This window comes from Lycorma delicatula, chromosome 1 (assembly GCF_047948215.1).
Source record: "Lycorma delicatula isolate Av1 chromosome 1, ASM4794821v1, whole genome shotgun sequence".
NCBI lineage: Eukaryota > Metazoa > Arthropoda > Insecta > Hemiptera > Fulgoridae > Lycorma > Lycorma delicatula.
This window is the reverse complement of record NC_134455.1, coordinates 324,663,479-324,905,832: the sequence shown is the minus strand read 5'-3', so window position 1 is coordinate 324,905,832 and position 242,354 is coordinate 324,663,479. Positions and strand designations below refer to the sequence as shown.

The window sequence follows — 242,354 nt, the reverse complement described above, 5'->3', positions numbered from 1 at the left end:
AAAATGCTACAACTCAAGAAAAAATGACGAAAATGGCTCTTTTTACCTGTTGGCAAGTTAGAAAATAGTTTATTACTCAAGAAAAAACAACTTAAATATAAAAAAATATTTTTTGGGGGCCACTACAAGGTGAATAGTTATCATAAATCAAATATCATCAGATACACTGATTGTTTGTTGAATTATAATGGAATACCCCACTTACATAAATAAGAAGCTTAAAACTGTTTATTTTTAAATATATATTGTACACATAAAAAATAACTATATTAAAAAACTGAAAAAACTAAATATTTTTATTTGTGATACATGTTAAATAAAATTTCTAATATTTCTAATAAAATATATTAGAAATGTTCCATTCTTAATAGAGATAATGATCCATATTTAAATATATTATCTATTTTATAATCATATTTCCATTTATAATCAAATTATGTGTTACTTTATAATTCAACAAATAAATCATAAAATTTATGAATGAATTAGAAATAAACGATTATGTAATTAACGTACATGAGAAATTTTCATTGTATTTTTGTTATAAGGAAATGTAATGCGGGCTAGATTATGGTGTAATTTAGTTCCGTTATGTAATAAGGTATACTTTTGAACTTGGAAAAAAAGTCATTGTGAAGGTGATGTGAATGGAAAATTATACAGGATATTTTGGAGGCCAATGATTAGTTCAGATTCATTCAGGGACTACACAGTACAGTTCGTCCTTTTGAAACATCAAGTCTGGTATGTGTATTTTATATAGATTAATTTATGCCTCATATTTTTATACATATTAAATTTCCAATAAGTGATTATGAACAGGAGATACACAAATAATTTACTTTCCTTAAATGACAAAAATGTTATTATTATTATTTTTTAATTTTCATTTACAGTTTATCTTTTATTTTTTTTTTTTAACGAATAGTTCCTGCATCCAGTTCTATTTGAATAACATTTATCAGTACTGTAGATTACTACAGTTTATTTTTTTGTATATTTAGTCTTAAAAGTGAGTAGCTGTTAACTTGTTAAAGTGATTTCTTGAATAAAAATCATATAAAGGTAATTTCTAAAATTTAATTTTTAGGTAAATTAAAGAACAAAAATATGAAAGCAATTTGCATCTTTATTCCTCAATTTGTTATAAGCAGAAAAGATTGATATACAACAAACGTTTTAATGATAGTTCAATAAAACTAATTTATTTCAAAATAAATTATTATATAGTTTAAGCTGTAATAATCAGCTGTGGCCTTATCAAAGTAATTATATTACAAAAGTTTCTGGTAGGTAGATACTACAAGTTGTACGCAAATTACATAGTTATTGTTTTAATTGAATGTTGTGCTGGCATCCTGTAGTAGGAAGTGTGTATCGAAAATTAAATATTGCTGTAAAACTCCGGCCAAATCCCTAGCTTTAGCCAAAAGCTTGAAAACCCTGTGAAAAAGATGAATAAAAGGAAAACTTTTAAAGAAAAGTAGTGCACAAAAAGAAAGATTATTTTACCTTATTGGTAAAAAGTCACAAAAATTATTTTCAAGAATTTTAAAACTTTTCTTAATTAATTAATGTACAATATACAATAATCTCTACAAAAAAGACAGGCTAGTTTCTAGCTGTTAACAAAGAAAATAGTCACTTATGAAAATAATGGCTCTAGATTTTTCGACTTTGAGACAAGTAATTCAATTTTAAGTATTCTATTCCTTCGGATATACATTCTCGAATTTTTACAATAGAAAAATTTCTGACCACTTATGCAATTCGGAATTTTAAAACCTGAAAAAGAAGATTTTTAAAACCTGGTATTTCCGTTCAAGGGGCACAAAGCGAAACATTGATGTATTTTTTTTTTTTTAAATAAACAAAGAAAAGCAGGACAAAAATTTTAATGCATTCGAAAGTTTTCCGTAAATAATTGATAGGAGTTAAAATGTGCAAAAACTAAAGCCTACAACATAAAAATAATTGTGAATGAATGGAAGCTGTCATAGACTACAGCTACAGTCAGGAGATTTTTCCGCAGAACTATATTTTGAGGATTTTTTTAAACCAGGGAAAAATACTGAAAAATTAACCCGGACTCTTTGTCAGATTTCAGAAGAGGCGGGCAATTGCAAGACGTACCCGTTAAGTCGTGTAGGCCTACTGAACTACTGCCATGCACAGCGATAATCTTTTTCATTATTTTATTCAAACGGCTGATGAAAATAACTATAATATATGTGATTATAATTGACACAAAGAAAAAACATACACTAATTTGGGAATAAATTTCAGTAAAGTTTAAAAAAATAGAATGGATAAAATGCTTGGTTATTATAATACCTATTAAATTTACAGAAACATAGATCATTTAAGCAGTTGACTTTTCCTCATTTTATCAACAAATAATCTTTTTTTAATAGGCGATGGACGACAATAAACAACAATTTATTTATGTTTTTTTCAATTGCGTTTTTTATACTTTAATGTAAAAATTTACATTAACCCACAAAAAAAATTGTCGTTTATTCTGAATCATATTTCTTTGAAGTATCTTTTGATACATTATTAAAGTCGTTAAACCACATAACGCAAAAATTAATATAACAAAACGTATCACATTCTTAACGACTGTGGGTAAACATTACACAATATACGTCATTTATATTATATAGATAGTTAATTAAGACCGGGAACAGTCGTGGCTTCGATGATGAGCCCCAGAGTGCTCACTTAAGAGTAGTCCACCGCATCTGACAGAGGTTGCCAACAGTTGCGCACGTTTAGAACCAGCGGCTGAACTAATGCAATCTGCTTTATTAATACTGTTTAACTTATCTAAAGCGCTCAAAACAATTGTTTCATCCTCCCTTGTCCACCGTAATAGAAACGACAGAAGCCACGATAAAAATTCTACGAGTTCCATGTCCGTAGCATTTTTAGTTCGAAAGCGTTCTTTTAATATCAAGATAAATTTTCTTAGATGTTACGGGAAACCTACTCATAAAAATATTGCGATAGGCAAAATATAGTTTAATAAAAATATGAAAAGATTAATTTAAAAATTATTGTAAACAAATCTTGTACAAAGAAGTTTTAAAATAATTTAATAATATAATTAGGTAATATTTCCTAACAATAATTATATTAATAGATTAAAGACCTGATTATAAAGTACACATTACAGTAAGTAATAAATAAAATGATTATCGTTAAAAAAGTTTGCTGTTTGTTATCAAAGTTAAAATGGAAAAACTATAATAAAAAAAAACATGTGCAACAGAAGTTTTTTTCTCTTAAAAGCAAATAATTATTTATTCCCAGAAAATAGTGTGCTCATTCCCAAATCAAAATACATTTATACGATACAACCTAATACCTAGTATGTATCAACAAAGCATTACTTTTAAACAAATGTAAAACGACGCAGTTCTTTTGGTAAAAAAAAATAAATTACAATTTCAAATCATTGTAAATGTTGATTTTGATCACACTAAAGTGTTAAAATATTTCCTCTCTAGTTATTTATTATTCTTAAATTAACTAATTGTTTAAATTACTGAATAATAAGAAAAAGTTAATTGTGATATAATAGAAAATAAAAAAAAACTGTTAGTAAATAACTCGTAAATTAAATAAATTCTTACTGGCATTCACCGATCGGTCAGTCAGTGGACTGCTTATTCTTCAGAACCGTTCAAATCGCTACCGCTGCATCGTAAATTAATGATAAAAGACACCAATATTATATCTCAGACGCTCCTTTTTTCACACAAAACAAAAATTAAATCGTATTATTTTCCAATGTATCCCCATATTAGCCGCTTACTATAAGACTGTTACCATGAGAATAAGTTCTTTTCCAGTCTCCTTTCATGATGTTGCCACGCGACCTACAAGTTCATCACTCTCGATCGACTCAAATTTAAATTTCACGTTTAACTTCTGTCTGTATTATTTCGATGAGACTGTAATGACAATGGTAGAGAGGAAACAGATTATTGGATCTTCCGAGAGTCCATGTCCGACACTCATGATCTATTTGTTTTTCTATAAAGTTTTACTAGCTCCAAAAGGTTAAGTACAGTTCCTGTCACAGAACAAGGTGTAATTTATTTTTGTTTATATCACCCGATTTCAAATACTTGCTTCCTATGTTAGTTAATCGAAATTTATTATTATCTGTAAAGATTAATGGTGTCTTCGCCTAACGAATCCAGCACCTAAAAACCATTGTTTAAAACCATACTTCATTTCTCAACAGTCTATTCCAGCATTTAATTGTGACTGAAATATTCATTTATGGTGGGCGAGAAATCAGTTTTGTTCATTTTTGTCTCCCGTAATTTTTTTGTAACTAAAAATCAACGTTTTGAGAAATACTAGGCGTGGATTAATCAATTTCTTTCTTTCAGGATAGCCGTAATTCTTTCCATGGCACATTAATTCATATAAGGTTGTCACAACCTAAATCAAAACTATCTAAGTCTAAAACATTTCTTCCTTGGTTTCTACCGGGAGTTTGTAAAATTGGCTTTGAAGCCTTTGTTAACAGAAATTTAAACGTCTTTGGTAATCCTAAAGTTCTTAATCTGACACCATACGCCATCCGAACTAGCTTACACATTTAGTAAAGTACAATTCTAAGTAGGGGATGATAATTTTCCCAAAAATTAACAACCCAAAATACGAGTATTAAATTTCTACTTTACTTCATACCGTCATCCTTTTACGCCCGTTAATTCGTTCATACTAATTATGTATTTCTAACAAGTAACAATAAAATTCTTGTCGAACATCAATTCAATAAGATATAAACATATGTATATGACAAGTATTTCACAATTAGTACTGTAACAGGATAAAAATTTGTATAAATTTTTATATAATTTATGAACATCTAAACCCAAAAATAAGTAAATGAATTCGCAAAAGTATTTCAAATGAATTAATGTGTGAGAAAAGTTAACTCTGGCACGGGTAAATTAACACATGAGTTTAAAATGCAAGTTAAGATAGAAATTTCTTCAAATAAACAAACCATCAAAATACGACGTTTTTCGTTAACTCAAAAAGATTAATGACATGTTAAGACGTTTCTTTTTATAAGACTAGACTTCATCAGTGTGGGTTACCTTTTTTATTACTGACATAATCGGACCTATCTGTTTATACCAGTAAATGAATTATGCAACGTTTATTGAAAAATAACTGTAACTTATATTCATGCTTAATAACCTATCAATTAAATAAATATAATGAATGACAGATCAAAGAAAAGAAAGGAAAATTATATACATAAAGCTTGTTGCAAACCACACTAAATTTGTCCTCGAAGCGTTTCCAGAGAGAAAACATATGTTCGGCGGTGCGGAGTCTGCATTCGTTCAGTTGTTTTTTTCTCGTAGTGTGATTGTTACTATGTCTGTTTGAGTGGGTTTGTGTGAGCGTATTATATTAGTTTTATGAAAACATCCATGTTGTTTTTTGTTTACGAAAATTATCGGCGTCGTTACACTTTTCTAATTTTTACATTTTCTGTCGTTAATGGATTCTGTTTCTTTATATTACAATAAATTTAACGTAGGATAGTATTATAATTCCACTTTATTATCGCGGACGGTGAAATACTAACCTTCCATGGTATATCATATATCATGGAAGGTATACAAGAAAAAAAAAATGAGAGGGGGACGAAAACGTATCCATAGCCAGATGAGAGTAGTTTTTTTTTTAGCCTACCGAGCTGGTATAGTGGTTAACTCGTCATCGCAAATCAGCTGATTTCGAAGTCGGGAGTTCTAAGGTTCAAATCCTAGTAAAGGCAGTTAGTTACTGTACACGGATTTGAATACAAGATCGTAGATGCCGTTGTACTTTGGTCGTTGAGTTTCAATTAACCACACATCTCAGGAACGGTCGACCTGAGATTGTACAAGACTACACTTTATTTACATTCACACATGTCATTCTCATTCATCCTCTGAAGTAATACCTTACGGTGATTCCGGAGGTTAAACCGAAAGAGAGAGAGAGAGAGAGAGAGAAAGAGAGAGAGAGAGAGAGACAAAGAGAGAGAGAGAGAGAGAGAGAGAGTGAGAGAGAAGTTTTATCCTTGTAAAAGCAGTTACTTTTATACGGATTTGAATACCAGTTCTTGGATACCAGTGTTCTTTGGTGGTTGGGTTTCAATTAACCACATATCTCAGGAATGGTTGACCTGAGACTGTAGAAGACTACAGTTCATTCCATAAAGACTTTAGCACTCTTACAAAAAATCACAACACTAAACAAACTAAAACGCCCGTGGATAACTTTGATAGAAATGTCATGTGTGAACGATTTATAATTTTCACATTGATAAAGGTGAACGCGTTACTCTTCGAACGCTACTACCGGTCGTAAAAGAGAAAATCAATTTTCAAGGAATCCATTGGTCTTTATGGCGCATTATAAAAGACATATGGTTCAAATTAAAAATAAAAATCTATAGATAATAGAAAAACTTTATTAGAAAAATGAGAAAATCGGGAACTGAGACTACGTTACTTAAGATCTATTAAAGGGTAACTTAAACTGTAACTTAAACAGACCTATAATTTACACGGACGAATCTTGTGTACACATGCCAGTCATATCAAACTAATGTGAAGTGACGACTCTGACCGCAAACTTGCCGGTCCGATTTGTAAAGACATGCGTGCTTTCATTGTTCACGCCGGTTCAGAAAATGGTTTTGTTAAGAACGCGCTTCTTAAATGTAAATTTAGTACCAAAACAGGAGATAACCATGACGATATAAATTCCGTTAATTACGAGCGGTGGGTAAAATATCAACTAATTCTTAATTTTTCCTCTAATTCAGCCATCGTATACATCGTACATAAAGGGCATCTGAACCGCACTCCGAATTCGAACACGCGAAAAGCAGACATGATCGATTGGCTTATACAAAATAACGAAGCAGTCGTCATTTACAAGTAAATGTTGAAACCAGAACTGTGTAGTTTAATGAAACTGCATAAGCCGAGTGTTACATTATTTACGATTCATTCAGTTTTAGCCGAGAAAGGTCATAATGTTTTGAGATTTCCTCCTTATTCTTCAAAATTAAATCTGATTGAAAAATTTTGGGCGGTTTTAAAAGAGTATAATGAGAAAAAAGGTTTAATTTTAAATTAGATAATGCTATTGGATTAATTGAAAAACGAGAAAATTCAGTTAAAAATGCCGAATGAAAATCAAGGTGCGACTACGTTAAGAACATAGAAACATCTTATTTGTCTCAGGAACTTTTAATTGATAAAGCCATTGAAAATTTCGTTATTAATGTATGTGGCGATAGCGATGATAATGATTTAAGTGATAATTGTGATTTAAATATTAGCAATGACGATATAAACTATGATTTACCAGGAATTGGATCATTAAAATTTGATTTGTAAGTAGCAGTTCAGATCAATGTTCATACGTAGTTTAATACTTCCTCCACCACTTCTTTGTTCTTTCTTCCTTCTCCTACGTCAATCACTTCCCCTTCAAACTTGTGGTTTGCGACAAGCTCTAAAATGGTTTATCTTATGATACATTCAATAGTTTAATATCATTTTAAAGGGATTGAACCATCATTTCTGAATATCGTGGCTGCTGAGCTACGATTCACAGTAAAACAATAGAACTCATCCACTTCGTTTATCGAAAGTAATATATACCCGTAATATTATACAAACAATTCACAAAAACACGATTCCATAACGAACCGTCCGCATCATTACATTTTTCTATTATTAAGTAAAAAAAAAAAAAATTATATTACATCCATATGTGATAAAATTTTAGTTTGAAAATCACTGCATTTTTACTTGCTTTAACTCACAATGATTTTTTTCCCAATTTTTTTCAGTTATTTTTTCATGTTTGTCCTCAAATCTTGCATCCTTAATTGAACATACTTCCTGACGTTGCCTATTGATGAAATTTTGCAGTTACTAAGGTCGGGTGACAATACAATATTCCACCATTACTTTTGCAAACATCCCCCCGAACGGGGGTAAATTAAGGGTGCGGGTGTAAAAAATTTCAAAATCTGCAAAACGGCAATGCGAGGTTTTAAATCCAAATTAGTCTACTACTTAAACTCATGCAATGTATGTTAATAATTTGATCAAAAAAGTATAAAGCAATTTTTTTTAAGTTTTGTAATATTATTATATTGTAAGCAGAGCATAAGCATCAGCATTTAATTATTTATTGAAGTCCATTTTCTATTTCTTTTATTTTGATACTTATGTACAATTTTAATGCTATGTTGATCATTCATTTTGTTTCTGTGTATGATATCGCTTTCCAACTGAATGAAATCCAAAGATCTGAATTTTTCATCAACTCTAATTATTTTAATTTAAGGATCGTTCATTTTTTTCAATTTAAACATTTGTATCTGTAGATTCTAAATCAGTTAAAAATTTCTTTAGTTTTAGTGATATCTTCACTTTTATTGAACTTTATTATAATTATCTTTCTTATAAATAAGTTTAGTTGTATTCTGGTCTCATCTTTTGTTTTACTTTATTATAGGTCACCTCAGACACATTTTCACTTGCAGACTTTATAATAATATTTTGTAGATTGCTTATTATTATTGACACATTTATGTTATAGAGAAGGAACTCGAACTGAAATACACATTAAATTTATTATCTTTTATGTACGGTAATAATAGAAAATCATTCGCGCCAAACTGTTTTTGGCGCGAATCGGTTAAATAAACTGTAAAAAATTAAAACCGCGATAATCAGCTGGCAAAGTTGATCGGAATTCAGGTAGGTTCCCTTACACCGCACAGGTTACAGCATTTATCTGTCAGAAACGTCACAACCCTGTTCCCGACTTTACATACACGATACATAAACAATGATTTATAAGTAGTAACTTCTTGTTAATTTTGCAATTTGTACTTACTGCCTGAAGAACATAAAAATATTCAATTAACCAACTTAATCCACACTTCGGAAATAATTAGAATTAATTATGGAAGTGTAATAACAATAATAATAATAAAAATTGTAATCGGGCAATTTTCTCGTAAACTACGCACAATACGAAAACATGACCTAAACAAAAGTACTCAGATTGGACAGGGGCACCTCATAGTGATTCTATATTTGACCTTGACCGTTATTTTAAGGTTAACACGGTTTTTTTCAAATGAAATGACCTATTTTTGACCCCACCAATGAAAAAAGCAGAAAATTATACATTGGAATATGTAAAATTAAAGAATACAGTGACTATCACTGTAAAGGCAGTTAGCGGCGCTTTCTTATATTCACAAAATGTTTGGAAAAGGCATATATATATTTGAAAAAGGGCATAAAAATGACTTTACTTTATCTTTGATAGTTAGCCGTATAACCTTCAAAAAGAGGTCCAAGATCATATGTGTGACTACTCGGCCGGCAAAGTCAAAAGTCAAAAATATTCTGTTGATCACATCCCTGTTCTGTATTTTTAGCTTTTGTTTTGCTTTTTTTACGGAGGATTTAATACATCCATAATGTTATAATCAACGAGATCAAACGAAATCATTTAGTGCAATGAAGAAAAGTAGAATAGATAATTCAAAAAATGAAAAAAGAAAGGACTAATTTGCAGAAATAAGATCATCTAACGGGGGTGATATTCAGTAACATTAATCTAAGCAGATAATTTTTAATTTTGAATTCAGCGATTTTATTTTTAGCAAATCGTATATTGTTTAGCCATAATTTTTTTCATAGGTCACAGTTGTAATGTCAAACGGTTTAATCGGTCGAACTGATTATCTATGTTGAGAGCACCTACCTTATGCATATGCCATAGAGTAATATTATAATTGTAGTCTATATTTATTTAAGACCGATTTACAAAATTTTTAAATTTTATATTTTCCATCTGTTTATACTTCCAAAAGTGCTTTCTTAACTACAAAAAAACCCATCGTCACTCATTACTAAAAAAATAATAATACTAAACGACACAAAACTATTTTCGCTTTACGCGGCATAATATTTTGATCTATGAGAAAAGGTTGTACGATTACGTTGCCATTTTTAATAAATTATCTAACAATCAGAAAGACCATCTGGCCAATTTATTTAAATTTAATTAAAATATTTCATTTATCACAAAAGCAATGAAACACCATCGATGAGTTTTTAAAATAAACTAATACTTTTTGTATAATCATTTAACGTGTACTACAAGGGAATTAAAAATCGTCATACCCCTCAAAGGCAAAATGAAATATAACCAATCAAAAAAGATTCTTGTGCAGTTCCGCGCAAGAAGACCGACTTTTCGTTAATTTAACTTGGTTTTAATTTTTTAATATTTCTTTAATAGAGGTTGTTTCCATTATTATTTTCTAAATATTTTTAATATTCATGTTTTAACTTAACTCAAGCAAAATAAATCAACGTTGCGAAACATAATTAACAAAAGTACAAAAACGTATTAAGTTAGGTAATTTTATACATTAAGAATAAATAATCTTGATGGATTCAGCAAACACGCCTAACTACAAACCAGAGTGATAACTTATGCCTTCCATCAGTAAAATTCCGAGTTCAACACCAGTTAGGCTTAGCGGCTTTTTACCTGCTACAAGATTCATTTCTCATCACCAACTATAGTTACAATTAGGATAACATATATAGCTATTTAAATGAATAAAGTACAACTTTAATCTTCACCCTCATTCTCCGAAAAATGATTTTGTAAGCCTTCCTTCTGATCAGACCAAGTATTTTACTACAGTGTAGTCTTCTGAACCGCACACACTGTTAGAAATTTGGCTTTTTTAAACCAGTGATTTTTAACCCCCAAACTTCAGAAATTAAAAGTAATTTCAATTTTAAAAGACTTATCGACAAACAAAAGAAAATTATATACTAAATTATGAAGTAAATCCAAAAAAAAATCTTTGCATTTATTTTAACTACTAGCTGCAGCGCGTACAGGCACGACCTGCAACTAGACCCTCCGGGCGGCGTCTCAAATGAGATCATTAGGTGTCCAAAATTGATTACCTCTTGTGTAGAAGTATTTTTTTTTAGATTGATGAAAATTTATATAACGAAAGTTAAATTAGAAATTTAACTCTAGAAATTGATACTAACGAATAGGGATTTGCCGCTAGTGATCGGTACATTCCGATGGATGCCTACTTTTGGGTTATAGTTCATTATTTTATGAAGACAAACAATCGCATAAATAAATAAAAAATATGTAAAAAAAGTTTTTAAAACACCACTCTTAAATTAAACGCACTAAAAAGGTAAAAAATAATTTTAGGACGGTATCTCAGAATGGATTTGACAACAAGCTTTGATGAGACATGTAAGATTATGTAAAAGCCATAGCTTCAAATTAAAAATTTGATGTTTTTGCCCAATTCCTTCTTATGCGTGTTGCATCCCACTCTTTAGGCCATTCATCACGCATAAGAAAAAATTGGCAAAAACATCAAATTATTAATTTGAAGCTATGACTCACATAATCTCACATATCATCATCAAAGAGCTTGTAGTCAAATCCATTCTGAGATACCGTCCTAAAATTATTTTTTACATTTTAGTGCGTTTAATTTAAGAGTGGTGTTTTAAAAACTTTTTTTACATATTTTTTATTTATTTATGCGATTGTTTGTCTTCATAAAATAATGAACTATAACCCAAAAGTAGGCATCCATCGGAATGTACCGATCACTAGCGGCAAATCCCTATTCGTTAGTATCAATTTCTAGAGTTGGTGTTTTAAATTTTTTTTTTTAAAGTTTTTATTTTCTACTTTTTAGTCTTTATAAGTTTATACTTTACAGCTGCGCTAGAGCGCAGGTTTGAGCGTATTTAGTGAAATATCGGATCGATACGTTTTACGGTGGGCGAGTACAATCAAAATATAGGGCTGAACGATTTAATTTGCGGATAACCAAGATCCGTTCGATCGAGAGTATACCCGATGCGTTAAACAGTTAGCAATTAACCTGCTGATACATACGTCGGTTGAATCATGAAAATCGGACGAGCGGTTGCCGAGATATTACGTGGCACCCCATCGCACCCCCTCCGCAATTTCCGAACGGCGCCCCGGGGCACTTGAAAATATTATCATCCGACGGGTACCTCTGAGACTGATTGGTAAGCGAGGGGGGGGGGGGGGGGGGGTATTGTCTAGGGTCGAAAAAATTTTTCAGAGCGCTAAGATCGACCTTTTTCGTGATATTTGCGATTTTCGTCCAAAAATTCGGATCCGGTTCAAAATTACTAAAACTTCGATATATATTTCGCATATATATCGACTTGTATACGGTATATCGATATATAATAATATAACAAGTAACCCGACCACCACGAGACATGTACTAACGAATCGCGGGATTTTCCGCTAGTGATCACTACAGTGCTAAGCTAAGGAGGACGCACACACACAGGCACACATAAAAATGCCATTTGCTAGGTAGGATCAGCTTTCTAACAAAAATCAAAAGCAAATTTATTAGATATAAAGGAATATTACTCACAACCGTTAAAAAATTACAATTCAAATATTCTACATATGAATTTGGTACGGTTTTATTTTAAAATTTCATCGTTTTAAGTCATTTTAATCGGCAACCATCGTGGGACAAATACTTGGTCAAATTTTAATCTGTCCAACTCATCTCAACCGAAGTAACATAAGGTAGAAATCGAAAAATAAAATTCAGAGAGATACAAGTAACAAAATAATTTTCATTTTTTTCTTTTTTTAATTTTACTAAGAAAATTTTCGGTCATTATTTTTTCTACTCCTTAAAAGTTTAATTCTACAATGTTCAAATTCTTAACTTTTACAACAAAAAGGACTTGTTCTGATAAAAAAAAATAACCAGTTTTAAAGAATTTTTTCTTTAATTACATAAAAATTACACGGAATAATTTAAATAAATTATTTTTTTAAATAGTATTAATCTAGTCAAATTAACTTTTGATTTAAGTATTAAAAAAAATAGTCGGTTAAAATAGTCAGATTTTCATTACATAAGTTCAAATGTACAGAGGTTAATTAATGACATTTCATTCATCATGTTATGCACCTCTAGGTTACCAAATTGACTTCTTAATTAACACATTACATATTTTTTGTGCCTATTCTCCTAGTATTAAGTTTTATTAGTTCACTGCAACTAATTGCTATTCTCTGCAGACAGTAAACAGATTGTGTGTGTGTGTATTTTAAAAATAATATTAAATTTCACTTAAAATATTAATTATTTTTGTACGTTTTACAAATAGGTACAAAAACTTTTTATTTTGTTATCAAAGTATTGAGTATTGGTTCTTAACATTGTAATGCTCTGAAACTGATATTTGTAATCACTCTTTTTGCCCATAACTATTCTCAAAATAAAATGATATGAATACAAAATTTAAACTTTGTAGTTTAATATTTGTAAACACAGTAAAAATAAATTAATACTGAACTCTGAGCCTTTTGTTAATCCAGATTAATTGGTAAAATATTCATATGAATTCTCTAACAAAATTTTGAAGAAAAAATAATGAATAGTAATACATAAATAACTTCTTCACAAGTGCCACACACCCCTTTATTAAAAGTTTGTTGCACTGCAGGACATTATCTGAAAGAATATGATATTTTCTGAAAATTAGATTATTTTTTTAACAAATTTTCCACTACTGTGTTTGGAACAAGATTATTCTAATGTAAAAATAGGTAAATAACTTATCAATCCTGATCACAGGTAGTTCCTATGTCACTTAATCACCATGTTTTATCTTTTCTTATCATCACCTTTCTTCCTTGGATCAGTAAAGTGGGAATTATGTTGACTGTTGTTCTGACCACATTTGTGGTGGCATATCGGCCACCTTTTACTTGCTGCTACTTTTTCTTTACTGGGGCTCTGCCTGCAGGATTATTCATGAACTTTGTTCCTATCCAAGGGTTTCAACAAAAAGCTCATTAGCGGTTGTAGTTATCAGTAAACACATGCTTCCTGGTCTTACTAAAATCTAAACAAATTTAGAATTTTCTTTTACATTTTTTTTAAAGCCAATAAGGAAATCTATGAGACTAAAAATCTGAACCTGTGATGGTAAATAACTTTTAATTGAGATGATGTAAGTAAATTTTGTTTAATCTGGGTTTTGTCTGACTCAGATCCTCATGCATCTTTTAAGTCTAGATTATTGGATTTTTACTGTAAAATTATCAATGAAAATCTAAATAAATGTGTAAATACTTAATAAACCACATCTATATAATCATGTATGTGTGTATGTGTGTGTGTTTGTTTATATCATATAATAAACTGAATCAAAGTTTACCATGTTTTTTAATACCAATTGAAAAATAAAGGAAATAGTAATGAAGAAATTTAGATTTAACTGACAGTAAGAGATTTAGATTAAACAAATTAGGCTAACAGCCAGAAATCTGTTTTTAATATTTTTGTATGAAATAAACTGTAACTGGTTTTTTTTAACAACTGCCAGTAGACTGAAGATAAAATTATTTTCATGCACACTGACACACAGTTACATTTATCAATTTGCTAAAACAGTGAAAACCTCCCACCAAGTACAATTCAGATAAATGGATGTACATTTTACATTACTACTTTTGTCCTGAGTTTTCTAAAATTACTTAATAAACATCACTCATCAAAAAGAACCAAGTAAGAAAAACTGAATTTTGTTAATTGAGATTCATATTAATTTCATATAAATATAGTATAATATTTTTTGTCAGTCACTTTTTTAGATTTACTGTGAATAGATTGTCTTCTACTGGTATGACATATTGTCTGAAAATAGTGACACAAAAGTAGACTGCATCAAAAAATTAAACATAACTACAATTTTCTTAAAATAAACAAAGCAGAACGATAATTCTTATGTATTCAGGATTATATTTTACAATATACTAGATATGAATTATTGTCATTTTAAGCAAATAGTTTAACTAATGCCTTACATTTCATTTGTGACACAAAAAAAAATCGCAGAACCCCCACACTTAATCTGCGTAGATGAATAATAAAGTAGACAACTATTCATTCTCAACGTCCAATTTATTGTGACATTAGATTAATGGGTCAATGCCAGGCACTATGCCCTGTACAGCACTCTATTCATATCATGTTTAGTACAGGAGACAGAACTGCACATGAGAATTATGTTTTGTTTTTATTTCTGTTCATGTGATTTCAAAGATTGTGTATATTTCTACTATATTTGTTGAATCGTTTTGTTTTTGTTTTTTTATTTTTTGACAAATTCTAGTGAATTTATACTTTTTAGTAAAAGTGTTAATTAGATAAAAAGTAGTGTATCTATTTATCATCATATTATTTATTTAACGAACAAAACCTTTATGTAATTTATAAAATATTTTAAGTGGAAAAATATGGAGGTAAGACCAGAGTGGGCTAAATGTTGCTGTTGCAAACTATCTGTATCAAAATCAAGCGGAAGGTTAAAGTAAGTAATTTGACAATAAATGTCATTATTAACTATTTATTTTTAATATGAAAAAAATAAATACCGGTATGATACACATAGTAGTAGTAGTGGTAGTACATAATGGATAACCAGAGATTTTTTTAAACATCATAACAAGAAAAAATATATAATTATTTTAGCATTCACTCAGAATGACCCACGAAAACCAGAGACAAACCAGACCTTGGTCACCACTTGAAGTATTTATCTGTATTAAGTTCTCATAAAAACAGTGTACAAGATAATTGTAGTAATGGAACAAACAAAAAAAATCATTCAAATTTGTATTGAAAATTTTTTTCTCTTCTCTTCCATCTTAATTATATATTATTTCTTGAGAAATTACCAAATATAACACAATACCAAACAAAGTAAGTGTATCCTATACTATATAATGTAAAATAGAATATTCACATATTTAAATTCAATGACAAATACAGTGAAAACCACAAAATACTTCAAATATAACCACTATAGCTAGGAAAATAAAATTAGTAAACAAATAAAATTCAGTTTCTGTGCCAAAAAAAACTGGTACAATATATTATTTTGATCTTTGTGTTGGTATTAAATATTTAGCACTTAAGTGAAACAATGTAACACTAACCAAATAGAATTAAAGTAACATGGAACAAGATTTGTAGATGGATTATAACTAATTATTTATATCATAGGATGTGACATCCAGTAGTAATTTGGCATCAAGATGAATGGCATCTGGGCATAAAATCCTGTCATTTACCTAAAATCAATCTTAAAAATTTATCTATTAAAAAACAAAAATTTCAATTTTTATGAATTAAATTTTTTTTCATTTACATAGAACTGCATTTTATTTTATTATTTTTTTGATTATAGACTAGTTTTTGATATTTTATTACAATAATTATATCGCTAATTAGATAATTATATTTTATATAACAACTGCCACTACTAGTGAAAAAATAAAATAGTCATGTTTGCTGGAATTAAATGTTAAGTTAATTTATTTGTTAATAATTCAACTTCAGAAATAAGTATACAGATCAATAGCAAAAGAAGTAAATTGCATGGACCAATAGAAAAATAAACTAGTTAGCCTACTATTCACCATGTGACTTTTTCCAAGATTAAAAAATAATTTTGTAAAAATTTTCTGCCATAATCTCTCACAACTAGATTACACACAACTATGTAATTTAAGAATATAATTTTAATGAATCAGGCTACCTGATCTTTTGATTTACATCTTCCTACAAAGGAGAGGACGAGATAAGAATACAAAAAACTTTCATTAAGATATATATATATATATATATATATATATATATATATCCTACATCTCTCTCGCTCTCTCTCTCTCTTTCTGGGTGCCCTTGGAGTAGCTACATAATAATACATTTAAACATCTTCTTCCCCACGAAGATCAGCAGTGGAATTATAATATAGAACAACAATTGTGATTTTAATATAAAAGAGAATTTTAAAACTTCAGAGGATTTAATACTTACTCACCACATAAGAGAAAAGTTTATTACATAAGAAACAACCAAAAATAATAATAAAAGAACAGTAAAACTGAAACAGGAAAACTCTTTTAATTGGAATAACACATGTATACTTGCAAGAATGCTTAACACCAAATTTTGTCACATCTTACGTAAAGTATATATATATGTCTTCTCAATTAAATTATTAGAAATGTAACTGCCAACAGCAACTTCAGCTGGTATCACAACATGAGTCCTACCCACTGATGAATGTTTTTAGTACGTAGCTGAAATTTTGGTACAATTAAATAATTTCTGTTAAAAATAACATTTTGTTCAATTATTTTTAAAAACAATAATTATTGCATAATAGAATTCAATGAGAATAACATATCATTAAAGTCCCTTTGCTGGTTGACTTCTTATGAGAAATCTCCAATGTAAATGATGTGATAAATAAAACTAGATTTTAGTCTTCAGGTAAATCAAGTCCAGAAAAATCCAAACAATTTATGCATTTTTTTACCTGTTCTTCTCTGCATAGGAAAACAGTCTTAGTTTTAAAAGCATCTGTGAAGTCATTACAGTACACAGGGTACAGATGTGTTTACTTAACTTAGATATTAAAAACTTGTTACATTCTGTGGCTTTCATTTTAAAAGTGTTTCTTACAATTTGGTCTGTTAGGTTGAAAACAAAATAAGTAAATAAACATTCCAGAAAAGCCTTCATGATTACGGTTTACATGTATCTAATTTGCAATGTTGGCAGCTGCTTACAGAACAATACATCCATTTATTCTTCACCGGAATAAACTAAATGCCACTGAATTTTGTAGGTTTACTTCACATCATTAAGATTGCAGGCAAATAAATTATGGTGTGTTCAATGTAAAACACATATTGGCTAACAATATATTAAAAAAAAGAAATGCAGTATTTGAAATATGATATTTAAGGGGAAATTTAAGAATTAGCATGCATTTGTAAGCATTGATTAATCTAAAGGATAAAGTTAAGACAAAAACAAAATGTCCTCATAACTTTATCTCTTACTTTAGGATAAAAGAGAAAGTAAAAATTTTAGCTAAATTATAAAGAGACAAAATGAATGATGTTAGATGAAATAAATATTAATATTAATAATCATGTTACTGCAGGCATCCCAAGTTGTGTAGGAGTAAATAGGAAAGCTGAAAGCCAAAGTTGGCAGCTATAACAGATAAAGAAGAAGAAAAAATGTTTATAGTAAAATATATATAACTTATTTTACCTTATAAAGGTAAGGTAAGATATATTTATTTATTTATATATAAATATATATTTATTTCCATATGTAAATAAATGTAATGAAATAAAATAAAATAATAAAAGTAAATAAAAACAAACTTTTCCTCTATTCAGTTTCAAAGACGTACAATCCTATTTCTTTATGATATGAGATTTATATTACATGATATACACCTTAGCTGAAAGTTTTAAATCTGTATCTGAAACAAAAAACCCAGAAAATAAATACTGAGTAGAGGGAGGGGTACTTCAATTTGTTAAATAAATGAAACAGGAAACTTTAATCCACAGTAACAGGAAATCCTATATTACATAAAAAAATGTGTACTACAAAATTGAAAAAAATTATAACAAATGAATAATACAGATGTAAAAATAAAATACTAAAAATGTATTAAAAATATAATTCAAATTCAATGATTTATACAATTTTACTTGCAGAATGTATTTATTAAAAGAAATGTTTAATTTTCACATCAGAATTTGTTTTGAGGGTACCTAAAGGAACTTTTTTGTTTGATATAAACAACTTTACTGAAGATACTGCACACTAATAGTTGCATTAATGAACAAATAAACAAATTTATTCTGTTTTACACATTTATCTGATGTGTATTCTATTACACATTTAAAAACTATTCAGTTTTTAAAAGATGTTTTATTGTGACTATCAAAATTCAAATAAAAAATATTATCAGAAACATCTTTGTATTGAATTTATAAATCAACTGTAGAAAAGTAAAAAAGAGGTTCATTTTAACAATTCTACTATGTTATCCCCCTCTTTTTCTCCTATTAAAATTTGTAAATTGCTCGATTTCCTGGTTAGTCAATAACAGCATTGTGTATGTTGATGAATAATTCATATGAATATAAGCAATGTAACATGTTTAAATAGATCTAATTTTTCATAAAGGTCAACTATACTTTTCCTTTGAAAAGTAATATTTTTAAAATAAAATTTGCTTTTTGGCTTAAATAATTTATTTTATTATTATAACATACATCGAATTTTGGATTATATTTCAATCATTTCATTTAATTCATTTATTTGTTATTATTTAATTTAATTTTGTGTGTTGCAGTTTCTGTAAAATCAAATTTACTCATTAAATTAATTTCAGATGGACCAAAAAGAAAGGATATTAGAATCTATTGCATTTTTATAGAACTTATTTTTACTACAATATTTCAATTTACTATGATAAAATAGAGGGTTAATATTTATGTAATTTGTAGAACATATTTATTTTGTGTTCATTTTTTTAATCTCTATAATATTAAGTGCAGAGAACTATTCAATATTAATTTAAAAAAACTATGCAATTTTCTTTTTATTACTGTCAGTGATAAGTCATCTATAAAAATAGAATGTATAATTATTAAAAAGAGAATAAAACAATGTTTATTTGATTGGTTGGATGAGTTCTTCAAATGTTTATACTAAATTCTATTTAATGAAAAATTTGCAATCTGAAACAATTTATAAGCAGTAGTTGTTTGCTTGCATTTATTTATAATTTTAATTAATATGATTAAATCTGAATAAAAGTTTTAAAAGGAAAAACTAAAATTAATATATTCATTTTCAAATCGCTACATATTTTTTTTACTTCCTTGTAAGAAGTATTGTGATTGCGAAAAATTTCGGTTTTCAGATTTTAATGGAAATATACATTTTGACCATCCCTGAATCCATTTTGAGTAGTTCCGGCGTGACGTCTGTACGTATGTATCTTGCACAACTCAAAAACTATTAGCGGTAGGATGTTGAAATGTTGGATTTAGGACTGTTATAACATCTAGTTGTGCAGCTTCCCTTTTGATTGCAATCGACTGGACAAAAGGTGTCCTAAAAAGCCCAAAATCCAAAACAATTTGAATTTTGGAATTTTTCTTTACTGCAGTAATAAGCCGTCATTGAGAGCTTTTCACGATATATCATCATAAGTGGTACTTATTTTCATTGGTTTCTGAGTTATGGAAAATAAAATTTTAATTAATGAAATATTTGGATTTTAAAAGGGGAAGGCACATCGGTTCGAATCAGACTTCATCTCCTTTTTTTAACTATTTTTTTAATTTAAATATATTGATTTATTAATAATTAATAAATAACAATTCAATAATAACAAAAAAGAAAAGATATATGAATAAAAATGTAATAAAAAATATAAATATAAAAAAATATATGTAATTTAATAGGCGTACTAGGAAGTTATGTGATGTCCACATCAGTTTTTTTTTAATAATTTTATTTATAGTCGCATAACGATTAAAGTCATTAGCGACTTATCAGTATAATGCATCTGTACCGGTAAATCTGTAGTCTTGAACAAAACTTGGTGGATTACTTCTGAGACGTGTGATTAATTGAAGCCCAACCACCAAAGAAAGTCGAGTTAGAGGTTCTGTTGAGTACGGACGTACTTCTGTGCACTGTATTCTTATTTTGGTTTTTTGTTGATGTTCGGTTTAGCTATCTGGTCTGTAGGATTGGCAATTGTTGATGGAATTTGATATGGTTTTTTATCTTAGATTTATTTTGGAAAACGGACTTACTTTTTTATTACATTTTGTAGCTTTACGGCCTTACTTACATTGGTAATAAGGTCAACAGTTGACTGTCAGCGGCGGTTTCAGATTTCAATGACTATTATAATTTTGTTTCGTTCGGTGATAAGAATTGGATAGTGGAATTAATTAATTTTACTTCAATAATTTGGTATCTATTGATAGCATAGACTGGTGAGATACTATATGTTATTATTATAATTTTATTTTCGTTCAGTGATAAGAACTTGATAGCAGAGTTAATTAATTTTAATTTCCCCCAGGAAGTCGAGCGGGCTGTCAAATTACGTGGAATTTGGCACTGTTTTATTCCGTGATACAGGATGAGGCGTAGCTCCCCTCCTTTCGTCGAGGGGTCCGAACAAAGCAGTTTGACGGAGGTAGGTGCGTCCCAAGTGCAACAGAGAAAAGCTAGGAAGGCGACGAAGCACAAAGGGAAGAAACGTTGCTTGCAGGTATCTTCCGAGAGGAGGAGGAGAAGCGCTCTCCCCTGGTTCATTCAAAAATCTGGTTAGCATACTCGGTACAGCGTTGTTTGGGCTTAAGCAGAACTTAGGCTCAAATCTTGCGAAGTATATTACCCGTCATGAGACGGAACTGACGGCCATCTTTAAAGACATGAAGACGTTGTCGGAGATGTCGCCGCCGCTTGAGAAGATCACGCAGGCTATGCAGACAATATTCGCGCCTTGCTCAAGGAAGATCTAGCTGACGTGAACCTGGTTGATATACTTCCCTGTAGATGGGCTGCTAAACTTAACGGGAAAAATACTGTTGCTAGATACAGTGCCTTCAGATGCTGGTGACGCCTGTAGGTTTGTTGCTCTGGCTCGCAAGCAGGCAGCAGGCAACGAGGATGATAAGCCCCCGACTCTGAAGCCTGGCGATATCATGCGTGACATGTCCTCATTGATGGATTGGGATACAACCTCTCCCACGAAGTGTGGCTACAGGGTTCATTATGACACCTTACTAGCCGAGCGGGATACGATGACGATTTTGAGCGCGTACTGCAGAAGTTTCCAATGCCGGTCTTTATACCACCGGGTGGTAATATAGGTGGCTTAATCAAGAAGATGTTGATGTATCTATTTCGTCGCAGCTTATGGTCGGTTTCCGTCGTTATGACGAAGTCCGCGTCAACACTGAGTCAGCAGCGGCCTGAAGAGGCTGCTGTCAAGTCTCCACATCTCCGGTGGATGACAGCCACACTATAGTAATGCGAGCAAATTCGTACGCATGCTCGCAAATGCGAGTAATTCGTACGCATTAAGGGCGCAGTGAAGGCAGAGCAGTTCAGCACAAGGCTGCCGGACTGTAGGTCGATATGAGGTCGCGAGCCGTTAGAAGAGCGGTGGTCCAAATCCAAGATATTGATGTGGACATCACTGAGGCTGAGGTTAGGCAAGCCATAATTAGTCTGATTGGCGAAAACGAGGAGTACAGACTCACCTCCTTACGGCCTGCCTTTGGAGAGATAAGAAATATTACGGTGGTTACATCACATAGAGCGGTCCTTAAGCTGGTAGACCAGCGCATCAGAATCAGGTGGGTCCTTTGTAGGGCCCACACAAGGGAAGATCCAGATAAATGTTACAGAGGTGTTGGGGACCCGGGCACAAAATTTCTGAGTGCTGTGGCCCGAACAGAAAAGATTTATGTTTTAATTGTGGTGGCAAGGGCCACAAAATCAAGGAGTACCGGGAGGGAATGGTGTTTAGATTGCAGCAAAATTGATTATCGCACCGGTAGTTCTCCTCGTAATGATTACGTTGGTTCTGTCAAATGCTAACCGCAGCCGGCTCTTCCACGATTTAGTGGGGGAGCTGGCAAGTTTACAAGGAGTAGACGTTCTAGTTACATCGGAACCTAACAGATTTGAGGCTGCAAAGGGAGTTTGATATTCCGATGTCAACGGTGATGTAGCGATCAGGAACATAAGTGGACGGCTGGGCTGGCAATTACTGGCACGAAATCGAAGTATAGTTGCGGTGGAATCGGCTGATGCTGTTATCGTGGGGGCTTATGTTTCCCCGAACTGCGACCTGAGTAAGTATGACAACTTTATAACCAGCTTACATGGTATTTTGACTAGAACTACTAAGAAATTTATCCTTACAGGTGACTGACTTCAACTGCAAGGCGGTTCTGGCGGGCAGTGCATACCCTAACAGACTTGGCGAGATACTAGTGGACCTATTGACTACCACGGTATATACTCTATTAACGATAGCACGCCGACGTTTGAGGTCTGGGGTCACTCCTCTGTTCTCGTCCTCACGATACCAGACAGTCGATGGGATCGCGATTTATGCTCCTGGAGGGTGTTAGACGATAAGACCGGTAGTGATCATCTGGCGACGTACCTGGAAGTAAGAGATGTCTCCTTTGCAACCGTTGATCGTTTACCTCTAAAGAGACTCTCATAACACCAAATCGATATTATAGTCGCAAATCTGTCTACAAAGATCGTAAATGTGGATTGGCTTACACCGGACTTATTACTGAATTTTATCTATCGGGAGATCACTAAGGTTCCGGTCAATGGTAGGAGATATAAACCTGCACATTGTTGGTCGCTGACAATTGCCGAGATGCAGCGAGCTCTCCAGCGTAGTAGGAGGCACGTGCAACGACTTCGGCCGAACGCACACACGAAGCCGCAGCACAGATTTATCTTGGCAACCGACGAGCCTTAAACTATCAGATTAAGAAAGCCAAGAAAAACTGTTGGAGAGCACTCTGCGAGGATTTAGATAGGGATTCGTGGGGCAGGGCCTATAAAATAGTTAAGAAGCGTCTTGGGAGACGACTGCCTGTCCTCACGGACGGTCAAGTGGCTGCGCAGATAATTAAGCTATTTCTCTGTCCAGAAGTTCAGAACAGCACGTCACCAAGGTTATAGATTGCGAGAGAGGAATTCACGCTTGAGGAAATCTCTACGGCTATTCTTAAATTAAACAATAAGAAAAGTCCCGATCCCGACGGGATTCTTAATACTTAAAGGCCTCCTCAGGACTGTGCCTTGGGAAATATCCGATGTTGCTAATTTTGGGCTTGAAAATAAGACATTTTCGACATGCTGGAAAGAGTCGCGCCTGGTCTTCTTTCTGAAGGCCAGGAAGGAGGCTACACCAACAGATTTCTGCCCACATTGTCTGATCTACAACATGGGCAAGGCGGTCGAACGGATGATAGCAACCACACTGGTAGACAAGTTGACCACAGGAGCGGGTATTCACGATAGCCAATTTGGTTTCTGGCGTGGTCGTTCAACCGCACAATCGATTAGTAAGGTTTTTAATTGGGCAGTGTTGGTCCGCAGCGGTACAAGGAGGACAAGATGTATTCCCGCGTTAATACGTCTCGATATTAAAAACACGTTTGGGACCCTACGTGGGACACAGTAATGACGGCCCTTCGTGAGAAAGGCATTAGTAACTATTTGCAGAGACAAATACGTGAATACCTGAGTGATAGATGGATAACCGCCGATGCTCAAGGCGGGACTCACAGATTTCAGACTCACGGTGGAGTACCGCAGGGATCTGTCCTTGGCCCCTTGTTGCGAGTTATAGTTTATGACGGGGTGCTTCGGCTCCGACTACCAATGGGTTGTGAGCCATAGCTTACGCTGACGACCTTTCTATTTTGGTTAGCACCAAAACAGAGGAAGAGTTGGAGACGAATGGTAACACCGCAGTAGCAACAATCAATGCTTGGATGGTAGATCACGGTTTGGAATTATCTCCTGGTAAATGCGTTTACACAATACTGGCTGGAATAAGACACATTAGCCTTGTTAATTTTAGACTGGGAGGGCAGCTAATTCAACACAGGGAATGTCGGATATTTAGGAGTGACGATTGCATGCAAATTCAGTAATCATGTTAAAGAATGTGCTGACAAAGCCGAGTCCACAATGAAGACTCTTAGTTTGTTAATGTTATCACAGTCTGCCCCTAGGGTCTCCAGGAGAAGACTTGTTATGTCAGCCGTCACCTCATCTATAAAGTAGCTACTCCAGTCTGGGGCACTGCTGTTAATATACAAAGGAATTTGACCAGATTGAGACGGGTCACCGATTGTCGCTGCTGGGAGTCATCTCGGCATACGGAATCGTCTCTTACGACTCGATATATGTGCTGGCGGCCGTCCCTCCTATCGAATTATTAGTATGGGAACTGATGAACGTCTATGAAGGCAGCAGTAGATCCAAGGCTAAATTGATAACGTTTAACGACTGGAACGAAAGATGGTGGGTAGGGGTCAGCTCTACGTGAACTAGGAGATTGGTATCAGATTTAAATGCGTGGTGTGACAGACGACACGGGGAGATTAACGATCATCTTACGCAACTATTTACAGCGCATGGAAACTTCGAGACATACTTACATCGAATAGGCCGGCGGGAATCTTCCCGTTGCATGTACTGCGATTTTGATGACACAGCTGAACACACAGTATCTTACTCTAGCGAGTGGGTTGAGCAACGGTCACTGGTTGGCATAACAGTCTTTGATCCAGAACACCTGGTCGAATACATGCTTGCAACTGCAGACAACTGGAGGCTCGTTGAGGAGTTCGCGGTGACAGTATTATGCAGCAAAGACGTGGAAGCCAGAAGAAGGGGTTATTAATTTAGGGACGGGTGGACAGCCCCAACCGTGAGGTACGGCATGCTCAGGTGTGCCGGTTCCAATGAACGTCTGGGGACTCCGGCGGAGATTAGGATGGGAAAATTTAATTCTGAGTCCCGGCCGTGGGGTTGGGACCGAGGACGACATAATCGGGCCCGGTTACCCATCTCGGCGGTTTGAGGCAGGCGCTATAAAGAACGGGACCCGGTTCCTGGGGAGGGGGTTGACCTACTGTGCCAAACATGCTGCCGGTTAGGTGGGAAGGCCACTTAGAGTAAAAGGACACGCTGCTGGTCTGAGCTTTACATAATTGTATGTCCAACCCAAGGGAGTTGGGGATACATAAAAAAAACCCACCACAGGAACAATGATATCCAATATTCAAAATATATAATATTCAAAATCCAAATAAAAGTAACTACCTTTATTAGGACTGAACATGAGAACTTGACTTTGAACTGATTTTAAACAATGAGTTTACCACTAGACCAACCCGGTGGGTTAGCTACATTTTAATGCGATGGGTATCTAGTATTTTTATTCATATTACCTTAGAAATAGGACTGAATTGGCTTTCAAACTGAATAGGGGAAAGTGTGTTCTGTGGTTTTTTTGGTTGTGATATTTTATCATAAACATTTTTACTTCTTTTTTATCTGTTGTAGCAGCCAACTTTGGCTTTCAGCTTTCTATTTACTCCTACACAACTTGGGATGCCTGCAGTAACATGATTATTAATATTAATATTTATTTCATCTAACATCATTCATTTTGTCTCTTTATAATTTAGCTAAAATTTTTACTTTCTCTTTTATCCTAAAGTAAGAGATAAAGTTATGAGGACATTTTGTTTTTGTCTTAACTTTATTCTTTAGATTAATCAATGCTTACAAATGCATGCTAATTCTTAAATTTCCCCTTAAAAATCATATTTCAAATGCTGCCTTTCTTCTTTTTAACATACTGTTAGCCAATATGTGTTTTACATTGAATACACAATAGATTTATTTGCCTGCAATCTTAATGATGTGAAGTAAACCTACAAAATTCAGTGGCATTTAATTTATTCCAGAGAAGAATAAATAGGTATATTGCTCTGTAAGCAGTTGCCATCATTTCAAATTAGATACATATAAACCATAACTACGAAGGCTTTTCTGGAATGTTTATTTACTTATTTTGTTTTAACCTAACAGACCAAAATTTAAGAAATACTTTTAAAATGGAAGCTACAGAATGTAACAAGTTTTTAGTATACTTATATATATAAGTTAAGTAAGTACATCTGTACTCCATAACAGATAATCAATTATTTATTTTGTACTTCTTTATTAATGTACTCTGATGATTTTTTTTCATTAACATAATTATCATAATAAAGATGATCTAGTATGTATTTATAACTGCATTAATAAACTGGATCAATCTCTGCTTTTGAGTGAAATGGGATATGAAACTTTATGTGCCACGTCAGTCTTATATGCAATATAACCTACAATACAAATGAAAAGTGTGTGCATCATATCCTTAACATAGCGTGTGAAACACTTACATTATATAATTATTCTATAAAATAAAAGATAGATATTTTAAAAGAAAAGACTAAAATGTGGAAAGAACTCCTTCCCTTTCTAAATTCATGGAAACAATTTTTTCATAATAATTTCTCATGGTATTTCAGATAAAACTGATTTTAATCCTTTTGATGTCATGGTTAGGGGACCACATAATGAATCTCTTCATTATGTGGTTGAATAGTTCATTTGACTTTTGAAATACTGAATAGAGAGTGCACTGCAATTTGATTTATATACCTCATTAATTGTATCTATTATTACTGTACCCTCATTTATTGTATGTTCTTGTGTATTTTTTCTTGGTTTGAAAGCAACAGAGTAATACAGACACATCACTTTTGAGTGAAAATTTTTTAGGTATACATTTTTTTAATAAAAATTACTTCTAATCATGAAACCATGCCATTGGTGAAGGAGATTGCACATTTTTATGAAGCAGATAGTCTTTTGTTAATTAGCTGTAGGTTTGTTAATTACCTGATGAGCCAAAAGCCCTGACAGAAAAATAGTTTTTGAAAGGGGACAGTTGCTCTTTGGTTAGTTGTTGAGGGTACCAACTGGCTTCAGCTTATGAATTGATGTTTTTCTTTGGATTGCTCACAAAGACATTTCTCACCGAAAATAGATTTACTAGTTTGAAATGTACGTATTTGAATGGAAGATAGAACTGGATGACAAAACATGAACAATAGGACAGTCAGAAATGCAGAGTAGAAGCTTTTGGAATTTGGTATAAAAGAAAAATGTTAAAATTTAATGTGGGGACAATATTTGAGTGAAAAGATTTTAAGATAAATTGAGAAGAATTTATGTTAAAAGTTTGGTAGGATATAATGGTGAGAATTATGTAAGCTAATTTTAAAATGGAAGGTAGTATAAAAGGTAACATCGAAATGCGGAGGCAAAAATTTGAATATTCAAATGGTGACATTAATTAAAAGTTAGGAAATAGTATGAATCATGCTATATTGGAATTCAAAGATAAATGCAAAACAGGAAGATAAAATATGAAGTGCACAAAACCAGTGACTATAACAAAAAAAAAAAAAATCATTTTAAAATAATTTGCTTCTAGGTGGTGTGCCAACAGTGAAAAGTGGAAAAATAGTAAATGCCTGAAACTAATGCTTACCATAACTATAATACTATTACCAGTGGCTGTTGTTTCTTTAAGTATAATTAAATTCACAAATATTTCACAAAAGCCTGTAAATGCTGCGCCATTGGATTTTGAACCATCTGGTGAGTTTTTTTAATAATTTTCTTTAAAACAAGGATGAACATCTAGCTTAAATGTGTTTAAGCTGGATTTTTCATTTTTTAAATGTATTTTATTTATTTTGTTCTGATTTCAGCATTTGAGATATGTCACTTTCTTACAAATAATAATAATTTAACAATTTCTTCCAGATTTCTTTAGAAATTTAAAAACTGATTAATTTGAGTTTTGAGTCATTCTGATAACTTATCTAAAAACTGATAACATAAAAAAATGTTGGTAGTTTATCAAAAAGTTGTTTAATTACTAATTATTCAAAATAATATTTTATTTATTAAGCATGGAATGACTTTGATGCAAAACTTTCAATCTGTTAAGATGTATGAAATATAATTTTTTTTATTTACTATTAATAACAAATCTATAATTCTATGGTAATTTTTAATAATATTAAATTTATTTTATGTATTAATTATATTAGTGTGTTTGTTTTAAGCTCTTAATGAATTAGAGGATAGAAAAGTTATGCAAAACTTGCACAGAAAATATACATAGACAAGTTTTATCTTAAAGATTACAAAGTAATGGATTAATATGAAGTAAATATAACCTACTTTCTCTGAAAGGATATGTTTGGAAATTATCTAATCATTTATAAATAATGCTAGTTTTATTAATTTGGTGAATGTATGAGAATATATTCTATTAAAAAAATCATGTTCTCCAATTGCCTAAAATAGAAGATTTAGCAAGATAACATAACAAAATTTAAAAAAAATGAAGAATTTAAGAAAGTCTATGAATTTTCTTTGAGGAAGCTTCTAAGATTCCTATATGGTGTTTATTACTATTATTGACACCATATTTCATGTGAATCCTTTCAATTTTTTTACATCTGTTTCCACATTATTATTCAGTCATTATTAATAATAATAGTTCATTTTTTTTTTTATAATTTATAAAATCAAATCACTAATAATAAAATCACTTAGAAATTAAGATTTCATCACCGAAAACTTTTTGTGTCCAGGAATAATCTACTAGGACTCAGAATTTTTACATACATTTCTTCTTTTGCAAACTTCATTGAATAACTTCATCTATAATTGAGCATATTAATTAATAAAGATAAATATATAATATTCATATAATAAGCATTCATGAAAGTAAAAATTACATACATCTGGTGTGAAACATTTGTTCCAGTTGACTTTGATACTGATACATCAGAGGTCTCACGTTCCACCACTTTTCAATACTATCATACAACCAAATGTATCCCCACAACAAATGGGTTCTATACAACACGAACAAAGAGAAATCTTTTCCATCATGCCTATGTGGTAAGTAAATGGTATAACATGATATCAAATTGATAATTTATGTATATTGAGCACGACTAAAAATTTCATGCATGGCAATTTAAAAAATATTTGATTAAATAAATTAATCTAGATAAGTACAAAATATAATGTGGAGCATAATAAAATGCTAAGTTTTGTAGAAATATACAAATATATACTACTGTCAACTTACTCAAACAAAAAGCTATCATATCCATTAAACATTCATGCTTTATTAAAATTACACAAACCATTATTAAAACAAGTAAGAATTGTTGGTTTTTTACTAAATTTTAATTTAATATTATTTACAAAAATATAAACATTTAATGTAATCAATTATTAGTCACTAGAAAAAAAAGTACTGATTTTAACCAATGACCCTTATTTTTCAAGAACATTTAAAATTTATGTTATTGTTTTTATTTTGCACCCAAAATAAGTTTCTATCACCAATGTAATTTCTTATTTTCCTACTCTTATAAGAATATTTTACAAGTTCCTGAAATATTTTTTTTTATTGTTTTCAAATATTTTTTTGAAATAATGTAGGAAATAGATTATTTTTTCCCCAGATTTTATCAAATGTTATTATTATATAGCATAATCATGAATTGAAAATTTTTCACTTAACAAAATATTCAACATTTTAATCGTATGTAACTTATTGAAATCATCTTTTAACCGAAGTGTAACAGAAATTTAAAAATATCATAGTTTCTAAAATTAGTTATAAATTGGGACGGGTTGTCGAAAAATAAAGATGAATTCATTGAAAACAGAAATATATTTGAAAACTTTCAGTCGACTGTTCTCTTTATCGCATCAGTATAGTCTGTAGAAGAAACAATACACTGCCGAAGTTAATGTTACTAGAAACGTCTTTTATGAAGTCACCGGTCACATACTTTTATCCCAATATTGAATAAATAATTTTAGCCCCCTCGTAGTTAATTGTTTCTGAAACATATCATTTTTTGAACAATACTATACTTTGGCATGATACAATTGCGCACTTATGTGTTTATACCTCCTAAACTTTGACAGTAGTACATTTTTAAAAGCGAAATATTTGTTGTTTCAAACGATAGCTGATTATCGCCTTAAGATTGTTAATGCGAGCAACAGCAGGCTTATACATTAAGTAGTACTAAATGTACGGTTTTACTTCCGAAATCATCGAACAACAACCGAAAATTAAAAAAAATACCTTTTCGATTTTATTGATAATTATTATTTAATTTCATAGATAACCACATGTTTAGATTACTGTTATAAAACCTTTTACTACAATTAAAAAAAATTGTGATCTGCGAAGATATTAATTTTTCGAAAGGGTCACTATCGCCGAAATAACCTTCGAAAGACCTGAAATTTTTTAATTGTAATTACAAAATTATATTTTAAGATGGTGTTAACTGTTCTACTTTTTTTCTTGTAAAGGTCATTGTACTCATAAATTGCACATACCAAACAAGGAATAAAAGCCGTATTTTCCCGATACTTACTTTAAATGCAAACAACACGTTTTTTACTGTGTAACTAGGCTAATCTATTAGATTGCTTTCATCAAAGAGATTACATTCAGGTATAATTAAACAAAGCCAATTTTCTGTCCCAATGTTATTTATATCGTTTCCAGTGAAATTCATTGAAAAATACATAATTTAAGATAAATATTAATTATCTAAAAAACCCATTAAAAATAATTAATTCTATATATCATGCAAGTTTTAATCAAACATATAAATAGTTATTGTAATTTTTTGACTCAACTTCATTTAAAATCTGGTCTTTTATCATTAAATTGTTTCAGGAAAATGACACCAGAGATAAAATTGTATGGCAAATTCCTTTACAAGATGCCGACGTTTACTATTTACCAGTTAGAGATATTAAGTCACAAAATCGGCTCGTAAAGAATAATGAAAAAGTTTTAAATAATAGTTTAATTCAGAGTAATAATTTTGAAGAACATCTAGGGAAACATTTGTCAGGAAATTCTGCTGTAAGTTGATAAAATAGTTTAATAAGTATTTTAATTAAACAGTTAATTACTATCATTTTAACAAATAAATCATGATAATTTAATATGTATAGCCTTAAAATATAACAAAAAAGAATAAAAAAAACACATTTTTAACTAAAATCAATTGCGAGTACACTCTATGTATAATTGTAAAACTTGCATCAAACTTTTGATTTGGTTTGAGATCTTTCGTTAGTCATACATAATTGTTGAGCTTTTTTTTAACACTGGATATCTTGGATAATTTTCTTTCTTTGCTAATACAATTTTGGGAAAAGGATTTTTTTTATGAAGAATTACCTGGCTTTGTTATAATCATAAAACCGTGAAGGTTACTATGATTTTTTTTTCTAGTCAATAACATAAATTAAATAGAATATATGAAAAAAATGTACGGTAATGGTTAGTGATTCGTTTAAACTGCTTGCATGTATTTCTCAACACGTATCCTGTAAATTAGCTACATACAATACAACATGCCACTAAACAGTATATTGATACGACTATAATAACCGTCATAAAAACGATAATGATGTATGAACGTGTCACTGAGTAATTTGACTCGGACTAATAATAACAGGAACTGTTACTCACTGTTATCAACTTTAATAATATCTATGTATAAAAAGTAACAATAATAATTCCGAAAGTATTTTAATTTTGAAATCAAAATTGCGGGAATTACATTTATCGCTTGAATAACGGAAACTTCTCGTATAACAGGTTCAACAATCGAAGAATAACATAAGTTTTTCCTAAATTAATTATTATTCTTCAAGAAATTTCCCTGAAAATCTTCAACCGAAAAAATAGTACTCGCGATTTTGTGACTTCATGAGCGCAATCATGGATTAAGACACCAAAAGCCACTACTTAATTTTATCATATCTCCATTTAATGCCAGGAATTTTAATTGAAATTCTTCTACCTTTTATAATACTTTTTCTAACCCGTTGTTGACTAAAATTATGAAATTGCGTATAATTTAATTGTGTTGTTTAAACACATGATCAATGCAAAGAAAAACCTATCTTTATAGAACCATTCTGTTAATCAGGATGACAAAAAAAAATTAATAAAATTGAGATGCGTAATGTAATTCATACATCCACAATAAAAGCTAATGTATAATCGCTCTTAGGCCTTTAAAGCACAGAGCAGCTGTAAGTTTGAATGAGATCTCTCTGATCACCATCAAAAGATTAAGTGCAGTTCTTGCACCAGTTTTATGTTTTGGATTTTCAGTAGAGGTCTCAATACCAGTGTGCTTCCAGAGAACTAGAAGTAGTAAATTTAAATTTTAAAACTGACTAAATACTAATCTATGTCATTATTGTTGATTACAAAGTCTTTGAAAAAATCTTCCATAAATATTCATATGATTCTCTGAGAGATCAGATTACATCACACAAATATGGATTTGTGAATCATAGCTCGACTCTCATGAACTCGGTTAAATCTTTCATTACGTTATACCAAATGTAGAAGAAAGAGGTCGAATTGATACCTGTTACTTTGATTTTAGAAAGGCATTCGACACAGTTACAAATACGGTTTTTCTACACGAACAAGGTTCATTGGATATTACGGATTTCATGCTATCGTGTATCAAGTCCTATTTACCTAAAAGAATATTTAGAGTTAAGGTAGCTGAAAAGAGCTCTGAACAATTTGCAGCAACATCTGATGTACAAGGTTCCTTTATTAACGGAAGCATTAACGGATTCAAACTGAATCCGTTAATGCTTTTTGTAATAATGGTGTAGTTCAGAATATACCATCAAGAATATTTTTGTATGCTGATGATCTTAAAATTTGTACCAGTGTTAACTTTAAACATGGTAAAAAATTGACTCAACGAAATGTAGATCGAGTTTTCAAGAGGTTCAACAACAACCTTATTTCAATAAAACCTGAAAAAATGAAATAATTTAATTATATTTCATAGGTAAATACTTGCCGCTAAGTATGCTTTTACAACTGGTCATGACATATTGCATTGGGAACTTTTTATGCTGAATTCAAAAATGTAATCAGAATTTTTCCATGGCAATTTTTGCGTAGTAACATTTTTGAAGTATTTTTGGCAGAATTTAATATATTCTTTTAGGGATAACTTACGTACATAAAATAATATTTTATATGATTTCTAACAAAGGACAAAGGGTACGAACACAATATTATGAAGGCAATAGCTTATATGCACGATTACTCATTTACTGTAGGTTCTGATATGTCAGCACAGAGCAGTCTTCCAAGTCATACAATTAACACACTAGTATTGTTTAAACGTTTGCTATGTTTGCGCATACTGTGGTTTCATTCTGTTTTTGATTTACACTTACTATATAAAGTGTGTTGTGTTAGTGAACAAATATTCCAAGGAAGTAATTAAATAATCCAGACAACTTCTATTACGTATGTGGGGATTTTATGTTTAAAAAACTGCTTCATTATTGTCAGATTCCGAGACCCACCAACCATATATACGTTCCTAGCAGTGCTTCTAGGAATGGCGGCTTCAGCCGCCGTCACCACCGCAGAAGTGAAATTTTCTGCCAGAACATCTAATGGCAGGCCATCAAGGTCTCAAGAAAAAATCTTCAGTCTGGACTCCAACAAAGAGGAAAATTTCGGCCAGTACGCCCTCCTATGCAGGAAGCGTTCCCAGTAAACAGGAAAGTGTCCCTCATGGCCATCGCGCAGCTCATCCGCTATTTCGAAAAGTATCAACCGATGATCGCTAGAACAGTTGTCGACCACAGACCAGTCAAGGACCCTGCCAGGAATGTCCCTACCAATGGTGATGTCAATATTTGTACCAGAAAAGGCCCTTCGTCCGTTAACCGTACCGACTTATGTGGTCAACTGGTCTGCAACATTAAAGACCTCAAAATTGTACTGAGCAATGAAACTGTCAATTAGGCCACCGCCATGATCAGTGATCCCACTGTGCCAGAAAAGGCGACTTCGCATTAACATCGGCACCAATAAGGATTGGACCATTACCCACAATACGAAGGATCCTATCCCACTCGCTAGGTATTCCTCAGTGGGGTCCCTGTATTGGAAATATGAACTAACAACTGAAAGGTTCTGTCCGTGAATGGCAAGTCTGACCACAACATAATGCGCGTCAGAAACCTGCCGTATAAAGACACTATCAAGCGACTTCCTGCATAGAATAGCAGACATACAGGTTTGTCCTACACAAAACTTTTTCCAGCTGTGAAAGCCTGGCAGATCACCCCTAACGACATACGGGTGCTGCAGAAGAACAAAATCGAGACTCCGTCTCTCTACAATCTCACCTAACTCAACCTGGACACATAAGCACCCTGGGAATTTAGTTGACCGATCCTAACCATCTAAGGAATTAAAGTACAGCGCAACGACCCTTACGTAACAGCCACACTCCTTACTAACAACTGGGTGCTCATGATTCTTGTGCAACCTCTTACAGTTAGCACAGGCCGGAGCCTCGGACCTATGTGAACAATCGTCACGTTTGTGGTCCTCCTCGCCACAATGGGCACACACCAAGGCAAACTTACAAAATTTAGCCTTGTGACCATATCTGCAGCACTTGAAACATCTTTGGACATCCACGTACTCTTTTAGTGGGCAGGACCCTAAATCTATAAACAGTCTGCCTGCAGACGTAAATTTTTGAAAGAGACCAGAACTTACTCAAAGACTCCATGATATTTCTGGCTATCACGCCTACCCATTTTAAAACCAACCTGCAGTCTCGCCGGAAGGCGGCATCATCCAAATCAGAGTTCTGCTTCCTAATGAGAGACAAGACATCCTCGTCAGTCAGGTTACGGCCAATATCATGGACTATAATACGGGGCCTACACGTTCTCTTAGGGTCTATTTTCACATTCAGTCGCTTCACTGTCGAGGAATCTCTAATTGCCTGAATGGTCTCTGTATCATCCGTTACCATAATTAATCCCTTGGCGGTCTCTTTAATGTTCCTGATTTTGAGACGTTTCCGGTCACCTCGAAGGGCAACCTGGAGGTCTTACTTCAGCTGACTGCTGGACACAGTCGAGCCCTCCGCCCTATTAACAAACGCAACCTCAGATTTCTTAGAAGACTGGCTGGTTTCATGACTGCCCCTGACCACCTCAGTATACCTATGCGGTTGCATTGGGGGCTCAGAAACCGGTTTCTGAGCTACAATTACTTCTTTGGGCCTTGAGGCAAGATTTTCAAAACCCTCGACGAGAGCCGCTCTGAAGAATTCGAGTCGAGGCAATAATCTCCTCTTGGTAGCAGCACTAGTACAATTGGGATTTGCTAAATTGGAAGACAAGCCACCCAGTTCTGCCAAAACGTCACGGGGCAAAGGACCAGAGCTGCCAGGCCTGCCCCCGGTTTGTAAAAACTTTTCAATAAGTGGGTTCATGGGTGCATTTGAAACCTCATGCTATGGGTGGTAGGTGAGTTATGATATTTTCTTCTCCAGCTCAAACATTTTTACGTGAAGGATAAAGATTCCAACGTATCTTGTCTTTTCCGAGGGTAAAAAACGAAGGTGAAAGACCATCACATTCATCCCCCGATTACTCAGAATCTGTTGGATGATCACTGTATTCTGACTCATCATCACTTTCAGGATCATCCAATCTATCAGTGTTGTCACTAAATCTCCAAATGATGTTGTTGTCCAACATAGAATTTTGCTTTGTTGTTCCAAATATCTCTGCTGAACCAATTCGGATAACTTTTTACCTCTAGACATCATCATAAAATCAAATAATTCTTTATAAGCAACAAGATTAAGATTAAAAAATAATATATTATCATTTATAACTATTAGATATAATTATTGCATTGTCAGAGCATACCTGATAAATACTGAAGATAAGAACTACTAGAATTACTGTGAAACAGGAACCAGAACGTAAGAGCTCGCACAATGAGAAAAACTTTCATACACAAAATAAAATTGAACTAGAGAACTCATGCATGAGAATATCTCTCATACTAGATGACAAAACAAAACAAATATCCACTGCAGAAGCCCAGAGGAGACTGATGCAAATGATACTGTTTTCAACCATTAATCAAAGCCATAAAAGTCAGCTAGAGAGTGCCTCAGTCGTCATTCATTTCTACAAACTATTAAGGTCGCTGATGTATTTGAAATGTGAGAGAATATCTCATAGCATGAGTCCTGGCTGGTTAATAACACTAAAATCAAAGAAGAAATGTTTTTGGGTCCCCAAAAAAGAACTTTGATTAAACATGGACAAACTGTTAAGCCGTCAAAAAATCAGAAAGGAAGTCATTTAAAAGTAGTATGTGAAACTTTTCAGAAAATCATTAATCTCACAACTATCATGATATTGTGGGTAAATTATTACAGTCATACAAACATACGAGGTGCAATATGTCTAAAAATTCATTTCTTGAATTCAAACCTGTATTTCTTTCCAAAGAATCTTAGTGCTATCAATGACGAGTAAAGGAAATTCTTCCACCAGCAAATCTTATTCATGGAAGGCAGGTACCATCAACAGTGGAGTACAAAAATGTGGAATAATACACAACTTTCCACAAGGAGTGCAATAATCGCAGATTATTGTTGGAAGCTAAAGAGGGATGTTCAAAACTCTAAACACAAAAGGAAAACAGTAACTACCACATTTTTGGTAAGTTTCTTTTAGGTAAATTTCTTTCAAATTTTACCTATGTATCACAACAAAAAGTGGTGAGTGCTGGTGAAAATCTGTTTGCATGTTTGAAGCATGAGAAGTTCTGTTAGAATCACATTCATATTTTGTTCCTTGTGCCAAAAAAATTTAATTTTGTTTCTCAGTGTTACCTCTAATAATTTCATTCTAATAATTCTCATTCCTCTAATAATTCATGTTTACAAACTGCAAACAGTAATCACAGCCCACACCTCACACAGGCCAGAGATATATTATTGAGGAAGATGAAACAAATGAAAAAATAATTGGTGAAAAAATCCTGACCCTTGCGAAAAATAAAATTCAAGTCCAGTTGATCTAGAACCCATCATGGTGACCACTACATTAACCACCCAGCCAATTAACAATGATGATAACTTTGATGTGATTGAGACATCTAAAAGAAAAATAATACACTACATTTTATTCCAATCAAAACCAGTTTGTCAATTTCAGAAACTCTAATCATCTAACAAGATATCCAGATTTCACATTATGAAAACAGTGTTGTTTCTATGTGAGGTCTTAATTCCTTTATATGTGTGGTATACAGCCTGAATTTAATAAACAAAGACCACAGGAATCTTTGTCAGAGTTTTAGGGAAATAACTAGTCATAAAAAATTAGTCCAAGTAGGTTACAGTATGATAGATTATGCTGCCTCTCCTGAAGAAATTCAGATGTAATTTATTTTAAGAAAAACACGTGTAATTTCTGGTATGATAATCATGATAATCAAATACTTGATTAAGGAAGAGAGTTAAATAGAAGTAAGAATACTTCATGGTATACTAATATAACAATAAATTAATGATTAGTAAATCATAATTATTGATAATTTAAAAGAAATACGAAAGTTATAATTATACAAAAAATATGTAAATAATATATGAATTTATATTATATTTTATATTTATATCTTTATAGTTATATTATTATGCAGAAAATTGACTAAATTTTATAATTTTTCAACAGGGAAATAGTGCCAGTGAAAAAGCAAGGACACTTCACCATATTAATGAAAATAAGGAGTCAAACAATTCCAGACAAGAGAGCAATCATCGTCAGCCCAAGTAAGTAACAAATGCAAATTTTTTGTTTTATTTTACTTCATACTATATGAAATAAGAAATTATGAGTTGCTTAAAAATTAGCATAGTTCTTTTTTAAAATTAGAACCTACTTTCAAATGGTATATTTAGAAATAATATATAATCACTAATCTGCAGCTTCAATTTATGAAACACATTGTTTCATGTAGCTTTAATATTTTACTTCTAAAGAAAATCTTATATCATCTTAGATAAATCATAAACACGCTTTAAATTTATAAATCTTATGAAATGGAATTTCTGAGCTCATCTCAATTAAGAAGTTTTCCAAAGCCAAAATAGATAGTAAAATAATGCAGAAGTAGATAATAGAAAATACCAATGAAATAAAAAGGTGGAAAACTACAGAACAATACTAAAAACAGCTGGAATAACACTAAATATCATTGGTTTTGGAATCAAAAGTAAGATGTAATATTTTAATGATGACTATCTTTTGTATTTATTTTGTGTTTTAATATAACTCACTGAAAGCAGTCAGCACTTCTTAAAAAAAGAATGCAATTACATAAAAAATTCTGAGTACATTAAGAAAGAAAGATTAGCACTCTAAATGTTACTTTAAACATCAGTGCTAAATGTAGTAATATATTTTTTTAAATAAATTTTGATTCTGCATTCTCTCATTTAAAAAAAAATGTAACTGTGAAAAGGCTGCTAAAAATAAGTTTAGAATATCACATGAGAAAATACGATGTTTCTTAGTAAAAGCAGGACCACCTCTAAAGATATTCTCATTATTAATTATATAAAGCAATAAAAGCTAATTCTTAAAAATTCATTACTCCTGCAAAGTTACATCACAGTAAAAAAAATAATTTTAATCATCTCATAACTTAACTAAGGCAGAATTGAACTCAAACTAATTAAAGTAGGAAATAATTGGGATAAGTGTAGGTTAAAAATATTTATTTATTCAATGATCGATATAGAAATTTTAATAGAACTCATTCCACCTGAACAAACAAACATTTCCAAAAACAAATTTGTACAGGTCTTAAAAGATTAAATCTTCACAATAACGACTTACAGTGTTTTAAAAATTGAGCTTTACCTAGCGTTCAAATTATTCCTCTCACAGATAAAAAGATCGATAACAATCTATAATTTATATTTAAGTTCTTTTAAGAAAACTTCCCTTCTAAAAGGAAAAAGAATTCTGACAGAATATCATTTAGTTTCTTGCTTTTAATATTAATACATTTTATTATTAGGAATAACATTTCTTACATTTTGTCTATCAAAATTATTTTTACCTTTCACAGAACAGACAACTTTGATGTGATTGAGACACCCAAATGCAAAATAGTACACATTGATTTTATTCCGATCAAAATCAGTTCATCAATTTCAAAAGATCTATCATCTAACAAGATATCCAAATTTCACATTAGGAAAACAGTGTTGTTTCTATGTGTGGTCTTAATTCCTTGTATAGATGTGGTATGCAGCCTAAATTTGGCTTCAGCCAGCTGTGGCCACAAGAGTATCTACTTCTTGTTCTGTCAGAGTTTTAAGGAAATAACTAGTCATATAAAATTAGCGTGAGTGTATACATTGTGATAGATTATACTGCCTCAATGATTCCTGAAGAAATTCAGATTTAAGTTGTATGATTATAATCTCTTTCACATAACATTACATGCTTGTATTTAGAAGTATTGAATTTTAACTACAGTGAGTGATTGATGTCTTTGGCTCTTAATGTAAAGTGTATATTATGCTTCGTTAGTGCCTGGCCTTCCAGCAGATTTACTGGGCCCTACAAATACAAAAGCTGTGGGCCTAAATGCTTATTTATTGATAATATCACATTAGCGGTCAATTTTGATTTCTGGTTATGCTCTGAATAACATTTACTGTATGGTTTTCTTGTTACACCATTTTCACAGTTGAGAATAATATAATCGCAACATAAGTAATTTATGTTAATTTTTTTTGTTTTATTTTAACTAATCGTAATGTTATTCACTAAAATCTGTAACCCACAACAAAATAATTTCATTTTAAAGGTTTATAGATATAGTGAAAAAGTGTTTACAAGCTGTTTGAAGAATGGACAAATTACCATGGAGAAAGAATATCAGGATGGTACATATAAGTAGGGCACATATACACAAAAAATTTTATTTTATTCTTTATTGGTTATTGTGTACCTTCAAGAGTAGATTTATACATTTGTGTAAATTTTATTGCACTGTACCTATTTGTGAACTCTTCTAATAATTTCTCCCTTTTGTTCTTACTTTATATATCAAGGTTAAATTTCAATTTATTGTATTAAGAGATAATAAAATAAAATGCATAATATTTTACTAATATTATTTTCACTATTTATTTATATATATATATATACACACAACGTTCGGAAAGTCGCTGTGCAGTATGCTTTAGAATTATGTGATACATTCTGTTTTTTCGGCGTTAGGTTGGTTGATTTGTGGGTTCTTTGAGCGTTGCTCACTAATAAACCACGACATCAGTTGTTGAGTTGTGACTGAATTAGGTTTGTTTCATTTCGTGTTTTTTCGTTTATCGGAATCAATAGTTGCGAGAAACGTAATGGTACTTTCGGTAGAGGAACGCATTGTTCTCGTTCAACACGTCTTTCATGAAGGTGACAATTCTACTGATTAGTGAAGCAGAAGTTTTCTGAAAAGTTTCCAAATACTTCTGTTCCTCATGGCAATGCAGTTCGAATTGTTATCGAAAAATTTCGGGTAACAGACTTTGTTGAAGACTCTGATCGAAGTGGAAGACCACCTAAATGAACAGAAGCTGCTTGATATTTCGTATGCTTGACTGAAAGTTCATCAAAGTCGATTCATAAGTTAGCACAGCAGCAAGATAATCGGACTTGCTACCGCAATAAAGCTGTAAGAAAAGAATTGAAAGTTTTCCCTACAACTTAATATGTGTTCAAGAACTGAAACCTACAGATCATGCCAAAAGACTAAATCTCTCTATATATAAAAGAATGTCCTGACTGACTGACTCATAATCAACGTACGCCAAAATTATTATAGGTAGAGATTTGAAATTTTCAGGGTACCTTCGTATCTTTAAGTAGGCGTGCACTAAGAAAGGATTTTACGAAATTTTGATTTTAAGAGGATCAAATGAATAATCGATAGTATTTTCAGTATCGATTTATTTGTGTCGAAAATATTTGTGTTTTAAGATCAATTGATATTAAATGAATTGATTACGGTAGTAAAATTTATTAAAAATTTAATTTAAATTTGTTATTTATTGGTAATAATTTAATTTTTAAATGTATTATTAATGCTGTTATTTATTGTTTATTTCTTCTGGCTCTTATTTGGTGTTGCTTCTTCCTACCGATCGTTTATGAACATTTAAGAAAAAACAAATCGTATAATTTTTTATTAGTCAACAGGTTAGTGTAGTGTTTCAAAAAGTGAATGAACATGTCAATTGAAAAGATAACTGCAACGACACGTTAATAATCCAAACAGTTAAACCTATCAAAGGAGATGGTGCATGCCTGTTCCGAGCACTTGCTTTTCACTTATTCAGTGATGAAGAATGATGCCAGGAGGTACGAAGCACAATCGTTTCGTACGTGGCTGATCATTGGATTGACTTTTCTCATATGTCTTACAAATCTTCAAATGGTGACAAATTTGCAACTTGTGAGGAATATGTACGCGAAATGTCCATTCAGTCTTCGGTGGTTATTGCGAATTAGTTGCAGCTGGTAAGATTTTTCCATTTTTATTTGAAGTTACAACTGCAATCTTTATTGGAAATTTGGTTCTGACATATTGCCCGTAAAAAGACTGCGTCTTTCTGGGAATATTAATAGTGGTCATTTCGATGTTTTTTTGCCTGATTTAGAAGACAACATTTCACAAAATTCTTCTTCAACTAATTCCTGTTAGAAATAATAAAACGCGTCGTGCGAGCGTCTTTCACGAACAGAACAAGAAATAATTAAGTCAAAAAAGCGGCGAAAAATTATACACAAATCAACCCTACACTTACGCCAATTATAGAATAGCTGTGAAAAAGTATCAACAAAATTATTCAGAAGTCCATAGAGCTGCAGTAGTAGCCTATCAAAATAGGCATCCAGAAGTGCATAGAACCGCTGTAGCTACGTATCAAAGCAATCATGCTGAAGTTCATAGAGCATCTCAAAATCGATATGAGTGCAAGATTCCAGGGATTCGTACAGAAAATCGTTTGCGCCCATGGAAAAATAAAAGATTGTCTGGTTTGGCTTATGATCCTAATATAGATTATAAAAATGACATTAGAGTTATGACTGAAAAATATCAGTTTTGTTATGCTCTTAAATGCAAAAATGAAACATCTGGCATGTGCTGCAATTCTGGAAAACACAGCTAGAAACTTTGAAACCAACACCTGAACCATTATGTGCTTTATTAAATGGCACATATGGTTCCATTTGGAACCAGGGTGCCATGGGGACCACCCATGATAGGGATCAGGGTGAATGGGAATCACCCTGACCATGCCCACTTCATTGATCGTAGTAGAAAATATAACGCTTGTTTTTAGATGACATCTTTTGGTGCTAAGAAGATTGTTAAAGATTTTATGCCGACTTTTAAAGTGCAAGGCTAAGTTTACCATTTATTTTTGACTTCAAAAAGTCAGTATCAGCTGCCAGTTTTTATGCATACAGAATCATGATAAGAGAAGGAGAAAATATTCATTTGCTACGTTATGGTGCTTTATTTAATCAGTACTTAGTCGATATGTACACCAAAATAGAAACTGAAAGATTAAATTTCAAATTTAATGCAATCAGAAAAAGCTTAGGGCAGATAATTATATCCATTTAAAAGATTCAATAGGGAGACAAGACGTTTAAGCAGTCAACTAGGTAAAGTCGTGGTTTTGCCATCATCTTTCACAGGAGGTCCACGATATCTGCACGAACGAGTTCAAGATGGACTAATGTATGTTCGACATTATGGCAGTTCAGATTTATTCATAACTTTTACATGCAATCCCAAATGGAAAGAAATTCAAGAAACATTATTACCTGGGCAAAATCATTATCATCGTCTAGGTATCATTGCAAGAGTCTTTAATCGTAAAGTTAAAGAGTTAATGGACCTATTAGTAAAAGGAGAACTTTTTAGAAGTGTGAAATGCTTTATGCGTTCAATTTAATGACAGAAACGAAGCCTGCCACATGTTCATATATTACTCTGTCACAAAGTAAAATTAGAGCAGATATGATAGATAAATTCGTGTGCTGAAATTCAAGATACGGATCCACTATTACATGAGATAGTGAAAGCCAACATGATGCATGGACCGTGCGGGCTTTTGAATAAAAATTCGCCTTGCATGAAAGACGGTGTCTATACCAAGCGTTATCCAGCAAAGCTACTTCACAAAACTCAAAAAGGCGAGGATGGTTATCCAAAATACAGAAGACGATCAACAGATGACGGAGGTTTTAAAGTAAATATTAATTCAATGGATTTAGACAACAGATGGGTTGTCCCATACAACCCCGTATTATTACGAACTTTTAACGCATACATCAATGTTCAGTTAAATTTATGTAAGTACATCAATAAGGGCAGTGATCAAGCAGCTTTTGGTTTGTAGGAAAATGCTGACATTGATGAGATAAAAATATATGAATGTGGTCGATACATCAATAGTTTAGAAGCAGTGTGGAGAATCTTAGGATTTCCAGTTCATGATAGATATCCCTTCTTTATTCTCAAGTACCTTCTTACTATACTTGGCAGAACAATAAATTTGTTTGCCGTAAACGGGGAGAGGATGTAGAAGGTTGGCAAGGAATCAAAAAGGACCCAGCTTTGGGAAGAGTATATACTATTTACCCTAATAATGTAGAATGTTATCATCTTCATCTTCTCCTACATCACGTTAGAGGACCAACATCGTACAAACACTTAAAAACTGTAAATAATATTGTGTATCCCAACATCTAAAGCTGCATGCAAGGGACATGACTTATTAGAAGATGACCAACAATGGGATTTAACCAGAAGCAGCACTATGCCGTTCACCTTACAAAATGCAAGAACTTTTTTGTGTATTGTTGATATTTTGTCATTTATCAGATGCATTAAGTATTTGGAATAAGTACAAAGACAATCTTTCGGAGGATATTAAGCATCAGCACTTTAGACAGCATATGGAAAATAATGTAACAGAAGATGAAATATACAGAGCGTTTCATACTTCGGAGTTTCGAAAATTCCCCTTTTCAGATCATGTAGCCTTGGAACTGGTTACGTACGGCGTCAGTTTTAAAACGCTGTTACAAAATCATTTTGTATGACATCTAAGTCGGTTATTTTTTTTTATATTCAGAAAGGAATCAGTTTTATTACACAATTTGAACGACGTTTATACGATGTAAAATGTTTTATTTAAACTAGAAAGAATATGACCATTTTTTTCTCAGAAATGTTCTTGTGTGTGTGTGACTTGTGTATTATAATAGCTATGAGGATTACGGATTTATTTATTATTTACAAAAATAGCTTACTAGCAACATATCGATGTATTGAAACACATAATAAATTATGATTTACGGCACACAAAAAAAAGGAATTTCTGGTCGTAAATACGTCACTTTTACTTGAGTTCTATAAATATCTTTTCAGACAAATGATACCGGTATACATGTAACACACATCGATTCGTAATGAATAACAGTAAACAGTAAAAATGGGTTTTTGTCAATCTCAATAGTCTTTTGAGTGGTGGGGATTTTTATAAAACGTAGTTTTCTGAATCTACTTTTATCGTATACTAACATATGTTACTAATCTATGATTTATGACACGGATTTTTCAACATATTTTGCCCAATTTTCAACCAATTTGCTTGAAAGTATTATTTTTAAAATCAGTAAACTATGTTTCATAAACACAAAACAAAAACAAAAATTTCGCTAATAAAAAACGCGGTAGAAATGCGCAAAAAATATTCTGCAATTAAATTATCGTAATTTTTGTACTGTTTCAATTTTTTTGTTGTTACAGGCATAAAAAATATCCAATCGTAAAAGTTTTTTTGTCAGAATCTGTTAAATCTCTTTAATATACTGTAATTTTTTGACATTTTTTTCAAAAGAGGGTAGCATAAGACTATGAAGGGAGGCAATCAGATACCAACATATTTTCGCGGAGCGCTAACCAACCGCGGATCATTGTGATGGGAAAAGGTTAACAAAAACCTATTTCACTCATAAGAATAAAACGAGTACTGTACGAAAGAGTACTTCAAATAGTTTTTTCCACATATACTAGGGAGTTAGTAAACCATTTGCTCGCTAGGTGTCGACAGTAGAGAAAATGGCTGCCACGGGAAGCGAGAAGTCATTTTGTGTATTAGAATTTCACTTGTCAAAGTCAGTAATTTCTGTGCAACGTGCGTTTCGGTTGAAATTTCATAAGGAGCCACCAAGTGACAATTCAATTCGTGCATGGTATAAACAGTTCAGTGAAACCGGTTGCTTGTGCAAGCGAAAATCAACTGGTCGTCCATCAACCTCAGAAGTCATTGTCGAACGTGTGCGTGCAAGTTTCATTCGCAGTCCGTCAAAATCGACTGCGGCTGCAGACAGAGAATTAGGAATTCCGAAAACAACAGTGTGGAGAGTTCTCCGTAAACGTTTATTATGCAAACCGTACCGTCTTCAATTAATCCGGAGTCTTTCTGATGGAGATAAAACACGTAGGCTCGATTTTTGTTTACAATTACAGGAAAAGATGTTGTTAGATAAAGGTTTTCTAAACAAGATAATTTTCAGCGATGAAGCTACTTTCCATATTAGCGGCAAAGTAAAGCGTCATTACGTGCGAGTTCGGGGAACTGAAAACCCACACGCTTATATCGAACACATTCGGGATTCTACGAAAGTAAACGTATTTTGTGCGATCTCTCGTGAGACAGTGTATGGGCCGTTCTTTTTTATGGAAACAATAGTAACCGGCATGATATACCTGGATATGTTACAATTATGGCTTATGCCTCAGCTACTCAACGACTTCATTTTGCAGCAAGATGGTTGTCCTGCCCATTTTCATAACGAGGTTCGAGAGTACCTTACCACAACATTACAACGGCGCTGGATAGGACGTGCGTCTGAAGAAGACCAACACATTATGCTGTGGCCACCAAGATCACCAGACCTCACGCCATGTGATTTCTTTCTCTTGGGTTGCGTGAAAGATAAGGTGTTTATCCCATCAATGCCGCACGATTTCGCTGAGCTAAAGGATCCCATAATCGATGCAATCAACTCAGCGAAAAAGACATGTTAGAACGAGGTTGGCGAGAGCTAGACTTTCGTGTTGATGTGTACCGTGTCACCAAAGGAGCACATATTGAACATTTATAGATTTTAACAAAAACTGTTTGAGTCCCTGCACTACCTCGTACAACTTTCATTTAGGTAAGTGAAATACTTTTTTTTGTACTGAATTTTTGTAACTCCTAAGAGCATTATGAAACGTTCTGTATAATAGATATTTTAAATTTAGGTGATCAACGTTTAAAAGAATATGGTTTACCAGTACCATTAAGACTTGGTGGAATTTTGACAAACAGAGAATATTTTAGGGAAACCAATTATGATGTTATGGTTTTGAGTGACTTTATGTTGGATAATGAACCATCTTTGACAGATGAACAACGTTCTGTCTACAATCAAGTTATAAACAGCATTGCATCAAATTCAGGAGGTGTATTCTTTTTAGGTGCTTCTGGTGGAACAGGGAAAACTTTCTTGACTAATGTTCTTTTGGCTAAAGTAAAAAGCACTCACAGCATTGCTTTGGCTGTTGCATCATCTGGCATCGCCGCTACTCTATTAACTGGAGGAAAGACTGCACATTCAGCTTTAAAACTACCACTTAATCTCAATATTATCGAAATTTCTACATGCAACATCAGTAAAAAGTCTAATATGGCAAAGGTTTTACAAGAATGTAAATTAATTATTTGGGATGAGTGTCCAATGTCATATAAGGAAGGGATTGAAGCTCTAAATAACTGTCTCAAAGATACAGAAATTCAAATATACCCATGGGAGGAGTTACTGTCCTTTTAACTGGAGATTTTCATCAAACTCTACCAGTAGTGCCTAGAGGAACTTGAGCCAACGATGTAGAGGCATGTATCAAGACTTCATATCTGTGGCCTCATATTGTAAAACTCTCTCTTACTAAAGATATGAGAGTGCACCTAAAAGGAGACAATACTGCTGGACAATTTTCTGAGCTTCTCTTAAAAATAGGAAATGGCGAATTCCCTGAATCTGAAGGAAAAATTACTTTACCTGTGCATCATTAGGAACAGTAGTAAGTACTTTAAAAGAGCTAATAGATATAATATAACTTGATTTTCAAAACTTCAGAAACAAATCTATGGACTGGCTATGCAAGAGAGCCATTTTGACTTCAAAAAATGAAACAGCAACTAAAATATATCAAATATTATTAGAATCATTTCAAGCAGAAAGGATGGAATATAGATCCGTTAATTCAGTATTTGAAGTTGATGAAGCAGTTAATTACCCAGTTGAATTTCCCAATTCTCTCAGTCCACCTGGGTTTCCACCAAATGTGCTAACTTTGAAAGTTGGTGCTCCAATTATATTATTGAGGAATCTTTGCCCACCTAAGTTATGCAATGGTACAAGACTGTGTATAATTAAAAAACTTTTATTGAAGCTAAAATTATCACTGGGTGTCAAAGGAGAATCTGTGCTCATTCCTCGCATACCAATGATACCATTGGACTATCTGTTTGAATTTAAGAGACTGCTGTTTCCTGTTAAAGTATGTTTTGCAATGACAATAAATAAATCGCAAGGCCAAAAGTTACAAATTGTTGGGATTGATGTTAGAGAAAACTGTTTTTCACATGGGCAATTTTATGTGGCATGCTGCAGAAACAGCAATCCTTCAGGTTTATTTATTTTGGCGCCAGAAGGAAAACATCTAATGTAGTTGTAAATGTAAATAAATTCTGTAAGAATTTATTTAATTATAATAATTAATTATATAATAGAAGAATTAAATAAATTCTGTAAGTAATGCGTTTAAGAAGATTTTAGTATTTATTAGTGTTAGTATAGTATTTATTTATTAGTATAGTTTTAGTATTTATTCACAGGCCCAGTGCTTTTAAAAATCACTGGGCCTGTGAGAGCTCAGATGGAAAAAAGGGTAGACTTATTTTTGGGAGCCTGCAAGTAACTATGATGATGAATGATAAGAACAGCAAGTTCTATTATCTATTTCTGACATTATCTCTTAAACATAGCAACATAATAAGCAAAAGCATCACTCCAAAACATTCAATAAATATGTTTAAAATTCAAATATCGTGTGGGCAAAGCCACAATGGGTAACCTGCTAGTGTGTGTGTGTGTGTGTGTGTGTGTGTGTGTGTGTGTGTGTGTGTGTGTGTGTGTGTGTGTGTGTGTGTGTGTGTGTGTGTGTGTGGGTGTGTGTGTGTGTGTGTGTGTGTGTGTGTGTGTGTGTGTGTGTGTGTGTGTGTGTGTGGGTGGGTGGGTGTGGGTGTGTGTGTGTGTGTGTACATGTGTGATAAATGAAAAGAAGACATATGGTTTCATTTTATTTTTAAATATTTATTCTTAGGTTATCAGTCTCATAAAATACAAAACTATAGAATAATATAACAAAACAAAAAATAAATTGAACTAAGACTAGGCCAAGCTCACATAACCTTTTGTCATAAATCCTAGGTTTTTGAAAGTAGAACAGGCCATAATAGATTATTTATGTAATTATTTTTCTTGCTTACTGCTTTTGTTTTTTTTTTTATGTGTAGAATTTTTGTAGAAATTTTTGCTTCATCAAAGTACTTTTAAGTAAGTGCAAAACATTATTTTTATAAATAATTAAATGTTACCGCTAGTCTGCAATATGCTAAATTGTTTATTACTACAGTAAATTGTACAAAAAGTCTTACAACAACTTTCTAAATTATTGGTGGGAAAAAAAGCGTGAACAGTTGTGGGAAAAGATGAATTTAGTGTAATGGGTTTTTAGAAAAAACTGCAAAGTGCAAACCCCCAACAATGAAGCATCAGTCATATTCTAAACATGAAAAATGTTCCAATACCAGAAAATGTTAAAGAACATAATTCAAAGAATCTAATATTGCTTTACATTGAAATTAAAATAATGAAATTCACCTTTATTCGTTAAATTCAGATTCGTTAGTTCTAAGCTATACAAATATAAAAATGATAATAGTAAGCCTTAAACAATATTTAAAAATAAATAAATTGGAATATTTTTAAACTTCTAAACAATAATAAATTGAAAAGTTCAGTTTGCAATATTTACAAATTAGTATTGAAGTAGTATGATTAACATAATTAACAAAATTATTATTTACAAATTAGTATTGAAGTAGTATGATTAACATAATTATTAAAATTATTAAACATAATTATTAATTATTAAAAACATAATTAATAAGAATGTCATTATTTATCTATGCCAGTAGATTAATTTGGGTGACAATCCTTCTGTACACTGTTAACACCAGACAACAAAAACAATTCATTGTGTCACACACACACACACACACACACACACAGAGCAGCAGCAGGTTTCATAAAATACATTGAAACTACTGAATACAAAGAGTATAGGAGTAAAAACTTCTTGGACCTCACTAAACATCGTCATCATTAAACATGAACAAGACACATTCAAGATCAACAGAAAAATTATTGAAATTTTATGTGATATTGTGTTAACACCTTCTGTGACACATAATTTTCAGTTAATTTATGTGAAGTTACTGAAATATTTTTAAAAGTTATGAGTTATCAATTCATTTTCTAATTACTCATTAATAAAGGCAAGCAGGATGGTTCCATTTCAGTTGGTTAAAGTATAAATTTCATTAAATTAAATTATTGTTGCTCTGAATGTTATTCAAAGTCAAACACTGTTTTATTAGTATACAGTTCTAAATGTTGAACCATCCTAATCAGGAAATATTGTCTAGAAGATAGTCTATTACAAAAATAACCAAGTGGTGAAGAGGTGATGGACCATAAAATGTGGAGGTAGCTTATAAAGAATTTTGAAATAATATGGACAAAGGAAAACCTGCAGACAAACCAACATTCTACAATTTTTCATTAAATATTATGGTATACTTTATTGATTATTATTGGTCATTCATATTGCTAGACTAATCTAGTTTCAATAATGCATTTAATAACACTATTCTACCATTAAAAGATGTGTTGTGTTACATACATTTCAACAACTTATGGTAATATCAGTTGCATGATGACCGTTTGGACACAATTAGCAGGACTTAAAACTCCAATATGATTAATAAAATAATTGCTTACAGTGACTTACTGATAACTTCATTCATCTTACAACCAAATCTTCATATGTAACAGAATTTCATTATTTTAGTGATGTATAAGATTAGAAAATAATGCAGAATTTCACCAAAAAATAATAAAATAATGTAAATATTTTTCTTTCATTTTTTACCATATACTCTTTAAGATTAATTCACTTTTTTATTTAAGTGTTTTAAATGATAAATGTTTCCAACAAACATAATAATGCAGAACACATTATATGATGTGATATTTACAGCTAAATCAGGTACATACCTGTTTCTAGACACCTGTATCATCTTGTTGCAATCAGTGATGCCAGGCAGTTTATAGCCCATATTGTCAACCCTCACCATAACTAAATAAATGAAAATAGTACAGATTGAAGATAAGCTTGTTATAGCTTGCAAAGGAAAAATGCAGAGATATAAGGGAATTCCACTTTATATTATAATTTTCTCATGAAACTAGAATAGTCAAAACAATAATTTTGTTGCACTTCATAAAAATAGCTTTATATGCCTCAACTGATCCATCACAACAGTCAGAAAAGAATTGACTGTTGTGTCTTCAGTTGTATCATACAATTTAATTTCACAGTATTCATCTCTATTTGATGAATAAATGTTATATTAGTAGAAACTCTTATTTTTTTAGCACTAATTTACTTTTGATAAAGTGTATAAATACATTTTAAATGTTAAAATATGTTCAGTATCAAAGCAAAAATCATCTGTTCGTCAAGAATAAATTTAATGCTTTGACAATATTTTTACTTATTTAATAACCTTTTACATTTCTATGACATCGCAACAGAATATGTGCGACCAAATCATTCAATTTGCTAATATTGGTAATCATTAAATTTTAAATAAGAATAATGTTACTGTTCTAATTATTAGCTTGTTTGTAAAAAGTAAATTAAAAATATGAAAAAGGCATGTAAACTATTGAAGAAAAAATCAATTATAAAGAAAAAAGTGATAAATCAACTTTAATGTCATTTTTTCTTTTGTTTAATGTAGTGCAAATTATGAAATAAAGAATGTTTCAAGTAAAATGAAGCAGGTACTCATTATTGGAATCAGTGTAATTTTAAGGTAAAATATAGTAGGTAATTTTTTTAATTACATATTTTTAATAGAGACAACTTAAATGTAAATATTTTACATACACACATTGTTTTTAGCAAATCTTTTGGTTAAAAGACCCAAGTTTTGATTCCTGTCACCATTTTAATTCCAATTCCTACTTTATTCAATTCCTGTTAACTTTTACCACTACCACACTAATATTTTTATTTATATTTGTGAACTACCGGTTCTGAATTATGTTCACAATTTTAATCGTCATTCTGACGACTGTAATGGATTCCAATCATTTATTTGCAAAATAAAATTCAGTTTCATTATTCTCTACATCTGTTTAGGAGTGATGAAATGATAAATGTGTTGCTTGATCAGAGTAATACTGATGAGCTTAATGAAGGTACATCATCATGGAATAAAAGTGATCATCCACAAGAAGACAAAGGTAGCTCTGTTGACGAACTTTCATCAATACTGCAACAATCTTTCTGGAGATATGACGGAGACAAGAAAGCAACCAGAGAGGCCCAAGGTTGTTTAAAATATCAAGTAAAACTACTTGCAATTTCTAAAATAAAATTATTAAATATTATTTAAAAGTAAATGTTCATATCCTAATGGATGTAACTGCTAGTTCATAATAATTTAAATATTAGTAGTTACTGAAATATTAAAATGCTTTTAAAACTTTGCCTGAAAAAATTGTTTTGTACTATCTCTTTTATTAAATAAATGTTATATACTGCATGTACCATAAAAAAAATGAATTGAGTGAGTTAACAGCATCATCGCCAGTCAGTAGTTACAAAAACTGTTACATGCAACAAATACTACGCATGCACCTAGTTTAAAATGTCTGCTTTCAGTTGCGTTTGAACTTTTATATTAGTGGCATATTTTGGCTGTTGAGATTTGATTAATAGCTCTGTCTTAAGAATGACTGGGATGTAAAAAGCTTACAGCCTGTTGTAAAAAAGAAAAAAAATTTCATTTTTTAACGCCCCTGAAAGTTGTTGCATGATATTCAAAACAAAAGATAAGAGATAGCAAAATATTATTTTATAAAAATTATAGTTTATCCTTATTTTTACTACAGATAAAACTTGATAACTTATCAGATCTAAAATTGAGAACTGATGTAATAAAAGAGTAAACTAATTTTAGAAAGTTCATCTGGAAAAAATAGATGTATAATAAAGATTAATTTTTAACATTATATAATACTACTTTGATTAAAAAGTTATCTGGCAAGAAATATTTGACAGAAATTAATTAGAAAAGATTAGATGAAAATTTAATCTAAAAATTAGATGCTTCATATGTGTCACAGATGTAAGAAAGAATGAGGCCGTGTAAAGAAATAAATGTATTAAAAACAATATATCCATTTCTGTCAAAATAATATATCATGTACAATGCTTTTTCTCGGTAGGAGAAAACATATATAAATAGGTATGTTTCATTTCTTATATTATAATTTGCCATTTTTTTCAGAAAACTGTCTTGAATTTGTTGTTATATTTAAGTAGAGTAGGCTGTAGTTATGTCCACAGATTTATGTATATTAAATTTTCAAAAATAAATCTTCAAAAATTGAACAATGCAATCCTTCAGTTTCTATTTATTGTTCTTAATAAAAATCACTGAATTATTAATGAAACCTTTTAAACAACCATTACTTTTGCAGCTGTCACTGGAATAACTGAAATTACTCGTAGTCTTTAGGTTGAAAGATGTCTTGCAACTGTCTGGGAAGAATTTCCCAGATTTTTTTAAAGAAATCTTCCCTAGATAGAATTTCTTTACTCCATCTTTGAATCTCCTTTCTACTATGGTTATCTTTTCATTAACTACTCTAATTTCAATTTTACATTTTTCAGCCTGTTGAAAAACTATCTTTTACCTCCCTTACTTCTAAAGTTATTTCCATCTTCCATCCATTTATAAACACTCACTCTGAGCTTCATATCCTGTAAGAAATATTATGGTAAAGTCATTACATTAGCAAATGTTTGCATTTGCTAATGTAATGACTTGCTTATTAGTCATTAAAGCTCAGAAAGGGTAAGCACATACATGCTCAGCAATTCTATCTGAGGTGACTGAAATACTATTTGCATCATTAATAGTAGTAGAATGTAGGGGATAATATACCACACTGGAAAATCGTAGGTACCAGGAAGACCAGCAATCTATCCCCACCCTACACATCAACTGGGTTTCTAAATTTTGATTACCAATCCAAAAGTGTTTTTCTTCATCAATTCATACTGGGTCTGGGTTTATCTGATAGCCGACAAAAGTGACAGATCTATACACTTCTGGCATAAAATTTCCACAGCCAAAATTTTAAATCCACTTTAGTTTTAAACTGGGCAATATCAGTTTCTCAAGAGCCTTTTTTACTATCAGAATCAACATCACTAATTTTTAGTTGCATCTTATCACTATTAGAAAATTAAAATTATTAGTTACTTAACAATCTATGTTCTACTATGGTCACCAGCTTAATCACAAGCAGCGATTTGTCTCTAATACAAAATTGCTGGCAGCTGTGAGTACCAGTTAAATGAATAATATAACTTTTTCAAAAAAGAACATTCCTTTAGTATAAAAAAATGCAATTAATAACAAGAACCAAAAAATCCAGTGACTTGGCAACGTATCATGTTGCTTAAAAATGAATAAATAATTAAACTATTTCTCCTGTCATTACAATACTGAACATTAACCATCTCAACTAATGACTGTACTAAAAAAAAAAATCATTTATTATTATTATTATCTTTACACAAATTAAAGCTCAGGGTTATTAACAATCAACTTACTGCTGTAATCATCTGCCAATGCACTGTATTTCTTTCCCGTAAGGTTTGTGGTAGGACTATTGAACTTCAGTTTATATGCTGTTAATGTACTATTATGTCACCATTAAAGTTGATGTTATTATTTTTGTGGTTTTGAAAAAAATCTGCACAATAGTGAATGAAGAACAGCACAGGGAAAAATTATAATTTTTAACTTGTTGCCATTCTATTATTTTATTTTGTCATGAAGAGAAAGTTTGTGTAATTTTTTTATTAATTATTTAAATATTATTGATCAGCATCACAAAATATATTTAAATTTGTGTAAAAACAAATATAAAAAGTTAATTTTTTAAACATAACAAAATTTACTTCCAGAAAATTTGTTTGAAGCTCATGCAAATTTCATCACCAATATTGCAGGTGGTGGCTCTCTAGAAGTGACTGAGAAACCTCTTCAGTAGAAGTCAATTAGCAAATCTGATTCATATCATTATTGAGTTCATATGATTTTATGTATTTGTAAAATTTGACATGTGGTAAATAAAATTTTGTATTACGTTTCTGAGGCAAACTGTAAACATTGATTCTCAATGCATAATGCTTTTATTTTTATTTGTATTACTAGTTGAATGTTTGGTCAAATCACTCTGGAATCTAATGTGTCTGTTCAGTATGTAATATAACAGTTTTGAAATGGTTTTACATTTTTAATAGAATAAGTATTTAATTCACACCAGTTGCATTTATCACTATTTGTGGTGTTATTTTGTCAACTAAATTTATATACGAGGGTTATTTTTTTCAAGGTCCGATCGATCGCGAAATAAAAACCCGCGCAAAAATCGGATGAACCTTTGCGCATATATGTTGCGCAGCGTCTCTAGTATGGCCTTCAATCACGCCGCGTCACTTCGTTTAGTTTTGAACACGCAGCTAGCACGTAAACATGTCTACAACAACAGCATCTCCCGCCAAGTGTAAAGTGCGTGCGGTAATTCGATTTCTTCAGGCTGAAGGGTGTAATGCAGCTGAAATTCATCGACGAATAAGTAATGTGTACGGTAAAACTTCAATGAGTGACAGAAAAGTGCGACAATGGTGCAGGAACTTTAAAGTAGGACGTACAGATGTTTATGTTGCAGGCGGTCAGGGAAGGAAGCGAGTGTCAACCGATGATCTCGTTGAGCGATTGGATGAGGCAATTCGAGAAAATCGTCGGCTCACAATTTCTGTATTGAGTGATTTGTTTCCTGAAATTTCAAGGTCAGCTCTCTACACCATTCAGAGACTTCAGTACCGCTGACTGTGTGTGAGATGGGCTCCCAAGATGCTGTGCGACCATCACAAAAAAATGAGAATGGACGCCGCCCTAACGTTTATCCAGTGTTACCACAATGAAGGAGAAGATTTTTTGAACAACATTGTAACAGGGGACGAGACATGGGTACATTTCGAAACTGAAGAAACAAAAGAACAATCCAAACAGTGGATGCATTCTCATTTTCCCAGTAAACCAAAGAAGTTCAAGCGAACCTTCTCCAACAGAAAGTGTATGGCTACCGTGTTCTGGGAACGGAATGGAGTTCTCTTGGTAGAATTCATGGAACGTGGCACGACCATCACTACAGCCTCATACTGCGTGGCTCTTCACCGTCTACGAAGGGCAATTCAGAATAAGAGGAGAGGAATGTTGTCATCAGGCATTGTCTTTCTCCATGACAATGCTCGGCCGCACATTGCAGCTGTGACAAAGAAGCTCCTGCAGCGTTTTCGTTAGGGAAGTGCTTGATCACCCACCATACAGCCCGGACTTGGCTCCATCCGATTTTCACCTTTTTGCTCACATGAAACGCTGGCTAGGAGGACAACATTTTGGCACAGACATCGAGCTGCAGACCAGCGTAGAAACATGGCTGAAAGCACAGGCGGTTCCGTTCTATGATGAGGGTATTGGAAAGCTGGTACCGCGCTGCGACAAATGTCTAAATCGGAGTGGCGACTATGTAGAGAAATAGCGTAACTATGTAAGTACTTGTTACAAATAAAAAATTGTTTATTTTCACTGTGGTTTCGTGACCGATCGGACCTTGAAACAAAAATAACCCTCGTATTTTATTTTAAAGGGATAATTTTTTTAAATAAAAATGTTAGCAATTTTGTGTGGAAAGGGTATTGGTATATGTTTTTTTAGTATGTTCTACCCTTTTGTTTATTTTGTACTTTTTCTGTATTTTATATAACATGGTGTGTACAAATATAATTATATAACCATTAAAATATACTAATATTTAATTTAGCTGAGTCTGTGAAATGATCTGTGTTACCATTAGTACAACTCTGCTGAAGCAACTAATCATTAGCTCTAATAACAACTGGAAGAAATTTCTGTATATTTAAAAAAAAAGAAATAATTTTTTTACATCTGTCTTTTTCAAAATATTTAGGTACTACTGTAGATAAATACAATTTAAAACTACATTAACTGTTACAGCTAGGTTAATGAAACAGTATATGGATGATGACACTGATCCATGTCATGATTTCTACCAGTATGCATGTGGTAATTGGGGTCGACTGAATCCAATTCCTAAGGACAAAACAAATTTTGATACGTTTGAAAAGCTGAGGGAATCACTTGATTTTGTTTTAAAAGAATTACTAGAGGAAAATATTACTGAAAATGATGTTTCAGCATATATAAAAGCAAAATATTTTTACAAGTCATGTATTAATTATGGTAAGCAACAAGAGTTTTATATAGTAAACTAATATATATTCGTAGTTATGATATATTTATGATTATATCAGAACTGCTGTACTCTAAGTTGTCTGATACATTGCTGTATCAGCATTGGATAAAAGTTTTGGATAAATTGCTGCACTCTAAGGTGTCTGATACGTTTAATTCTAAATTTTAAATAAACATCATCTTATAAATTTTTTTATGACATGACAGGCATTGACTATTTTAGTTATTTTGCCCAATGGAATTTTGTAGCATATGAAAAATGCCATGCCTAACCAATAATTGATCCCAAGATCTCCAGATGAAAGGACAACATTTTTTAATCTTATAACTTTATGAATGCATGCACACAACTTCTGAAGTGATTTTTACAATCCATTACAATAAACAACAGCATGACCATTTACACATTCATATGAATGTTCATTAAGATCTCAAGAACCACTGACATGTTATGAATAATTCTATCATTTATTTGTGGAACTTTGGTAAAAGTTATAGGCATAAACTGATCTAGATAATTTCATGATTAAATGAGCAGTATGTCTTAAATTGTGCATATCGTATTTTCAATTTAATACTTGTATTTTTATGTGCCTTGGTGAGATACTGACTTACAGACTGAACTACATTTGTAAGAGATTATGTTAGATTTTAATCCACCCTTCTATATTTCAATCTAAAATTATGTGTCAATGTTCTGCTAATCTCATGTTTGAACAACTCAGATCTTCTAGCTCAGTTCTATAATCCACCAGGTTGGTTTAGTGGTGAACTCGTCATTGCAAATCAACTGATTTGAAATTCAAGAGTTCTAAGGTTCAAATCCTACTAAAGGCAGTTACATTTATTTGGATCTGAATACCAGATCATGGTTACCAATGTTATTTGGTGGTTGGGTTTCAATTAACCACACATCTCAAGAATGGTTGAAGTGAGACTGTACAAGACTACACTTCATTTACATTCATACATATCATCCCCATTCCTCCTCTGAAGTAATACCTTACAGTGGTTCTGGAGGGTAAACAGAAAAAGAGAGATCTCAGTTTTATAACCTCAGTATAACACAGATTTTGAACTATTTACTAAGAACCTTTACCACGAAAGAGAATACTACAAAAATTACATCTGTTTATTTTTGGATCTAACATTTTGGGACTAATTGCCAACCAATCTCACAGGATTGTTGACATATGCAAAATTTTGAATTTTTAAATAATACCCACAATCTTCAAATAATTCTTAGACATAACATACTAAATCAGATAAGTAATCACCTCTCAGATTTTGCTTGTTTAGTCAATGAAAAGCTGTATTAAATCTCTTCTATGTTTATTAATAAGACAACTACAATGTTTTATTAATAAAAGGTTTCTAAAGTTATTTACTTCAAAATTCACACATTGTTTATCTGTCATCTAAAAAGATATCTCTGTATACTGGTTCAGATCCAATAAATGCTGTTAAATTTTCAAATTTAGATTTTATTTATTTATTTTTGTATACCAGATTATAGAGTATCAGCACAGTGACATGATGTCAACAGTACTCTGCAGAGATGTGAAGGAAACTGTGCGTAGTCTGGCATGTATGTGTATATGTACCAGTAAATGTTTAGACTTGAACAGCCTCAGGTCGACCACTACTGATACATGTGGTTAAGTGAAACCCAACCACCATAGAACACCAGTATCCACAGTCTAGCATTTAAATCCATATAAAAGCAAATTAAAAAAAAAAAAACATTCAAATTATGACACCTTTACCTATAATTTTATTATCTGCCATTCACTTTGACCAAGACGTCTTAAACAAATCACACATTTGAGAGATTGATGGCCGTTTCAGGGCACCCTTTGGTGTTAGCTGATGTACACCAGCATTCATCATCTAGTTGGGGCGTTTCATCCATATTTGCTATCTGTCCTATTTCAAAATTGTAATTTTTTCGTTGTTGAATCACATATTTATGAAAAGAAATAATTTTGTCTTCGTATTATTTTGGCATTTTTTGACTGATTTTTGTTTTTGCACACATACAAAGTCCACTATCTTTCATAAAACGGTAACACCATGACGAACCTTTAAAATCTTCTATGTTATGATTACAGACTATTTTGATTGCATATATACGAATCATTTTTGTTGAAATAGCAATGCCATTTTGCCGATTTTCTTGCACCCATTTTAAAATTTCAGTCTCAAGCTCTAGCCATTTTGCAACTTTACCACATTTCATGCGCTTTTCTTTATACAAATTGAACATCTCCTACTGACCACGCCAAGTTCTAATCATTTTTTCTGTAAACGGAGACCCAAAATGTCTTTCAGGTTCCCTATTTCCATGTTCTTCCACATATTTTACAACCTGCAATTTGAAACTTGAAGTGTAAGAATGTCACCTACTTTTTCCATCACTAAAAACTATTAAACTAACACAAAATATGGCAACACATCAACTCAATACTGATAAACGTCTGTAACTGATTACTTGGATAAGAGAGTACACAACTTAAATTGGGACTCCTGGTTCTGAGCAAATGACGTGCTAGAAGTCACGTGAAGGTCAAGCATCAACTCTGTCGCATCATTCACCCACAATAAAGATCGTGGAACATAAAATGGAGTGCGTATAACTTTGAAAAGAGGAAACAATCTTTACCTTCATTGTATAAAATGCACCCCATTTTTAAGTTAAAAAAGTGCTCTTTTAAACCAAAAAATACAGTAGTTAAACAAGTTTTCTTTCTTTTCTTACAGGTATTTTTTCAGGATTTACCTAACTCCTGTTGGGGAAAACACCCACTTTGTGACAATCCCAGTCGCCACACCACACCCTCCGTTCCTAACCCTGATGGGCTTTACTGGTGGTCATCTTTTAGATCTTCTAAACCTGATAACACATCACAATCATCAGTTTGGTCTCTATCAGCATGCAACCAATACAAATGCCTTAGCAGACATTTAAATCAGTATATTTACACAACTTACTGTCCTCTTCATATGGCTTCCTCCAACCACAAACACCTACCATAACTTATAACCCTCAACTATCAAATTAACCAATTTGCAGAAGCACAATCCCTGCGCCTTCCTGTAACACCAAAGATATCACAAAAAAACTATTCCCATATCAGACTTCATATGCTCTCAGAGCATTACTTGATTGAGTTTTTCAAAGATCAAAAATATATTCTCATACCAACAAAACAAGTGCTAATCACAGCTACAATCTTGTCATAATGTAATTTGTCACAATGTAATTGGCGCTCAGTCACAAGGATATCAGAAGGACAAACAAGATTCTAATTATGCAACGCATTTAATAAAAGAAGGACATAATCCTTGAATTAATAACTCCATGTAGCCTTCAATCCAGATGTTACAATCTAGGTTATCAAGGATAACATCTAGGTACTTCTGCAGCAGGACATACCTAATTCAATAACTTGTCATTGACACACAAAGTTGTTGTGTAACAGCCAGCCAGCCCTTGAGCTAGATCATCATTATTTTCTCTGGAATAAACAGCATCTTATGTTGCCAATTCCACAATTGGGGTATCTTGCAAGCCTGGATTGCTCTGAACTCAATCTCATTCCTTTTCCAGCAAAATCCCATCATCATAAGTGATGACGCGGCATTCACTAGGTAATCTCAGCTGCATCAAAGAATCAAATTCAACAACTCAGAGGAGTCCTAAAACACTGCCCTACATTCAACCTTTAGATACTGTCTTTCCTACTTCTGAGACGCTGTCTCAAAGAATGACATCTCAATTAATGAAATAACTATATTACATATTCAGCTCATTCTGAATATGAAGGATGATTGTATACAATTTTGTTGCAGTTGAAACAGGGCACAGGGCCACCACAAATTATTGAAAGCCCCTGATATGTCAAAATAGATACCTAAGACATATTCAGACTCACTAGAAGAGACGATGTTCATAACCTTAAGAACAGCATCTTCCATGCACTGCATGGACAAAAATCATACTGATCATTCAACAACTTCCTAGAATTCAACTTATCATTAATACAAAGATACAAGACCTTCTCAAAAATCTTTCCAGTAACTGGCAGGAGTGTTAAAGAGAAGCTCATGGTGGAGTCCTTATCACCATCTTTAAACAACAATTTTAGAACAACTTTTTTCCAGAAAAGATCATTCTATCAAAGATTCTAGTCAAAGTACCAACACAAATTCCAACAGAGCAGACAAAGAGCTCCACCATGATTCCATGGAACTGGGGATTTTATTCCTTCTCAGAAATGCAAATTACCTGATGTACCTCGGCCTCTGTAATTTCCACAGATAAAACATCAATGTGATAGCAAAAACTTTCTCTGAGACTCACAGATGATATGAGGTTTCATTAGTCATAACATCACCTGATTATAAATCATTCAATAAAATAAGGACCTCCTTTCAACAATTTCACCTTGATCTGAACAATGTAAGCAAGCACCTTGAGAATTTATCTGTCCAAACCTAATCATGTAGTAATAAAATATTCAAAAGCTCAGTTTTATCAAGAGAAGACATCCTGCTGGGTCGAGAAAGCCAAAAAAATAATATTTTTCCTATGCTCATGGCTAGGATCTATAATACATGACACCCCAAGGATCCTTATTTTCTTGCTCTCTAACAAAGGATTGCCAAGAATTCCATTTAGATGTCCTAACCAAACAGATTTATTCAGACCTCTGCCTTTGATAGTCATCTACCAAAACCGCTTGGTGTACAGGGTTACTCTCCTACTGAGATGGTTCACAGACTGTTTCAATAAAGACAACTCTCTAGTCCATCAAGGAGTAATTCTCTCTCGACCTAAACTACAAGGAATTGAATTCTCAGCAGCATCAATAAAAACCAAGAAAATATTTCTGCCTGGTCTTCCAATTGAATATCATCCAGACTTCAGTCTAAGACATTGAGTCTAGCAGAGAGAATATTAGCAAATTTAGGCCTTCCAGTCCAGGAAGCACCTCTGCTGAACAGGGACATTGCACCTATAAGCTTCTTGTAACTCACTAACCAACTCAAAGATAATTAACTAATGAACACTAGAACTATTAACAACTGACCAACAATCAACCCTACCAGTAATATTTCTACCAACAGTAATATCAATATTCATTCTAATAAACAATCTCCTTCCATCTACCATTCCAGCATATGTTGGTAACTCACCAAAAATATTAAAGACTTCTAGTCCATACTACATAACAAAGCCTAAATCACCTTCTAACTCTTCTCTATCATCTGTGACTCCATTATGCCAAAGAAACAATTTAGCATTTACATCAGCACCTACCACTACAGGACAGTTACCAACAAAACCAAGAATTCTGTCCCACTTCTCTAAATGTTCCTCAGTAGGATTTCTACATTGAAAATACGAAATAACACAGAAATCAAGACCACCAATAGCAAGTTTAAAAGCAACATGATGAGTATCAGAATCTGCCTCAAAAAGACACAATATAATGTTCTCCTAACAGAACTGTGCACATACTGTTACATCCAGTTTAACAATGTTACAAACTATTAAAACCTGGGACTATCTGGTATGGATGTTGCAATAGAAGTAGATCAAGGGACCTCCTTTCAACAATTTCACCTTGATCTGAGCAATGTAAGCAACTTGAGAATTTATCTATCCAAACTTAATCATGCAGTAAATTAAAATACATCTCAACATCATTCAAGTAACAACCTAAATATCGACCAAGTACCTGTAATCCTCGTGCAACCTTCTGCAGTTTTCATAAGTAGGAGCCTCAGATGTTTTAGGACACTCTTCACACTTGTGACTCTCATCCCACATTGCATGCAGAGTGAAGCATATTGACAGAATTGAGAGAAATTCACAAACTACCCTCAGTGATAAACTTTTAAAACAGACTAGGCCCAATTTAGAGCACACTATGATACCTCTGGGCGTCACATTTACCAATTTTTAACAAAAACCTACACTCAGACTTGAATGTCACCTCTTCAAAGTCCTGTATAAGAGACAGAACCTCCTCCTCAGACAGGTGACAATCTATATCATAAACAATGACTGGAGGCCTTCTTTTAGGTTTCTGGTCTACTTTGACCTCTAACTTTTTACTAACAACAGATTCTAAAATGACTCTAATAGTAAGTCGGTTAGCGATGTGAAATGTAATATTACTTCTACATTTTATGTTATATTTGGGTACCTGTTACTTCGGGTACCTGTTACATAGCCTTGTTACTTCCAGACTGAAGACCCACAACTACTCAAAATTTTTATAGTTGGTTAGATCTGTGAAGCTACAGAATGCAACAAAAAAACATACATAATAGTTAAGTACATTACCACTCCTCATATGGATGTAGTGGGGTAAAAACTAAAGGAGGAAAAGACATCAATATATTGGAATTAGAATTTTTTGCTTAAACGTATTGAGTTTTAAAATTGCCAATACTAAAACTAACATATGTAATGACCACAAATATCAGCTGAATTAAAGAAATAGAACAATAGATCACTCCTATATATTTTCTTGATTTAATGAAAGTTATTTTTTGGATTGTGACAGAGCACAAGTGGTTAGTTTTATAAATGTAGGAGTTGGCGAAAGATGAACAGCAGAGTTACTTAGCCTTATTGCAACAAGGGGTGTATGCAGCTTGACAAACTCTAAAAGATCTTTCTCATTAAAATAAACATATCACAACTAAAAGAATAAAAAACTGAAAGATAATACTATGAGGTTCATTATAGGCTCGATGGTAATAAATAGTACTAAAAATCTAGTAATTTCCTACACAAATACTTGTAATTCACCAACCTATTGCTGTTTAAATATGGTTTTTGATAATTTTTTTAGTCATACAGTGACTAAATTTATAATATATAATGTATTTTTAATATTATTATTGTTATTCTAGTAGCTTAGGACAGGAGAAACTGTCAGAAATTATGAAATTAACTTTTTCATTATTTTATTTTAAAAAGAGATCCTGGAAAAACGAGGTGATAAACCATTAATTGATCTTCTAAACTCTTTTGGAGGCTGGCCAATGATATCACCAGAATGGAATTCTTCAAACTTTGACTGGATTGAATTAATGGCTCATCTTCGTCTTTACAATAATGACATCCTCATTTCAGAATGGGTTGGACCAGATATAAAGAATTCAAATGAATATGTTATACAGGTAAATTTATCATAATATAAAAAAATGAATAGTCTCTACTTACATTTTTCAAATTAATAAATATATACTTTTTACTACATCAAAATCAAAATATTTTATCTTTCTGTGATCATTATTCAATTTTTTATCAGTTTTATTTCTTTTTACTATTGTTTTAATTCTATTTAATAAAATATGTTTTTTTTATTTTAAAAAAAATGTAATAAAAATAATATTTATTTCATACAAAATATTTACTCTACATACAGTATTCAGTTATTTACAATAACAACTAAGATTTCTGTCCAACTATTCTTTCAGTTAGTTGATATCATTCCTTACATTTTTTGTAGCAATGTCATTTTTTATATTTGCCCAAATTAATTCCATGGATTTAGCTCAGGGTGATAGCAAGGCAGTCTCATATTTTATAACCTCATTCCAGTAACTGATCAAAATAATATTCCTCATACTGTGTCTTGTTCATTTTTATGGATCATAAAATATGTTAATTGGTTTAAGTTAACCAGTTAACGTAATTTCATAGAATGAAATATTCCTTTCTCTTAGTCATCCCAGCCAAACTGCTTTTTAATTATTAATTTTGGAATAGGATGATTTTTTATTATGATTACAGAGAATTATCTACCAACAAAATTGAATCTCCATGAACATTTCTGATCAACTGGCTTTTAATCCATTTTTTTAGTTACTATGTTTATTTCATTTGTAATAATCACTGTTTACTGGCCAATTAAAAAAAACCAAGCAGATATTTTCTACTCCTTGTTCACTACAGTCAAGGAGTAACTTAAGCCTTGATCATTTTGACAATTTTCTTCTTGTAACTGTTGATAGAGTTATCAGTTCATCCACTATTCTTCATAAGCGTTGAACCAGAAAATATGATAAGGAGGACCTTCACCTCCTATATTCTTAAATTCTGTTTAAATATGTGATTTGTTTATATTCATGTTTTTCAATCAAAATTTTCCTATTGTCTTCAGTTTTGCTCCATTTCAATCCTATGCTCCTTAAACTGTGTGCATTATTTCATGGTTAGAATTAAAAACCTAACTGCAGATATTCTAGCTTCAAAACTCGTAACACGCTCCTTAAAGCAGGCAATCTTTGATGAGTTTTATGGAAATTTTACATTATTTTCCTTGACATAGATCTCTGGAAATTATTGAAGTTTACTTTGCATCTACTCTTCAACAAATTTTACCTGGTGCATTGAATTTTTGTTTTCTACCAATTGTTTTTCCTCTGTCAATAATTTCCTTAATGTTTGAAATGATATGTCTCAAAGATTAGCCAAGCAAACCTGAATTTTCAAACATAACATTCTAGAATTTTCATTAGATATGTTTTTAAATCCATTCATAATGATGCATTTATCATATCGATTTTAGTTGAGGCATTTTAATTTAGTATTGAAAAAATACTGTTCATTATGATATTGAAAAATACTTTTATAAAGCAGTTTCATTTCCTCATGTAAACTGTCTGAAGATTGCACATTGCTCTTAAAAATCCTTATGACTTATATCAATTTATGATAAAATGATGGGTATATAGTGTGCTATTTCTGGAAATCGTAATATGAACACTATATTTTTTGATGAGATAATGATTGAATAAAATTTAAACATCAGAATATATAAACATCCAGAATTTTAGACAAACTATTTACACAACTGGTTACTGATACTTACAGTACTATTAGTTTCTTTGGGATGGTCCAAAATGTCAAACATCATAAAAGTCATAGATAAGAGTTCTTAGGGATTTACAGAGGATTTCTATCAGCAAGGTTTTACAGCCACTATATTCACCTGATTTGTCTACTTTTATCACTTGTTTATCACTGGAAGTACTTTAAAGGGGCAGTCTTTAGAATAAATCTACTCTGTTTTAACAAACTTAACAACATTATTCAACATTTTATGACTGGTTATCATTACAAATTGTGATGTGTAGCTTAATATTGTTGATCAAGTAGTAAGAAGTATAACTTTTCAGGCGCTTTCTTCAAACACATATGTTGTAAAAATTACATAGTTATTTTCATTAGATAAAAAATAAATAGAAACTTTAAATTGTTTAATATGTTGAATTAATAGCTCTTCACAAAGTATCAAAGAAATTAATTGAAGATTTGCATTATTAAATTATTATTATTATATATAATTACATACACAGATATACAGTATTATTTGCCACCATATGTTACAAGAGTAGTTTTATAATGCTACAAAATATAGGTTCAACTGAAACTATACTTACATTTAATTAGACAGAGGTTACTTGAATTATTTGATTGTTGAAGTGCAAATAATTAAAATCCTTCAAAGTGGTACAACATTAAGCTATAAAAGCAACCATTTTATTCATGAAAATAAAGCATGCAATGGCAAAAATAAATAAAATGTGTTAATAAAGCACATTCAAAAAAATGATATTGGCTTCTAATCTGAAATTTAATAAATTAATTACAAGAAAAATGAAGGAGTTTTCCTCAGTATTTACCCTTCTGTAAAAAAACTACCTCTAGGCATGAGCTGAATTTTATTTTACAAGATTATGCTGCCTTATTATTACATTAACTTATAAGTAAACCTACAATTTGGCAGTTGACTTCGTCCAGTTTCATACCAATCATTTCTGTGGGAGAGACATTAATTTACATTCATCAGTAATCTTGCATTCAAATCTAATAAACACTAACTACATGTGTAACTGGATTTGAACCTGAGTCGTGGAGAATAAAAGCAGTTCATCTATGAGATACTTTTTTCCAACATTACTCATTACCAAACGTACTACAACTAATCATGTAATTAAATATACAACATGACCAAGATAAGGCAACATTCATAAAACTTAATCGCTTAACTTAAATGTGTTAATAACACAAACAGTGTTTCATGAAAACATTTGCAACACATTATCTAAAATCTGACAGCCAAATTTAACATCATATACAGTATTATTGTATTACAGAATTAAATAGAAACATAAGTTTTAGCATATGTAGAATTTGAATATTCTCAATCTCTTTTACCTTTAATTTTTAATATCATAATAAAAATCCTGCTAATCCTTGTGATTAGTTGCATAGAAATCCAGATCTGATTTTAAAAACATGATAAACTCAATAAGAAACTTGCATTATTTGAAGTAGTGTAGAAATATCTCTTCATTTGCTTGTGTAAACATATCAAGTTCTGTGAAGATAAAAAATGTATATAAATGTAACATTCAATGTTTAATATCTTAATTTGTTAAGCACTTCTTCGTGTAAGATTGTAATTCCAGTTCAGTTTGATCAAACAAGTTTAGGATTACCTACACGAGACTACTACCTTCAGCCTTCAAACCATATTTATATTGAAGCATACAAAAACTACATGACCAAAATTGCAGCAATACTCGGGGCATCTCCTGAATCAGCTAGGACACAAGCTGAAGAAATTATAGATTTTGAAACTGATTTGGCAAAGGTTAGTAACAATTACTACAGTTATTTATTGTATTTATTTCCCATTTATTTATTTATTTCATTGTATTTATTTCCCAAGCAGTTATATATATTAAAGAATAAATAATGTTTTCTGGTTCCATACCGTAATTTATCAATTTCAATAGTTACACTAATGTCAATGTTTGATGCATTGGTATCAATGGTAACATTAATTAATATTGTTGATTCACATTATTGTTACTATATTGGGAGATGTCTTTCAGTCATTTCATCATATTCAGCTTGATTCATTATTATACTAATTCTTGATTTGTAAATTATTATTAATATTGTAAAAAATAATATATAAATTTAAATTATTAAAAAAAGAAAGGAAAATACAATGAAAAGAATATATGCTGGTATTAATGAAAATAATTTACATGTAAAAGAAATTCTAGAGATGAATGTTTAAAATCTACCTGAAATATCAGGTCACATAACTAAAATAAGAAATTTTCTGTACAAGTAAGTACTGAAGTTTTAAGTCCAGGGATAACTTAGGGGTTTAATACCTAAAGAATTTTTAAATAACCCTTTGCACTACTGTGTCCTGTATTGTAGGCCATAGTGTACAGCCAGCAGGATCTGATTTGTTTGAGGGTGATCTGTCTCATCAGCTCTCATGTCCAGCAATGCAGGCCATCATTAAAATTATTTCCTGATTTTCTTCTAATTATGTCCAGCTGGACATAAATGCCTAATTTAAAGTCATGTCATTTAACCATATTTTGAGTTATTTTATAATATCAGTTCTTTTAATTTGATTTTTCTGTTTTAAAATGATTAAAGAAATTGTACTATAGCTGCTATATACGAGGTTTATTTTGTTTCAAGGTCCGATCGGTCACGAAATTAAAACCACAGTGAAAATAAAATTTTTTTTATTTGTAACAAGTACTTACATAGTTACGCTATTTCTCTATAGTCGCCACTCCGATTTAGACATTTGTCGCAGCGCGGTACCAGCTTTCCAATACCCTCATCATAGAACAGAACCGCCTGTGTTTTCAGCCATGTCTCTACGCTGGTCTGCAGCTCGATATCTGTGCCAAAATGTTGTCCTCCTAGCCAGCGTTTCATGTGAGCAAAGAGGTGAAAATCGGATGGAGCCAAGTCCGGGCTGTATGGTGGGTGATCAAACACTTCCCCAACGTAAACGCTGCAGGAGCTTCTTTGTCACAGCTGCAATGTGCGGCCGAGCATTGTCATGGAGAAAGACAATGCCTGATGACAACATTCCTCTCCTCTTATTCTGAATTGCCCTTCGTAGACGATGAAGAGTCACGCAGTATGAGGCTGTAGTGATGGTCGTGCCACGTTCCATGAATTCTACCAAGAGAACTCCATTCCGGTCCCAGAACACGGTAACCATACACTTTCTGTTGGAGAAGGCTCGCTTGAACTTCTTTGGTTTACTGGGAGAATGAGAATGCATCCACTGTTTGGATTGTTCTTTTGTTTCTTCAGTTTCGAAATGTACCCATGTCTCGTCCCCTGTTACAATGTTGTTCAAAAAATCTTCTCCTTCATTGTGGTAACACTGGGTAAACGTTAGGGCGGCGTCCATTCTCATTGTTTTGTGATGGTCGCACAGCATCTTGGGAACCCATCTCGCACACGGTCAGCGGTACTGAAGTCTCTGAATGGTGTAGAGAGCTGACCTTGAAATTTCAGGAAACAAATCACTCAATACAGAAATTGTGGTGAGCCGACGATTTTCTCGAATTGCCTCATCCAATCGCTCAACGAGATCATCGGTTGACACTCGCTTCCTTCCCTGACCGCCTGCAACATAAACATCTGTACGTCCTACTTTAAAGTTCCTGCACCATTGTCGCACTTTGCTGTCACTCATTGAAGTTTTACCGTACACATTACTTATTCGTCGATGAATTTCAGCTGCATTACACCCTTCAGCCTGAAGAAATCGAATTACCGCACGCACTTTACACTTGGCGGGAGATGCTGTTGTTGTAGACATGTTTACGTGCTAGCTGCGTGTTCAAAACTAAACGAAGTGACGCGGCGTGATTGAAGGCCATACTAGAGACGCTGCGCAACACATATGCGCAAAGGTTCATCCGATTTTTGCGCGGGTTTTTATTTCGCGATCGATCGGACCTTGAAAAAAAATAACCCTCGTATATAAATTTAGTTGACAAAATAACACCACAAATAGTGATAAATGCAACTGGTGTGAATTAAATACTTATTCTATTAAAAATGTAAAACCATTTCAAAACTGTTATATTACATACTGAACAGACACATTAGATTCCAGAGTGATCTGACCAAACATTCAACTAGTAATACAAATAAAAATAAAAGCATTATGCATTGAGAATCAATGTTTACAGTTTGCCTCAGAAACGTAATACAAAATTTTATTTACCACATGTCAAATTTTACAAATACATAAAATCATATGAACTCAATAATGATATGAATCAGATTTGCTAATTGACTTCTACTGAAGAGGTTTCTCAGTCACTTCTAGAGAGCCACCACCTGCAATATTGGTGATGAAATTTGCATGAGCTTCAAACAAATTTTCTGGAAGTAAATTTTGTTATGTTTAAAAAATTAACTTTTTATATTTGTTTTTACACAAATTTAAATATATTTTGTGATGCTGATCAATAATATTTAAATAATTAATAAAAAAATTACACAAACTTTCTCTTCATGACAAAATAAAATAATAGAATGGCAACAAGTTAAAAATTATAATTTTTCCCTGTGCTGTTCTTCATTCACTATTGTGCAGATTTTTTTCAAAACCACAAAAATAATAACATCAACTTTAATGGTGACATAATAGTACATTAACAGCATATAAACTGAAGTTCAATAGTCCTACCACAAACCTTACGGGAAAGAAATACAGTGCATTGGCAGATGATTACAGCAGTAAGTTGATTGTTAATAACCCTGAGCTTTTAATTTGTGTAAAGATAATAATAATAATAAATGATTTTTTTTTTAGTACAGTCATTAGTTGAGATGGTTAATGTTCAGTATTGTAATGACAGGAGAAATAGTTTAATTATTTATTCATTTTTAAGCAACATGATACGTTGCCAAGTCACTGGATTTTTTGGTTCTTGTTATTAATTGCATTTTTTTATACTAAAGGAATGTTCTTTTTTGAAAAAGTTATATTATTCATTTAACTGGTACTCACAGCTGCCTTACACTTTCGCAAAGGTTCATCCGATTTTTGCGCGGGTTTTTATTTTGCGACCGATCGGACCTTGAAAAAAAAATAAACCTCGTATAACTGAAGTAAAAATTATTAATGACAGCTGCCTAAAACAAGGTTTGGAATGAAAAATGGACAAATGAATTTTTAATGTTTTACGTGATTTAAACAAATTACTAAATTATTATTTTCAAAATATTAATAATAAAAAAAGATATACAAATAAAAAAAAAAAATTATTCTTACCACAAGACGTACTCTCTCTCTCTAATAAAGTAAAACACATAATTTTTAATAAAATTTTTACATAATTATTTTATAAATAATTTTTTTAATAAAAGTAAACACACCAATGTATATTATTCATACTTTGATTACTCTTAAGTTGGGTGTCAGCATGCCGAACGATACTGTTTATTGTCTAATGAAAGAGAATTTTATGTAGTATTAGAAAAAATATAATTTATGTCACCAAACATGTAATTTTTAAAGAAATATTTGTAGGTATGTGGCCCACAATGCAGGCCACGAGAGTGTCCAGGGAAAACAACTGTGGCCTGCAATGCTGGATTGGTGAGCTGACAGGACAGGTTACATAATTTTTAATTGGGGCTGATGAGTCGATGCGTTGCAGGCTACAAGAGCTGTGGGGAGACTTTAGAAAATTTTTTTGGAGGGCATAGGATTAAAATAATTTTTGCTTACTTTTAATGAAGAACTTTTAGGAAAACTAAGTAAATTTTAGTTTTCTTGTTGTTTGGGAGATGACTCATTTCTGGTGTAGCGAAAAAGAGGAAAGTTTGGCTTTCTCTGATGTAATTTTCAGCTATGAAATACATACAATTGAATTATTCACTACAAGAAAATCAGGCAAAGTGAAGTTCTCTAATATTCTGACATAACACAGAGGGATTTACAAGCCATTAATGAGACTGGAATTGTTCACCTCCTGGGATTTCATAGCATATCTATCAGAATAAAACACCCAGTTAGGTTTCAACAAAACTAAGAATGGTAGGACCAATACTCCAAAAAGCTACATCAATGAATCAGGTTTCTGCTTCACTGATTCATTCCACTACAGAAAGGAAGTTATTTAAAACTGGCATGGAAGCAAACAAATTTACAATTTATCCCTAAAAACAGTATTTTTAATATATATAAATAATATAACAAAAAAAGCCCTAATAGGGAAGCTTTGACCTTCTCTAATGCAAAGAAAGTGCATAAAACAGTAAAAGAGAACCTTCTTATATGCACTAGTTCTATCAGGGGACGTTTTGATGTTCACTAAAAGGAAACATCAAAACATTAAATTGATTATAAATATGTCACAGGACTACAATAATATAAACCATAAAGGATTTGGCAATACGGCAAACCTAAACACAAAAATACTAAAACAGTGCATGCAAGTATCAAAAAACAACCAAATGAAATATGTAACTAACCATACAAAAAAAAATATTAACACAATGAGGCACTAATAAGAATTCCTACTCAAATAAACGTATTATATTGCAGGTTTTAACACAAAACACATCGACTACCCGACCATATTCATTTAGCCTCCTAATACACCTAGCTAAAGGTATCAATCTGCTATTGTTACACCATTTAAACAGGCAATGCCTATTAGAGTGAATAAAAGAAACACGTATGGTTGTTTCTCAAATTGTATTTAATAATCCCATTAACTATTTTATGGGCAAAGACAAGCTGTTGTACAGTATGCCTGACCTTGAGCCATTGCATCTTCCAAAAACAGCACTCATCCTGGTAGCTTTCAAAGGAAGAGATATTGCAACACAGAGCATACAAGACACAGCATATAGAATAGTTGCTTCTGCATTACTTCTACACTATTACACGTACAATCCCTAACGCAATTCCTGATGACAGCACAATATTCAAAAATAGGTCTAGCCATAGTCTTATACGAGTGCAAGATGGTATTTGCACATGAAAATACCGACTAATCCAAAGAAACAAACAAATATTCTGTCAGGATTTGGAAACTATCCTACTTACATGCTCACTGAAAATTAACTTTGAATCAGTAAACCCTAAGATCAGAAATACCTTCTACACATTGTATAGAGTGCTGACCAATCTTATAAGTATATTCTGACACAAGGTTTTCCTAAAATAAGTTAAAAGAGCTGTTTTTGCAAAATTAACCGGCATTCTGCTATCAACTGACCATTTATGAACTATATTAATATCGGATTGCAAAACCTCATGATCAGAATAGATGTTAACCCTAGCCATAATTTTAAGGTCGTCAACGATGCCTTAGAAGAAAAATCCAGTCCAATATTATCCATGAACAGAACAAATTACAAAGGGCCAAGATTGGATTCCTGAGGTACCTCAGAAACGGCCTTGAACTCACCAGAGACCCTACTGAACACTTTCACGTGAAAAGGTCTGTCAGTAATATAGCTCCACAACTACTTCAACATTGCTGCACTAACACCGAAGCAGCTAAGCTTCAACAGAAGTAGATCATTAGGCACATGTTGACGCCTTACAAAAGTCAAAATAAACATCAACTTGTTTACGAGATTCAACATTGCTGTAGTAAAGATTAGCATATCATTAAGATTAGTTATAGTGGATTTACCTTCACAGAAACCATGCAGATTCAAGCGGACCATCTTCAGTACTGCATAAAGGTGTAGGTAAACCATCCATTCAAATACCTTAGTAATGACATTAATAATCAATATTGGATTCACTGAAGATCACCTTTCTTTGGCATCATGAAACCAGTGCACACTTCCAACTGGATGGAAAAATTCTATTAAATTTCTGAATTCTGCGAGATTCATTATTTCTCTTTAAATTTCAGATAACATCAGCATCAGATGAAAGGCGTAATGTGAGTGGGCTCTATCGAAGAATGACTGTTGGGAAACTAAAGTCATACATACCAGAGGTTGACTGGCAGAGGTATCTTACTATTCTGCTAAACAGACCTTGTAATAACTCTGAACCAGTTGTTATATTTGCATTACGTTATGTTCAGGACCTTGTTTCACTCATTCATAAAACACCTCCTAGGTTAGTAAAATAGAATGTAATATTATAGAAATTTAGTATTTTTAGATGTTTCTCTCTATTTTCCTATTAATGATAATACTATCAATGTATATTATTAATAATTCATAAGAGACACACATAAGTACGAGGTCAATTAGAACCATTTATTTCAATTACATTTATTTAATTTCAATGGGGATCAGAACCAAGAATCTGCAAGTTCTAATACTGAAATTTTCCTACAGTATGTCTTGCATACTTTTATCATATCATCATTAGTGTTTCCATGCTAGCATTAATAACCCAATTATTTCAATCAATAAGCTGAAGATTGTATAAAGGAGCATCTTTCTAACTAATACAGCCAAAAAAAAAGTAAATAAATAAAGTAATATGCCATACAACTGAGATAACATCTGTAATTATATATATATATATAGTGATATGCAGTCAAGTTACTCTCTGAATTTTACTCAGGGATAGACTAGCAACAAATCCTGCCTAGAAATTATTTGGCTGGTAAGTCTAGAAAGCCAAATTACTCCCTCAATCTAAGGCGAATGATCTTCTTCACTCTAAAACCTGTCCATCCAGACACTATTTATCAAATCATAGTTGGCAATTATCATTTACCAACCAAAACAAATTGGCATTGCTCAAAGTTTTTAATGATGTGTCCATAAGGAGTTTTCTTCCGTTTTTATTATGGTTTCTGAGTTCCAACACTGCTATGAAGAGTGGGAAGACAGTTTGAAGTGTTGCATGGCTTCCCAAGGGAACTATTTCAAAGGTGATAAGAGTCAATGTATAATTGGATTGTAAATAAAAAGTTTTTCTGAACCAGTTTCATTACTTTATTTACAGGCCTCGTAAATTTTAATTATTACAAACTTATAAATAATTTAAAAGTTTATGTAGTTGATTGGTTATCCCAAGAAATTAATAAAGGTAATATTTTTAAGTTACATATGTCTTTTTATCATATATAATTCTATCCAATCAAGAGGAAATAAATTACATTTAAGTTAATATTCATATACATATACATATATATATATATATATAAAAATATATATGTACATGTGTATATCCAGAAATATTTTATTATTCATCTACTAATGAGACATTAGTTTTTAATATGTTGGTATGTAATGTTAACTGAATTTTCTGCTAATAATATTTCATTAACAGAAAATCAATTAGATTTTTTATTGTTGTAGGATTGTTGCAAATTACTTGCTATGGCGTTTCGTCAGACATAGAGTGAATAATTTAGATGACAGATACCAAGAAGCGAAACAACAATTCTACTACATTTTAGTTGGTCGTGAAAGAGCACCACCTCGATGGAAATACTGTATTACACAAGTGAACAGTAACATGGGTAAAGCAGTTGGAGCTATGTTTGTTAGAAAATACTTTGATGAAAACAGCAAAAATGATGTAATTTTTTTGTCACATTTAAATTTTAATATGGTAGTAGATAATATGTATAAATCTATTAACTTCTCGTTAATTAAATATTTATCCACATACTAAGTCTTGCTGAACTAAATTTTTAAAGAGGATATTTTGAGTAAGAATATTTCTGATTATCATACATAAACTTTATCCAGTAAATTCTGCTTACACTGACATACTGCTACAAACTTACTAAGCATCTGCAAAAATATAAAGTGTAATGATTATTTTGTAATAATTTTCATTTTAGGAATGATTAAAAGTTGTGCTTACATACTTATTTTGAAATGTGTTTAAAAAAATAAATACTATAGTTATGCATAATATGAATACATAGCAGGAATATCTGGCTTCAACCAGATAGTCATATGCATGATCTCCTACTCAGCTAAGTATAAATTACTAAATACTTCTATTATGCACATTTTAAATCATTTAGTCAGAATTAACATTTTTTTTATAAAGTTGTTTTAAATTTACATCCATTCCTTTAAACTCTCTTTAATTTGACATTTTTGTGAAACAAATTGTGAACCAGTAAAAAAAAACTTTTTTTGACAGGGAAGGTGGGTAGATCCCTACTTGAAATTTCAAAAGTATCTCAATTTTAAAGCCCACCAGGCTGGTCCAATGGTTAACTTATCATTGCAAATCAGTTATTTAACAGCTGATTTTTAAAGTCGATGGTTCAGAGGTTTAAATCCTAGTAAAATTTAATTGCTTTGATATGGATTTGAATACTAGACAGTAGATTGGGATTCAATTAACCACATATCTCACAAATGGCCAGCCTGAGTCTATACAAGACTCCACTTCATTTACATGTTATACATATCATCCTCATCTCATTGGGTTGCTGGCAGTTGCTTATTGTTCACTAGTTGAACAGATTGCAACATACACATGAGAATGATGAAAACTTTTATGCAGATTTCATGTACTTCAATTTTACAGTCTTAATTATATAGGTTTTATAAGGATCCTTAAAGGTTAAGTTATTTATTATCTTAATTGTAAAACAATACAGCATTCTGCTGTAAATTTTTCATTTTAAAGATGAATACATTTCAGCATGATAAAAATAGCTTTCCATGAAAGTTTCATTAAAATATGAGACAGGTTATTCCAAAACACAAGATGCCCAAATAAGTTAAATTTAAGTACTAAAGAAAAAACTAACCTCTTTCATGTTTCCATTTACTGCAGTTTTCTACCATTATTCTATTTAATATAATCATTCTTAGCCTTATTATGACATGGTAATTTGTAAAATGTAGATTTGTCATTTAAAGTCAACATGAGTTGTCTAAACCTTTTAATGGTGAACCATAGAACACAATTTTGTTACCTTTTACTGATAACAACATGCTCCTAACCCTTTTTGCAGCAGAGAATTGAAAATTCAATATGCACATTGCTTGATAAGTACTTCCACACCTTCTTCCAGTCTCTCTCTCTCCTCAGTCTTTATGTCACCTGCAGGACTTCTCCCAGGCATACTGCCCCTGCATTACCTTCCTGGCCAACATTGCTATGACTGTCAAATTACTTGCATTCTCAAGAATGATCCATTGCACTTCCTCAGGTGAAAACATATCCGTTCTACCTATTGCATTCAGCGCTTCGCTCCTATGATCCTCAAATTTGGGACAGCTGAAAAAAACGTGGTATGCTGTCTCATCCACACTCAGAAACTGGACAATATGGGGAGTAGTCAAGTCCAGACTTATAAAGGTACTCTCTAAATCCCCCATGTCCCGCCAGAAACTGTGTAAGATAGTAATCCAGTAAGCCATGGGTACATCTGCACCAACCTTCCAGGTCCCTGATCATGCAGTACATCAATCAACTCCTCTCACTGTCATCCCACCGCCTCTGCCATTTCCTTCTCAAATCTTCCATGATGGACCTGGCCAGTCCCATTTTTTCAGCAGGTGTTAGAGCACCTAGTTCTTTCATCTCCCTAGTTCTTCCTACGAAGAATCTCAAAGTCTATCAGTAATATTCCCGCTAAGACATCCACAGCCTTGCGGGAAACTGTGCAGTATGATGCTGTGATTTGGAGACAGCTCCTTCTTTGCATACCTTTGAGAGCACCCCTGTATTTACCATATTTGGTGATTCCACCCCATACTTCAGCACCATATAGTACCACAGAGGACACGACGCTAGACAGCAACCTCCTCCTCTTCTGGCTGGGTCCCACCATTATTTAGTAGCAAACAAGTTATTAGCCAACTCACGTTTTCTGGCTTTTGGCATATCTCCATAACATGAGTGTCAAAGCATAACCTTGCATCCACCCAAACACCTAGATACTTGATGGCAGCCTTCGAAACTACCATCTGACACTCAAGGACCATTATCAAAGTTGGTTTTCTCTTGGTAGTTATAAAAATGATCTCAGTCTTGTCTGGGGCCATGGTTAGTCCATGGCCCCAGACAAGGCTCCTGTTATCCAGTCTCTAATCACAGCATAGACTCCTGTATTTGGGCAATGGACTCCCTCATTGTGGGCGCTTCAATCACGAAGGCAAGGTCATCTGCATACCCTACAACCATGATTCCCAGCGGTAATGGAACCCAGAATACAGTGTTGTAGACAATATTCCAAAGAATCAGGATTGATTTCAAAGAATTGCCTAGTTGAATGTTATTATCTTTGCGTAGTAACAAAACAACAAATTTGCCTTGATTATTTCGAGTAGTGTTGGATTGAAGATCTTTTTCACATCTAGAGGTTTCATTAACTGAAGCATCAGTATTAATTTCTTCAATCTTGCAGAAATTCTCAAGTACAATTGAGAGATTTTATGAGTGTTATGAGCAAGAAAAGATGTGGTAGTATTGTTGCTCTTATTGTTATTAGGAAGACGACCACTAAGTATATATCTTAATTTAGTTTCCTGAATAATAGGACATCTGGAATTTTGAATGAATTTCCCAGGCAATATAAGACTCAAATAGAATTGAGCTCCAATAGTATGTCAATGTTATTTGCTATGTTGAACTTGGGATATGCTAGAAATATATTACAAGGAAGATTAAGATTAGAGATGTCAAATGTGGTTGATGGAAGGCTATCTGATATATCAGATAAAACAGCACATTACACTTTGAATGAAAATTTCTTATAATGAGAGTGTAATCTAAATGTAACACTGTTTGAATTGAGATAATGAGTTATTTATTCCTGAAATGGGGAGATCATTTTTATTAAGTTTCCTAATTTTCAGGCAAATTTATATGTGCAAAAACTTGCCTGGCTACCAAGATCTAATAAGATTTGAATGGTGATTACCATTTGGCATGGATGGTGATTCCAACATACATCATTGGTGTTACATATGGCTGTAGATAAAAATATATTTTCATTCGACTGTTTACATGACGCATATGAAATTTAACACTTTTGATTGTGCTTTCCCATAAACCACCAAAATGGGGTAAAGAGGGAGGAATAAATTACCAGGTTATACCTTGTGTGAATGCTTGAATGTCTGATTTTAGTTTTTCTGATTTTAAAAATTGATACAAATTATAAAGTATATTTTTGGTGCTATGGAAATTGGAACCGTTTTCAGAAAAGACTTGTTGAAATCCATTAGTTTAAAACTGTAAATAAAAACTGAGTGAATAAAGAAGATCTATAGGGTCTTATCATCCCATTTCAACAACTAAGCTTTTTACTTAAATATAAAATTAAAAAAAATATATCTAAAATGAAGTATAGTTCTCATCAAGCCATTCATTCCAGACCTCAATTAAAATACTAATTACCTCATACAAATTGCCTACAAGTGGCATTAAGTTTTTTTTTTTCAATCACACTAAAACTATTTGGACATTAAGATCCAAAGAGTCAGCTGTTTTATCTTTACATTAACTAGGTTAAAATGTGGATAATATTTCCAGAAAAATTTTTTTTTAAATAACTTAGAATCTGTTACTGAAATAATTTTTATTTTTCATTTCAAATCTTGATCAACATCAAACAGTTACCCATGAAGTTTAATATTTCAGTTAATGCATATTGAACAAATCTGTGCACAAGGGTGCCTGATCATGACTATGAATATGTGTGTATTGATGCTGTAGGTCTTCGCTGCTTTCTGTTGTAAATACATATTTCTGGTATGTACTATGGTGTTTATTATTTTGATGTTTTGTATTATAATGATTAATGTTATTTTCCTACTGATATAATTGTTTGATTATAGTGTGTACTGATACTGTAGGTCATCGCTGCTTCTGTTTATAAGTATGTATCTAGTTGTATGAACTTAGGTATATATTATGATGTATTATATTCTATTGTATTATAGCAATTGTGGAGTGTGTGTGTGTGTGTGTGTGTGCTTGGATGTGTATGTGTGAAGTGAATGAAGTTTATTAGAATAAAAAAGACAAATCTACAGATAAAATTTTGCTCACTACTCTTTTCTTACAGACACTTTCTATGACCAAAGAAATTCAGCTGGCTTTTAATGAAATTCTTCAAATAACAAACTGGTTAGGGGCTGAAACCAAAAACTTAGCAATTGAAAAAGTAGATACAATGATGTTAAAAGTGGGTTATCCAGACTACATTTTATCATCAACTCAACTGAATGATAGGTACAAGGATGTGAGTTTCTTTCATGATTAAATGATAGGTATTTGTTTAGAAGTTAGAATTAGGACTATTTAGTATTTAGTATTATAACTCAATAATATTATTATGCTGTTAATGAATTAATTTAGCAGTAATGTATTAATGAATTAAGAAACTATAATATTAATGAATCATTTTCACAATCTCTATTTACTTTTACAGTGACTGTTAAAACAATTTAGTCAGTTGCATTGCTAACTAGTAAGCTGAAGATAACTACATACAATTCCAGGCAGCGATTAACATTACCATGGTGAAACAGAAGTGTGTTGCAAGTATTCCATATCAGTGAAAACTGCAAAAAAAATTACTTTCTGAATACACATTCTTGCAGTAAACAGAGAATAATATTTGATAAAGTTTGCATTCATTGATTGCTGATAAGGGTAAATATGAAGCCAAGTACAAGCAACATATTTCCATCATAAGGATAATCTCAGTAATATATTTAAATTATTAGGACATCATTAAAAAGTAGTGACAATGTTGATTTTTTTTTTTTTTAAATATGTAATGTAGAATGTTTATGGTGTCCATGAAGTGTACAGAGTAGTACAGTTTTAAATGTATTATTAGCATTATTCTCTATATTTTCGTCCATGTCAGTCAGCCATGATATTACTTTGAAATTTAAACAACCACAAACTATTTATTAAGTTACATTAAAAAAATATATTGATACTTCCAAGACAAATGTAAGCCTTAGGAAGAATAAATAAAGACTGAACATTAAAGAATGTTGTTACTAAATTAGTTATAGAAATATTAGTAGCATTACTGATATACAAAAAACATTAAAACAAAAAATTAACACACTAAAAAAAAGAACAAAAAATTGGAAAATGATTACTCAAAAACTTCCACATGGTTTGAAGCAAAATTAAGTCACTAGATTACTGTAATAAGGCTGCAACTTTTAGCTTATCAGTTAAAGGGTGAAGGTGGCAATGATAGCACATAATGCAGCACTCTACTCTTGTAGTAATAATACTACAAAACTACTCTTGCAGTAATAATAATAGTGCTTTATTGAACTTTCTATGTACACTTTTCAATATAAATACATTTCCTAATATTATTTTTCTAATAAATTTCCATCAGCAAAATACAATTCTAATTGCAGTTAATATAATTAAAGATGTTATCAATAAAACTTTAGTGTAAGACAAGACCAACTAATAAAGTCAGCTGACGAATAACCACTGTAAATGTACAATAAACCCCCATTACAGCTGTTTCTTGTGGGCAAACATTCTTAGCAAATTTATCTTTTTGGAACTCTTGTAAAACATAAAGATAGAGCTTTATAAAACGTCCCATACCAAATATGAAATTTACAACTTCTTCAAGTTAGCTCAATTGCAGAAAAACATTAAAGTTTGCATCAAGCAACATATCTGAATGAAAGAAAAAATGTTAATGATGCTGCTAGAAAAAAATTTAAAGGATTTTTTTAAATTACAAAGAAGAAACTTCAACAAGAGCGTTGACCAAACATTCAATACCTAATAAGAAACCAGGGTTACAAATGCTGCTCCAAGACATAAAATAGAAATTAGAAATGTCTATGAAGGGCATAAAAAAATGAAGTTATTTTGACACTTTTTTACAGGTTTTATTGCTACATATTGACTGTAGCATTCCTACATTTCAATGAACTATTTCTACATAAATCATACACTATAAGTGATAGATTTTTGTTAAGTGACAGTAGAGAGGGTGGTTAACCTCCCAATAGATTACATTAATCACTCACATAGAATACTGCAAGCTATCAGAAAAATAATAACAATGTTTGTAAAAAATTTATATTTCAAAATAAAATAACATCTTTATTTTTTTAATTAAAATATACCCTTTCAAAGAAACATTATTTTAGAATGATGTACCCAGAAACTTATCTTGAAAGCAATTACAAGTCATATCCAACAGGTTAAATAAATATTCTAATGCTGTTCCTGCAAGATTCTTGGCTCATTTCAAATTATCTATCCATATCAAGAAGATATCAAAACTAAAATCATTATTAATTTTGTGCGAATAATATTTGCTACTAGTATTCACTAAACCTGCCAGTTTCTTCATTCTTCAATCATTTATTAAATTGTGTTGCACCATTTTGTTGTGAGTAAAAATAATCTGTCTACATTTAGAAATTCAGAATCTGTATCACAGATAATTTAGGATTTTGAAAGACCTTAACAAACACACTGAAAAAAATTAACTACTCACATGTTAATCTATTTCATTGTATTTTTAAAGTGATTGAAAGGAATTAAAATTTTCATTGTTATTTCAAAAATGTTTATTTTTTTTTCAAAGTATTTCATGAAAATATTTTATTAATTAAAATTTTCATTAAAAATTTTACTCAGACATACATTAGACATGGCTTTACTTTCCTGTAAATACTTTTTTAATCATACATATGAGTATTACGTAAAAGAAAAATATTTTTCTCAAATAATTCTGTAAAATTTTCTTGTTTTCCTTTTTGTACTCGAACTACAAAAAGTGAAAATGCACTCTCATAGTATCCACGATTAATGTAAGTAGCCACATGAAACTGTGTAAAAGCATTTAACTAGTAATTCTTTTTAATTTTTTTGCAGGTAAATATTCATCCAGAAAAATATTTTGAGAATACATTGAACCTTCTTCAGCATTTAACAAGAGTAGAACAGTCACATCTAGGCACTGCTGTGAACAAATCCATCTGGAATACAGCTCCAGCTATTGTCAATGCTTACTATAGTAGAAACAAAAATCAGATTAGTAAGTAACCAATTTAATTTTTTTCTTCCTTAACATTCCATAATAAATTAGAGAATCAATCTTTTATGTGTGTTACATAATATAGTGTATATTTGCAGTTTGTTTGTCTTGATTTTTCATCTTGATAGGCTTGTATTGGCCTGAATCAGCATTACTAGCTTTCTTTACAAAAACAAAACACTGATGAAAAGAAAAGAAATTTTGCATTGTTTCTTTTATGCTTCTCCAGATTATTTGACCTAATTTAATTTTTTTTTACACATGGGCAGAAAATATGTTGATTGGATTACTTACATCCCAGAAAGCAATATCATTATTTAAAGCAACATACATTTGAAATGAGAGACCAAACTAAATTTAATAAATACAATATTTTCAAGAATTATTTACTTCAAAATGTTTTTACCTGTTTTTATGAACATCTTCAGTGACTGGGAATGCTATATTTAACGTGGCATCATTGACTGTTTTATGAATTGGAAAGACATTTATATAAAAAATGGTCAAAGTGTGCTGGATATCAGCTGTCTTTTCATTTAAATATAATTATATGTATGTTTTTAGGTTCTATATATTTCCTCATATTTGAGTATGTCAGGATGTTATTCTTTTTTGTATATGTACGAGTAGAATAACAGAACTCTTTTTGCAGTGCATTAATCAAATATGCATACTCATCAACAACAAGCATTATACAAATTATATACTACACCACTGTACCATTCGTGCATCATTCCATACTCCCTGATTTCAACTTGGGTGTGTGAGAAACCCATGTCTCAGCACATTTGATTATTCAGTGCAAAAATTATTTCTCTCTTGTTGAAATATATGAAAGGGCGAATTTCTTGTCAGGCCTGTTTCTGATTTTGGGTCAAAAGTCTTGAAATCCACTCTACACAGAATCCATGATAATGGAATTGCAAAGCAATTTCTTCAACCACAAAGTGCCTCAATCATCTTCAATGAGGTCACAGATCAATCACACTTATCCCTGGATTTCTATTGTGAATAATTTTCTACAATTTCATGCCCTCCTTTAAATTTTTTGGCTCAGTCATAGACTTGGGTATATGACATCAAGTCCCCAAACTGTGCTTGCAATCTAGTCAAAATATGTGGGAGGGTTTGATGCCCTCATTCTTGAGAAATGAAAATATCTCAAAACAATATTCATGATATATTGCACAATCAACATAGAATCTCTTGCTCTGACATGACTACTGACTAGACGGAAGTGAATTTTGACCTTCCCACATCTCACCAACAGTATCCCTCCACTTAACCCCACTAATATTCATGTAGTAGCCATGAAAACAAAAGTCCGGATTATATTTGACTAACCATCATATGTAAACAAAATACACTATAAATTAAATTTCTCAATTTAATTTAAATAAATAAATTAATATGTTAATTAACATTATAAATTAATGTGTAAACAAATAAATTTTCTTTCTGTCATCTCACACAGAAAGCAACCAATAAAAACATACCTTTAAAAGTACAGAAAACTAATAAAGGTAGCTTTCTATTTTTTAAAATCTGGACAAATTGTACCTTCATAATGGTAAACAAAAGAAAATTATTAAAAAAAAATGTTTAAACATACAAATTATTAAAATGGAACTCAATTGCTAAATAAATGCAATGCTCCTGGAATAATACATACTGCTTCAAATGCCCAACAATTTATATAGATGAAACAGGATAGAGGTTTAAACTAATATACAATGAGTACTACTTAAAAGCTCTATATAGCAATATAGAATCAACATTAGCCAGTAAATTTTATAGATGTAAATTAAAAATCCATTGAACACAGTAAGCAAACTTGATGTTTAAAAACCATTCATAAAAGAGGGCCTCATTTTAAAATTTTAACATTAGAAATTACATAAACTCACAATATTAATGAATTAAATGAACACGACTCAAATTCAACAAATTTATTAACTATATTTTGAACAAATATTTGCTTATCTAACAAAATCATTAATGGCTGTAGTTGACATTCGGTGAGAACAACAGTGCCAATAACTGAAGATGAAAACAGCAAGATACTAAAAAGTTTCAAAATAAAAGATTAAAACAGCATATTTACTACATTTGGTTTGGTTTGTAGTTCCAAAAATTTTAATTTTAAATAATTTTCATCGCCAGCCATTATAGCCAAAACATATGAGGGTGGCTCAAAAACTAATAAGACTGATTTTCACAGGGAAATTTAAAGTGCCCAGAGTGGCAGTTCTGCATGCATACAATTACCCAGATGTGTTGTCTACATCCTGTGCCCTGCAATTATGTCACTGCCAGCACATTTAACTCCCTCCAGCATGGGGAGTGCATTGCATCCTCCAACTACTAAGGCCCCCATTAGGTTCATATTCCAGCTACGTCGGAAGGCTTTATCACTGAAAGGACTTCAGCAGAAAACTTGCCAGAAGAACGAAACACATATGCAGCTAGTCTTTCAAGGTCATCCTGACCCCGTAGGGGAAGACACCCACCATGTAACAGTTGCAATCGCAACGCCAACCCCTCCATACCCAGCCCTTATGGGCTTTACTGGAGGTCATCTTCAAAACCTCAGCAAAAGGCACCTCTCAGCCTTGTTCTTGTTTCAGTCAGGATGCTACCGATGCGAATGCCACATGTGACATTTCCATTGGTATAGTATTATTTCTAAAAAACAACAAAACTAAAAACAAAACACATCTTACATTATTATTTTCAAACAAGGCCGAGTAAACAAAATAAGGAAAGGAACTAAAATCCACTACCTACCTGAAAGTAAAAGAAGTCGAGTTCAGCACAACACAATTACAACAAAACAAACCAATAACAAAAAATTAGCAATTAAAAAACAAACAAAAGAAGAACGAAGGAAATCCCAGCCGGCACCCTAAATGAGAAAATAGTGTGTGAATAAATGGCAAATAGTGTATGAAATTCTCAATTATTATCTATTCGGCTTGGTTTCGCCAACTGACACAGAGATCCAGCGACGACCCGATAATATCGAGCCGATAGATAGTCTCCGTGCGTATCAACTCATACTTTGAACAAACGTACAAAACATGATGTACATCGTCCAATTGTCCGCATTACGGACATATTACTGAGTCCGCTAGGCCGAACCTCTGCAGCCTGTTCCGGAAAGCGCCATGTCCAGAAAGATATTGCGTTATATACTTATTTGGAACGCAATATCTTTGTGGGCATGGCCTCATACCATCTGGCCTGCCACAAAGCATTATCTTGTTGTTCAATTTCCCGAACTTTGTTAACTCACCTAATTGGCGACAATAACGCTGTTGCCGCTCTGACGTAATCAAGTGTATTGGTTTCACGCCCGCAATCATCAAGATCCCCTTCCGTGAAATCGTACGGTAGCCACCCGCTACTGTTAAAAGTTTAAGGCGTTGAGCCTTCAACAATATGTCCCGATAGCTTTTAAACGTTAGCCTATCCGCTCACACAAGCACCCAACCCTATAGGGGGAAGACACCAACCTTTGTGACGTTACCGGTCGCCACACCACCCCCTTCGTTCCAAGCCCTGAGGGGCTTTACCGGAGGTCGTCTTTAGACCCTCTAACTAATTATATCTCAGTCGTCAGCCAGGCGTCGGTCGGGATGCCACCGATGTAAATGCCTCGGTAGACATTTGCATCAGTAAAATACAAATCAAATTTTGCCTTCACGTAGGCCTCAAACGGACATGTTCACATCCAACCTAACATCATTCCCTTAAACTAACTGACCGAAACCGCGGAAGTGCAAACCCCGCGCCTATTCCAGATTTAACAGCACCGTTCGTGACTGTGAATGCCTCAGAAAACGAACGAGTTTAAAATTAAATCAGTACTACATTCATACCAATCAAAATTATGTCTTACGCAACATAGAGATTCAGACCTACACCCAATTAACAAGACGCAAAGTCCCGGTCTTCAATCTCCTGCTTTCGTTCTGACGTTAATAGGTTATTTACCTTGGAAATGTAGCGTTCTTTACGCTCATTAGCCAAGACATGTATTGGTTTGACTCCGGCTATAACACAGACTGCCTCCCGCGAAACTGTTCTATAACAGCAAGCAAGAGGAGTCGCTGGGCCCGAGGGGTAGCTGGGCTCGCAGCAAAATGTCTGCGCAATACTAAAAGCCACGCGGTGAGCCCAGACAGGCGCAGCATATAGCATAATAGCTTTGCTGACGCTATTGTAAGGATAGGCATGGTACGGTAATTCAACCCCCAGTCGGGATGAATGACTCTACGGATTCTGTAAAAAGCATCAGCGGCTTTTTTTGCTACATACTGTAGATGTTCCTTGAACCGGAAATTCTCATCAACGATAACACCAAGGTATTTTTGAGTCGTAACGTACCGAATGGGGAGACCAGCCGTCCGGATCCGGATTCGTCGGGTAGCTCCCAATTGGCCCATAAGCAACATCATTGTGGTTTTCTTTGGGCTGAAAATCATCTTGTGTTGGAGACTTCACAGTCGGAGTGTCTCAAAACCACGAACAGCTTGGAACTCTGCCTCGTTACGCGAATCCCCTTCAATCAGTAGCAGCGCGTTGTCAGCATAAGGGACGACACAAAAACCACGGCAACCTTAAACGCAACATGGAATCGAATTCTATGATCCAAAGAAGGGAACTCAGAACACTGCTCTGAGGGAATCCTTTAGTTAAGGTCTTACGAACGTCTGAGCCGCCATCACGCAGGGAAACGGCACCCAAACAAGCACCGCATATAGTATAATTGCCTTGCAGATGCTCTTATACGAGATATGCATGATCTTAAAATTAAGACCCCAATCAGGACTGACCACACGCCGAATACCAAAGAAGGCACTACAAGCCTTCTCCGCAACGTATTGAAGGTGCTTCTTGAATTGCATTTTCTCATCGAGAAATACCCCGAGGTACTTTTCAGCCTGAACGTATTTTATGCACTGGCCTGCCATTGAAACACGAGCCTGCCGCCTTACTGCCAAACAGCCTTTGAGGAGCACCGTAATGGTTTTCTTTGGGCCGAAAGTCACCTTATGTTGATGACTCCACAACTCAAATATCTCAATCTAAAGTATATAAACTCAAGTATACAGTGCTGTTGCTTTGAGTTCTATTGGTTTGCAGAAAAGTAGTTCTTCTACTTCTGATATACCGTTACAAAATCGAACACAGGCAGTGAAATGAGCATTTTTATTGATATCTGTTGCCTCATTAAGCTAAATTGAAAACAATGCGTCACGCAAATTCCCGAAAAGCTGATGCTGTACATCTTCAGCTATATCACCAATTCGACGGGCAATAGTATCATTTGACTGCAACTGTTTGGCAAAATTATCTCCGAACATAGTTTCTGCAATCTTAACTGCAGCTGACAAAATAAGCTCTTCACCAATGGTGTGAGGCTTTTTACATCTGGTTATTTTATATAAAATTTTGTAAGAGGCAACTAAAGATTTTTCATTCACAGACAAAGTGTTTTTTTAAAAATGATGTTTGCTTTTCATATGATTTTACTTTTGATATGAAGAATTCTCGGGGTTTGTTAACATACTCACCATGAAGTGTTTCCAAATGTTCAGTTTATTAGGTTTCATGCCGTCTGCTGCCAAACATTTTGATCAAATGACACACAGGGGCCTTTCTTCTTCATTTACTTCAGTACTGGTAAACCAAAAATTTAAGTATTCTTGATTTTATTTTTGGAACTACACTCGTCTGTACACTTATTAATGCTTCACTATCGTCTAATGCTCGCTTACGCCCACTTAAAAATTTATCGGCAATTCTGTATAAATCTACTGCCGTGAATACTTAATACCGTGAACTGCAGTTAACACGCAAATTACAACATAAACATTTACGATAGACTCGATAGTGATAAAAAGATTGACTCTACTGAAATTGGCTGGAATTGAACGAGGTGCAGCATTTATACACGTTTGCACAGAAACGTGTATAAATGAATTAAGATCGTAGTGTAGCTTTAGCGTCAAAATACTCAAAGTACATTATTATTATTATTGTATGCGAGAGGGGTGCGATGAAAATTATGACTAAAAATTGGGTCGCAAATACTGAAAGGTTGAGAAATACTGCCTTACAGTGGTTTCGGAAGCTAAACAGAAAATATAAAGAGTATGAATGATCGTTTGCGTAAAGTGTGTCGAGTACGCCTACTTTGGAAAACAATCAACTGACATTACGTGATTAAGTTTTGTGTCGGTTTAAAAAGTCAGCTACGAAAAATACGAAATGATGAAAAAGCCTTCAATGAAGAGTTTGTGTGATCTGCAACATGTTTTCGTTGGCATGCCGCATTTTTGGCCGGACGGGAGAGCTTGAAAGACATGGCAAGAGCGGGTCGATCTAGCATGTCGATTAACGACGTTATAGTGGACACAGCGAGCATCATCATTCTACAAGATCATCTTACTGTGTACGGCAGTACGGGGAACTGCTATACATCTCAAAAATTGTGCACACAATATTCTGAGCGAGCGGATGCATATGACACGTTTCGTGTCGTTGGGCTCCGAGGTTCTTAACTCCTGACCAAATGGAGTACCGTGTATTCCTCTGCGAAGATTTATTGGCTCGCCACAAAAGGAGAAATACGTTTTTTGCATAATGTGGTAACCGTTGATGAGTCTTGGATGTATCATTATGACTCTGAGATGAAACTCAGAGTCATAATGAACTAATGAACATAATAAACTCAGAGTCATAAAACCATTACAATTGTAAAATTTACAATCATATTCAAACTTTTTTAACAATATATAATACCTGTTGATGACTAAAAAAATGTTAAAATTATTTTATTTGCTAGAATGTATTTCATTTTATAAATATGTTATTTTAAGAATGTGTTTTAGTTTAGCCTTATATCACTAAATTGATTTTTAAAATTACAATGAAGTTTTTACTTGCAAAAATATGAATTGGATATATACTATGTACAATATCAGCCTAACAAAGACCTAATTAAAATACAGTAAATAATGTTCAGTGTTAATACTTATTTATTCAAAGGTAAATCCCGATGGAAGTTAACTTCTTCAAGATTCATTTAACAACATCAGGTACCTACAGAAACAACTCCATATGCTCTTTGTTTTATAAATTTTCTTAAGATAATGCTGAGTCTTTACAGAAAAAACACCCTATAAAAAATTGAAGAATTTCTGTTGCACTTCATAAGTATAAATGTTTAAAAACATTTATTTCCCTTGCCTTAAATAAATCAGTACTCACTTCCATGGTGGTATCATTAATTTCTGGAGGTATAAGTTTTTTCAGATGAATTTCTATTTTAGTTAGTAATAAATTGAATGTATAATTCATTTTAAAATATTCAAAAAATTTGTATTCATCAAAAATAAATTCTTTATAAATGTAGTTTACAGTATACATTTCAGTTTCATTTTTACCAAGCATCATGAACCCATTTTCTTTTCTTACTACGTTGCTTTTTAAGTATTACAACTACAATTACCAGTTCATCATTGGAAAATTGGGCTTCTTAGAGTAATCTGGTGTTACACTTCAATTATGTATGTGAATATAAACTAAATTAACATTGGCACTGTGTGAGCACTGTTATGTTTAAATAGACCTTTAAACAATAAAACAGTTAAATTTAGCAAAATTGACTTTTTATCGTATTTTTAATGCAAAATAAGTTTTATGTATTTTATTTTGATTAATGATATTTTCATTTTACTGAAAGAAATTTATAACTGATTACTTTTTCAAAATCTGATTATTCACATTTTGTCACTTGATCAAAAGATTTCAAAAGTAGTTTTTTTAAGCTTAATTTAGAATTTTAAAAATACCTTAAAATGAATACTCTGCATTAGTACTCTGTATTCATTTTTGGAGTAAAAGAGGTAATTATTTTACATTAAAAAAAAAATTTCATCAAGCAAGAGGATAAATTTAATAATAAAGAGATTTGAGAAGTTGTACCATAAGCAAAACAAGAAATGTGAATATAATATTTCTAAAATTTAGTAGTAAGTTGTGCCCATCTGTACAAAGAGTAAAAATGTGTTATTATATCAATAAAATACAAACGACAAATAAATTAAGTAATTTTGTATGTGTTTAGATCATTTAAAATACAAAATATCAGATCTAATATATTACTGTAACCATGATTTAGAACTGATTTTTTATTTGAAAGCTCTAAGTTATTCCACTTTGAAAAGAGAGTCATATGTTACATATGATTATTTACAGTCTAATTAATATTTTACAATCCTCAGTAAAGTAATTTTGGCTTCTCTTTTTATCACTTTATAATAAATCATGCTCATCTATTATTCCTACTATATTTAACTGGTTTATTGGTTTATTCCACATAATACATTCCACAGTAAATAGTATGCTTATTATTGATTAAATATCAGTTAACAAAAAGTTGCTGGAGATCACTGACGTTAATAAATAATGATAAGCATAGTATTGATTTGACCATGTAAGTGTACATTGTTGACATTTTTTTAATAAGAATTAATTAATTAATTTAATAAGAAGTCCAATGACCATAGTTGAGCTTATAGCAGCCAGTACCTAAAAAAAATTGCAGATTTTTTTTTTTCATCAACAGTGTTTCCAGCTGGTATTCTGCAGCCACCATTTTACCATAGATATTTTCCTCGTAGTCTAAATTATGGAGGAATTGGTGTGGTAATTGGCCATGAAATAACTCATGGGTTTGATGATAAAGGTAGACTTTTTGATAAATTTGGCAATTTACATAGATGGTGGAAAGATGAAGAAATTCAAAATTTTCATGAACGAGCACAGTGCCTTATAGGTATGTTTATTAAAATATATATATTGCACTCTACTTAAACTATAGTTTAATATATTGCTCACTTATGTATAACTCTCTCTAGGAATCATGAGAAGTTTGTGTGAAAGCTTATGAGAAGTGAATATTTATATGATAAAATATGCTTTAGTAGGTAAGTTTCTGTTAATTCAAACATGAGAATGACACCTGAAATGTAAAGAAATCTTCCATTTGTCGGGGATCGACTTGATTATTAATAAAACCTCAACTACAAAAACTTAAAATTTATTATTTTAAGCTTAGAATACAAATAACTAAAATCAATGGAAAAAGTACAGTTACATTTTCCAAGGAATATATTCTTGATTTCAATTCTCTTTAAGTAGAATATAAAGGCATCCTCTTGAGATAAAATACTGAGGCAAAATTTTCACCCACTCAGTAGATAGGGAGTATCTTATGAAGAAATCAAATGAAAGTATAAGAATCATAAAATTCTTTAAATCTGAATTTTGGATTTAAGAATAAAGTTTTTTTTTGAAAACAAGAAATAGGTTAGATGATGTTATAGTTTTAGGTTTTGTTATTTTACTGTGTACATTCAGTCATTTTCACACCATGATAATTTGCATTAAATTTTTGTTCAGTTTAATAAATACAAGTAGTTTTTATTTTGTGTATAATTTTTAACATAATTTTATTGTTACTTTATTTACAATAACCAATCTATTAAAACTCCTTGATCTGTGCATGAGTTGATAAATGGATGAGGGCATGATGATCTTCACTTATATACCTTACATGATGACATCATCTGTTACACACCCAAGGAGAATTATGGGTCGGAATCGATTAACATTTTATTACATCACTATTTACATCAGCTGACCAGTTATGGTGTTATAAGAGTGTCACCCACATTTTTTTTTATTACATCTGTATCACATTGTTAACAATCTTGCTATTCTTAAGTGATATGAGTTGAAAATATGGCTGTACCAATTAAAGCCAAATGAATACACATAATGTGGGTTATAGTTATAACCGCCAACACTTGCAATAGAAACATTATAAAATCATGATACACGTAGAAGAGTATGTACTTTTACACTACTTAATGAAAACAATGCTTTCACTAGATCTGATGATAAAAATGTGTGGGATTTAACAATTAAATAAAAAACCACTGGATAAGACAGAATTAAACTTTTAATTAGAGATTTAATTTTAATTACTGTTGAATTAGCTTTTAAAATTGTCAACAAAGATTCCAGTTTCCCAACTGTCTTCAATTGAGATAGCTCTAACAAACCACCGTAAGTTTATGAAAAGACTACAGACTACTGTCTTTTTTACACTCTATTTAATCTTTTTCTTTTCTATATATCATATTAACTTTACATTCCTTTCCTTGGATTTGTCATAAGTACCAGTGAAATTGAATAACGTGTACAAGACCAATTTCAATGTATTCTGTTGGTATCCCTGGTACATTTTTAATTTTTATTCATACAGATACCAATGCATCTGTAGTGCTGGCTTAGAGCATTTTTTTAGTTAAATTGTTATCTTCTATATTGTACTGACACTAGGACAGTTGTTTACATACCCATGGAGACCTTTACTACAGCCATATATTGTCATTCATTTTAAAAGAATATTTACTGGCTGCAGTAATGTCAATTAATTAACAGAGTAAAAAATGCTGTCACTTATATTTTTTATTAATATTTTATATTTTTACTTCCACTATAATGTTCAGTAAAAACATCGTAGGTTTCTATAAATACGGAGGCTATTCGGAAAGTAACCTCCGATACGTTATTTATAAAACACCAATTGAAAAAAAAAGCAAACTATTGTACACATATTTTCACTACTTTTTTACATAATTTCCTTCCAAATTAAGACACTTGCCACATCTGTAAACAAGTCTTTGAATACCTTGTCATAAAACTCTGCCGACTGTGAATTAAGCCAGGTAGTAACATCATTTTTCAACCCCTCATCATTTTCAAAATGTTGCATTGCCAAACATTTCTTCATTTTTGGGAAAACATAATAATCACTAGGAGCCAAATCAGGATTATATGGGGAATGGTTAAACAACTCTGGGGATTAGTGCGTACTGTAGTGTGCGGACGAACGATGAAGAAAACTATGCTTTAACTAAGTATGCCGCGTCGTTTGTTTTGTATAGCCATTTTCAATTTCTTCAACGTGTCGCAGGAAGTTTCAAGGTTAATTATCGTGTCTCTTTCCATAAAATCAACCTAGATTACACTTTTACATCCTAAAAAACCAATGGCACCAACTTTTTTGAAGAGTGTTTGACGGGCCTTTATGAGTTTTCGAGGAGAACTGGTATGCTTCAATTACATCGATTGAGCATTTGTTTCCACGATAATAACTTTAACCCGTGTCTCATCGCCTTTTACGATGTGATCAAGGAATTCATCCTTCTCGCTACAGTAACCGGTGAAGGAAGGTTAGTGCTGCTCCATCTATTTTTTGTTTGTTCATCAGAAAGAAGTTTACGCATCCAACGAGAACAAAATTGTAGAAGCCTAACTTATCGATTACGATTTCATACAGTACTTTTCGCGATATGTGAGGAAAAAACTCGGATAAATCTGTATCGTGAATCGAAAATTTTCTCGAATTTTCACATCGACACTTGCAACAAGTTCATGTGCGACAACTGAGGGTCGATCACTTCTTTCATTGTCGTGAATGTTTGTGCGACTTTCCGAAGCATACGGCACCATTGTCTTACTGCACTGTTACTCATGATATTCCCTCCATATACCTATATACTATACAGAGTTCACCATATACTTCACAAACTTTCAGAAGCTAACAAGTTTTTGCGTGAATGAAACTGATGAGGGCACGCACTTCACAGTCGGCGGGATTTTCTATGACAGCAGAAATTTTGAACGAGAGTTTTACAGAACAAACAAACGAGTGATATTTCCAATAACAATACTAAATAGAACCGCACTGAACCGAGCTATTCAACTGTACAGATATAGAATCGCTACCCCCACTCTTTCGCGCAATACAGAGTACCGGAAGTTAATTTCCGAATGGCACTCGTTTTTAATAACTTTAAGAAATAAATAAAAAAAGATATTACTAAAATTATATAAATATAACTGTAAAAACACTAGCTAAATATTTTGTTTTTCTTCTTCTTGGTGGATCTGTCTTGTGACCGGTTTCAACTGGACAGTTTTTCCACTTTCCTCAATCCTGAGCTTTTATTTTCATTTGCCGAAGTTTTCCTTTCTTACGTCTGTTGTCATTTCTATCTTTCTTCAACCCTTTCCTTGTTTTCCTTCTATTTTCCCTTCAAATATCCTAAGCTGTATGTAGTACTTTTCAAAATATGTCCTATCCATGATGCTTTCTTCTTTCTTATTGTTTTCAAAATCTTCTTTTCCTTTCCTATTCTTCTTAGCACATCCTTATTTCTCACTCCATCTTACTTTCTCTGCTCTCATCCACAGCCACATCTCAAAACTTTCCAAATATTTTTCTTCTTTCTTTTATTGCCCATGTCTCACATCCATAAAACACCACTCTTTCTCTTTTTCATCACTAAAGTCTTGATGAAAAGTACTCAGAACAAACGGATTTACTCCTACAATAATGTGGTATAAATGGACAAGAGAAGTAGAAACCAAAAGTAAAATTATCCACTTGAAAGTAGATGAATAAAAATTTATTTATAGGATAAATGTACAATGGAGGTAGTAAGATGACTTCCATCTTATTAGCACCACCTACACAGTCAACATATTAAGCCTAAATCACAGGCTTATTTCCATAATAGTTGAATTTACGTTAACATAAGTTTAGAAAGGGATTTCTTTTCATTATAGCTGTAATATTATCATGAGAAACAAATACTCAATAGTTTTGTTTACATCATTTGAAAGAACACATGTAGCTTGAATTTCAACTAAGCCAAATGCAAGATTATTTGTTTTATTAAATAGGTACTTGTATTGTTACTAATATTAAGCATAGGAAGGCCTTCTGCTAATATTTTGTTGCTTCTTTGATTGCAGAACAGTATAGCAAATATGTAGTGCAAGAAGTGGGCATTTCTCTAGATGGTATCAATACTCAAGGTGAAAATATTGCAGATAATGGTGGAATCAAACAAGCATTCAGAGTAAGTTAGCTGAATTAAAAATTAAAATATTAATTATTATTATTATTTTTCTTCTTGACAATAATTAAAGGAGTACATTAATTAATATGTATTATTTATCCCATCCTTTCTTATGCTGCAGCAAACCTAAAACATCTAATGTAACAGTTCATAGTTGCTTTCCCGATAATGATAATCACTATACAAACAATCCCTGAGATGAACAAAGTGAAGATGTCACTTATAAGGATGAACACCTCCTACATTTCTATGAGCTTGGCATGTTGATGTGCAAAATTAAATTTGCCGTTAGTAAAAAAAATCATCAAGAAACCACCACCCTTCCTTAACTTTCCCTTGTAAGCCTTGTTTGAATCTTGTATGTATTTGATCTTAAGCATATACGCATGTACGTATGCACACACACACACACACACAAAGATTTAGGAAGTTTTCTTGAAATAGAATAAGGAAATTATATAAATCTAGAAACAATTGATTTTCAAGTTTGAAAGATTCCATTTTTATACTGATTTAACATTGTCAACATTTAATCAAAATTATTGTTTAACCCGTTTCAAATATAAATTCAAATTCTACTACAAAAGTATAATTTTCTAATACAAGTTGTGAGAAAAGCTGGAAAAAATTCATATATTTTGTTTTCAAGGAAATCTTTTACAACATTCCACGGTACTTTTCAAGAAGATGCCGCAGCCGATTTGCAGTTAGTCTGTTGTCGTTGTAGTTAGTTGTTTGATGGCGCCATTAAAAGGAGAAAAAAAATAAATTAAAATTATAAACTAACTTTTATAGTAAATAAATATAATTATAAACATAATCTAACCAAACTTAAACTACGCTTGCTAACTTTGACCAGCGAGCTAATCGCGTGTAGGTTAAGTTTTTTTATAGCGGTGTGGGTCGCTGGACAAGACAACTCATCCCGGATATCGAACCATGGATAAGAAGAGGTTTTGGCGAGATGGATCACTTTTTAACGCAATTTTTCACCGGGCATGGTTCATTTAATAATTACTTAAATAAAGTAGGAAGGAGAACAGAGGCAATCTGCATGTATTGCGAAGAGATCGACGATGCAGAACATACTTTCTTCATATGTGAAAGATGGGCCGCACTCAGATTTGACATGGCGATCGACGGGATGACTCCCGAAGCTATAGTACCTTTTATGACTAGTCGGGAATCCAACTGGAAGAAAATAGCGTGTTACACCAGACAGATCTTATCGTAGAATAACATTGACGAAAGGAGACAGGGTTTTTGATTTAGGTTAGGGAAGGGAGGACAGCTTCAGCGGGGAGGGCCGGCATGCCGAGGTGTGTTGTCGGTTCCAATGTGTCGACACCACCTCACGGCTCTCCAGGTATGGCGTGGTGTCTGAAAGGGGCATATAAAATAAAAGATTACTCTCAAAAAGAGCTACCGGTAGGCCGACCTGCCATGCCAGTATATAGCTGGTAAGCGGGAAGGCCTATTTGAGTATAAATACACTCCCCGGGTGGCGTAATACTAATAAGTCAGTCCGGCCCAGGGGAGCTGAGAGGAAAAAAAAAAGGTCAAGTTTGGTTTGATTACATTTATTTATTATACCCATTCCTTTTCTGTTTGTCTCCCAAGAATTATTAAAAAAATATACAGAATTTAATTTTAAATAGACTGAACTAATAAAAATTATAAAACCAGCTCAAACTGGTGTAAAATCTTACTGTTATTGAATGGAAGAAATAACATGTTAAGCATAATTTTACTAAATAGTTTATGTATGAAACTACTTTCACTTACCTCAGTATAAAAAACACAATTGTCATTGAGTCAGAAGAGATTCAAATGCTGTTGTGAATCTCTTCACACTAGCATGATTATGGAATTTCTATAATCAATTTTTGGTCAGTGATGTAGATGATCGAGGCACCCCTCGATTTTATGAGGGAAGGAACCCCATTTACAGTTGCCTACGCAGTGTCGAGCTCACTAACAGTTTCCACAAGATGTTAATAAGTGCGTATGTGATCCTGCGCAATACCGACTAAACCTCCACCTCTGGCTATCCACCCTCCCTGGCACAGCTTAAAGAAGCATTACTTCAGGAAGGGGGAGATGGCCCCCCCCCACACACACACACAGTCACACTCCACAATTGTTATAATACAATAAAATACAATACATCATAATATACACCTAAGTTCATACAACTAGATACATTCTTACAAACAGAAGCAGCGATGACCTACAGTATCAATACACACTATAATCAAACTATTATATCAATAGGAAAATAACATTAATCATTATAATGCAAAACATCAAAATAATAAACACCATAGTTCATACCACAAATATATATTTACAACAGAAAGCAGCAAAGTCCTGCAACATCAATGCACACATAAATCATAGTCATGATCAGGCACTCTTGTGCACAGTCAATATCTAACAAGTAAACATAATGATACAATCAGATGCAGTAGCAAATCTTAATACAAATCAATACAATGTTACAAGTACAGTGAAATAACAGTAATAACATAATACAGTAATAACATATTGTACACATGAATCTAAAGCAGGCAAAAATTCAATGATACATCCACAATACATCATACTTACATGATATAATGCATCATACTTACTGGGAGGCAATCATTAGACAAGAAGGCATAGTTTCCATGGTTTCATTGCATCAGGAGGCGACCCCCTCACGCACGGAGGACCCCCTAGTCACTCAGTCGTGAGCCTATCCATCCTCGTGCCCTACGACGCCTCATCCTAGCACGTGACTCTTCCTAGATCATTAAGATTGGCATGATTGACTTGGTATAATCAGCAACGGCCTTCCAATATCTCTCCGAATGAAGGAGAATATCCTCAATATCTTCAGGTGCAAACATGTCCACCCTGTGTAGTATATCCAGTAGATGCCTCCTTTCCATGTTGTACCTGGTGCTCCTGAAGAAAACATGAGGGGCAGCTTCTTCCTCATGGCACACCGGGTGTGCATCAGCATGATGAAGGACAAACCAAAACAGATAGGACTTAAAACCACCATGGCTCGTCAGGAATTACATGAGGCAGTAATCTAACGAGCCAGTGGCACCTGTTAATCCAACACCTGACATCACTTGTCATACAGTGTGTCCAGTATCCTTCTCCGCTCTAGTGCCACCTCTGTTGCCAGACATTGGTCATCTCCTCCAATATAAGAGTATATTGCCCCTTTCTGTCTTCAGGAGGAAGAACCCTTATTTCCCAGTTTCTCCTCTGTTGCTCCACTACCAAGTCCATGGAGAGATGTTTGGGATGGCCGCACCACCGGGTAACGGTAACCCGTGCGACCAGGGCGTGGCTTCCTTCCGCCGGTGACGGTCGTGATCGTGACTTGGTAATGCCACGTGAGACACCATGATTGGACCGGCTGGGGGTGCGGGGTTTGTCCCTGGCTCCTGCGCTGACCGGAATAAAGTTGCGTTCACCTTGTTAGGTGACCTAAATTGGTCGACGTAATCGGGTTTAGGTCTGTATCTCTATGTTGCGTAAGACATAATTTTGATCGGAATGAGTGTAGCACTGATTTAACTTTAAACTCGTTCGATTTCTGAGGCATTCACAGTCACAAACGGTGCTGTAAAATCTGGACTAGACGCGGCGTGCGCGCTTCCGCGTTTTCGATAGTTAGTTTTAGGAAATGATGTTAGGTTGGATGTGAAGATGTCCGTTTGAGGCCTACGTGAAGGCAAAATTTGATATGTATTTTACCGATGGAAATGTCTACAGAGGCATTTACATCGGTGGATCCCGACCGAGACCTGGCTGATAAGTGTGAGATTTAATCAGTTAGAGGGCCTAAAGAAGACCTCCGGTGAAGGCTCTCAGGTCTGTGAACGGAGGGGGTGATGTGGCGACCGGTAACGTCACAAGGTCTTCCCGTTACGGGGTTGGGATGCTCCCTGAAGTCTTACTTAATTTAACAATCGATTATTCTAACTTTAAAAACTACAGTTTACTAATCTTAACGACAGTATTTAACCACAATTGGTACTAAAACAGTAATTTAAGAGTATATAACTAAATCTAAAGTCACCTCGTTTGAGTTCGCCATGTAGTCCTGAATAAAATTAAAACACTAATTACTTAACAACTAACGAACCGCTTTTTTTTAATTTATGGCTCCAAATACTCAACTCACACAGCACTAGCACGTTAACCACATTCGAAAACCAGAAAACCAAAAAACACCACTCAAAATTACCAACAACCAACCAGCGCCACTTGGATCACCATTAAGCAATACTGGTGTCACATCAGTAATCCTGATTAAGACTATCTAGAAATATCCGAGCATGCAGTATATTATAATATATAAAAGTATAATTATTATACAAAAATGAAAACTAATTAGTCTAATTTAACTTGAACACGCCAGTTCTAATTTAATATTTTACTAACTTGTTCTTTGTACAGATATAAGCAGCTATTTATTATTACCGACATATCAGTAGTAGATTGGTTAGCTGGCATTTCTCCCACCACCACCCCATTCGGTCGCCCTAGAGCATAGACCAAATGTTCCGTGCCAAAAAACGGCTACTGTGCCTCAAAAAACGGTATAGCGACCTCGATCCTATCTGCTCCTAATGAGCTACCTTACTTGCATGAGCGAATTAAGCAGGGTGCCGTACAGCACCCGCTTAAGTGTCCCAGTCGCTCACTTGTCAACAATAAAACTAAATCGGGGGGCGCACCCCTTGTTACAATTAAAACTATTGAAGTTCTTATATCTAAAAGGCAGCAATTTAGGCTGCCACGCCTCGGTCGCTGTATGCCACCTAGTACCTGTCCACCATTTAACAGCGCTTGGAGCTAGTTTGGCTGGTGGCCAGCCATTACCTCAAGGAAGGATTCCTACAACAGAGCTTAGGAGTCATTATTACATTACACAACCCTTAAAATTAACGATGACGGTTGAACATAGCAACCTCATCGAGGAACTCCCACATGGTCCGACCATGCGGCTCTCGCCACATTGACTCGCCGTTTGTGAGGGGCCAAGTTTCTCCCCGATCTCTAAGTTCCAGGGTGGCTCGATCTCTGGCCCCCCCAAGAGCAGGGCAGTCGAACATCATATGCACGTTCGACTGGACCTCCCTGCAGACACACAACTCATCAGCCACCAGGCGAAACCGAAACAGATATTGGTTCAGGTTTACATGGTTGGTGAGCACCCGGGCACCCGACGCCCTTAAAAACAAACTCGAGGCATACCATCCCCCCAGATCCTGTATAAAACTATACAAGGATCTTCCCTTAGTCGTGGTGTGCCATTCAAGCTGCAATGTCTCCATCGCGAGGCTCCATAGCCTCTTCCGCATGGGCAACTGTACGAAATTTTCTTCCGGTGCATTGTGATCACCGTTCCGCTCCGGTTCTGGCCCGGCTCGAAACCGCATCCCAAATGCCTCGGCCTCCCGACCTCTTCGCAACTTCCACATGACTGCTCGAACTTTCACCACTAAATCGATTGGGAGAGCCTTTTCCAATACAGTAGTAGCCTCGTAGGAGGTTGTTTTAAATACACCAGTGCATACTATCACGGCTCTGCGCTGGGCACTCCTTAAATTTTGAAGCAGTGCTCTATTTCTTTCCAACTTATGCGCCCAAACTGGCGCCGCGTATGCGATCATACTTTCGAAAACGCCTCGGTACACCAAGTACATTTGGCGGCCCGACAGCCCGTAATCCTTCCGAGCAATCCTCCTAAGCTTGTGCATCACAGAGACAGCGTCCGCCGCAACTTGCTTAATATGGTTACTAAAAAGCAACTTATCATCAAACAAAACACCTAGGTACTTATGAAGCCTCACTCGGCTGATTACACAGCCTTTATATTTAATATGGTGGGGGGGGGGGGAACCGAACCTAATAAACTACACCGAAAGATAATTATAATATAAGAATGAATTCAGTTCTTTAATAATTGCAGAAGATTATTACCGTCCAGCACAAATTATAATTAAACATAATGTACAGTACAAGATATGTTGCACTAATTAAGAAGACACGATTTTTTTATTTATGCGGATATAAAGGAACTGTGATGAACTATTAATAATGGGAGGGAACGATTTATTTGTAATTAAATGCACAATAATAAACAAAGCCAGTGTCATCTGAATTGCGTTTGGGTGCGCATTATCTATTATTATTTACTTTTCCCGACTAACGACTAATATTAGACGAAGAATTAAGTCTTCGATTAACGGTATTATTTACATTGGACGCGTGTCCACTCGACTTAAACAAGCGGTCCGATTAATATTAGTCGATTTTACTACTTTAAGTCGATTAAAGAAATTAGCCAATGGTCCCATGCCAACAGAGAAGGTTATGTGGAACACAATGCTGCCAACCGCACGTCACCAAATATCTTCGTTGGCGCGTAATTCAAAATGTTCAGTTATTTTCTGTACAGACCTCGTACATCAACCTATGAGAGGTTATCTCTAAAGTAAAGACCGTTTCATTGTAAAACAATTTATTCTGAAAACTTTATAAATATCTTTTATTTCTCTTAAACTACATACCTTATACTACTTCTCAATATAATCGCCACACGGAAATTAAGACATTTATCGTAACGATACACCAGCTTCAATATTTCTCGTCGTATTCTTTTGCCGCCAGTCTATTTAGCCACTGATTAACAGCATTTTTAAGTTCATCGTCACCCGTGAATTGCTTACTGCTCAAAAATTCTTTCAATTTCCCAAACAAATGGTAATCAGAAGAAGCTAAGTCCAGACTATGTGGTGGGTAACCGCAAATTTCCCATCCAAATGTTATCAGTAAATCACGTGTCGGCTCGCAACATGTGGACGTGCATTATCGTGCAGCAGGACGACGCTGTCGGTCAGCCACTCACGTCGCCGATTTTGAATGGCGCGCCGTAACTTATGCAGAGTTTCGCAGTAGGCTTCTCCATTTATAGTCGTTCCACGTAGCATAAAATCAGTGAGCAGTATGCCAAATATGCCAAACCGATCCCAAAAGACTGTGGCCATCAGTTTGTGTCAAACGGTTATGGTCTGACCTTTGTTGGTCTGGTTAGTGACTGAGGATGACGCCATTCACTTGACCGCCATTTTCTCTCTGTCGGGTAATACGAAACCCACGTGTCATCGTTGGTAAGAATCTAATTAAGGAACTTATCACCTTTTTCTGTGTAGTGCATCAAAAATTCCAAAGCAGATCCCATTCATATTTTTTTGAGAAGTTCCGTTAAAACGTGCAACATCCGACGTACACAAATATTTCTGAAGCCTAAATGATCATGATCAATGTGACCGATAATAGAAAAAGAAGGACCAGGTCGGAAATCGTTGAACGACAATCTTTTATGATTTTATCATCGACAAAGTCCTCGGTGATTATTAAGGGCCTCCCCTAACGTTCTTCATCATGCACATTAATTTTGTTATTTCTAAACCTTTCACATCATTTACAAACGTTTCTTTCATTCATTACATTATCACTGTACACAGCAATCAACTGCCTATGAATTTCAGTCAGCTTAACGTTTTAATGTTTTAAAAACCGTATGACTCCGCGTATTTCACAGTCGGCGGTAACATCGATTTTTCTGTTCATTTTATAACGTAATAACTTACACGTAATCAAAGATACTATAACGCGACAACTTACAGACAAAAATACAGTCTGTACAATACTAGTGTGCCCATGAATGACACAGGTTCCCCAACCTTAAGGAGAGAAATTTCCCAGAGAGCTTTACTTTAGAGATATCCCTTGTATAGTCGAATTAAGTTTAGCCTTCATTTTCATGAAAGTAAATTACTGTCATCTTCAGAACAACAAACAAAATAAACAAGATATACTCCAAACTAACAAAACACAGACTGATAAACATAGCAATCCTGTAAGTAGAAATTAAGCTACAATGATTGCACTGAGTCCTACATTACACGGACTGGATACTGTATATTTACCCACAGATATAAAGAACACGTGGAAAACTACATACAACAAATCAAATTTTGCAAATTCTCTCATATAAATAGAATTATTTTTTGTCTTCAGACATTTGACTGGTTTGATGCAGCTCTCCAAAATTCCCTATCTAGTGCCAATCATTTCATTTCAGTATACACCCTACATCCCTAACAATTTGTTTTACATATTCCAAATGTTGCCTGCCTGCACAACTTTTTCCTTCTACCTGTCCTCCAATATTAAAGCAACTATTCCAGGTTGCCTTAATATGTGGCCTATAAGTCTGTCTCTTCTTTTAACTATATTTTTCCAATGCTTCTTTCTTCATCAACCTGCTGCAACACCTTTTCATTTGTTTCCACCCATCTGATTTTTATCATTCTTCTATAGCACCAAATTTCAAAAGCGTCTAATCTTTTTTTCTCAGGTCCTCTGTACAAGTTTCACTTCCATATAAAGCTACACTCTAAACACATACTCTCAAAAATGTTTTCCTGATGTTTAAATTAAATTTTCATGTATACAAATTATATTTCTGAATGGAGGCTTGTTTCGCTTGTGCTATTCGGCATTTTATACCGCCTTGCTTCATCCATCTTCAGTAATTCCACTTCCAAAATAACAAAATTCTTCTACTTCCATAATCTTTTCTCTTCCTACTTTTATATTCAGTGGTTCATCTACGTTATTTCTACTATATTTCATTACTTTTGTTTTGCTCTTGTTTATTTTCATGCAGTAGTTCTTGCGTAGGACTTCATCAATGCCGTTCATTGTTTCTTCTAAATCTTTTTTACTCTCAGCTAGAATTACTATATCATCAGCAAATCGTAGCATCTTCTCACCTTGAACTGTTACTTCAGATCTAAATTGTTCTCTGACATCATTAACTGCTAGTTCTATGTAAAGATTAAAAAGTAACAGGGATAGGGAACATCCTTGTCAGACTCCCATTTTTATGACGGCTTCTTTCTTATGTTCTTCAATTATTACTGTTGCTGTTTGGTTGCTGTAAATGTTAGCAATTTTTCTTCATCTCTGTACTTGAATCCTATTTTTTTAAATGCTTAACATTTTATTCCAGTCTATGTTATCAAATGCCTTTTCTATGTCTATAAATGCCAAGTATGTTGATTTGTTTTTCTTTAATCTTCCTTCTACTATTAATCTGAGCGCCAAAATTGCTTCCCTTGTCCATATACTTTTTCTGATACCAAATTGGTCTTCTCCTAATACTTCTTGCACTCTCCTTTCAATTCTCCTGTACAGAATTCTAGTTAAAGTGTTTTATGCATGTCTAGTTAAGCTAATTGTTCTGTATTCTTCACATTTATCTGCTCCTGCTTTCTTTGGTATCATGACTATAACACTCTTGTTGAAGTCTGATGGAACTTTCCCTTTTTCATAAATATTACACACCAGTTGGTATAATCTATCAATTGCTTCCTCACCTCCAATGCGCAGTAATTCTACAGGTATTCCGTCTAATCCAGGAACCTTCCTGCCATTCAAATCTTTTAATGCTCTCTTAAATTCACATCTCAGTATTGTTTCTCCCTTTTCATCCTCTTAAACTTCCTTTTCTTCCTCTATAACACCATTTTCTAATTCATTTGCTCCATATAACTCTTCAATATATTCCACCCACCTATCAACTTTGCCTTTTGTATTATAAATCGGTGTACCATCTTTGTTTAACACATTATTAGATTTTAATTTATGTACCACAAAATTTTCCTTAACTTTCCTGTATGCTCCATTTATTTTACCAATGATCATTTTTCTTTCCACTTCTGAACATTTTTCTTTAATCCACTTTTCTTTTGCTAGTTTGTACTTCCTAATTATAGTATTTCTTAATTGTCAATAGTTCTTTTTACTTTCTTCATCACTAGCATTCTTATATTTTCTATGTTCATCCATCAGCTGCAATATATCCTCTGATACCCAAGGTTTTCTACCCAGTTCTCTTTATTCCACTGCTGATTTAAGATTTCCTTTTCAACATTCTCTCATTCTTCTTCTACATTTTCTACCTTATCTTTTTTACTCAGACATCTTGCAATGTCCTCCTCAAAAGTCTTCTTTATCTCCCCTTCCTCAAAATTCTCTAAATTCCACCAATTCATCTGACACCTTTTCTTGAGGTTTTTAAACCCCAATCTACATTTCATTATCACTAAATTGTGGTCGCTATCAATGTCTGCTCCAGGGTAAACTTTGCAGTCGACCAGTTGATTTCTAAATCTTTGTTTAACTATGATATAATGTATCTAATACCTTGCAGTATCACCTGGCTTTTTCCATGTGTATATTCTTCTATTATGATTTTTAAACTGGATGTTAGCAATTACTAAATTATACTTCATGCAAAACTCTATAAGTCGGCCCCCTGTTTCATTCCTTTTGCCTAGCCTATATTCACCCATAATATTTCCTTCCTTGCCTTTTCCAGTGCTTGCATTCCAATCTCCAACTATTATTAAATTTGCATCCCCTTTTATGTGTTTAATTGCTTAACCAGTTTCTTTGTATACATACTCTACCTCATCATCATCATCATGGGCACTTGTAGACATATAGGTATTAATAATCGTTGTTAGCCTAGGTTTTGATTTTATCCTTATTACAATGAATCTGTCGCTGTGCATTTTGATATACTCTACTCTCTTTCCTATGTTCTTGTTCATTATGAAACCTACTCCTGCCTGCCCTTTAATTGAAGCTGTTGTTAATTATTCTGAAATCATCTGACCAAAAATTGTTTTCCTTTTCCCACCGAACCTCGCTAATTTCTATTACATCTAGATTTAATCTATCCATTTGTCTCTTTAAATTTTCTAACCTACCAACCTTTTTAGGCATCTAACATTCCATGCTCTGACTCATAGAATCTAATTTTTTAATTTTCTGGTAACCCTTCCTTAGTAATTCCCACCTGGAGATCCATATGGGGGACTAGTTTACCTCTGGAATATTTTACCAACAATGTTTTACCTCTGTTAACAGGGAGTTACATTTTCATGGAAAAAAAGCTGCTGTAGTTTTCCATTGCTTTCTGCTGCGAAGTACTCAGAAGATTGAGTGATGTTAATATGGCCATTGATAAGTCCTCCTAACCTACACTTAACAACTATTGAAAGAGCTGCTGCCCTCTTTCAGGAATCATTCCTTAGACTGGCTCTCAACAGATACTTCTCCAATATGGTTGCACTTTCGGTCCAGCTACTCTGTATCCCTGAGCACTCAAGCCCCTCAGCACCGGCAAGGTTTCATGATTCATAGAGGGAGATAAATAGAATATACATACTAATACATGAAAATTTCACATACAGCTTATAAAAAAACAAGAAGCTCTTAACACGCTTGAACAGTATAAAATTTACTAAACACTAAATTTGGAAAAACTACATGGTAATTAAACAAACACAATGCAGATAGAACTTATTTGGTTACAAATTTAAGGAACTTCCTAAACTTAAGTTAGGTACTAACAACAATAATGCTACTGGATACTCCACCAAAGTGGAGCTGACAATTATCTCTGTCATTTTAAAGAAAAAATTAACATTAAATTTGAAAGTGCTTCATTTAGTATTTATAATAATTAAAAATACTATTTACCTTAATGTAAATATAATTATAGTATACATAATAACTTAATATTGTATGATATTCACAATATGGTAGTTTAATCTTACATGATTAGTATATTCTAATTTTATACTAGCTATCTAACAGGCTTACCAAAAGTGGCTGAGCATTCACAGTGATGAAGATGAAACACTTCCAGGAATGAATGCCACTGGATATCAATTATTTTTTCTTAACTTTGCCCAAGTATGGTGTGGAAATACAAGGCCAGAAGCATCAAAGAATGGTCTAAAGACAGCTGTTCATTCTCCTGGAAAGTTCAGGTTAGTTTAATTAAATTATAATAAAGTCTACTTCCATCTAAGAATCAAAATCTGTTCAATACTCTTAAGAAGATAACTATGCTGGTTTTTTTAATGTAGACAATAAAATATTGATGTTTCACAGTATTATTAAACAATTTTTTTTGGAAAAATTCAATTTATTTAATAAATAAAATAATAATAACAATTCAAATGTATACAGTGAAAATAACTACACTTAAATAAACTCATTGAAAATTATGAAAGAACTTTAATTATTTTTTCTTCAATGAAATAATTGTACTTATTTTTTTTTTGAATAGCCTAATTATTTTTATAATCTAGTTGAACATGAACACTAAATTTCTTTACTCAAGTTATAAAATCTGCAAGCTAATAATAATCATATCAGAAATCATAATTTTTTCAGTATATTTATATATGGATCATTGTACTTTTAAAATTATTTTTATAAGAACACCAAACGTAGAAATGAAGTGTTTTCTCAAAGGTTGTTTAGACAGCCATAAGTCTTGCAATATCAGAATTGATTCCATACTCAGACCGATAGATGTTGACTGATTTTGTTAACTATTTTGGGTGTGGTTAACATTAATGAAAACAGAAAAGTCATTGTTGATAAATCAAATTTTATTACTGCTTGAAAATATATATTGGATATTTAGCTGTAGCTTAATTCTTTATTTCAAAATTGATTTACTGTACGTGACAGAGGCAATTATTATTATAACATAGAAAATTGTTTACTTTAGCTATTGAAAACTTTACTTGTAAAGGTTGCTAGAACTTGGTTCACAGAAATCAGTTCATACAATGTGGCTTTTGCCATTGTAATTTACGTTACTTCACACATTACAATTCCAGGATTCTCTGCAACATTCTTTGTGTTGTGAAACCATCAGTTGTAAGGAATGCAGTTTATGTCCTACTTAGGATCATATAAACTATTATACTGCAATATATTTTAACCTTACATGCTTTTTTAAGTTTTCTCTTTAAAAATGTTCAAGATTAATTATTTTATTTTGTCATATACTCTCTTATCCAGTTACTGGATTACTGCCTTGTTCTGCTTTTGAAGAGGAAAAGAATTGATTGCTACCATATCTTTTTAGGCCCTGTACATTTTATAAATGCCACCTCTACTTTGTAAATCAATTAATATTAGCATTAATAAACTAGACTTCAGCTTAATATCTTATACTTATCCTCAGTTATTATCCTCAGGATATGCTTAATATCCTTATACTTATCTCCTCAGCAGGAAACTCAGTATACTAGTTCTACCATCCCAAACTGACCATATAAAAAATATTGCCACTTTTATGAATTGTGCTGCAATTGACTCATATCAATTATAATTGTTGCTTACACATTACCACAGATTATATCTATTACATACAGACCTATATAATGTGTTGAATAAAGTTATACATTCTACTGTTGTCAAGAACAATTATTAATTTGCCAAAACTGCATATTACTCTGCCTTCTGAAAAATATAACACTACACAATGTTACAATTTTCATTATGCTTCTAACAAACATTCTATCTTTGTTAATTCTCAAAATATGCCAAAATTACTCAGAAACACTTCTGCTTTTCTAGCCTTTCTCACCAGAATACTTAATACATTAAGTACATTGGTTTCTCCTTTTCTCAGCTTATAAACTCTATTACTTCCTATATAGTTATTAAGAGATACAATATTATTCCATTCATAATTTCTCCTCTGAGTTTCTTTTTAAAAGGTTTCTCCATCATTGCTGTGTATAAAAAAGTCTTAAAAACTATAAAACAATTGTATTAAAATGAAAAATAAAAATTAGTTGGCTTAATTGCATTAGTAATTAAAAACGAAACAAAAATTTATTTGTTCAGTTAAACACTTTAATATGAAGGTTATCTGGATAATCTATGAATAAAAACTAACATCTTCACCACAATGGTTTGTAATCTGAGACAAATTTCCAATCGAAAGTAAAATGCAACAACAGCTTTTATAATGTAATTAGCCAGTTTTTACTTTTATATACTGTTTTTTGCAGCCTAATCTCTGTTATGATGATTATTACTGTAACCTACATCACTTTTACAGTAATGATTATAGTAAATTATCACAATAATAATGATGTTACTGTAAATAATTATGTATTGTAAAATATTATTATTATTACTATTATTGATAATGGGAGTTAAAAAAAAAGCACATTGACAACTTGTACAAATCTTACTCGTTGACAATTAAGAGCAATAATACATGTATAAAGATATTCAAATGTTCATAACTGCCAAAAAATGACTGGTGATTCATCATAACATCTTGCTGTAGTTGTATTTTATCCCATCAATATTGCAATCTTACCCACTGGTTTGGTCTAGTGGTGAATGCATCTTCACAAATCAGCTGATTTCAAAGTCAAGAGTTCTAAGGTTGAAATCCTAATAAAGGCCGTTACTTTTACAGATATCTGAATACTAGATTGTGGATACCAGTGTTCTTTGGTGGTTGGGTTTCAATTAACCACATATCTCAGAAATGGTCAAACTGAGATTGTACAAGCCTACACTTCATTTACACTCATACATATCATCCTCTGAAGTAATACCTGCGGTGGTTCCAAAGATTAAACAGAAAAAAAAAATTGCAATCTTGAGTTTACCTTTTTATGATGCTTCTTCTTGTTAACATTCAATAATGGTGGATGGAGTACATCAATAAAGTATCCGTGACTCTTTCCTCCTTCACCAATATACCATGTTAATTGTTAAAAACTCAGATCTCGGTCCATATTATGTGAGTGAAGTACAACAAATATTGCTCTTCTCAGACAAACATGAGTTAATTGTGTTAAAAGTAATTAATCCCCTTTCAATTATTTTACCCATCTGTTATGTTACATGTAAATTTTTTTTATAACAAAAACTATGCATTCACTTTTAAGATATTTAACATTCTCAAAATGCTTGTTAGAAAATCTCCATCATTCAGGTAAGAGATAATGATTTTTCACAAACTGCTTTCTATTTGGAAGAATAAACCATTTTAAAAGTCACATTCATAATATCTCACAGTCCATTCCTCCTCTGACATCCTCCGGTAGCATATAAGTTTACTCTATGATGCTCCTTTTTTTCCCTTCTTGAATATTTTCGTTTACTGAAGTCACTATCAGCAGGGAGTCATCCCAATAGCCTCCCAAAGAAGGATATAACTTTATTGACAATGACAACTGCATATTAAGATGTAAAGTACTCTTTCTTATGATTGTTTTTTTTTTGGACAATAAAAATAATGTAAAGTTATCAACTCTTTATATAATAAAACTAACCAAACCGATTTATTGAATATAATAATCAAAATGCTTTCAACTGTGATCGTCTGTTGATTTTAAATATTATTATGTGTTTGCATATTTCATAACATTTAAATGAGTTAAAATGAGGTTCTGCTTAATACACATGTAGAATATTAAGTTGCAGTTAATGATGAATTTTTGGCTTGCACCTATGAAATGGTAGGCAATGTTAGATCTAAGCTTTAAGCTAAGTTAGATCTAAGCTAACATCAGGTTCGGAGTTATTTAAATATGGAATAATGTATAAAATTCAATTACAAATGGTTGTAGTACTCGTGTATCATTATTGTGAAATAGTACAATGGATTATTTTTAAAACAAAATTCATCTACATTTAATTAATGTATATAATTGTCACTCGATATAATCTTGTAAAACACAATTGTAATGTAATGATTTTCTATGATAAAGCATGTATCATTTCATTATTTACTAACAAAGAGAAAGGCTGTATAATAATTTTAATTTTCCAGAGTTATTGGAACGTTATCAAACAATGAAGACTTTGCTCATGTTTTTCAGTGTCCTGTTGGGACACCAATGAATCCACTGAAGAAATGCTCTGTGTGGTAATCATCTATACTGCTTTTTTTAAAATAATAACTAATAAGGATTCAACTAAATAAAAAATAAAATATATAAAACATGTTTTATATAAAAGTAATGAAAATACTTCATAATTATGTTGATACACAGAAATAGAGAGAATATTCATTTTAAAATTAGAATTATTTATGTATTTATTTATTTTAAACAGTATAATTTTTTATCAACAAAAATAAAATTACATTTACTATATCAGTATTACAAAGTTTTTAGATATAAGTGTGTAACCGGTCAGCATGTTAATATTATTCTTTATATTAAATAAAAGATTTAAAAATTATTACTTTCTTCAAAAATTAAAAATTGCGTAAGCATTATAAACAACACAACCTGTAATACTAAATTGTAGTTAAAAAATGTAAAAAAATTAAAATCTATAATAAATTGTTCTGTAAGTGAACCTCAGTAGTGGTTTATGAGTATATAAAATTTATTTACAACTTTCAATCAGTAAATCAACATTAGTTGTAAATTATTAGTGTTTCTTATAACCTCTTCATATACCATAATATAATCTAAGTATAATGCACACAAGATTCAGTGGACATATTTTGAATGCATGCCTAATATCATATTTATAAAGTTCATTTGTTATATTCCCAAAATTTGTTTCTGAATCTAGTGTCTTCATAAATTCATCATCGGGCCACATTTAATCATGCAGTTTTAATGACAAACCCAACTCTTTAAATATGACAGCAAGAACTTTGACCTCTTTCTAATCAGTGATATTTAAATACAAGCAGTCTTTAAATATTGGCTGGTCAACAAGACATGTATGTACTACTTCTAAGTTTATGTCCCTGCGAGTGAAGCGATATACATTATGTAAACTATCAGAAAATTCATAGGGAAACCACAAGCGATTATCTGATTATTCTTGGTAGTAACAGTATAATACTAACAAAACTTGTCACCATAAAAACCCCAAGTAATAAACCATTTTCAAAATAAATTAAGTTAAATAAATCTATCAAAACTTTTACATATAATAAAAACTCGTACAAACTACATATATGAATAAGATCCATGCTATTAAAAGTTAAGTAATTAAAAAACCTCTGCTAAAATTCTAACAAATATTAAATTATATTCCTTAGCTTATTGCATGTTTTTCAATCAAAACTTTTTCATTGAAAACTATTATTAACTGTCTTTCCTACCCAAAAATAACATGTAACTTTCCAAATATTACTGCCTTAATTTTTTGGTTGAGTTTTTATGCTGCACTGTATGCACTTTCATGGAAAAATATTTTAATCAGCGATTACTATAACTCAGTGTAGTTTAGATAAAAATTTTGTTCCTTGATGAGCAAGGTGGAACTGCTGTACAACAGTGATTAAATATTTTGGTGTTCTTGAGTTATCAAAAAAAAATACCTGCAGTCAAAGTTTTCAAATTCATTCAATACTATTATGAATTCAATTTCAAGATTAGTAATAAACAATACGTCAGCAATCTGAATGCATTCCATCATATATAAAGTCTTTCCTGACTTGTTCTTGGTCTTTTACATGCTTTAGGTTATGTAAAGGTTGAAAGAATGTTTCTCCAGGGCAGAAATTATAAACTGTAATCTCCAGAGAATATGTTATTGTTCATTAATATACTTTAAGTAATCTCACTGACATAATTTGAAGTTTATTATAATTTAAAGTTAAAATATTTTATTCAAACATCTAAAAATATCGTTTTTTTAAAGCTGAAGACCAATCAAACAAAAATCAGAAAGATATAATCAATGGATAGCAAAACGTCTAGTTACTGCACTGTAACTCATTTCACTTATATCTTGAATATAAACAACTGCTCCACACAAAGTCGAGTCAGAAAGGTCCACTGCACCCAACAGATGACCATGTATACATCTTCTGTCACTCAAAACAACCAGATATCAGCAGCTATAAAAAGAAACTTACAACAAATTTGTTATAGTTTACTGGCACTAGGTATTTATTCTTATATAGTGGAAAAATGATACATGAAAAAATTTTAAAAATTGATATTTTTTAACTTTTTTCTCCCCCCACACTTCAAAATCACCTACCAAGAAATGTTTTTGATTTGTTTATATTTACTATGTTAAATGGAATAAATTAAAAAAGATTCTATTGAAAAATATACAACTAATAAAAGGTTACATAAGAATTCTTTTTGGGAGATGGGAGTGAATTATGATGGAATTTTATTTTAATATTATTGTTATTAAAAGTTTAAATAAACTAAAAACAGTTTTAGAAAATTCAAAAATGTATATTTTTAAATTCTGATCCACTCCCCCACCCATAATATTGTTCCCAAAGTACTTTTTTGGGGCCACTACTATGCTTAGGAAAATATAAAAAACAATTTTGTTAAAAAATATGCAATAAATAAAATGATAAATGGTTTTTATTTTTGGGGAATAGATAAAATTTGGGGGCAAAGTTTTTTTAAATGGATAAGATAAGCATGTACTGAGCTTACTATAAAGTGGAGTTGTATAAAAAATTTTGAGAAAACCTTTGAAAGTCTACTCCACACCCTGGAAATATTAACCCCAAATTTTTATCAACAAATTCCTCCTGTAAGCATTAGTTTGTGTGCCAAATTATATCAAAATCAGTTTATCCTGTCAAAAGTTATTAAGCTTCAAACACACCAACAACTGTATTTATATAAAAAACATTAACCCCAAATTTATTTTTGTTTTTTGAGGTCCCTAAGTGATGAAATTTCCAAAAATGAAAAAACCCATTTTTTGAGTGATTATCATACTTTCCTTCTTGCAGCATAGCTCTAGAGCCATGATGCCAGGAAAGTAATAGATAACATATTTATAAATAAACAACATATTGTAAACAATGTTAATAATATAATTCAGTAATGTGAGCTGTGCCATGCTAATTTTTTCAGCGTGTTCAAGGACACAGTCTACTGATAACCAAGTAAGGTGTTTGTTTATATCTAAACAAAATATCTTTCTAAACAAAAGTGGGTGAAATTCAATAGCCAGTAATTTAACTATTTCGACAAATGGCAGAATCGAGAATTATAACTTAGGCACATCTACTACAATGCTGAGTAACATTTAACAGGAATTTATATGGTTAAAGGCTGCAACCATTCCCATACTATGAACAAAAATGTGGTCATATAATATGTTTTAATCCCTTACAAGAAACAATCGTGCTTAAGAAGCAATATTGAACTCTTGTTCATCGATCAAATTATAAACACTACTACTAATTTAAATAAGTACTATTAAATAATAACCACTAATCTACTATACATAATGCACATTCAAAGGGCAATCAGAATGAGTAAATTTCTATACTGTAAAACTGAACTAGAATGGATTGGCTAATAGTAATTGAATAAATACATGTCTTTTAAAGGCTAAAAACTGTTAATTAGGTTTTGAGATTACAAAAATGGGATTTAATCCCTTATTAACAGGAAACTGTTAATATAACAATAAGATGTTACTAACAGATATCAGGTAGTTAAAGAGTAAGAGGAAGAATTAAATAATTTTGTAAAATGTAACAATGTAAGGAAATTTTAATAATAAAATTTTTAACAACTAGCAAATAATTTTATTTAGTTAATCACTATTGTTTAAATAAGAAAATTATTTGTAATCTATGTAATTTAAAAAAAAAATGTTTTTGTTAACATCATTAAAGGTGACGATCACAAAATTAAGTGTTTAATAAGTGTGATGATAGAGTTTTATTCAGATATTCTCCCCCCTCCTTAAGTACTGCCATAAGTAATGTGGTAGAGACATTATTACAGTAATTACTGAAAGAAATACCAGTTTTAATTTTTTCTTTGATTGCTAGCATGCTAATCAGGCCCACTGCAATAAAAGGCATCATGTATGCTGTTGAAAAGATAACAAATTAAAGAAACAAAAGTATATTTCATGAGAATTTATCATAAACTTGTTTATTATACACAATATCTTACATGCTTTACAGACTGGACTTTAAATTTTTATGAAAGATAAAAATCTGCAATAAAATACTGGCAATTATAATTAACACATAATTAAATATAAAACAACATTCTTATACAAGATAAATTACACTGTTCATTTTCCAATATTCTTAAGCAGGACTGTTTTTTCATAGCTACAAAATTTTAATGTTATACTAGAAGTATTTATCAAATTTAAATTAAAGCTATAATGAAAATTACATATAAAACAAAAATTAAGAAAATCTCACCAAAACAAATTTTTAAAAATTCATTACAAAGCATATTACAAAATAACTGTTACATTTTTTAGTGCGATTAAAAAAAAATATTAGTTACTTTAAAAGATCTTAAGTGCTGTTGATAAAAATTTACCTTTTTAAATATATTAAATTTTTGTTTAACTTTCTCAAAGAGTAAGCTCATTTTTTTACCCTTAATAAAATAACAACAAAGTTACAAACATACACTTATTTTATAACACATATTAACTAATTATATATTTATATATTAACACACTCAGTAATAATAAACATCATTAACATTAGGACAATGTCTATCGAACACACATCTATAGTTGAAAAAAAAATATTTCATTGAAAATTAGTGATTACTCTTTGTTTCCATTTCAGTCTTCTTTTGTTCTCAAACTTATAAAACAATGTAATAACAATTTTGTTAATCCCTGGGCAATAAAAAATACTAGAGAATACTCAGTCATTATATCTGAGATTCATAAGGACTGTTCCAGTACTTCAAATTTAACAACTAATCAACATATAATAAATGAGAACATTTTTTTACCTCCTATGACATCCTAAACAGTTGAGATTAATCCATTGCAAATAAATTACATAAAGTTTGTCATTAATTAAATAAATGATTTGACCGGAACTATAACCATAGTTAGGATTTTTGAGAGCACAGCTACAATTATTTATTATGCACATATTATCTATGGTAAACATTAAAATATAGCTGTATAATAATATTCCACATAGTTTAACAGCTTGAATTCCATGAGATTCCAAATGGAATTGCTCATTACATTGCCAGTTTTGTTTTAAGATCCCATTTAGAATCACAATGCGTTTCCAAGTAATGATAGTACAAATGGAATCTCGTGTAGTACAAGTGATTGCATATGGAAGCACATTAGCACAATTTCAGCTAAATATCTGTTAAGTTGAAAGTCTCAGCTTTAATTTGATAGTGTTAACATTTTAAAAAGTTAAAAAATAAAGAATTTACAAGGATAATTAGATTAGGATTACTAATACTATTTTTTTTTTTTTTTTGTATGTTTGACATGCTTATAGTTTTCATTTTGCTATAATAAATATAAAACTCAATATTTTACAATTATGTAGTTGGCTATTCTGCATGTTGTCTGCTATTCTTGTTAACAACCATAGCCGTGCACTTATTTTATTTGCACGTTAGGTTATGTTTCTGTAGTGTATATTAAGGAAGTTATAATTTGTAATTAGTACTGAAGTAGAGTAATATTTATTTTAAATTATAAACTGTTACTTATTAAAGTTCTGAAGATGGATGAAAGTGAATTATAATACTTTAATGGGTAGTGATTTGTCAGGGTTGGCCAATTCAGATAGGAACCCAGATTTTAGTGCTTCTGACAGTAATGAAAGTGATAGTGAAAATGAAGTCTGTGTAGTTCATGATGGCCAGAAAACTTAAATAATCTAAACTATTTAAGTAACCCATCTGTTGATTCTTCCCATGGTAATGATGACGTTCTGACTTGGAGTCCATATAGTGGCGTTAGAAATGGCTTTGCATACAATTAAAATAATTCTGAAGTTGGAATTAATCAAAACATTTGTGAAACTTTATGTGAAGATACCACTTTTGACTTTTATTCATTGTTTTTTGATGAGGAAGTAATTGAAGTGATAGTTTCAATTAATATATATATATACATAGAGAACAGAAAACAAATGCAGTTAAACTTAATATACTATCTAGGTTGAGCAAATGTGTACCAACTGATCACAAAGAATTTAAAAATTTGTATGGAATCGTTCTTTGGCTGAGCCTTGTAACATTTTTGTCTAAAGCTGACTATTGGAGTAAATCATTTATTTTTGAAAACAACATATCAAAAATTATGGCACGCAACAGAATTGAACTTTTACATCAAACTGTTCATTTTGCATACAACACTGAAGCTGTTTCAGGTGAGACTCTATAAAATTGATAAAGTAGATTTATTAGTCACACTACTACTGTATGTTGTGCCAGAAAGTACTCATGTTGTTTACCTTACACAGGCAGGTTAATTTTTAAGCAGTTTGTAAAAAAAAGAAAAGGCAAAGTTATGGAATCAAGTTATTCAAATTATATGTTTCAAAAAGTTATAGACTTGCAATAAAACTTATGCTGGCAAGGAGCGTACTGGAAATACAAGCTTATCTTTTAAAGTCAACATGAAACTTGTTAAACCTTATTTAAATTTTGGAAGGATACAGTATGTTGACAACTAGTATACCAGTGTTGATCTTGCACACAAATTAAATAGTACAAACCAGAACTTAAACTCTAAATGTGTTGTTGGGGAAAAAACTGAAAAAGAAGGAAGTCATTTCAAAGAAGAGTTCAACAAATGTCCTTGTTTTAAAATAGAAGGACCTTCTTATGCTGAGCACAACAGATGATTCAAATTCTTTGAAAGTTTCAGTTAAAAGTAAAATGAAATTAAAACTGAATGTTGTTATAACTATAATTCTACTAAATCAGCTGTTGACCTTTCTGATCAATTGGCCTCCAAGAACTCTCCACTTAGAAAGTCTTAGAATAGTACCATAAACTGGTGTTTGACTGCTATGCAATATATGCATAATTAATGCCCACACACTTCTGAAAGCAGTTACTAGAAAAAAATTGTCAACAATTTAGACAGTAACCGGTATTTATTTTTTTGACAATGCAGCTCAAGTAACTCGACCTCTATCACAAGACAATCACATTTTAATAAAATATTGTAAAGGATGCTATTCTCGATGCTACATTTTATAAAGTGTAGAATATGGATGAAAACATGCTCAATCACATAGTACACAAACATAATACCAAGTATATCAAATTCGATTTTGTAATGGATGCTTTTTTGAAATACATAAGACAGAAAATTTGTTGTAGAAAATTTGAAAAGTTGTTGTAGAAAATTTGTTGAAAATCTTTGTTATGATATAAATTAGTATCCCATTTATTATTATATTTTATTATTTTAAATGTATAATTCAATTTTCCTTTTGTATCTATTTTCTGTTTATTACAATGATTATTAAACCTTTTTTTGTTTGTTATTTTAGGCTGTAAAATAAAACATGGAATTCTGATATTTGTGTTTGTTTATAAGGTTACCATTTATAGAACTGTTTTTCCACTTTTTTGTGTTTATTATTTTATTATCAAAATTTATCAAATAGGCCTGGGTCTATTATAAATTTCAATAAATCAATTATGTATCGGTAAAATTACTATAAAAATCAGTTTTATATTAAAAAAAATATTTCATAAGAATTATTTTATTTTTTATTATTTGATTATGTATTTAATCAAATTATGTATTTGATTATAATTTTTTATTATTTATTATTATGTATTACATTATTTGATTTTTGAGTCCAATGATATGTAATGTTTATTATAATTTTAATTTTGTTGAGATTCCACATGGCATCACACAGACTAAAAATTGTTACTCCAGGATATTGAATTAATCTGGGAGACCGTCAGATTTCACTTGGAATCTTGGCAATTAAGGAACCAAAATAAAAGGAAACCAAAAAATAAGTAATTTTATAGTTACGTAGTCTATATGTAAATACCAGAAAAGTAAAAAGAATGTTTTGACCATGTGGCTTGTCACAAATCGAGTACATAAAGAATCTTCTTAAGTACATAAAGAATGGCCCGGCAGTCAAGTTGTTAAGAGGCACATAAATTTCTTTGATGTTTGATTTTTAAAATTACAATACACATTTACAAAAACTGTATAACTTAGAGAAATTAATTATAAAGATCAAACATTACATTAAATTTATAAATCCTCATAACTGAACCAAAAAATAAATGATTTTTTTTTTAGCACAAAAGGGTAACTGTAAATAGAACAGTATTTTGTTACTTCCATTCAAAAAATTACCACATTATTCCCTGAAAATGTTAATTAGAAACTGCCTAGCACAATCCTACATTTTTAATCGGAAAACATGAAAACTAAAATTCAATAACATGGAATGAACCACTAAGAGAGCAATTTTTGAACAGTCACCAAAGAACATAAAACAAAGAAAGAAAAAGGAATTATAAACTACAATGAAATAAATAACCTTCAGTTTATACAGCAAACATTGTTTTGATCAAACTCGAAGACAAAAATTAAATAAATCTTAAATAATAATAAAATATTCTTACAAAAAAAGCTTAAAACTTATTAGTTATTAGTTTAAAGACTACAACTGAAATATTCAAAATAATAACACTTATAGTCTTACTGTGGCAGTTGAGTTCTCTTAAATTCAGTACACAAGTAAGTCTTAATAAAAATTAATTTTTACTTAGAATGAAAAAAATAATCAAATCATCAGGTGGTCTTATTAATCAGAAGTTTAATGTTAACCACAATATTTTTATTTTTACGTTACTTTTAGTTACAAAAAAATCAACTTTTTGGAAAATTTATATAGATTTATAACTAACTTGTAAATGCTACTTGACTACAATCCAGCTTGAAGAAACTAATTTACATTCAGTTATTTCAATAAAAGGAAAAAGTTCTGTTATCATTTTACATACAATATATAAAATACTATAAAATAAAAGTATGCAAAAATTACTAAATATTCACAGAAAAATATTTTCTCTTCAAATTATCTGCTTACTACAAATCTGTTCTAATAATAAAACACATTTACATTAATCATATAATAAATTCAAGCAAGAGATTATAAATTATATATATATATATATATATATAAAACAGACTATATTGTAAGCAGATAATTTAAAGCTCAAGTTTTAGTGAGAATATTTAGTAATAAGTTTTTATACATATTCTAACTAGTAACCCAGGATGTAAATATTCTTATTTTTTGTAGTTTAAAAATTGTTAATTTTTTCAATTTTATACGGTATATATTTCTTTTTGTAATATAAATCTTTATTAAAATTAAGTAAATAAGAATGATTCATGAAATGCAAAAAGATGTAATGTGGATTTTCATGGCTAAGAAAGTGAGATACTACAAAGGGAAAACAAAAATGTCAAGTTGCAAATTGGAAAGTAACCAGGATAAGATGTTAAATAGTAGAATATAATATAAACAAGTTCCAACCTTTTTTTTTACAATGAAATTATGAAGGATGGGAATGATAAGCCATTAAAGAAAAACCACCACAAGCAAGGAAAAAGTCTCTTATAAAACAGAAAGCTGCAAGTAAAAACAAATTTCAATTAGAAAAAAATATTTATTTCAATGGAGTGCAGATTCTATGGGAGCAACAATAATGTGATAACAGGAAAAAACCAAACAGACACTTTCAAAATGTAGTATTACCTGTTACCTGAAATCTCCTTAAATGGAGCATTTATTTATTTTTTCTAATTAAATTACTAATAAATTAAATACATTTACACAAATGCACACATGCGGATATTAATTGATATGTAATGTAAGCTATTATTTAATTGTTATGTAATATATATACAACTTTTTGATCAGTATGGTGTATTTTCGTATGGTGTATATGTATCGTATGATGTTTCCATAACATCACATCACAATATTACATATTATACTTTAAAACTTACTATTGTGATGTGCTTTTGCACATATAAAGCATAATATGTAACAATGTGGTGTGATGTGTGGTAACAATGTGGTGGTATTTTATGTAACTAAGACTGGCAAAACAAAATTGTGGATATTTTCATTCCCTGATAATGCTGATACATTGATGTGGTGAAACATGTAGGAAATTTCTATGACAAATGTAAGACAATAATTAAAATTATATATGTGTGTTAAGTAAAAAATAAAAAACACACATACATATATATACATCTATTACATAACAATTAAATAACAGCCTATATTATGTGACAATTACTTAAAAAAAAAAATAACACAGACAATGTAAATTTCAGCTTTAATATTTGCATGTTAATCATTTTTGTGAAGTTTGACAGTTTCAAACTAATCATTTCTGTACTATTTACTGTATACTGAAACTACTATGTCAATAGATGCATCAAACAAACCTACTGAATTCTCACCATTTGCAGTGCATAGCAAGATAGTAGGACTAGAAATGCTTTGCATGAAAAATAATCATAATTGAAATCATAAACCGAAGGAATACGGAATGTACCAATACAATAGTCTACTGAAAGCAAAGACAATGGGATATATATATATATATATATATATATATATATATAATAACTGGAGATAACGAATGAGGAGATAATGAGATGGATGAATGAGCAGAGCCAGCATACCTTCGATGAGTTGCTTTGTAACTAGCCTAAATTAATCGGAGCTTTATTACCGATTTAATTTAAAATAAAATAAAAAATTTTGAAGATGAACTGGGGAAAAATTTCCCCAGTTAATAAAAAACTGGGTGAACCTTCTGAGAAGGTTCGTTCCTTCTCAGAAGAATAATGTTGGAGAACCACATATTAAAACATCCAGAGTTAGATTATATGGCAAAAAGGAAATGTAGAGGGGAGAAAAAGATTTATTATACATATGCTGGGTGGTATAACCTAATAACTGTAGAAAACTTGATATGAGACTCAAGTTTTACCTGGTGATAATTTCAAAAATAATAAGCATCCTATGCCAGGATTACTAGGGAAAGTACAAAATGTTTTCACATGCCTATTAATTTCTATATCAAGATGCATACACCATTTTTAATCAGCATACTAAGCTCTAAAACATTCAGTTGATACTTAGCCCCACAAGCAACACCTTCATTATTCTCTTTGCCACAAGTACTAGTTGTAAAATCAACATCATTAATCTCAGAGAAAGCTGTTCTTTCTAGAGTTAAATATAAAATTTGGGGAAAATATAGAATGTATATCAAGGTCAAACCAATAAAATAGCTAATGGAAAAAATTTTAATTTCGCTTTCAAGAATAAACCTTCTGATTGCAGAGCTAATTTTGTGTGGGGTGGGAGTGTTTCCACAATTCAAACAAAATTTAATTTTCTATTTGTTAAATGATTTTTAAAACAGGTCAAATTATTCAATAATTAAAAAAAAATAAATCTTCGAAAAGGTTCACCTGGATAAATGATCAATTTATAATACACATCTCTTTGAAATACATTTGTCAATTGTAAGTATGTATTTTACGAATAATTACATTAGTAGACCTACAATTCTTGATAAGATTCCTGAAAAAAGCAAATAATACTAAATATTGTATCTTTAATAATCTAGTGGCTACTAGCTTTAAAATTACTCTTTTGAAGAATGAATGAATACATGATGTAACAATCATTACATTCTCTGGTAGTGAGCGACTGGAATATCCAGTATGTCTGTGCATCCTAAACATCTAAATAACAACCCACACTATGCTCTCTGTATGCTGCTGCTATTTCATTCTCAATATGGTTGATTTTAAGTTCTCAATAAAAAACAATACCCAGGCATTACCAAGCAGCCAACATTAGCAATCTTCTGAAAATATTTGACAATATTTATTATATCTAAAGTTTATAATAGATTAATTCTTCACTGTATGAATTTATGGTATTATCTCATAATATTTTCACTTATGTTCACTCAGTAACTTAAATTATGCACAAATGGTAAAAATATAATAACTATCAGGTGACACATGGGAGAAGAATGGTTTTGCACTATGTAGTACTGAGAGCAAGTGGTGGGAGTAGTTCTGCTCCTCACAAGATGCCATTTCAGTAACAATGGAGCTGTGGAACTTCCTACACTGGATGTTCACGTGTGAGGATTTTGTTGGAAGTGGTGAGTCTATTACAGCTAAGCTTATTTTCATCTGAATGGAGCCATAAATAAGCAAAACCTGTTACCGGTCTCCTGAACATCCTCCAGTGTCCTCTGCAGTTTCAACGAGTGACAGTCTGGTGCGCTGTAAGCTCTTTTGGCATTATCGGACTGTATTTTTTTGAGGAAAATGGTGATAATGTCAATTCAGCTCGATACACTCACATGCTTCAAATGTTCTTCAGGCCAGAAATACGAAAACAAATAATCACTTTAAAAGATGTTTGGTTCCAGTAGAATGGTTTTACAGCACACACTGCAAATTTTTCAACGGCAGTTCTTTGATTCACGTGCCCTGGATACATCATCTCACGTTTTGGCAACGTTCCATGGTCTCCAAGATCTCCTGACTTATCTGTCTGTGACAATTTTCTGTGAGGGTATCTCAAAAACTGTGTCAACAACACAAACCCCACAATTTGGAAGAGTTAAATATCATAATTCAAGAAATTGCTACCATTTCTCCAGGTTGGCTCATGTAATGAAGGATTTCAAGAAGGTACTTGAGGACTGCAATCAAATTGATGGACATCACCTCGAGGACATTATTTTTCATAAATAAGGTGAATATAATTATATTCAAATGGAATATATTGATGCTTAAATTTCATGTTAATAAACGTAACTTAATTTTAAAATAAATTAACAGAGTATTACTTATTTAAAAACCATCCATCTGCCACGTGTCACCCTACATATGTAAAAAAATGTGTATACATCTGAAACTTTATAAATAAAATTTTAGGCTGTAATACATATATTAACTTCTACTAATATAACAAAAAAAATTTTAGCAAGAATCCTAAAAAAAATTAAGAGAAATACAGAATAAAGTGAAGAGAAAGAAAGAGAATGTTAAGTTAAGTTAGGATTTAACAAAGTATAAATAAAAATGAAATCAAAATTTAAATCAGATTAGCTATTAAAACAATGTCACTAATTATCTAAGACATAAAGTATCAGATTTTAACAATTTACTGTATGCCCAAGGATTAATATAAATAACTGTTAATAACACATTAGCATCAGTTAAAAGTATAATTTTACACATTACACTTCCAATAATAATTTAAAAATCATGACTGAGGATTAGTTTTAAAATTTACACATTTAAAAAAAGGATGTTTATACTACAATTCAAATAGTTAACACTAATATTTCTTTTTCGGACTAGAATATATATATATTTAAAATATTTTACTCAAAAGTAAACAAAAATTACTTCCGACACAAGTAGAGAAAACATCCAGTGGTGGTTTTGAGTAGTAGTAATAATAAAGGATTGAATTCACTGCTCAGATAGTTTATTAAACCTTAGTCATAAAAAATATTTATTTCTCAATTAAAAAAAAAAAAAAATTAAGAATACAAACACAAAAAAGAAATAACAATATTTTTAATCGAGATCATAAATACTCCACCACTGGCTGCCCTAACTGTACATCAATTACATTGTTAAAATAATGTTTATATCTGTCCATACAAACATTTCTAATAAAAGTAAATACTGTTCACAGGCTAACTAAAGTATATTAACATTTAATATTAATAAGAGAAATAATTGGCAATGAAAAAGTAAATAAAACGTTTAACTAATATAAACATACACACCAACCATATGTTAAAAAGTACAACTTAAATTACTATATACATTTCAAAACAATAAAATTATAATTTTAATAACCTTTCCAGAAACCAATTTCCTTTAATAATTCCTTCTTTTTTTTGATTTATTAAATATTAAAAAACAATAATAAATTAAACAGAATATTTGACAAATATAAATACAAAGTGTATAAAAACAAATATATATATTATTATTATTATAATTCTTAATAATTAAATAATGGCATGCATTATTCTACATAATAAAATAAAATAGGCTAAAAAACAATCCACCAAACCAGATATAATGCCATTTTCAGCTTCAATGCATTAAGATAATAATTGTCATGAATTTTGACGGCAATTCAAAGTGAATATTTTACGGGCTAGTTATCCAGATAAGTGAAATATAAACATAAACTACATAAAAGTTTACTTAAAGAATATAGAAAGAGAAACATTAACCATCAGTTGCACATGAACAGAAAGAAAAGTTTTTCAAACAGTCTAATTATCTCTAATTGATGAAATAATAGGTACCACTACTCTGTTGCATATTTTAACAGCAAAGTAGTAGCTGATTTACTAGACAAACAAATCACATGAGTAATTGTAACTAACAAATAATATATATTTTATGATGGATTGTATTTGCTTCCATCAAATAATAATAAAATAATCACAACACTAAATTACATAACTAAATTATTTAAGGTGTATAAATTAATTAAATTTACGCTGCAATAATCAATGATTTTTTTACTACATAATTAACTTCCATAACCTATAATATGTGGTAACACAGAACAATTCACAATGAAAAGAAAAATAACAAGCACAGGTTGATGATTACTTTTTGCAAAACAATACATACTATTACCAGCATCAATATTGTATAAAAGGTACACAGTATATAATGTTATATGTTTCATAAGTGTGCGAGATTCATACCATTTTGCAACAACACTTTGATGAAGTAAAGAAAGATTAATATATTCCTAATTTAACCTACCATGAGAAACATAAATTTGTAATGACACAATGCAATACAATCCATAGATAGAAAAAAGGAAACTTATGTAGAAGTTAACAGCATCCATAGACAAAATTGACAATGGCCATTGAATATCCCTTGTTCCAGACCTTGTGATTTAATACCAATCTGATTTTGAAAGAAATGGATTGAATATATTAAATTAATCAGTAATTAATTAATGTCAACTTAGTAATTGACATTGATAACATTTATTTAATGTTTACATCTGTTTAGATAATACATAAAGGTTGAATAGATAAAATTAAGATTTTTTCCTTAATTGTAATAAGATTAAAAATCTATACTGCAATATTATGAATTTTGCTGAAAAATACAATTGAGAGGTAAAGTCAATATCAAAAGATAACATCAATTACACTGCCCAACAATTAAAAAGGTTTCGGGCTCAAAAATAGCCTATTTTTATGTATTTCTATCTGCTGTATTCAAAAATCATGATAAAAATGACTGATTAGCTATTAGTTTGGAGATACAATGACATGTCACTTTTTACCCACCTACGTTTTTAGTTCCAGAGTAATTTTGTTTTTGGAGTTGTCACAGCTGTTAAATTACAAAACACAATGTTCTCTAGCTGTTTGTAGGTTATAAACATTATTATTGTTGCTGTGACTGTGAGTTTCATATTATTTGTGTTAACATTAGTGCAGAATTTAGTTTTTAGGTTTTCAAGTGCTTTTGAAGAGAAACATTTTTTAAATCAAAATGTGTAAATGCAGTGAATAATTTTTGTTACATTTGTGGTGAAATAATATTTCTGTCACAGAAACGCAATCTGATACCTCTTGTGAAGATAGCCTATGGGCATTACTTTGGTATGAAGGTGTGAAGACTGTGCCCATCAGCATTATTTTGGTATGAAGGTAGGGTACCAGGATAAGTCATGGGCTCCACATATATGTTCCAACTCTTGTTCAGTTATACTACAAGAATGGCTGAAAAATAAATAACAATCTATGGCTTTTGCTGTGCCTATGGTTTGGCAGGAGCCTACAAACCATACAAAATAACTGTTACTTCTGCTTGACTCCACCTATAAAGGCAGGATTGTTAATAAACAAAAGAGGAACAGTTCAATACCCTAATCTTCCATCTGCAATTTGACCTATTCCACATTCAGATAGTTTATCAATTCCTACTCCAACCTAAAATTAAGAGCTTCAAGTAGAAAATTAAAACAATGTGGACGAAGAACCTAACAAGCCTTCCACACTCCATGACTCTGATTTTGACGAAAAAGATGATAAACCACACAGACTGAGTCAAGCAGAATTGAATGATCTCATTCGAGACCTTGATTTGTCAAAGTAGAAGCAGAACTTCTAGGGTCAAAACTACAGCAATGGAATCCTCTCTAACGTGATGTCAGGGTCTCACAATACAGACATTGTCATAGGGATCTGCTTCTTTTATTTGAGAAGAAAAACAATCTTGTTGTTTGCTGCGACATTAATGGCTTGATGAAATGTTTGAATTTGAATCATGATCCAACAGATTGGAGGCTATTCGTAGACTCCAACAAGCTCAGTTTTAAAGATGTATTACTTCACAATGGCAACTGTCTGTCTTCCTTCTATTTTTGTTGTTCATGCAGTTCACATGAAGACTTACGCAAACATGGCAATCCTCCTAAACTGACATCAAATATGTCAATCAAATACGCTAAACACAAGTGGAAAATCTGTGGCGATCTAAAAGTCATACTGTACTCAGAAGTGACAGTAGGGATAGGAAATCACATTACATTCAAGCAGACTGGCCTGTAAGAAATCTTAACTCTAGTGAGAAAAATATTGTTGCCAAGCCTCTTATGGACCCAAAAGATGTTCTTGCACACCTTCATATAAAGCTGGGTTTGACGAAAAATTTTGTCAAAAGTATGAACTGAGAAGGACAGGCCTTTAAGTACTTAAGAGACAAATTTCTTACATTAAGTGATGCAAAAGTTAAGAAAGGTATTTTTGTTGGGTCACAAATTCGACAACTTGCAAAGGATCCTGCATCTGACTGAATTTTGAAGCCTTAAAGGGAGTCATTCATGGATTTTTAGGCAACAAAAGAGATGAAAACTAGTCAGTTGGTGACAGTACTTGTGGAAAAATACCATCAACTCGGATGCAATACGTCCCTTAAAATCCATTTTCTCCACTCACACTTGGACTTTTTCCCTCCTAGTTGTGGAGTTGTCAGTGATGATCATGGAAAAAGATTCCATCAGGATATTTCTGTGATGGAACAAAAATATCAGGGTCGTTGGAATGAAGCAAGGCTTGTGGATTATTGTTGGTCTGTGTATAGGGATGCTCCAGAACTCACAAGAGGAAAGCAAAAAGACAATAATCTCAGGAAGCCACCACATGATGAGAATCATGTTCAACTACAATAATGTAGTTGGCCCAACCAACTACCAGGTACTCTTCCATCAATTAAGAACTCTTAAAATGTAACTGTCATTAAAAAAATGCCAAATGGACTTTCTATGTTGTTGGTATATGTAATTAAAATGTATTGTTTTCTCTTAATTCGTGAAAATGAAATACTTCCACCTATAATATATCACAGAAACTAGAGGTAATAAAAATTTTTCTTTGTCATAATCATTTTTTCAACCCAAAATTTAGTAATATTTGACTCATAAAGTGAAGGAAACAATCAAAAAAAATTCTTTGTTGGGCAGAGTTATCTATGTATTAAACAGTTTATTATTTATTGTTCATACAAAGCTCCTGTAAACATTTATAAAAAAATTCATACAAAATTATTTTACAACAATCACAGATTGTATCTAAAGACTAAATTCAATAAAGATAAAAATATATCATAAAACAACAAACAAAATATATCAAAATATAAATTACAACTTCTAGTCATTGAGAAATATAACTTAAAATTCTGATTTCATAAAAATTTCTCTTTTATTACAATTAATCTTGCTTTAACAACACAACTTTTTGCTTGACAATTAGTTACTGCTTTTTAGAATGCATTTAAACTATTCACATTATTTTAAAAATCACCAATTTGCATTCACATCACATTTCTTAAAATTGAAATCATTTTTTGCCGACAGTTTAGTAAAATATTTAGATAATATAAGAACATTACAATTATTTAACAATATTACATATATCCAAACATATATGCATTCAGAAAAAGTGCCTACAGAAAAAAATCCCTTTTATCAATATGTATAAAAACAATACGTTTATTGACAAACTGGTCAAATCAAGCGATGAATAAAATATTAAAAAAGAGTGATGTAGCATGTGGAAGTTTTTTAAAATGAAAAATATTTCTTTTATAGTAATAATAGCTTAATTAACAACTAACATATTTTGTTATGTATACTGCATAAAAAAGTTTTTCACATAATTACAGAGATGATATTATAAGATTAAACTAATAACCATTAGTTTATTAATACTAATGTAATAGAATAATAATATTATAAAAGTACAAAAATTTAAAAGCCTACCATTTTTTTCAGCACCGCTTTAAATGGCACTTTTCCCAGTAATTATACTAGTACTGACCCCTAGAATAATAGTAACTAAAATAAAAAAAATCACCAATATAACTTTTTTCTAAATTTTACCTATCTCTATAACTTTTATCTGTTGAGAACTATAACAAATTAAAGTATCAAAAAATATTTAACTGAAATTTCTAATCTCCCTGTCATTCTACACTTGACAAACATGAGTGCAAGGTAATACATGAAATCAGATATTGGTACAAAAAATGCACAAAACTATTAAATCTGGTATAGTCAAATAATCAATTTAATGTATTCAAAATCCTGCTTTTAGCTATAACTTATTAAAAAGAATGGTAACACAAGCAGCTAATACACTGCAGTATTTTCAGTAGATAATTGAAACTTCAGAAATTAATGTGTACAAGAATATTTGTTTATAAGATTTTATTGATCTTAAAACAATCAAATTTGTTTTATTGTTTATTTCTATATAATAAAAAATACAGAAGATCTAACTATTATTTTTTTAATAAACAAGTAACTGCAACATTTTTCTAAAGAACACAATATTTGCTCATAATTTGAAATTATAATAATTTTACTAAACATGGCTTCACTTTCATTGTGTAAAGTAATACAGTTTAGTTTTTTGTTTCTACTACTTTTTTCTGACAAATATATGTACATTGACAACCAAAAAAATCATACATATACTGTATGTAACATGTTACTGTGAGTTAACAAGTCACATTATTCATATAAGTTCACAGCTTCAAAAGTTGAACTGACAGAAAGCAGATATAGGAACTGAAGTTTTCAAACACTTTCTTGAAAAGAAAATTTTTTTAAATCTTCTTTTATTCTTGTCAACAGTAATTGAGCAACAAAATAATATAAGCTCTGATTTTTTTGTTTGTTTTAAAAACCACAAAACATCTGTACAATGAATTTTTTGATAGTTTATCCTAAGAATAATTTATTCTTAGTATTGCAATGACATTAACAGCATAACGATTGGAAATTGATTATATCATTAAAAAAATGTAAAACTGATAAATCATCTTCAAAAATAAAAAAGCTGCTAATTTACTAATGAATAATACACATGAAAGAGCAATTTATTAATTTCTTCAACGGTTACACTGTGTCACCGACATGATGCATTACTAAATTCACAATGAATGAGTTTACCAAAGAAAATAAAAACCCATTACTTGTATTTCAGAAAAGAATATTAAAAACTTTTCAATGTTTTTAAATAAATTTTGAAAAACAAAATAATAATACCCATATATTTATAATTGTTACAGAATTATTTAGGGCTGGCGATGTACATATAAAATAAAGTTAAGAAATAAAGAAAAATTGAAATCAAGAACAAGGTAAAAAACTACCGACACACACAGAAAAAGAATCAGGGTTTAAACTGAAGAACTCCAAGCAGAAATTCCTAAATCTGTATGTGTAATTACCTAGAATAGCATGGACAAATAAATACAGTTAACAAACAATATAAAATACTTAATTATTTTTAAATTAAAATGAATTCGCTAGTAAATTTGTAGAATAATGTAGAAAGACTAAAAAATAAAAATGTATGGATAATACGAAAAGAATTAGATTAACAGTTACCTAAGTAATGCAGACCAAAAGGTTCTGTGATAAACACAATATAAAATGAATAAAACAACTATAAACTGAGGTCAGAGAAGTACCTTAAACTGTAATAATAGCAAAAAATTATCATGGCCAGATAATGAAACAAAACACAAAAAAAAAATTGATATAATACTACATGTTAATCACACAATTTCTGATGATACTTACATTCCAAAAATGTGTTTAAGTTGCATTGTTTAAATGTATATAACAAGAATAATCTGTATGAAAAGTACCCGTAGTAAATTACATATTTAATATAAGCATTATCATTATTTAAATAAAAATTTATACAATCTTAATTACAGATAAGTAATAATCAATGAAATCCAATTCTATAATAAATGGCATGATTTAGGTATAGCAGAATAAATAAAGATTGGATATATCCCTATATCACACATATTGTGTGTATATATATATATATGTGTGTGTGTGTGTGTGTGTGTACATACACACATAATTTATTAAATAAATTATGAAAGCCTGATTTTCAGTACCATATTTAAATTGCAGCTGATGAGAAATACATTTTGTATTTTTATAAATATAAGATATAAATATACATATACACCTTTTCATAACTATCAAATATATTTATTTTAAAACTATCATTTAATAATAATCATAATAATTAAAAAAAGAATGACTTAGTTCTTCAATATAATTATTTATTCTTTAGATATGTGAGAAACATGTTTTTTGCAATATACTAATTGTAAAATAATAAATACAGTTACATTTTCTTTTAAAAAGCTTTCTTACAATTACAATAAACTAAATAATAATAATAATAATAATAATAATAATAATAATAACAACAACAACAAACATTTTTATAAGTATTATAATATAATATTGATACAGGACAGCAAAATATTTAGTGCATACAATCATACTCGTTGTACACTTAAAATTCCACAGATTTAAGTAAATGTGATACAAACATGTGCAAAAACATAAAAGAAAATGTAGCAAAAATGAAAATTCATACTTATGAACAGGCTGAAAAGCATAGTTATTTAAATTAATGTTCCTCTATTTAAACCACTGCTTATTAAGTGAGAATTGTTTCATGTTCAAAATTCTTTTTCAAAAGTATTCACTGAATCGCACTTCCATTGTATTACATGTAAACACATTATTTAAACAAGAAAATTAATACAGTATAAATCAAATTTTGTATGACTCAAAAAATAAAGATTAGTTTAAGATAATAATATATGTACGTAAACTGGCAGTTGATTCAGATGATTGAAATTCACTGTATTACTTGAAATTAGTCACAACGCATCTGATAAAATTTCATTTTAAGTAAGGAACACTTACAGATTATTTTAAATTTAACCTCTTAATCTATACACTACTTAATATAAAACAGGCAAATAAAATAATAAATATTGTGAGTTAAACTGTCCTGAAAGTAGCAAACAGAATTGCAGATGATTTATAGTTTTTTTTTTAATTTTTAGTATTTTTTTTTTTTATTACAGATATATTGCACATAAAAAATCTTTTATAATTATTACATTATTATAGATTTCATCACCATATTTATAGTTAACATGTGTGCGTTTGCAATGATATAATGACTAACTGAACAAAAATAGTATTAATCTAACTCTGCTTCCTAATATTCATTCGATCGCTTTACTCAAAAATTCTATGAAACGTTTCCCATACTGTTCAGGGTCACATGTTGATATTCCGTCAACATTTGATCCATATTTTACAGTTTTTGCTGCTTTGGCAGCTTGCTTTTTAACACCATAATGTGTAAGAACATCTATTAAAGCCAGAAAATATATCTCCTTCACCGGTGCAGCTGTAAACAAAAGTAGACGACATGAAACATAAAAAATTAAAATATTTAACTAATTATAGAATTCTATAAAAATATAAATTTATTACAATAATGAAGAGAACACTCATCATTGTACTTCTAAATATTCAAAACAACAATAAATGCAAGTGCGATATTCATTAGCACTATTTAATTTTACAAGCTATTTTAGATTCATCTCATAATACAGGAATACAGTGTCATAGGTTTACGGTATACTAGCTTACTTTAGATTCAAAGTAACACTTTAATTCATCACATACAAGTGAAGCAACTGTCCGACACTACACATCATACATTACTGAAGAACATGTGAAATGTGTAAATGCACGAAGAAACATTATTATTTATGTTCAATGGACAGTGGGTATACAATAATTGAACTCAGTAAAAATAAAGGGGCTTTAAACAAAATTGAAATATAAAAAAAGTCAACCATAAAAGGCCATTATATTTTTTAATCTGATAAAGTTTCTTTATAATTAATGAAATAAATTTTATATCTGTTATATTATAAAATTGGTGAACCAAAACAATTACTAAACACTTCTGTAACTGACTAAAATAATAAAAATAAATAGATTAAATGATTCCAGAACTGCTTCAAAACACAAAAATTTACACATAATCTGTTTTTGTTATTAAATGGAAGTTAGTATAACATAACGCACATCCATGCAGTTCATAAAAATAAAATCCTCTGATTATTTTTTTTTTACTCTATCATTTATAATTTTTTTTTTATAATTACACTGATGCTACATTGAATCAGTATAATTTGGGAATAAATAAAAAAACTACAACTTCATAAGTGGTCCAAGATCAAATTTCTGTGCCACCAGATTTTCTTAAAATGTATAACTGTAATATTATACTTAGAAATCTTATTCTGTGTTTTTCAATTAAACTTTAAACACCTATATTTAAAATAACACGTCTTTGTTCATTAATTATGTTTTCAAATTTATTTACTTCTTTTTTTCAATACAATAAACAGACATGTGTCAAGTAAACAAATCTGATGAGGAACAATGTTAAATGGAGCTAATATATTTTGTACAATAATATCTTACTTTGCCTTACCAAACAAGTGTTTTATTACTAGACAATGGGCTATTATTATTATTTACTGTTATTAGTTTTTATGTGAGTAAATAAATAACTTTCTTTTAAACTCTATTATAAGATCTTATTAATTTATTTGTTTTTTTTTTTTTTTAACTTTAGCTTAAACATAAATACGATAAAAATGATTGTATACTAAATTTGAATAAAAAAGGGAATATTAAATTATTGTATTATGGTTAAAATGAGAAAGATGTTAAGTCCTGTTTATATCCATATTATTCAGGTAAAAATAAGACTTTTACTAAATTTAATGAGTCTTGATTCTTTAACTCATGAGATTTAGCAACTCTTGGACTTAATTTGGATCTATTATGGTTTAAGAAACTGAAGAGTATCTTACCTGACCATACAGATATATTTAAATAACTAGCCGGTCAGGACTTGCTTTGCTTGGCCTTCCCTCTAGCCTGGACTCTCACTGTGATCATTACCCTTATACTTGTGAGAATACTGATAAATAACAATTATAAAAACTATTGATGCACTGTAATTTTTGCAGAGGAACATTTGGGTCATCACAGGACTCAAAACTTTGAGTGAACTAAAGTACGCAGATTTCAGAATAGTCGACCACATTTAAAAGTAGTAGTTGTAGCTGGTTTTACTGGTTACCCATCTTTCATACGATCAAAAGATATTTTGCACAGTTCTTAGCACTATCCAACAAACACTATGAGGAGATGACTGAAATTCGTTTCTCATTTTTTAGTCGGTAACTGGAGGCAGAAACAGCTAATCACGTTATCACAAACAGTAAGAATGGCAGTGGCTTTATTGGTTGAATGGCCGTGCTGTACACTGTCGCACCTTTAAAGCTACTTTTCTCAATAATCGAAAGAAATATTGAAAAAGACAATGATGTTTATATTTACAATTCAAATATTTCACACTATTTCTTTTTTTGGACTACAATGAATATTTAAAATATTTTACTCAAAAGTAAAAAAAAAAAATCATTAAAAGTAAAAATACATTCTGAATGTCTTTTTCTACCTTTTTGTAGAAAACTTAATTTCATATACTACAAGTGATTTTTAAATTCAGTTTGAGCAATGGTTTGGCCATAGTAAAGTTGAATATCAGCAAACTACATAATCCGATCGTTCCGACATGCCATTAAAACAGCCATCATCTTGAAATGTGAAACATTTTGTAATGGAAATGGTCTTTCCACATATGAAAACTACATTCATGCAAAATTTCAGCTCGGTTTTTGGAGGAAAGAGATTTATATGTATCAGATTAAATGACAATCTGAAAGATCAACTAATATTAATGCAAATGATAAGCAGGAATTCATTTTGAAACAAATTAACTTCTGCTCGATAAGTCCATTTCAACAGAGGACAAATAATAGTTACTTTAAGGAAAATAATATCTAAATATGAAATAAAGTTTTTGAGACAAATGTAAAGTTTTTGGGAGAAAAATATAGAATGAATATTTAAATTGTTCACTGCTTACACAAACTGCTATTTCCACTGGAGCCATAGGTTTTGCTAATGTTAGGTCTCAAGTAAACTTGCCTTATTGTATTAAATTTAAAATGATCAATCTGTAGAATTTAGAGCTTGGATCAGGATGTAAGGAATCTGATGGAATGAATGAAAAATTAGAAATTTGTGTGACTATATTTAAAAATAAAGCACACAAAATAAAAACTACTGTTTTAAAAATTATCCTGTTAATGATTGGATCTAGGGATTTATGAAATTTTTTAAAAATAAAAGTTCTTTTTATTGTACTAATACATTTTAATGAGGTAATGCAACACTTAGAATGAATGAGACATGAATTTTTTTTTACAATGAAAGATTTTTCTTTTTCTGATTGAGAGTAATGTAATAACTAGAAAGATACAAAAAATGAACTAATGCTAGAATACAGCTGCTAAATATGGAGAATTCTTTTTTAAATAAACGTCCATAAATTATAAAATTTTATAAACAGCAACACACAATCAAAAAATAGCATTAGGAAGCTGTAAAAGGACCTCCTAAAAAAATATATATATTTGAACAAAAAAATTAAGGTAAAAATAATGTAAAATTATAAAATCTTCAAAAAGAGTGTAAAGGGTTCCCACTTCATCTCAAACAAAAAACTCACTAAAACTCAATTGAGATTTAGAAATTTAAATTTACTGCTCTAAAAAATTTAAACAATTTGTTTTTATTTATCACATCACTTCAAACAACAACAATTCTGTGTACTATTTAAACTTTTCACCTTAATGTTGCACAATATACATGAACTAAAAGAACGTAGCAAAACATAATTGACAATTCATACAAAATTGTATTTTGTTACATGTGAATCTGTAACTACAGCTAGTGTTAAATAACACATTTTTTTTGGAAAATTCATAATTGTTTTATATTTATTGTATAAGTATTCTATTGCATTTATTTCCAGTTTTCTAAGTTTTCATCAATAACAATGTACAAGTTCCTACCGCATGTTTAACATAATTCAGTAAAATTCGCATCTGTCATAGGTGCACATGTACTCTTAAAAATACAACAAAAAAAAACTTAAAAATACAAAAAAAGAATATAATAAAAAAATTCCAACTGACATTCAGAGCTTGGGATAGCATATATATCTAATTCAGGTACAATTCCCCCTTCATATTGAAGGCTAGTTTCTCTCATCAGCTGATGGGGAGAGTCTGGAGGTGTTGTACCCCAAGGTGTTGTACCCCTTTCACTGCCTCCAGGTCCAATACCACCCTCACTATCCTCCTCATCATCTACGTCACCCATATCTTCCATTTCTTCACCTTCTGCTTCAGCTCGTGCACAGTCATGTATACCCAGAAGAAGGGAGTAATCCATCAAATGTAGCTTTGTTAAAAACTGAAAAAAATTATATAAATGAATTAGCTTAATAAATAATGAAAAGTGTGAAAAACCTTCTATGCCAAACAATACAAAAGTAAACAGCTAACCATCAATTTAAATTATGTAATCATGTCTTCATGAGTTTCCTATTAAAAGTCAAAAAGGTCGTTATTGCAGATAATCCCACCAAATCCTTTCCACCTAATATTAACAGAATCTAGTAAAAAATTGTAGAAAAAAATTCATCAACACAAACAAAATAAAACTAAAAGAGTTATTTACACAGTTTAATGTTATTTTTAACTTGCTGAACTCAGATAGTGTTCTTTTAAATACAAAATAATAAACTGAGAAGCATTATTATTAAAAGATAAATGTAATACAATTAGGCGCAAATTAACTATGCTATTTTCACTTCAAACACATTTATAATTTTTTAAAACAGTAATGAAGCGCAAAAAAATTTAAAAAAAACTGCTAGCCTAATGACTGAGAACTTAACCTTAATAAACTGATAATAAATCAAAAAATTATGTAAAATTTAAATATATTAAATATTAATTTTACTCAATACAATTACTGTGGGAATGTAAAATGAAGTTTCTAAATGATATAACAGGTTTAAAAGGAAAGGAAAAGCAGTTTTTAAGGAATCACCTGGTTAGTGATAGATGGCTCTGAAATGGGAAGGTTGTGAAAGATGAACAAACCATCAAGCTAAAACATATGAGTAAAAACAGAATAAAAAAGTAAAAATATTTTATTATAACAAATTAGACAAGTGTACTTGGAAGTAAATAAAATTAAAAACAAAGCAACTGAAGGGAATTTCACTGGAAAAACTAGCAAAGAAAGTTTAACATAGTGCTCTGCTTTCAAAATATGAAAAAATATTACATTGCTTCTTTTGAACAACTTCCAACTGTTTAAGAATTTCTAAGTTTTTTAAAGAATAGTACTAGAATGGCAAAAAAGCCTAGTACAGTAATACTTTAAATCAGAATGTTAATGAGTAAATCTGTTGAATTTCTCTGAGAAATGTCAACAACAATTTGAATAATAAACTAATAAATGTAATCGAAGTGAACATAAGTATGTTTTATAAGATTAGTAATAATATAAAAATAAATCTCAACAAAAAGAACATTTCATCAATAAAAACTCAAGTAACAGCTCATGGTATTATTAAGATAATTTAAAATATTAACTAAGAAAATAGCCGAAATTAATAACTAATAATGGTGGAATTAATAAATTCCACCATCAGTCTTATTAAAATGAAAAGATAATATAAAATTACAGCTATGTTTTTACCTAAAAATACATCATAATTAATCCATCCAGCAGATCAAGAAATTATTTGAACCTTAAAGCCTATTTATTATCGACAAGAGTTAATAACAGCTATTATAAACTTAGAACTACAAGTTGAAGATTTTTTGAAAAACTTACATTAAAAAATGTTATGTACAGTGCTAGAATCACATAGAATAATTTAAGCAGTGCGACAATAGCATTCTTATATCTTGCTGGTCAAGATATAAGAATGACAAAAAAATTGAGGATATTCATATTTTCGCCAACACTAAAGCTGAAGAATACTCTGCATGTACTGGTCAAAAATGATCATTTACTGATATAGATGAATGGGTTCAAGAAGACAACGACACTCCCGTAGTGTATTATATGACCAATGATGAAATTGTACAGTCTGTTACTGCTGCCGGGAATGATGATTTTTTGTACAAAGAAAATGAATATGTATCAGCAGTTGTTACAGTTAATGCACCCAAAATAAGTGTAGTTCTCAACAACGTAAATCACTTGATGACATGGAAGGAACAAAAAAGCGATTGCGATTCTCTTCATTTGTTACACTTGCAAAGTAATAAATCAAATTTAAATACAAAAAAGAACATGAACTTCAAGCAAACAAAAATAAGATCCTTCTTTTTGTAATAACTGTTGTCAATTGGATTTTTAAAATTTTTATGTTTAGTTATGTACATTTAACCGTATTGTTTAAATGAGTTCTAGTATATTATTAAAGTAAAGCAGTGTTGTCATATTAAATGCATCTTAGTCAAGTATTGTATGTATAAAAGGTATGAAGATAAACAATGTGAAAATGAAATCTAGTAAGTACAGTTCATCAGTACTCGGTAGTTTATTGTATTATTCAACATTTTTATTTTATAACAAAGTAATTTTATTTGTAGCTGTATCTTTCAGTAATAATAATATTTTAACTTTCTTTTTCCTGTTTAACCTCAGGTAATTACCTATCAGATAATACTTAGGAGGATGAATGAGGATGATATGTATGAATGTAAATGAAGTATAGTCTTGTACAGTCTCAGTTTGACCATTCTTGAAATGTGTGGTTAATTGAAACCCAACCACCAAAGAACACCAATATCCACAATCTAGTATTCAAATCCATGTAAAAATAACTGACTTTATTAGGACTTGAACACTGGAACTCTCAACTTCCAAATCAGTTGATTTTGAAGATGCGTTCACCACTAGACGAACCCAGTGGGTTAATAATATTTTAACTACTATAATAGAATGTTAACCCAGTGGGCATTGATTTTTATCGTTTTTCACTTCACCTTCGGAATATTGCAGTAAGCCTATAATATAGGTATAACTGATCCCCGATTGGTTGCATTATAGTGGGGTTGTACTCTGTAAGTATTAACATTAACACAAAAAATAATAATACAAGGAATAAATAAATAAACATTTCCTTGATGCCACTTATGCAAAAATTCAGTGTACGAATTTAGCTAACAGGTACATTTTTAAAAATGTACTCACTTAAGATTAAAAAAAAATCATGTAGCTCAGTATCCTTAGCTCTACTGAATGCTGAGATATCTGCATGGTCTCAATAAATTTATTTTATCATCTGATACAATTCAAAGACAAATAACCATTTTAATAACCTGGGAATTTAGAAGAATGATAGAGTAAAAGTTTTAGATAAGAAGGATTTTGATTATTTTTTTCTGTTTCTTGGTAATTAAAATGTTAATTTCCTAAAATTATAAAGGGAGCTCTGTTTAAAAAAAAAATTAATAAAGAAATGTAATGAGTATATCTTTTGCAGCTTTGTTCATAGTTGAAAATAAAAGTAATAAAAAAAAAAATTGAAAACATGCTTTTAAAAAAATGAATTACCCAGTAAACATAAATAGAAGATAATTTTGTTTTCAACAAAATAGTATAAAATTGTCTTTTTTCACAACACCACAATGAAAAACATGGAGTGTGAACTCAGTTCTATTTTGCACCTTAACTTTAATTCATCCAAAGAGATTCTTTACTAGATATTGTAAATTGAAGCTATCATTTCCATTTTGCATTAAAATCTTTGTCATATTTAAAGAATTCATGTAGATATAGAATATGAAAGTGTGCACAATGCTTTTCATTGTGGTCTTGCAGAAATAGACAATCTTATACATATTATTTTTGTTAAAAACAAAATTATCTTCTGCTTATATTTACTGGGAAATCCATTTTAAAATTTTTTTTAAAAGATTGTTTTTAAAATCATTTTTTATTTTATACTTTTTATAAGTACAACGTTTAAATATTTACAGTAGTTTTCGATATCTCATACAAGGCTGTTCAAAGCGTTACATTGGGTGATCGACTATATCGAAGTTCATCCCAAAAATCTACTGTGCATTCAATACAGTTCAGCAAGTGGTAACCATGAAACGAAACCATGGAATGAAGGTGAGCTAAAGAAAAGCATGTAAAAGAGGAAAATTATTGCTCTCCTCTCCACTAAATTACCTTCAAAATGAAATTTAGAAGTTAATACCTAAATGGAAAAAATGCAATAACACATTGACCATTTTGAACAACTTTCAATTGTTTACCCATTTCTATTTTCTTTAATGGCAGTTACTTTAAACAATTCAAAATTACATACTTCAATATAAGTTAAAACATCTCCTAAATAATTTTCAATAAGACAGCAACATTTTTTTTTTCAATGGAACTACTAAAATGTAAATAACTATGTATACACTATAAAGAAGGTATTTAAGGATTATTTGGCTGATATGACATTAAAGACAGTTAAGATGTAATGAAATGGGAGAAGAAATTTTAATTTGGCTATAAGTAAAGGATTTTCAAATAAGTTTTAATTTTTATAAGAAATAGTTATAAGTGGTAATAAGATTTGGACAAAACTTCTTAATGTGAGATATATGGTTTATGACATGACACATATTGTTCATTTAAAAACTATCAATTTTTTCACCCATTGAATTTGAAAATTTGGATTTAATGATAATTATCCAGCAAGATAAAAAATTCAGTCTTAATAAGGGGTTTCATATAGGTAAAAGACAGTAAAGAAGTTCATGGATTGCCATTTACAATCTCTTAGAGGATTTCTCTTTTTAATTTTATTACAGTCCATTTTCTAAATGAATTCAGTAAAACATCTCTAGTGACAACTAAACCTGTTTGGAAAAAAGTCGTAAAAGTTGTAATGTGGGTTGACGGCAAACCAAACATTCTACAGAATCAGATAAAAATTGAAAAAAATATAAAATACAGGTAGTATATATCAACAAAACGTAAATAAAAAACTGGAACAAATAAATAGCAAAAAATAAAATATACACTTATCTTCTAAGTCTTTGTAGTACTACATTGCATAAATCCTAGTGTGGTAAAATTCATTAAAACAAAATATTGGGCAAATCCGATGATTTTCTCTCAAGAATATCAACAACAATAATTTCAATAGTACAAGGCATGTTTTTAAAGTAAATACTGTTTTGAAATTCCGTTGCTGCTACACTGCGGTCGGGATTCCACACATGCACACTGTCTACCCGCATCTGTTGGCAAGCCACAAACGTCATGGAAATATTCAACTTTGTTAACATTTGTGAGTATTTAAAATGCCTCCACTAATCGAGAATTCCGCCGACTGTGAAATATGTGGTGTGATTCATTTTCTTAGTGCTGAAGGCATGAAAGCGGCTAAAATTGTCAGATCAATGAAGTGTATGCAGAAAACATTATGAGTGATGGAATGGTATGAAAATGGGTTAGAGCTTTTAAAGGTGGCCGCCAGAATTTTCATGATGAAAAGGGTGGACAAACTTCTGACGTAACTGAAGATTTGGTGCAGAAATTTGACAAAAAAGTGAGAGAGAACAGATGCTTTATGATTTCTTCACTATCTGAAGAGTTTCCTCAAGTTTCAAGTTGTTGTCTATGAAATTGTGACCGAATGCTTAAATCATCGAAAATTGTGCTCATGCTGGGTACCAAAAATGTTGACTGAGGTGCACAAAACCAAATGTTTAGGCAGTGCATTGACTTTTCTTGAGCAGTACAATGTAAAGGGTGATGATTTTTTTAAGCCAACTGTCACAGGCAACAAAACATGGGTGGTTTACGTTACACCAGAATTGAAGCAGCAGTCCATGGAACGGTGCATTCAACAGCACCCAAGAAAGTGAAGTTTAAGCAGACAATTTCGGCCTGGAAAATCATGTGTATGGTGTTTTGGGATAGGAAGGGGGGTGTTGCTGATGGGAGTTTTTGCCTTGTAGTGACACAATAAACTCTACGATGTGTTGTGAGACCTTAACAAAACTGAGCCTCACAATCCAAAACAAAAGGTGTGTCATACTGAGTAAAGGGATCCTTTTGTTTCATGACATTGCCTGTCCACATGTGGCTAATCAAACTCAAGAATTCATAGCATCATTTGGCTGGGAACAACTTAATCACCCTCCATACAGTTCCGATCTAGTGCCCTGTAACTACCACTTGTTCCTGCATTTGAAGAAACATCTGGGTGGTCAGCACCATGACGACAATGATGGTGTCAAAGTAACCATGTTGCAGTGGTTATTAAGTCAGGTGGTAGACTTCTATGACAACAGTGTTCAAAAGCTGGTTGCACAGTCTGACAAGTGCCTTAATACTGGTGGCAATTATGTAAAAAAGCAGATTAAAGTACAGGCTTTCAAGTAAAAGTAAAATTTTTAAGAATTGTGTATTCTCTTAAATACACATACTGGTTTTTTTTTTTTTTAATTTAAAAAACTGTACTTACTTTAAAAACATGCCTCATAATTTAACAAAGAAAATGAGCATAAATATGTTTTGAACATGATATAGTTAGAATGTCCTCATTGGGAATACCTAATAATATCTACATTACAAAAGCAGCATCAGTTAAGCACAGAACATGAACTGTTATTAAAAAAGTTTTAAAACATGGACAGCCAAATTGGTGACAATTTTTTTGACATTCTTGGTGAGAAACGCATATTAACAGAAGTAATAAAATAGATACAGATGCAATTATATTTGACCATTATAAAAATTATAAGGAACTACAGAAATCGGACAGCAATCTGTTGTGTATAATTGGCATTAAACAAATCTGGGATTTATGTCGTATTAACAATTCAGTAAAGAAAAAACTGACAGTATTTATTTCGGATTATCCTGAAAATCTATTCCTAGTGATACTAATATGCCACCATTAGTAAAAAATAATACACAAAACAAATTTTAATACTAACTTCAACATCTGCTGTAAGCGTTTCTAAAAGCTTTTCTTTAGCATCATCACCAATATAGATTTTGGTTCCTTCTTTTACAAAATCATTATCCTTAAAAGTAGGCAAGTCTTTTTCTTTCTCTCGATCAGAGGCTTCTCTATCTACAGTTGAACCTTTTAAGTCAAACTTCCTGAAAAGAAAAAAACTTTTAATAAAAAAAGTGTTTAAAATAAAATTACTTCAGGTAAATAGTGAAGATTAATAATAGTATAATTTCATTTCATTCAATTAATCGCTTATGATTAATTAATTAGATAATCGACTTAATAATTATCCTGTACCATCTTTTACTCGATAATATTCAAAATAACCAATATTTATTGCTGTGATCATTAACCAATACAAAATTGGTAGCAATATGTTACCTATACAATGTGAAGCTACATCCATACTTGATGAAAGTGGAAGGAAGCAAAAAAATCAATAATTGAGGAACAAAATTAAGATTTTCAGTACAAGAAACAAAATACGCTTCCACCTGTCTCAGCAGTCTTCAGCTTCTCTCAGACAATATATACCTGTACCTTCTTGTACAAACTGAAATTGGCTTCTCTATTCTTTAAAAAATAATATATCCTTCATGTGTTGAGTTGAGCTATATATCCTTTGTTTTTATGATTTTCTTTTTAATTTAATTATCTAGTTGACCATACCAATTTTGATCTATGCTTTTTAACATTCTTCAACCTTCAATCATTCCCAAGATATCATATGTCATCTACTCTTGTAAATCACTGTTGATTTAAGATGTCTTTTTATAAATCTAAATGACTATTCCAATTTCTTAATCTATGATTGTACACCTGATGGTTTTAACTGAGGACTTAAATTCTGTACTTCACTATTCAACTCTTACATTCTGATTACGTAATATTGCATAGACGTAACCCCACCTTTCTATTCATAAATTGATTAATGATTCACATATGTGTATGTATATGTGTGTGTGTGTGTGTATGTGTGTGTGTGTGTGTGTGTGTGCGTGCGCGCGCGCGCACACGAGTGGGTGGTCCGTTTAAATTGAGACACATCTATATCTTAAAAACTATACATTTTAAGAAAAATATTTCCTATTAAAGATTTTCCATTTCAAAGGAGAAATACATTCACAACCTATGTTGCCCATGATAAGGTCAAATAAATGTCATTTCAAGGTCAATTTAATTTTTGTACTTAGTGAAGCAAGTATTGTGATGGATGTTAAATTTTTTATTTAAGACTGTTGTAACATTTAGTTGTGCACCTTCCCTTTTGACTACAATTGACTGGACCAAAAATGTCCAAAAAAAGCCCAAAATCCAAACAAATTTGGATTTTGGACTTTTTCTTGACTTCAGTAATAAGCCCTTATTGAGAGCTTTTCAACAATATATCATAAGTGGTAATTATTTTCTCTGGTTCCAGAGTTATCGCCAAATAAAATTTTAATTAATGAAATATTTTTCTTAGAAGGGGAAGGCACATCGGTTCAAATCCGACTTCATATACATACATTTATTTTAACTTTTAAAAATTTAATTACATTGATTTATTAATAATTATTAACCTATGATTGTAAAAAAAAATTACAATAAATAATAATTAAATAATAATAAAAAAAAAAATATGAAAAATATGAGAAGTTACTAATAAAATGAAGTGTTACGTACTTTTCATTTTAAAAAAAATGTGTACATGTAATTTAATAGGCGTACAAGGAAGTCATGTGGTGTCCACATCAATTTTTTTAAATGGAACCTGTATTTTTTAATGCAGAATCGAATTCTTTGCAAAAAAAATTTAATTTCAGATTTTTTTCTCTAAAATTGATAGTTTTTTAGTTATTTATCTTCAAAAATGCTGTAGGCCTATGAATTGGTGTTTTTAGTTTCAATAGGTCTGGACCAGCTGATCCATTTTTTAAACAAATAGTACATATCATACACACTTTGGTCAGTTAAGTTATGTCGACTGTATGAAAATATTTGGTTTAATGAATTACCGATACTTAATTATTTTTTTTTAATGCACTTTATTTAAAATAATTACAAAAACTCTTACTTTACATAAATTAGAGCAACAAATGTTTAAAGTAATGGCCTTCTACTTCTATGCATTTTTCCATATGTTTTAAGAATGACCCATGAACATTTAATAGAGTTTCTCTCTTGATATCTCTACAGACATTTGTTATAAACTTTTTCATGTTTTCAGAGGTAGTTGGTACTTCTAAGTAAACGTTTACTTTAAGGTAACCACCATAAAAAAGTCTACTCGATTAATATTAGGGGAACAAGCAGGCCAATGAATTGGATCAACTTGACCAACGATCCTTATATTCGCGGTCCAAAATTACTCTAGTGATAACTGAATAATGTGCAGGGCAGCCATCATGATGAAACCAAATTGTTCTTCTCTTCTCCAAGGGTAGTTCATCAAGCATTAAAGGTAACTGATGTTCTAGAAAATCTGCGTACTGCTCTCTGTTTAAAATTTCCATCGAAAAAATGCAGTCTGATTAATGTACCCTATGATTCTGCACCAAACACTGACAGTCCACGGATGCTGATATTCTACTTCCCTTAGCCACTGTGGATTTTGCACTGCCCAATAATGCATATTATGTCTGTTTACTGTTCCATGATTAGTAAAACCAGATTTGTTGGAAAGCGGAACATTAAGGAAAAAATTTTGATCTACCTGTACTTTTTCCAGTGCCCATCGATAAAATGCCACTCTTAATTCAAAGTCATTGCCATACAGTTCCTGATGCAGTGAAATAAGGTACAGATGGAATTTCAGGTGTCTTAATATTCTTAAAACACTGGTTTTTTATATTCTGGAGTCACGCAAAATTCTTCTTGAACTAACATGAGGATCTACAATGACCACTGCAGCCACCACTATTTCACTGTTTTCTGCTGTTAGAATATTTTGACATTTCCTATTTTTGGCCCCCACACTTCCAGCATCACTAAACTGTTTAAAATGATGTACACAGAAGCACGACTTGGGAGTATTTCTACAAGGGAATTGTAGAGCATAAAAAGCTACTTTCTGATCAACATTTCAGTGGCATTTCCCATAAAGCAAAATTACCTCAGTTATTTCTCTAATTTTAAATCATTCCATAATTTCCAGCAAATAAAAACTAGTTAATTTAATATTTATTAATATCTGGCAAGTAACAAAGTAATAAAAAAATTAATTGAAGATAATGAAAACACATTCACTTAGACAAATGTCATTTGCAACTTGAACTTCACTTTTAGGCTATTTTAAAAAGGTCGCTGGTGTTTACATGTTTAACTTCTTTTTCTTCTTCTTCATTATTCTTAGCATTGATTGTTTTTTATTTAAAATTTAACATCAACTGGATTTAACTAATCAGCTAGGCCAGAGCTAATGAAACTAAAAACACCAGTTTATAGGCCTATGCCTGCAGCATTTTTGAAGATGAATAACTAAAAAACTATCAATTTTAGAAAAAAAGAAGTCAGAAATGAAATTTTTTTCAAAGAATTCGATTCTGCAATAAAAAAAATATAGGTTCCTATTTAAAAAAAAATTAAGTTGATCTTGAAGTGACCTTTATTTGAACTTTTCAAGGAAAACACAGGTTGTGAATGTATTTCCCCCTTGAAATGGAATAACTTTAATGGGAAACATTTTTTCCTAAATTGTGTAGTTTTAGACACATAGATATGTTCCAATTTAAATGAACCACCTGGTATATACACAGTAGGTCTGAAAAGTTCCTGAACTAAATTTCTGTAGTCAATACAAGTAGCGCCATCTCTTGGACGACCAAAAAACTATGTTGTACAATGTCTGATGAGTGTGTGTACAAAATTTCATCACATCTCGTTATTCCAGTCTCAAGTTATATTTGGCCACATACGTTGTGTTCATGTGACCTTATGTGAGCTCACAACATGGAACAGAGAAGCATGTTAAAATGTTGTGTTCGACTTCAAAAATCGTTCATTTAACTTATTCTATGTTACAGCAAGCATTCAGTGATGAAGCCACATCTTATACTACAACATAAACATGGTGGAAGCCAGAGAGACAGTAGAGAGTTGTTGGATGACAATGAACAAAACAGGAGGCCGTCAACAGCTGTTCACAACGAAAACGTTGCAAAAGTACACGCACTCTTGCTCGAACAACCTCCCTCTCATCCTTCGGGCCATAGCAGAAGAGCTAAGCATCGGTAAAGACACAGTACATACAATTCTAACACAAAAAAACTGGTACTTCATGTACGATCTGCAAACGAAGTGTCAATCTGCTGCTTGGTTATGTCCTGGAGCACAAAAACCAGCAAAACTCAGGCAGCAAAAATCAGGAGTGAAAACGATGTTGATTGCATTCTTTGACTCAAAGGACTTGATTTATCATGAATTTGTCCCAACTAGTCAAATCATGAATTCTAAATTCTATTTGAAAGTAATGAAACGCCTGATGCGTTGCATTCATCAAATGTGGCCTCTCTCTACAATGCTCTGGCACACATGGCAACATGTTATTACGCCACAAATCAAATCACCGTCTTATTCCACCCACTCTATTCATCTGACTTTGCTCCAGCAGACTATTTTCTGTTCCCAAAACTCAAGTTGAAGATGAAAGGTCACTTTTTCAATGACATTCCGGCCATCCAAAGGGCTTGCACTGAGCAGTTGAAGGCAATCCCACAAAGTGATATCTCCAGAGCATTTGATGCACTCTACTGGTGCTGCAATGAGTGCATAACTAGAGAAGGGTTCTATGTAGAGGGCTGATCTGAGTAAATTCATTTATCTTTAAATCTGTATTTTTATTTAATTTAGTTCAGGAACTTTTCAGACATACTGTGAATATATTTAAATGTGTAAACATTTTTCTAATACTTTTAATCCTGTAATATTTTTTAACCATCTCAAGTATTTATAATTTATTATATTCCTTTTTTTATTAATCACAAATTAAATTTTCTACATGTTACATAATCTTGGATTTCAGATTTTGTGCTTCTGCCTGGTCACAGCTGTTATACCAGCTATGACCAGTTGAGCACCAATGATGGCCTTTTACTAAATTTCTTAGTAGAAATTTACCATGAAAGAAACAAAACAGGAATATATCATAAATACAGCTTGTGTATTAATACAGCTTGAGAGTGCAGTATACTGGAATTGAATTCATATAAAAAATACAGAAAATAAAAATGAAGTTTGACTGATGAAACGCATAATGAAATAATTGCAGTTTTAAAGAGATGTGTTCTGTAAAAATTAATTAATGCCAATGGTTCTACTAATATTTTTTGGCTTTGTTGCAGAAAGGACTGCGGGATATTAAGTTTTTGTAGCTGCAAAAAAAAATTGTCAGCAATTTATACTTACATCCTGATAAGTCAGAATCTAGAGAAAGTGAATCATCATACACAGACTGCTGTCAGTTGGACAAGATAGGTAGTTTTACACTCAGGTGCTCTTTTATACTAAATACAACATAAACAGCTAGTTTCAAAAAATTAGAAAAGGCATTTGAAATGTTCAGTTTCTATGATGGTCTTTATTCTTAACGAAATGGGTTTTGGATGGCAAACACAACTGAATTATTTAAAACTACTCTGTTGGAATCAAACTTCAATATCAGTATGAAATTAGGAAAATGGTGTGTACTGTCTCTTATTCAATTTAACATGCAAAATCTGGAAGATATCAGAAAGACACCTTCAAGGTACTGGATCAATCCACTTCATAACACTTAATGGTGGTTGCTAATACAATTTATTTATTTTTTTATACAGAATCTAACTACATTTAAAGAGTTCAAAAGTGGTTTTTCGGATATTTGACAAATCCCAGGTCTCAGACTTTTTAAGGAAAATCGCAGATCTATAAATGAAGTCTCTACCCAAAAAAAATTTTAAAAACTAGTTACTACTTTTTCCTAAAAAAATGTTAAAGTTTAGATTTTCAATTAGTTTTTTGAGTCAATTACTTCAGTACAGGCCAAAATATCTTCTAGACATAAGTATTAAAGTTTCTGAAAACATCAAAAAAGTGTAATATTGGCCGACATGCCTATACAAAAAGGCCGCTCAAAAAAATATGAAACATCCTACATATAATATACCACCTGATTTGAACTCTAAATAAAAAATTATTTTCAACGACTTAATGACTGGTATAGATAGCAGGATTTTTTTATAAATTGAGAAGTAATAAACATAAGGTATACTGATGCTACTATAATCTTAGCAGACACTATAGATGTGCAGAATTTGCAAGTGAGAAAGGTATCTGCTGTTAGTTGTGCAGTCTCAGAGTGAACATTAGGAAAACCTTGTTCTTTTTTAAAGATCACTTTGTCACTGATTGATCTTTTGTTAAATAAGTATGAAATTGAGAGTCAGTAAATACTAGTTTAAATAGTGTGACTATCAGTTAAAATCAAGAATATAATAGAAACCAACAGCAGATTTTTGGAAGAGTATTAGTATTAAAAAAAAAATACCAGTTCATTAAAACAAAACTTCTAAGGTTTGTCTTTTACATCTCATAAGAGTCTTTTACTGTCCTTTGCATGTCATAAGTCACTGAAGGCTATTAATAAAATGGTGATTCATTTATTAACAGAATGTTGCGAGTACATTTGAATTGTTTAAAATAAATATATTTAGGTGTACAAAATAAACTCTGTAACGATTACCACTGCCTTAAACTGGCCACTCGTAGTACTAATTTTGAATGTAAGAATCAATGAATGTCAAAATATTTTGGATCTCAAAGATTTTTGTTTAACCTTCAACAGGTGAGGTGACATCAAAATGACGGCATATGTCTGATCACTACATGATTACCCCCAACCTTGATCACGTAATGAAACGTGCTTTGCAGTAGCTAGTTATAGTTAGATTGCTGTGTGCTGAGAGTTTTTATAGTGTCTGTTTTTTCACAATTGAGTGTCCGATGTCAAACTGATGTGTGCTCACCATTTATGTAAGTACAGTTTCCTTTCGTAAAATGATCAAATAATGTAGGTTTTTGCTTAAATATTAATTTCTTTGCATCCAGTTGTTTTAATTTTATTAGCAAATTGTATTAGTTTTTTCCAGTGTAAAAATGAACATGAATGATCAGAATCTCAAAGAAGCAATTCTTCATTAACTGGATAGATGGGATAGCGAGGCTTTGGATATTGATGAACCAATTACAGGTTAAAATAGGGAACAAGGTGCAAATGGTAATCAAGAGGTGGTTGCCGTAGGAAATGAGGAACAGGCTGTTGATCAGATTGACGGTATTTTCAGCAAACATGATACAGATTCTTAGGTCGAAGTTTCAGGAGGTGGTGAAAATGTAGGAATTGATAAACATGGGGAAGTAGATCAAAATCTGTATAAATCCAACTTTAGATAGTCTAAAATAGAACCGAGAAGAAATGTCAGAGTTGCATCTCGTAATACACATTACAAATTGGTAACAAGCAATATTCAAAATGAAAGTGAAATTAGAGTATGGAATAAACTATTTTCCTATTTCCAATTTTAAAGTGTTTTACTGTATTAAAAAGTTGTTTATCTATTAAAGGTGTTTTAAGAATCTTTATTCACTTAACAATAACAAAAATTAAAAATTTACTTAAAAATGACGTAAAAAGTAACAAAAAATTAAGGGGTGTCAAAATGACGTCACCTCACCATATGTTGGTGAAACATCACCTCACCAGCTGAAGGTTAATGTTATAATAATAAAACAAATTGTGACAACTTCTACATCTTTGTGTTTTACATTTCCAAAAATCTCTGAAGGCTCAAATAAAATAATGAATCCAAACTTAATCTTCATGATTTGTTAACATTAACACAGTCAATGTAAAATTAATTTATAAAACTTACTTATGTGTTTTTAAATGATTACTAAATACATTTCTCATGGCGACCATGTAATGTTCAACTCCATCTACAGTCAGTCTGTACATTCCCAAATATTGTGGTAACAATGTTTTTCCATGCCTTTCTACAATGTACTGAAACAATGAATAAAAGACGCATGAGTATTTAAAACAGTATACTTAAAACCTATATACTGAAAATATAATTTATATTTTTGTTAATGTAGATTATGTGATAATTATTAGTATTCTGCTGGTACTAAATATGGAAAGCTAAAAATAAAATGGCAGTAGAAAATCATTATCACAATAAATTTCTATTGAATACAATACTAATAATAAGCACAGTGAACTTCCTAAAAGCCTTACTCTAATGAAAAAATTTGCTAACAATTCTTGCTACTTCAGAAAACTTTTTAATTCCTGAATTAATTTTTATCATTTAAACTGTAAACTGTCTAATGAGTTAATGGAAAGTGTATTGGAAAAATCCACCAAATACTTTATGCAATACAATTGATGTATTACACCTCCCACAAAAACCTGAATATGTACACTTATGATTATAATCCAATTTTTATCTTTCTCAAGAAAAAAAAAAAAATAGTTGGAAGCAACTGTTTGTGGCTACAAACATGGTTTTAGGGAATTACAAGTAGGCTGCAAAAATGAAAAATTAACAAACTTTAGTTTGTAAAATTTTTCAGATACTCAAGTTCCCTAACTATTCTGGCATTTTCAGCTTCACACTGGGATCAAACATACAGGATATGATGCACAGTATCCTCATCTCTATTATCCACAGAAAGATGAAAGACAACCAAACCAAATCTAAATAATGCCCACGCCCCAATGCACCATGCCCAATCAGAAACTGAGTGCTATACCAACTAGGGAAATCCCAAATAGCAGCTTACAAACCTGTAACATGAGGAAAAATATCATACATATAATACCTATCAAGAAGTTTCATCCCACATGACCTGCCAAAATTGAAAACCTTGATCTTCAATTTCTCATTTGCATCCCACGATGAGTTATTTGAAATGTAGCATAATTTATGCTCAAGGGTAGGATCAACTGGTTTTTACACTCACAGTCACTTTACATGAGGCAGTCTTCATTATCATGAAGTCTGCCTCTCGTAAAATAGCTATGTAACCACCAATTACTGATAATAATAACACTGATGTGGCAAAAAAATCTTTTTAATAACTTTTATTTACCTATTTGGGTAGGGGGTCACTGTCTAAAAACCAACTAATGTTTGAAATATTTTAAACAAGTTATAGATGGGGTAAACAAATTATAGATCCATGCAGAAATGTCTAATTTTCAAGGAAACCTATCCTATCCTCTAACCTTTCTACAAAAGCTGAAGTAAGAGGGACAGAGCTGCCAAATCTGCTCTCGGCTTTGAATAAATTTTATACAAGATTTCTTTTTGGAAGCTAGCTAGAAGTTCCTGTCAAACATCTGTCATCTGAAGAGCAGGAATCTTTCTCCCTCTTTATGATGACTGCTCTTCACTCTTACCCTGCTTGGACTTCTTCCTAACCTCCATACTCATTATCTGACATAGCCAAGTAATACCTACTCCTATTGCTGTCCTAGCTACGTTTACTATCAGGTCAATCCATTTGAAGTGTCTCAAAAAAAATAAGCTAGCCATAAAATTTTTTATTTAAGCAGTTTACCTGTGGTGGCCATTATTATGATGGTGCACACATCTATTTTTGTGATTATAAGGGTTAACAGAAAAATTCATAACTAAAAAAGCTATTGGTCTTGGAATGATGAAACATAAAGCAATTTATTCAAATTTCCTCATGGTAAAATATTGCTCCAGTGGTTTATTTACCCCTATCTCTTCTTTCTATAAGAAAATTACCAATGAAGTTGAACATGAAAAACTGTGAAATTTCACTTTTGATAACTTTTTTTCAAGAGGCAGGGATGGCACACACAGTTTGAATTATTTTTTTTAAATGTAGGTATGTGTTAGTAGTTTTACCATAAATAATATTAGTGTTGATATACTTATCCTTAAATTTTTATGAATTTTTAAAAATTAATATTTTTTTTAATTCAAATTTTGGCTTCAAATAACTCTGTTCGGGCTGGTGATAAAAATTTTTAATTTGCACAACTTGCAGTGTTTTTAAGATGTTTATGGTAAATAAAAAAGTTTCTTGTGTATTGTACTAACAAAAAAGTTATAACCTCTCAAAAATCATGAAAAACCTGTTAAAAGCGATACCATTTGACTCATTAAATAAGTGTTCCAAGGTAGTATCTTCTCTACTTTGCACTTTACATTTTTTTATATATTTTTATGTTTAACCCCTTTGTTGTTGAAATTGTCATTATTTTTAAAATATTCTTTTTTAAATTATTAGTGATAGGTTTTAATTTAATGATAACTTAACCAATACCAGTAATCTAATACAATTTTGATTCAAAAATGCTTGTAAAACTTACCCAAATTGAGATTTCAATGAGTAGTCTACATTTTTTTCAAAAATTCATTTTTTTATTTTTATGTTGGGGTATATTTTTATAAACACTATCAAAGAAAAAATAAATTGTAGCAAAATTTTAATTACTCTTCAATGAAATAACCTGTTTTTGTAGCAATGAAAGTTCATGTGGTTAACCAACCGTTGTGATAGCTCTTCTGATAATTCTTTTGAAATTGTGTGAGAATGACCCATCACTGTAGTTAGTTCAAGTGATGTCAACTTTCTCAAGACTTTGCAGATCAGTACCCACACTTTGTCTTGTTGAGACTTTTGAAAAAATAAGTTGTTAGTTTTCATCACTAAATTCACAAATTTTAATGAGTTCTTTTGGCACTGTACCATTCACTGTTTTATGACTCTTCAATCACATAAATTCCTATGGAACATTGTTCTTCCACTATTTAAAATAATGTAAAAATTTAACAATTTTAAAATTTGCAAATATAATATTATTATGTAAAACTTATTTATTAAATAAACACTTCTAAACACAAAATGAAATTTGAGACACTCGGTAAAGATGTGACCAGGTCACTGACCAATATCAGACTGACCAGTCTGTAACTGCAAAGCTAAATGATGCAACAAGCAGAAATCAATTTTCCTGACGACTGGAAATGACTTCAAGCGCCTGTTATCACATGAACACTGCAGTTGAATGGTTCAAACAAGTCTATTTCAACTATAGTAAAAAGAATAAAAATATTTAAGTGCCAAGAAGACAAGAAACCCCCTTGGAGCACTTATTTAATGAGTCAAATGGTATCGCTTTTAACAGGTTTTTCATGATTTTTGAGAAGTTATAACTTTTTTATTAGTACAATACACAAGAAACTTTTTTATTTATCATAAACATCTACAAAAGCACTGCAAGTTGTGCAAATTTGAGATTTTTCGCCAGCCCCAACAGAGTTATTTGAAGCCAAAATTTGAACTTTAAAAAAAAAATAGTTTTAAAAAAATTCATAAACATTTAGAGGTAAGTATATCACCATTAATATTATTTATGGGAAAATACTAACATATACTTACATTAAAAAAAATAATTCAAACTGTGTATGCCCTCCATGCCTGTTGAAAAAATTGCCATAAGTGAAATTTTACAGTTTTTTATGTTCAACTTTAGTGGCAATTTTCTTATAGAAAGAAGGGAGATAAGTAAATAAACCACTGGAGCAATCTTTTACCTAGATAAAATATGAATAAATTGCTTTATGTTTCATCCTTCCAGGACTAGTAGCTTTTAGTTATGGATTTTTCCATAAACTCTTACATTCAAAAAAATAGGTGTGCGCACTATAACAAAAATGGCTGCCAAAGGTAAACTGATTATATAAAAAATGTCAAAAAAATAGTTTTAAGGTCCTGAGTTATGTAGGAAACAAGTGGGCAATTTCAATTTTTTATTTTTTTTTTAATTGGTTAAGCAACCCCACTTGGGTCACTTAAAATTGGATTGACCCTATCTATTTAACTAAGCATGCTCCAAGAATGGCAACTGTCCAAACTGAGCTAGACTGCTTTCACTGCTTATAAACTGAATATGAATTTGTTTGAAAGTATAAAAAAAGCACAGATTAGTTCCGCGGTCCAAAAAGAGCGCAAGAGAAGATTTCCTCTTGCTTTAAATGGGTTACTTACAACTATCAGTTGTTGCCATTAGTTCACAAAGTCCTGTGTGAAACAGACATTTCACAGAACACACTGCCAGTATAAATTTGCCTAATTCCAATTATCTTATGGAGGAGAGATATTAGGATGAGTCTACAAACTGATATGTTGGGCCACAATCTAATCAGTTAAAAATCCACTCTCAGCTATGCTCTCAACCATCAGGTGAAATTGAAACTACACTAAACTTTAGACAACACACCACTCCACACAAGTCGCCTGTACATGTACAGTATTGTGCAAATTCTGAACACAGATGTTATTTAATAAAAAGTAACTTTATTTAGAAAAAAAATCATACTTGAACCAATTTGTGAATATCTAGCAATTAATATGTCCTTTATTCTTAATCACTTCACATATAAGATTTGGCACTGACTCAATAAGTGTACTAAACACTGTTTTTTTTTCTTCATCATGAAACCAAACCAATATTATTACTTAAATGAGGTCAATTTTTGTGGTACAATTAATTTTTGAGTCGTTTTTTACTATTGCCCAAAGATTTTCAATTGCGTTTAAATCTGGGTAGTAGCCCAATCCAGGAGCACGTTCATTTTTCAAAAGGTTTTCCAATTTTTTGAGAGTATTGCATGTTACCAAATCTTGTTGGAACACTCCATTGCCTTGTGGAAATTTGTTTTGAAATTGTGTCTTAACCCTTTCCTTCAGAATCTTGATATATCTATCAATTGTCAACATACCATCTACTGAAAGTAATGAACAAGGGCCTTCAAATGTAAAACAATCCCAAAATATTTTTTTTCTGGGAAAGTTTAACTGACTGTGGCATATGAGCTGATGATGTATTTTCACCTGATGATTTTCTAATGTATGGAACCCTCTGCTCCAGAACATAAAAAGTGTGACTCATCAGAAAACATAACATTTTTCCAGTCTTCTTTGGTCCAGTTAGTATGTCCTTTGGCCCACAAGAGCCTTTTTTTTGCACATTGGTGGTGTTAAAAGCTGCTTTTTAGCTGGCCAAGCTTTCTGTTCTGTTGCAAGAAATCTGTGTCTAACAGTTGTCATGTGAAAATCTGTTCCACTGGCTGCTAATTTTCGATTTAAATTCATAGCAGATAATTTTACATCATACATTTAATAAATGCCAACTATTCACTGAACACATAAAATGCTAACTTTTACAGGTAACACTTTAACTACATAGTCATCTGTTCAGTAAACATTACATTACTCTCAGAAAATGTAAAACTGACTACTGCCTCCAAGTTCTTCAGGAGTTTTATATATCTTTCAGCCATAAGTCTGGGGCAAATAGTGTAACACAACTAACCATGTAAAACTTCTTTGGGTAAAAAATAAATTATATATGAGGTGTGACTATTAAATAATGAGACTAATGCTGCTACAGAAGAACTGCGCATGCACTAAACTCGTACAACCAACAGCTGTGTAGCGTGAAGTCTTCTTTGTCGATTGTTACCACACCAGTTTCCGTAGACATATTAATCTGGCTGTTACCTTCATTTGGAAAACATGTGGAACATCTGTATTTTTGTTATGCTGAAAAAATTATAAGTATTTTATTAGAGCAAGGATTTGTCGTAAAATTTCATATAAAACTTGGAAAAGCCGCTACTGAAACTTATCTTTTATTAAGAAAAGTATATGGCAATGAATGTTTATCACATGTGCAGGTTTTTGAGTGGTTAAGTGTTTCCAAGAAGGCTGAGAAGACGTTGAAGATGATGATTGTGTTTTTTCCAATATTCATGGAATGAGATACCTTCAATGCGTTCCTGCAGGTCAAACTATTAATCAACATTACTACCTTGAGGTCCTTGCTCCACTTCATGAAAAAATAAGAATAAAAACGACCCGAATTGTGGAAGAACAAGTCAAGGGTTCTTCATCAGAACAACACACCAGCTCACACTGCATTGTCTGTCAAGACGTTTCTAGGCAAGTATAACATCCCAATGTTAGACCACCTGCCTTATTTGCCTGACCTGGCACCATGTGACTTTTATCTGTTCCCCAAGGTCAACTCTGCATTAAAAGGAACAAGATTTCAGACTGTTGAAGCTGTGAAAGAAAAAGCGACATGCATTATGAAAGAGCTCACACAAGACTCCCACCACTGTTTTGAACAATGGAAAATTATATGGAGTGTTATAGGGATAGAGGAGGGGTGTATATTGAAGTAGATAATAACTAAATATGTATAAATTTAAAATGAAAATTTTTTACAACATTAGTCTCATTATTTAATAGCCACACCTCGTGCATTACTTCTATCAAAAACAGGGGAAGTCACTCATAATACAAAAACTATTCCTATATTATTACTTTTTATGAGAAAAGTATTTAGATAACAGGCTTATTTAGATTTAAAAAAAACTATATACTCAAATAATTAGAAGTTACACCAAATTATGGAGTTTATTAATTTTACTCTAAGATGTAAAATATATTCTACACGCAAAAACTTTATTACAAAAAAATAAGATATAATACATAAGATTCTTACAGGATGGTAATGTTTCAAAAATGAATGCATTCTCTCAACCTCTTCACTAGTTAGAGTTTTAACAATAAAAAGTCGATCATAGGACTGGTAAAAATTAGCTCCAGATTTTCCAGGCGAATCCACAAGTACAGGCTGTGATCTAATGCAAAAAATTACATAGTTACTCTAGAATAAATCAAATTAATTAGAAATTTTTATCTGTACAATTAATCTAGCAAAATATCAGGCAATATAAACATAATTTCAATAAGTAACATCATTTTTGGTGCATAATTAAATCACCAGTAGAACATTCTGCTTCAAATCAGAAAAAGCAGACTAAATCATATATATTAAGAGGAAAATTCATACAAATTTCTATGTTAAAACATTTTTTATTTAAAAAGTAATTAAAACACAGAAAAAAGCACCCAGCATTACTTGAACTACTAATTTACCACAAAATAGCAAAAGAAACATGGAATTCTCAACAGCCTAGAAGTAAGCTACAAAAGAGCCAATAATATGCAGCAGCCATAATGCTGCAATATTGAACTCCCAATTGATTATAAAAAACTAAAGATGCTTGGTAGCATGCATCAACTATGTACTGTAATGTTCACCTTTATGTTAAATATATAAACAAATCATTCATTTTTAGTTAATCCATTAGTTTTTAAGCAAGAAAGCATCTTCTACGAAGAAATTTCATTCAATTCTTGTGTATGTATGTGTCTTACCCATTCCAAAATTAGCATTATGAAATTTGAAAATTAAGTAAATTTTTGAAATCTTAAATCTTAAGTTTTTTCCTTGGCCAGCAAAACTGAACTTTCATATAAGGAAAACAGGAATAATACACTAAACAAATACAAATGAATAACGGACCATAAACTGTTTTGTAAACATGAGAAAGCTTTCTAAAATGGTTACAGAAAAATATAAAAATGTTCATTAGAAAAAATGTTTACAACACAAAGCAAGGTTTGCGTTAACTATGACAATTAAATATAAAACACTTATAAGAGTGTCAGAAATTGACATTTTTTCACATTTGTGAAAAAATAATCTATTTTTATATTTAAATGGCATGTGCATATTATATGTAATATGTATTAAAAAAGACACTGATCTTCTTTTAAATGGCATTGTTTTTATAAATACAGGTTTTTCCTGCACTCATGAACATAGTGACTAACATAAAGATAATTACATCACTTCTACTGATTTCTAATCTGTTTTTGAAACTAAACCAATAATAATAATAATATCAACAGCAGCAGAAACGTCAGCAAGGTACTAAGAGATTCAAGCATCTGATTAAATGGATTATGTCAGGGAAGGTTTTTTTGTACTGCTGCATTTACTCTTTTTTCTTATGGCAAAATATTTTTTTTTAAGCTACAAATGTCTAGATCTTTTGTCATTAATTATTTAATTCTCTTTTTTTGTTTCATATAGCATTGCACTAATTTTTATTACTTATGCTTCATTTTCAGGTACAATATTTATTTTTAACATGACAATATGTTTTAACATGATTGTTTTTCATTTTCATATCACTTAAAAACCAACAAATTTATGACCAAATAAGAAAAGCAAAACTATCTGTAATGAATGAAAAAAAAAATGTTTACAGAATCGTTTTCTTTTTAAAATATAATCTACCTATTCAATAATATCTGTAATTCAATAATAAACTTTGTTCAGAAGTATTCAAAATAAGTAAAATATTATTATAATGGCTCACATTGCTAACAAATTATACACAGAAAATAGCAGAAATCAAAATTCAAATTCATTTTAAATTATTTAATATTATGGTTATTAAAATATTCCCTTGAAATTTTCTACACTTTATTTGTGTGATTATTATAAACTACACTTTAGTAAAAGTGTAAAATAAAAATAAAAGAAAAATTAAAATAAAAGACTAATAAAATGTAATTACAAACAAAAGAAATCAGTACTAAAAAAGGTAACTGTGGAATAAATGAAATCAATAAATTTTCAAATAAGATAAAAATATGCAAACTTGTAAGATATTATACTTATGAGAGTGAATCATATTTAAAGGGTAATTTTGCTATTCTACATAGCAAGCAGTTCCGAGCTGGATGGCAAGGTGGGGGGGGGCTTAATATTTGGTGTGTTAGAGAGGGGGAACCAGTTTGGTTAGTTCCGCTACTCTGTTCTGTCATCAGTAAGCCACAAGTGAGCAAGAAGTTCCATCGTCTGTTGCACAACATAGAATCATAAAGTTTTTAACTAATGCAAGCGTTAAAAAACCTGCAGAAATTTTTGTTCATTTAAAGGTACATTTTGGGGGCACTACACTGTCCTAAAAACGATTGTATATATGGGCCAGACAATTTAAGGGCGGGTGAGAAAGTGTATATAACAAAAGCAATGATTGATGCCCAAGGTCAAGTCTCACAGCTGACAACATCTGTAAGGTGATCACTGGTTTACTGTTGAAGAAATCACATGAAAAGTAAGTATCAGCTACAGAAGTGATCAATCCATTATCATTGATCATCTTGGCTTTAGAAAAATTAGTGCTCAATGGAATCTGAGGTTGTTGACTGAAAATCAAAAACAGGTCAGGTTGGAGATCTGTGAGAGACTTCTGAATCGATTTTGGCAAGAAGGGAGCAATTTTTGGGGCACATCGCCACATGTGATGAGACAGGGGTCATCATTATACTCTGGAGTCAAAAAAGGGCGAGTAAGGAGTGGCAAAGGAAGGATGAAGACTGCCTGTGAAGGTCAAAACCCGTCTTGTCAGCCGGAAAAGTTCGTGCAATGATTTTTTTGACTTGAGGGAAGTTTTATTCATTGATTTTCTCCACAATCAATGAATGGTGAATGCGGATTATTATTGCCAGCTGGTATAGTCAGTAAAAGACAGTGTATGCCCATCAGAGATGTCATCCTTCTCCATGACAACGCCAGGCCACACACCATGATTTTGACAAGGGATAAATTGGAAAAAATGCACTGGGCGATATAGACATATAGTCTGGCTAACAAAAGAAGATACATGACTTTTATCTTGTTATAATCTTGAGTTCTAAAAAAAATCATAACATAAACAAATTTAGGGTCTCTTCTGTTTTACATTATTTTATTGTTAACTTGTTTAAATAGCTAAAATCATGTTCTTTTTTTAATACTTTTATTTATAATTGCATCAACAATTAAAAGCCATTGACAACTTCAGTGTAATGTAACTGTACTGGTAAATGTGTAGTCTTGAACAAACTCAGGCTGACCATTCCTGAGACATGTGGTTAACTGAAACCCAATCACCCGTACCCATGATCAAGTACTCAAATCCGAATAGAAGCAACTACCTTTATTAGGATTTGAACCTGAGAACTTTGAATTCAAAATCAGCTCTTTTACGGCGATGTTCTTACTATCAGAATAATGTAAAAAAAAGGTTTTATGGCTTTATAAACAATTTTCAAATTACTTTTGTTTGAAAAAACACTTCAGTAGACTCTTTTGTTAACATACATTAAACAGTAACATTCTTTAGTATAATCTAAATTTCAGGTAATTTTCATAATAATGTCAGTTACAGTGAGCATTTTAAAAAGCGATCTCCAATATTTGTTTAAGAATTATTTTTTTAAAAGTAGTAAACCATCTTACAACAGAATATAAACATGTGATAGTAAAGAAAATTTTAATTTTATTTATCAAGAAATTCAAAGTTCATATAAACATTTTTATTAAAATTTTTACCATTACTAGCATGTGCAAATTAACTGGGAACAACTCACAACCACATAAACTGAAGTCTACTACTGTAAGCATTAACAATCATAAGTAGTTTGGAACAGTACGTATTACTTTTATAAACTCAATAACACTCAATTAACATTTCTTTTTAAAGAGAACTATTCTAGTTCTTTAAGCAAAATACATTTTATTATAAGGCCCTGGGAATCAACCTAGAAAGGCCATTGGCTCTGTTTAAAGCCTAATAAAAAGTACCAACAGAGGACTGACACCAAATAAATTTCAGCATTAAATGCCTGTTAGTGTCTACTGTTTCTGCCAACAAATTCTACTTCCATGAGCCCTTAACCCAACTCCTGGACAATACATAGAAACATTTGGGTTGCCATTACGTAGTTGGATTGAAGAGTGTGAAAAGGTGAGTTCTTGATGGCTAACAATAGAGATGATTGGACTAAGTAATACCAAAATTTCAACAGGTGAGTCCCCAGTCCTTCTCCAAGTTGGGATCAGGTGTACAGTTGAAAATCCAAGGGTATGGATCCCATGCAGCTGAAGTGTAGCGGCATCTCGACGATGGTTGAAGAAAGTAAATGTCACGGCGGGACTCTGCAATGGAGCTGAGTGAGAATAGGAGGTCTGTCCACCTCTCCCTTGTAGACCAGACCAGAGTCCATAAATTAACCCAAAGTCAGGGGTATGAACTGAAGAAGAGTTCACTAAGGGAACTAGGACTAAATTTTGTTTTTGCGAACATTTTTGGTGGTATGTTGTTGTTAATTTGCCTCAAATTTTAAGACATTAACTAGAAATTGGCTCAATAAAAGTAGAATTAGGTGTGGGATTCATGCTTCCGTGAGCTCGGTTAGCTAGTTCAGAGAGCAACGACGTAGGACATTCAAGATGTCTGAATGAGGCCTACAGCAAAGGCAAAAGTTGAGTTTAAAAATCACTGATGTAAATGTCTACCAAGGCATTTACATCGGTGGCATCCCAACAAGGCCTGGCTTATTACTATAAGGAGTAAAAAGTTAGAGGGCGAAAGACAACTCCTGTTAAAGCCCATCAGAGCTAGGGACAGGGGTGGGTGGTGTGGCGACCGGAAGCATCACAAGGCGGGTCTTCCCCTACGGGGTTGGGATGAGTTGAAAATCCAACTGAAAAAACCATCCACTGCAAAACCAAAAGAAGGTAATCCCACCTAATGCTGTAGGGCTACAGTAGGAAGAAAAATATTTTTAGTATTAATAAAAATTACACTTACTAAAGTGGCTACTGTAAATTACTATGGTTAACTTACATAATTAGATGTTTAGGTTATTTAATACACAAAATTTATGTATGCATAGTTGTGATGCAGCTGAAGAAATTCTTAGATACAGCATTAATCATAAATAATGAAAAAATATATACAAATATGAGGGCAGAGGTACAGGATATTATCACACTCTGCTGATGATATTTAGTAATTAATGGCTTTGATTTAAGACTACTTACAATTCTATTTCAAAAAGAAGTAAACCTACAGACAAAATATTATGAGTAAAATCAAAATATCAATTTAGGATGAAAAACAGAAAGGTATAATATAAAGTCTATCTGTTGGAAAGTACAAGAAAAGTTACAAAATGAATAATGATCCATAATAAAGTTACCTAATTTAGAAACAGAAATAAACAATAGAATTAACCTTTTTACAAAAAAATAAGCCCTGTAACCTGCATTATAGATACATTATAACAAAGTATAAAGTAACAGAAAATAATCTTACCAATGTAACTAATCACATTCCTAATTCGGATGCAGTAATAGCTGCTGTAAAAAGATAAATTTGATGTACTTAGTACAAGATTTAATTAATAAAAAAGATGTTTAGAAACACACAACTGGGATTGAGGAAAAGAGGATGTGTACCTTGATTAAAATTAGCATAAATCAGAAAATAAAGTATAGCACGAATGGAGTAAAGTAGTCTACTTCTCAGGGGATGTGTTAGGGTGTAAATATGGATTACTTTAGCAGAAGAGTAGGGAGAACAAGAAGTAAAATACAATACTGGTAGCTCAATTTTCTTCGGTCACCTTCTCCCATTCAAAGCAACCTTGATTCTAAGCTAATCTTACAGATGTAACTAGTGACTTTCTTAATTTTGGTGTAGTAATAGCTGTAGTTAGATAAATTTGATGTATTAAGTTTTTATTTGAAAGTACCAAAATCATTTTTTTTTAATACAGTGATGTAATTTTCACCTTCTTTAGTTCACTTATGAACAAAATAAATACATACACACTTCATAAAAAAAAATCTATGATAAAGAACTTTATTATTTTACAGGAAGTTATATCAGATTACTACCTTGTGTAATACAATTGATGACATTATCAAACCATTGCTCATACATTATTCTGATAGAAAAAGGCTATCCTACAGTTTCTCAACAGACAGGTTTTTCGAATAACTTTCGATTTTTTTGGAAGTTATTTCGATTTTTTTAAATTTCAATTTTATTTATTTGAGTAATGTTGGCTTTTTATCCTATATTTAGTGAAAAAATTTATTAGTATCTCAGATCCACTAAAATTTATAAGAAGCAGATTTTTTTGGCCTCTGAGAAGAGATGTTTATGCTTAATTTAAATTAAATTACACATTCACTTAAATGCTTAGGATGTAATTATGAAAAAAGTGTGCTATGTAATACAGCTTTGTGCAATGGAAATTGGGCCACAAAGGGGATAACACTTGCTCACTAGTTACATAAAGATTCTACTCAAGTAAACTAGGATAGACAGTGAAAATTAAAACCTTCTATAATACTCTCATGAATTTCCCAAAAATAAATTAATATAAAAAAATGTTATCCCTATAAAATCCAACAGAAACAGTAAACAAAATAAATAGCTGATCTAGACTTCTTGATCATAAATTCTTTAGGCTTTCAGCTCTGAACATGTACATGTGTTTGCTGTTGAGCAGTTTTAGAAACAATAATTCTGTGGTCACGGTTTAACGTCTTTTCCGTTGAAATTTTTATGTCGAATGTCGAGGTGCAGTTCCAGATCGAAACACCATACTTCAATGGGTTGAGGCGTTTAGAAATACTGGACCCGTAATGAAGAAAAAAACCACCTTCCCTGTTCAATCTGAACTCCAGAAAGCATGAAAAGAATGAGAAGGGCAGTTCTTGCTGAAACAATCTGCTAGGTGACAGGCTGTAGCGCTTGGTATGTCATGTTGTTTGCTTCATTGTATCTTACACAGAGATCTCAATGTCACCCATACAAAATAATGATTGTCCAGCATTTAACTGAAAGGAATTTTGTGGCTTAATGAAGACCATTATTACGGAAGATGCAAATATCCTAATAATTATAAGTGACAGCCCACTTCCATATGGATGGCTGTATTAATGTACAGAACTGTTGGTACTGGTCATCGAAGAACCCATGTGAACTACACAAAAAACCGCTCCACAGCTCAAAAGTAACAATATGGTGCAGTGTCTCCAAGATAAGGATTGTTGGTCCTTACTTTTTTGAAGAGGAGGGAACCACAGTTACAGTGACATCAGTGTGCTATATTGGAAAGACATCGGGCGAACATGAGAGAAATGTGGTTCCAACAGGATGGTGCACAGCTCATACAGCGAGAGCATCGATTGAAGTGGTTTGACAAATGTTTCCTGGACATATCTTTTCACAATTTTGTGATGTTTCTTGGACCCCATGCTCTACTGATCTATCGATTTGTGAATTCTTTTTATGGGGCTACCTGAAATCAACAGTGTATGTGAACAAGCCACACGCAATCAAAGACCTGAAAATTTCCATTCGTCAAGAAATTGAAGCTGAGTTGAATGAAATGTTGGCGAAAGCCGTGCAGAACTTTGAGGAAAGGCTCCGAATTTGCATCCGAAAAGAAGGACGTCATCATCTTACTGACATTATTTTCCAAACCTAATTAAGATATGTTGATTTCAAAATTGCAATAAAAATATTATTATTTAATGTAAAACTTTTTTTTCTATAAGTTATTCAGTAGTGAAAAACATTTGTTTCCTCGGCTTCACACTTTATATGTTCTAATTGCAAAATGATACATTACCATCATTACTAACAACGCTAATTACTTTTCCTCATTAATATAAATCTAACATCCTTAAATATAAAATATACCAAATAACAGATGATTGTGATAATCAAACACAATTACTTAACTCTTTAAATTAATTTACAATAAGAAAATATAAAAAAGCAAAAATGAATTTGATGAGTTTTAAGTAATACATTTATATTAAATTTCTATTTAGTAAGATACTTTAAAAATATTTTTTTTCTTTTAAGGAATATTCACATACAAGTGGCTATAACTTAAGTACAATGTAGAAAATTTAGTATAAAAAAGGGAAATCATGGATTCTTTTTTTGGAAAATTATGAAGATTACTTTTCTACTGACTATAAAAAGTACATTTTTAAAATTATAAATTTGCATTACTTATATCTACTGAATCACACCCTACCTCATACCCTACTATTTTTTTTCTCCTAGTAATACACATAAACAAATGTTAATATAGTGGAATAGTCAGTACATTGCTCATCACATATTATAAGTCATACATAAAACATTAATATAAACAATCAAAGATAAAAAGAAATAGAATTGTCACAATTTTCCAATATTCTTTTTAGTTAATAATCAGAAAGAATACTGATCAATCACAGAACTACATCACAATGATCAGTAAATATACCTGTAAAATTGAATAAAGTTATCTTACTTTTTCAAAACTTGTAACAAAATCTATAACCTTGTATAGAATCTATAATTCATTATACAATAATAAATTTCTTTACCTATTAAAGGAAACTCTTCTAAATATAACAAATAATTACAAAAAAAGGAGTAAAATTATATTCAAAAATTTGAGAAATTACATTTTTTTCATCTAATTCAGGTAAAAAATAGTTTAATAGCAAAAATGAATTGATAACTAAATTAAAAATCAAATGGGCACATTTTGTATAAATTAATGACACTAGTTGAACGTCACTAATGGAAATCAATGATGCATTCATTTATTCCATTTTGTTCCAACTATTAATTCACAGGTACAGACACATATTCATAATCGCAATTCATCAGAAAAATAATTACAAAAGAAAAGATGCACCACTATGGGTAGGTAATAAACATGAAGAAATTTATTAGGAAATGAACTAACTCTTAATTCTCCAACTAATGTATACTTATAATAGAATGAAATACTGTAAATCAACAAAAAGTAAGAAAATTTCTTAAAAACTAGGCTTTCAATCTCTTCCATGGTTACAATACTTAGAAGAAAATTATGATTAAAAAAAGTAAACATGGGGATTTCAAAGAAAGGATTCATTAAATTTTAAAAAATTGATTAGCAGAAAAAACAAAGTACTCATTTTCAATTATATCTATTTTTCTTAATTCTTTTCAAAATGAGTTCTGAGGTAATTCAATATTATGATTACTGCTTATTCTATTTGAAAACCTAACTATTTTTTCAGAAAAAAGAAAACATTAAAAATCATGCATTAAATTCTACATGTATGGAATTAACAGATATATAAAGGAACTTCATTGAGGTGTTAAAACTTTTACAGAAAGGGTTATGAATAATCAGGAAAGATGAAAGAATAACATCCCTAATATCACCACATTTCCATTTGAAATGGGACCTTCAAAAGCATTAATTACCTTTATATATATATATATATATATATATGATTTTAATTTCTAGATCATAAATTTCAGTTTCTCCGATTCTCTGATCATTTTCCATTAAACAACAGACTTCAAAGCAGCCATATACATCATAGCATTCATAATCTTCTATTCTACCTGAATTTTTATCCTTTGGAAGAATCAGATTATCCACTCCCAAGACAGGACAGCGAATTATTTTTATAAATAGAAGTAAATTAAAACAACATTTTTGTCTTAAATCAATAAATGATAAAAAAAAAACAACATAATAAACCTACATACAATATTAATAAAAATATGAGACATAAGTTAATCTTCATCCTTCATAGTTAACTAACTGCATACTGAAAATTACAGCTATAAAATAAACAACTAAACAAAAAATGGTCATAGATTCTACTCTTCACTTTTTCATTAGCATGCTGGTTAACAATTTTTGGCTTCTAGCTTAAGACAACCAACAATTAGCACAATTCAATTTCAGTACAAAGTATACAATGCAGGAAACTCATTATAAAATGACAACATAGATTTTTGAGCACACATGAAAAGTATATTGTTTAAACACATTACCTATTCATCAAACACAATCCTGGACCCTACACTAAATTCCCAACAACTGAACCACAACCTTTCATTATTGTAAACCAATAAATTTCAAATACATCAAAATTAATATTAAAACCTTCTGCACTGAAAAACCAAATTACTGATCAGACTTCATAGCTGCCAGGGTTATTTTTCACCCCACAATCACAAATCATTGTTACAGAAAAAACACAACTGGCAATTAATTATTGAATAATAATATGTGGAAGCAATTTTATTCATTATAGTATCTCCTCTGCTACTATACACCAAACATTTTCAAACACATCTCAAACATACTAAAGCATTTTTGAAAATAATAAAATTCATATTTTAACAAAATATTAGACTAATTTTACTGTACCCACTTACACTTACACGATACCGATACTTGGTTTATGAAAGTAATCAAATTGACCTTGAAAAATCCATCTACCGAATTACTGTAAAAATTATTTTTGTAAGAAACAATAAATCATGAAAATCTCATATACAAAATTATCAGAATTGAACATCAAAATTTCTATGTATGAACAAGAATAAATAAGCTGCTGGTATTTAAAATTAAATACTGCTAGTGCAGAATTTTAAAAGTATTGTCTTTTAAGTAAATATGAAAGACATGAAACGATTAGAAGAACTGATAAAATGCCAACCTTTTTAAAGCAATTTTGGTTGACTTTAATGAAATTACTATACTTTACATCTTCAATTAAATACATTACCTTAAAAGTAATTAAAAAATTGTAAAGAAATATTGTGGCCCAGTGGTTTCTTAATTTGTCAACCAATATCTGCACTTTTACATGAAAATACAACATTTTTATTTATTTGTAGTAACAAAAAAATATAAAATATTGATAGAAAATTTTATTTTTTTTACACCGAATCATAACAATGTTTGCTATGAACTTCTGTTAAAGTACTTACTTGAACTCAAAAAAGCTTTTAAGTACACACTGTAAGTTTTTAAGAATCCTGCCATTGTCAACATTCACACACACGTCACTAACCAATAACAGTGAACAGTTTCAGTCACATGCCATTGCCATTAAAAAGTGGGACATCTCACTTTTACTGAGTAAATCCAGTGCCAGTTTAGTCTTTAGATGAAATAAACGGTCCACTTTTTCAATATCAATTAAAATCCTGCAATACCGTTGAAGTAAAATTCTTATAATCTGCAGGACACATTTTGTAAATATAACTATTCTGGTTATAAATTTATTGCTACCAAAAATATTTAACATTCTATCAAAAATACAAAACTTTTTAAGTTAAAATGTGATTATCAGAAGCAGGTATAAATAATCTAATCAAATAATAAGTAAAAATAAACCAATGCCTAAAATGTTTAAGATAAAAATACTATATATTTAACAAACACATTTTCTCAAAAGTTCAATTTAAAAAAACAAAAAAGTACTCAGACAGATGAGACAACATAGGAAATTTGCTCATGTTAATTTTTTGTTTAGTTTAAAATCCTGAATCAGTTTCTGAAGTTGAAGTGGTTCCTCCTAGAACACCTGCGTATATTTTATACCAGCAAATCAAATACACAATAATTCAATTAATTCTGGTTACACTACTTGACCACACATATTCTTTAAGTTTATTGTTGAACACTCACATTTTTAGGTTATTTATTTTTTGTTTTGTGTGTCTTGAATATATAATAATGGGCATAACTCCAAGAAAGTATTAAAAAATTGTTTCTCTTTCTCAGAATACCAGTATGACAGAACAACAAATAGCTTCTAAGTGTGAATTTGGATTAGGGAGAGTGAATGCTATTTTAAAGCAATTTAAAGAAACTAGTTCCTTTTTGCCTCAAAGGAAAGGCAAATATGGTCATAAAGAAAAACTACTCCAACACAGGATCGGTTATTAGTGAAAAAAAGTAAAATTGAACCAAAATTATCTACTGTGGACTTAAATCGAGAATTAGCAGCCAGTCGAACAGATTTACACATGACAACTGTTAAACGCCGACTTCTTGCATCTGGGCAGAAAATTTGTTAGCCAGCTAAAAAGTAGCTTTAATACCAGCAATATGCAAAAAAAAGCACGTAAGCCAAAGCACATACTAACTGGACCAAAGAAGACTAGAAAGATGTTATGTTTTCCAACAAGTCATGTTTTTCTGTTCAAGGGCAAAGGGTTCCTTACGTTAGAAACAAATCACATGAAAATACATCAACGGCTCATACTCAATATTGAATATACATTCCAGAAAAAAAATATTTTGAGGTTGTCTCACATTTGAATACCCTTGTTCATTACTTCCAGTAAATAGTACGTTGAAAATCGATGTATATATCAAGATTTTGAAGGAAAGGGTTGTGACATAACTTCAAAACAAAACATTAAAGTGCTCTCATGGCCAGGGAATTAAACTCTCAATTGAAAATCTTTGTGCAAAATCAAAAAAACCACTCAAAAATGAATTATGTAACAAAAATTGATCTCATTTAAACAAAAATAATATCGGTTTGGTTTCATGATGAAGAAATCCAAAAAAATGTGTGGTACACTTGTTGAATTGATGTTACATCATGTCCTGAAAGCGACTAAAAGTAAAGGAGAACATATTAATTACTAGATATTCAAAACTTGTACAACTATGATTCTTTTTTTCTAAATAAATAGTTACTTTTTATTAAATATCATCTGTGTTCAAATTAATTTGCACACTACTACATACACATTATATGTGTGTATATGTATTTGTGCATGTGTATATAGAAACAAAACCAAAACACCAACAATATTTATATTTGAAATGTTTAAAAATATATTTGATTAGAAAATAATTAAAAAATAAACAATATAACATAAATAAATTACGCCCAATAAATATGTCAGAATTCTAGAAGACAAAAGTTTTTTCCCAGTGTCACCAGAACTGATCAGCAGTGTGACCTGATGAAGCAACTAGGCATGAAGCCATAGTGAAAGACAATATTTTCAACATAGTATAGAACTTATATCTGCTGCAGTAGCAAGTGTCAGTGAAAGTTTAAATTAAGTTTGAATGTTAAATTCAGTACACTTTCAGTACTTAAATTAAAATTCAATATTTTGATGTTACTAAACCTATCGGTTTATGAAATCACATAGACTACTTCACATATTATGAAAAAAAAACATCCTGAGCAGACAGTTCTTAGAAAATTGTTTAGTATGTGGCACAGATGCAATTAAAAACACAGACCATCGCTTATCGCACAGACTATTTTCTGATGACTTCTTACCATAAGACTATCAATATACCACTACTAATACAGCATGCAATCATCAGCGACCTGTCTACTAAGGTTGCAATACTACAGACCAGCTGGAATTGTTCTTAATCTATTTATTATTATTTTTTTTTTTTTTAATTCAGATTTAACCAAATTGGCAGGTAAATTGAAACAAAATTTCAGCATCTGCCACTTTCATAGGATTGTAGTTATAATACTAATCACAAAAACAGACAGGTAAATGATAATTTAGTAAGAAAATTTAAAATGTAAATTTTAGGAAATATGGTTCAGCTTGAGATTGTGCATGTACATATGCACATGCATACACACACAAGAATGAAGGATAAGTAAGCAACCAAGTTTCAAAATATAATGAAATATATTAATGATATTATAATTATTATATTATATTAATAATCATATATTATTAAATAATGATAAATTGTTTAAAATTAAATAAAATAAGTATTTCAATTAAATGATAAATATTACAAATAAGAGCACGATCAGGAATCATCCCGGTCATTACTCGGTGCTTTTCCCTTCCTTTGCAATGTTTATGGAAATATGGTGACAGGTGTTGTATGCCTGAATATCAACTAGTTTCACTAATTAACTGATCAAGATGGTCATCAGTCCAGAATACAATGGATATTAAATGAACAGTAACTGCTTTATAAATAATATGCACACCTGATGATAATCAAACAAATTCATGTTAAATAAAAACTTACTTCTGTTATTTAGCAAAAATAAGATTGTAAATAAAGATTGTTTACACAATTATTCACAAATGTGAACACATAATTTGTTAATCAAAGAGTTTAACATGTTCATGACAAGTTGTATAACATGTTATAACCTATCACATCTTTGTTTTATAATACAGAGAACCAGTGGATGAATAATCACAACATTTGCCAAAATTTATGATTATTGTTGATATTTAAATATAAATTGTTATTACAAAATACAAATCAAGATAGGGAAATAATCACTGGTTTAATAACTCAGCCTTATTTTAAGAGCAGTTTTTAAACTCTCATTGTAACCAGTAATCAGTATTATTTAAATTTAGGTTACTAACACATTTTTGAATCTTGATTAAAGATTTTTAAATAATTACAAATACTCTGTTTTCCCAACATTTTTGAGTCAAGCAGCTCATTCCTTCAATATCACATATCTATATCAGGTAAGCAATATTTACATAATTTCAATAAATAATTAGAAATTATACAACAGAAATTCTGATGTTATAAATAATTATAAAATTTATTTTTAGTGTGAACAGCACTTAAAATAAAGAAAGTATTAAATGAGAGTAACATAAACCAAAACATAATTTAGATCACACCACTGCGTTAGCAATGGATGAGAATTCATAAGCGTAGTATGCATACAGCTAAAAAACTTAATATCTTAAAAATTAGCAATTCAAAAAATATTATGAAATCAAAAATATTAAATATATCTTATACTGAGTGCTAAAAATTATAAGCATTTACTGCATAGTTATTAAGTGCTTATAATTAACTAAGTTTATAAATAAATTGTTAAAATAAAAAAAACACATTTCAAACATAATATTAAATGTTAAAATGAGTATGAATGAAACTACTTGTTCTTTTTGTTACTTGTAACTCATGACCACAACTGCAAAAAAATTAGGAAAATCACTCGTGCTAGGTTCTTGTAGCATAAAATTTGCAAAATATAATGAAAAAATAACTTTTGATACAGGAAAAAACTATAGTTAGTATAATCACAAATTGTTATTACATCATTAACAATCAACTACTAATGTCTTTGAAGACTAATTTTCCACTACCTTATAAAACAACACACACAACCATCATATATATATATATATATATATATATATGTAAAACCTTGATACTATCACTTCATAATAATCTATCTGAAAAAATATATCAAATGTAAATGTTGAGGAAAAGTCAGCTTGAGATTTTGTGTTGTATGTGAACATGCATACACACAAAATTGAAGGATAAATAAGCAACCTAAATTTCAAACATTTATATTTCAACTTCTAACAAATATTTTATACAGATCACTGCTTTATTATCTACTGTATAGATCATTTTAAGTATGGGGTTTCTATCCACCAATAGAAAAGATGCTCTTGAATTTCTAGAACTGAACAAGAAAAACAATGGCAAAACCTTGTTACTGGACTATCACAAAATAGAAAGTTGTTTGCAAGAAAAAAATACGTGGTTAAAGACGGTCTTAATATTTAAAAATAATAAATGTATGAAATAATAATAATAAATATGGAAAATCAATATAATAATTTATAATACACAAACTGAAATTATCTGAACATATATTGTTTATACACATTAAACAAGGTTCCAGAAAATTATAGTTTCTTTTATTATTATTATTATTATTATTATTATTTAAAAACTCAACAAGAAAGAAGGTTTACTTTTGTAAAAGAGAATATTTTAATTTAACATTTTTAAAATTACAGGTCTTTGAATGGATTTATTAAAAATTACAGAAAAATCATAAGATTCTTTTTTGTAGCAAAAAGACAATCCTTTGACATAATAAATTTTATAAACAGCAAATTGCTATTAATGAGAAAATAGTTTTGTTGACTTTTAATAAAAATGATTTCTTTTAATTTTTAGGAATAAATGTTTATTTTTTTCAGCAAATTCAGCGTATATTTATGAGCAACAACACACAGATATGTTAAAATGTTTAACTTGCTGAATATCTATCAACAATTATAAATATAAGTACGATTATCAATCAATGATCTGAAAACCATTTTTATCTTGAAAAATCATTCTGACTTTTTGAAAAAGCCCCAAGTTAGTATCATATTTCAGAAAGGAAAGAACATTTATTATTAAATAATAAAGTAAGCTAGCATTTTATTAAAACATATCAAACCAGAATAATAAAGTTGATTTTGTTACTGATGAAATTAATTTATACAACAAAAATTAATCACCCGATAAGATGTCAACAAATTTCACACTTCAGCAACAAGTATTACTATTAACATTAATATGACTAATATCCATACAATAAAGCAATGTTACTCCTGCTTGAAGGCTAAGTTGTCTGGCTAGTTGTATTGAAAAAGAAGTACTGTAGTGGGAAATGAGCAGAGTTAATAAAACAGGAGAGTTTACAGAATGAAATGAATTTATTTGAAATAATTTCAAGTGTAATCTGATATAATTTACATTACAAAATGTTAAAGGGAGACACATTTTAAAAGTTTTTTTTTTTTTTTAAATCTATTAAAAGTTATCAAACAGAAACTGAATATTCAGTTTGAACCCGTAGTGATAAAAAAGCTCAATACAAAACCAGAAAATATCATTATTAAAATTTAATTGTAAAAAAATCTGTATTTTAACAGTTCATAAAAAAAATTTGTAGATTCTAATCCAATAAGCTGGGTGATCTTTTTTAAATCCTAATTTTTCAGTTTGTTCTCAAGTTCTAACTGAAGCAGCAGCATGTTATTTATTTTGTTAGTTGTGATTTATTTCTAAAGAACTTTTATATTTATTCATCACAGTCACCAGTTTCTCTAATACAAACAATGTTCATATTTTTTTTAAATACTCTAGCCCATGCAGCAATACTTTAAGTTTTACGCATCTTAAATTTGTATGATTTAACACTTCTATCTCTGAATGACTTTTAAACCAACCATCTTTCTGTCCTAAACTAACTAAGAAGGTGTTTTTATGCAGTAGAAGTAATACCTTTAATTATGTTTGATAGATCTTACATTATTGTTGCCTTTTCCTTTTTCAATATTAGCAAACTTCCGAAGAGAAGAAAAAATATTCTGTAATAAATTATTTGTGATGAATTACATCAAAAAGATATTATTTATTTCTGTTATGATTGGCATGGATATCATATTAGGCTGTAAGGTGTCTTGTAAAAGTTACTTAAATTTCTTTGCTATATGCTGCATGTAACCATCACAACCACTGACTGCTCTATATGTTACTAATGTAAAACCTTCAGTACTGTAACCTGTAAGAGTACCTGAATTATAACATGAGAGTATAACACAGATAATCTGAAAAGTTAATGGTATAGTTGGGAATGAGTCTAAATAGGAATGAAATTACTTGTTCAAGAAAAAAAAGTTGAAAGGTTAATAAAAAGTATTCATTGGCTGCTATTTGATTCCTGTGAGTTATATGATCAAATTGCATTTCACCACAAGCTCATTCTCATTTCTGGAAGTGATGCAATACAATAGTTTTTCTGTTTTTATCCTTACTATCAGTATATTCTGAATTTTATTGAAACTTTTCAGATAAACAGTTTGTAAGGTAACTAATATGACAAAACAGATAAAAATCATTAGTATTAGTATTTTCTACTTTAAATATTACCTTTATACTCATATTGTGTGTGTGTGTGTGTGTGTGTATGTATGTGTGCGTGCACTCACTCACATGTATATATATGTAAATTCTATTAAATAAACCACGTAGTACAAAATATTGTGATAAGGCATATCTTACCTTAATTTTTCAATAAAGTACTTTCACAGGATCCTAGAAGAATAATAAAATTAATTTTATTTCCATCATGACTGAGGATACGAAATCCCACAAAAATACTTTCATGAAAAATAAAAGTAAGATTAGTCTTATCTCAATATTCTGCACTAGGTCAATTATTTAATAGAATTTAAATATAATTTAACTGAACAAAGGAATAATATAAATCTTAAAATGATTAGTTTCAGTAAAGTAACATATAGATTACCTGAAAATTAAGTATGATCTCATTTCACTGGGATAGATGAAATCCGAGTGAAATCTTTCACTATCCGTAACTCGTAAATAAAGCATTTTAGAACATATATTTATAATGAACTTTTTCCATTATTTTCACAAGTGGAATAGGTTATGAAAGTCCAAAGAGAAGTTTGTGATACATTCTTATATATATATATATATAATTTCCTAAGCATTTTGGCACCGTTGGTATTAATGTAATTTGTATAAAATTAAAGTTTCCATTTACCAACAATTTTCAATATATATGTCCTAGTACTTTCGGAGTCACTACTCAATCATCACAGATTCCATATAAGATGTAATTCAAAATTCATATGTGTTCTCTATACACAATTATATTTTTAATTAAAATTGTTATATTCATAATAGTTGTAAACATCTTACAGACATGATGTTACATTCTCATTGACGTATAAATTTTTTTTATTTTTTGACAATCGACTATTATAAACATAACTATTTTAATTTAAAATATAATTATACATAGAGAAGTTACACATATGAATTTAGAATTACATTTTCTATGAAATCCCTGATGATGGAGTAGTGACTCCAAAAGTACTAGTACATATATATTGAAAATTGTTGGTAAGTGGAAAATTTAATTTTATACAAATTACATAATACCTACGATGCCAAAATGCTTAGGAAATTAAATATATACACACACACACACCCACAGAATGTATCACAAACTTCTCTTAGGACTTTCATAACCTATTCCACTTGTGAAAATAATGGAAAAAGTTCATTATAAATATATGTCCTAAAATGCTTCATTTACAAGTTACGGATAGTGAAAGATTTCGCTCAGATTTCATCTTCCCTGGTAAAATGAGATCATACTTAATTTTTACGACGTTAATTATAGGACAGAATTATCAATTTATTATGGCTTTTGACTTCAAAAATCGAATAAAATAGGTTCCAGAGCAAATGAGGATCTTCTTAGACAATAATCTTTTGTGAGCAGATGCATTAAAACTAAGAAAAATAAAACCATTTTTCCAAACATCTGATCATATTTTTGACACTTTCATTCAGTTTTGTCAAAATTTCCTTATAATAAAACTGGTTTTCTGTTGTGCCTTCTAGACCGTATTTTTCTAAAAAATGCCCTTGCTATAAAAAAAAACAATTATGGGATTTAAATTTGGACTTGCTTTGACAAGCTTCTTTGATTCTTAGACAAGATGGTGTTTTCCAATGTACTGAATGAAAGTTCATCTCAGGGTCAAAGAAGAAGATCCATGTTTTATCACCAGTGATAATTTTTTAAAAGAAGTTGGGATCAGCATCAAACTGCTGCAGCATGTCGGTGTAAATTTCCTTACTGAATTCTTTTTGATTTGGTGTGAGAGATAACTGATTAATTATTTATAAAACGAGTTTATTGTGGATTGTATCATTAATTTTCAAAACTTTTCACACAGTATCTTTGTCAGCGTTATGGCTTCAACTATCATTCAGAAACTGAGACGTCAGCCTTCTGACGAATCTTTTGTTTATTTTTTCATTCCTTTAAGAGAAAGGTCATCAGGGTGTTCATTGCCTTCCAGGTTCTGATATCCTTCCTGCATATTTTCTTCACTCAAAAACATATGCACAAGAAGTGAAGTCTTTGCTGTCTCAGAGAGCAGTCCATTGGCGTTTCATTCGATCTTACTAAAAATTTTAAAAACTGACATGTTACTCAACTTTTAAACTTAGCTTTAATCCAGCACAAACAAAAATCAGGACTGTAATAAATGATGACTCAAAATGACTGAATGTTAGCATTTGTCATGCAGATTCAGATACACCTAAGGTCTGTCTCTGTCAAAGAAGTCACAATCAGTGTTTACTGTTAAAAGGTAGAAATATAGCCTTATTTAACACACGCCTCATCCAGTATATAACATACTACAGAATGTAATAAACTGTAAATATATATAATGAACGTAACTATTTTAATTAAAAATATAATTATACATAGAGAAGTTACACATATGAATTCTGAATTACATCTTCTATGAATTCCTTGATGATGGAGTAGTGACTCCGAACGTACTACAACATATATATTGAAAATTGTTGGCAATTGGAAAATTTAATTTTATACAAATTATATTAATAGCAATGGTGCCTAACGGTTAAGAAATTAAATATATATACAAAAAAAATAAATAAATAAATAAAAATGAATTAATACAGTTGTTTGATTGTTTCATATACAGAGTGATTCAAAGAAACAGGAAATTAAAAAAATTAAATAACGTTAATGAAAAATTTTTTTTAGAAAATGAATTTTATTTCATGTAATTCTACAAATGTTGCCATTTTAGGATGCATACATTTTAGTTTATTTTTTAAAGATGACATCTTGCAGGTGACCTCCTCTTCTACGTAAACACTCACGATGTCTCTTCGTTAAATTGTTCATGGTTTGACATAACATCTCAACTGGAATTTCCGCAATTGCTTCTTGGATCTTTGCCTTCAGTTCTTCCGTTGTAGCAGATCTACTGTGGAACACTTTGCTTTTAAGGTGACCCCACAAAAAGTAATCGCAAGCTGAGAGATCAGGCGATCTGGGAGGCCATCTAATGTCACCATTTCGTGAAATGACACGTTGTCCAAACAATCGGCGTACAGCTGCCATCGATATTCGTGCAGTATGTGACGTTGCTCCGTCTTGTTGAAAACAGGCTGTGTTAAGAATTGGTGGAAATCTCTTTTGTTGTTCCACAACAAAGGTTTCAAGTATGGCTATGTAACGAGCCGACGTCACTGTAATCGCAAGACCGTTGTCATCCTCAAAAAAATAAGGGCCTATAACACCGTAAGATGACATAGCACACGACATGGTCACTTTCTGGCTGTACAACAGACGCTGGTGTAGCTGCGTAAGATTTTCTTGTGCCCAGTATCTGAAATTTTGCTTGTTAACAAATCCACTGAGGTGGAAATGCCCTTCCTCTGACATCCACAGTTCTTGAACAAACTCTTCGTTATCATTTATCTTCCGAAGCATTACATTACAGAATTGTGCTCGCACAACTGCATCGTTCGGTTTCAGTTCCTGGACGATCTGCAACTTGTATGGATGGTATTGCAAGTCCTTCACTAACATTCTTCGAACACTTGAACTATGCAATTGTAAAGATGCTGAGAGACGCCGGATTGACCGATGTGGACTTTGTGTGACAGCATCTTGTAAAGCTTGAACATTCTGTGGTGTACGGACGGTTCGCTCACGGCCTGGAGGTTTCTTTTTCATTGCCGAACCAGTTTCTTCAAAATTAGATATCCATGTTTTAATTGCATATGCTGATGGAACACGATCGTGCCGTCCCAGATTAAAATGACGGCAAAATTCTCTACGCGCTCCCTCCACACTGTCACTGTTTTTGTAAAACGCTTTGATAGCAAATGCACATTGCGCACCACTCCAAGGATCCATGACAACTAAATGGCAGGTTAGGTTTGAGAGGCTGGCGCCACTTATAAAGTGGTACCAATCGCCCACGGCTACCAACACAACTTTCAAAATTTCCCGTTTCTTTGAATCACTCTTTATCTAAGTTGAAACCAATTTACTAATAAATTTAGTAAAATTAGTTTGAATTTATATAAAAACACGTACATTTATCTTCTAATAACAATGATACTGATATGATGAAGATGCACACTGCCTAAGCAAATATTCAACCATGTGTTTTTATTAAGGTTTTTCTTAATGAAATCTAATTTCAGTTCACCCACTCTTTATCAGAATTTTTTTCAATTGCATTAAAATATTTACTGAAAAGATAAATATCTGTACTTTATACATGTATATAAAACAATTATTAAAAATAAATTCTAAAAAATGTTGTATGACACAATAAAGAAAAATTGTTCCTGTATTTTAATCTGTTTCAACTACGAAAAAATCAATTGTTCATAACTAATTTTTGTAAACACTATAATAACTCCTTTATAAAACTACTAACAGTTTTCTAATCTTTAACAGAAAAATTACAGAAGCTCACATTTAAACAAAACTCTGTTTTTATTTAACTGCTTCTGAAAATGTGCAACATGGTATATGGCACATTTTGATACACAAGCAAAAAATGCTGTAGGGTTAGAACACAAACTGCTATTGTACACAAATCATTCTGCATTACTTCCTTTACAGAAAATTAAAGTTGCAATAGATTATTACAATTTCCTCCTCCTTTAATATCTTTTTTATCTTGTGTTTATTTTAGTATGCCCAATTCTAATTTAGCATACAAGAATTAGTATTGTCACAGAGTTTACAAATAGTGTAATAAATATTGTAATTAAATATTACTGTCATACAGGTTCCCCTTCACTATTACTGCATTTTGGATTGTAATGATTTTTATGTGTTATTAGTTTTTAGTAGGAATCTAAGAACCAGGAAGTTTCAATAGATTGAATTTAAACTACGAGAGTTATTGGATCGAGGTCCTATCGATCGCGAAATAAAAACCCACGCAAAAATCAGATGAACCTTTGCACAGCATCTTTAGTATGGCCTTCAATCACGCCACGTCACTTCGTTTAGCTCTGAACTCGCAGGTAGCACGTAAACATGTCTACAACAATAGCATATCCCGCCAAGTGTGAAGTGTGTGTGGTAATTCGATTTCTTCAGGCTGAGGGATGTAATGCAGCTGAAATTCATTGACGAATAAGTAATGTGTACGGTGAAACTTCAATGATTGACAGCAAAGTGCGGCAATGGTGCAGGAACTTTAAAGCAGAACATGCAGATGTTCATGAAGCTGGTGGTCAGGGAAGGAAGCAAGTGTCAACCAATGATCTTGTTGAGCGAGTGGATGAGGCGATTCGAGAAAATCGTCGGTTCACAATTTCTGTATTGAGTGATTCGTTTCCTGAAATTTCAACGTCAGCTCTCTACACCATTGTGATTGAGAGACTTCGGTACCGCAAACTGCGTGCGAGATGGATTCCCAATATGCTGTCCGACCATCACAAAACAATGAGAATGGATGCCTCCCTAATGTTTCTCCAGCGCTACCACAATGGAGAAGATTTTTTGAACAAAACTGTCACAGAGGACGAGACATGGGTCCATTTCGAAACTGAAGAAACAAAAGAACAATCCAAACAGCTGATGCATTCTCATTCTCCCAGTAAACCAAAGAAGTTCAAGCGAACCTTCTCCAACAGGAAGTGTATGACTACTGTGTTCTGGGACCGGAATGGAGTTCTCTTGGTGGAATTCATGGAACGTGGCACGACCATCACTGCAGCCTCATACTGCGTGACTCTTCAGTGTCTACGAAGGGCAATTCAGAATAAGTGGAGAGGAATGTTATCATCAGGCATTGTCTTTCGCCATGACAATACTTGGCCGCACACTGCAACTGTAACAAAGAAGCTCCTGCAGCATTTTCGTTGGGAAGTGTTTGATCACCCACCATACAGCCCGGACTTGGCTCCATCCGATTTTCACCTCTTTGCTCACATGAAACGCTGGTTAGGAGGCACAGACATCGAGCTGCAGACCAGCGTAGAAACATGGCTGAAAACACAGGCGGCTCCGTTCTATGACGAGGGTATTGGAAAGTTGGTACCATGCTATGACAAATGTCTAAATCGGAGTGGCAACTATGTAGAGAAATAGCGTAACTATGTAAGTACTTGTTACAAATAAAAAATGTTTTATTTTCACTGTGGTTTTAATTTTGTGACCGACCGGACCTTGAAAAAAATAACCTTTGTATTATTGCAATTTTCTTCTTCCACAGATTAAGAACAATAAAAATAAAAATTGAATGTGTCTAATATACAGATGTATTTTTTACAGTTATTCTCACATCAACTATGAGGGGGAGCTGAAATGTAATGCACATTGGAATGTAACAGAACAAAACATTGCACAAAGTTACACATGCTTTCTTAGTGTAGTTCCATCTCCATAGTACTAACTTTTTATTTTTCTTGGAATTAATATTCCAAAACTCATTAACCTACACGCAAACTCATTTTTCTGACACACTGTGCAGTGATTGAATTTTTAACAGCAAACAAGGTGAATGCTACTGACATTCATTGTCATCTAAAAGCAGTTTACGGTGATGAAACTATTGATCCAAGTACTGTGAATAGGTGGGCAATAAAATTTTGTCCATCAGAAGTTGTTAAAGTAAATATTGAGGATGAATCTCTCAGTGGTTGACCAATTTCTGTGACTGATGAGAAGCACCGAAGGTGATGGATGAATTGATTCACAATGACTGTCATATCATGTAGCACATCACTACCTAGCTAAGATTATTAAAAGAAGTAGGACACATTATCACCCAACTGGCTGTTGTAAAATCTGTGGATACCACGCAAACTAACAGAAAAAAATAAATGAAAGAAATGGTGTGAACACTTCTAAAACTTTATTGTAATGAGTGAAATTCAACATTGTGGCAGGAGATGAAACTTGGAAGCATTGACAGTAATTTGGGATCTCAAATACATATATGTAAGTGACTACCTAGAAACCGCATCGACTGTAAATTCTGTGCAATACATAAATGTTATAACACCTCAAGAAACGTTTTTCATGTCCAACAATCCATGAAGTTGGTAATCCTACAAAATGATAATGCTCAGCCACACATATCACATGTAGGCTCCAAGAATCTTGTAAAATTGAAATTTGAACCAATTTCACACCCTCCATATTCATCAAATTTGGCACTCTGATTTTCATTTCTTTCCAGTTAAACAATTGCTATTAAGGGAATTCATTTTATCATGGACAATGAACTAAAGCACACAAAGATTTCATAGATAAAGGAAATATCACCAGCTATCTTCACTCACAGAATGAGAAAACTGGTTGACCATTAGAGAAATATATAGCTGTAAATGACGACTATGTGGAAAATAAATGTAAATTTTTATAGAAAATAAAATGTACTTTTATGCTTTGTTTGTTTCATTTGACTCACTTTTCATTTGCAAGTAATGAGTGACTGTGCATTACATTTCAGCCATCCCTCATAGTTCCTACAAACTGATCTACTATGTCAATATATAAATAAATGTTCAACTAATATATTATTGTAATAAATTAAAAGAGGAATTAAATTCATAATTTTTCTATGTTAATAATTCTTACTGGAACTTAATTTTATCAAAGGATAGATTTTATCATCCTTTTATGAACATGAATAATTATAAATATATAGCGAGAGATCTATGAAAAATATGGAGATTAAATTTGATTAACAACCACTAGCAGTAAAATAGGTAGAATTTTAGATCAGAAAACTACTAACTTAAAATCTAACAGATTTACATAACAGAGTAAACTACTGCTAAGAGACAACTTTTTCTTTCATTTGCCTGTAAAAGTGAAAAATGTTTAAACAAAATTTCCCTGACTCACTCAACATTTCCCCCAATTTTGGAGAGGCAAAATGCTGAAATTTGGCATACTTATTTACAATAGAGCACTTAGAAAATAAAGAAAAAGCTTTTTATCACCAGATGCTAGACTTAAAATAAAATAAACAGGGTTGAAAAAGGGAGTCAAAATTTTAAAAGCTTGAAACTTGAAATCTTTGAAAGATATATTTACGTGAAGCCATAAAAATAAGTATAAAATTATCTTTATATTTAAATGGGAATGACATAATTACAGAATCATTCACAAATAATTTTTCTTTTTAAATTAATCATTACAAAAATTAAATGTGAAATATCAGTCTATAGAGGTCCTCAGAAAAAATAAACAACAGTAACATTATAATTAACCCCTAAAGGGTTTAAATGAAAACTGTTTGAAATGAGATGCTGATATGGAACTGAAAACTGGCACAGAACCGCTTAAATTATAAGCTAAAAATTTTTCTTCATACACACTGGAGGTGTTAAAAGTAATTCGTTCATTTCAATAAGAGGTAATTCAACTAGTAATAAATATGTTTACACTAGCATGCAATTGTAATTATTATAAAGCATACTTACATATTACATTAAGATAACAAAGACTAAGTATTGTAATATTATATTTCTGAGCAAATGTTTTTTGAATAATATGGCATTTTTTAAAACATTATGAGACATTATTTCAACCCACATCCAGTGAGTTTGGCTTAAGATAAAATGCAAAATTATTGGCTTGATACAAAACTGTACCAAGAAACTGAAAGTTGAAAAATAAATTCTAATGACAAATATACTTAATTCTTTAATTCTTAGAATTTACATAAATTCTAATGACAACATGTACTACCTAATAAGACCAATTTTGTAAAAACATAGAGAAAAATAAACATGTTTCAAAAGGGATAATATAATTCTCTTTAAGGTATATGTTACACAATTATGTTAAGATGATTAACAGAAAATTATTCTGTTTAAAAGATGGCTCTAAGATTAATAACCACAACAGACACCCGTTTAATGAAGAGATATCATAAATTCTCTTAAAATTAATAAAAAAAACAAAGAAAATCATATTATTAAACTAAAATATGTCTGCTCCAAAAGTTCCGTAATCTACCTGGAGAGTAATAATAATGAGATTAAATAAAAATATTAAAATCAAAATGAACAAAACTAGAAATATTTTTTAGCGTTTATTAGTAAAAATTATTTTTCAGAATTTTGTTAAAGATAATCATGCAATCCACAATAAACTGGTATTTTATAAATAATTAATTGGTTATTTTTTAGCTGTCACAAAATACAATAATGAAATTTAAATTCAAAACCATATTGCATCCACAGCTACTGTCAAACATAATGTACTTCGCAATCTACAAATTTCTAAAAATATTTTCAGAAAATTGTTTTTATTCAAATACAGCACATGATTTGTTCATCATATAAATACTAATTAGTACAGTTGCCAGCTAAACTCTGATGGATAAGCAATTTTAATTAAATGTGATATATTATATTACATTTTCATTACAGTACTTTAAGCACTGTTTTACAATTTAATGCATGGAATGTTTTTTTTCTCTTGAAAAAAGCTATATTATTTTTATGAATGACCAATATACCACGTCAAGTTGCCTGCAACTGTTTGGTTATGATATTTAAAAGAATGAAACAAACTCAGTGACATTACTATGCAAATCCAAGGGAAAAGATAAGGTAATGATAATATTTTCAACTTCTTGGTACATGTAAGCATAAAAAATTAAGCAGCAATTCAATTAATAAACACTCAGAATTTACCCATTGCAGAACACTTACTTAAAAACACCATTAAAATATTCAGAATTAAATATATATTTGAAGTTAACTAAAAATTTTGACTTAAAAAACAGTCTAAAAAATAGAAGAAAAAGGTTAAAAATTTTAACAGAAGATGTCATGATAAAATTAATACTGCTGCTGATCATAGAAGATGGATTTTTTACTGTCCTCTTACAATTATGATATAAGTTAGGGTGTCTGTACAACTATTAATGACTACTTATTTAGCAATGAAATAAACTTTTCAATAATTCCTAGGATTTGTTCAGTGAGAGAGAGAGATTCTACAAGTTCAGAAAAAAATATATACTACATATATACTCTATAACTTGTTTTAGAACTATTCATATATAATTGAGTTTATCAGAATTAAAACATGACCTATTAAATTATAACTCCTTTAATTGTTTGAAAACAAACTCAACTACATTTTTTGAATGTGTATATTGAAGATCTTTTTGGAGCTTAAATATTCAGCAACTTCATCAATACTGTTGTACACAAGACTCCATGTAAATGGTTGGTTGGAGGTAGTGCTCTTTTTGAGTAAGTTAGGAAATCGAATTACAAGATTCAGATAGGGTACAACATATTTGTTATTTGTTTGAAGTGTTGTTTTTGTTAATTTAATTGAATCTGTGAATTTCATACTGTTCAAGAGTGACTGCTTTATGGCATTTTTATGCAATGTATATAATGTTCTCTGTCTGGGTCATAATTGAAAAATACAGGTAATCAGATGATTGACTGTTTTAACAGTTCCAATCACCTGAGTACGGTCACAAAAATAAAAATGAATCTAATAAATACATATAGAGATATATTTTAACATATTGCATCCCAAAAAACACTTTACTATAGAACATTAACAAAATAAATCACTTTAATATCCAAGACCACAACTTAATATAACTAGATTAAATGAAAATTTTCTAATTATACTACCCATCTAACAAAATCAAATCAGTACAATCATGATCATCAGTACAAAAAAAAAATTTCATATTGCTGAACTTATCAAAAGCAACCAAATGGCTCATATTAAACAAGACTTACATTAAAAAACACCCTGAAAATATTTAATTTTAACAAATAACCAAAAATATGCATTAAATTGTTAACAATTTCAGAGAAAATGTTAATGAGTAATGAGAGAAGAGGGAAGATGAGGACCAACTATTTAATAAAAAGAAATATAAAAGATTACACCACACAATAAAATGCTGTTAAACAAAGTAGTGAGAGTTCACAAATTAAACTCCTTCAAGGTAATAACACCAAATAGTACAATATTGGTAAATACCGGTATTAAATATGGTAAATACCAAATATCTGGCATCTACCATCGAAGCACGTTTTGGTCAGGCCACCTTCTTCAAAATATAATTAACAAATTTGATTAAAAATACCTAACTTATGCAAAAACATTTACTAGCAGAAAATATGTTTATATTTATCTAAATGAATTGAAGAGAAACAATTTTGCAAATAACAATTTTAATGTCATTTTTTCTTAATGAATGGAGACAAGTTTTTTAAAAATTATTTTCATTATGCCGCCAAACCCCTATGATGAAAAGTGAAGGTATCAGTTTTAGGGCTAAACACCACCTGCACTACAGTAGACCTGATAAGCTTATTTGCAACTACACATTTCAATCTGCCACCTTAGATAAAGAAAAGAATGTTGATTTGTAACAAATAATTTAACCACTGAATTTAGTCATTCGAGGTATGAATTTTTTTAATTGCATACATAAGAAAATGAGTTGCAGGGAGAATTAAAAAAATCGATTCATTGTTCTTAGTGCATTACACATCAGAAACACGATGCATAAAAAAGACATTAATCAAAACAAGAGAACACTCCATACAACACAAACAAACCACAAATGCAACACACGCGAATAGTATGAAACTTCCACACCAAAAATGGCATAAACAATATATTTATTGAACAAATGTAATACAAATATGTAAATTATATATATTTAGAAGATAAGTTGCCATAATTACATTTATTTTTCACGAACTTATACCTTATTTCATCGCAAATAAAACTAATCATCTATGCTCTTTTTATTTAAAAGTGGTAACATTAAAAGTAAGTTTTAGGTCTGAATATAATTTCAGAATTAACACACCAACCACGCTACATAAGATTAACATGAATAAATAAACAAAGCAAGGAAAAACAACATACCTTTTAGCTATTTTTTAATGAATGGAAAACCTTCCAAACATGAATTAATAGAATATACACATTAGAAAAGTAACAAGTAAATTCACTTCAAAACTCCCAACCAGATAGGAATTGAATCACAAACGATATTTATTTAGTCTCACAATTAAACACAGAATGCACTTATAAATGTATTTTACACTACAAAAATTATTAGCATGCATCCTTTGATTTATAAAGCCAATTTATTATACTTCACCTTCAATATCACAATTGTTACCAAACCTTTTCTTTTTTTTAACTTTCATACTCATAAGTATAATACACGAGTGAGTTTTTAGTAAATTAAAAACAATATTTTCATATCTTAATATTTATAAATGTTCAAATTTTATAATAAATGAAACTACTCCAATTATCCACTTCTATTAAATCACATGATATAACTACAAATACCGTTCAGAAAGTTCTCAGCCTAACAAAGAAAAAAAAACATTTTTCATAACTTTTTTTTAATTCTTCAATGTAGTCTTGCAATACAATACATTTAGATCAACAACTTTCTAACTTTTTAGTACCTTTAATAATATGTAATTTGTCCAAGTCTGCAAAATAAGCGGTTGTCTCAGTTTTGACATCATTCAGAATAAATCTTCCAGTAAACCATTTCTTCAGATTTAGAGAAAGCAAGTAATCCCTGTGAACCAAATCTGGCATATATAGAAACATTTCAAAGCACACATCATGGAATTTTGCAGCAAAAATCTGAGACATGTGCGTAGATGTCTTATTGTGGTGAAAAAACACTTTCTCTTTAGCCATACATGGACATCTAGTTTGAATAGCACCCTTCAACTGGTTCAATAGTGAAGTGTAATACTCTCTACTGATGGTCCTGCATTTTTGGTAATGAGCACTGTACCAAGAGAATCCCAAAAAAAAACACAGCCATGACTTTTCTGGCAGATGAAATCATTTTCACTTTCTTTGGTGCACTTTTACTTGCTCCCACCCACTGTTTGGTCTCTGGCATGTGTGGTCAATCCATGCTTCATGTATTGTTGATGTTATAAAAAATCAAAGAAACTCAGCAGAATCACATTTAAATGAGTCTAAACATCCTTGAAAGTGTTCAGTTGAATACATTTTTGGTTGACTGTTAATAAATGTGGCCCCCCACAAGCAACATATTCTATTGAGATGTTTACAATGTCTGGAAGCTATCTTCAGTCGGTGTACATTTAACACCGCATTGTGGATTTTTATGATGATTCCATCAGTCATAACAGTTTTTGGGGTCCTGAGTTTTCATCATCTTGAAAAGATGTATAACTAGATTTAAATTCAGCAGCCCACTGTCTTTTTACTGTCAAAAACAAAGGAGAAAAATCCTTTGAATTGGAATCTAACTCTTTTTATTTATCAGTCATTAAACCTTTAAAACAAAGGTAACTTTATAATATCTCAAACTCCAATTTTATCCATTTTCAGAAAATGACAAAAATTATTTGCTTTAATCAATCACCAAAAACGATAAACACATGCATCTGAAATATTACAGCACAGACTCCAGAGGATCATACTTAAAATATCATAGTCATACTTTTCCAGTCTTTGTTAGGCTGAGAAGTTTTCGAATGATCCTGGTACTTTCATGCTACATTGCTACATAATACTTCATTTACCTTCAAAAAAGATTACCATTATGCTTCTGATACAAGTTTTAATAAAATCAAAAAGAACAATCTTTCAACTTGAAAAAAAAAATTGTTTAATCTACTAATAAAAATGCAATTGAAAAATTCCATTTTGCATACAACATTACTGTTTTGATAAGTTTTTAAACATTACTAACTAATTAAATACATCTTAAACGTTCTCTATCTTCATTTAACAAGCACACATATGTTATGATAACATGTACATGAACCACATGACCTCACAAATCAAATTACTTTTATTTTACAATGGCTATTTAATTATGAAATATTTTAATCACTAATATTTCATATAATTATTATTTATAAATAATTATTAACTCAACCATAACAGATTCATTTTTTAATTTTCATTATTTTTAAATCTTGTTCTACTCTGATCAAGGGCCACTGTTTTCTTTGATTCTTCAGTATCAATGTTGGAGCAATTATTTTTTTTACCTGTGGAGTAGCACACTTAATCATTACTGATGTGACAGAGTCATATAATTGAGGTGGTTACAACATTGACAGACCGAGTTTTTACGTATTTATAAAAATTTCCTAAAAATATTTTACATAAATCTATTAGAAAAATGTTTTTTTCTACAGTATATTTTATATGTACAAGATTTTTTTAACATTTAGATACTTGATATTCAGTTTTTAAATAATTAAAGTTTTAAATCAAGTGTACCGACAAAACAGTTTATATGCAATCCACATTTATTATAAAATATGTACATTACTATTTCAAAATTTGCATAACTTTAATTAAAGTTGCAAATACCTTCATAAAAATAATTATAATACGGCTTAAAAGTAAACGTTCTTATAAAATCTTTTTTAAATTTTATAACATTTACAACTATTCAATTTTTTTACTGGAAAAAAACAATAAATTTTTGTAATTCAAAATGTAGGAATTTCATGGAAATCTTTACAGAGAAAACAAAATTAAATTATTGTATTCAGATCATTTTTCACAATGTTGTATTATTTTATATTTTAAAAAAAGAAGCACTGGGTAATTTTAAATATATTACAATAAAATTTAGAAGAACCACAAGGAATTAAAAAATTCCTTGTGGGTCTTAATACTGAAAATGTTATGAGAAGAGCATAAACATTTTACTGGTTTCTATGAAAAATTTTTTTATGAATTAATTTTTCTATAGATTAATACGTAAAATGCCTCTTGCATCAATGTTTATAAATGTAAAAACTCATTCGATTTTATATACAAAATGGTTATATTACACACACTGTCTTAATTTTCAAGGATTCAGTATATCTTCAGGGCAGAATCATTAACACAAAAAACACATAGTTTAAATTTTAGACAAACTGCTCAGAGAAGATATCAAATAAATAATTGTAACAAATGATAAACAATGGAAAAAAATTAAAGAAAAAACCAAATGTTAAACTACAATATTAAAAAAATAAAACAAGAAGGGGGAAACTCTTAAATAGTAAAAAACAATAACATTTATTTTCTCCTTCCAAATGTTTCTTTTTTATAGAAAATATAAGATTGAAGATGACTATTATTGTCACAAACATGTACATTAATCAATCGAGAGCATTTTTTATTATTTTAAATTGAAAAAATATATAAATAAATAAATAAAAAAAATAACTAAAATTGTAAGGTAAAAATATTCTCAGACTTTATTTCTGGTACGGATAAATTATACACTCTATGGAATGCCTGAAAAAGTTAACGGATTTCTTCATCAGTGTTTTTTCCCTATCTCTCTGACGATGAAAACTAATGCTAACTAAGCTTTTGAAAACAGAAAAAAAAGGTAGAGTATAATAAACTGGCAACACCTATATCGCATTAAGTATTTATGTAGCACAACTTCTGATGATGCAAGATGCATTTTTCTGAGTTATTTGCTTTTAAAGAAGTTCTTTTTATTCACTAAGAACAATTAAAACAAACTATAAATAACAAAATAATAAAAGAAATCAAACAATATCACTTAAGTTATTCATACATAACTTTTGCAAGCAAAATTTATATTAGTTGTACAATTTTAATAAGGCAATGGAAAAATATGTCTTCAAGACATGTAACAGGTACTTACTCATGGGTTCAAGGAATCAAAAGAACAAATTCACTCAGAACAGTTAATAAAAAAAATTGCAATAATTAAAAAAAAAAACAAAACAAAACTATGAGGGTCACTCTGGTGGCTCTATGAGTAGCACTGACCTCCTCTTTGGGTAAGATCTATAATTCTTATAAACTTTTTTCAAGGGCATAGTAGATGATCGTTGAAGTGGTGATCCTTGTTCATGTCTATTACTTTTCACAACGTAGCTTTCATTTTCGGAAAATCTAGATGGAATTCATTCACCGTTCACAGCATTTGTAAAAGACAGTTAAAATTATTTATAAAAAATGATGATTACTAACATGATTTTAAAAGCGAATGCTAAAAACAACTGACTAAGTGTTATGCAAAAGTTATTTAAGCAAGCATGCAGATATATATAAAAGTTAACTGCATATATGTAAATGAAAAAAATTTTCATTATATAATTAATCTTTATTCTTTTACTCCAGAATAAAAATTACTGTATGATGATAATAATATTACTTTACTGACAACAGTTAAATACTTTCCTTCTTGCCTTTCTTAAAATGTTGTCATTTCAATTAACTAATTTATATCATATTTACGCCAAAATGGTTTTTAATAAATTCCAGTAAGATTTTTAATAAAACAAATCTATAGCAAATAAAATGTATTTTAGACCAGTAAATACAACATGCATTAAAATTATGTTTTTATTAGCTGCAACAAATTAGAATGTCATTAAATTTTAAGTGAAGTATTATTATCAACATGTAACTAATCCTCTGAATTGTTAACACATAATGAAAATTGCTTGCATATTAAAAGACAGCTCATTAATGTTATTACGCCATCAACAGATTGTTTAATATATTAACAGATCGTTTTTTTTTTTATAATCCACATTCAGCAATTAAACTTTCTTGTTCATCATCGCAGTGATGTTTTTTGCAATCAATACACACCACAATAATGATGATGCGACTAATGTTTATTAAACAACACTTTTGTGATGTTAAAAGCTTCACGTTTGCATACACTAATCTTATGTTGTATTATATCAATAACACCTTACACACACCTGTGCAACTACCTACCCAACACTGAATAACATTTACAATCGACTGGAAATAGTGTCTAACTGTGGGTTCAATCACTAAAATGTGATCGCTATTATCAATCATTATAGCAATCCTACAAAAAAGAATGGGTCTCCATAAGGACTGTTTTTGGCCTCAAAGTGGTTGGCAAATGGAAATAGTCATATAAACACAACAAACAGCTAATTCTATCTTTGAAAGTTAGTTCTACAATTTTTTTTTATAAATAACCTTCATATTTTATAAAGATTAATGAGCATTTAATGTGGTAAAATAGGGCATTTTGCAATTTCTGCCTGAAAAGCTCTATTTCTGATATTTCATCCATTGATTTAAATATGAGTACAATGAAGGAATACTTCCTTCTTAAATATGTATTATAACATGGTATGAGAAATAACATATATCAAAATCAAAGTGCTACTGCCCCACAATGCTATTGAAAATAAAGCTTCAATTATAATGAATAATATTAAGCACTGTGTTATGAACGTTAAATATATACTGTTCAAAACTTCAATTACTGTCACAAATACATTGTCAGATTTTTTCATTCTAGGTTATGTTCTACAAGTTTTAATAGTAATTTTAATCTCATGATTTATATTTTTTTATATGAAAAATCTGGGTATTTTCAGTTTTTCCTTCAAGTTAACTAATTTTTGATGATTCCCTGTAATTTTTTTATCATATTATTGTTAGTTAAAATATGAAATGCAAATAAACGATCATATATGTAAGAATGAAAATGTTGCTCTTCTGCATTTTAATAAGCACAAAACGTTATCATAAACATACTAAACATAACTAGTATTATACATCGTGATGTGAAATTTCATATTTACTTGAAAATAACTTCTTCCTAGATATTCAAGTTAAATTCTACGTAAGTCAAAAAGTAATCTTCATAATATAATATTAAGAGAACAGAATACTCTTAACATTATTGTGTTCTGTCATTCATTTATTCAGTTGAATGTAATTATGCCATTCGAAGTTTGCTGTTGTTCCTTCACATTTAAACAATGGCTTCCTGACTGATGATGTTATTAAAAAAAAACAAGAAAGTGGATCTAAAAACAATGTAGATAATGAATAAAAAAAAGCTTAGTAAAAGAATTACAAAAAAATAGTTCAATAAAAGAATTTTTGATATTACATCTTTGTCAGAAAATGAATACTACGAATTAGCAGTTATTATCATGAATGATTTTGAAACTTTTTTCAAATTAAAGAAAACAGTTATAGGAAAATGCAATCACGCAGTTACTAAAGCACTTACATCAGAATCTGTTCCATCATAGCTAGGTTTCGGACATATAAGTCAAGAAAACTATAAATAAACATGCATGAGATATGGCTAAAACACTTTTTATGAATGGCAGCAATGATGTAGTGATTATTATCGCTAATGAAACATAAATTTACATTGAAAAAGTAATTCTCCATTGAGTGGAGAACTCACAGCATGCATAAAATAGACTGGTAGTTTCTGTTACAATATCTGCTACAATATCTGTTAATTCTGCTGTAATATCTGAATGTTTATCTTTTAGAAATTATCTTAATTCAGATGAAATTTTAATAGTTGATCAAGGTTTCAGACAGTTTAGAGCTACTTGAAAATTTAGAAGTAATTGCAAAACACTCCTTTTTCTTACAAAATAAAAATTTGCATACCTATGAAAAAAAAACGAATGAATCAAAACTTCCATTAGGTAGATCATTGAAAAGAAACAGTAAATAGCTTAATAAAAAGATGGAAAACCTTAGGACAGGTGATACCAAATCCACAAATACCTTCATTGGTGATTTTTCTGCGAATTGTTTCCACCAAATGTAATGGCACCCTGAATGAAAAAGATGAAAAACTTCTAAAAGAATACTCAATTTAGTCAAACAACCCAATTCAAAAAAATTATATGAATTTCAAAATTGAACAAAACAACGAGTAGTTTAGCAGAAAATGCAAATAAAGACTTTGAAAGATTTTCCTGGTTTAACCTTTAAGGAATTGCAAAACTTGACTCTCGGTATGTATCAAATAAAAGCTAACTCCTATACTGAAAAACAGTTTAATAAATCAGTGCTATACAGCTGCAAATCCACAAGGAACAAAACAATATTATCAGTGTTCATGTAAAATCATAACACACATCCTGAAAAATATATAGTGCTTAGATTCAGTGCAACGCCTATTATTCACCACCGATTATTCCATGGTAGTGACAGTGTTAAGTTGGTGCACAAGTAGGTTGTTGTGCACATTGCTGTAATTCAGTGGTATTTGAGATATCAATGACTCACAAGGTCAACTAAAACAATTGTATTTTGGATATAGCTGCTTTACAATGGTCAGATAGCAATCACAACAATCTTCTTATTTATCTACTTTTCTCCATTTTGAAATGTTAAATATTGTTTAAAAATATTTTACTAGTATTCATCTCACATTACTATTGGAATATTTTCTTACTGTGTATATATTCAAGTGATTCATTTGTTTTCTTTTGTATTACAATCCTAATCAATGCCTATAAAAATAATAACTTCAAACTCAGTAGGGAACAAAACCTGCCTTATGTTAGACCCATCCTTTCAGTAGACTGTTTTAACTTTTTTTCATATAAGATTATATTCTCACGAGCATATGGTCCAAGTAAAAATAATCCTGCAGTTAACCATTTTACCTTATGTAACAGGCTGTCAATATAAGTTCAATCTTTTCATTTAACACAAAATATTATATATTCAAACAACTTCTTTTATGAGAAATAACACATATAAAGGACACATGAGGTAATGAGGTATGCAGTGTGCAGTCTGGCCCAAGACCCTCAGAAAAACTGTTTGTTACACAGTAATATGTGTGACATATCTTATAAAAGACAACAAAGTATACTTATCACTTTCCACAATTGCATTTTCAATAAAAAGCTTAAAAAAAATTTACGTAAAAAATTAAAGCAATTTCTAAACTGATATATTTTATATTGAATATTAAAAAAACAGTGTAAATTTGCATAAAAATAATTAAACGTGAATAAAACTACACATTCAAAATGCTTGAAAAAATTATAATGTGTATACAATATTAATAGTTACATTGAATCGTAGTATTATTTTTTTTAATACTATTTATAATGTTTACCTTATGATTTCTATTTTCAGTTCACTTGAATATCACATATAATCTGCATTATAAAGTTAAGAAATGAGTAACAAATACATAACAGCATAAGCTATAAGAAGCTGTAAAACATCATCATTATACACCTGTTTTCCTGAGGTAAAATTATTATTGAAAAGAGATTTCTCTTTAATTTCAATATAATTCTTGAGATACAATGTACATTGTATCTCAAGTTGTGTACATTTTATAACACAAGTTAAAAAATTTATGAAATGATAATCTAATAATCAAAATGGAGGAAAATCTAACATACCCTGGTGAAATTACGATATTCAGAATGGAATACACTAATACTCCATTATAAAGTTTACTTTCAGTAGAATCTACCAATCATTAACAATTATCATTTCTTTAAAAACTTACAGAAAATTATTTTAACTTTTTCATTCACGTATTGTCTCACAGCCTGTGATGAAACACAACAAAATGATAGCCAACAATGATAGGCTGCCAATATTAAAGCAAAGCTAATCATTTAACACAAATTACAAAATTATATACTCAAATTCAAATCTGAGCAAGAGAAAAGAGACTGTCATTTTAATTTTAACTTAAGTCCAGCAGCATCTGTGATGCTGTAGATAGTTAGTATAACTACCTGTTTATAGTTAATATAACTATAGATAGTTATACTAACATCTGACTGGTGACAACAATAATCATACCCAATCAGCCAGTTTGAAGTTTTTTTCATTATCTCTTTAACCTTTGATTTTTTTTATATGATTGTTATTATAAATAACAACTTTAGGCATAGAAGATAAAAGAACTATCCTTTTTTTTTTGTTACAGAGTAATTGAAAAATCACTCAAAAGGAACAAAAACTATATTAGTTTTTTTTTAATGGTATAAAAAAGGTTATAAAATACACATCATTAAACAAAATATAGGCAATAAAATATTAATGATTACCAAAATTTACATTACAAGCAGTTATGGCAGACAAAGTCAGAGAAAACACTAAAATTTAGAAAATATATGAAAAGAAATTTAACATAAAAATATGACCGATTTCTGAAAACTGCTATTAATGGTTTGGAATATTTACATCTACCAAACAAGAAATGGCATCATTATTAAGTAATAATAATTTCACGAACTAACCTCAATGAAGTTTCAACCTATCAGCCACAACACATTCCCTTTAAGAAGTGAATGATGAAATGAAGTTCCCTTAGGCCAAAATGGCATTTTTCTTAAAAAAAAACCTTATATCTTTTCAAAAATATATTTTATAAAAGTTCAGAAACCACAGACTGAATAATTCATTTTCAAAATGACAATATGAACTAAACAATGATAACATTTTAAGTAAATAAATAATATACAATTATCATGCAAGTATAACACAGCTGTCTCTTTCATAAAAAATTTAGTGCAATCAGTGTTGCTATAAGCATAGCACAATACTACACAATGTGTCAAACGTAATATCGTCAATCTTTGCATCATCTAATAATCTGAGCCAGAAAATTAAGAATGAAGATCCTCTAAAGTGCAGATCCTCTGCAAGTGCAGATGCTCTATATTCACAAAAATTCATATCTCATAAACCTGAAAGTCTACAAACTACAGTTAAGGGGCAGAGATGTTATATTTTATTTTATACATTTTAATTCATACCCAAATCTTAATTCCTTACAACCAGTCTAATGAAGTCATCCAGAACATGGTGGAAGTACACATAACCTCTATTTTTTATCTAATTATCACAATCATTAGCAAATAGTTTGCTTCTGAACACATAATAACTGGGTATCTAGTTGGCCTAATAGACTTCCAAAGAGCTAGCTAGGCTGTGTAGAGCACTAGATAATAGCATGGAAGACACTGTGATAGTGTATTGGAACCAGTAATCCTCTATGGGACAGAAACCTCAATATAACAAATAGAGGACTCCAAAAAAAAAAATTCAAAAAAATTCACTGTTAGTGATATCTATATAATTAGATGATATCTAAGCAAAAAGACTTACACTAACTAATCTAATGTGTACTGTAGTGTAAGGTATTAAATTTGTTCCAGTAGGTGGAGCTGGCAATTTATGCCGCACACACATGGGTGGTTGTTGGTGGAACGAGCCAGTTATATTAGCCAATGCAACAGAAGACAATCAAGTAGCAACAATGGCTTAGGTTCGCTTATCAGTTGTTGAAGACAAGACCGTACTGAAGTGGTACTGGAAGTACAAGAACATTCACGAGGTACAATGGCAGCAGCAGAGAGAGTTTGGAACAAGAAAAGATCCAGCCGACCCCGAACAGCTACAAGTCCAGCATCCATTGCTGCAGTGTTGCAACATTTCACCTGATCACCACAAAAATTAGCACACAAAAGTAGGGTGAGCTGGTCAATTATAAGATGCGTTCTGAAGAGTGCAAAGTGACATGCAATGAAAGAGGATGATCCAAATCCAAGGATGGAGTACTGTGAATGGTTTCAGCACATGGTTGGTAAGGGTGAAGAATTTGCAGGGAAGTTTGTGTAGATTGATGAGGCACAATTCAAACTTAACGGTACTGTGAACCACCACAATTGTGTCTACTGGGGTCCTGAAAATCCTCACTCATGTGGACAGGACAGTGAATCTTGCTGTGGTGTGGTGTGGCCTACTGCATCAGAGCCTGGTTTGATTGGTTCCATCTTCTTCAAGGATACCGTAACTGGTGAATCATATCTTGATATGCTTCAGACAAGGATTTTGCCTGCCATCCAAAACCTGTATGGTGATGAACTTTTTTACATGCAACAAAATGGAGCCCTGCCTCACTACCATCGAGATGTCAGGTTGCACCTTGATAAATCTCTACCCGGACAGTAGGTGGGTTGAAGAGGTGCTGTTGAGTACCCACTTTGGTCTTCTGATTTGACACCTCTGGGGGATTGTCAAAAATGACATGTATTGACAAAAATCAGCAACAATCAATAAACTACATGAAAAGATCATAGAGTCATGTGCTACCATTACGCCAGATACACTAACAGCTGTAGATTTGTGTAGTCCAGTGCCATGAACATTGTATAGAAGCTGCTGGTGGTCATTTCAAACACATACCATAACCCTTTCTCAGGGCCAAAAATTCCCACGTCAACTCAAATTTGTCACGAGATATAGACTAGCAAACAGTGAGTATATTTTTTTGGACCCTTTGTAGAACCACTTTTAAAAACTGAAAGGAAAATTTTAAAAATGAAAAACAGATACAGAATGAAGTGAAATACAGAAATTCACAAAATTAAAGGGTAAAAAATATAAACCTTCTTAAGATTTAGAAACTACAATCTAAAAGAGAAGATTAACTTTTGTGGGATACACGATTCGAATGGATTTAGATAGATTGAAAAAAAAAATTTGATAAATTTTGGAAATATAAAACTCTGCCCTTGTACATACATCAAGCATACGTAGATCTAAATAAAGCAGATGTAGAAATAAAAGATTGTAAAGATAGGGAAAAATTTGGAGAAGATCCTTAGAATTAAGGTTCTTGTGAATGCAATAGAAAGAATAGCAATAGAAATGCCATAGAATAGAAAGAACATGTGCTGGACAGAAGAATGAAAAACACAGCATAGTAAAAGAATGAAAGAAATCTTGAGGAGAAAGAGGGAAAATCAGAACAGAAGTAATTAAAATGATATCTGCATGGTCCTTTGCGGGCCTGTTCAAAATAAAAAATAATAATATGAGAAAAACATCTAAAGTTTTTTTAAACAAATATTTGTTCAGTCAATAAAAAAAACATTTTTTTTTTAATTTAAACTTATAATTTTACAATTTCTGTTTATAATAATTTAATTTGAGGTAGGTTTTTTTATATACTCCAGTTATTATTTGATTGTTTTTATTTATTTTAATATTTACATCTAAATATTCTATTTTCCTATTTTCTTCTATTCATATCTAAATTTTAATGTTTCATGAAAGGAATCAATTTATTTAAAATTTTATCAATTTATTTCATGTTCGTTATTTATACTTGGTTCATATATAACTAAAAGATCATCTAGATATCTGACCCACAATAAAATTCTGTATACATGATTTATACCATAGACAATTTTACTTTCAAATTCTTGTATATAAGTTTCTGACATTACTGCAGATAAGGGAAAACCCATAGGTAACGTGCTTTCTTGTGTATAACATGTGACATTAAATTCAAAATAATTTTGTTTACAAATATTTCTAATTATAGTTATAATATTTATAAGTTTTTGGACTTCACCTGTATTTATTAACTTTTTTTTAATTAAGAAAATTGTATAATAAAGGGAATACTGGGGTATATGTTAGTTATATTGAAGCTTATCATTTTTGTTTTATAAAACAACTAGCTTGGAAAATAATTTAGAAATAATTGAAAAAGTAAATATTGACATGGAAGTAATAATAAAAAGTTAGAAATGTTAGAAAGATTTTATATATGTAAAAATATAAACGTAAATTCAGCCTCATAAATCTGCAGACATTATTTGATGGGGACATTCCTATAAACATTATTTAAGTTGGTAATAAATTGATAAGGAATTTTAAATAAATTAGATAATCAGCACAGTACAGTATTAACACACATAGATAGCATGGTGAAGGAAATTTTTAAATTATAACGGTTTAAATTTTTTTTTTAATTACTTTTTTTTATTGACCGAACAAATATTTGTTTAAAAAAATTTTAACGTATCATGTTATCTTAGTGTAGATGTAAAAAGTAAAATTCAGAAAAAAAAAACATTACTGTTGATGGGCTTATGCCCAAAAGTGCTTTAATGTGGAAAAAAGTAAGGTAAGAATGTTCTTTAATTCTGTACTTTGTGGAGTAGCTAAAAAGTTTATATTATATAATTATATTATATAATATATACATATACAGTGTGTCTATAAAATAATATTGGGGTTTTAAATGGTTATACCTTCAGAACAAAACTTTGTAGAGATGAACTGATGTTAAATGAAAGAGAACACTCCAAGTTTACGTGTGCAAAAGCAAGCACATGCATGTTGTTTCCAGTTCATGCAAGCAGCACATATGTGTTAGGCATCATGTTTGGAGCTCAGAGGAAGGTTCAATGTGTGTTGTGGCTAACCATGTATGAGTCAATTACACATATTAGATGCGAATACCATCATATGTACAATAAAAACTCCCGCAAGAAAATAACATTCAGTGATGGAACAAATAACTGAAAGAAACAGGCAACCTACTGAAGCAAACACATCCAGGTTCGCCATTAGTGACTGATGAAATAATTGAAGCAGTGTGAACAAGTTTCTTGCGTAGCCTGAACAAATCCATGCAGAAGTGTTCTAGACAGTTGGACATTCCTAAAACTACTGCACACAATTTGTTAAAAAGACAGTTACATTTCACTTTGTATAAAATTCAGGGGTTACAGCAACTTTATCCACAGGACAAAGAGAAACAATTTGAATTTGATTTTGCTGTACACATTCTGGATAGGTTAGAGCAGGATGATGAGTTTTTAAACAAGTTCATCTTCAGTGATGAAGCAACATTTCATTTTTGGAGACAAGTACATCAGCATAATGTTCATATATGGGGTACTGAACCACCAATGCCATTATTGAGCATCAACACAACATTGAAAAAGTGAATGTGTGGTGCACTATTGGACGAGACAGTTATTGGCCCCTTCTTTTTTGCTGAAAAAAACAATAACAGGAATATCTCCCTGGAGATGTTAGAAGGATAGCAGCGCCCCAAATACTAGAGAATTACATTTTCCAGTTACACAGAACTCCTCCACATTTTGCCACAATTGTGCAGGATTTTCTTAACAAAACATTTCTCAGTGGTGGGTCAAATGAGAAGGTTGGAATTGCCTGACCCCCCCCCCCCAAGTCTTCAGACCTTACTCTCATGGATTTTTATTTTTGGGGTTATATAAAAATACAAGTTTATTCCATTCAAGTTTGAAATCTGGACCATTTAAAGGAAAGGAACATTGAAGCTCTTTCTTCTATCACACTAGATGTTCTCTGCCATGTATGGCAAGAGACAAAATGACTGTATGGCAAACGGAGCACACATCAAAATCTACTGGGCAGGTAAGAAACTTAAGAGTATTTCTCTTTCATTTAACATATAGTTCATCTCTCTACAATGCTTTGTTCCGAATCGATAACAATTTAATTTAAAACCCCACTATTTTTTTTATTATTTTACAGACACACTGCATGTATGTGTGTATGTGTGTATATATATATATATATCTTAGCAAAATCAATTCTTTTGTTATTGTATTTGTCCATTTTTTTTTTATACACACTGTATATTCCACTTCATAATGGTTTAATAAAAATGACATATTTATTTTGTTAAAAAATATATCCAAAAAGTAAATATAGGTTAAACATCTTTGCAACAGTGCTGTGGTCATCTATGCTGCAAACTGTTATAATTTTTTTTAAACACATGATGGCAAAACTAGCTGAATCACCCCCAGATAAGTGAAGTGTATGCTTAAAACACCATGTTGGAGTGATGAGAAAATAGATCACCCAGTTCAAGGAAGGTATAATCCATCCACAGCTATCTGTCAATCCATAATAATCCATAGCTATCTGTCAGTAGTGATGATTTGTTGTGTGGAGTCACCTCAAAACTTCATGAAAACAGATGGTTCATCATTCTGTAATTTTCATTGCCTTTGATAAGATTACAAAAACCATTCTCTTTGTAATTATGTCAATCACTTGAACTGCCAAAATTTCTACTCACACTAAAGAAGCTTTATAAGCATCAAAAAATCTAACAGTGGTTCAATCCTTCTGTTATATCAAAGGGGGAAGTCATATTGTCACTACAAGTTAGCTATCGGCAAATCACTATTGGCAAGAGATGAGTATTTCTTGATGCCAGAATTTCAACATGGAGAAACAGTACATCACACTGAAAGGGGATAAATTTAAGCAGACAATGCCCATCCACAATGTCAGATGCAATGTTTTTATTTTGGATAGACAAATTCTGCTTGTTAAATTCCTATGACAAGGTATCATGATAACTACAACCTTAAAGTACAAAGGAAGCCTACATCAATAATGTTTAGTATCACGTACATCACATACTGTTTACATGTCACATACTGTTCATGTATCACATACTGTTTAGTTGAAGTACTGGGTCGATTCAACAATAATCCTTATCTTAAGGATTATTGTCTTAAGGATAATAAACATTATCTGCTTTTTTAGCCCAACTTAGCACAAAGTGATTTTCATTAATTTTGAACCTGAAAAAGTTCCTTTCCAGACAGCAGTTTAACCATGAAGATGACACCACGAAAGTAATGCAAAACTGCTCATTTTAGAGACATCATTCTCGGACGAGCACATAAATTCTAACATACCATTACAACTAACATCTATAAAGATGGAAGCTATGTAAAACAGATAAGGCTGATAAATGAAATAAGAGATGAAAAAAATTATTTATGTTTTTATAGTTTAATGGAACTTTGTAATTTATTATTAAATAATGGCAAGGTCTTCACTATTCATACCTTTACATATTTCAACTAAATTTATTCACAATTAAACTTTTCCACTTATCTGTTCTTAAAAAGGAAATGCAGATTGCACTGCATAGATATATACATATAAAGTATAACAAAATAGATATAATAGGCCAAAATTAGGTACATACAGGCAGCATTAAAGTTGGCATACCATCAACTGGGCTAAGATAATTCGAATTGTTTTAGCCGGTCATAATAAAGTTTTTTTTTCAATCTTTTTCTAAGACCAAAAAATCATATGGTTACTACAAACTGGATTATTCCTAAAATCATTATGTATGATAAAGGTTCACTTATAATAAAATTAATCTCCTACAAACAGAAAACACAAAAAAAGAACTGTAAAGAAAACCTATTGAAAACAACAACCATATAAACTGAAGGAGACAAAATGCCACATGGTCCATTCATTGACATAATTGGATAAACTAAAATGTCTTTTGTATCAGGAGAAAAGGTCTGTTTCTTTGCGAATTACAGTTTATGCAAAAAACTGTCGAGGTGTGTTCAAAAAGTAGCGAGAATTTTGAAATTTCATGGGTTGTATTTATCCAATTCTTGGGATTTTTTCGTTGTTGTATTGGTAAACATGTCTGAAAATTATCTGTACATGTTTAGCCATATTGGATGTTTAGATCACCGAATCACAATCAGAGAAGTCGCTGATGATGTTGGGATATCAATTGCTCATGCCATGAAATTTTTTTGGATGTTTTGGGTATGAAACATGTGACAGCAAAATTTGTTCCAAAATTGTTGAATTTCAAACAAAAACAGCAGCTAATGGAAGTTGCTCAGGAGTTGTTAAATGAAGTCAGGAGTTGTTAAATGAAATCATAATGCAGAACTACTGAAACATGTCATAACAGGTGATGAAACATGGGTTTACAGATATGATGTTAAAACTAAGACTCAATTGTCCCAGTGGAGGCATTCTGGATCACCAAAACTGAAAAAAAGCTCGACAAGGTACAGTCGAATGTGAATGTTATGCTCACCATATTCTTCGATCTTAATGGCATAATGCATCATGAGTTCTTGCCATAAGGTCAAACGATCAATAAGGAGTATTACCTACAAGTTCAACGCCATTTGCATTAAGCAATCTGAAAAAAACACCTGTTTTGCCATTTGTGGCAAAACAATGGCCTTTTGCACCATGATAATGCGCCTGCTTTATCATGGCAGGCGCATTCAAATTGACGAATTGCTTATTCGTCAATTTTTAACCAAAAACAACATTGTAATGATACCCACCATATTCACCAGACATGGCCCAGTGTGACTTTTTTCAATTCCCAAAAATAAAGAGAATCTTAAACGGCCATCGTTTTACAAGCATAGATGAGATTGAAAGCAAATAGCTGAAAGAGCTAAACACTATTCCAAAGATTGAGTTCCAGAAGTGTTTGGGGGTTGGAAAAAGCACTGGCATAAGTGTATAATATCTAATGGGGGTCTATTTTCAAGTAGATAACATTAATGTATACAAATAAATAAATTTTTTTCAAAAAACAAACATTCTAATGATTTTTTGAACACACCTCGTATACAAATCTCAAAGTAAAAAATACCTTTAAAAAAACTCACTACTTGTACTCACAGTACTATTTTACTACAACATGTACTCATCTATTAAGGAAAATCATTTAATTAATTCCTTATATTTTTAATATCTGAATAACATTTTCCTTAACAAAAAACTAAATAAGGTCAAACTAATTCTAATAATAAGTGTTCATTGCTTCTAGGCTACTTATAAAACAAAATCATTTCTTCATAAAATATCTAAATTTTTTTTTAAATATGTTGTTTAATTAGATAGGCCAGAACCCCAATCTGAATTTGCAACTTTAAATTTCCCAGACTTCTTATTAACATTTTTACTGAAATATACTCAAAGACAGATGCAGGCTTATCTCTGAATTTTCAAAACCTTCAAGTCCTTCCCACAAAATAATCAAATTCCACCTAATCAGAAACTTTACACCCCTAATGTTACAATATTACTGTATTTATTCATATAAACCCTGCAATATTTTTCATGATTTCCTATTCAAAATTTTGGGATGCAGGTCTTATTGAATATCTTATCCTGATCCTATCCAAAAATTAAAATGATTGAATGATTATTCCTACATGAGCAATGTATTATATCTGATTATTATTTTACAAGCTAGTGTTGTATATGACTTTGACTATGAAGTGTTACACAAACACAGTTACAACACTTTAACAAAAAAAAAAGAATTTTATTATACCATTCACCCCTGCCATTAGAGGAAGAATACAAGGGTTAATACTATTGTAGCTCTATTACTAGTTCTTTATTCTGTAACAAAATACACAGGATGATATTAATCTCTGGACATACTGTACATCCCAGTTTTTAGTTTTATTCATTTGATGTAAATTCACGCTTTACATTTAACTTTTAGTACTCAGTGATTTCAAATTTGTAAATCTGTCACATCTCAGTCATGTTCCTTTTGTTTTTTTTTTAAAATAACTTTTGATTAAAAGTTATATTTTCAAACCAAAAAAAAATTTGTTCATTGCCAAAAAATTAAAGTTGTGCCAAAGGCCAAAATTACTGGTAACCAAATAGCCAGTAAAAAATATGACATCAATGAGTCATATTTTTTACTGGCAAAAGAAAAAGGATTTATTGCTTGGTGCTTCTAAAAAAAGATGATCATTTTGTGAACCAAAATCTAGAAAATTCCCCGATCAGAGCAAGAACTATTTTATTTATTAAAGAAAAAAGGAAACGTGCAGTTTCTATAGAGTTGTGAAAAAAGGGCAAAACAAATAACTTTAGCAGGTAATATTGAGATTTTACAGCAGGCAGATATTGGTTTCAAAAATGTATGTGAAGATCTAGCTTGATTATACGAAGACGGACCACTGTTTGTCAAAGATTTCCAGATTTGGCACAAAGAAACATAATAGAATTTCAGCAATAAGTAGTGCTCAAAAAATTTAATTTTTAACTATCACAAATGGGTAACACTAATCAAATACCTGTATACTTTGAAATGCCACGAAATTCAACTATAAGTTTGACTGATGAAAGAAGTGTTGCTATTCGAACTGTTGGTTGTGAAAAATAAAAGTGTACAGTTATACTTGTCATTTTAGCAGACGGATCAAAACTTCCACTCTTTGCTATTAACAAGTGAAAGACTTCACCTAAAGAAAATCTTCCAAAGGGGATGATTGTTCAATTTAATGAAACTGGATGGATGGATACTCATCTAATCAATGAATGGTTGAAACTGCAGTGGTTTTGTAAACCCAAAATCTTGCAAAAGGTAAAATCTAAGCTTGTCCTTAGCAGCTTTTGGGGACATTTAACTGAAAACGTAAGTTCATTATCAAAAAATAATTCTGTATTAGTAATTATTCCAGAAGGATTTACTTCTATCCTTCAACCTTTAGATATGCATATTAATAAGCCTTTTTAAGACAGATTGAGAGAATTCTATTCTTCTTGGTTGGCAAACAATGATCATTCATTTACATTCACTGGAAAAATTAAAGACCATCTCTCTCCTTGTTCTGTAAATGGATATTGATTGCATGGGAAAATATATCTTCAGAGCTAGTGATTAAAAACTTTAAAAAGTGTTAAATTTCAAACAATATGGATGGGACAGAAAATGATACCCTCTGGGAAAACAAAATAGACAAAGACTGATTCTGGATCTGAATATGAATATAAAAGTGAAAAATAACATGACCAACTGAGAAGCTTAGCAGTTGTAAATATCTACTTATTCGTCTATAATAACATTAATAAATAAATCTGTGAAAATGAAAGTTGTTTATTTTTTACTAATATCAAATCTTCCATTTATTGAAGTATACAGGTGAAAATGAGAATATATTCTAAAGTTTTTTTTTCTTTCTCATTAATCTTAAAAAAGAGTTTGCAGGTCTTAGCAATGGCAAGGCTTACGTGGATAAGTACAATATATACAAACTTGGAAATCCTATAACAATCATCAAAAACGTTCACCTTTACTACCTATATAAATCCAATAAATTTGCATATATTAAAATGGCAGAAGCAAATTCCCAACTATGTAAAACTATTATAATAATGCACTGAAACACAATGATGCTAAATTAGTACTAAGGACAAAACAGAGCCAGAACAACCATTAAGTAAAGAGATAGGCCAAATTATACATACAGAACAGTAACCTTTTTATGAAAAATCTTTCCTAACATTTTCTAATTTCAATATAACAAAGCATATTATCTTCTTAATATCAATTATAATTAAAAGATTACAATAATGAACTTATAAGAATGAAAATGCTATTTTAAATCAAGTAGCTATATAAATGTACACGCACAAATTTATCCATCTATGTTCTATAAGCAAGAAATAAATATATGCTGCATATTTCAATTGCACAAATTATTATTAATTATGTGTCTAATTTGTAAATCTGACACAGGATTAACTATCTCACATTAAAAAGTTTATAATTGTCTGAAATGTTTTCATTTAGGCAACAAATAATGATCAAAATTTCATTTGACTACTCTAACAAAACGAACTGAAAATGTAATCCCCCACAACTTCTAGCATCTTTAGTTTTAATGAGCATTCTTTACAATCTTAAGAGTAGAATAATATTACAAATTTTGAATTGAATAATGAATAGCTGCCTAGTTCTGCATGATTGTCAACAAGTCTCTGAATAATTCCATTTTTTATAATAAACAAATCAAAACACTGAAAACGATTAATAATTGCTTGTAACTGACAGTTAAGTAACTGCTCATGAAAGCTGAACAAACAGATTATGTTGTTTAAAATAAAATAACACCTGTTTAAAATGTCTACTGTACAGCCAAAAGTGAAATATTAACAATCAGCAGTGCAATCAAGACTATGTGACCTAAATTATAAAACTTATGGCAGAAGTTCCAAAATGCAACAAAATAATTCACATCAAAAATGATATTTAAAAAATAATATAATGACACAACAAATGTTATATTTTAACAATTAAAACTGAAAAATGTATGTATATAAATCTGAAACTATGAATACATTGAACTCGATAAAACATATTTTCCCAAGATAGATGAATAAAATAGACAAAAATTGTTTAAATGCATAAAAAAAGGCAAATATTTATCAATTTTGCAAAAACTAATAATGCAGTAAGTAAACAAATCACTAAATACAAATAAAAACATATACATTTTAATTAGTGATTTAACACTATATTAAACTATACAGCCTAAATAATTTTCCTCAGTTAAGCAGTACCACATTAATTGGAACTTGAATACATCGCTATATAGTATTACTTAAATCATATTAGAATTCTATTCAGTTTAGTTCAGTGAATATTGTAAGATCAAAATTAACAATTCAATACAGGATAGTTCCAATCAAAAAAGTTGAACTATTCTAATAACAATAGTATTCAAACATATTAATAGTGGCTTTATCAAACCGGTAATTTCTAGACACTTAAACAAATTTGAATAGTCATAAATTCTCTGATCTTACATACAGGGTTTTGAAAATTGAAAAATATCTACAGCTTAGTTTAAAAATAATATCAAATCACTCATGAATCTTATCTGAAGCCACTAAAAGTCAAATAAACAGCTTGAACTTCTATTTTAAGTAAGTGCCCTCCCAGGCACCTTTCTATAACCTTTCATTTTATTTCTGAAATATCTTAAAAATTTCTTACTTAAGTAATTTCAGTTATACTTTATTCTTTTCTGGTCTTTCGTCACCATACAAATCAAGTTACAGTCACTAAACATGAAATTTGAAAATCTAATCTTCTGTCATGCAAGGTTTGCAGAAGTAAAAGTATATGTTATCTACACAAAAATTTTGGAAACACATCTAAATTGTAAACTGCTAAAATGGAATAATATTAAATAGGCTGAAGATAGATTTAAACATATACACCTGCTTTTTAATGTTTAAAATTGAGACATTTTAATTGTTTAAAATGGTAGTTGAGACTAAGCAATTGTTACAATGAAACAGAAAAAATATTATAAATATAGGAATCCAAGTGACAACTGGAGCTCTACTTAAGAGGAAAATGACAGTTCTGGGGAACAGAAATAGCTCCGGTAAGTGAGAGGGTAGAGAAAGTGAAAAAAATAATCAAGAATAAACTTCATATATATATAGTAAGAAAAAATATAATGGAGGTGATGTCCATAACCACCTGTCACCACCAATCCTCTGCCATTTCCAGTAAATAACTAGGGTATAGAATAATACTTGGTTATCAACCTTACAGTTTTCTAGTTTTTTCAGCTTTGTTTTTTCTGATTAACTTATTACAGGATTTGTAGAGGAAACAAATGAACAAACAGAAATAGAAAATGTTTAAGTCTGCTGCCTTTAAAAAACAAAACTATACGGAATATATAATATAGATGGACATAATAGTCCAAGATATAAAGGCATTTTTTGGAATTACTTTGGGCCTAAACCCTAAACTGATCTTAAGTGTTTGCCCTCCTGGAAAATTGAATTTACAAACAATCTTCTTATTTTTTATATAAACACACTCCTTTAGATTCTCTAAGCTTTACCTTATAATTTATCAATCACACAGCTTGCTCCACCAGTGCAAAGCAGAGAAAGATAAATTAGAAATGTATTGCTGTACAATGCTTAAAAGTTTCAAAGAATATTAACAAAGGAAGCAGCAGGTTAAAGCACCACTGTATTCAAGAGAAAAATTCTAATCAAAATGAATATTCCTTAAAAGATTACCAAATGGAAAATCAGGGTGTATATTTTAGCAAATTCTTACAGTAGTTATGTGTGATATGGTGCTTACTACGAAAGCCAGACTTCAAAACATCTTGTAAGGCCAGATTCATCTTTCAGACCCAGGCAATTTTATGTTCTTTAGAAGGTATTCATAAAAATAAGGAATATATATAAATAAATACTATTTTTGCACTGTAAAACTGTTCTTACACTAATCTCCTAAAAGCAGTTTTGAAGAAAACTATGTGCCATCAAGCATAAATTTTACCAATAAATGCAAAGGAACCAAATGCTGACTACTGTGCTCAACAGACCATTTATTATAAATTTAAACTAATTTATTTTCATAAACTCTTCATCTCTTTCTGATTCCTTGTGATGTTCAAACTGTTTTATGGAATGTGGTTAATATAAATTCTGTCTATTCGTATTACATATATATACATACATACATAAAACACACACATACACACACACACACACCCTCAAAGTAAGATAATTTATTTAACAACTAAGATTATTTTGATAAATTTGTTAATATTTTAAAAATTTAGGGAAGCTTAAAAAAGGCTTGCAGGGACAGTCAAAACATAGGAGGAAAAGGGAGACAGTCAAAGATGAACTGGGAAGTATACAGCAAAGAGAAATTCCATTCTGCTCAAATTTCCTGCCAGAAAACAAAAAACTGCTCTACCTGATATGACAGAACTGTCATATCAGATAAAGATTATAGATATAAAATCTTAGGGCAATACGCAAAATCTTATCAGATATATAATTTTAGGGCAATAAGAAGAAAGTTTTTTGCCACTAGATTTTTGAGAAGCCTGCCCTACCTTTAGAAGCATGCTTCATAAAATATCACACTTGAAAAAATTATATAAACTAAAATTAAACAGACTTAAAAAAATTTCAACACTACCACAATTTTACATTTTCTATTACATACTAGCCAAAAGCATTTGTTTAAGTAGTCTTTATTTTTACATTACAAACTCTCTGGTATATAAATATGAATTATTATCAGAGAAACAAATAGTTTAAAAAATAATTCGTAGGAAAGGGTCAAGTAAGTGTTGTACTAAGTCAGCCATCTGTGTAAATTAGTTAGAAATAAATGCTTCAATTTTTTTTAAATTACTCCAAAATTTTCTTTTACTGCATTATTCTTTACTTATTTATTATGAAGAAATCAAACACTGAGTTTGTTTATTATTATATTTTCTGTCCTCAATTTGTTACTTTTATAAATTAGTAAACAATATATTACAAATATGCACATCATACTATGTTTTATTATTTTATCCAATTAAATGTTTTAAAAATGGATTGTGAAGGAGTGATTTCTAAAAGAGATAAATCATAAATAAAGAATAATTGATATGGACACAAAACTAAAAATGGTTTATCACAGTGAAATTAATATTTACATGAACAACAATTAAGGTGTCTTAACAACAGTGTCAAAAAGAATCAAAAGGATGTAAAATACAATTTAATGCAATCTTCTGCAATCTTAGGTTATTCAGAAAGATACTTTTATAAAAATTAAAAATGTTTAATAACATGATGCAAAATCCTAATTTTAAAAAACATACCAAGTATTTTAATATATATCACATACCATGATTTTATAAATTTGCCAAATTATGAATGAAAATTTGTTTTTATGTTTTAAAAAGCTATTATCTTGCAATTTTCATAGGAATATACTTTGTAATAAATTACATGTAACTGTACATTAAATAATTCATCATGGGACAAAATACAACCACCTTACATTAGGGCAAATCACTACTAAAGAGGCATCATCATACTTCTCATTCATCGTTCACTGGAGTGGAAAGAAAATACTATCCGCAATGCAATTTTGTAAACAAACTCAAGAGGAAAAACTAATGACTTTTAAAGAGTAAATGAAATGAAACACAGCACCACCACCTCCTGATCACATTGAACAACTGATATTTTCAGTCATAAACAAAAAACATAATAACAGTACAGTGAAACTTCTTTTAACAGACACTTCCCAATAATGGACTCCACTGAATACCAGACACTTTCAGATTCGCCGGTAGTGGTATTAATGAGTAAAGTAATTCTTAATAACTGATCTTCTAAATAACGTAAGCAGACAATGAATTTATCTATAAAAACTGTTCACTCAGTTTTGAAAAACAAACAGCAGGAATAAAGATTGTAATTTCCCTTATTTTACACTCAGTGTGACTATTTTGTTATCTGTTGTGAACTGCATCACTTTACACCTAGACATTGATGTTATGATTCCAATCAATTCAACATCCAGTGTAATTCGTCATCAGTTGCTGTGCAAATGTATACTGTACATTGAACAAGTGTAATACTTTTGTTCTGATATAGTACTATATTTTTTCTTGTAGTATATTTTCTGTACGTATGTTTATTATATGTTCCATTTTGTATTTTTTATAAATACCACTACAACCATCGTTACCACAACTTAAAATATCTCAAAATTGTAAAAGCTTCACATTAAAAGAACAAGTAGCAGTTATAAAAAATATATACAAAAAAGAAAAACTCAGATACGCAAAATCTTGAAAAGAAAACTTGATATTCTAGTCATCGAATGAAAATTACAATCAGTTAGCAAATATTTATTTTCTGAAACGCCAGGCCTAGAGGTTGACAATTTGATTTACGAGTGGTTTTGCAGAGCTCATGCTAATAATTACAATTTCTGGAACTTTGATGTACAAGAAAGCCCTAGAAATTGCTAAATAACTCAGTTACGATGAGTTTAAAGCATCAGGGGGTTGGTTATATAAATTCCAAATTAGACATAACATTTCATATAAAAATGTTTCTGGTGATCCTGGTACTGTAGATGAGGATTTAGTGTCCAAATGGAAAGAAAAGTTAAATAAAATATGCAGAGTTATAATGAAAGAAAAATTTTTAATTGGGACTGGTCTTTTTTCTGGGCTTTGCTCAGTAAAACAATGTGTTTGAAAGAGGGAAAATGTACAAGGGGAAGATACCAAAAGGAGGACTGACTGTTATGTTGGCTCTGAATACATTAGATGAATTGGTAAAACAGTAAAGTTATGATGTTTAAGTGATGTGAACATAGGCTGATTGTTAATTTTAGATTATAGAATAAAAAGCCAAAATAGGAATCATACTATTCTTAGACAATGTACAATCCCACCCTAACCTTAGCTTAGGAAATGTAAAATTGATATTTTTCCCCAAAAAACTCATTCAGAACTTTATAATTCAGTTCAAAAAAAGTGTGTTATGGTACTTACGTATTGTCAACAATGAGAGTTACAGACGTAGATGAGCTTTCTAAAGGCATTAGTGTGTTGGATGCAGTTTTATGGATTCATATGGATGTAAAGCAGGTTACTACTATGGCTGAGAAATTGTTTCATAAAAACCATTATTTAATCTCCACAAACTAACTTCAATTCCGACATTGAAAATCTTACTGAACCAAATGAAAATTCTGTGGAACAAGGGTGAATTACAAAAACTTATTGAACCACTTTGAAACTACAAAAAGTACCCTAACATTGATGATGCAGTCAACACAGTGGAAGTATCGATATCCGTGATCTTGTTGCTGCCTTAGATTTGACTACTTCCAAAACAAACAATGACTCTGATGATGATGATAATGACAATGAAACTGGATTTACTATCACAAGTAAGGAAGCAAGAGACGAGGTTAGAAAATTAAAGCAATATTTCTTACAAAAAGGAGTACCAGAATGCTATTTTAATATCAGAAATGCAGTTGCTTATAGAAAAGAAAATATGTATCAGGACTTAGTTCAAATAAAATAAACAGCTATTTTAAACCATCTACATATAAATAAACTGTATGTATACATATCTGGTTTTTTATTTTGATCTTTTCATTACTTTTTGTGTTTTGATTAATATTCTTGTATGCTGTAGCTTCTTTGATTATTATTTTTGTAGTTTACATTGTTTTTACTCCACTTTAGGATAGTTCCGTAATTTCATTAGTCGACTACTATATTACAATATTACTGTTTACTCAATTATGAACATAGAGGAGTGTTATATTTTCAGAAAAACAATAAAAAAAGTTGAAATTTATTAAGCTGTTTTAATTAGAATTAAGACTTATAGATTTTTATTTTTAATTTCAATTTACATGAAATAAATACATAATACTGATGTTCTATTCAAAGTGGTTTTTTTCTCTGTTCAACAATCGAACATAATACTTTATTTACATATTTCTGAAATAATTTTACATTTTTTCTAAATAATGGACAAATTGTTGTTCCCAAGCTGTGTCCAATATTGAGAAGTTTTACTGTATTTCTGTTATATCACAACACTCATTGTACATTACCAATCATAAAATTTTACAATGATTAAAAACTATAATAACATGTAACTAGAAAGAAATTCTTTCTTAGTAAAACTCATAACTTTCAACAATCGGTCAATAAAAAGCCATTAGAATAAGCAGCAAACGACAAATCACAAGGAATTCATGAACAGCTATTTGAAAAATCTGTTCTGTACAAAGGTTGATTGAAGGTGATGATGAATTAAAAAAATTATACAGGTAACCTTGAAAACAATTACACAGGTAACAATATCTATTTCAAAGGTGCAAAAAAATAATTTTACCACCAAATTGCTAGAATTTTATAGTACAACAAAAAATATATAAATTAAGATAATTTCAAAGAAACAACTAATGGATTTTATTAATATTAAACGTAATGAAAGCAGTATTCAAAGGAACTACATTTTAAATTAACCATATTAAGAATACTTAACTACCAAGCTCTGCAAAAATATACAAAAGTGTCTATGTTATTAGTTCAAAATTCAGTCTTGACCAGCTGCTCTGAACTGGTTCCTATGGCTTCCAAACTATTACATTAATTTCTCTAATTTATACCAAAAATTTACAGCCGACTGGAATCTAAAAATTCATGTGGCCTTTTGGAAGCATTTCTCTGCAAAAAAATGCTATAAAGTTAAACTATCATAAATTTAGTTCATCTTACAGTTCAAGTACAAAATAAGTTAATTTGAAAACAAAGGAATTGTTAATCATATGATTTCTTATTAAAGCATCACAGAAAGTCAAATGAAACACCTACCTTGTCATTGATTCTTTATAATCTATATCATCTATGCCAAATCGTTCTCTAAGATTCCGAAAAACCAATGGACAATACTCTTTTATCTTAAAATGACTTGGCATATTTTCTCTGAAATCATACAGAAAGTAAACAATACTTCATCTTTAAAAACATACAAAAACATATTTAAAGATAGCACCCAATGCGGCCACCTAAATCTTTTATCAATTTTTTTTTACATCTAAATCATTTGTTCAAATTTAATACAGATTACACTAATGAGGATGAAATTTAACAATGAATTCAAAAATTTAATTTCTAAATTAATTATTAACAATATGCCTTCACCTTAACCTCACATGTTACACACCAATTATTTTTAAAATCAATTGTATAAAAAAAATTGCATCAGTTTACATATTTAAAATTTATGAACTTACCTAATACATATTTTTTATTTGTTTATTTGATACTTTTTTTTTCAAAAATCTGACAGTTACAGTTTCAAAAGGTTATGGTAGATGCTATAAATGAAAAGATAACAATATTCAGATATCATAATTCTGACAAAAGATAAACAAAAGCATCACTTTCTATTCATAAGAAGTCTGTTCAGAAAACAACCCAACACGTTCAAAATAATTGAACATTTTTAATTGTATGATGATGGAAATATTTAATGAAATGCAGTTGGAAGCATTGTGTTCCCCATAACCTTCTCTATAACTATACGTTCTTGGATTCTTCATATTTAGTTTTCGTGTTATTGTTATTTGAGTACAATGTGTTTAAGTGTTGGTAGCGATTTTTATACAGTGTGATTTTCACAAGCAACGATACAATGTAAAATTTGCATGAAACTGGAGTAAACTTTCACAAAAACATTTCAATCTTCTGAAACAAGACCAGGAAGGGCCTTTAACGTCAACTGATGACACCTGTGTTCTGAAAATCAACAATCTGGAGCATGTAAATAGCCAACTGACAAGACATTGAACATGCATTGAGTCGCAGCATAGTTTGTTCCTTGTTTGATGACCAAACAGCAGAAAGAGCATCGAGTGGATGTTTGTACTCAACTTCTTGATTAAGCCAATAATGATGAAACATTCATGCAAAAGATCATAATAAGAGACAAAAGCTGAGTTTACAGCTACGACATTGATACATAAGTTCAATCATGATAATGGATTGGCAAAGGATCTCCATGCCCCAAGAAATCACATCAGTCTCAATCTAATGTCAAAGTGATGCTCTCAGTTTTTTTTTATTTTAATGGAATTGTGCATTTTGAATTCTTGCCTCAAGGAGAAACAGGAACCTTGTGAACTTCAGGGTGATTTACAACAGTTACATGAAAAAATCCGCAAAAAAAGATCAGAGTTGTGGAGAAACAACTCACGATTCCTTCACCACAACAATGCGCCCGCACACTCAGTTTTGGGCCAAAAATCAGATGACTGTCCTCCCTCAGCCTCCCTATTCACCAGAACTGGCTCCTTGCAATATTTTCTTATTTCCAAAATTAAAATCAGTGATGAAAGGACGTCGAATTGAGACTATTGATGACATTAAAGCAAATTTTTATAGACCTTAAAGGCCATTTCAAATGAGGCTATGCAGGACTGCTTCACAAAGTCGAGATACCGCTGGGAAAGTGTGTGAAATGGGGAGGGGAGTACTTTGAAGGGGACAAGGACCAATATTCTGTAAAATTAATAATAAAGATTAAAAACCTAAAGTTTGGTTATTTTCTGAACAGACCTCATAGTAACATGACAGCTGCCAATAACTAACTTGGTAATTTATTTCTACATTTGAAATAATTTTTAGCGATAAAGCAAGAAAATACCAATGAAGCTTTAAAACCATATTAAAATACAAGATGGGAAAATGTCCAATAAAAAGTCAAGATAACAAAATACAGAAAACCTCTAGAACCAAAAATAAAGTCTCAAAATCAGTACCATAGGTTTTAATTTGTTCTCGTATCAAGAAAATTCAGTGTTGATAACACATTTGACAAATAAAAAATCTTGATTCAGGTCTAGATTTAAAAAAATCATTTCTAAATAAATTCTGTCAGTTTCCTGTGTTTATAACACCTCCATAATCCAAAATTTATGGTAATTATACACAATAAAATTCACAGAGACACTAGAATGAAATATAATATTAGGTATCATAATGAATATTACATAAATATTATTAGTATAATGAAGTACCTTCCTTTATTAAAATAAAAACAGAAACCCTGAAAATGAAGCACTAACAGACTTCTGCTACATCACAAGAATCTGGATGACACTGACAACAGCACACCAAACCTAACTAAATAAGCATGGTCTACAAAAGAAAAGTAAATTTAATGAATCAATTATAAAACTGATTTGACATTATTCATGGATTCCTGAACTGACATCTTCTCTTAAACAATTCAGTAATGCCATGTTAATTAGTGTCAAAAAAATAAAAATAAAAAAATACAAATTTCTTTACAAGGTAAATTGGAAATGCCATTAACAGCATAATGAACATAAACTACATAATGTATCTATCAGAATGAAAACATTAACATTAGTCAATGGAATGTTATGGCAATAACTTCTTATAGACAAAGACCTGAGGAAAAGAAAATATTTACAAATAACAACATGCTCCTCAAAAACCATGTTAGTGTACTTCATAAAATCAATTGAGCATGATAAAATTATACAATTTTTAATTTTATAAATTTCTTAATAATACAAATTATGATATTTCTTAATGCAAATTTTTTTTTTATTATCTTATTTCAATGAAAGTAATAATAGAGCAAAATTGATCGTTAAAAACAGATAACATTATAACAATTAAGAGAAATATTAAATTTATATTTTTAGTTATATAAATTAACAAAACCACCAGAGGAGATTATGAACATGATCAATTAAAGTTGTATAACTAATACCAATAACCAATTGTTCTGACCGGGGTAAGCTGCACTGACAGCTTTTTTTAACACTTTCTTTCTATCTGGATCATCTGTAACCCAAAAACTCTTACTTTTATTGAACTTTCCTTAATTTTTTTATTTTTCCTTTCATTTGCTATTAAGAAACAGCATGCGAACTGGAAATGCTGAATTCCCTCCTGATCAGAGGGTAGGTTGCAGGCTAGGCGTTGTGAGCTTGCTCTGTTGAGATCATGAGTTATTTCCTTTCTAGGCAGTCTTTTCAGACCATGAAGTAGTTAGTATACCATGGGAGATGTTACTAAACACACCATACACATGCAAGCCAGGCAAATATCTGCAAGGAACCTAGGCAGAGTCTTGGATTACACACACTCATTTCTCTGCCCGCCAACAACCAACAACTGATATACAAAAAACTGACTCCTTGCAAAAATTGGAAAATCAACCTCTAATTTATCCAAAGCTCACCATAATTAGGACTCAGTAAAATGACCAAAAGACATTACAAAGAGGGAAAAATCCAATAAATATTTTTCTGATCCAGAGGAATCTGCGCTCTGAATTTTGCTCACGCTCTCGGACATTGTTTGTGAATGAGACGAGTAAAAAGCTAAGCTAAAAATTAAGAGACCTTCAAGTACGTAGAGAATAAATATTTAAAAATCAGACTTAAAGCTGAAAGCTTTAAAACCAGTCTACCAGGTAGTAAATGGTAGACCCACCTTAGGGCACGACTTCTGAGATAGATGTGTGATGCAATAGTAATACAGTAAAAACTGTCTATAACAGAATACTATCAGACTAAGACATTTTTTTTCATTTTAGGCAGGTTTGAAAACATATGAATAATAGCATATACTAAACATATAACACCCTTCTTCTAATACAAGTCACCCTCTTTTTCACCTTGCAATATTTTATGAATCAAAGTTTTGTACATGATTTTAGAAATGTAATGAATTTTGAATAATCTGTAATTTATTCAATTATTTTCTTGGTATTGCAGTACAATGAATTAATAAACAGTCACTATTATAAAGTTCAATAGAATACAAATATTGTTAATTACATAATTAGTTAAAAAAAAGTAGTAAACCTAAGCCCCTAAAATAACATTTATGCAGAAAAACTCCCATAACTACACCTACGCAAAAATATATAACACAACTTGACAAACAACAAAAAAAAAACAGCAAAATGAATGAAAAAAAAAGTTAACTAATCTTTTTGAAATCCACTTATCAAGTGCAGATCGTTTTGTTTAAGTGGTATAAGCAGTGTTTTGGAGTACACTTGGATCACTTCTATAAGTTCTTAATTGTCATGAATTCTTGAAGATTACCCACAGAGCCTTTGAAAATGTTTTAATCTTTGTCTTTCTCACAGTCCTACTAGACGTACTACATCCCTCTTCTATGCATTCAGCTGGTGCATCCTCTACTTTGTTTTCTTTGTCACTATTATCATCATCATCTATGTCACAAATTAAGTATGTACTTTTCTGATTTCTTCTTCCATTGAAAGTTCATTGTCAAATGTTATTACAGTACCAGTTTCAACATTAACTTGCCCTCATCTATAAAACATATGATTTCTTCAGTTGTTACTTCAAAATTTGCAGTTGCTGAAAATCCTGCTTTTACAAAGCACTTCATTACAGCCTCAGGATGAATACTTTTACATGCACGAGATGTCCAGCATAGTGCATCTAAAACATTAATTTTCTTCATCAGTTCAGAAATGTTTGAAACTCAGTCAATTTTTGATGCCAATGGTTGCAGGACAAATTTTCTATAGAAGCATTTAAAAGTGTAAATGATGCCCTGATCCAATTATATTATATTAAATGATAGCTATGTGAATTATGTAGTGTTTGCCAGAAGCCAAACTACATTTACATTAGGTAGACTTGGATGGCAAGTTGTATTATCAAAAAAAAAGGAGCACAATTTTATTTTGATTTTTCATTTTCAGACTGAATTCATGCAACCATTCCTACATTATAGCACTAGTCATCCAGGATTTTTTATTGGACTTCCAAACCACTAGAAGTGAATTCCTACTTAAATTTTTAAAACAATGAGGTTTCATTGTTTTTCTGATAACTATTGGTTTCTCTATTTCCCCAGCTATGTTCTCACAAATGAAAACTGTTACGCATTCATTAGACATTTTCACTCCAATGCATTTGTCACTGCATACAGCCAATGTTTTCATTGGAATCATCCTGAAGAACAACCTCGTTTCATCTCCATTAAAAATGTTGTTTATATTATACTCCTGAATTACTGTAGTGATTTTTTGCTTCCAATCGTCAACAGTTTGCATATTTATATCTGAAGCTTCACCACACACTTTATTCCAAACAATGTTATGCCAAAATTTAAAGCTTTCAAGGCAGCCATTAGAAGCTTTAAATTCCATGTTTCCTAATTCTTTGGCAACTTCAGTTTAAATGATAGGTCCAGAAATTGAAATTCCTTTAGCTCTTGAACGCACAAACCACTTACATACTGCACTGTTTATTTCTTCATTTCCTGTAATTTTGATTCGCTTCACTAGTCCACAACATCCCGCTGCCCAAGCACTCATAATGTCATCTTTATGTTTTAAAATGTTGTAAATTTGTTTTACATATAAAAATTTATCAGCCAGCTGCATTACTGATAATTTTTCTTCTTTGTGAGTTTCACGTGCTTTAACTTTTTCACTTAAAGATAGCGTTTTGGTTTTCAACATATTGAAATAACTTAAATAACATAAATAAATAAAGACATTAAATGCAAAAACTAACACACGTAGACACAAAACCTGAAACAATATTTTTTTTAAAAAAAGTACTGAAATTGTTTATGAATGGTAAAACGAAGTAACAAACTTCAACTATTGTAGGGCCTACTGGCTACAATAATACGTACTGTGTGCACAGAACATAATCATACTGACTTTGATAAACAACTGAGCATGGGTAGTTTTCACAAAAACAGAAAGGATGTTATGACTAACGAAAAGAACCTGATAATTAATCCACCAGAAATCAGCATACAATCTACACTTTAGTGTCAGGTGTTGAGCCATCAGTGATAAATCAGACAAAGGTTGGGTTTTTAATATACATGCTAGTATTGTAAAACATAAAATGATGGTACGGAAAGAACTAAAATGATGGTCACTTGTGCAAATATCCACTAACAAAATACAATACATAGTTATGTCTTGATAGAAAAAATTATTTCAACAGATTTCTGTTTTAGAAAGGGTCCATTATAGACAGGGTTTGCTGTATTACAAATGGGAAAGTGAAAAGACCCAAGAGAAACCTTGACACCTGCATTATAGGCCTCAATACAGATATCAAGTTTTTGGTACTGGGAAAGAAGCTTGGCAGTGATCCATGATAAGCAGCCAGGGCAACTGGATTTTCCAGAAAATCCTTTTTGAGGCTCTTACAACAGTTGATAGTTGACTCCACTCAAAATTATACCAATTTTCATACAGAAAAGATTGCAATACATTACATGTATAGCGACAGAATCATTGTAATAAGGATAAAATCAAACCCTAAGCCGACAACAATTGTTAACGTCTATATGCCTACAAGCGCCCATGATGATTGAGGTAGTGTGTGTAAACGAAGAAATTGACAAAGCAAGTAAACACACAGAAGGGGATGAAAATTTAATAATAGTTGGAGATTGGAATGCAAGCATTGGAAAAGGCAAAGAAGGAAATATAGTGGGTGAATACGAGCTGGGTAAAAGAAATGAAAGAGAAGACCGAGTTATAGAGTTGTGCACGAAGTATAATTTAGTAATTGCCAACACCCACTTTAAAAATCACAATAGAAGAATATACAAATGAAAAAAGCCAGGTGATACTGCAAGGTATCAAACAGATTATATCATGGTTAAGCTGATTTAGAAATCAACTCGTTGACTGCAAAGCTTACCCTGGAGCAGACACTGATAGCGACCATAATTTAGTGATAATGAAATGTAGATTGGGGTTTAAAATCCTGAAGAAAAGGTGTCGGATGAATCGGTGGAATTTAGAGAAGCTTGAGGGAAAAGGAGGTAACGAAGATTTTTGAGAACATCGCAAGAGGTCTGAGTAAAAAAGATAAGGTAGAAAATGTAGAACAAGAATGGGAGAATGTTAAAAAGGAAATTCTTAAATCAGTAGAAGGTAACTTAGGCAGAACAAAGAGAACTGGTAGAAAACCTTGGGTATCAGAGGATATATTGCAGCTGATGGATGAACATAGAAAATATAAGAATGCTAGTGATGAAGAAAGTAAAAAGAACTATTGACAATTAAGAAATACTATAATTAGGAAGTACAAACTAGCAAAAGAAGAGTGGATGAAAGAAAAGTGTTCAGAAGTGGAAAGAGAAATGAACATTGGTAAAATAGACAAAGCAAACAGGAAAGTGAAGGAAAATTTTGGCGTACATAAATTAAAATCTAGTAATGTGTTAAACAAAGATGTATTCCGATTTATAATATGAAAGGCAAAGTCGATAGTTGGGTGGAATACACTGAAGAGTTATACAGAGGAAATGAATTAGAAAATGGTGTTATAGAAGAAGAAGAGGAAATCGAAGAGTATGAAAGGGGAGAAACAATATTGAGATCTAAATTTAAGAGAGCATTAAAAGATTTGAATGGCAGAAAGGCTCCTAGAATAGAGGGAATACCTGTAGAATTACTGCGCAGTGCAGGTGAGGAAGCAATTGATAGATTACACAAACTGGTGTGTAATATTTACGAAAAAGGGGAAGTTCTATCAGACTTCAAAAAGAGTGTTATAGTCATGATACCAAAGAAAGCAGGGGCAGATAAATGTGAAGAATACAGAACAATTAGCTTAACTAGCTATGCATAAAAAACTTAACTAGAATTCTGTACACAAGAATTGAGAGGAGAGTGGAAGAAGTGTTAGAAGACCAATTCGATTTCAGAAAAAGTATAGGGACAATGGAAGCAATTTTAGCACTCAGAATAGTAGAAGGAAGATTAAAGAAAGACAAACAAACATACTAGGCATTTATAGACATAGAAAAGGCATTCGATAATTTAGACTAGAATAAAGAGTTCAGCATTTTAACAAAATTACAGTTCAAGTACAGAGATAGAAGAACAATTGCTAACATTTACAGCAACCAAACAGCAATAGTAATAACTGAAGAACATAAAAAAGAAGTCGTAATAAGAAATGGAGACCGACAAGGTTGTTCTATCTCTGTTACTTTTTAATCTTTACATAAAACTTAATGATGTTAAAGAACAATTTAGATCCAAAGTAACAGTTTAAGGTGAAAAGATAAAGATGCTATGATTTACTGATGATACAGTAATTCTAGCTGAGAGTAAAAATAATTTAGAAGGAACAATGAACAGTATGGACGAGTCCTACTCAAGAACTACCGCATGAAAATAAACAAGAACAAAACAAAAGTAATGAAATGTAGTAGAAATAATGAAGATGGACCACTGAATGTAAAAATAGGAAGAGAAAAGATTATGGAGGTAGAAGAATTTTGTTACTGGGAAGTAGAATTACTAAAGATGGATGAAGCAGAACCGATATAAAATGCCAAATAGCACAGGCGAAATGAGCTTTCAGTCAGAAATATAATTTGTTTACATCAAAAATTAATTTAAATATCAGGAAAAGATTTTTATAGTGTAGTGAAACTTGGACGATCAGAGTACCTGAGAAGAAAAGATTAGAAGCTTTGGAAATGTGGTGCTATAGGAGAATGTTAAAAATCAGATGGGTGGATAAAGTGACAAATGAAGAGGTGTTGCGGCAAATCAATGAAGAAAGAAGCATATGGAAAAATATAGTTAAAAGAACAGACAGACTTATAGGACACACATTAAGGCATCCTGGAATAATCACTTCAATATTGGAGGGACAAGTAAGTAGAAGGGAAAAATTGTGCAGGCGGGCAACATTTAGAATATGTAAAACAAATTGTTAGGGATGTAGGATGTAGAGGTATACAGAAATGAAACAACTAACACTAGATAGGGAATCTTGGAGAACTGCATCAAAACAGATTACAGACAACAAAAAAAAAATTACCTACAGACCCAACTATCCCATCTTTGTCTTAAAATATGTATAAAATGGTGAATATTGTTTGTAAGGTGAGGATGTGATGGCTTCGTCCTTGCATTACAATCTATTTGCTTACTGGACAGGCAAGTCCTACAACAGTGTACTTCATAATTTGATCACAGCTGCAATAACTATCTGAATAATAAGGAAAAACAATAGAGGCTTTTTTATGACAAAATAAAAACGGAACTTTTGGTAATACCTCTTGCGCAGCTATCATGCAAATGATGTGACGAAAAGGAAGTAAGAGTCTTGAGCTCTAGGAAAAGCAGGAATTGATGAAAGCTGAAGTGTTTGGTGAAAAACAAATATCTGCAACAAAGTGGATCCCAAAGGATAAATTTTAATCCACCTATTGTAATACCCATATATACTTTTGATCAACCTGAAAGAAAAGAATTTTATAAAGGCCTATGCTGATGACATCACTGTGCTAATCAGAATAAATTCTCCCATACAGTGTTAAAAATTATGAACAAGAGAGATTATGATCATTAGCCATCATTACCATATTTTGAAGAAGTTAACCTGAGGTTAAGAGGTTAAGTGATTAACCTTTAAAAGACAATGGTGGTGATTTTTATCCAAAAATTTAATTTATCATTTCTTACATTGAATAGTCTCAATTTAGAGCTTAGCTTCCAGATGATGATGAATATCTTGCTATTGCAAGATTATTATCCTTCATGAGAAAACCATTTGGTACATGTACCTGGACAATATAATTAGAAAATCTAAGTCAATTATTACTTGTAGACTGTTAAAACTGGAAACTTTCTCCTTCAATATGGCGAGGGTGAGGGCTGTAGTCTGTAGGAAAACCAAAAATCTTATAATGCTGTAGTGTGAAGAAAATCCAAGCTGTTGGCTGTGAAGGAAAAACTCCAAACCAGAAGGTTAGGGATGACTCTGAGAACGCTAGTGTACCTTAGTATCTCCAGACATTTATAAGCACTTGCATAGTTGATCTAGGTTATTTGCTACTAAAATTATGAAAAATTGATAAAGTTAAATTAGTAGCATAGAACTGTCAGCACTGGATGGCAAAGGAACACCATTAGTAATGCTGGACACACCACTATTGTCAACAGTACTGCATTCAACGTGCAGTACAAATATTATTATACAAAACACATAGTTACATTACATTAGCTAATGGATTACATTAGTTATGAGGTCTGATAAAACATTACTAACTCATAGTTTTATCCATTTACCATCTATAATGGAGCAGTGAGAAATTAATGAATTTTAATTCTTGCGTAACCAGGAACTATCTAGTATTTTAAACATATGGTTTCAGGTTCAGTAAACAGGTTGGAGCAGAAATATAAATAATAGTTCCCCTCCCCCCACAGTTAAACATTGATAGTTATGTCACAGTTTTCAAGCTAAGATTTATATTAGTGCGGTAATATATTCCGCAGACATAAACATTTTCATCTATACAGGCAACCAGGCTAGAGCATTCAGCTCATACTCTACTAATTCAGAATTATTATAGCAATGCTACCAGCTCTTAAGTCTCTCTTTTCACAAGGTGGAGTTGAATTGAGTGCTAGACGGCAAATTCTTCTTAGGTTACAGAGAAATCTGATGCATTTGTAAAAAGGAGAGAACTTGCATCAAAAAGCTTTCTACAAGTATAAGATGAAAGCCATTTGTTGTTTAATCTGAAATGCAATTTTTTAAGACCATATTAAAAGCACATTAGTAGTAATTTGTGAAAATTTACAATATAAATAAACCACAACACACTCCATTATATGTCTGGGTAGGAGAACGTTAAGGGATGTCCCACTTTTTATTGTTGATAGGGGCTTCTCCAGAAATGATCTATCTACAATATGATACTCTAGTGTAATTCTATGTAGAGTTTGCAACCAGTCTGCCGAGACCACAAAATCACATACTCTTGAATAACAAACACAAGACCCTTGACAGAAAAAACCTTCAAATTTTTTGGCCAGCTTTTCATGAATTGTAGATGTTCCTGAGTTGCTTGCGAAGATATGCCTCTCATTAACAATATAGTGCTGAAAAGTATGTCTTTTTAGATTTTCTGGAGTGCACAACCAGCTTTATGGCCAAAAAGCTCTTCAGAATATTCCCACTCTCTTTTACAATAAATAAATAAAATGTCTCTGTGCATTACGGTTCTCATAACATTAAATGTTGTTTCTTGAATAATTTTTAAATTCTTTCAATAAAAAAATGTTAATATAGATTTTGGGAGCTTGTCCACGTGTGCATACATGTCAATTTGAAAACTTAATGGTTTTGTATTTCTGTAACTTTCTATGCGACACAACAATCACACAGCACAACAGGTAAACCTTAACTTATTAGATTATATAGCAAAATAATTATCAAACTACCAGCAGTAGATTTCAAATTGAAATGAAAATGTTGAAAAATGGTGCATGGTGGTCCCATTTCATTATTACTAAATAATATATTTAAATATTATTACTAAAGAAGCATATAATTAACAGCAATAAATAAAAAATTAGAAATGACTGCTTAATATCACTGACTTATTAAATAGGTGGTTATCAACTTTTAGTTTTGAATAGGCTCGGAAATCATCAGGCAGCAGCATTACTGGTATTGTCACATGACTAAGCTCGTTGATCTAAAACAAAATTGTCATCAACTGAACAATAAAACAATATTATAACAATCATTAAATATTATTTACTATCTGATAATACTGAAATAAATTGATGTTTGAAAAATTAAGATATTTGATTTAAATACTTTAACTCTTCAACTTTAATGCACACAAGAAAAATTTGAGATTACACCATTAAGTTTTACTACTTAGTAGTAGTAGTAGTAGATTTACACTTGACTGTATTTAGCGCTACTTGAGAAGTAAGTTTAAGTGTTTACATGTCAGAAACACCAGTCAGCCAGCTGTAACTTATCAACAGTACTGCAATGCTAAATTGCAAACCTTGTTACTCATTTTAATATTTTACCTTTTTATACAAACAATTCCAGAAAGTTTTAAATTTAAGACTATCTTATCAAGACAATGTTTTAAAAGTATGTTACAGGGAAGTTTGATGATTGTCCAAAGTCTACAGTTTTTTCTTTTAGAGTTTCAGGATAAAGCAGAATATGTTCTGCATAACTATTTCTAATCAGGCAGTAAAAAAAAAAATTGTCTTTAATATGTATAATAGGATGGGGCTTTAGCTTTATATAATTTTCTATTAATTAAAATTGTGCTGCTCCTACCCCCAAATCCTGTTCCAATCAACAAAAAATCGGGCTGTGCAAAAGTTTAGCTCAATCGGACATCTGCTAGGTGACTCTCAAACATCTTCAAGTTGGAACATAATATACACAACAATTAATTCCAATAAAACTGGTACTCTTCCCTAGCTCGACCAATTTCTTTCTTCATTTTGTTGAAACTTATGGGGACACACCAGGCAACCCCAACAATTCTTTAAAACCATTCTGATTAAAATTTCCAAAAATTAATTTAACAAATTCCTGAAATAACATAAAAAAATGTATGAAAAATTAATTTCTTTTAATAACGCACACAACTTTTAAAAGAGAAATGTATTTTTATTAAAAATAATTTCAATAAAAACAAACCATAATGTGAACTAACACTGAACATTATGCTTTCCTAAGAATGAATTTAGTAGGAGTAGGGTATTTTTATGGTTTGCAATAACGAGCTGTAAAACAAACTGTTTCTTAATTTCATCTTCTGTGAGAATGTTACTGTAACTCTGAATGAGTCTGACATCTCTTTCTACAGTGTCATTTACAACCCACTACTGACTCAAGTTTTTCAATTCCACTTTCATAATCAGGCTCATTCTTCCATGTTGAAAATCTTTGTTGAGGAAATCAGTGCAGACAGGAAATCTCATAAGAAGGTTTTTGTATCCAGAGTACCAGAAATGGTTGGAAAACGTCTTTGCAGCAGCCTTACCAATTTCTGGCTCAATATCGTGATAATTTAACAATTGATGCATGAATAGGAAATTATGATAATGTGCATTAACTGATTCTGATGAAAAAAACCAGACTCAGACGTAGACTCGTACAAGATAAATACTTATTCTTCTCCCTATGATAAAACTGGAATTGATTTTAAAACAGGTGTATCTCTAATGCATAAACTGCCTTTGACATCCACCTAGCTTGAATTGCAGTTCCTGGTGTATATAAAACAATATCCCATTCTTCAGAATGCCACCAAAAAAGATCATCGTTTACTCCAACAATTCTTGATAATCATCTGACTGTTGTTTCTGCATAGAAAGGTGATGTTCAAGAATGGTAGAGTTCCTAGTAAAAGAGTTACTTTTATACAGATTTAAATACTAGATCATGGATACCGGTGTTCTTTGGTGGTTGGGTTTCAATTAACCACACATCTTAGAAATGGTCAACTTTAGACTACACTTCATTTTCACTCACCCGTATCATTCCCATTCATCCTCTGAAGTAATACCTGACGGTGATTGCCGGAGGCCAAACAGTAAAAAAAAATGGGACATTATCAGGCACTTCATTGCTACCAGTTATGTAAAGCACCATGTCTGGACAAAAAGTTGCACCCATCAGCAAATTGAAACAGCTCCTCCTCAAAACTAACACAAAAATGTAATAACTGCAAGGGGGTACAACAGATCATGACTGAACAATTTTTCTAAATTTCTACAGGCACCATTTACTCGATCTGTGTTGCTTGTTGTCATATCCAAGCAAAGTGACTGAATTTTGTTGGTTATACCCCACTTCTCCACTGCTTGGTAAACAGTCATGGCTTGCTCTTCTCCTGAAGATGTTTAGATTTCATGAACTCCCAACAATTGCTCCTTGTCTTGAAAAGTTACTATTAATTCCAGTCTTTCTACCTTTTATACTCCTGGGAGCAGCTTTCCATCCCAATACAACACTAATTCTTGGCAGTCATTTAAACTAAATTTCTGCTTAATTTCTTTCTGTCTTGCTTCTCTAAATTTTTTCTAAGGTGTTGAAAAGAACTGTGATTTATTATGTGGTTTTTATTATCCTGCCCAAAAACTTTTGCAGCAGCCATTAATAAGTAAACCCCATTTCTGTCAGTGATTTTGTACCTATCAAAAACTCAAGAGATGGGGCATAAAAGTTCAGTACACCTTGAGTTGCTGAAAATGTTGCTAATATTTGCTGAACGATTACAGGAATTTTACTGTCATTACCATTATCACTGCTTTGGCTGCTTGATGCTGAATCATCAGTTTTTTGATGTAGCAAAATGTTGATCAGTTTCTTCATAAGTACTTTATTTTCCTGGTAATTTCTATTACACTGCGTTTCAGTGCTCTTTCTTCTTTGTGTTTTAATTTTTTAACTATACCAATAATTGAGTCTGGTCGTTCTTTTTGGTGCTGAAGTATTAAAAAATTCTTATCCTTTCATTTTTCATCTCTCCCAAAGCATCTGAATGAGCTGTCATAAAGGTCGACCATACTTTCCACAAGATGGAAATGAGAACTCCTTGAATCGCCAATATGTCTCCTTTGTTTTAAGATTTACAACTTTCACATTGTGAAAGAAATTGTTTAAACTGTTGATTCGAAGGAAGTATGGCTCCAAAGATTAAAATGGAAATATAACCAATAAGAGAGACATAAAAATCTTTTCTTAACTTGTGTGATGAACTACCCAAAGAAGTTGTGGCCATTTTACAAATCTAATGGGAACATGTTACAAAGGTCACTTTACACCAGCAGCATAAACAGTTCTGAAAGAAAAATTAAAAAATCATTCATTTGACAAACATTTGCTGATTTTTCGTATCAACTTAGTAACAGCAAATTACGTGCTATAGAAACAAAAAAAAAGTACGCTAATTAAATTAATGAAAACTTGAATTAATTTCTATTACTAGTGCTTACAAGTGATTAAAAATAAAATAACTAAAAAACATGTTTTTCTGAAAGAATGACTTTCCGGGCAAATAAACTTCATAGTACTTGAGGGTCACACTGCAGTTGTCTAATTGAGCCTGGAAGTTGTCTGATTGAGCTGTGGAAATTTTCCACAGATTTCTTTTTTGTTGGTTGGAACAAGAGCCATCCTAATGTATATGAATCTTCAAATAAAATTGTCATTCTGAGCAATTACTTGACCAACTTAAATTTTTTTCATACTTTAATATACCATAATAAATAGGCTTAAAATCAAGAAAAAATAAGATCTAAATGTCAGAAAGCACGTTGGACAGCAGGTGACCCATTCAAGGTCAATGTTCGTGCCGCATTATCTCTAGTCAATAAGCAATCAGTTTTGTAAGTTATGGCAACCTGTTCAAATGCTAATGCATTCTGTGGAGAGAGGTTAAGGTTACAGTTAGAGTGTTCTGGAGAGAAGAATAGACCATAAACTAGGCTTAATCAGTTGGACAGAGTCGGCCGTTGAAGATAACTAATGGTAGTGATCTTTGTAAGGTGATTATCCATTTATAAATGATTAACAGCAAGGAATATATGGTGTAGTCTCTCTTTGTGGTGATTATATTTCTACTTAAACATACATTCAGCCAAGTGTCTTATGAAACAGTATTAAGTATCGCCCTTACCTTGGTAATTCTTCTAACCTATCTCCACAAAAGTCTAACTTTAACTCTACTCTATATCTCTCCACAGAACAGATTAAAATCTGAACAGATCTCAATAACAAAGAAAACTAATAGCTAACTGACTAAAGTACAGATAGTGTGGCATGGACTTTGACCTTGCCCGCTGTCCAAACCTGCTTTCTGATATTTAAATTTTGTGTTTTCATGATTCTACAACAGTATATTAAAAGGTTGAACAAATTTTAAGTTGATCAAGTACAATTAGGCTATCATATAATTTTTATTATTTAAAATTTGTCACATAATTCTCCTTTTATTAAAATAAAATAGTCAAACAATATTTTAAAATGTTGGCTCTAAAAATAATTTATGTATTCCAGTTTTATTAATAACAAATAAATAAACCAAACACAATTTCAATGGGATATTCTAAAAGCATAAGACCAAATGATTCAGGAGAGTTATTAAGTATATATACTGTAGAAAAAAAAACAAAAACAAATAAAGACAGACTACTAGAATGAAATTTCATAACAAAAATCCAATTAGGAGAATTTAGATTACTGTTATAATATATGTTAAAATTATAATCCATAATATATGGGTTTCAACAAATTTATCTTATCCAGTTATAAACTAGTATAATAAAAGTTAGCATTTTTACTCGCATAGTAAAAATAATTCATGATGATTTAAGTCATGAATAATTTCAGCATACAATTATTAATCCTCACATTATTAAATCAACATTATTTTTATACAAAAGATAGTGAATGCTGTATTTACTTTCTTTTCATAGTCAATTTTGCTAATTGATAAGTTGAAGTATTTAATTCTGAAATGATTACTCTAAACTGCAAATGATTTCTTTAAACCTGGTATATATTTTTGGAAGACAGTAGTTTTGGCATTGCATCAGAAAACAAATATCTTATCTTCCTTCTAGAAACTAAATTATTTTTTTTCTAACTCATTTTATCATTTTTATAGTCTTCTGATATTGTAACATTATTTGTGCCATATTATTTATAAAACAATTATCCTAAATTTCCTAATCATTCTCCTATCGCCAAACAAAACTTTTGTACAGAAAATAGTAATCATATATAAACACAAACAAAAATCCTCTACCCATACACACAAAAATTTGGAAAATTGAAAAAAAATTAAAACATCTTTTACAACTGTCAAAATAATCCAATCATTAAAATCATGCTTTACAAAAAATACCTAAAAAAACTAAATATTTAAACAGCAGTTAATAAATATAAGTTAACACTAATTTCAAAGAACATTTCAAAAAGCAGCTTTAAAAAAATACATTAATTTTGGGTCAGAAAGAATAAATGTATAAATGTAAAGAATAAATGAATCAACTTTTTTAACTCATCCATTAACCATTCATTATAGAAAAAAACCTTGGTGGTTATGCTTGCACTATACTAAAAACAAAACTTTGTAATCACCAAAAACATAAAAACTAAAACTGAACTGCAAAAATAAATACTTTAATATACATACACACCCACACACACACACGCACACACATACATTAACTGTAAAAAATAATGGCCTATAATATTTTAACACATTTTGAGTGCAAATAAAAAAGAATTTATATAGTGCTAATCAACATTACAATCCATAAATTTTGAAATAATAAATATTATTAGTTAAATCATTAACCATATTTATTTAACATTATTAAAATTAGTTTTAATAATATTAGTTACCAACCGATTACTATTTAGTACCAGAAAAACCACAAAAGATTTATAAAAAAAAAATTAATAATCAGAAATACAGTCTATACCGAGTAGCAAACTACCTGCAAGGTAACCATACCCTTATAAAAATAAACAAAACAAATCGAAGAAAAATTTATTCATCAATGTAATTAAAAGAAATAATTAAGAAACAGTTTCCATCACTAATCCCACAACCTAGTGTTAGGATGTAGCATTATTAGCTACAATTTTCTTCTACTTTGATTTCTGGGATTCTTGTATATTTCGGTTTGTACAACCTATAATACTCTACAAACTATACTACTGTCAACTTTGGGAACAGAAACGCATAAAGTATTTCATAAAAAATTCAGAAGTACAAAAAATAACAATTATACACGATACAAAACAAGGAACATTCTTCCTTCAACGAAGAAATGTTTTCCTTTCAACTACAAAAGGGTAACAAAATCTTTATCAGCTATTACAGTCTTGATACATTAAGGAAAATGCTAATAAATAAAAAATAACATAATTCATATTACATACCGTGTGATTGACGCCCCACATAAAAACAGATAAAATTGGTTCGTTAGCACGAAATAATTTTACTTTCTGATGTTTGACTCTAATATGTTTCTTTTTTAGTTTGCTTAAGCCACCTTGCATTTGAGCAACACTCATGATGATTTTAATTTGCGTAAATAACAATACAATAATTTTTCTCTAATTTTAGCTTGATAAATCCATTCTATAAAGTGTTAATAAATAATGCTACAACTACTTAATTCTGTAAACTACATTAAAATAAACAGTAAACTGAAAATGTCAATTAAAAACCACACAACCTCCTTACACTACGGAATCAATATCAAAGCCTTCTTCATTTCTGTTACTATTGGAACCGGAGCTGTAGGGAGTTATATTTTTCGATTACAAGTTCTTGTGTATTTCACAATATTTAAATAAATAACTACCAGTGACAGTAATAATATCTCTGGGTAGATAAAAATACTGAAAATGTATTTTTTGCATTTTCTTTTAAAAATAACATGTAACTGGTAGTTTCTGAATTACAGATTATTCTAGTCTGTACGTACTTTTTGAACTCTTACTTAATTTCTTGCTAGCTAACAAATTTTGTTTTATTACTAGTTTAAATTGTACCATACATTCTAAAACAAAGTGCTTGAAAAAGCTATTGTCTTGATTTATCAAGTTTTATAAAGTAGAAATGTAACGGTAACTTTATAATTTATTTATAAAGTGACATTATATAAGTCAGTTGAAAAATAAATCTCCTATCTGATCTATGGTAATACCTATTTGAATTACACAAATAACATATTATACATCTAATAAAAACGCATTCAAGCAAAACTACTGCTGCCTCTTGTTATTACTATACAAAACAATCGATTCGATTTAGATTCAACCATTGTTTATTATTTTACTTCAAAGGTATGTTGATGGAATCTAACCTGTAATTCGGTAATACCGGTTGTTCATATGTTGTTCATATATTTTAGAATATTTTCAATGGAAGAAAAAGGTAAGAGTAAAAAAACGTTTAAATGCGGACAGTGTGTTAGTGAATTTAGTTTGAAGAGAAATTTAATAGCTCATGAAAAATGTAAACATGGTGTGGTGATAGAAAAAAAATTTGTTTGTAAAATTTGTGGGGCGCAGTTCAATTACAAATATAACCTAAGAAAACATGAAAACAAAAAGCACAATCTTCGTCCCACTGAAAAAAAAGAAAAACCCTTTGCATGCTCAGATTGTAATTCGAAATATAGTACCAAAAATATTTTGAGAAGACATATACATAAAGTTCATACGAAAGTCTCCAAAATATTTTTAGTGAATTGTGCGTTATGTTCATTTTACGGGACGAAAAAGGACATGTTTCCCCATTACAAAGAATATCATGATATTACTGTTATTACAAAAAATAAAACGTTCGCAAACTTTGGTGACTTTGTGAATTGGAAAGAAAAATTAGAGCTAGAAACAAAATCAAAATTTATAAAACAGAGAAGCTCTCATAGTAAACACAAATATCAGTACTTCATCTGTCACCGAAGTGGATTTTATATTCCAAAAGGAAAAGGCCTGAGGCACCTTAAAAGTCAAGGAAGTAAGAAAATTAATTCCTTTTGTCCTGCAGAGATGAGGTTAAGCGAGTTAGAGGATGGAAGTTGTAAGTTGCAATATACAGAAACTCATGTAGGTCATGCCATTGAGTGTAAACATTTGTACCTAACTTCTGCTGAGCGTAAAAATATTGAATTTAGAATCGCAAGTAATGTTCCTTTCAGTGATATTTTAAGTGAAATAAAAAATTCATTGACAGAGTCATCATCTGTAAGAATGCATAATTTAACAAAAAAAGATCTCCATAATATTGGACGAGGTTTTAATCAATTAACTAATGGGAAAATATGTCACCAAAATGATGGTGCTAATATTGAAAGCTGGATTAATGAAATGAAGGGAGAGGAAGATCCTGGTGTTCTTTTTTACAAACCTCAAGGGATAATTAGTGATCAGTCATTATTCAGACAAGAAGACTTAGTGCTTGTGATAATGAATAGTACACAGGCAGAAAGGGTAAAAAAATTTGGTACTGATTTAATTATCATTGATGGAACACACATCACAACTAATCATGGATTGCAGTTAATTACATTGTTGTCTACAGATGATAATAAACAAGCTTTTCCTGGTGCTTTCTTAATTTCAAACAGAATAGATAAAACAATATTGATGAAATTTTTTTCAGTTGTTAAGGAAAGAATAGGTTGCATAAAAGCTAAAGTATTAATGAGTGATGAGGAAGAAATCTATGTTAATACTTGGGGAGAAATAATGGGATCACCACTGAAGAGACTGTTCTCTCCATGGCATGTTGATCAAACATGGAGGAAAAACATTAGTTCAAAAATTAAAAATGCCAAAAAAAAAGTTGAAGTCTATAAACTGTTACGGATTTTAATCTTAGAGCCTGATGAAGATGCATTTTATGTGAAACTTAAAAATTTTATTTCAATGTTAAAAGAAGATACAGACTTTTCAGATTTTTGTGAGTATTTTGTTTCATTGTATGTTACAAAAGCTCACTCATGGGCATATTGCTTTAGAGAGAAAAATGTATTGAACACAATCATATGTTTTGAAAGGATGCATCATACATTAAGACGTATTTTTATGAGAGGAAAGAAAATTAAACGACTCGATAAATCTTTGTTTGCGTTAGTGAAATTACTTTGTGGTAAATTATATGATGATCCTATTCTCATGTTAAGTAAGGGAAAAATAGCGAACAAACAAGCTGTTATACTTAAGCAACATGAAATTGCACAGGATCTTCCCCTAACATCAGTGTCTGCTGTTGGTATAGATGAGTGGCTTGTACAGTCATCTAGCGAGGCAGAGTTATGTGTAGTTAAAAAAAATAAAGATAAAGAGACTTGTATATGCAATTTAGTGTGTACCGAATGTGGTGTGTGTATACATAGGTACAGTTGTACATGTGTTGATTCTAATATCATTGGAAATATGTGTGAACATATTCACTTAGTTTGTTACTATGGAAGAGTTACATGTTTAAGTAAAGAAGGGGAATTGCAGTTATCAGAAGTAGGTATGGAAATTCAAGTAGGTCCAGAATCTGAAGAATCTATTGCACTCATAGTTGATTCTAGTACATTTATTGAACCTCATGATAATCAAGAAAAACTAGATTTAACTGCTAGAAAAAATAAAATAAAAGATTATTTTTTACAACTGCTAAATTCTGCTTCTTCTTCTAAAGAGATTGATGCTCTTGAAAAGAGTTTATTGGATCTGGAAGCAGGTTTTTTTACAGTGCAACATAGTGTAGAAATTTAATATCAGCTATCATTATAAGTCTTTCAGAAGAAATTCTCCTAAATAATGGCCTTATTTAAATCAAAATTGTTTTTTAAACTGTATATTGAAACTGAAAAGCTTCATAATTACCCTATTGAAATTTTGATTAATGTCTTAAGAATTAAGTTTTAAGGTATTCCGTAGTTGTACCTGTACTCTGTATCATTTAAAGTTATGATAATAATATTTTTAATGGACTAGTGACTAATGTCAGTAAAATTTATTTTATTACAAACATGTCAACATTTATGAAAACTGTTAATTTAAGCTGGAAAAATATTAATGTTAAAAATGTTAATTTGAATCTATAGATTTATAATTCAGTTTTTAATTATCATTGGAATATTAATCAGTTTAATGTGACATATATGTTGATTTGTTGTGTTGATGAGTTGCTGTGATAAAACATTCAATAAATTTATTTACATTATTAAAACTTGTTATTCAGCCATTTTGCCATATAATATAGATTTGTTACATATATTAGTCTACAGAAGAATTGATGCCTTGTTTTAAATACAATGTTATAAAAAGTGCAAACACAATTACCAGAAGAAGTTCAAATATCAGTTGTATTTTATCGTAGTATAGTAGCAGTTTCAAAGTAGTTTTACAATAAGTTTACAGTTGATTTAATTTTTTCTAATATAATTTATTAATTATTATATTAGCAAAAATTCAACTGTCTTTTTAAAATGATACAACCGTAACCCAAAAATATTTAGAATCTGTGTTGTATATAGCACCAGTCACTCCTGAAAATGCCATAACTATTCAAATAATAACAATGATCAAAAGCCAGGCATTGTCAGGAAAGTGAAATAAAATAGTCTGCTGTTATTTTCTTCATTGACCTGAATATACTGTGTTACTGATCAGCATGCCATGCCCAAAAAATGTAGGCAACATATTCACTTTTGCAAACAGATACAGCTTTGCTGTAGTCAGGAAATGATTATATACTAATTATCATTCCTCAAAGAAAACAATTTTGTGTTCCATTTTTGCCAGATGTTTTTATGAATTACAATGGAAGAAAGACTAGCATATTCTTCAAAACAATTAATGCACCATTTCTGTCGTGATTTAGTGTATGTTATCTCTATATTGACAAAACTTACTTTGTTAGTCATGGATTTGATAAAGTTCATTAACAAAGCAGTAAAACTGCTTTCGATTAAACTCTATTATATGCCCAGCAGACATGGTACTACATCTGCTATAAACACATCTCAGTTTTTTAAGTGTCCTTTAGATGGCATTAGTCATCTAGCACCAAATTGTTGTTCATTAGTCAACAGTATGTCATTATCTCATTTTATTACTGTAATTCAAGCTTAAGATAAGATTTTAGGTTACGGTTAGGTAACTAACAATTCAGTGTAGTGAACTTTGTACGATATCAACATAACCTAACGCAAACTTTGTCTAACCATAAATATTAAATGCTGGGGAGAATAACAAATGTTTTAATCCGTAGTCTAATTTTATACATAAGATTAGGAGAATAAGCTCCATTATATGCCCAGCAGATATACTACACATATAGTGGGCATATACTGGTAACCTAAAATAAACTGAACCATACGTAGGAGAGGAGAAACCAAAAAACATTATTGTAATGTAGCAAGAAGCAATAACATTTCTAATGCCATGCAACAAGCTATAATGCACAGTGTCCATGAACAGCAAAAGGGGAAAAGCACAGAAGGAGGGAAAATGACCAGTAGCTGTGAAGGTAATGATTGAGATAAAGCCAACCACTAGTGCTCACTCATGAATATGGTGCTGATGAAGGATGCCAGAAATTAATCATCAAGGAATATTATGCGCAGGGCAGATCGATCAAAGGAGTACAAAAAAAATTTAGTGCAGAATTTAACAATGAACCACCTGCCAAGTCACGATCTTAAGTATTTTCCTCCTAGAAACTTGGATTTACAAACAATCTTCTTATTTTTTGTATAAACACACTCCTTTAGATTCTCTGGGCTTTACCTTATAATTTGTCAATCACACAGCTTGTTCCACCAGTGCAAAGCAGAAAAAGATAAATTAGAAATGTATTACTGTACAATACTAAAAAATTTCCAAGAATATAAACAAAGGAAGCATCAGGTTAAAGCACCACTGCATTCAAGAAAAAAATTCTAATCAAAATGTATATTCCTTAAAAGATTACCAAATGGAAAATCAGGGTGTATATTTTAGCAAACTCTTACAGTAGTTATGTGTGTTATGGTGCTTACTATGAAAGCCAGACTACAAAACATCTTGTGAGGCCATTTTCATCTTTCAGACCCAGGTAATTTTATGTTCTTTAGAAGGAACTAATAAAAATAGGGAATATATCTATAAATAAATACTATTTTTGCATTGTAAAACTGTTCTTACACCAATCTCCTAAAAGCAGTTTTGAAGAAAACTATGTGCCATCAAGCGTAAATTTTACCAATAAATGCAAATTAAACCAAATGCTGACTACTGTTCTTAACAAACCATTTATTATAAATTTAAACTAATTTATTTTCATAAACTCTTCATCTCTTTATGTTTCCTTGTGATGTTCAAACTGTTTTATGGAATGTGGTTAATATAAATTCTGTCTATTCGTATTACATATATATATATATATACACATACATAAAGCACACACATCCAAAGTAAGATAATTTATTTAACAACTAAGATTATTTTGATTTATTTGTTAATATTTTAAAAATTTAGGGAAGCTTAAAAAAGGCTTGCAGGGATAGTCAAATCATAGGAGGAAAAGGGAGACAGTCAAAAATGGACTGGGAAGTATACAGCAAAGAGAAATTCCATTCTGCTCAAATTTCCTGCCAGAAAACAAAAAACTGCTCTACCTGATATGACAGAACTGTCATATCAGATAAAGATTATAGATATAAAATCTTAGGGCAATACGCAAAATCTTATCAGATATAAAATAAATTTTAGGGCAATAAGAAGAAAGTTTTTTACCACTAGATGTTTGAGAAGCCTGCCCTACCTTCAGAAGCATGCTTCATAAAATATCACACTTGAAAAAATTATATAAACTAAAATTAAACAGACTTAAAAAAATTTCAACACTACCACAATTTTACATTTTCTCTTACGTACTAACCTAAAGCATTTATTTAAGTAGTCTTTATTTTTACATTGCAAAGTCTCTGGTATATAAATATGAATTATTATCACAGACACAAATAGTTTAAAAAATAATTCGTAGGAAATGGTCAAGTTATTCAGAAAGATACTTTTATAAAAATTAAAAATGTTTAATAACATGATGCAAAATCCTAATTTTAAAAAACATACCAAGTATTTTAATATATATCACATACCATTATTTTATAAATTTGCCAAATTATGAATGAAAATTTGTTTTTATGTTTTAAAAAGCTATTATCTTGCAATTTTCATAGGAATATACTTTGTAATAAATTACATGTAACTGTACATTAAATAATTCATCATGGGACAAAATACAACCACCTTACATTAGGGCAAATCACTACTAAAGAGGCATCATCATACTTCTCATTCATCGTTCACTGGAGTGGAAAGAAAATACTATCCGCAATGCAATTTTGTAAACAAACTCAAGAGGAAAAACTAATGACTTTTAAAGAGTAAATGAAATGAAACACAGCACCACCACCTCCTGATCACATTGAACAACTGATATTTTCAGTCATAAACAAAAAACATAATAACAGTACAGTGAAACTTCTTTTAACAGACACTTCCCAATAATGGACTCCACTGAATACCAGACACTTTCAGATTCGCCGGTAGTGGTATTAATGAGTAAAGTAATTCTTAATAACTGATCTTCTAAATAACGTAAGCAGACAATGAATTTATCTATAAAAACTGTTCACTCAGTTTTGAAAAACAAACAGCAGGAATAAAGATTGTAATTTCCCTTATTTTACACTCAGTGTGACTATTTTGTTATCTGTTGTGAACTGCATCACTTTACACCTAGACATTGATGTTATGATTCCAATCAATTCAACATCCAGTGTAATTCGTCATCAGTTGCTGTGCAAATGTATACTGTACATTGAACAAGTGTAATACTTTTGTTCTGATATAGTACTATATTTTTTCTTGTAGTATATTTTCTGTACGTATGTTTATTATATGTTCCATTTTGTATTTTTTATAAATACCACTACAACCATCGTTACCACAACTTAAAATATCTCAAAATTGTAAAAGCTTCACATTAAAAGAACAAGTAGCAGTTATAAAAAATATATACAAAAAAGAAAAACTCAGATACGCAAAATCTTGAAAAGAAAACTTGATATTCTAGTCATCGAATGAAAATTACAATCAGTTAGCAAATATTTATTTTCTGAAACGCCAGGCCTAGAGGTTGACAATTTGATTTACGAGTGGTTTTGCAGAGCTCATGCTAATAATTACAATTTCTGGAACTTTGATGTACAAGAAAGCCCTAGAAATTGCTAAATAACTCAGTTACGATGAGTTTAAAGCATCAGGGGGTTGGTTATATAAATTCCAAATTAGACATAACATTTCATATAAAAATGTTTCTGGTGATCCTGGTACTGTAGATGAGGATTTAGTGTCCAAATGGAAAGAAAAGTTAAATAAAATATGCAGAGTTATAATGAAAGAAAAATTTTTAATTGGGACTGGTCTTTTTTCTGGGCTTTGCTCAGTAAAACAATGTGTTTGAAAGAGGGAAAATGTACAAGGGGAAGATACCAAAAGGAGGACTGACTGTTATGTTGGCTCTGAATACATTAGATGAATTGGTAAAACAGTAAAGTTATGATGTTTAAGTGATGTGA

At 31.0% G+C, this 242,354-nt stretch overlaps 3 protein-coding genes across 9 annotated transcripts; 2 read left to right on the top strand and 1 right to left on the bottom strand.

The window, feature by feature from the left end:
• Positions 1-648: 648 nt before the first annotated feature.
• On the top strand, positions 649-113,298 carry LOC142334213 (neprilysin-4-like). Of its 4 annotated transcripts, none has more exons than XM_075382054.1 (17): positions 649-744; positions 28,164-28,330; positions 29,514-29,650; positions 31,467-31,658; positions 38,363-38,460; positions 52,329-52,519; positions 57,289-57,534; positions 64,544-64,746; positions 68,052-68,231; positions 74,311-74,522; positions 75,722-75,944; positions 80,413-80,589; positions 83,229-83,391; positions 92,030-92,239; positions 96,295-96,401; positions 108,150-108,325; positions 112,159-113,298. In XM_075382054.1, the coding sequence occupies exons 1-17, from the start codon at positions 680-682 to the stop codon at positions 112,256-112,258; spliced, it is 2,847 nt and encodes a 948-aa protein (XP_075238169.1). In that variant the 5' UTR covers positions 649-679; the 3' UTR covers positions 112,259-113,298. The 4 variants fall into 4 exon arrangements, with proteins under 4 accessions (XP_075238169.1, XP_075238170.1, XP_075238171.1 ...); XM_075382055.1 differs by lacking the exon at positions 649-744 and adding an exon at positions 14,623-14,713; XM_075382053.1 differs by lacking the exon at positions 649-744 and adding an exon at positions 15,145-15,518.
• Positions 113,299-132,827: 19,529 nt separating this feature from the next.
• Positions 132,828-234,468, bottom strand: PIP4K (phosphatidylinositol 5-phosphate 4-kinase). 4 transcript variants are annotated; one of them, XM_075382049.1, is made up of 9 exons: positions 234,154-234,468; positions 227,814-227,911; positions 216,212-216,322; positions 192,588-192,713; positions 159,120-159,258; positions 152,437-152,567; positions 144,525-144,693; positions 137,679-137,958; positions 132,831-133,954 (listed from the first exon to the last, which is right to left on the bottom strand). In XM_075382049.1, the coding sequence occupies exons 1-9, from the start codon at positions 234,286-234,288 to the stop codon at positions 133,767-133,769; spliced, it is 1,377 nt and encodes a 458-aa protein (XP_075238164.1). In that variant the 5' UTR covers positions 234,289-234,468; the 3' UTR covers positions 132,831-133,766. The 4 variants fall into 4 exon arrangements, with proteins under 4 accessions (XP_075238166.1, XP_075238164.1, XP_075238167.1 ...); XM_075382051.1 differs by lacking the exon at positions 227,814-227,911 and having other exon boundaries at positions 132,828-133,954; positions 234,154-234,289; XM_075382050.1 differs by lacking the exon at positions 192,588-192,713 and having other exon boundaries at positions 132,838-133,954.
• A 487-nt stretch (positions 234,469-234,955) lies between these two features.
• Positions 234,956-237,911, top strand: LOC142334211 (uncharacterized). The gene has a single exon (XM_075382048.1). It carries the CDS (start codon positions 235,114-235,116, stop codon positions 237,496-237,498), a length of 2,385 nt encoding a protein of 794 aa, XP_075238163.1. The 5' UTR covers positions 234,956-235,113; the 3' UTR covers positions 237,499-237,911.
• Positions 237,912-242,354: the final 4,443 nt, after the last annotated feature.

Bases quoted from the DNA above. Each gene is read 5' to 3' on its own strand.
- PIP4K (XM_075382049.1), bottom strand. From the start codon at position 234,288: ATGAGTGTTGCTCAAATGCAAGGTGGCTTAAGCAAACTAAAAAAGAAA. The intron at 152,568-159,119 runs GTAAGAATCTTA...TCATTGTTTCAG, and splicing joins TTTTGAAACATTACCATCCT to TACATTGTAGAAAGGCATGG. The intron at 137,959-144,524 runs GTTAGTATTAAA...AATTTTTTTCAG, and splicing joins CGCTTACAGCAGATGTTGAA to TTTTTAACAAAGCTACATTT.
- LOC142334211 (XM_075382048.1), top strand. From the start codon at position 235,114: ATGTTGTTCATATATTTTAGAATATTTTCAATGGAAGAAAAAGGTAAG.
- LOC142334213 (XM_075382053.1), top strand. From the start codon at position 15,445: ATGGAGGTAAGACCAGAGTGGGCTAAATGTTGCTGTTGCAAACTATCT. The intron at 57,535-64,543 runs GTAAGCAACAAG...TATTTTAAAAAG, and splicing joins CAAGTCATGTATTAATTATG to AGATCCTGGAAAAACGAGGT. The intron at 74,523-75,721 runs GTTAGTAAAATA...TTATTGTTGTAG, and splicing joins ATTCATAAAACACCTCCTAG to GATTGTTGCAAATTACTTGC.